The sequence below is a fragment of the Helicoverpa zea genome, chromosome 2 (genome assembly GCF_022581195.2).
Source record: "Helicoverpa zea isolate HzStark_Cry1AcR chromosome 2, ilHelZeax1.1, whole genome shotgun sequence".
NCBI classification, from domain to species: domain Eukaryota; kingdom Metazoa; phylum Arthropoda; class Insecta; order Lepidoptera; family Noctuidae; genus Helicoverpa; species Helicoverpa zea.
The window spans coordinates 8,454,952-8,683,965 of record NC_061453.1 but is presented as its reverse complement, the minus strand read 5'-3'; the positions used below and the strand labels follow the sequence as shown (position 1 = coordinate 8,683,965).

The 229,014-nt window shown below is 37.8% G+C and overlaps 24 protein-coding genes across 42 annotated transcripts; 9 read left to right on the top strand and 15 right to left on the bottom strand.

Annotated features, from left to right (window-relative positions):
• The first annotated feature begins 2,307 nt into the window (after positions 1 to 2,307).
• LOC124640573 (transport and Golgi organization protein 11) lies at positions 2,308 to 4,990 on the top strand. The gene is made up of 5 exons (XM_047178394.1): positions 2,308 to 2,456; positions 2,706 to 2,829; positions 3,043 to 3,172; positions 3,969 to 4,239; positions 4,397 to 4,990. Exons 2-5 carry the CDS (start codon positions 2,758 to 2,760, stop codon positions 4,602 to 4,604), a joined length of 681 nt encoding a protein of 226 aa, XP_047034350.1. The 5' UTR covers positions 2,308 to 2,456; positions 2,706 to 2,757; the 3' UTR covers positions 4,605 to 4,990.
• A 455-nt stretch (positions 4,991 to 5,445) lies between these two features.
• LOC124640562 (4'-phosphopantetheine phosphatase) lies at positions 5,446 to 8,275 on the bottom strand. Of its 2 annotated transcripts, none has more exons than XM_047178372.1 (5): positions 7,853 to 8,274; positions 7,171 to 7,376; positions 6,299 to 6,429; positions 5,908 to 6,196; positions 5,446 to 5,838 (listed from the first exon to the last, which is right to left on the bottom strand). In XM_047178372.1, exons 1-5 carry the CDS (start codon positions 8,152 to 8,154, stop codon positions 5,633 to 5,635), a joined length of 1,134 nt encoding a protein of 377 aa, XP_047034328.1. In that variant the 5' UTR covers positions 8,155 to 8,274; the 3' UTR covers positions 5,446 to 5,632. The 2 variants fall into 2 exon arrangements, with proteins under 2 accessions (XP_047034328.1, XP_047034337.1); XM_047178381.1 differs by having other exon boundaries at positions 5,696 to 5,838; positions 5,912 to 6,196; positions 7,853 to 8,275.
• A 932-nt stretch (positions 8,276 to 9,207) lies between these two features.
• LOC124637603 (protein ECT2) lies at positions 9,208 to 36,020 on the top strand. 6 transcript variants are annotated; one of them, XM_047174216.1, is made up of 21 exons: positions 9,208 to 9,455; positions 11,827 to 11,909; positions 14,877 to 15,084; positions 21,454 to 21,589; positions 21,965 to 22,177; positions 22,497 to 22,640; positions 24,015 to 25,622; positions 25,940 to 26,071; positions 26,220 to 26,463; positions 26,672 to 26,787; positions 27,001 to 27,128; positions 28,224 to 28,394; positions 28,595 to 28,710; positions 30,569 to 30,729; positions 31,206 to 31,346; positions 31,750 to 31,879; positions 32,234 to 32,388; positions 32,565 to 32,675; positions 33,349 to 33,444; positions 34,470 to 34,616; positions 34,744 to 36,020. In XM_047174216.1, the coding sequence occupies exons 2-21, from the start codon at positions 11,864 to 11,866 to the stop codon at positions 34,852 to 34,854; spliced, it is 4,314 nt and encodes a 1,437-aa protein (XP_047030172.1). In that variant the 5' UTR covers positions 9,208 to 9,455; positions 11,827 to 11,863; the 3' UTR covers positions 34,855 to 36,020. The 6 variants fall into 6 exon arrangements, with proteins under 6 accessions (XP_047030172.1, XP_047030163.1, XP_047030155.1 ...); XM_047174207.1 differs by lacking the exon at positions 11,827 to 11,909 and having other exon boundaries at positions 33,349 to 33,417; XM_047174199.1 differs by lacking the exon at positions 11,827 to 11,909.
• A 105-nt stretch (positions 36,021 to 36,125) lies between these two features.
• Positions 36,126 to 40,939, bottom strand: LOC124637635 (sodium- and chloride-dependent neutral and basic amino acid transporter B(0+)-like). Its single transcript, XM_047174247.1, has 16 exons — positions 40,877 to 40,939; positions 40,466 to 40,646; positions 39,869 to 40,000; positions 39,575 to 39,701; positions 39,265 to 39,328; positions 39,020 to 39,117; positions 38,656 to 38,754; positions 38,445 to 38,574; positions 38,023 to 38,169; positions 37,837 to 37,927; positions 37,567 to 37,722; positions 37,277 to 37,340; positions 37,043 to 37,147; positions 36,797 to 36,869; positions 36,510 to 36,710; positions 36,126 to 36,327 (listed from the first exon to the last, which is right to left on the bottom strand). The coding sequence occupies exons 1-16, from the start codon at positions 40,937 to 40,939 to the stop codon at positions 36,163 to 36,165; spliced, it is 1,896 nt and encodes a 631-aa protein (XP_047030203.1). The 3' UTR covers positions 36,126 to 36,162.
• A 482-nt stretch (positions 40,940 to 41,421) lies between these two features.
• Positions 41,422 to 56,892, bottom strand: LOC124643814 (mediator of RNA polymerase II transcription subunit 14). 2 transcript variants are annotated; one of them, XM_047182919.1, is made up of 24 exons: positions 56,619 to 56,892; positions 56,310 to 56,537; positions 55,508 to 55,712; positions 55,268 to 55,400; positions 54,814 to 55,048; positions 54,314 to 54,527; positions 53,643 to 53,860; positions 53,071 to 53,230; positions 52,605 to 52,745; positions 51,573 to 51,696; positions 51,037 to 51,179; positions 50,449 to 50,689; positions 49,805 to 49,942; positions 46,421 to 46,625; positions 45,774 to 45,933; positions 45,234 to 45,374; positions 45,051 to 45,144; positions 44,864 to 44,961; positions 44,529 to 44,772; positions 43,923 to 44,146; positions 43,363 to 43,527; positions 42,623 to 42,880; positions 42,219 to 42,349; positions 41,422 to 41,893 (listed from the first exon to the last, which is right to left on the bottom strand). In XM_047182919.1, the coding sequence occupies exons 1-24, from the start codon at positions 56,753 to 56,755 to the stop codon at positions 41,773 to 41,775; spliced, it is 4,158 nt and encodes a 1,385-aa protein (XP_047038875.1). In that variant the 5' UTR covers positions 56,756 to 56,892; the 3' UTR covers positions 41,422 to 41,772. The 2 variants fall into 2 exon arrangements, with proteins under 2 accessions (XP_047038875.1, XP_047038883.1); XM_047182927.1 differs by having other exon boundaries at positions 43,923 to 44,143.
• Positions 56,893 to 57,924: 1,032 nt separating this feature from the next.
• Positions 57,925 to 75,108, top strand: LOC124643829 (glutamate--cysteine ligase catalytic subunit). Of its 2 annotated transcripts, XM_047182945.1 has the most exons (13): positions 57,925 to 58,611; positions 58,914 to 59,025; positions 63,428 to 63,611; positions 65,708 to 65,880; positions 66,120 to 66,319; positions 66,880 to 67,076; positions 67,828 to 67,999; positions 69,056 to 69,253; positions 69,601 to 69,762; positions 71,550 to 71,731; positions 72,037 to 73,490; positions 73,888 to 74,753; positions 74,807 to 75,108. In XM_047182945.1, the coding sequence occupies exons 1-11, from the start codon at positions 58,360 to 58,362 to the stop codon at positions 72,206 to 72,208; spliced, it is 2,004 nt and encodes a 667-aa protein (XP_047038901.1). In that variant the 5' UTR covers positions 57,925 to 58,359; the 3' UTR covers positions 72,209 to 73,490; positions 73,888 to 74,753; positions 74,807 to 75,108. The 2 variants fall into 2 exon arrangements, with proteins under 2 accessions (XP_047038901.1, XP_047038893.1); XM_047182937.1 differs by having other exon boundaries at positions 73,888 to 75,108.
• A 112-nt stretch (positions 75,109 to 75,220) lies between these two features.
• LOC124643843 (beta-catenin-like protein 1) lies at positions 75,221 to 82,610 on the bottom strand. Its single transcript, XM_047182955.1, has 13 exons — positions 82,428 to 82,610; positions 82,100 to 82,306; positions 81,841 to 81,987; positions 81,631 to 81,762; positions 78,021 to 78,180; positions 77,851 to 77,942; positions 77,114 to 77,245; positions 76,690 to 76,838; positions 76,236 to 76,411; positions 75,985 to 76,151; positions 75,733 to 75,828; positions 75,474 to 75,570; positions 75,221 to 75,328 (listed from the first exon to the last, which is right to left on the bottom strand). Exons 1-13 carry the CDS (start codon positions 82,455 to 82,457, stop codon positions 75,240 to 75,242), a joined length of 1,674 nt encoding a protein of 557 aa, XP_047038911.1. The 5' UTR covers positions 82,458 to 82,610; the 3' UTR covers positions 75,221 to 75,239.
• A 2,070-nt stretch (positions 82,611 to 84,680) lies between these two features.
• LOC124644752 lies at positions 84,681 to 87,986 on the top strand. Its single transcript, XM_047184276.1, has 8 exons — positions 84,681 to 84,686; positions 85,331 to 85,591; positions 85,667 to 85,762; positions 85,833 to 85,954; positions 86,233 to 86,374; positions 86,476 to 86,524; positions 86,599 to 87,794; positions 87,883 to 87,986. The coding sequence occupies exons 1-8, from the start codon at positions 84,681 to 84,683 to the stop codon at positions 87,967 to 87,969; spliced, it is 1,959 nt and encodes a 652-aa protein (XP_047040232.1). The 3' UTR covers positions 87,970 to 87,986.
• An 81-nt stretch (positions 87,987 to 88,067) lies between these two features.
• Positions 88,068 to 90,286, bottom strand: LOC124644984 (2-Hydroxyacid oxidase 1). Its single transcript, XM_047184688.1, has 9 exons — positions 90,124 to 90,286; positions 89,893 to 90,044; positions 89,662 to 89,782; positions 89,393 to 89,527; positions 89,189 to 89,317; positions 88,971 to 89,103; positions 88,726 to 88,845; positions 88,496 to 88,607; positions 88,068 to 88,230 (listed from the first exon to the last, which is right to left on the bottom strand). Exons 1-9 carry the CDS (start codon positions 90,255 to 90,257, stop codon positions 88,163 to 88,165), a joined length of 1,104 nt encoding a protein of 367 aa, XP_047040644.1. The 5' UTR covers positions 90,258 to 90,286; the 3' UTR covers positions 88,068 to 88,162.
• A 929-nt stretch (positions 90,287 to 91,215) lies between these two features.
• LOC124644964 (probable ubiquitin carboxyl-terminal hydrolase FAF-X) lies at positions 91,216 to 117,607 on the bottom strand. Of its 3 annotated transcripts, none has more exons than XM_047184662.1 (48): positions 117,388 to 117,607; positions 116,583 to 116,655; positions 116,180 to 116,309; positions 115,550 to 115,769; positions 115,225 to 115,368; positions 114,807 to 115,005; positions 114,232 to 114,390; positions 113,943 to 114,096; positions 113,015 to 113,166; positions 112,585 to 112,842; positions 112,404 to 112,502; positions 112,181 to 112,323; positions 111,744 to 111,964; positions 111,123 to 111,253; positions 110,852 to 111,048; positions 110,504 to 110,775; positions 110,176 to 110,422; positions 109,950 to 110,100; positions 109,745 to 109,864; positions 109,500 to 109,631; positions 109,067 to 109,165; positions 108,838 to 108,986; positions 108,593 to 108,706; positions 108,280 to 108,391; positions 108,044 to 108,197; positions 107,828 to 107,961; positions 107,248 to 107,505; positions 106,713 to 106,874; positions 103,169 to 103,427; positions 102,485 to 102,652; positions 102,162 to 102,235; positions 101,963 to 102,075; positions 101,711 to 101,884; positions 101,494 to 101,635; positions 101,263 to 101,416; positions 101,021 to 101,168; positions 100,673 to 100,793; positions 100,244 to 100,383; positions 99,992 to 100,151; positions 99,718 to 99,911; positions 99,532 to 99,632; positions 98,809 to 98,999; positions 97,046 to 97,138; positions 96,451 to 96,611; positions 95,129 to 95,360; positions 94,590 to 94,793; positions 94,162 to 94,277; positions 91,216 to 94,079 (listed from the first exon to the last, which is right to left on the bottom strand). In XM_047184662.1, exons 2-48 carry the CDS (start codon positions 116,622 to 116,624, stop codon positions 93,911 to 93,913), a joined length of 7,467 nt encoding a protein of 2,488 aa, XP_047040618.1. In that variant the 5' UTR covers positions 116,625 to 116,655; positions 117,388 to 117,607; the 3' UTR covers positions 91,216 to 93,910. The 3 variants fall into 3 exon arrangements, with proteins under 3 accessions (XP_047040618.1, XP_047040626.1, XP_047040633.1); XM_047184670.1 differs by having other exon boundaries at positions 108,280 to 108,388; XM_047184677.1 differs by having other exon boundaries at positions 110,852 to 111,039.
• Positions 117,608 to 118,295: 688 nt separating this feature from the next.
• On the top strand, positions 118,296 to 121,841 carry LOC124640418 (F-box-like/WD repeat-containing protein TBL1XR1). Its single transcript, XM_047178189.1, has 8 exons — positions 118,296 to 118,487; positions 118,775 to 118,924; positions 119,080 to 119,225; positions 119,490 to 119,692; positions 119,869 to 119,989; positions 120,080 to 120,232; positions 120,356 to 120,547; positions 120,625 to 121,841. Exons 1-8 carry the CDS (start codon positions 118,430 to 118,432, stop codon positions 121,123 to 121,125), a joined length of 1,524 nt encoding a protein of 507 aa, XP_047034145.1. The 5' UTR covers positions 118,296 to 118,429; the 3' UTR covers positions 121,126 to 121,841.
• LOC124640426 (tRNA-uridine aminocarboxypropyltransferase 1) lies at positions 121,831 to 123,182 on the bottom strand. Its single transcript, XM_047178204.1, has 2 exons — positions 122,848 to 123,182; positions 121,831 to 122,738 (listed from the first exon to the last, which is right to left on the bottom strand). Exons 1-2 carry the CDS (start codon positions 123,040 to 123,042, stop codon positions 122,013 to 122,015), a joined length of 921 nt encoding a protein of 306 aa, XP_047034160.1. The 5' UTR covers positions 123,043 to 123,182; the 3' UTR covers positions 121,831 to 122,012.
• A 5,541-nt stretch (positions 123,183 to 128,723) lies between these two features.
• LOC124642144 (gamma-tubulin complex component 3 homolog) lies at positions 128,724 to 147,726 on the top strand. 2 transcript variants are annotated; one of them, XM_047180466.1, is made up of 18 exons: positions 128,724 to 129,109; positions 129,448 to 129,614; positions 129,691 to 129,804; positions 129,880 to 130,030; positions 130,328 to 130,510; positions 132,026 to 132,108; positions 132,183 to 132,300; positions 132,656 to 132,787; positions 133,250 to 133,340; positions 133,928 to 134,085; positions 140,115 to 140,319; positions 140,675 to 140,814; positions 141,236 to 141,442; positions 141,550 to 141,767; positions 145,257 to 145,398; positions 145,733 to 145,847; positions 146,188 to 146,362; positions 146,987 to 147,726. In XM_047180466.1, the coding sequence occupies exons 1-18, from the start codon at positions 129,040 to 129,042 to the stop codon at positions 147,017 to 147,019; spliced, it is 2,502 nt and encodes an 833-aa protein (XP_047036422.1). In that variant the 5' UTR covers positions 128,724 to 129,039; the 3' UTR covers positions 147,020 to 147,726. The 2 variants fall into 2 exon arrangements, with proteins under 2 accessions (XP_047036422.1, XP_047036415.1); XM_047180459.1 differs by having other exon boundaries at positions 140,100 to 140,319.
• On the top strand, positions 135,275 to 136,489 carry LOC124642176. Its single transcript, XM_047180490.1, has 3 exons — positions 135,275 to 135,519; positions 135,609 to 135,807; positions 135,950 to 136,489. Exons 1-3 carry the CDS (start codon positions 135,487 to 135,489, stop codon positions 136,297 to 136,299), a joined length of 582 nt encoding a protein of 193 aa, XP_047036446.1. The 5' UTR covers positions 135,275 to 135,486; the 3' UTR covers positions 136,300 to 136,489.
• Positions 136,895 to 138,529, bottom strand: LOC124642164 (putative nuclease HARBI1). Its single transcript, XM_047180480.1, has 3 exons — positions 137,961 to 138,529; positions 137,519 to 137,806; positions 136,895 to 137,429 (listed from the first exon to the last, which is right to left on the bottom strand). The coding sequence occupies exons 1-3, from the start codon at positions 138,246 to 138,248 to the stop codon at positions 136,929 to 136,931; spliced, it is 1,077 nt and encodes a 358-aa protein (XP_047036436.1). The 5' UTR covers positions 138,249 to 138,529; the 3' UTR covers positions 136,895 to 136,928.
• On the bottom strand, positions 142,444 to 145,261 carry LOC124642156. Its single transcript, XM_047180471.1, has 2 exons — positions 144,056 to 145,261; positions 142,444 to 143,923 (listed from the first exon to the last, which is right to left on the bottom strand). Exons 1-2 carry the CDS (start codon positions 144,828 to 144,830, stop codon positions 142,467 to 142,469), a joined length of 2,232 nt encoding a protein of 743 aa, XP_047036427.1. The 5' UTR covers positions 144,831 to 145,261; the 3' UTR covers positions 142,444 to 142,466.
• A 146-nt stretch (positions 147,727 to 147,872) lies between the features above and the next one.
• On the bottom strand, positions 147,873 to 154,546 carry LOC124642185 (ras-like GTP-binding protein RhoL). The gene is made up of 5 exons (XM_047180499.1): positions 154,129 to 154,546; positions 150,778 to 150,892; positions 150,416 to 150,533; positions 149,708 to 149,786; positions 147,873 to 149,126 (listed from the first exon to the last, which is right to left on the bottom strand). The coding sequence occupies exons 1-5, from the start codon at positions 154,242 to 154,244 to the stop codon at positions 149,003 to 149,005; spliced, it is 552 nt and encodes a 183-aa protein (XP_047036455.1). The 5' UTR covers positions 154,245 to 154,546; the 3' UTR covers positions 147,873 to 149,002.
• A 2,820-nt stretch (positions 154,547 to 157,366) lies between these two features.
• On the bottom strand, positions 157,367 to 159,299 carry LOC124642169. The gene is made up of 4 exons (XM_047180484.1): positions 158,955 to 159,299; positions 158,659 to 158,856; positions 158,193 to 158,433; positions 157,367 to 157,968 (listed from the first exon to the last, which is right to left on the bottom strand). Exons 1-4 carry the CDS (start codon positions 159,090 to 159,092, stop codon positions 157,763 to 157,765), a joined length of 783 nt encoding a protein of 260 aa, XP_047036440.1. The 5' UTR covers positions 159,093 to 159,299; the 3' UTR covers positions 157,367 to 157,762.
• Positions 159,300 to 159,467: 168 nt separating this feature from the next.
• On the top strand, positions 159,468 to 160,700 carry LOC124642194 (nuclear cap-binding protein subunit 2). Its single transcript, XM_047180508.1, has 4 exons — positions 159,468 to 159,688; positions 159,811 to 160,028; positions 160,104 to 160,206; positions 160,452 to 160,700. The coding sequence occupies exons 1-4, from the start codon at positions 159,620 to 159,622 to the stop codon at positions 160,545 to 160,547; spliced, it is 486 nt and encodes a 161-aa protein (XP_047036464.1). The 5' UTR covers positions 159,468 to 159,619; the 3' UTR covers positions 160,548 to 160,700.
• Positions 160,701 to 164,444: 3,744 nt separating this feature from the next.
• On the bottom strand, positions 164,445 to 177,940 carry LOC124636692 (extended synaptotagmin-1). 4 transcript variants are annotated; one of them, XM_047172857.1, is made up of 24 exons: positions 177,620 to 177,940; positions 177,289 to 177,393; positions 176,060 to 176,257; positions 174,888 to 174,929; positions 174,471 to 174,611; positions 174,050 to 174,126; positions 173,800 to 173,866; positions 172,945 to 173,090; positions 172,548 to 172,668; positions 172,367 to 172,430; positions 171,676 to 171,782; positions 169,652 to 169,746; positions 168,255 to 168,303; positions 168,063 to 168,152; positions 167,894 to 167,980; positions 167,649 to 167,807; positions 167,263 to 167,415; positions 166,823 to 166,997; positions 166,281 to 166,382; positions 166,132 to 166,207; positions 165,931 to 166,023; positions 165,754 to 165,850; positions 165,233 to 165,373; positions 164,445 to 164,982 (listed from the first exon to the last, which is right to left on the bottom strand). In XM_047172857.1, the coding sequence occupies exons 1-24, from the start codon at positions 177,620 to 177,622 to the stop codon at positions 164,896 to 164,898; spliced, it is 2,475 nt and encodes an 824-aa protein (XP_047028813.1). In that variant the 5' UTR covers positions 177,623 to 177,940; the 3' UTR covers positions 164,445 to 164,895. The 4 variants fall into 4 exon arrangements, with proteins under 4 accessions (XP_047028813.1, XP_047028826.1, XP_047028827.1 ...); XM_047172870.1 differs by lacking the exon at positions 169,652 to 169,746 and adding an exon at positions 169,018 to 169,100; XM_047172871.1 differs by having other exon boundaries at positions 177,694 to 177,940.
• Positions 177,941 to 179,488: 1,548 nt separating this feature from the next.
• Positions 179,489 to 188,645, bottom strand: LOC124636731 (NAD(P) transhydrogenase, mitochondrial-like). The gene is made up of 18 exons (XM_047172872.1): positions 188,488 to 188,645; positions 187,580 to 187,735; positions 186,935 to 187,139; positions 186,579 to 186,788; positions 186,426 to 186,506; positions 185,938 to 186,083; positions 184,937 to 185,025; positions 184,722 to 184,806; positions 184,237 to 184,350; positions 183,529 to 183,695; positions 183,281 to 183,418; positions 182,627 to 182,844; positions 182,104 to 182,255; positions 181,618 to 181,771; positions 181,365 to 181,469; positions 181,162 to 181,281; positions 180,946 to 181,037; positions 179,489 to 180,858 (listed from the first exon to the last, which is right to left on the bottom strand). Exons 1-18 carry the CDS (start codon positions 188,488 to 188,490, stop codon positions 180,712 to 180,714), a joined length of 2,382 nt encoding a protein of 793 aa, XP_047028828.1. The 5' UTR covers positions 188,491 to 188,645; the 3' UTR covers positions 179,489 to 180,711.
• A 714-nt stretch (positions 188,646 to 189,359) lies between these two features.
• On the top strand, positions 189,360 to 201,642 carry LOC124636746 (isocitrate dehydrogenase [NADP] cytoplasmic-like). 3 transcript variants are annotated; one of them, XM_047172876.1, is made up of 10 exons: positions 189,360 to 189,405; positions 189,824 to 189,928; positions 193,544 to 193,659; positions 194,427 to 194,571; positions 196,191 to 196,390; positions 197,781 to 197,915; positions 198,266 to 198,369; positions 198,496 to 198,646; positions 199,541 to 199,774; positions 200,927 to 201,642. In XM_047172876.1, exons 1-10 carry the CDS (start codon positions 189,375 to 189,377, stop codon positions 201,080 to 201,082), a joined length of 1,377 nt encoding a protein of 458 aa, XP_047028832.1. In that variant the 5' UTR covers positions 189,360 to 189,374; the 3' UTR covers positions 201,083 to 201,642. The 3 variants fall into 3 exon arrangements, with proteins under 3 accessions (XP_047028832.1, XP_047028847.1, XP_047028839.1); XM_047172891.1 differs by lacking the exons at positions 189,360 to 189,405; positions 189,824 to 189,928 and adding an exon at positions 191,239 to 191,296; XM_047172883.1 differs by lacking the exons at positions 189,360 to 189,405; positions 189,824 to 189,928 and adding an exon at positions 192,723 to 193,059.
• Positions 201,643 to 202,369: 727 nt separating this feature from the next.
• Positions 202,370 to 218,019, bottom strand: LOC124636764 (O-glucosyltransferase rumi homolog). The gene is made up of 6 exons (XM_047172902.1): positions 217,791 to 218,019; positions 217,388 to 217,572; positions 216,985 to 217,173; positions 216,474 to 216,604; positions 202,906 to 203,053; positions 202,370 to 202,817 (listed from the first exon to the last, which is right to left on the bottom strand). Exons 1-6 carry the CDS (start codon positions 217,909 to 217,911, stop codon positions 202,392 to 202,394), a joined length of 1,200 nt encoding a protein of 399 aa, XP_047028858.1. The 5' UTR covers positions 217,912 to 218,019; the 3' UTR covers positions 202,370 to 202,391.
• Positions 218,020 to 220,179: 2,160 nt separating this feature from the next.
• On the bottom strand, positions 220,180 to 227,750 carry LOC124639820 (probable serine incorporator). 3 transcript variants are annotated; one of them, XM_047177309.1, is made up of 11 exons: positions 227,484 to 227,750; positions 226,686 to 226,850; positions 226,514 to 226,602; positions 226,305 to 226,400; positions 226,012 to 226,190; positions 225,514 to 225,629; positions 224,846 to 225,064; positions 224,050 to 224,185; positions 223,457 to 223,483; positions 222,776 to 222,923; positions 220,180 to 220,900 (listed from the first exon to the last, which is right to left on the bottom strand). In XM_047177309.1, exons 1-11 carry the CDS (start codon positions 227,517 to 227,519, stop codon positions 220,768 to 220,770), a joined length of 1,344 nt encoding a protein of 447 aa, XP_047033265.1. In that variant the 5' UTR covers positions 227,520 to 227,750; the 3' UTR covers positions 220,180 to 220,767. The 3 variants fall into 3 exon arrangements, with proteins under 3 accessions (XP_047033265.1, XP_047033274.1, XP_047033283.1); XM_047177318.1 differs by lacking the exon at positions 223,457 to 223,483 and having other exon boundaries at positions 222,776 to 222,938; positions 227,484 to 227,748; XM_047177327.1 differs by lacking the exon at positions 223,457 to 223,483 and having other exon boundaries at positions 227,484 to 227,745.
• Positions 227,751 to 229,014: the final 1,264 nt, after the last annotated feature.

Here is a 229,014-nt window from a genome sequence, read left to right as displayed (position 1 = left end):
GACTTACAATTGTTAAAATAAGATAAAAATTTTATGTGATTCAATTGTTTTTTGGGAAGACAAAACTTTTGATCACAACATTTTTTTATGCTGGCAAGGTGTTAGAAAGAGACAAACAGCCTCCGTTCGAACTATCCCTCTCGGCTCGGATTTGCCTCTGTGTATTATGCAACCAATTTAGTACCTTATTGCGTTAGAATAGAGTTCATTTTCGTAAATATATATTTTGAGCGTGCGCAATCTTGTTTAGTAATATTATATCTATGCATGTACCAAACATAGTCCAAGATAACGGCAATTTACGATTGGCTAGGGGCTGCTACTGTAGTGTAATTACCAATAAGAAATGGCTACCGCTAAAACATTGTTTTGTGAAATATAAAACAAATGAAATGTATCATTATAGAGGGTAGAGGAAAAAAAATGGCTTTCAAATTGTCGACTCGAGTTAATAAAGCCTTATTCTACTTGATTAATTCAGAAGACCTAAATCACTTCTTCTTTATAATAGGGAAATATTAAAACTAACTAAGTATCAAAATATTCATCCGCATCGCTGTCAGCTGGGATCGTGCCCAAAAGGCTGGCTGCATTGCCACGCTGGATGGCAATGCATATCCTTTGACCGAAGTATAGGCCAGCCCTTTGGTCACAAGTGGACTCCACTAATCGCTTACTAATTTCTCGAAAGAGTCTGTGGGCACTTGGGCCCCATGGTCCCAGGGGCCCGATTCTCCTAATTTTACTTACTACTCGATTTACTCGATTCGACTGCGATCCGATCCCGTCTCGATTACAATTGAAGCGTATGTGGCATTCCGCTATTTTTTCTTTGAAATAAACGTTTTTATCCTTTTCTGTCATTCAATAATGAATCATTTTGTCTGCAAATGATTTACGATTGCAAAATGATTGTACAGCAAACTACCGTATAGACCAAAATTACCAAAATAGCAGACCAATCGCACACCAATCAAATGTCAATCGAATACGATTGGTCTTTTATTAGTAGCAGAATGCCCGATATGGTTAAAACTGCTATTGCGATCATATTGCGATTCGATTTCTATTCGATTTTGACATTATTAACTTAGGAGAATCGGGCCCCAGGGTTTCAACCCCAAACGGCTCAAAAATGCAATTGCCGGTGAGGTTTACATATTTGTGCCGCTTGAGGTTTTCCGCGGCTGCAGCAGTTGCACCGACACAGCTCGCCGTACTGGGAAGGTGGGAAGGTGCAAGGGTGTCGACGCAGGTTGCGTCCCACACCAAAGACCTTCCCATCTTCCAAGGCATTATAGACATCCCGTCTAGTCTCTTGCCATCGTCGCGTGCCAAGCCTCTGGGTTCTAAAATGGCTGGCACTCCGGCGGTGACAAGAGCACGACGGATAATGTCATTTATGCTGGCGTGTCGTGCCATGCGACCAGCACTTTTGCTACAGGAAAGACCATGGTGCCCAAGGCGGTCCACAGATTCACCGCACTGGCAGCGATGCGGAGCCGCAGTGGGAGCGCCGAGGCGTAGGCATGTAGCGAGCCGGAATGTAGTGTCACCCAGCATGGTCCCAACGCTGGGTGACGGCAGTGCGTGAAGCCATAACCCTGACTCCCACTCTCCCACAGCCAGTAGGCGGGCACGCTCAGCAGTATTGACAGATGTTTCAATTAGTTTATTTCTCGTCAATCTGCAGAGCGGCTCGTCCCACTGTCTCTGGGAAGCCGGGTTGTCAGGGAAGGCTATGTTTGGGCAAGCCACTTTCCAGGCGTTCATGCCATCAGTCAGACACGGCACCTCAGAATCGACCAGTGAAGGGGCTAAAATTTTTCTTCTTCTTTCGTGTCGATAACATGTCATATCTTGAGACTGCACTGTGTCAGCCCAATATGCCGCCACAGAGAGAGCATGGCCGGCCGTTAATCACTTTCTAATCAGGATTTAGTCAGCCAGAAGTGACATCTTCTGATTTCTCGGTTTTCTATGATTAGTACCTACTATCAAACATTAAAAATAGTCAAAGATTCAAAAATAGTCAATGATTCTAACATAACTTCCTAAGTGTCATTTGACTAAATTAGTTTTTAAAAAAGTCATTTAGGACATCTGTATTTAGTCAAACGGACTCAGGCCTCACTTGCCACTAGATATATCATGTTGGCTCATTACTTTGCCACATTTGATGAGTTTGTGAGATATTAATTTCTGCTTGTGATAATATATTTTTTTAATAATTTGTCATAAATTACCAATGGCTTTCCCTGCCTCTACCCTCCATATTTGTCAAATCAAGACATCAAAATTTCAAAACTGTCAATTGTCAATCTTTTAACTGTCAAATACTGTCAATCACGAATTCTTACGACTGGACTTCTGCCCGTGTAATAAATTTCGATTGTCTTATTATTTTTCTCTCCATACCCAGATGGACTAAACTACATAAATAAAATAAACAAGCAGTAAGTGTGCTCAGTTTTCGTATATCATTATAGTACATAAAAAATACCACGACTACACTCAAATTTAATAATTAAAAATTATAATACGAACTGATAAAAAGTTTATTTCTCTTAGATTAGATTATCCAAAGTTTTGTTTTTATATTGTCATATTGCTACCGTCTACACAATGGATAAAGCTTAATATTGATTCAGCGTTGATCGGGTCCACTATTATGCATTATATACATATTGTACATTTTCCTCTAGGTACCTACTCCACCACGTCTATTGTTTCTGCTATCTGGACGACACCGCTACAATGCAGTTCACCTCCGATGAAGCTTATGCGCGGCTTATAAGCCACCACATGACTGTGCCTCAAAGGATTAAGGTAATCAGACAGACCTTTTTGATTTTACTGTTAATGAATTTTAATTTGTTGTATCTATTTCTTTGTGCTTGCTTTGTTTTTTTAAATATTCATGTTGCTTACTCAAATTACAAACAAGATTTATGGATACTTCAGTAAAGTTGGATTTCAATTTTGGAAGAAAAGCTGTGTGAACATTGTGTTGATTCTTTATGAAGTTTTTATTATTTTTAGGCTACTGGTGACATAGTGGATGAAGACAGCGCTCCTAATGGAATAGTGTCTGGCTGGGATTATGCTAACGAAAAGTTTGACATGAAAGTACCTGAGAGAATCCTTGTTGTTGGACAAGATCAACATGTTGGTAAGAGCACACACATTGTAACATGATGAGATTTTTCATCAGGTGGTTAATTGTTTACTATAATTCTCAATAGCAAAATAGGGTCAGTTAAAATTAACGATACCTGAAAATACTTTACTTACTCTGTGGTTGTGACAAATCTCTGTCCCATTGGGGTAAAAGAGTGAAGGAATAAAGAATGCACCTGTGTCTGCACAAATGTTTGTGCACTATAATATGACATGTGCAGATTCTCATACAAGGAGATCAGCCACCATAGGCAACAATCAGCTAGGAGGATATTAACATCATAACTTATTAGTTCAGCATAATGTACATAAATATTATAAAGAGAAACTGAAACTACTTGACCGATTTGAAAAATTATTTCCTGTTGGGAAACTACATTATCCCCGGTGAACATAGATTATATTTTATCTGGGTGCGGGAAGAAGTTCCCCGGAACACATGTGAAACATGTGGTGGGAAAACACTAATGTTTCATAAGCATAGGCATTAAAGAAACAAATCTTAAATAGTGTTTTTTGTTTAGCTTAAAGTATTTGTTATACTTTTCTGCATTTTTTTTTTCGAATTTCGTAAAAAAGATCGCTAAGGGCGTCAATTCAGCGAGAAAGCAAACTTTAAAAGACTTTCTGCTTACGGTAAGCTCGAGAGTGAGAGAAACTAGTATCGAGCGTTTGACATGATATGTACCATGTACTTCTATTTAAAAAGTTATTACTTCAATGAACTGAGTTATAAAAATATTTTATTTTTTGTTGTTCTTTTGCACCTACACAAGATTTGGTTATAGGGACAAAAGCACCTCCTCGCGAAATCCAACTTGACAATGCAGTGCTGCCAACAGACCCTGGTATGATTCGGGTCAGTACACCGCCTCGCGTGATTACTCTTGATCAGCACTACTTCCCATCTGCTGATGATTTCCCACAAGGGATGCCTGCTAACTCTCCGCCAAGAAATTCAAGAAACTACCGGTCTCAAGGCGATGGTGCACGCTCTACCACACCTCGTCCTGATAACTTCAACGAATCTACTATGACTGAATCGCGCTTGGTTCTGAGGTAAGGATGCTCATGGTTGATCATGAATTCTTTTTTTTTAAGTAAACAAACAGCAGTTATAATTCAAATGCCCAAAGCATTAAAATTAGTTCTTAGTTATGTATTCTATTATTATTTTATCTTATAACATTAGTTAAGTATGAACTTATATTTTCAGAGACCCAACCCCGCCAATGGGTAATGGTGAAGGTTTGTCTACTTCTGAAGAGTTAGTACATCTGCGACGTCAGATTGTGAAATTGAATCGTCGTGTGATGTCGATAGAGGCAGAGCAACTGCAACGGCAACAGAAAGAAAAGATTGCGTATGCTTTTGGTATAGCCTACTTGTTGTTCAAAGTTATTGCTTGGCTGAACAGATCCTAATCAGCATTAGGAACAGCAACATTAAAATGTAAGATGAAGTCCTACCCATGTATTGTTGACGTTATGAAATTTGAATCACTGGATTGTTCATTTTAAGGGACATAATATGTAGAAATGTCACTTTCTGGTTGTAGTAAAGGTGGAAGTGTTATTGTTCATCAAAGATTATTATTTCTTAGCATTTAGGTAACACTTTTTATATGATATGTTGAATGTTGTACATTTCTGCGATGTGTACAGTGAATTCTCACATGGTATTGATAACTTTTCATGCATTCGTCTTCTTTTAATGAATTGTTGAGAAGTTACAGGACCCTTCCCTTTAGTGTATAGATGTATGAACTGGGTCATTTTTTATTTGAATAAACGATACGAGTTCACAAATATTAATTTGGTATTATTTGTCCTATCGCACACAGTCCATTCGTTTACATACATTATTCAAGTCAAATCCTAGCATCAAATGTCTTCCTCAGCCCTAGCCACATACTACCTAAATCATCACTTATAAAAGCTGCTAGAGCTACACTGATTGGTAGATTTCTCTGACTTTCGAAAAGTTTAACCCAGGATAATCTTAATCGATATCATAAGGCAGTAAGGAATACTCCGAAAATCTAAAAATAAATCAGCTGGAAGATACACTGTATATGCTGAACAACTTGAAAACCTCTGTTTCAACTGTAACAAATATCTACTTATTATCTTTGAAGTTCCTATACTGGGGAATACTCTAGTGAGTACCCTCCACTTTTAAGGGCAGCATTTCGTCTTATTTACCTTGAAGTAGCATCCGAGTCGCACTAATTAGTTTGGAATTATATAATTAAAACAAGTTAGATCAGGATAACACTCAATATATTCCGAAAATCACTATAAGAACATTAACACAAGAAGACTGGGCATTCTAAAAGATGAATGCGCAATATGGAGATATTACTACAAACAAATGGTTTCACAAGTTCAATGGCTTAAAATTCCTAAATGAATACTGGGAACAATCACATCATCATACTTGTTGTGGTTTTTTATGTTTTAGTTGGTTTCTCCTCATAAATAAAGATTACAGAAAAAAGTGGCCCACCGAGTCTCTGTGCTAACCATGTATTCTTGACTACAGCAATTTTCAGTGAATCAACAGCAAGGCGAGCATTTAAGTTAGTATGAAGAGCTCTGCCCATACCCTCCAATATGATTAAGTCAACTCCTCGAACCTTCATTTCAGTGCATAAACCTGTAAAAGCTTATCATTACATCACTGTTGCTATTCTTACTTCATTGAATTTGAATTTCAACAACTTACCTACACTAATCGTTCTTAGATCCAAACATGGACCTCTTTGTCCACTTGATCTTACTACTAAATCTCCAGTAGACAGAGCTGCTGAGATAACGGGACAAATGAGGGAAGCTCCCTGTAACACCTCTTCCAGTTCAACATTGGTAACATCGTTGAGGGCTGGCCATTCATTGGCACATAATATGACACCAGTGCCTCTCAGTAATAATGCTCTCACAAATGGCAAAATACCAAGAACTATGTCAACACCACTATTATCAACAAACACAGCAGCACAATGGTGTACAGTTTTCTGTAAGCAGATATAATTAGTTTAAATAGTTTATGTTCCCTTTCATTATCTGTAACTATAATAAATATGAGTTATACATATTAGTATATAGTTTAAACTCACCTCTAGTTTGTCAAGCCATTTATCCAAGCCATCATACAGCCAGGGCCTTTTCTGAATTTTCTCTAGTGCTTCGTATAATCCACTATCTAGAATACTGGTTACTGCCTGGGCCCCCCAGTCAAACATATTTCCTATAGACATTAACTTAATGAATTAATTAAGATGCCAGCCTTTGTCAACTATTCATGAACACTTTATTTCATTATTTGTGAGTATAAAAGATGAATTTTTGGGAAAAATATTTACCTGGTAGCTAAGATGGTAGCTCATCTATACTAATATTATAAAGCTGAAGAGTTTGTTTGTTTGTTTGTTTGAACGCGCTAATCTCAGGTACTACTGGTCCGATTTGAAAATTTCTTTCAGTGTTATATAGCCCATTTATCGAGGAAGGCTATAGGCTATATACTTTTTATCCCGGTATGGGAAGTAGTTCCCACGGGATGCAAGAGAAACCGCTGGCAGAAGCTAGTTTTATATTATATAGAGATAAGTTATATTTTTGAATGTGTGCCATTGTAGGGAGTAATCTCAAGGGGCTCATGAAAAAAAGCTATATTATTTTTGAGTGTTGAAGGCTATATTCTAGTCAGGTAAGAGATGTAATTCCTTCAGGTCATAGGTAAAAGTGTGGGCAGCCTCCATGCATCCCAGCACCCTTATCCAATCATGTGTGAAAGACAGGGGCATTGTAAATCTTTTCTTTGTATCAAAATAGATATAAGAATTGGCACAGAGATTGGTTGTACCCTGGAGACTGGGATAAACTACTTTTAACTCAGTTAAAGAGTAATTCACATTTGATGTGGATGCACCTTTGGAACTGAGATAGTTTTAAATTTAAATAAGGCAATACAAATGTATTGAGTTACCGGCTAATACTCCTCTTGTCAGTTCGATCCACCTCTGTCTGTCATCTGGCAGTGCATCAATTTCAGCTAGTCGAGCACCAAATGTTGCCAATGCTCCTTCATTTTCACATTTTTTTTGTTTTTTCCATAAATCAAAGAAACCCTGAGAACGAAGGCATGTTTCGTTGATGTCAAGAAGTAATCTTATGGTCAACTGCCCATGAGCACTAGAATCAAAGGAATACATAGTTAAGATCCAAAAATGTATAATGATCAAGCAATTATGATTCTCCTCCCCTCATTGCAGGTTCTTTCAGGGTTGTCTCAGCATATCTTTTAATGTCTCTATTTGGCATGATCATGAATCTAAAAAAGGCCATTGGAGAGCTGTTATAGTGTCACATAGCATAATGCTGGTGGAAAATAACTCAACTAAGGAAGTGTACTATGGATGGTCACAAATTGTGCAGCTATGTATTTCCTATTGTTACATTGCATAACTTTAGCAATGCATCGTCCCTGCATATCTACCAAAACATAAGGGGAAACAGTTATGTTGTTCATTAGCCTTGTTTTGAGTAAAGGCACTCACTATAAGATTGAGTTTAATCATATAAAAATAGATTAAGACGAGTATGTTTGATTATCCAATCATCTATTTACTATTTTTTTTTATCATGTATGCAATAGATTTTTTACTTACAGAGGGTTTATTCTGAGTTCTTTGAGTGCTTCTATGTAACAAGTTTTAAATTTAAGTGCGCGTATTTCCACTGTAGGATCTTCATTATTTAAAAGCGCAAAATTTACATATTTTTCAGTCAGTTTTTCACAAGTATTAAGCCAATATTCTCTTGCTTCTTCGTCAACTAGCAAGTCCAAAGTATCTGGATTATATTTATCTGGCTCGAGCAATATGTGCGAAAGGCCAAAATGATCCATCCTGCCACTGCCACTAGAAAATAAACCAGCGACTCGTAGAAAACAACAACTTAATATTTTCATTTGCTATAGTCTTAGCCCATTGTATTGTTTTATCATTATGCAAATATAATTAAACAATTATCTTATCAAAAAACTATCTGTTTATTCTTGCGACAAAGCCAATCACAGATAAGATATCAAAAATATTGTTATAAAAAAAGTAACCTTGTAGAATAAAATATAGTTTACTTGAGCTCTCATTGGTTGATAGTCGATAGTCATAGACAAGGGTCAAGAAAGAATATTTATTCTCGTTCCACCCATCGAGGTTCCACCCCATCTACCAGTAGTTTTTTGATGTTAAGTACCTCTAGACCTACCTTGTGTAATATTACAACAAAAATAGTATGCAATGATCATAATCTTCAATATCAACCCTACATGCAATTTTGTACAGTACGTGATATTGCTCAATAAATTTGATCGTCTAGGGAGCGCTTTAGAACATTGTTTCGTAAAAGCGATTCTAAGAATAAGAAAGGTAGCCCCTAGACCTACAATAACATAGTCCAATAAAAAAAATTGTCGCTTAAAATCATTGCACAATATTCAATATTAACTCAGCACACACAATGTACGTACATACAGTTGACTCAATGTTGCGCAATTTAATTGATCGACTAGGATCGCTTTATGACTAGCATTGACCATCATTGTTATGATCACGGAATATAAATTAAAATAGCACTTCTTCTTTCTGTTCCATGTTTATGTGGATAATGAAGATCTTCATAGATAGGGCGACAGCATCTTACATTTTAAAGTTCCATTCAAGTATTCGTCAGATGGAAAGAAACAACCCCGTCAGCGCAATGATGGTAATATTGAATGGTAATTGGATGGTAATATGAAGCACAGAGTTAAGGATACATTTTATGGCATCGGTCTCAATGCATCGGTCACACATATTATGGAAATAGTTTTAAATTGTCTGTTTAAAATTTAAAGTCTCATTAAAATAATGATTAAAATATTCAGCCATAAGCCAGCAGCAGTGTCGTCTTCGTCTTGTCTTTTGCTTTGTTTATGGTTTGTCTCTGACGGACTTCAATTTGGTTCGTAGTGAACTAGTGAGTGATTGCTATACTGAGTTTTAGAAATGTGTTTGAAATGGATAAAACTAATTATTTTCATAAAAGACTGAGTTTTTTGCGTAGTGAGATATAGTACAATATGTGTCGTATAAGGTTTTTGTAATTTGTGTTGTGATTTTAATGATTGATGTAACGAACCAGTGTACGGCAAGATGGACGAATTGTCTAAGGGCATGACACAAACAGGAAACACCGCTACAACTGACAAAATTCAAGAAAATGATGATGGTAAATATTCTAACGTATCATTGTTCCATTACATATAGTGTGTAAAGGGTGCAGGAATTGATAAAGAAAGGATGTAGATGTTTGGAAAAAATGTAAACAACAACTAAATCGAAAAAAAATACTGTTTGAATTATAAATCTTCGTTTTTGAAAAAGTTTGCACTCAAAAATCGGTAATTTTGGTAGGGTCTTGAGTAAACTAGGACTTAGGAGCTAAACGTAGTAGTCTGAAGCTCAAAATGTTGCTGTGCGTCGTTTCCTACCTGATAATTGCATTCTAGTCTAGAGTAATTCAGCTGGAATAGATTTTGTTTTTGCTGCCACCACATAAACTTTTTTAATTGTTTTTTTTTTTCTTTAATTGTAAAAAAGATCTTATCATTGCCATGTTGCTCAAATTGAAGCAATTATTATTTATTTTGATGAACTTTTTAATCATATAAGTTTGATAGACCATGCATTGTAGTCCTGGATATATTGTATGTGAAGCAATGTCTTTTTAAAACCAGAGCAAAAATTTCTGTATTCATATTTATTATTCTTATAACATCCCATAATATCCATAAAATAACCAAGGTTTTCAATAGTCTGACTCTAGCTTTTAGATTTTTTTGTTATATTTCGAATTGATAGAAATAGAGATTCCAAATCAAACAGTATTATTTTATAACAATTATTTGTCAAAATATCCTTTAGATTATTTCCTTCCCTTATTGATGTAGGTTTATACATTACATTTCTTTCTTTCTCCTGCCCTGTTCCCATTTGAATACCTTTATATTAGGCAGACACCAAATCAATGCCTTTATGTTTGATTTTGTTTATATCAGTAGAATATAATATTTTAATATTTGATGTTTTATATGAATGTGTTTCAAAAAACATTGTCAATGCACAGGTGTCAACAATTACAGTACTTATCAGGGATCCTTGAAACCATTTCACAGTATAATTGCTTTTCAAATGTTCTTTTAATGCCATTCTCTGTACAAGTAAAATCAATAATATTTTACTGGGAAGAGGTATGCAAGAAATGATTATTTTTGTCTGTATTGTGTAATAGTCCTCACTTAAATTGAATATACCAAATCTGCTTTGCAGTATAATAATAACACAAAAATAAAGTATTGATCCAATGTGATATGTAATAGAGGTGTTTTTGTATACTACATTACCAATACAAGTAGTTAACAAAAGCAATTAATTATTAGAAGGCTTGACCCTTCCGTGTTGTGAAAACATTGACTACTTCACATATTATTCATTTTATGATAAACAGATATCTGAAAGCACTGATGACTCTTTAGCTGCAATAATAAGTACTTAGTTAGTTGATATCCCAAGTCAATTTGAATATTCATTCTGAAGTAGCTCTTTGAAATCCAAAGCTTTCCATAACATATTTCAGTAGACAAATTTTCCTCATCTTTAATTACCATAAATAAGTTTGTTATAATTACTTATTCCATATGCAAGTAATGGAAAGAAAAGTAGATACTAATGTTGAAAGTTATTCATAATATTTTTCTTAAACTAACTGTTTAATGTAAAATAGATACCTGTATTTAATTTATTCAGCTTAAATGTCAAATGGCAATGTCAAAAACATTTACAAAGCTAACACAAATATTTCCTGCTTACCATAATAATAATGTACCAATAGTGTGGTTAAGTAAATAGTAGTTGCATAACTTTCAAATTTAAACTTAATACAACTCCAGAAGAAAAACAGATGCTGTGCCAACTAGTGATGTAAAATGAAAAAAAAAACGATTTGTTTTTTTGACTTTATTGAAAAAAAAACATGAAAAAAAACTTTGCATCGTTGTTTTTTTTCTAAATTTGGTTTTTTTTCTAGCCTACGTTTTAGTTCAATTTTCAAAATTTCCCTTTCGTTGAGTTAATATCAATGAATGTTGCCAATATTTTTATGAAATTTTGGTAATGTTTTATCAGAAAAGTACCATAGATTCAAGAATAAACCTAGGACTCTATTATGTAATCTTAAGTATTAATCTTTAACAGTTAATGCCCTAACAATTTTAGAGTTATATTAGTCTTGAAAAAAAAAGGCCCAGAAAAAAAACAGTTTTTTATCAGGTTTTTTTTTTTTTCAAGGTTTTTTTACACATTAGAAAAAAAACGGTTTTTTTGCAACACTAGTGCCAACCCCAAATAATATTGGGATAAGGTCAAAAGCAGGATCATGATAACTTAATAACCCTTCAATAACAAATAATTTCTTTAAAAAAAGATATGGAGCTTCCATGTGTAATTTCATAGCTTTGTTTATCAGTTTTAGTAGAATTTATATACTGCAACGGTCATCGCCCCTTTTCGCCCAAGATTGTTGAAGAGCACTGCTTTTGCAGATGGCGTAAAGCGTGGTTTGCGGCACGCACGCCAACTATGCTAGCGTTGGTAGAACAACTGCGGTCATACCTCGGTGGAGGATGTGAGTGCGAATGCGTTTGTAGCATGGCGTGTTCTCAACAATTCCCCATCACAATTATATAACTTACCATATTAAATAATAAAAACACCATATTAAATTAAACTTTGGCAATATCAATGCTACATTTTTAAAACTTCATGCTTTACCTAATCAATAAATATTTTATGAAAAATCAAACTTAATCCGTACTGTTTGCCTTATGTTGTACGAAGTTGTTTCATTTCAGTTTTCTTAAATAATATAAATGTTATGTCAACTGGACAGTAAAAGTAACTTACTTAATAGCTTTAATTTGATTAAAATATATAACTGTGTCTTTCAAATTATAAAATGGTCACATGTTTGCTTTAATATACGTCACACATAAATAAGCAATATGACAGCAGTTATTGCAGGTAAAGAAGTTTAATCTATTTACCATTTCTATTAGTTCGAATGATGTGTCATTTTGTGCATGTTTATCAATCAATGGACAAAATTGAAGGTTCATCAAAAAATGTGTTATGGTGTGAATACTGCTTATTTTATTATCACCATTTAGATACCATTATCATTATCTAAACTGCTGAGCACTCATCTTGAGTGCGTATTTGTATGATTGAATACTTTCGTACTGCATCTGACAACCTACTCAATGTGTGAGGTACAGGCAAGAGCATCTTGTTTTCGCGTGGTGTTGCATGCCAAGAGTGCCGGGTGTTCCCTATGTCGCAAGCGTGACTCAGCGACCCTGAACCATTAACGTTAGAAAACGTGTTAAGAAAGGTCACATTTCTCGTTATATTGTTTTTCACGTTTTCACTTATTACTAGGTACCCATTATACATCGAAGGCGTGCACTTAAATATTACTAATCCGTTCTTCATATCGTAAACATAAAAGAACACTAGTAGACTTTTTCAATAAAATACCTAGAGGTCTATCTAGATACAAATTAATCGGATTTTATCAAAAGTAAAATGCATTATACTTTTGATAAAATTTGGCGTGCACTTGGAGAGGCCTATGTCCAGCAGTGGACTGCGATAGGCTGATGATAATGATGATGATGATAATGCATTATATGAGTAGAAAATTTAAAGTTTATGTACCTATATTTGGGTTATACGCGCGATTGCTCCTAAATCCTGTATGCTAATCCTATAATTATCCTCTAGGTTTAGTAGTCATTATCTGAATAAACAGACTCCCGTAGAACTTTATGATTATGTAGTTAGGGTAGTGAGAATAGCTACAAAATCACTTATCGTTGAAGCGTTAAATTATGACCGAAATAACAATGATATGCGCCGATGATCGATGTTTACAAGAGTTGGAACTCGCTCGGCATGCCTCTGCCGTGCATTCTTGAAGGATCAAAGGAAGCGGTGGTTGTCAGCATCTGTTTCTTTTCAAGTGGTTTTCGTCGTAATCAGATAAATCGTGTTCATGGTTCACGATTACCTTACACGAGAATAATTTGGCGAAGACTACGCAGCTCTTCAAAAGATCTATCTTATTTCAGTTATTAAAAATTAATAATATTAGAATTCTAAATACACGTGACGACAACCAAAGGTGTTTAAATGACAGGTGGGCGGGACCCACCAATTTCACGTGCCCTCTGAAACACGAAGGGGTAGGGACTCGACACTCGTCATGTCAAGATGCTAATCCACGAACTGACCGCGACCAGCGTTGCTTAACCCTTGGGGACTTAGCCAGGAATTCTTTCTCTTCCATAATATTTCGTACATAAACATTTAATGTAGACAATAATACATCCAATCGAGGGTTCAGGTCTGCGAAGCGATATTCTTGAGAAATCGCACCCGCAAGCCAGCAGCATGGTGTTAAAAATAACATTGATGCCAGCAAAGAGTTAAACACGCATGACTGCGTCTTATGCCAAATGCCTTAAGTTCCACGATGAGCCTTATATGAAGACCGATCAGAGCCCGAAAATGACCTAATGGGCATGAACACTTTTGGCATATGATCGAAATCTAAAACCTTAACACTAGATACATATCCCGTGAACATAATGTGACATGGTTGTACATGATCCAATCAGAGTAACTATTATGAGGTAGTTTTGCTTTATTTACCTCTGATTATTTCGAATTCATTAGGATTCGTTTAAAAACTGATGCACTGGAATCCTTAATCGCAATCCTTTATTCAATTGGGAAAACTTTTTCAACAGCAACATTCATTATTACAGTTACAGAGACCTTGATCGATTGATCAACTTTTAAGCTATTGCTATAAGTTAATTATCTATTCAGAATACACCATAAGTAGGTAGTGCGAACTCTTCCGTGCCTCGAACACTAGTCTCTGGCCCAAGCAGCTATTCACTGATCTTATTATAGTGAATGTGTGAGATGTGAAAGAGGCAGCTAGAGGTACTATGAATGTATGTATGTATAACTCTACCCAAATTGGATAAACTATACCGATTTATACGTGACAAAAATTAGTATGCTCCCTGGGTGTAAAAAGGTTCATTATCATTACACAGTTTCCTAGCTTGCCATTTATTGAAACATGTACTGTATGGTATGCAATAAATATTCTAGTTTAGTCGTAATCCGTCTGAGCCCCAGTCTGTACTATTTTAAATCGTAAAATGTGCGCACATATATCATAATAGAAATTTTATTGGTAGAGTGTTTAATCCAACTCAGTGAAACATTCTGCATTGACTCGTTATTTTGTTCTAATACGATGTATAACATAATCGTGCTACAGATCTTTGTTTGTATGAAGATTACTTAATATGTACAAATTATAGTTAAATTATTGCCCTTATACATCTGGATACATAGTACACTATGATGTAAGAAGTGGGACTTCTTATATCTCAATATCCACAAGACATCCAGGGTTGGCAGTCAATTGAAATATGTTTTAAGAATCTAAGCCTTTAGTAAATTATTCCATTCCGTATCTTATAAAAGTATTAACATTGTGATTATTTACCAGGCTCGTCGACTCCATTAGTGTACGTGAATGAGACGTGTTTGGAGTGTGAGAGGGTGCGCGCGGCTTGCGAGCGGCTGGGCACGGTGGCGGTCGCTCCAAGCCCAGAAGCTCTGCCGCCGTCTCAGCAGCCCCCCGCCCCACCTTCCTACGTCATCACTTCACCATTTGACGGTGATCTGTTTGACACTGCACATAGAGCGAAATACAGGTGAGTGCTTAATTCTATTTCAGAATAGAGAACAGACCAATACTGTTTCGCGATGGTGTTGTTACCTTAAATAATACGTAATAGTAAAAAATCCTAAAGTGAAAGCAAAATAATTTGACGTGGCTTGCTTTGATCCAAATTGAAAACTTAAATGTCTGAGATCAGATACGAGGATAAGGATGAGTAAAGGGATAAATGTCAATAACGACTTACTCGAATAAAATTGCAATATTCCAATGGTACTTGTGTTGCTAACTATTCGTTATTGACATTTATTTTGGCAGCTCGAAAGGCGTTTTTGCTAGTCCAAACTACTAATAAGCGCGTCGAATGCTGTATTGCGCGGTTACATTAACATCTTTTTGTCTTACACTCACCTACGCTTTTGTACGTGTAAACGCAACCGTGGAAACGTGGTGACGTTCAGCCCGCCTAAAATAGTGCTCATTAAGATGAACATTGCGATAAAACCAGCTTTTTAAGAAATGTACGATATGATGTAGGTTTTATTTCATTATAGTTCGGCCATTCAGAGAATGCGTTCCTGACACGTCGCGATTGAACTGACGACGTAACTTTGCAATGGCGTTGCAGTTACGATAAAAATATTTTTGCTGGTTGTTTACCGTTTTAACAATTGAGGAGCATTAAAACAACATTATTATATCAATAATCAATGAATGTTATAATTTTGTGCCAAACTGAGTGTCAAATAACTTGGTAAACAATATTTTTCTAAATCTATACTGCGCTATTACAAGGTTATGTCAGCGGTTTATATTTTGTAGTGCTGTGCTAAAAATAACAGGCAAGTATCGTAATCTGTTCTTATACAGTTATAATATAAAATAATACGTTTTGATTTTCTTTTTAAGAATTGGAAAATAATGGACTATAAGACTTAATTATAACGTTTATGAAATATAAAAATAAAACTATGACCAAACCGCATTTTTATACTTAGATTAAAAATGGTAACCCCAAATGGCGTTATGGGCCGCCATTTTGTGACGCTAAAACAGTCGTCCGTTGTCGTTTCGTGCGCATAGACCACGTTTTTCAAGTGTTTTCGATCTGTTTTTATTTGATTACCCGGCTTTTGTTAGACCGAGATATCAGGATTGATTCTGTTATTGATAATAATATAATTATACATGTAGGCGAAGATGATGATGAAGACACCACCTCCTCAAGCAAATCGGAGTCTGATTAATATTCTGTTCGCACATTCAATTCAATGTACTTGTAACAAAGAATAAATAAAACAATTTTATTATATGAATATTACCTTTTTTTGGTTTCCACTTAAATAACTAAAATATAAAACAAATGATTCCGCCAATTTAAAACGAAAATAATCTTAAAATAATGCGGCGGTTCATTTTGAAGGAACGGTAACGAACTCAGTGTTATGTTGTGCCCATCACTAGTCGTGACTAACTGATAGGTGTCAGGAACGCATTCTCTGAACGGCCGAAGTATAGGTTGTATCTGTAAATACTCATTAAAATAGTAATATAGCATGCTGATCATCAATTGTTTTGAAAACATAACTCTTCCATGTCATTACCTACCTATACATGAAGAGAGCATTTTTTTGTTATAATGATCATGTCAAAGATTTATAGCAAAAATTCCTCACAGCTAAGTATTTCTACAAATCAAACAACTAGGGACGCTTGTCGACACAATAATTACTTTCGATCTAAATCTTGAAAGCAAAACCCTTTCTTAAGAAAAATAAGATTTGGCAGTTTTATTTTTAAATCTCCCTGCCCATGACTCATTGTGTTTAATTGTTCTTATGATGAGAATATACACAATAAGAATGCTGAAGAAACTCAGCAGCCAACGCTGTGAACTGCTGTGGGCGATGCTTACTTCAGTGCTGATTTATGATTAGCGTCAAACAACTATCTCCATAAATTATTGAAGCATGTCCCTGTCTATGCTTTGGGTAGAAACACATTAGAGTAACAGATTCCTTTAATTAAAGGAAAAACAGAAACCCTTGTTCACTGCGTTGTCCGTATTTACGTGTCATGCGCTTTTCTTAATAAAATATTTAAATAATGGTTAATTTTCGCAATTTGCAACATTGCAAGTGATCTACCTAGTACCCTTATGATGCATTCAACGAGCGCATCCTCCTTCCACACCACGCTGTCAAATCGCTAGTTCAACAACCCTGATTTCCTCTAAGTTGTATTTTGTTCGCATCGAAACTATAGTCTGTCTTGAGTTTGATTTATGAGTGGCAATTTGGCGGCTCCTTATCGTTCAATGTGTTCATTAAATTCAGCTGCGGTAGAATTGAGCTGTACGGCATCAGCAAGGAGGCGCTACGCTGCCCGGCGCCATTGTTAAAATGTCGGGATATTTATAATTCTGTTCTTGTAGTTCGAACACCATTCCCTCGAGCTCAATATATGGATGCATTTAATTCCTATTGAAGTGCTACCGGGACGATGCTGTTTAGATGATTCTGATGAGAATTCATTGTTTTATTATTTCATCTCTCTAACCTGACTCATATAATATAGCGTTCTATACGCATAAAGCAAAAAAAAAAAAATGATTAGCCTGATCGAAATATCGAAGAAAGAAGGCAAAATCAAAATCACGATTCTATAAAGACCGTTATGACATCTTCAAAAGTATCATCATTAAATACAATGACCAACACATAACTCCCATCAAGTCGGGGTTGTTTATAAACGAGGGACCTTCTACTCGTAAAACGGCCGTATGTTACGGTGACTGTTTCATAGAAGGATGGATGTAAATAAAGGTGCGTGTAGAGTTCGCGGGCGTGCGACGCGACGACGTTCGGCGTAGCGCGAGGGTCGCCCTTGTGGCCGCGCGACGCTCCTTGCTATTTTCGGCCTCACATTCCTCTCGACTGTTTTTCAATCTAACGTGAAACGCACAACGCGCACGCCGTTTGTGCCTTTGTTTTCGCGGCACTCGCGATAAAACTATTAATCTGTTTCACTTCTCGAATTAGCACGAAATAATAGTCAACGAATACGCGAAATTAAAACGAGATCATGTATGCTCAGATTTCCGTTAGAAGTGTATGAGGTAACCTCCATGACGATGATAAAGAGTGCTAGTGAGTGGGTCCAAAGCGAAGCGATAGTGTCGAGAGCACGTCGGACTAGTGCCTGATTACAGTGGATGTGATAGTAATGGGGCCCACGCGGCTGCCACCTACACCTGAGGAGGAAGATCCTCCGCATCTCGTCGCTCGTGCCGAATCAAAAGCTTTTGATAATATTCAGCCCAGTTGCGATGTGTAAGTGGTGTTGATGACTTTATTTGACTTATGTTTGTTCTAATAACTGCTGTCAGTGTGATTTCACTGAGATGAACAACTTGAATAGTTTTGTTTATTGTGGGCGATAGGACAGTCAAAATTTCATAATTATTTCAATTGTGAATTTTCACAGAAGTTTCGTGTCTTTATGATTGATTTTCCCTGTTCTGTGTAAAAAAAATTCTTCCTCGTATGTTACAACTACAGCCGTTATGAGAAGCCGTGATTATATTAATCTTTGGCATGTGTCAATAATATCAGTTGATATCGATTTTAGACGACATTTTGATTTAGTCAATCCTCAAGTTCGATACATAAGAGGATGAACGGGTGTAGTTGCATTCCTACCAAAATATTTACACACGCCTTGAATGAAGAGAAAAGCTGACTGCCAACTCATTCTAAAGGCATTTATTTCACAAGCTTCTTTAAAATTTACTATTTTAAGTTTTCACTGAATCTATTTAGTGCATGAGTAATTTTCGGAACAAAAATATGCTATTTTAATATTTAATTGAATCGCAATGATTGTTTACAAATTCGTGGAATTCGACTGTAACTCATCAAGTATTTCTAAAGCGACAGATAGCTATAGTAGCGTTGTATGCGGCATCCTGTGACGTCAGGCCTACACAGTCCCAATAGCGACTCGTCGTCGTCAGAACTCAACGCACTTTTCTTTCCGAGAGCTCGCGTCACGCTGACGCCCACCATATCCAACAACACTTTTAATTCACAGCTTCGCGGATAAACTCCTTGCCCTATTAATATTTTCTACAATGACATACATATGAATAAAACGAATTCTATAATTGACTCAAACGAACAGGCGACTAACATCCTTCATTCAAGCAAAATATAATTCCATGTATGTTTTCAAAATATAGTTTCAGTAGTATAATTTCGAGTTTTATTGTTATTAATTGTGTCTGGATGCGGGCAGCTTCATACCGGGAGGGTACGCGGTCACAATCCGTTAACCGTCAATGGACTGCTATAATAACGATAATTAATATTTAAAAAACGGCTTCAAGAGGTGGTTTCTAAATTCGGCCGTACACATTTTCTTGTTGGTTTTCTTTTTCTTTCCGTAGGTATATATTTTCTTTATTCACCTACTTTCACTATCTAAAATACATATAAAATGCTACCCTATATTAGAACTTACTGCGTCAAGTAGACATGGCACATGGCTATGGCTATTCACTAATAACGAATGTTTTGTTATGTTGATAAGCGGTGCCATGTTACATTATGTACCCACATACTTACAAGCCAATGTGTGGTACCTACGTTCATTTCATTAAATCCATTGATACCATAACAAATTATTACTTAGTGGAAGGCTTAAGTTATTTCTCACAAATTACGACAATTTTAAAACATACAGGTAATACTTGGACTAAATATTCAACGTTTACAGCAGAATTACAAATAGTCCGATTACGAGAAATAATTCCCTCGGGATCCATAGAACTGTGGAGAACCTCTAAATACATGTAACAAGAAGTAAACCAACTCTGTGCTTCATGTTGACGGTTTGTACGTTACTCAGTAAAACAGGGGAGTGCATTGTATTACATAAAGAAATTCATTAATATTCAGCGTGAGGTACTCCGGATATGCACCGCTAGTTCTAATTATACAAGGGGTCGAATGTAGTAGCTGATGTCCAAGTTTTCAGCTTCGAACCAACATAAAAGGAAAGCCCGCCTGTGACCTGACTTGATAATATTTTCATACTACTGATAAGGTTAACTAATTAGTCGGATGTAAGCAAATTGCTAGCTTATAAATTGCAACTGTTACTTTGACCGGCGAACTGTAATTGATATGCCTTCAATATTGATAAGTTTATCTTGAGTACCAATGCGACTAACTGAATATTTTGTTTCAAAAGTATAATAATGGGTTGGACGGAATTTCACTGTGCTATTGCAACGTACATTAAACTCGGTCCAATTAATAAAAATGACTAATAAAATTGTGAAACAACTTCTACTCACTCGAAACATGTTACGCTGCACATTTGAAAATGAAATCGAGAGTGACAGAACATTTTGAATCGATTTTTAGTAAAGAAATAGACACTTTCAAAGGGCTTTTTGTATTTTTTTAAGTAGCAATAACTGACAGCTTCGGTTGGTGATGCATTTCATTAACAAATTAATATAATTGTATACCAGTGAATCAGATTAGATGTATATATGATTTTGTTATTGACTATGTTGACTGCTAGTAGCGTCACTGTAATGACTGTTTGTATTGGCACGATAGACAGATTTTGCTTCATTTATAAATATTCGTGCAAATAATTTTCACACATAGTAGGATGTACAAAAATATTTTAAGACCTAATATACTAGTCATGTACCTAATCTGTATGTGTAAATGTCTTTCTTATTGTAAGTGAATGGGGTGTTCTTCAAACATATATATTATTTCCTGTTATTAAATTGGTATGTCATGAGTAGCAGGAACAGTTGAATCAGAATCATAGATTCATGAAGGGAAATATATCAGCACTTCAAAAGATAAGATGTCATTAAATTATGAGTATTCCTGGTACTGTGTCTAATCGACATCTCTACTTAAAACTCAATTCCGGCGATAATGACTATGCTTGAATATTGTTCTAGCCTTAGTTTAGGAGTCATAACAAATGTTCTCTAGTGAATAGGTAAACGGCAAATATTTAGCGGAGGGCAAAAACTTATGCATTTTAGAAGCCAAATATTTCGTCACCCTACATTGTCAGTGATATCAAATAGGCGTTTGATTGTCTAGGTGTGTGTGAAGGCACCTTGGGTAGCATAGAAGGCCGCATCGTATGTGGTATGGTGTGTCATAAAATAATCAATAATTTACCCACGTACATGGCTATTTCAAGCTTTAACTTAACAAAGAGGTTGTCATATGACTTTCTTTTATTATGTATGAATGGTAGTTACTTTAAAAATAAATCTCAGCTGGTTAAAATATTTGGACACTGAACTGGCTACATAGGTACTGCTATACTAATGCTTGATATGAATGTTTGTGTGTTACAGGGTGCTGGGCCCTACAGCAGTGCTGCAGCTGTCGGAGCGCGATGAGCCGGCGCCGGCGACCGCGCGCCCGCTCTACTCGCTCGCGATGCGCGGCGCTGTCATATGTTTCTCAGGATTCCGGAAAAAGGATGAACTTGTTAGTAATGCCAATTTATGTAGGAAATTACGTGGTTCCTTAGACACTGATAGTTATTGACTAATTCTTGAGTTTTACGTAAACATCCTCCTATCATGCAAAATCGGCTCTTGCGGTCGGGTGACAAGAGTGACAATATTGATAAACTCGAAACAGTTTTACAGTCAACCATCTCCAAATCAACCAAATCTGCCTTCAATTGAAATGAATGCGACTGTATGTAGGAACATCATCTTTGATTGTATCCTATTAAATGGCCGTAACTGTTCAGAAACACAAATTTACAATTTAAGTAGTTTATGGACGGAGGAGTACTTGAAGAAAGAAATAATAATCATTCAGTTCAATGTGTACAATAGATGTATTATTCGGCAGACGTACCTGATAACCCTGATCCACTATATGGGCGGGTCGATCCGCAAGGACATGTCGAGTAAAGTGACGCACCTGATCGCGGCCGCGGCGACGGGCGACAAGTACCGGTATGCGTCGGGCTTCGGCCTGCCCGTGCTGGCGCGCTCCTGGGTCGACGCCTGCTGGGAACGCCGCGACGACCCCGCCTGCCTAGCCACTGATGATGACGTCATTGTAAGTATTATCAAAAGTTATGTTTATTGACCACACTATTAAATTAGCTCGGGCCCACCAATGTACAAATCAATAAATTAAAATTATGTTTTTTGTTTACTGTTATTATATATATTTATTTCTTTGGTTACCACATGTAACCAAAGAAATATACACACGACATATTCCTTTTGGAATTCGGGAAGGTTATTTTATTGTTCTGTTGTAATTTTTTATGCGCGAAGTAGTCTCTCGGGACGTCGGCCCTACCTCAGGATATAGCTATTCATAATTTTCGTAGTTCAAATACTCATTCTGTTTATTTATGTCGTCATTGCAGAAGGAACACAAATTAAAAGTGTTCGCGGGCGCTCGCGTCTGCTTTGTGGGTTTCCCTGAAGATGAGACCCAGCACATGGCGGAGGTGCTCGCCAGCAATGGCGGCGGCACCTGTCAGCTGGACGACCCTGACTGCACGCACGTCGTGAGTACTGCATACCTGTACTTTTACACACACACACACAATACACGTGTCTCAATGTTGTTCGTATTTGACTTATTGCCGAACATAATGCAGCTGATAACCCCGATAATGCTGGTAGCATTCTATTGATTACATTAAATTCAATTGTCCTTCTGCGCGGCAAGCCAAATGTTTACAAACATGACGAAGACCGAAGTCGCACCATTAAACATTGTATTTTCAAGGTCAAACATAGCTGTTTAAAAAAACCTTTTTAACAGTCTGACGATACGCTTAATTCGCCATTCGTTAAATTAATTAATTGTTGTTGTTGTGTGTTGTTAGACCCTACCAACGATACAAAATGTCTTACAGAATGTTTACCTCTGCATAACATGCATACATACCGGTTTATTTATATAATTCATGGCACATTACACATAAATAGTAACTAATTTTAATTTTAGCATTATGAAGTCAGCATGCGTGTAGTTACTATACTTGGGTACACAAATCACTCTTAGTTAGACATACATTGTAGATAATATGAATAAGCTAGTAGCACACCTATGTTGTTATTAAGACACATTTTACACCTCTTTACTTCTTCCGATGACTGCGTATTTATTAGCAATGCCTTCAATGCCAGCAGGTGTTTGATGTACAATTATCAGTACAAATAATGACCCAATGACAGCCGACTCAATGTCACGTCGCGTGTTTTATATGCACACTGAAATTGTTTCGATATTAGAAACTCTTTTGCGTTTTGTTTTTTCATCTGTTGTTTATTTTATCCCGATATCCCGACCTGGTCTTCAGCCACTCGGGATAGACCAACATGTAAACCACTTCCGCATCCCTCACCGCACGACACAAAGTCGACCCATTGTTTCTTTTTATTTCATTGTTTTTTATATTCATTTTGTTGTTATCACGAGTTTCATGGTATTGTTGGTTCACTCATATTCACTGCTGTGTTTACTTGCGCACCTACCTCATCAGTCTACGTGTACCTACACACACGACCTCCATTTTCTAGTGTTGTTCACATTTTTTGTTACATGTGTGTTTTTATGTGTCGACTTGCTTCCTTAATATCCTCTCTCATGCACAGGACACTATTTACATTGTAGATATACCTAATCTCACAAGCAGATCAATTTCATTTATTTAAATCGCTTCTCAAACACCTCTTTCATAGACTTCAATTATGTTCAGAAATACTTTGTAAACTAAACTGTGAAAGTACATATTATCAATCTTCGCTAGGCAGTCGCTTTCTTTGTTGTAACTACCTCTATCGCGATAATAATATTATTATTGTCGTCGTGCATGTTTGTATTGGAATGGCTTCATTACATCATTGCGTGGTGTGTTTCACACATGTTTCAGGTAATGGCCAATGGGGAGACTTTCGGTCGTTCGCTTATCCTATCGCCCCACCCCAGTACACCTAACTCCACGAAACCATCCCGCAGCACTCCCAACAACCGGTCCCAGTCCACTCCCAAGAGCTCCCTGTACCGCCGCCTGTCGGCGCGGCTGTCGGGCCGCCGCGCTAGCCCCAGCAAGCGTAACGATGTCAGTGCCGACGTATCGCACGATGAGCGAGAGCAACGCTTGCAGTTAGCTCGGAACAGTATTAGAGATAAACACGCCAAAGCTGTTTGCAAAGATCAAACAGATGACTTCAGTATTAGCTTTGTAGGAAAATCGTTTACCGACGACTTATATTATAATTATGACAATACTAAAAGTCCCCCACACGTTGAACGTGTTGAGTTGCGCAAAATTAATATTTCCGATAAAGAGAATAACAAAAACCTGTCTCAGCTCGTCCATGGGGCAGACAGAATTAACTCCAAAGACAAGAGAGAAGTATTTAGAAATAAGTCTATGAACGTTTTTAACTTAGTTGATTGTCTCACTGAAGCGGGATCTTTACACTCGTCACTCACGAAGAGTTTGTGTGATCTCGACTCCAAAGATGAACCAGTATTCTTGTTAGCCAACTCAACTGTCGGCAAAGAACTGCAACAGTCGACAACTACAATATCGTCTGGCAAAAAAAGAAGTCGTAACTCTACAGATTCTAATTTCCAAGTGAGCACAGTTGATGCTAACTTATCACCAGACAAATGTGAAGAAAGTAACTGGAAGTCTATTAAAAGGCTTAAAATTAAAGACTCTTTTAAATTTAAAAATAGGCCGACAATATTCAAAAGAACGAAAAAAGATTCGGTTACTAAAACGTCCGGAGAAATTGTAGTGGAGTCCGTGAGTCCAGACAGCGTCAAGCCTACTGACCCAGCTGGTGAATTTATAGCTTCCACATCGTCACCCATCAAAGAAGATGATAATGCTTCTATTTGTTCAATGAACACAAGCAAACAGTCAGGATTTTTTGATATATCATTTGCTTCAATTAGAAGTTCAAAAACTGTAAAATCCGCTTCAAAACTACGAAGAAGTGTGAAGTCATTTACAGCTTCGTTTAGGAGCGAAAGAAAAAAGAAATATGAAAAGCGAGCAGAACGTAATACTGTAGAAGTCGACGCGAGCCATTTACCTTCAGATCTCAAAAACGTTTCTACACCAAAGAGGGTATTTGATGGAATGAATTTAGATATTTCCCCAGTACAAGTAGATACAGTGGACAGCACTGACCTAGCTACCCCGGTCAGAGACAGAGATGCTGATGTAGATGAATTGGATGATTCCACCGTATTTAAAACCCCACAAAGCCTATGGCTCCGAACTCATCGCCATTCAATTTGCGGCGGTTCCGAGCTGCGTATGAGTAGCGCGCTGAGCCTAGCGTCGGCGTCGCCGCGCCTCGGCCGCGCCGGCCTGCCCCCGCCCGCCCCCGCCGCCCCGCCCCCGCCCGCCCCCGCCGCCCCTCCCGCCTCCCGCTCCGCCCGCGACCAGCCGCCGCCCGCCTCGACGCCCCCCATCCGCGACGCCCACACCATATCGCAATGCCATGGAATATCGCTGCCGGTACTAACACTATTTTATTCAATACTACTAAACTTATAGTAGCTTTGTCATGCCATCGAACATCAGCGGTCATGGTCTGTGTCATGTACATGTCGAGACTTCTCGGCCTCGAAGTGGTCCTCGCTGGAATGCATGTCATATAAAATATATCTGCACCTTGAAATCTATTTAGACGCTTAATGGGGCGTGCGTACACAGATACGCCTTCACAAGAATTGTGTAGGAATCCCGATGAACGGGTCTAGTGGGTAATGGTGAAGGAAAGCAATCTCAGAAGTTAAAAGTATGGTTCGTAATACTTCCCTTTGTGAATGCAGGTTGTCGATGAGCACAATACAGTGGTTGCGCCGGATTGTTCGACGCGGGTGCATGTCGTCAAGGCCGAATGGTTCTGGGCCTCCGTGCAAAACGAGGAGGCGCAAGATGAGCGAGATTACCTATTCAAAGACGTGAGTATTAAAATTGCAGTAATATAAATATCAGCAAAAGATTATCATCAACAAGTATGCTTTTATTTATATTTTAAAGAATGTTTAGTTTGATATAAGTTGAGTGAATGAACTGGAGCGGTATAGTAATAGTTCTGTCTGTGCGCAGTACTTGGACGAGGTGTCGCGGCGCTCGTCGCTGGGCGGCGCGGGCGCGGTGGCGGCGGCGGAGGAGGCGGCGGCGGACGCGGCCACGCCGTCGCACCTGCAGCGCCTGCGCAAGCGCAAGCTGCGCGGCGGCGACTCCGCGCTGCACAAGCGCCGCTCCTCCGTGGGCGACGCCGTGCTGCTCAGCCTGTCCGGCAACCTGCTCGACTGCACCCCCTCGCCCGACGGCAAGCAGCTGCTCGAGGGTCAGTAGCTCTAACCACCTGTTCCATTATATGCACAAGTAATTAACTGAAAAATACCTTTCACCAGATTGATAACTGTTGTGTCAACAGACAACGGTATAATCATATATTTATGTTTTCTTGTTTATAATAACGTCATGTTGAACTCGTGCACTACGTAGGTATGCTATTATGCGGAACGCTCTGACCGCTCATTGTTCGTCCACAGAGTCTGAGGTCCCCGACACGGTTGTCAGGAAGCTGCTCTCGCCTCGTCAGCAAGTGTTTATGGAGCTGCTACAGACAGAGTCCAATTATGTCGGAATATTGCACACAATAGTTACGGTAAGGCTTTTATATACATATACTCACATTTACATAAAATAAAGAAAAATAAGTTTTTTCTGTGACAATAACTTATTTACAATAGATTGGTTTCTAATTACAATAGATACGATGCATATAATGAGCGTGATGTTAAGTAATGGCTTTTGTTTAATTTGCAGATAAGTATAAAAATATATATAGTTAATAAATCTGTCTTTAACCTACATACAGATGTTTAAGCAACCGTTGGAGGAGATGGCCGAGGACGACAATAGTAATGGCAAGAATCAAGCATTGCTCAATAATACTGAACTCAAAATTATATTTGGAAACTTACCGCCTATTTATGAATTACACCAGTGAGTATGAACATTGTAGATTTTTGCTTTCTGATTGTCGATACCTGCAAAGCCCAATTTTTCCCTTTTTAGTTCCACTAATTCATGGAGCTCAGGAGCCACCTTCTTAGACACCACATGAGTGTAGATCTCTGATCGTATTTAGGCCCAATTTATGTTATGACTAGACATCGGATTATATGCACTATCAAAATGCCAAAATATGCATGCAAATATGCACTAAAAAAGAGAGAAATATGCACAAAATATGCACTTTTAAAAAACCACTAATAGAATTAACTTTTATTTTCACAACATATATTTAAATATACATAGAGGTACTATTAGTTGTAATTCTTGTGACAATATACAATTACATATTTTTCAAGGTTTTCTGCCGCTTTGAGACGTTTGTCACTTAAAATTAATTTATAGGCTGAAAATGACAGAACTTGAAACTTGGCGCCATTTCTGCCGAGACCTCTTCAGGTATAGAGTTTGTCCGCTGCCATTGATAAATGCGTTAACTTTTTTTATTGCTTCGAGACTCGGGTTTTTATACAAAACAGCATTTAATTAGCCACGAACATTTTCTGAAAGTGAATTCGGAAGGGCGTTACTCTGTTCAATCATTTTGTCTAATATTTCCAAGGCACAGAGGAAGGTTTTTAGTTTCTAGTCTCTCATTGGCATCGGGTATATTGCTGAAGTGTGTTGCAATAAGAGCAATATTTTGTTTAATTGAAGAATCCTCAAATGCCTGCTGGCTTGAATTAATTGCAATGGCTTCTGAACTGTCAAACTGACTGAAATAAGCACTATCAACGAAAAAGTACCAAAATATGCAATAACGCTAAAATAATAGCATAATATGCATTTGCATATGCAAACATGCAAATGCATATAATCCGATGTCTAGTTATGACATATATGTCATCAATGAACTTGGATATTGATGAAAACTGACGATGAAAACAAATGTTTACGTTTACGTTCAATTTTCATGGTAAACAGATGTTTTACGGAAAACGGACAATAATATTTTGATGCATCCGATATTCATCCTTAGTGTTAAAACTAAACACGTAATGAGCATGCGTTGTGTTCGGTGTGCAGGCGCATGTTAGAGGAGCTGCGGTTCGCGCAGGCGCACTGGAGCGAGGAGACGAGCATCGGGCGGCTCGTGCTGCGCTACACGCCCGACATGGTGAAGGCCTACCCGCCCTTCGTCAACTTCTTCGAGAATACCAAGGAGATGCTGCAACAGTGCGACCGTGAGAACCCAAGGTATGAATATAAACGTCATTGTATCTGAACCTCTGGTATACAGTATTAAGTTTCGACATAAAACATATGTTGTGCATAATTTCTCTGTTTTTAGTGTGTCAAAATGTATTTACGTGTGCAATGAAGAAGAATAATAAAAAAAACACATTAGTTACTGTACTGAATCGAAGATTTAATAAATGATTTTTTTTTCTTTTCAGATTTCATGCATTCCTGAAAATCTGTCAAACCAAGCCAGAATGTGGCCGACAAAGTTTACAGGAGCTACTAATAAGACCAGTGCAGCGATTACCTAGTATAAGTTTATTACTTGATGGTAAGTACCCTTTACGTAACATAAAGTTCGGCCGTTCAGAGAATGCGTTCCTGACACCTATCAGTTAGTCAGGACTAGTGATGGGCACAACATAACACTGAGTTCGTTACCGTTCCCCCAAAATAAACCGCCGCATTATTTTAAGATTATTTTCGTTTTAAATTGGCGGAATCATTTAAAATTTATATTTTAGTTATTTAAGTGGAAACCAAAAAAAGGTAATATTCATATAATAAAATCGTTTTATTTATTCTTTGTTACAAAGTTACAATCTGTATTTCTATGCAATAAAGTAAGTACATTGAATTGAATGTGCGTACAGAATGTTAATCAGACTCCGATTCGCTTGAGGAGGTGGTGTCTTCATCATCATCTTCGCCTACGTGTATATTAGGTATTATCAATAACAGAATCAATCCTGATATCTCGGTCAAAATCTTCCAAAATCAGGTTTTTAGAGCTCTACCTCACTGGGACGCCATGGCGACGTCGCCAGCGGCACAGGTCTGGCTACTTCTGGCATCCAAATGTCGCCAAGTCGAGTGGCCATGGCGTCTCGACAGTCAATTGTTTACGTTGTCGCTCAAGAAATTGCAAGCTGACTGGCGACCACATTGGCGACTGTGTGAGGGAGGTGCGCTTTACCGTGTACATTATAGTGGCTACTGTGGCCACGTCGCCAAGTTGCCACGGTAGCCAGAAGCCACATAGGGAACTGTAGCTCGTTGCCACGCCTCCAATTTGGCGACGTTACCAAACCGTCGCCAAGTGAGTTAGGTTCCATACATTTCAATACTAACTGCTTGGATACGTAGCCGGCGACGTCGCCATTGGCGTCCTAATGAGGCAGGGCACTTAGTCTTAGCGCACGAAACGACAACAAATGACTATTTAGCGTCACAAAATGACGGCCCATGATGCCATTTGGGGTTACCATTTTCAACCTAAATATAAAAATGCTACTTTCTTTCGCGCGTTCAGTTTGATCATAGTTTTATTTTTATATTTCATAAAAGTTATCCTATAGTCCATTATTTTCAAATTCTTAAAAAGAAAAACAAAACGTATTATTTTATATTATAAGTACCTATAACTGTATAAGAACCATCAACCAGAACAGATTACGATACTTGCCTGTTATTTTTAGCACAGCACTACAAATATAAAGCGCTGACATAACCTTGTAATAGCGCAGTATAGATTTAGAAAAATATTGTTTACCAAGTTATTTGACACTCAATTTGGCACAAAATTACAACATTCATTGATTATTATTGATATAATAATGTTGTTTTAATGCTCAACAATTGTTAAAACGATAAACAACCAGCAAAAATATTTTTATCGTACTGCAACGCCATTACAAAGTTACGTCGTCAGTTCAATCGCGATGTGTCAGAAACGCATTCTCTGAGCGGCCGAACTATAGTAATTATTCCAGCTGTTTGAACTATCTCCCAAGATTCTTCTCACTATAAAAAGTTGTCTGCAGCTGTTTTCCATTAATCTGCAAGCTAAATTTTGATCTTAATAAACTGTTATAAAATAGAAATGTAAAAAGAAATAGAGTCATAAAGAGATAATAATAATACCGTCAGTTGCACAAAGCTCCATTAAAGTTAAAGCTTCATTAAGTCTATTGCTGCCACTTTTTATCTTGTTGACAAAGAAATAGTCAGCAATAGATATAATGAAGCTTTGTGTAACTCAACAACAGGATCAAACAAGTTATGTTCGATTTCTATAAATTCTTATTTAACTACATATACAAACATCCGATTGACAACTTCCTTCTTTTTAGGAAGTAGGTTAATTTAACGTAGAATAGATTTGATATCTTATGTTATGTGTTTGTCAGACATACTGAAGCACACGCACAAGAACAACCCCGACCACGGCGCGCTGGTGCAGGCGCTGGCGGGGCTGCGCGAGGTCATGTCGCACATCAACGAGGACAAGCGCAAGACCGAGGGACAGCTGCAGATGTTCGACATCTACAACGACATCGACCAGTGCCCGGTAACGCGCACACCTATGTTCTATCGTACACACACACACACACTTGTGTGATATTCTACCTTTTAGAAATACAGCTCAGTATGCTGACCAATCTTGATGTAAAGAATAGTGTTTGTGCTTGTTTATACATATACTTATATTTTGGTGAAAAAGCATCAGAAGATCCCTCCCGCTGTAGGCTGCATCGTGAGGGAGTGTCAAACTTACTGTTTCAAACCCACCATGTTCTTTCTTTTCCTTCAATGTACTTGTACATAATCAAAAGTACTTTTATGTACCGGTACATATAAAAGCGTTTTCGAACTTTAAACTTTTTCGAAAAATCCCGCAGCCTGGGCAGGCTTTGGCTCTAGTGGGCCCCCACCCACAAAGCACACTGAGTCATATTTCGTAACATACGCAAGACTATGTGACTCAAGGATTATTGTAAAAGTCGGTTGGAACCCTCGTCGCTTCATGCTTTGTATTGTACGTAGGCCCACCTGGTGTCGTCTCACCGGTCGTTTGTATCGCGCTGTGAAGTGGTGGAGCTCTCCAAGGAGCTGTCGGGCCGGGGGGACCACCTCGTGCTGTTCCTCTTCACTGACACCATGGAAGTCTGCAAGAAACGATCCAAAGTGAGTATGTTGCCTGGGATTATATTATTCTTTATTGCACACTTTATATGTACATACAACTGCAAGCTTAACCCAGAGTTGGGTTCTCTTATAGCCAACCTTTAAGCGATAGAGTGATTGGATTGAGGTAGGGTAAATAAGTTCGGAGTGCTTGCTGACAAGAGATATAAAAGACATGAACATGGTTCGACACTAATGTCCAGTTACTTTCCTTGTCAAGCCTGTGGTAAGAAATGTCGCTCTCGTATCTGTCTGTTCAGTCACGAAAGGCGTTGTATCACAGACACCACCACTTAAATCGTCTGCAATAGACGAAAAGGCCGTTGAGGGTAAATAAGGAATGCACTACAAATATAAATTATTTTTTATAGCATAGTCAAAGCAATTTCTCATTTTATTTCAGGCTTTTAACAGTAAAAGCCCAACGAACGGCACGGGCACGATGCGGATAGGCTCGAGCAAGCCGTACCGGCACATATCGCTCATGCCTCTCAGCACGGTCAAGCGCGTCGTCGATATCAGGGAAGCTGAAGGTTTGTACTAAAGTGTTGCTATATTTGATATTATGGTTATCTACTAAATTATACTAATACATAAGGATGAAAGATTGTATCGAATAAATAGGCTCCTTATCTACTGAACCGATTTAAATAATACTTTCACTCTGAGGAAGAATGGGAAGCCACAATTCTCTGCACTGAACGTGGCCTATGTTTTATACGGGTACGAGAAAAAGTTTCCTTGGGACGCGGTTGAATCCGCTTGGAATAGCCAGTATTATATATTTCGATACAAATACTTTGCTGCATTTACAATATGTGAGGTTGATGTGTCATCAAAGTTAACAAATAATGTAGCACCATCTCAAAATGATTGTATTGTTTCAGACTGTCACAACGTATTTGCGCTGATGTGCCGCAACAATCAAGAGCTCAAAGAGAAACTCTATTCCTTTATGATTACTGATGAAACCGTAGACAAGTCACATTTTCTTCGACAACTTTGCAGACAAATGGCTAATACCGTCTGCAAAGCTGATGCTGTAAGTATTGCTCATGTTGTAGTTTACCAATATGTTATTATGTTTATGACACACACAACACAACACAGCTACAAAGTCACAAAGTCTGGTACATTTCGAAAAATGGATATGAAACAGTAATCGTCACTGATGTAACTGCTGGGCCCATATTACAATTATAATATTGTTTTTTCCAGGATAAATTTCTGGCGTGCCTAGAGTCGCACCAGCTCGACATCGACACGAGCGAACTGGCGCTCAGCACACTGTCTAAGGTGTCCAAGTTCGCCGCCCGCACCAGGATCAAGGTAACATCACGTCACTAACACAACCCTTGTCTATACTGTATGATATCTTGGCGAGAGTCCAGGCCAGGCTAACAAACTATAGGCCAAACACGTGTTTGTTAACCGCCTGACTCTCGAACCCAGTTTTAAAATATATGTACATGAATAAAGCATGAATTAGACGAATATTAGCTTAGCTTGGACATAGAATAACAAGCACATAACAGTGATGTTGGTAAGTTACAAAAATTTTAAGTGCTACCTCAAGGAGTTCGTCACAAGCATCTCTATGTAACTAAGGCATGATATTGTAGTCTGCAGTCGTTTTGCATTCAACTATGTCAACGTGTTATAACAATCAAAAGTCATACATTCATTTACTCGCCGAGTTGAAATGGAATAGAAACAATGGCTAAGAACTTTCTAGTACGAATCGGGAACTTTTTTAAATGGGGAGTTAACAAAATCATGTGTTTTTATGCCAAACCACTAATGTATGGGTGGGTTAACTTAGCCTCAACCTCAGTATTTTTAAGTTTTTGTGGGCACATAATGTATCTACGATACGGGTGCCTGCACTTCACAAGGACAAGAATGGTTGCGCATATCGGCGACTAAGAGCGACTCGCAGTGTCCTGTTCTAGTGGTTAGTGTTGGCATAGTAGTGCAGAGACAGCGTCGTGTTGTGTTGTAGCTGGAGGCGCTGGCGGGGCTGACGGGGCTGCTGCGGCCCGAGCCGGGCTCCGGGCTGCTAGACACATGGGTATTGCGCGCTCACTTACTCGCACAGGTCTGACGCGCCTCTGCCGCACTCCTGAGCCCCACTAATACCTTCATCCGCACACTGCTTCCTGTTTGTCACTATAATACTGTGTGCCGTTGCTACGTTCAGTTAGATGTGCGCTGACCAATTCTTATGGATAAAAACTTTTTATAAAAAAAATAAAACCTTCGACTTCAATAATATACCAAAACATCCAAATCTTACAAACCCGCAAATCGGTTCAGGAAAACATGAGATAATCTCGCTCAAACATACATTAAACTGAAAACCTCCTTTTTTTGAAGTCAACTTAAAAAAATATATCACTCAAATGAACGTCCGTAAATATGAAGAGTATTATAAACCTTAAACGTTGCTGGCATCCATGCACTTCTATCTGAACCCCTCATTTTCATAATCTTACTCATTATCATCCCGGTTATGGAGGATTATTCATTTAATAATAATACATGTCATTGGAATTTGGGAGACTATTAAGTAATAATGTGATGAAAGCACAGGAATCAGTGTGTGCTCAGTAATCAGTCCATCGTTGCTTAATTCAGTGACTACTCATGAAGTATTGTATAACTTGCGTTGCCAATGAATGTATTGCTAAGTAAATAGCTCAATTTTTGCACAGAGAGAGCGAGGGTCGAGGGAGTGAATGTCTTAGTTAACGCTTAGCTTTAAGTCCTTACACACATTAACCGTCGTGAGCGTGCCATACCAGTGGTGTTTTAACAAGTCATCCATACATACTCATTTCCTATTGTTTCTAAACATCTGTGTCATTGTGGACGGAAAATGGGCATGGTTTTGTTATGTGATGACATATTGTCTAATAAACACTGTTATAATTGATATTTTGGGCTTCTTAAATTATTGTAAATGAGACTAATATTTAATTTAAAATTATTTGAAATTATAATAAAAGTAAAGAAAGAGCATGTTCAGTTTGTAAAGTAAGTATTTAACCAGAAGCCCAATGTAAATAGTGTTGTATTTTTGCATATTAATTAGATACATTAATTTTGTCGTATGTCGTACAGGTGGGTCGTGCGTTTTCGTTTAACAAAACGCCGTCGAAGCTGAAGCGCGCGATGTCGTCGATGATCTCGCCGTTCGGCTCCACCTCCAACCTCACGCCCGCCTCGCAGCTCGCGCAGATGAGGCTCGCCAGCTGTAATAATATCAACGTGAGTCAGCTCTCTACATAAATATAATATTACGAGTGTCCGTTTAACGTGAAAATAACATATTTTGGGTTTTGATGTAATGTCGTTCAGTACGCTAGTGGTGCGTGACCGGTGTGTTGTGTGGCAGGAGATGGGCACGAGCGGCGGCGGCGCGGCGGGCGGCGAGGTGCTGGTGGCGCCGCTGTCGGTGCAGCCGACGCGCAAGGCGGCGGCGGGCGCGGCGCTGCGACGCTTCTGACGCCTCGCGCAGGCGCCGCGCGGCAAGCACTACTCCTTATTTATTCTGTAACGCGTCCGGCAGCGCCGCCGGACTGATGGTGCAACGAGTGCCTTGGATTGAACCGTGAACGGGTTTGAATGGAATTGATTGTGCAGGTTTAGTAAATTATTCGAAAGTATTTTAAGAAGTCGACAGCCTATCGAGATCGAAAACGAGTGTCTACCGTTTATCAAGGTGTGCTTAGGTGTTGTAATTAAATCGTATAAATTCATAATCATACAAGATTTACCCTTGAACAGGGTTATCGAGCTATTTGCTCGGCTTTTCCGCCAGTAAAACTCCACTATTTCAATGAATCTTGTAGTTTTATGAACTTATAGTAAAATCGAACTATTCTCGTTATAAACTTTGGTCAATTTATGGCTTTACCATCTAGCCACAATTTTTTCACATCAACAAATCAATACCGCCCTTAGCTCAATACTACAAATTTAGTAAATATTATGTGCCAATGTTTAGTTAAGTAGCAGATTTCGCAACTTTTTTGCACAATTACATCTTTTCAGTCTATATAAATATATTTTAGAAGAATCCTGCAGACATCTTAATCATTGATTTGTTGATAAGTGATAGTTTTTGAATATAGATACTTTGAATGTAAAATATGCAAATAAAATATAAATATAATACGATGCAATCGATGGCCTAAGTTTAGCTAACTTACGAATTTATTCATCTGTCAACATGTCACAGAAACGTTGCTGATATTATTGAGATTTAGTTTTTGAAAATAATTTGTACATATGTGATATTTTAAATATATTGTGAAATAGATCATAGCATACACTAGATCATAGTAGAATACCCACGATGCAATCTGATGGTGATTCAGAGTTTTTAATGTTTGCATTATACTTTGCTAATAGACAATGAATTACTCAAACGTTTGAATCAATCAGGATGGGTAAATAGGTGTTGTGTAAATAGTGTACGGAACATGAGCAGCTTGTGTAAACTAGGCGCCCTCGAATGTATCTTTTAAATATATTAATTCGCGTCTGTAAGTTATATGAGTCTCACTTAGGCTACTGTCATCAATCATGTGTACACATGTTGCTACATTGTACAAAAGAACAATATTTATAAATATTTTAAATGATTGAATAAACATTTATTTTCAATCAGTTGTGTTTTTTGTTTCTTGAAAACCTCTCTTCAAAAAGCGGTTTCATTGTTATTTTACGTTTCGGTTTATTGATACTGGGATCTTACGTCAAAAATTCGTGCAGTAAAATGTACATATTTAATGATGTTGTATACAAGTGGTCAGGTGGAAGGTTGCGACGATGCGTGCAGGAACTTGTAGGCGTTGTGTGCGGCTCGCAGGGGCAGCGCTAGTATCGTCATGACCACCGGAACTGCCGCTAAGCACATAGATCGTGAAGGCAGCTCGGCGTTAGCTAGCACCGTTAGTTTCAATACCAGTGCGACCTGCAAACAACATAGTTATTGTTGGATATTTTTAAATCAACAAAGTTTATGATAGTGCATAATTCATAGTGACTTTAGAATCTTTAAACTTGAACGTGCGTGTCGGCTGGACTATGTCAGTCACTCTAATTCTACGGGACTCACATTTCAGATTTGATTGTAGGGAATCAGAAATTACTTACCGCTGTAAGAAAAGGAATGATCTGCCACTGTATTCCTAAGCGTGAAGCGCATGTGTTTTCTTCAGTAGCAAGGTTTATGTCTGATTGGAAGTCGTGGCTGCGGTACACGTACATTAGACTGACTAGCTCCAGTAGCACCACTAGCGGCATCGCTACTCCTGTCATTAACGCGTCTAAGCTCTCCAGCAACGGTAAGCCGCCCTGCGGAATAACAGATACATTCAATATACAACGTGAACCCGTAAAATACCTATATCAGTTTAGTATTGTTTGTATTTAATACTGACATTTGTTGCAACCAATAAACTGAGGCACATACAGGTTAACATGAGAATAGCGACAACACCTTGTTCCACTGATCTGAAAAAAAAAATTATTACTTATAGCATTTGCAAAACTGCCTTCGGATTTAATACCTACAGGTTCGGAGTATTCGGGTGCCCCATGAAGTTAATTGAACGTAGTTCTCAGTCACAACCGCAGAATATTTGAAAAAGATAAAATATAAATAAATATTTAATAATCTAACTTACACAAATTTTACTCTGTATTCAAATATTGTATGCAGCGCTGTTTTCAACAACACAAATGAAACAGTCATGTATGAAACCATCAAACCACCAAATACTAGAGCTGTCCTGAAATCAACGAAATAACGAGTACTGAAACAATAGTAAAATACACTGAGGTCATCAGTGTAACATCAGTGCTACATACTAAGTACAATGAACCAAATCCTTAAAAAATGTAACAAAAAAAATACTTACACGAGATGAGAGTAGCTACCCAACGATGTGCATTTGGAGTACATAGGTAACATCCAGAGCGTACCTATTGCGAAACAAAGATAATTTTAATTAGTTATTTTAGTTATAGATAGTAGATAGCGCGTTCAACCGATCAACCAAACAAACATTCTTTAGTAGGTATGTGTACTCTTTGTAATGTTATGGGCGTGCTCCTATAACACATGTGTGAAAATGTATTGCAAGCTATTGAATTTCCCCTTCAAACGGAGACTAAATTATTTGGTCCTGTATCCTAATGATCTACGTACTCTCGGATATGTCGTTAGTTTCCAATAGATTGAACTGCACGTAGTCGACGAGTGCACACATGGCCGCTGTGGCCGAGTGCAGCGCTGTCAGCATCAGCACTATGCACGAATGCCACACGTTCTCCGAGTTTAATGACGGGTCTACATGTCCACTTGCTACAGAACAAAAAAGTGCATAGTTACATTAGTTCCAATATTATTCTAATAGCAATGGCTTTCAATAAATAAAAAAATCAATTAATATGTATAGGTACTCATGGTAGTACATACCAAACCGATTAAGTCCTTTACCATGTATCAGCTCAGTTCCAACACTTACAGAATGTATATAAAGTGCCACTTCAAAAGCATCTGCCACACCCTATAATTTTAAATAACGTGGAAATATACCTCTAAAGTACGGCGCAAAACAAAATCATTTTGACGTAACACAGATAAGATACATAAGGCACATACCGCTACAAATTGCTTAGTACCGAAGGCTCGGAAGGCTTTGCTTATAGTTTTGTATAAAGTCAGGTTAGACGCAGCAGTCCCTGCTAGCAATAAAGTCCATAACCAAGGTACGATTAGTAACCACGGCCTTATGTTGTTCCAAATTAGCTAAAACTAACAAAATATAGACAAAACAAAGAATGCGGCTTAATTTTTTCTAAAACTGTCCATGCATTTGGATTGGATCTTGGGAAAATCGCAAATATACACTCGCACAACAATATTTGTCCATAAGTAAAATCTACTCCACGGTCGTATCTTCTACATTAAAAATTATTATCTTAATAAATAAACATGTGTTAACTTTCGAATAGTGAGTGTTCATACCTCAACTTTAAGATGAAGAAGCGTATTTTATTAAAATTTTACTTATTTGTACTTACTCGGCCATAACTTAGTTTTTCTACAACCATAATGGACCATAAAATAAGCCATGTAAAAATCAGGACCACTAGGAGTGGCAGGTTGAAATTACCCAAACCATGCTCTGAGCGATATTGAACCACTTCCACGCTGAAATAACACAAGAAAATTATTATAAAAAGGAAGTGATAAACTTAATAAAAAGAAAAGAAAACTAAAAGTGGAACGTACTAGAAAAAGTTGTATGCAGGAGTGCTGAATAGAGCAGGATATTTTCCAGGAAACGTTTCGTTGCATACTTTCACTTTATACGTTTGGGGGTTTCTCTTACTGCAATTCAAAATATGTTATAATTTTGAATAGCATTTAAGCATAAGGTACTTGAAGTAATGTAAAAATATGTGGCTTTAGTTTTTAATCTCTAGCAAAACTGGGTATCTGCGCTGTGCACCACAGTTCATTTCCTTTACGAATCAATGTACAGGATCAGATTTTTTTAGCAGACTGGGCAATAAAAATGACCGCCTCCCCCAGCCCAACGAAACGAATTTTAATATTCTTTGCATGAAATTATGTAATGAATTTATGTACATACGCAGTAAAGGTAACGTTCCTCCAGGCCCTTTGGAAGAAGTCCATAGTGCTTATTGCATCCTCAGTCCCTTGTGTTGGAGAGCCTATTGAGAATCGAGGCTAAAACGAAACAAATCAATTAATGTAAAGTCCCTGAAAACACCCTTCCTTGTGTATGGTTGATAGTACCTATCAGTGGTATCGAACTAATACTAAGCGTAACTTTGGATAGACCGGACGGACGTGTATTAAAATAATAGCACTTACCCCGTGGTATGACAGCTGTTTGATTTCTTTTAACTCTGGTTCATACGAGTTCAAATCATAATCCCTAAAATAAGAATAAATAGGACAATGAATCAGAATTTTCATAGTTTTTTTTTTAAGAAAAATGGTCTTTCATTATAAGTGGTTTCACACTATGCGGGTAGGTATACTTTACCGCATAGTAATTTTTTGCGCTGTTACCGACAAGAATTTGTTTAGAATTACGCGCGTTCCAAACCGTGTGTCGATATTATCCGCGAGTGTGAAGTCGCTCTGAAATCCCGTTTGCCCTCAGTAAGTAATATCTCACCGGCAATAAGTAAAGGGCAGCTTGGCATCGGCCACCGAGTGGATCACGTACATCGCAGCTATGGCAGCTATGGAACAGCAGGTGACGGCGCGCACTATAGCATTTATACACATTGCTATGCCAATACCTACCACAACAGAAAAAAATAACAATTATGTCCCTCGACATGCGTGGTTAAATAATAAAAGGTATGTAGGTCTGAGATTTAGGACTTACTAAATGAGGATAATAGAAGATATATTAATTACATAATTACCTATGTAGAGCATATACTATAAATAGACATTTTTTTACCGTCTAGCATGGGAATAATTCTGAATGCACGGCCAGGCCCACTAAGGCTCCATTGTCCAAGGTAAATTTCGAAATGTCGCAGTGGGTTTGCAAGGCTTGCTACAGCTACTATCAGGAACACCATGAAAAAAACTGCAATCAAAACAAACATGACCATGAGCAGAACTTAATGCTTCAATATATTGATTTACGACACTTACGCGAATATTAGACTTTTAAATAAAACTACTTGTACGGATTTTATCGCGGTTATATTAATATTATTTAATCCCGCAGTTCTGATCCTTTACAGCATCCATGGTCACGGGTAGACTAAGGTGTTGGTCGTCTTGATATTTTAGTTTCAACAGCTACCCTACATTTTGTTGATTATTGACAATCCGATTCACGCAAAACGAGCTCACTGTAGCCTTAGGTCTAGCAGCTTGGATTGAGACTTAATAGTTTCTATGACGAGGTTCCAAGCTGGAAAAGATCCGAAACATCGAAATTAAATGATATTAATATAACCGCGATAAAATCCGTAAAAATAGTTTTATTTTACTATAATTGAAATCATTGCATCATCAAAGTCCGCTGGTGAGTGCTGTAACTCACAGAATCCGCTGGTTAGTGCTGACGCTGATACTCGACAGTGCATAGTCATCAGTGCGCTGAGGGCGAGGGAGCCGAGTCGCATGCGCCGGCGACCCCGCACTCGCACGCGCGTCGTCCGCGCTGTCGCGTTGTCCATGTCCGTGATGTGGGACGTGGACCACACCACCGACCAATTACTTTGCTAAATTCACCAATAATTAATCGTTGTGAATGAAGAGGTCTTACTACTCAATACCAGTAGCTATAGTCAACTTTTAGATTACCCACAAAAATGACTTATCAACCAAACTCTTAAACCATTTTGCCCACCGGGTAGTAAATACGTAACAAATCCTTAAGTTGGATCATGGTTCCCTACGTAATTTTGAATGTTAATAGTAGTATATAGTAACGAGTAACTGAAATTCATACCACATCTCGATCAAACGTTAGTATTGTTTCCATTGAGTTTTCATGCCTGGCCTTGCCCGCCATGGCCATAGTATGTTACTTGTAATTTTTAGGTTCTTATAAAACAGTCTAAGTACTTAAATAATTTTGTTTATCGCATAGTTGGAATATATTGTGAATGCACGTGAATTAAGTATGCCAAATCTTATTGTGACATATTCGTAAACACTCTATTTTACCAAAGACGAAGAAAGTAGTAAAATAGGTTTTAATCTACTTCTAAGTAATCTTCTTGGATATAATGTGCGTGAAACTTTTTGCGAGAGTTGTTCAGCTCAGTTTTTCAGTTCGCTCTGTACAGTACAGTTTTAGTATACACTGGTGTACTTTTGCAGCAATGCCTGGACAAAACAATAAACCCTTGTCCAACTGCTCCTCTTTGCCTTTTCACGAAAAATAATGGATTTTAATGAAACTTGGCAGTATTAAAGCTTATGCATCAGAATAACATACATATAGTTTACTTTTTATCTGAAACGGCGGAAAAAACTTAGTAAAACTATATATTTGTGAGATTATTCATTTATTAAATAATAATTTACAGTTTATAAAAACTCTTGATCGACCACTGATTAAAAAACTATAATTTTAACAATCAGCAACAGTCAAACTTTCCGCTATACTAATTGATGAGGACAGCGGTATTGAGCTTACAACTTACAGCTACATTCTTTGTACAAACATAAGTTTATAAGGCTAGCCACAATGGTGTCTTCAACTTTCTACCGTTGAATACGGGCAGTTCGTTTTCACGCTTCGTTACTCGTAGGGCCAGGCTGAATACGATACACACTATAGGTGACAGCGGTCAGTGTTGGAGTGGTGTCACGCTACAGCAGGTCGTGGTACGCGTGGTGTTATGGCGGCGGCGGCGCGGCGGGCTGCGGCGCCTCCTGCGGCAGCGTGAAGTTGGTGAGCAGGTCGCGCACCGCCGGCCACAGCGTGCACTCCGCGTGCGACTGGCTGAACTCGTTGAACCTGGCACAGTACAACCACTTTCATATAACAACCCACAAAATATGATCATCTAAAATGAAGTGTCTGAACAAGTTTTTGTTTACATATTTTGAACAAAATAAATGCGCTTTTGAACTTCAGTCTACATGGTTGAAAATAAAGGATAAGCTTTTAACCTATATCAGAAAAGTTGAAGGGTTTGTTCGGCTCTATGCGACATTTTCTGGGTAGTTTTTCTTTTGTATTTTAGTCCATTTAACGGATAAGGCTATACGCACCTTTTTCTGTATAGCTATATCAAAGTACCTATAAGACCGCAGGCCAATATAAACATTTCAAAACGTACCGTTTGAGATGCAAGCTGACGGCGATGAGGTGCGGCTGCGCGTTCTGCTTGTCCGCCAGCTGCGTCACGTTGAGCTGCATGTCGTACACCAGCGGCAGCACCAGCTGCGTGTCGCCGCGCGTCAGGCAGATCTGTGCAGATGCGGTATGTTAAATCAAATTCAAAGCATATTATGCATATATGATTCGGCCTATACGCTTAATTATTTTATTTATTTAGGAAACAAACAGTCTCCTACAAACTAATGATTACATTAAAAAAATAATACATACACACGGAATACATATAATCTGCGCTGTGAGTACAAGAAAACTAAATGTAAATTTTGGATTTGAGGGAAATAAAAAGAAATATACAATATAATATATAAATGGAATCAAGTGATAATCGTGTGGTAGACTTACAAAGAAGAGTATCTTATGCTTAGCCAGCAGCACGGCGGGCTGTCCGGCGGGCACGATGGGCGGCGCGGCGGGCGGGATGCGCAGCGCCCAGTGCAGCTGCCACAGCGCGGGCGCGGCGGGCGCCAGCTCGGCGCGCATGAGCGCCACCAGCGAGCCCAGCGCCGCGCCCGGCGCGCCCCACGTGCGCGTCCAGCCCTGCAGCGCCGTCGCGCGGTACGGCGCGATCGCCACGCGCTGCTCGAAGAACTTCTCCATCACCTGCGTCATAACACACCTACTTACTCACTGCAGCGATCCGTGCTACGGGTGCCCGAAAATTACTCCATAAGGCAGCAAAATGATGAAAATAATTAATAAGCGCTTTGCTTATAACTTCGTCCGTGTATCTTTAGTTACATCGTCGCAGGTAGTAAGTGCGACCTATAATGCTAATTACGGAATGAAATGGCATAAGTAAGTAAGTAAGTACAAGCGATAAATATATTTCTTTATTTAAACTATATTTAAACATTACAAAGGCGGACTTAATGCCATAGGCATTCTTTCTAGTCAATGTTAGGGTATAATATGTGATGCATGAAAACGCGGTAGGTGCATTAGCCAATGAGACAAAAATAAGGTAGCTGAATAAAACATTGAATACTCAATAAATACATCAATATTAATACAAATACACAAACAAATATATAAATAAATACATACATACAAATAAATGATTATAATGATGATTCATATCAAACCTGCAGATCATCAGCGGACCATTGTTCCTTGTTGTGGTCGGGCAGCGGCGTGAGCTGCAGATGTAGCGACTGCATGTGCTGCGGGTGCAGCGCCACGCGCGCCGCCAGCCCCGCGCTCTCGCAGCGGAACGTCAGGCTCGTCGCCTCCACCGACACTAGTGTTAACTGTGTACACAAAGCCACATCAACAACGATGTAGTAACGAAATAGTTTTTCTTTTGTACACATTAATTGAATCTCTAGTATCATCATCCTTGGCCAATAACCTAACCAAGGGGTATTGGGTTGCCTATCCGGGCAACCCAATATTGCCTATCCGGGCAACCTAATACTGGGTTGAAGAGGTCAGATAGGGCAGTCGCTCCTTGAAAGCACTGGTACTCAGCTACATCCGGTTAAACTGGACTGGAAGCCGACCCCAACGTAGTTAGAAAAAAGCCTCGGAGGATGGAATTGAATCTTTAGTATGAAATACACTAAAATAAGTTCAAGTTCAAGATAAGGATAAAGCATTAATGCTTCAGCCATAAACATATGAGCAATAGAACACGTATACTGACGAACTCCTCCTGCTGCACGAAGCGCTGCAGCGTGCGCTTCATGTAGACGCAGGCGAGGAAGCGCTGCAGCGGCGCCAGCGCCGGCCCCGGCGGCGCGCCCGCCGGCGCCTCGCCCGGCGTGCACAGCGTCTCCAGCTTGCACACCGCCAGCGGCGTCGCCGGAGCCCCCGCCCAGCCGCGCCCAGAGCCGCCGCGCGAGCTGCTCGAGCTCGCCTGGGGGCCTGCTGCACACCGGGACGGGCGACTCATTGTACAATACATTTCTTTATACATCTATATTTGGTGCATCCAGACATTGTGCGAGACATTGCGCAAAAAATGTAAGGTATCAATAGGTAGTGGAGATATGACATAACAGTTGCGAGACACTATCAAGTTCGGCAAAAACTTTACACTTTATACTACCATCCAAATTTTGATTGATTGAGTGGAATTTGAGGGAAACCTAAAGTGGGGTCTCATACATACATAGGGTCGTTATATATATTATTAAAATTTCGAGCATTTTTCTATGTACAATATGATATAAAACTCTTTTGAATTAATAACAAGTATTTAGATAAACAAAATGCTATCATATCATGGATTTAAGAATATAAAACTAACCTTTATGATCAATGTGATGCCTGGGCGAAGGGTGGTGTCCGGGCGAGGGGCGTGGCAGCGAGGGCGAGGCGGGCCAGGCCGTGAAGGGGGAGGTGGGCGGCGGGTGCGGGGAGGCGGCGGGCGCAGCGTGAGGGGACGGCGCCATGGGGGACGCGGGCGACGCCGAGATGCCGCCCCCCGCGCCACCGCCCGCCCCGCCCGCGCCTCCAGGCGGGGACGTCAGGTTGAACGATCCTCCACCCATCTGTAAACAGACAAATGTGTACGCTCATACTGCTCATTCTACTTCTACAAGACAGACGTTATGAGCGGTCTTTGACACAGTTTATAAGTACCTGGTGCTGCGCAGGCGATGCTGGGTGAGGGGTGACAGGCGCGGAGTGCGGCGTATGTGGCTGCGGCGGTGTTAACGGCGCCGGGAACCTCAAACCACCTGAGAAAAGACCGAAAGAGTCATTTTATATGAGATCACTGTTGTATGTGTTTGTGTTTATCCCTTATTATTTTCTGTGTCTTTATTACCTGGAGGCATGGGCGACATGGGCGAAGGCGGGTTGTCGTCTTCAGCTAACAGTCTTGCGCTCATATTGTCTTCAACGTACCGCGATAGGAATGCCTGTGAGTCAAGTAATGTTACATTATCCTTTAAAATCCATCCAGCTCTGCAAAGGACATTAGTAAGGAAGACATGGTTATGTTATTTACCTTCAAACCGAGTGCAGGAGCGAACTCGTCGACGACAGTGTTGCGGTCGAACTTGGAGTAAGCTCCGTCGCGTATCGTGATGATGCCGCCGCCCCGGATGCCTACTTCCAGAGAGTACGCGCCCGCGTATACTATGCGGATCTAAGAGGATAGTATGATAGTTATAAGTTTTATTTTCATTATGATTTATTCCTAAATGCGCGTCCTCTGCGCAAATTTGTTAAGTGCGCAACTTTGTTAAGTGCGCAACTAATAATTTGTAGCAAAATGTATACATTAACAATTACTGTAACACGACGCATTTCACAATATTTTTTGCATAAAATATCATGCGTGAAATGCAAATTATATTAGCGCGCATGGCGCATGGTAGAGGGTTGCCTCATTTCAGCATCCAGCCGTTCTTAATATTTTATCTATCTGCTGATTCGCTACTACAGCTACAATTTTAACATTGCCCCCATAAAAGTAATGTCCAATTCCTATATAACACAACACTTAAAATATTTTGAACGACCATTAGACTAGCTACAAAGTTACCTTTCTCCAGGAGTGTGCTAACAGCGTGAAGGTAGGCGTGGGCATGAGTGTCCGCACGTGATGCAGCCCGAGCTGCGGCAGGGTCGGCAGTCGGGACAGCGCCAGCAGCGGCCCGTACGTCTCGCGCAGCACCACGCCGAACGACATCAGGTCTTTGTGGCTGGATAAAATATATTTTAACTAAAGTATTTATCGTAGTTTCTAGCATGTTATGTGGCAAGAATCGCTAGTGACGATGAGGTGTGACCCAGTCGTGATGGAAATAACCATACAATGCTTTATGGACAAGTACTTTGCGCAAACGTATCCCGATGACCAAACGCAAATTCTTGCTACAAACTGGATACTATTATAGTGTATTGATTTAATTAAAATTAAAATAACGTAATTTTTAAATAATATTAAATTCTGAGCTCTCGCATTAGGGCAAGCCCAGTAAAGATAGTTTAACGTATTTTAAATAATCTTAAATATCTATAAAAATAAATTGCTGTTCGTTAGTCTCCCTAAAACTCGAGAACGGCTGTACCGTCAAAACCAAAATAAGCCAAATTTATTTTGGTATCAAAAATATTTGTAGAGATCTAGGGAAGGTTTAAACGATAAACAGTTTTCTGGGTTAAAATAAAAAAGAGGTTGATAATCACCAGTTGATATAGTGGTCGAGATGATGATGCAGCAGATGGTGCGCGTTAGCAGCGGGCTGATGCGCCGGCGTGGCGAGCGAGTAGCGCTGCGCCGCCGCGCTCCACTGCAGCACGGCCGTCGCCCGCGCCGCTGTGCCGAACCCCACCACCAGCGACCGGTATGTGTACGAACGGATGCATACGCCCGACCATAGCGTCTCGCGCTCTGTGCCACGGAAAACGACAAAAATAGTAGTAAATTCAACGAAATATCGACGCGGAATCGTGTTCTGAAAATGTTGTTTTGCAAAACCAAATATCCCCCCCATGTACTCCTTTATATACTACCCACGGAGGAGAAAAGACTAGCGGAGGTGCCCTAACGTAAAATCTAACAAAGCAGCGCGCCAAAATTCGGGTGAGCGGGGAACGAGGAACGTTACTGGCTCCACCCATTTTTTGTAAATCCATCTAGCGTGGAATAGGATGATTAAAATCTAACCCCAAACTAACATCGACCACTAGTGACATACTCAAAAATAAAGTAAATACTCAAAATTAATAATTCTTTTAAAATAGTAATTGAATTAGAAAGTTTGAAGAAGCATTCATTTGAAATGAACGAAGAAAAAGAGAGAGATAAAAAAAGTTAGAAAATTAATTCTTATATAAGTATTATTTTGGGCAGAGAACTTGCTTCACAACAATTTATTTACTCCCCCAGAAAAGAAATGGGTATAATTCTACCAGGAACCATTAAACGGAGACTCGATGAAAAATCATTTTTATTCACCACGGGTCTAAAATACCCCCATGGTGTAATTTAAGTATCAACTATTGTCATTGTGTTAGTTCGTCTACTAGCCACTATGGCATCACAAGCACGTAAATTCGTTCTATTTGTTCTAGAACCGTGCTGCGATGACCGTTGTTATTTTCGATGTTGCCATATTACGAAATTCACCAAGAAAAATGGGAATTAAAATTACAGTGACAGTGTTTATCAAATTAGAGTTTTCACAACTGTATCATAATGGCGCACCCACTAAATAGCAGACTTTATGTGAGTCGGGTGTTGCTCTGAGTAAAGGTACATTCAAAAAGTATGTACAGCAAGAGTGATATACCTATGTAAAACATTGCTGATGATGAATATAAATAAATCTACGCTAATTTTCGTCACATCTTATATCTGTTATAAATTTTTGGAGCCATTGCAAAAACACTGTTTTTATAAAATGTAGTCTTAGATCTTATTACATATAACTGATCACAACGACGCTGACTGGTTACTAAAAGAAATACATAATTAGAGCTATGATTAATCTATACTAATATTATAAAGCTGAAGAGTTTGCTTGTTGGTTTGTTTGAACGCGCTAATCTCCGAAACTACTGGTCCGATTTGAAAATTTCTTTCAGTGTTAGATAGCCCATTTATCGAGGAAGGCTATAGGCTACTTTTTATCCGGGTTCACGCAGAGGTTCCTACGGGATGTGGGTGAAACCGCTTGCAGAAGCTAGTCTAGACTAATATTATAAAGCTGAAGAGTTTGTTTGTTTGTTTGAACGCGCTAATCTTAGGAACTACTGGTCCGATTTGAAAATTTCTTTCAATTTTAGATAGCCCATTTATCGAGGAAGGCTATAGGCTACTTTTTATCCCGGTACGGGAAGTAGTTCCCACGGGATGCGGGTGAAACCGCTGGCAGAAGCTAGTTTCAAGATAATTGCACCTTTTTTAAATAAGACTTTTTTTAAGAATGGGTGATTGAATTTTCGATGTCTGGTAGCACTTAATTTTGTAACGGGTCTCTCTGTCTTGATGAACACAATTTTACTTCAAATATACGTAAGTCGACTACTTACCGAAAGATGGTGTTTTTATAATTTTAAATTTTCATGATAATAATATCATTATGTTTTAGTTTGTAAATAATCTTTAAAAAAACTTGTAGGATGCAAGGAAAAATGAAACTGCTTTTTAAGGCAAAAATTGGTACCAATAATATACAAGACTCATACGAAAATAATACAAATTCACTTAGAGGTTCTAGAAATGCAGCTATTGGACGACAGATGTCTCTAGCAAAAAATATGTTTTAAAGTTAAAATATTACTTACACGTGAAATGTTATCCTATGGTATGTTTGAGTTTGGATCCTGAGCAATTTCTACAATTAATGATAGCGCATTTCATCGTTTTAATCGAGAAACAAATAAAATTTGTTAAATTGTGGTAAAAATACAACTATGAAAAGATGTCAGTTTGATGTGAAGGACGGTATATGGGCGGTGTCCAGCCACGCCTGCCGTGACGTAGTCGTGACGTATTTGACCTACCTGAAGGCGCGTGACCTACCTGCGTTAGGGCATCTCCGCTAGTGTTTTCTCCTCCGTGATACTACCCTATACAGTTCCTTATGTACTCCCCTGTACACCTACTAGAAATTTTCAGCCGCATCGGATGTATATTTACACTTGTATACTGATATTATTATTTGTAAAAATAATTATTACTGAGGTGATGACAACTATTCGTATTACTGAAAAGCTGTAAATAAAAAACGTTTTTTACAAAAAAATTAAACCGACTTCCCAAAACACTAAAAAGCAAAAAAAAAAACTAATTTTAGGTGCATCGGCCTAGAAGTCGGTGTCTAATGGATTTTACTAAGTTAATTTTGCCACCGACTTCTAGGCCGATGCACCTAAAATTAGTTTTTTTTTTTTTGCTTTTTAGTGTTTTGGGAAGTCGGTTTAATTTTTTTGTAAAAAAGTTTTTTATTTACAGCTTTTCAGTAATACGAATAGTTGTCACTATCCATATAAGTGGAAAGTTCTCATCAATACAAAGAGTATAAGTCCAAATACGAGGTATGTTACATATTCAGTTGTCGAGTTCCCTCGACTTTCTCTGGTCTCCATCATCAGGTCAGCTCCAAACCTTCACTGTTGCAAAGGTCTTGTCAATACAAATAATTTAAGCTCAAACACGAGGTAGTTTACATATTCAGTTGTCGAGTTCCCTCGGCCCTCTCTGGTCTCCATCATCAGGTCACCTCCAAATCTTCACTGTTGAATAGTGCTTTTAGGCGTACACCTGAGTGTCGAGTTTTTACCCTATGTATGCCTACAACTTTCGAAGGTTGCCCTCAATTTCTCAGGGTTTCCATCATCAGATCCTGACCTGATGACTATGGGACCAACTGGCAGGTATTCGAGTCGAACAAAAAAAGAATCACGTAAATCGGTGTATAAACCTCGGGAGTAATCGATGTACATACATAGAAAAAAAAAAAAACATACCGGCCGAATTGAGAACCTCCTCCTTTTTGGGAAGTCGGTTAAAAATAGGGTCTAATTCCTTCCGCTTAATAGTTGTAAGTTTTGAAAAGTTCTCACCATGTGCAGGCCTGAGCATGAAATCATGCAGTAAGGTGTGCAGATGCACAATGGCAGCCCAGTCGGCGAGGAAGGCGTCGGCCGTGCGGCCCGCGTCCGTGCCCAAGTCGTACTGCAGGTATACGCAGCGACGCTCGCCTATAACAAGTATACATTTAGTAACATAGTTACCCATGTTAGCTACCCATGGACGTTAGTAACATGTTTTACAAGTATACAGTTCAAGATTAAGTAATGTATTTTTAATATAGAAGAACAACAATAGAAATCCTACTAATAATATAAATGTAAAAGTTTGTGAGAAAGTATGGATGTATGTTTGTTATCCTTCCACGTAAAAACGGCTGGAACGATTTGGTTGAAATTTGGTATGTAGATAAATGATACCCTGGTTTAACACTAAGGCTACTTTTTATCAATACACCACGCGGGTCATACCGCGGGCGGAAGGTAGTATAGGACAATAATAATAATACAATGGATGTAAATAAATGGCTTTGCGCTCGACTCCTGCCTGCGTCGTGTAATTTCTCATCATTTTAGAATAAGAATACGCAATATGCTACACGAGTCAATGTCTTTCGATGCGTAATTATTGGGCGTCAAACTGAATAAGATACGAAGTACACAATTGAGCACAGTACCTTGTTCTCTCGGATTGGGTGTCCTTACAGGCGAGCCGTGGAACACAATCTCCGCCGTCCACACTCGTGCCTGGTTCTTAGTAGTGAGTCGTATGGTGGCGGCCAGCAGACGCTCGCGCAGCGCGGCGGCGGCGCGCGGACAGGCGCCGGCGGGCGGCGGCAGCGCCACCACGCGCATGCCCAGCGCCGACCCGCTCCACTCCGGCTGCACGCCGCCGTGCGTCACGCCGCGACGCGCCAACTAAACACATACATGCTTGTTATACCACGCATTACAAGTGCAATTTCTACACAAATGTCTGAGGCTGCCCGACCACGTCTGATAGTCGATGGCCGATTTTTTGTAGGAGAAAAGTAAAACTTAGTGACAGCAACAGTGCAACGGACACATTCTAAAAAAGTCGATCAGAAAATCCTAGTTAGAACACCATACAATAAATCGACCCATTTATCTATCCAATTCATTCAAATCAAAAAAATTGACATGGGCATCAAGCCTTATAGTCAATCAGTGACATCAATATTCATATTTACTTCGATCAATGGCAATTTTAGATAAGACAAAAAATTATAAAATTGTATAACAACCTCTTGAGCCAGGTTCACGAAGGGCACCCGCTCATCCGCGGCGGCGACGACGTGCGCGAGCTCGGGGATGAAGTACGCCGGCTGACGCACGCGCACTATGCGCTGCGATGCCGCAGACAACTTGCGCTTGCCTGGCTGCATGCCTGGATAACAGATGTACTTATAAGTCACGTCTTCAAACATAACGTAATAAATAACACATTATTAAGGACTAAAACGATTTTTTAATTTACATAAGGAAAAAACACTTATTTAAATTAGGCTGATAAATCAACAGTTTTCAAACGTCAAAAACAAAAACAACCCCCCAAAACGCACTTCATCACTTCCACATCTGTTTTTGCTGGGAAAAAGAAGTGGCGCATCAAACTCCCCAGCAACACATAAAGAGCGGGTACACATTGGGCGTTTTGAGAACGCGCATTTTGAGAACCTACACCAACGCGCGCTTGCATGTGTACACTTCAATATAATTCGGGGTTCATATACATCTTCTCTTATATATGTAAATGTGTAAATGAAAAAAGAAAATTTACCTGGTGTATCAAGCGGTGTAAAAGGTCCATGCGTGAGAGTGAATGTGTCCAGTTCAACCAAGGAATTCAGTTTCAAGTAGGCACGAGTCGCTGTCGTCGAGGTTGATGCACTGCTGGCTGAACCCTGTACCATTCAAAATTGATATAAACCTCAGCTTTGTAAGGACGTAGGTAAGAAGATAATATATAACTCAAGGTTAATTTGAACAATTAGATACGTTTAATCAGCGAAAAGTCTTAAGTACAGTATAAGTTTAGTGTATTGTTTGTGTGGAAATTTGGCAATAATAAATCAGACTTATTGAAAGCAACACGTAATTGAAAATACCACCCCCTTGGAGACATTATAGCTTTTTAATTAAATATACCTTTGCATCATAAACATCACGGAACTAAGGCTGAGGGCAATCAAAAGAATTACAAGAAAACTGCGCAGCTTAGCGCAATCTTGAGCATCTTCGCAATATATTATTATTTCGTTCATCCATCATTCATCAACTTACCATTTTTGAGTAATTGAGAATTATGAGATTTCATACCTATAAAATTTGCATGCTGAATATGAGGCGAGATATGAGAAACATAATTGTTTTGTAAGACCTATATTGTACCTAACCATATTTCAAGCAAATAAATATATTCTATTCTATTCTATCCTTCGCCCATGTCTATGCCCATGTGAATGTGGGCGGAAATAAAATTGTTCAAAATCAAAAGTCATTTATTCAAAGTAACGTCAAATTTACAAAAGACAGCCCCCAAAACGCCCGCCCTTCACCACTTCCTATGTGTCTTTGCTGGGAAGAAGAAGTGGTGGAACAAACTCCCCAGCAACACAATTCTGTCTGTATGGTTTGAAGAATCGTATATACAAATATTAAAAATATCACAATACAACATTGTATAAATAAATTTGTATATACAATCAAGTCAAATAGTTAATCATGTTGGCTAGTACACACCTTACCCATACCTATTACTCAAGCAGTTACAAAAGAAATGTTGCACACTATAGTAACATGGGAGTAGTACCTCGTCCTCGCACTCGTCGGGCGTGCAGCGTCTTGCGCCGGCGAGGTGGAAGGACAGCGCCACGGAGCACGCGCTGCCGCTGTTGGCGCTGTTGCTCGTCGTCGCTGTACTGCCAGCCGCCACCTCTTTCATTTCTACGATCTGAGACAATATTACGCCGATAAGTTGCTATAGAAAAGCCGCGCCCAGGTTCGCGTTCACGAGAGGCCCAACTTTCTTATGGTTATGATTTGTGAAATTCAAAAATGAAATTTCAATCCAGAAATGAAATTAAAAAGGTATCTTCTGAGTTAATTTTGCTCATTATTTAACAACACCCTAAAACTAATATTCTAAATGCGAAAGTAAATCTTGTCTGTCCACCTGTCCCGTTTGTTAGTTTCGAGGATAAAAAGGTACATAGTTAACTGTATAGCAAATTACAGCAACAAAACGATGCATTGGTTAGTAATGTAGTACAGCTCACCAGTATATGATCGGTGTGTCGATGCAGCGTGACGTAGAGCCGGTCGGGAGACAGCTTGCTGAGCGGGTGGTCAGGCCCGTGCAGGAACGGCAGGTGCTCGCACACGCTCGCTGGCAGGTGCTGCAGGGTCTTCTCGCAACGACGCGCCACTAACCAGAACCTAGTACCATTGGGGTTGTTTAACAATTTTATAGGTTACACGATTTTGATACGATACATTTTTTAATGACGAGACACGGCAGCTTGTATAGTCCAGTTAGTAAACGAAGAAATTGTTATTAATCCTTCATTAGCAATCATCGCGTCTCACTACCGCACTCCTCACAGACATTTGATGATTAAAGTCACTACTTAGTGACGGATAGTCAAAGAAATCTTTCACTAAGAAATGGCTTAAGTAACCATTAAATGTCTCTGAGTGCGGGGGTTAGATCTATTTTTAAAATACGTGTGACGTCACATTGTAATATTAGGGTTAACGTTATACACCTCCACTACAGGATATTTATTCTTCTGATATAGTCAATAAAATACAATCTCTTATTTTTAAACCTAGAGACGCGCGTATTCACCTCAGTTGCGTGAGCAGCGTCTTAATAAGCGGCACATTGGTGGCGGCGAGCGCGTTGGCGAGGTCGGGCATGCGCGGCGTGGCGGGGTAGGCCGGCACGCGCGCGCGCAGCCGCCCGCCGTGCGCGCCCACGCACACCAGCAGCTGCTCCGCGCGCAGGCACGGCGCCACCACCGAGCACGCCAGCACGCACGGCCAGCCGCTCACGCTGCACTCCACCTGAACACCACCGCGCATGCAATAAACCACTTGTGATATAAACTGAACGATTCAATACAAGTACGATACGATTTCATCTATACTAATATTATAGAGAGGAAAACTTTGTTTGTGATAGATAAACTCAAAAACTACTCTACCGATCTTAAACCATTAGAAAGCTACATTCTGTGAGTAAATTAGGCTATATTTTATCCCGGTACGGTTAGTGGTTCCTACGGGGCGAGGGTGAAAACATCACGCATAAAATAGATAAAACTAATATTATAATAACTGAGAATGTTTAGATGTGGTAGTTTTTGTCATTTTTGAAACTTTAAACAGAATTATTTCCCTGGGACAGTTGAGCTGTATCAAAGTAAAAAGCTAATCTAACTAATATTATAAATTCAGCTTATTTGTTTAAATGATCATTATAATACGGTTGAACTAAGTAAAATGCTCATAGCTCACCCCCAAGTCATTGAGCAGCACTTTGAGATCGTTGAGGCGCTGTCGGCTGCGCACGTGCACGGTGTGCGCGAGCAGACGCTCCATGGAGGGCGCGTGCGGCGTGAGCGCGCTGGCCACGCGCTCGCCGCCCGCCAGCGCCGGCACGTGCCACACGCACAGCTGCGAGCCCTCCGCGCCGATGATCAGCCGGTAGCCCAGCTCGCAGCCCAGCTCCCTGTGTAATAGAACTTATACTTGCAGTTTACCATTGAAAATAATCATGGCCACCACCAACTGTTTAGGGACATCTGAGAGTCATTATGTGAATTTTCAGATATGGTATTATAAATAAAACTTATAATTATAAGGCATAAAATTCAAAAACAACAGCATCCTGAAATCGCCCACCCTTCCTTCTTCCTATGGTTATGACTGGAAGAAGCAGTAATAAAAGTTTTTTTCTAAACAGCCGTCAAATAGCAAGAAATAAAATACGAAATGAGACAACTTTGTGAACATACCTCCAATAAGAAACCTGCAGTTTCTGTCCGGGTGTATATCTGTCTACTTGGAGATGACGCGACAGGCGGTCTCGGCACAGTCTCAGCGTCTGCGTGTAGAGCAGCTCGAGAGAGAGCGAGCGACAGAAGTAGCGCAACGCAGTCAATGCTCCGCTAAGTCCGGCTGCAGCTAATCTAGCCTGTGCCACTCCGCGCAACCACGCTAGTTGCGAACTGTGCACTAGGGGCTTGCCCTCTACAAAAGATAATCAATATTAGTACCTTAGAGTATTTCACCGATATCATACGAATATTGCAAACATGGTTTACTTTTCTGGGTTTTGATAAAGCTTTGGACTTTACTTGACTACCTTTTTTTATTTTTCTTTATTTGTAAGCTGGGAAAATAAGGCACATTGAAACAGAAATAAACACATTCAATTAGAAGTGCATCTTACTTATACACATTACTTACCGCCAGTTTCACTATCTTGAATAAGTATAGCAATATCCAACAGACGCCATGGCAAGTTGGGTGCATCCCCCATCACAGTGAGAGAGACACTGAACTCTTGACCTACAGTAAATGTGGCGCGTCCATTCTCCACCTACCATACAAAAAGTTTTTACATAATTTTAAGCATTGTACAGGTTTCAGATTCTCATGAAGGGTTTCAAAATAAACATGAATTAATTTTCAAGCTAAGGACTTTACCTTCAAATTCCTAATATCGCTAGGTAAAGAAGCAGTAGTAAGGCGTTGGCGCACGACATGCGCAAGAGCACGCAATGTGGTGCGGCGCTCGCCGGCCGTCAGCGACGGAGGCGGGACCAGCCGCTCCCGGATCACTGCCGGCAATCTGCTGTATGTACCCAGCGTCAGCACCTCTACTGCTGCTGCCATGTGGAAAGTTGGTAACCTGTGTATTGAAACATTTGATTAACTCCTAGAGAATTCAAAATCCAGTGATAAGACTAACTGTACTTCTTTTCCAATGAATTCCCTGCAACCCATCCTACTTTAAAGTAATAACAATACACCAACAGGAAAAACAAATCACTACAACATATTTATTAAATTCTATTCATCAAAAACTAGCTTCCATCAGATATTCCTTTCGCTTCCTAACACATGTTATTCTATTTTACAAGTCTCATAAACACCAAGTTTGATCAGAATTTCAACCTTTTTCATGTGAAGAACTTGAAGAAGTAAAAATGCAGTAACAAATATTTGGATTTTGGACCACTTATACTCGCAAAGCATAATCTGTGCTACTAAGTTAGTTTGGTATAAAAGATTAGTAGTCAATCCACTAATATTTATTAGCACAAACGCGCAAATTGCAACTTAAAAAAAACATTATTTTTCTGGAGACAACTTGCACAAATGCAGTTGGTGGGTGGGTGAACCTGCCTCATACTATAGATAACAGAAGGTCCATCAGCCTATGCGCAAAATCTAAGCATAAGTTTATTATATAGTATCAATTATTTTTTAAAATAAAATTACAAACCTGGCATGGACCAGAGTCTCACGAGCTACTCTGGCCAAAACATCAGCTGTCTCCACAAACAGCAAGGCTTGTTTGTCAAGGAATGCCATAATATGAGCAGAGCGATCCACTTTTGTGGCACTGCTTGCCCATTTTACTAAGGCTAACAAGCGCACAAACAACTGTCGCGTTCGTGCACTAAATTTATATATCTCAATTTTGCGCTCCATATCTGTTTTGCGAGGTAAACTGTAAATAGAAAAAAAAACATTGCAAATGTACTATCATGTTTGTATGAAAGAGTATTTGTGTCGACAGTAAAATACTTACAGCTCAGCCAATACTGTGAGTTCATCGTAAGTCCTTTGTACGATAAAGTCTATCAGTAATGCTAGCGATATGGATCCACCTCGAGCTCCTCCACCTTCGGCACCCTGGGTGCAACCTTCTATTGCTACTGGCACCATGATTAGTTACTGATTACTACAATAACCGAAAATCCTACTACTGCTTAGCATAACATATTACTTATGAGTTTACACACATTTTTCACAATGTTATAACTTTTGTTAGGACAAGTAATGCTTGAGAAATAAAATACTAGCAGGGGGAGGACACTCCGTACATTTTGACAGCTAAGTAAACGAAGAGTCGCCACCTTTTATTTGGCCCGGAAACTATTTACTATCTAAAAGATACCTTAAATTACCAACAGATGGCACTACACTATAATCGATTTTGTTTGTTAATATAAAATTATTTATGCAATATTAATTAGAGAAAAGTATGAGGAAAATATTAGACACTTTAAAAAAAGATATAATAGGCGAATAAATTAAAAACGGTTTAAAAAAGCACAAATATCAAATTTCATCTAAAAAGACCTGGTGTCAGTATTCCAAGTAACTTAACAAAACCGATCATAATAATATCAATATGGCGGTTTTTTGCATTCCGCATACACGCGTAAATAAAAAGTAATATATAATAATTATTTGTTTTCCTTCGACCTTTTACTATATTATAACGATGACATTTTCTATTAGGGTAAGTAGCACCATGTAACTATAACGATAACCAATGTTATAGTTATATGGTGCTACTTACCCTAATAGAAAATGTTATGAATATGATGCATAATTATAATATTTTTATAGCTATAGCTATGTAGGTAGTTCGGGGCCAATTTAGAGAAAGATGGCGCATTGTCAAATTGGGTTGCAAGAATAACACGTGAGTGGGCTCTCTTTTCCCTATATAATACTTTACTCTTTGAATACTAGTGCGACAGTACGCCACACACAAATTCGTTTTGACATTTACTAAAACAGATTAAAAATATTGTTTGAAGTTGCCTAAATTGCTCAACTTTTCAATAGGTTAAAAACATTGTGATGCTGTTTAATTTTGTAAGTCGATTCAGCATGAAACAAATTAACCAGTTCAGAGGCTGATCTTCCACAGTCGGCACTTCGGACAGCTCACAACTTTAAAATGACTTGATAAGCGTCAAGTTTGGTTTGAGTCAAATGGAACGTAGTTTTTAGTTTGACGTAAGGCAACATGGAAGTGTCAAAGTCATTGCCAAGTTAACGTGATATGTTCGTAGGGGCGCTGCTTGCCTATATAAATGTCATAAACATGTCAAATTCAATACATTTGTATTTAGTTCCACAATTCGCCGATTGCCAAGATCAACTGGATTTTTCAGTAGATGCTCCATTGATAAAAAAATTGTGAATTATTAGTGATTACAGAACAACCTTGTGCGCTGATATAACTGCATTCCTGTCTCCTTCTGTGTCTGTTTATTATGAACTATTACAGAAATCGGTCGCCTTTAAATTGCATGACCGAAGAATAGGATAAAGTGAAAAGTTTAAATTCTGTGTTTTTGGTATTGTTGATTATCGTTCCTAATAGTTGGAAAAAGTTCCTTCAGTATTTTGGTCTGTCTACAACATCGGCTGTGGTGATTTTTTTATATCCGTTCTAAGCAATGTCGTAAAAGAAAATTTTACGTTGTAGTTGTTATGAACGAGTAATATTAATGTTTTCCGAGTAACATTATATGAACAATTTTCTTAAGTCGAGGGCGGCTTTCTGTAGAAAATTCTTTTCGAAAGACTTATTCAGATCACGTGTAACATTTCATTACGATCAAGTAGCAAGGATGGGTTTGTTAAGTGAAGGAAGCCCTCTGTCCTGGGATGAGACGAAGTCCTTGGCGGAGCATGTCCGTCAGCACGGCATCGAGCAGTTCATTAATCTGTACGTGAAGCTGCAGGAGCGTACAGGCGATGTGCTCAAGTGGGGAGATGAGGTTTGTTTACTTAAGCTTGCACAGGTTATTCCTCACAGAAAATCTTGTGACTTATCTCAGGAGTGTCTCATAAAAAAGTTATTTTTATTGCATTTCCCATAAACACATTACATGTTCCATATAAATACATTTTACATATTCTATTTTATGCTAATAAGTCTCACATTGGATTAAAAATTCAAATCAATTTTGATAAGATTTTTTCTATTATGATAGTTTTCATAGTTATGATAGTTGATTATTAAATCACAAGGGTAATTAAAGTTGTAAGACATTACGGTAAAATATGTTTTCTCTTCCAGGTGGAATACATTATAGTAAAGTTTGATGATGAAAACCAGCGAGCCACAGTCAGCCTCATAGCCAATAATATCCTTCCCAAACTGCAGGAGAAGGAGTTAGCAGACCCTCAAAGTAAATATGAATTCAGTTCTTTATCACATCCATATATCTTTAACACATTAAATATACATTATGTTAAGAAAAAAATAATAGCAAAAAACTGAATTCCAAAAATAATATTTATTTTTAATTAAAATGTAAAAAGTCATCTTGTAAAGTACATAGCAATGTGCTTTTTTATTTTCATGTCATATCATAATAGATAAAATCTTTATGTATGGATTTGAATAATGATTAGAAAATAAAAATTCCATACTAAATTCATATCCTAATAACCTACAGAGAAAGATATTTTTTTTTCAATATGTACGGTAGACCGCACATCAGTGGTAACTGTCATGCACCTTAACTCAATAGTAATAAGTACGATTTTCCTATAAAACTGTTACCACTGACCTGAAGTTGACTGTACATACTCCATAGTATAGCTAAAACCACTTTTTTATGACATGACCTTGAAATAATTACCTTCACAGACAGTTAAAGCTTTGTGTCATGGTCAAATATTTACAATTTAGTTTTTTATTTGTGTATCTAAGACCATCCAGCAAGTAATGTAAAAAAATATATTATTATAGTATTTTTTATAACTGTCTTAATATTTTAGCTCAGTTAAGCACTTTCGTAAATCTCTCATAAAATACGACGCAGTACCTATACATCCACGATTATCTGTTAGTTTAGAAAAAACAAAAAAATGCATGCCAATTGCTATAACATATTTTTTGTTGTAGTAGGTTCAATTCATAAAATGAGAATTTTCCCTGCAGTCAAACAAAATCTATTCACATAAATACCTAAAATACCGAATAATCTAAGTAGTTCATCTATTTATTGATAAAAGTTATATTTTTAACTACATAATATTGTCAATTCATTGTGCTGACAGATTATGAAGTCGTGATCATGACCGACATTTAACGCCACAAAAAATGTACGTTGGAACACGTCTTTACTCTCAACGATTAAGATCGTGTTCTAGTGGTCGATAATCACATAACATAAGTATGTATTATTTAAAAGAGTCCCTAGTATACAGCCTAGGGCGCATAGGTACGAGCCGACGTCCTACTCTACATATGCTTCGGAAAAAAAATAAGAATTATGTAACACGAAAAAAAAATACAGAATGATAGTGCCTACAAAAATTTTACTGAAACAAAAAAAAACTAAAAATTCGAATGACTTTCAGGTTCACAATGAGGTTTTTTACCCTGTTTAATAACTATGCAATGTTATCAAAACGAATAACAGCCAAAACACGAGGTAGGTGTTACAATATGATAAGGAGTTTCCTAAGCTGCACGTGTTAGAACGTGTTCTTTTTTTAAGGAACGGATCCCTGAGAATACACGGGCGTATTGTATAAGTCAGTAAAAAAGACCCTCTGGCATTCCAAAGCTTTTTGAATTGAATAATATTGTGAAAGATTTAAAGCGATCTTCATGCTGACGACGTCTTCATGTGTGTGTTGTTCATGACTCACACACGACGAAAACATTAGGTTGGAGAAATAAAAACAGCTACCTATTTTCATGTAGTCATGTCGTTGGTGCTAGCTACAGTGACAAGGCAAAAAAATAAAATGTCATGACGTCATGCAGGATGACGACATACTCTAGCGCCAGTTAATAATTAATGGTTCGAGCTACTAAGCTTATATATAATTTATTCACGATTAAATAACCGAAGCTTTTTTGCTCGCCTTGATTGCTTAAATAAAATAACATAGAGGCACAACAACACTCATCGATATCAGCGATCTACTTAAATTGTATGTGAAACCCACAACATGACGAGCGGAATTACTAAGTAAAAATAATTTAGCTTTCTGAGGTTGCAACTTGCAACCGTAAGCCTGCTGACTATCGCATAATCCTATAATTAGACTATGGCTAATGGAGAAAAAACTCTAAGAAGTATTTAAAATTGGCTATGTTGTTCATTACATTCTCGCATTAAAGCCAAACAAACATACAAACAAAAAATTCTTCAGGTTTAATACCATTGTAGATATTGATCGCAAGAAGGCACTCTGTTATCTAATATACTCAATTACAAATTATCTTAATTGATATATTGAATCCGTCAAGTAACTTCGCCCTTCCTATACTCGTATAAAAAGTGCTTCCGTGTAAACAAACTGCTGTTAACACCTTCAATCGTATTATAACAACTATAACAAGGTGCTACTATTATTGCGTAATATTATTAACATAACAGAACCAGATTTGGCATAATTATAGATTTTTTATCAATATACTTATAGGTTTTTTTAGTTTATCAATCTTTAATGATAACAATTTTTCTTACGTAGCATTGCATTGTCATCATTTTCCGCTATGAAAACATCAAAGTCAACTAGGTACGATGGATCTAGTGCGTACAAAAGAACACACGTTCTATTGATTAACGTTAATATACAGTTGCTCTTTTGTACTCAGATATCGATATTCATCACTCCCTTAGATGCACTAATTAGTCTGTAGATATGTACGAGTACAGGCTCAATAAAGATTGATTGTAGGCCGCTCGGTCGCCCGATGTCGAAATTATGTTGCTGATACATAAACTGGATACTGAAACCACATTTACTTACTACTCAATAATTTTATAATTATGCTAAGTCAGCAGGGTTCTTAAATAACTGTACCTACTGCACAGTTATCTTAATCATTACCTAATAAATAATGACATGTGACACAATGATAAAGACTATCTATTGATCATATCATATTGATTATTCTATGCAGTTTCCTTATAATATACCCCGTACATCACATGAATAGAGACGACTTGCAGCACACTGCAAGAACGACGTTACAATTAGATAATACATTTACTGACATGTTATTTTACCTAGTTCATTAGTGACGACTGATTGCCTACACACCATTGCTTGAGTAATGCATGTCATGCTCGTGCATCTATATCTACATTTGTCAATGTATAACTAATTCGTAATGCATAGGGCGGAAGTGTCGAGTTGCGTGTTTCATAAACCGTGCACTGCTTATTTACAATTCATCAACATCATTGTGACTGTCGTGATTTTGATTGTATCTTACGCAGAATCTATTAAAATAATGCTTTAAAAAACCTTCGAAACTCCTATCACCTTTAGTCCTATGTTTAGCTTTAGTTTAGCAAGAAGTAAAACGGAAACAAAATAACCCCCCATTCATACCCACATACATTCGGTTTTCAAATTAAATACAACATAGTTTCTTACTGAGTACCGCAGCTTTACAGCTATACATCATAAGAACTGAATAACCATTCTCATAGAAGCATGATGCTATTGATGAAGCTCCAACAAGTAACCTCCCCACTCAGAGACATTTAATGGTTACTTAAGCCATTCCTTAGTGAAGGATTTGTATGACATTTCGTCACTAAGGAGTGACTTAAGTCCATTAAACGACTAAACGACGATTAAACGACGACATTAAGGGACCATTAAACGACTCTTATGCCCGTTTTCAGCAACAATCTCTTAATCTAAGTGCCACTTAGAATAAGGGCTCTCCCAATTTTGACATAAATAACTATGTATAAGGGACCCCTAAACTTTGGTGAAAACGAAATTCTTATTAAGTGTTCCGTAAATGCTCTTAGGGGATCCCTAAATTTAGGTATTAGTTGGTGAAAATGGGCATGAGTGGTTCAGTATAGTAGTACTGATATTGTTGAACACCCGCGTTGTGTTATGTCTATGTACTGACATAGGGTACTCCTTCACAGCTAGATTATGATGTTTAAATAAGAAATGATGTCATATTAATTTAGCAGTGTCATGTTGTCATTCTGATAATGTGTAGTGTAGTGTAAGATACAACTTTTTATCTGACTTGATAAGTTTTGATATTTCTACAACAAACGTAATCTCAAATGAGACATCAGAATCGGTGATGATAAAATCCTTTGTAGGTCACTAATTACAATCCAAAAAAATTAAGGCTACGCTGACTGTCCACTGGCTGTCGAGTCGATGTTGAAAATGTTTAAAATATATGGGGCCATGTGTTCCACAGAATGTGTGGTACCAAATAATAGAAGGGCGTCAAGCCTCTTTAAAAGCAAGATAAATTGTCCACTTTACCATTGTTGTCATCCATCATCATCATAATTCATCATCTATTAGAGTAGGTACCCTTATGGCAAAAAGTGTAGCGCCATGTAGTTAGTGACACAGTAAAGACAATGCTTGTTTTTGACGTGCATCGTTTGTAATGCATAAAACTTGCATTTTATTTGCATCTGTTATCATCTGTACATAGCAGACCTACTTATATTCAAAGTAGTTAAGTCATATATTATGTTTTAACCACATCAGCATTAAACCTTATTTATGTACTTCGAATAATAGCTTTTCTTTGGAAACATCTAAAACTCTTATGATTTTGTTGCACAGATGTAAAGTCTCTATGGCGGCCGGAGTACGGCGCGTACATGATAGAAGGTACCCCGGGGCGGCCGTACGGAGGCCTGCTAGCTCATTTCAATATTGTGGAGGCGAACATGCAGTACCGCAGAGCTGAAGTTTCACATTTGTTACCCCCGGGAGAAGTCATAATGAGCATCACGAATTTTCCAAGGTAAAGTAAGTTCCTTCTTCAACATTCATTTCATCATCACCCAGTGCGATAAATTCGTATTCCATGTGTGCCTTCATTCTTATGTAAACTCAAATACTTACTTCTATCTCAATAACTAGTTCTGTTTTGACTGAGTCATTTGTTTGTAGCGTTTGTGGTTGCTATGGTATGCATGACGAGGCAGTTTTCAGTTTTATTTTAGTTCGCTTGGAATTAAATGCCTTTTCATCAACAATACCTTCAATTTTTCATCCAATTAGTCCAGCCAATTTACACATTGGAGGTTAATTTTGGTGGAGATCACGGAGGAGAAAAGACGAGCGGAGATGGCCTAACGCAGGTAGGTCACGCGCCTTCAGGTAGGTCAAATACGTCACGACACGACAGGCGTGGTTGGACACCGCCCTTATACCGTCCTTCACATCAAACTGACATCTTGTCATAGTTGTATTTTTACCATAATTTCAACAAATTGTATTTGTTACTCGATTAAAACGATGAAATGCGCTATCATTAATTGTAGAAATTGCTCAGGATCCAAACTCAAACATACCATAGGATAACATTTCACGTGTAAGTAATATTTTAACTTTAAAACATATTTTTTGCTAGAGACATCTGTCGTCCAATAGCTGCATTTCTAGAACCTCTAAGTGAATTTGTATTATTTTCGTATGAATCTTGTATCAATGTATATTATTGGTACCAATTTTTGCCTTAAAAAGCAGCTTCATTTTTCCTTGCATCCTACAAGTTATTTATAGATTATTTACAAACCAAAACATATGATATATTATCATGAAAATTTAAAATTATAAAAACACTATCTTTCGGTAAGTAGTCGACTTACGTATATTTGAAGTAAAATTGTGTTCATCAAGACAGAGAGTTACAAAATTAAGTGCTACCAGACATCGAAAATTCAATCACCCAATCTTAAAAAAGGTCTTATTTAAAAAAGCTGCAATTATCTTAAAATTAATCATAACTCTAACTATGTATTTCTTTTAGTAACCAGTCAGCGTCGTGGTGATCAGTTATATGTAATAAGATCTAAGACTACATTTTATAAAAACAGTGTTTTTGCAATGGCTCCAAAAATTTATAACAAATATAAGATGTGACGAAAATTTGCGTAGATTTATTTATATTCATCATCAGCAATGTTTTACATAGGTATATCACTCTTGCTGTACATACTTTTTGAATGTACCTTTACTCAGAGCAACATCCGACTCACATAAAGTCTGCTATTTAGTGGATGCGCCGTTATGATACAGTTGTGAAAACTCTAATTTGATAAACACCGTCCCTTTAATTTTAATTCCCATTTTTCTTGGTGAATTTCGTAATATGGCAACATCGAAAATAACAACAGTCATCGCAGCACGGTTCTAGAACAATTAGAACGAATTTTCGTGCTTGTGATGCCATAGTGGCTAGTAGACGAACTAACACAATGACAATAGTTGATACTTAAATTACACCATGCAATGCTTCTTCAAACTTTCTAATTCAATTACTATTTTAAAAGAATTATTAATTTTGAGTATTTACTTTATTTTTGAGTATGTCACTAGTGGTCGATGTTAGTTTGGGGTTAGATTTTAATCATCCTATTCCACGCTAGATGGATTTACAAAAAATGGGTGGCTTCCCATAAAAGGCGTATAAGGGTGGAGCACGGGTGGAGCCAGTAACGTTTCTCGTCCCCCGCTCACCCGAATTTTGGCGCGCTGCTTTGTTAGGAGATTTTACGTTAGGGCACCTCCGCTAGTCTTTTCTCCTCCGTGGTGGAGATCCTGGGTTACCATTACAAAAATACATTTTAAAGGTCACATTTTAACGCCTGAAATCGGTAACCCTTAGAACGATCCTGAAGGCCCAACAGATCCTACAATAAATATTAGAAATGCGAAAGTTTGTAAGAATGTATGTTAAAAACGAATGTTTCTTACTCTTGCACGCAAAAATAGATAATGTAACAGACGACTCATAATAACATATAGGCTACTATTTACCCTAAGTATTTCCTTCGGGACGCGGGTGAAACCGCGAAAGGAAGCTATAGTACACAATAAACATTTTCTTTACAGATTAGGCTGTCCAAATTTCACAACTCCCGCGTTCCCGCCGACACCACATGACGGCGTGTCTAGATCATTATTCTTTCCTGATGAGGGCATTTTCCCTGGACACCCTCGCTTCAAAACACTTACCTCCAACATTCGACAACGACGTGGTGAAAAAGTAGCTATTAATTTACCAGGTAAGAAGCAAAAACCGAATATCCTTATACATATAATTAATTATACCTAATACCGAATACTTAGGTTATTGGATGAATAAACGGCGGCGGTAATAAAATGTACATACAATTTATGAATGGGTCTTGTATTCATAATATCACGTTCTAACGATACATTATGTACTTCCTCATGCAAAGTTTACCTGCCTAACGGTTTTACCAGCGTGTAGTAAATGTTACGTAATATTTTTTCCTCATAGTGTTCAAAGATATCAACACGAAGATTCCGGTGGATGACTCTTACTTGAAGGAGCCTGGTGTCGCTAAGCCGGACTGCGTGTACCTGGATGCCATGGGCTTCGGCATGGGCTGCTGCTGTCTGCAGCTTACCTTCCAAGCTTGTTGCATTACAGAAGCGCGCACACTCTACGACCAGCTCGCTCCTCTGTGCCCTATAATGGTTCGTTATCATTTATTCATGTATCAAGTACGACTAGCGGTTCCAGTTTAATTTTATCTTTACCGTGGCCCCTAACTGTAAAATTTTGAGCAATCGAAAATAATCATAAAATACCTAAAGTTCTTCCATACGAACTGTGTCATGTTTTATGTAAAAAATCATGGGTCGGTTCGGTGTTAGAGGTCAGAACTGGATCGATTACATCCGCCACACTACATCACTCTTACTACCAATTTGTAGATAACAAGCAATGATTCAAAGCTATGGGAGTATTTGCAAAAAGATAATAAATCTTCCTCAGGCAATTTATATTTAGTTCAGAATTTGCAAGTCATTCCATATTATATACACTGTTTATATAACTAACGTAATAGGTGGTTACGTTACATGCTGGCAGGAAGATTTATAAAAAAAACTGATTGAATTAATAGAGCCCCTTTTATAAGTCAGGAAAATTTTGGGCCCTTTGAAATTATCATTAAATGCTTAAATTACATATTTAGACAGAAATTAATTTATTCAGTAGTTATCTAAAAGTTTTTGTATTTTTCTTCCTATAGCTGGCTTTATCAGCGGCTTCTCCTATCTTCCGCGGTTTCCTGACCGACGTGGACTGTCGCTGGAACGTGATCGCGGGCTCCGTGGACTGCAGGACGCGCGAGGAACGCGGCCTGGAACCACTCAAGAACAATAGGTTCCGCATCAACAAGTCGCGTTATGATTCCATTTCTTCTTACATCTCGCCGGAAAATGAAGCGTGAGTGTTTATGGTTCTGTTATATTTCGATAATAGTATAGGTATGCATGTATCAGATGAAAGTGTCTACACTTACAATCCGTGGTTTAAGAGTAGATAGCACAGAATACCTTCTCGGTATGTCTGCAGTACTTTTAAAGAATCGGCAATTGTTAAAATGTTTAGGATCTATTTATTAATGACGGGCATAATAATTACCACAAAGCCGTCTTATCTCTTTACCCCTTTGAGTAATTGGCGGCTAGATAGGTAAGCCGGATTTGATCCGTTTCTTTTAATTAAGTGAACCGATTGAGTTCATTGATTTAATGCGTTCACCGATAAAAGGTGAAAAGCAATCATTGTACTACTGATATCTGCGGTCTGATGAGTGCCTGAGTAATTATGGAGAGTTATTATAGCTGTAGGTCAATTTAACCACAGATGTTATCAGTTGTTTTTAAACGAACAATGATGTTTATAGTAAATCATCACGCTAATTACATTTATTGTTCAAGTAATAGGCAGCAGCTCGGTCTAGTGCCGTATTGTTTGACTAATATATTTTTTATGGTCGTCGCTTTAAGTTATTACTTATTAACAATGAAAAGATGACATATTTTTAAACTTCCTGGAGGTTCTATTAAAAAACATTGAATATTACGAAACCTACAAGACTCCTAACGCTTACAGTTTCTAAGGTTTTAAATTGCGTATGCCAATGAATCAGCTACCTTTCCAATAAGGCTATACATAATTGTTTGTCGTCCAGGTACAACGACATCAACATAGTTCACGACAAGGCTCTGTACCGGCGACTGCGTGAAGGCGGCATCGACCACCCGCTGGCTCTGCACGTGGCGCACCTGTTCATCCGCGACACCGTCTCGCTGTTCTCCGAGAAGGTGCACCAGGACGACCAGAATGATACCGATCATTTTGAAGTACGTAAACTTGCTAAATTATATTACTTCTTTCCCATAGTAAAGGCCTCAGGTGCTATATTGATAGGAACTTAAATTAGTATTTGTTGGGAAAAAACAATGGGTTTTAGTAAGTCATGTAAGTTTTTATGTGTTACGTAACTTATACAGGGTGTTACAAAATCACCCGTACACCCGAAAGAGGGTTAATTGGCTCCTGATAGAGAGTCAATTAGTCATATTTATTAATCAGAAAATTGTAATTTTTTTGAATTTTATTTATTTATTTAGATCAGGCTTCTAAGGTCCATAGAAAATACAATACATAAATATTATAACATCATAAACTAATCTAGACACACGGCAGTGTGTCCGCCAAGTTCGAGCAAAAACAAGCGACACACCGGCCGTGGGTTATATTACACGAACCATTTCGGGCCAAATTCGACCCCCCTATAACTCAAAATCTATTTTATTTTACGCATATCAAATTTCTAGTATCTGTTGAGACCCCCTCACTTATCTAAAATACAAAATTTCATTAATATACCTATTGTAGGTCTTGAGATATTGACGTCAGAAAATCGCTATTTTTACTATACACTCACTGACTGACTGACTGACTGACTCACTCACTCATCAAAAACCTAGACCAATTCCAATGGTCGTATTGACTTGAAATTTGGCATGGAGGTAGCTCTTTATGTCAAGGTAAAGGGAAAAATCTGAAAATGGCCAAGTGTGAGTCAGTTTCAAAATAATGAAGGTGTAAATTTATACCCGGTGTAAATTTATACCCCTAAGGAACTAAAACGAACTAAACTTGGCAAGTTTTAATAGAAAATTATATACTTGATTCATTGCGTTTATAACAAGGTGTGTGAAAACTTGCCAAGTAACATCATTAAAAAGTAACTATTTTTAACTGAGGTATGTGTATGGAACTTGGTACTTATTCAGATCTCACTTCTTTTATAGGCGAAGCATTCCCATATTATCGAACTTGGCAGCCTTTCACATTTTTGTTTTGGGTGGGATACATATTTACTAATAACGCTTGTCATGACACTTGTACAGAACATCCAGTCGACGAACTGGCAGACGATGCGCTTCAAGCCGCCGCCGCCGAACTCGCCCATCGGCTGGCGCGTGGAGTTCCGCCCGTGCGAGGCGCAGCTCACGGACTTCGAGAACGCGGCCTACGTCTGCTTCGTGGTGCTGCTCACCAGGGTCATACTGTCCTACCGGCTCAACTTCGTCATGCCTATTAGCAAGGTAAATTATTTGATAACTTTAATGATTATAGGTATAATTGAAATGTTATAGGTTTCACGTATAATTTCCACTCGACGGTTCATCAGTATGCAGGTACAATTTTAAGATCTTTAATACCTAAACGTTAAAGATCACGGCTGTGATAAAAAACACGAAGTTTGATGAAATCGTTGGATATAATTACTAAAAAGTATGCAGAAGCAGTGTCTGAAAGTTATTATAAATCTATCTAATCCTACAATCGTCCAGAACAAAGTTAATGTTCTAAACCTAGCACTAAAGACTGTACTTTTTAAGACCACGTTATAATAAGGTGAGCTGTATCATTAACTTGTCATGTGCATCAGGTGGATGAGAACATGCAGCGCGCACAGCGTCGCAACGCGTGCCTGAGCGAGAAGTTCTGGTGGCGCCGCGACGTGGGCGCCCCCACCGACCTCGCCAAGCACGTCGCCGACCCCAACGAGCTCTACACTGAGATGACCATCGACGAGATCGTCAACGGAAAGGTATACCGTACTGTCTTCTGCTACATCAAAGTTAATCTGATATTTAGGTTCAGTGGCACATCTACCGTTGTGGGTTATTATGTCAAAGGCTTTTTCATCCCACCATCTCGGAAAGAGTAGTTTTACCCTTTGATATCTGAGCGCAAAAGCCGTTTTTATCCTCTAGAGCGGCAAAGTGATTTGAATTTAGAACATCGTGTGCAATACTCCACTTGTGACAATCTTGATAAGACTTTTCAAACAAATACATATTAAACAAATAAAATACTGCTTACAATAATTATTCAATTAATTAAGTATTTTTTATTATTGTTTTTACATAGATTTTTAACCTCGTTTCATTTTTAAACTGAGTTTTCAAATAAATGAACTTTAATAGGTACTTCTTTTTAATTTGATACTCATATGTGCGCTCCATTTTGTTTTTTTGCATTTAGTAATTTCCTCGATGAGGTGAAAAGTTACGTGTTGCGCTCGAGTGCAAAGATTTTTCACCTTATGCTCTTTTGATTCCCTCGCTATCGCTCAGGATTCTAACTATTGAAACACTCGCTACGCTCGTGTTTCAATTTTAGAATCCTTCGCTGGCTCGGTCATCAAAATTGAGCCCGCTCTTAAAAAGCAACTTTGCACTCTTGTATAACAAATAACTATTATAGGCTCATACACCTTGATAAAGCACAAGGCATCATCTGCCTAGCGTTTTTCCAACTATGTCAGGGTCGGCTTCCAGTCTCATTAGATGTGTTTTACAAAAAGCGACTGCCAATCCGACCTTCTCAGCCCAGTTACCCGGGCAACCCGACTTTCCTCGGGACTCGGGACCCACCAATTTATCGTGGCAGAACACGGAAGAACTTGTCTTGACAAGATGGTTAGCCTTCCGCAGACCGACCGCGCCAAGCTTTGCTTACGATAAATTGACCCGCGCGACTTGGACTTGTCCACGAGAACTAGACAAAAACAGGATGTGGTTTACTCACTAACAATAACACAATAAGACGCTTTGGGTTTTCAAAAGGATAATTTTGCTTATTCAGCTGTAGCAAGGATGAATGGATTACGTCTTATACATGAGGAAGATGAATATTTTTCCTACAAATATGTATCTAATTTAATACATTGGTAATTCCTATGCGATTTATAACTGTATTTCAACTGTTATAACTGCCTGCAAGTACATGTACCATTTGAGACCATCTGCAAACTATACTATGTTACCTATTAGAATCTTCGCATAAGCTGCACGAATGAGTGAAACATAATGTAGTTACTCAAACATTTATGCTTATATTCTTATGCAATGGACGTGAAGATAAACGCTTTGTGATTGCGATAAAACTCATTTTCATTACATTACATGAACGTTTAGTAGGTAGTTATTGTAAGCGATGAAAAGAGGTATGGTAGTAATAGTAATTAAATCTAAGTTCATTTTGTTTACCTATGTTCTATAAATAAGTATAGTATAAAGACTTTATGATCTTCAAAACAACTTATTTAAGTTTTTGACTATTTTGATGTGGCCCAGGTTTTTTCGCTATAAGCAGCAAATGCATATTGGTAAGGAACCTCTGGTTTTTGAGGAGGCCGTACTTTTAGAAACGATATATTCATTGATATCTCCAATAGAATACGTAGGTATAGTTATACATATAGTCTTGCCGGTTCTTCTCCATGAGACCATCTTTTTGGAACCGTGCAACTAGTGTCACGTTTCATAGGAGCCTGTAAAGCCTATTTTAAATAAAAATATTTGACTTTAATTAAATTTCACGTGTGATCAGGACGGCATCTTCCCGGGCCTGATCCCGCTGATCGAGTCGTACCTGTCAGGCATGGACGTGGACGCGGACACGCACTGCTCGGTGCAGCAGTACCTCAAGCTCATCCAGCGCCGCTCCTCCGGCGAGATCTCCACCATGGCCTCCTGGATGCGCAACTTCGTCACCTCCCACCCGCAGTACCAGTGAGTTTTACTTTCTCAACTGTTAACACCAACTACAGAGCCGAATAAGCTGGTCATCAAGCGTGGTTGCCACGCTACTTATTGCTTATTGTAACCATGAAAGTTAGACTTAAAGTCAAAGGGTTAAAACCGGCGTCTTTCTTGGCGAATGTATTAAAATGACAACATGAAATCAAAACTAAACACGCTGTAATGTAAAACTGAGTCGGTGGCTCTATAGTCCATGCATATCAGCTTAACATTCCAGTTGGTTGGTGTATATTATGTGATGAGTATTTAAAAGACATACTATTACACCTTTACAGGAAAGATTCGGTAGTCTCTGAAAAGATAAACTACGACCTCTTGAAGACTGCTTACGGCATTCAGTCGGGCACCTTCCCCGCGCCCACACTGCTGGGCAGCAGCAACGTGTCGAAGACAAACGAAGACATTCCCAAGGCGTTCAGCAAGATGATGAGCAAGGAGTGTCCTTAACCGCGGCCCCAAGCCCTCTAACTACTTGTTATGTTACAACGACATTTATGTACCAGTCTGACCGGTCTAGGACACTCATAAGAAAAATTAAATTCAAAACAAATAAAATAATTTATTTGACAAAAAAGTGAGAATGAAAATATAACCGATGTTTCCCGATTATACAAATAAACGCTAAATTATGGTTAACTAGACTACTGCCAGCGGGTTTTCCCGCTTCGTGAAGTAATTACTTCCTGTACTGAGCTATGTCACTGTCAAGTTTCATCAGAATCCGTTCAGCCGATTACGCATGAACCAGTAACAAACACAGTCACAAACTTTCAGTTTTATTATTTTACCCCTCATCATGCTCAGCCTGTTCGATAGAATTGTCTATTCAATGTTTCTACACATTTTTTTTTCTATTCTGTTGTTCAGGGTGAGTATCTGTTGCGGTACATCAGTGTCGTTGTTGTTATTTGTAATTAGAGTTGCCTTACTTTATTCACTCTGACGAGATTTATATAGGACGGCATAGCTACCTTACTTTGTTACTATAATATATTAATATAATGTTCGGCACAGGATACAAGTTAAATCTTATACGTACTTAATAACATTCCCCAGTTCTACGACGCCGCATGTCTTGCACGATCGACAAGGTTGAAACTTTTATCTTGTGACGAGGTTTGTTCGAATTAGAAGTGATATCTTAAATACATTTATATAAATCACAAGTTATTAAGAATAGAGACCCCAATGTGACCTTACCTTAGATTTAAATAAAAATCTCGCATTTTATAATATTTACGGCTCGAGGAAATTGCAGAATATTATCTTTCTTATTGTAATTCTAAACCGAGTAAAATATATAGTATGTCAAGAATTATTGTGATACGATATAAATTCAGATAGAAGATACGTGTGATGTCTGTATATTATATTCTATGTGGTTTAATAATTTCGCTGTAAGAAAATTATTTCAAATTGCGTAAATATTGTTTAGTTTTTAATTAGTCTATCCAAAAACGAGATAAACTTAAAGTTTCGTACTTACCTATGTTTTAGATTTAGGTCAAGATAAAAATTACAGGTACTTAAGAATTTGTTTTTTGAAATCATAAGGTTTACATAATACTTACTTGGCAATGGCTCTTTCTTATTTTTGTTATACATATGTATAGTTTAATTATTTTAGTTAGTTACACACTTTGGTGCACACAGTTATTTGCGCCAACTGGCATTTAAAGCAGTATTAGCTGAAACATTTCCATTGCAGTGTATAACAAATTGTCACGTATACAAGGTGTTTATTTGCATTTGTGCCATACTTCAGGAGGAGGACATAAAATACGTAAATAATCGATTGGAATTACAGTAGACGGGAAATAGCTAATATGCACTGCTTTTTTTTGTCATTGTAATGTCGTAGTATTTCCGAAGTAATCCAATTTAATGAATGGAATTTATGAATAATCGTTGCGTATGCTTTGTGCTAGCGTTTGTGTGAGGGCACAGCACAGTTTTGAGGCCAGTAACACACGCGCCGAGTTTGAAAACGCGTAGGTGACATTGACGAATTTCCGAAAAAAAATTAAAATCAAAAATTTTCGTACCAATTTTTTTGTTGATTTGAGTTGAGAATCATTAGTATAATTACGTCATTAACTATGGCACGGATGCAAATCAACAACTTGTATGTTAAATAGACCGACTAGAGACGTTGAACTCACGCGAAATGTAAATATGTACAATGAAAAGAATAGAGAATGGTTGTGAATGCTGAAGTGAAAAGTAGCATATTTTGGAGAATGTGATAAGGTTTGACACAATTTGTTACTTGTTTTTACTCATAAGCTCATGTTTACGTCCGCATGTTTAGCGAGAACAGATTATAGACCTAATTCTTATCCGATGAATTAAGTAGATCAATTGCATGATGCACTCGTCATCACGGTTGTTTTCGATTTTATTGGTCATTCATTTCAATCTGTCAATCTGATATCTACAACATAAAGGGATATTGTTGATGTTACAATTTGAAAAACGACTGATATAGAGAGTGTGTTTTAAAGCGCTTTCAAATTTACGGATTTTCGTGCATATACCTATACTGTTTGACTTCGCGCGGTTTTAGTCGCCTGCACTCCAACTGGTATTTATCAAATGTATGTTGTCGCACGGGCGACAACGCCAGTGCGTTTTCCGCGTTACCGCTTGGAAAAATCGACGGGAAAATCCGCCAGTTTAAAAGCGCGCATTATATTGAACCAAACTTCGACTTTTAATAGATACTATTAAATTTGATACGTAATAATGATATATTTCATGCACATACGTGCTAGTTTGATAAAATTAAACTAAAATATTATAATTTACTACAATTAAAATCACTGAAAAGTTCAGTATGATAGTGAGAAAAGTACACGATACCCTCTTAGTTTATTGAACCGATTGGTAAAATGGAAAAAATAGTGATCAACAGGAGCAATATACCAATAACAAAGCTAATTAATTTCGTGCATCATCTCAAGCAATGATTTTGAATCACGAGTAACAGCTGCCTAATTTAGCTAGAGGCGTGAAATGTATGGAATTTTTTTTAAATATTTTTCACCTAATTTTGCTACTTATGTATTTTTTTCATGGGTTTAATGGTCACATAGACGTTATTTTAATTTTAATGAGTTCCTTATTGAACCAAGTAAATTACAAATTTATGAAGAAAAATATCTTATGTTAGCACTAAAATAGTTTATGTTAAAAGATTTTTTTTTTCTAAATTACACATGTCTTAATTTCGTTTACATACAGAATTATTTTTACGTGGTTTGTTATTTTATATTGTTCACTGTTAGTGAAGTTTTTAATTAATTAATGTAATAAAATATGCATTCAATAAAATTATTCGATTGTTACTTGTGGTGTTTTTAATTAGTTAGAAGTAACGTTAACATTAAACATTTTCACTTATCAGGCGGGAAACACAGCAATGATAATTGAGGATGTAAAATTAATAAAACACATACATATAAGACATTGCTTGTATTTAGAATTTGTCTACAAGTTGCAATATATGTTGCTGTTCCTGCTGACGCCAATCCTCGCTGCCGGCATCGCCCAGGTTGCCAGCGTACTCTGAAAAAACACCATACAATCAATTCGTGACGATTCAAATCATTGTAATTGGCGAAAAACATGATGTGAATAAATACGGTTCTCAGAAACCGATTATTAGATCGATACTTCTGCACAACTTTATAATAAATGTTTGTTTGCTCACCTCTCATGACATGTCGAATAATCTTGAGTGAACCACCGCGTAGTGACAGTACGCGCTGTACTCGCTGTTTGATGGCAGACGGGCCCGCAGTACAAACCTTTGAAAAGATTATTAAATGTGATTGATAAAGCTTTACTTTATTTTCTCTTGTCTTTGTAAAGTAAATTGAAGATTATTCTCATGAATTCAAGTTCAGAATAATATACAAAGGAGTTATAAAAGCAAAGAATGTTATGAAATGACGATAAAGAAATGATACCTCCAAAATAATTCTGTCAATGAGCTGTAATGTAAAAAGACCGCCAGACAACCGCCTCAAATACTGTGCGTCATCGTCCAGTTCTTCTCCTTCTTGCTGCAAAAACAAATGATAAAAATTAATAAATAATGCAGAGTACTTGTAGGGCAATTCATCCTACTCATTTTAGAACAATTCCCACATTTGGATCTCTATAAATACTAGGTATAGGTATTTCTTAATTAAAAAAAAAAACGTGATCTTCTGACTCACCTCCATTTCTTTTTCAGTGCGATCCACTTTGTCCATATACTTGAAGTGTAACTCTAGAAGTCTGTCTACTTTCTCCAGGTCGTTTTCAGTGAACTTGGCCAATAATCTCTGTCTCTGACTGCCTTGGCAATTGCGCAACATTGACGCGATAATTGAAACAACATGTTCTGAAAACGATAAAAGAAGAATTAGATAGATCTTTTTGAAGGAGTTAACGTTTCATGAATCCTTTTTTAAAATGACATACAAACCTTCATGCTGATCAACTGTTAATATCCTTTTACGTTTAGGCGTCTTCATGAACAGCGGAAAAACAGTGCGCAGCCCTAAGATGTCTACGAACTTATTACAGTTGTCTCGTCCTTCGGGCCCTGCGAGAGCATGGTCGAGGACTTTTAGTGATCCATTCCGTGACATTTTCTTTTCCCTGTAAATTAAAAAGTCACAAAAATCAAGCAAGAATACTCAGACCTATTATAAAAAATTCAAAAGGCAAAAAAACAATTAATTTTTAACTGACTTTAAAAAAGGAGGTTCTCGGTTTGCTGAACCGATTTTGATGCGGGTTTCAGCATAGTATTTGTGGTCTGAGGTGTGTGTATGAGGTATTTTTTTGAAACAAAGTTTTTCAAGATTTTATTACTGTCACAAGAGAGTAAACAGGCAATTTAGTTCTGCTTGCCACTAATCAGGCTTGTACGTCACCTGAGCATAAGGTTCATGAGCTGCAGCCCCTCGCCGCGCAGGAAGCGGTCGCGGTTGGAGGGCTCCATGAGCGCGCAGCACAGAGAGTCGAACATGTTCTCCATCGCCTCCTGCTCCTCCGCGCCCGCAGGGTCGTTGCGTTTGTAGAACTGCACCACAATTATCAAACAACATAACACTTAAGTACAGTTTACTAACTGACACTTAAGATCTCTTTTTGTACGTGAAGGACAAAAGTAGGCGCTAATCTCGCCAAGCACCAAAATCGAAATAAACACTATTGGCCAAAAACTAAATACTGCAATAGTAAAACCGGCGGTAAACAAGTGACTCTGGTTGAGCATGGAGTGGTTGGGTTGGATGCAATTAGCATCTATTCTTAACATTTTTATACATCATAATTATACTGCTATTTTTTACTTACCGCTAACTGTTGCAAGAGGACATCAATGCCATCAAGCTCTCCTAGTAACTTCCTATTTTCTGGTGTGTTTTGTAATAGAATTGATAAAATTTCTGTGGCATACAATTTGTTGCCGTCAAAAGGCACTTTCAACTGTGAAGAAAAAGAAAAAATTGGTTGTTTGTAAAGTAGGTTTACGATCGAGATGTTTACGTGATAACGTCTTATTGGTGATATAAGTTTTTGGGAAGTAAGGAATTAATGAAGATAACAATTTTTTCAAATTTTAAATTACATCTATCGTTTTATTCACACTTTTGATGATAAATTTCGGGTGTAAAATGACAAGTTTACTTATTCGACTATGATATACATTTTTTTTCATACATACATTCATACAAACATACTTTTATACATTTATCCGCACGAGAAAATCTCCATTCGTTTGTATGCCACTAGAGTGAGAGAGACGGAAGATCGGTCCACTCACTCGAACGCTATGCCAGCCTCCGCTCGTGAGGATTCCGCGTGACAAGTTTCACGGAATGACTGGCAGCGCTCGAGATGAGACGGGAGATCGGTCGGTCTCTCTCTCGTTATACCTGCGATTGCGCTCGTGAGGTTTTGGCGTGACACAAGTTTCTGAACATGTCACCCAACTAAAACGATTTTAAAGACGTTATCACGTCAATAAGTATAAATTCAACATTCTCTGATTAAGCTTTTAGTTCAATATACCATTGAATAATAAAGTTTACCTTCAGCCTTTTCAGTATCCATTGCATAAAACCCTGTTTAGCGACTTCTGCACTCAATTCAATCCTAAACTCGGTAAGATTCTCAATTATACCTGCAGAGCAATATCAGATTAGAAAACAGGTAGGCATAATATTAGCTTTTAAGAAAAAAAGTGGTAATATCAAGTTACCAAGTGTGTTATGTACAGCATCTCTCTCATCAGGCACTTGTTCGTCAAGGCGTGCAAGGTTGTGTAACAACAATGCGGGTGCTTCAGCCTCAGCCAGCGCATTAATCAGCTCATCTGCACCCTCCTCACTTTCATGAAGTATATCTACATCTGTTAATTCCTATAAAATGTTTACGTTCTATTAGTTGGGGGAAGGCTTGGTAGATGATGTATTATTTGTTGGTGTTTAATCATGAAGTCTAGATAACAAGGCTCATTTTTACAAACAAGATGAACATTGGATTAAGAATATCAATTTTGTTACAAAAACAATTGACGGACAGAGTGAGATTGATTTTTTTAAATTTCAAATCAATTTGTATTAAATTTTATGCCCACGTTTGTGATAATGTACCTTTAACCCCTCTGCTCGACAAGATTTTGACATATGACTTTACCGTTGATTCGGCGGGATATTTTGAATCGCGACATGGAAGTCAAAAATTTGTACTAACTTTCAACACATGAATTCTAAGTCCGTAATGCCTGATCAGAAGTATTTTAACTATAACTTTAGAGCTCACTTATTTGACAACAACGTGCAAAGGTCAAATGGGGTCAGTTAATTCAGAAAAAGATAATAATTACGGTGTTTTTAAGTCTATCGAAAAGTTAGGCATTTCAAATTTGGTGAAAACTTACCAATAAGTAATCGCATCACTTTCTCAAACACAACACAAACGTCATATTTATAACATTTTCAATCCGTTGCAATACATTTCGTGCACTTATTTATGTTCAATAACTAAAAAATCAGCACATAAAATACACAATAAAAATGAACAATTTACAAGATCAGTCAAGTCACAGACAAGTAGAGTTTGGAATGGAGTATTTTTTTTTTTCAATCAGCGGTGTGCATTCGATACCTAAATCGGAAATTTATTATAAATAATCGAATACCAATTTTATATATACCTATTTTTTAATAGCAACTTATTTCAATTTTATTTATTAATTTTAAATTATAGGTTCAATTTGTTTTTGTTGTTAAGAAAAAAGATATTTAAGTTTTTAGCATTAAATTTTTATATGTATTATTTATTTTGGTGTTGCGTCATTCGTAATAATTTTTAACTTTAATTGAATTTTTATTACCTATTACGGAATTTTAATTTATTCTTATATTATTTCTCAACAATTCTAACATTTTTGTTTCGGCGGAGGGTATGCGGGTGTTCTGAAATATAATGCAATTTGTAACTACCAAAGGTATGTACTTATTTGATGATGAGAAACAATAATAATAATTGATTGATTTGCCCCGCAGGGCATCTGAGGCGGATGACGGGGAGTAGCGACCCCGCGGGGCTATATATCCGAGTGCTCCAGGGAGAGTATACTGTCCCCCATCTCCGGCTTGCCGGAGTGAAGCATGACGGGGGAGAGGTCTCCCGCCTCTTGGCTTGCCTTCACCGGCCGGTCAGAGTGGAGTCGCTAGAGTAGGGTTAGCAGCCCGCTCGGAGGGTAGGTGCCTCGTGGTAAGTGGCGAGTGGGCCGGTGATGCTGGACCCACAGGGAGCGCGTGATCTGCGTTTAAAGTCCGCCGAGGTATCCTCACCCTTCAGCCGCTCATGTACCTGTTGCCCTCTTGTTGCGATTTAGCGACTGATTCCCGGGGGCCCAGTAAGTGAGTTGGCGAGTCTCCACCTGCCATTTTTACGTGTATTTATTACATTGTTATCGGCAGATGCCATAGTTCCCGTAGTTTCCCCATTCCTAGTCCACTAGCATCCCATCACAATAGCCCAAGTAGTTTTCATCCATAGTTAGCAATAGTTTAGCACAGAACCGGGCATTGTCCTTGGGTACATTTCTATAGTGTATACAGGGATAATCGTCGGTTTTGTGTCACCATTTCATTAAAGTTGTCTCAAAAGGGCTTCAGCGTGTTGGCTTCGGCCCCACGTTCGCCTTCCAAAAATCCGGGACTCTGTAGTCCCGTGGTCGGTTAGAGACATAATAATTGATTGATTTTAAAGTCACCAAATATTTTTAACCGAATCCCAAAAAGGAGGTGGTTCTCAATTTGGATGTTTGTTTTTGGTCGAAAGGGTATATTCCCCATATTTGTTATTAGGTCCAGGATCTGATGATGGAAACCTTGAGAAATCGAGGGCAGCTCTCGAAAATTGTAAGCATAGATAAGGTTATAACTTGACACTCAGATGTATATCTGATAACACTATGAGACAGTAAAGGTTTGGAGCTGACCTGATGATGGAGACCAGAGAAGGTCGAGGGAACTCGACAACCGTACTTCTCTCGTCTCCATCTCCTTCACTGTTGCAGAGGCCTCGTAAATACGAATAATATAAGCACAAACACGAGAAAGTTTAAATATTCAGTTGTCGAGTTCCCTCGACCTTCACTGGTCTCCATCATCAGGTCAGCTCAAAGCCTTCACTGTTGAATAGTGCTACCAGGCAAACACCTGAGTGATAAGATTTCAACCTATGTATTTCTGCAACTTTCGAAAGTCGCCCTCGATTTCTCAAGGTTCCATCATCAGATCCTGACCTAATGATAATGGGACCACCTCGGAAGTACACGCTATCAAACAAAAAAAGAATCATCAAAATCGATAAATAAATGGCTGAGTAATCGCGTAACAAACATACAAAAAAAAACGGTCGAATTGAGAACCTCCGCTTTTTGGGAAGTCGGTTAAAAATAAGTCGGCGGCGGCCATCTTTCCATCTTGGACCAGCTTTCGATGAACAGCGAACTATTTGCCCCTTCAAACAATAAAATCGTCATAAAATTTTGCGATAACTACACCTAACTACGGCTCTCGTCAAATAGCTTTGCCGCTCAGTTAAAAAGTTGGAAGTAACGAATCGCCATTAAGTTTGGCAGATCTACAGGAATCCTGCACATAAAACACCCGAAGAATAAGTCTTCATTTGCCGTCTTCAGAAACCCTAAAAACCGAAGATTTTTTTTATTCCGGCTACAACGTATTTTCTACCACTGATTTTCTAGCATTTTTTTCAAAATAAATTAAGTCATTTTACTTTTCCTAATTTATTTTCAGATTATGGTAAGTATACAAAAGTGCAATTTAGTAATATTATAATATCAAATAATATAAAATTATTAAATCGATTCTTTATTTTAACGAATCGGATCATTCGATGCAAAACTTCTATCACCGTCGCCATCTAGTCTATGCGTCTTCAAATTTAAAAAAACAACTAATGTAAACAAACATGGCGTGTTCGATCAGAATTCCCGGTAATTACGTTTGGATTTTAAAAAGGTATATTTCTAACGGGATGCTAAATATGAAAGGTTTGAATGCGTAATAATAATTTAAATTTATTTAGTTATTTTATTTAGTACTCACAAATGTGGTTTGATTGGAAAGAAAATAAATATGAGCGTAAATAATTAGGAAAGTGTATGACTGATTCGCAGACCCCAATTGGGGTCTAAACCGAGCTTACGGTGACATTGATGTTCAGACCCCGATTGGGGTCCGCTACGGATTTGACGGTTAAGATAGTTTGATTATACATAGATAAAATAAAATATTCAGTATAGTGAATGGATGTGATGTAATTGTTACCTGAAGCAGGTGGACTACTTTAGTAGAAATGTCTGTGTTATCATGGGACAACAATTCCAATAGAGAGTTGATGCACTTCAGTTCTACCAGCAACGGATACTGGTCTGGCACTGTAGCTACGGCACTCAGTTCCTACAAACACATATTCATTATTCCAATATACCGTTGATAATTAAATAACAAACACATTTAGAAATCATTTGGTCATACCTGAAGTGCTTCATGTAAGTCTATTTCACTATCCATAAACTTCTCAGGTTGATCAGGAAACTTTATTCTCATCTCTCTGTTCCTAAGAGTTTTCTTCTCAAAGTTCAACACTAATTTCTTAACTGCAGTCTCATCCAGAATGTCACCCTGTATAAATCATTTGTTATTATACTCTTTATTTACAAGATTTTAAATTTAGATGAAGCTCTCTCACGCAGTGAGAGCTTGTTTACAAGATTCTAAAATTGACTAATCATACCTCTGTAACTTCAGTTTCCACGAATCGAAGTATGTCTTCTCTCTCTTTATCAGTAATGGTGGGTTCCTTAGGCAACGTCGTACTCAACGGTATTAACTTATTACTTTGTTTTGTCCTCCCCAAGCGTCGCATTTTTGAAGCCTTCGCGCCATCGTCGTCAGAGTCCCCACTGTCTTCCTCATTAGGTCTTTTAGGCGTCGGCGTGGGCTGTTTGTAAATAATATGTATGTATAATATATAATATCCAATGTAAACTTGATCAACACGTTAAATAGTTAACAAAATATGTATAACAATACATTGGTAGCACAACCTTACAAGATCTTACCTTAAATGAAAGCAGTTCTCCAACGTCCATCTTAATACAAGTTAATGTTTAGTAGTAATTATATCCCTTTTTATTTGTGTGCTGTATTATAATTATAAAATTCCACTATAAACAACATGAGTGAAAATAATTACTTATCGGTTTCTCCGAGCAAGACGGAGAAATAAAATGCTAGTTTTGACATTTGCTGTTTTGACTTTTAACTGATTGACACTGACAACTGGACTGACCACAGATTACTGAGAAATACTATGTTCAATGACTTTTTTACAAAACACATTACTCCATTGACATATATTCTAGCGATAGACAAGAACATCCATACAAATAATCATAGACATAATATTAGTAAACAAGACTGCGCACGTAAACCCAAAAAACGAGCCGAGTGAAACAGTTAGTACGGAGGCTGTCTGTCCCTTTCTAATAGGGTGACTATGAGATTAAGCTATGTGAGACAAATCCGAATTTGCTAAGATTATTATCCGCAGATTGGTATTGAAGTTTTAACTTACGCTGTTTGTGACCTTAAGATACTTATAAAGGCTTTTAATAATTAGCGGGAATTAGCAGTATAAAAGCAGGAAGATTCGAAGTGAAGACTGTTTTTTTTCTATTTCTACTTCATATATAGACTTGAGCCATTTATGTCGCCTTTCTTCATTTTTTGGGAAGCTATAACAATCGTACAACAGTTTTAAAATCCATCACCCATATTTTAACTCATTACAAGAATTCATGGGCACCCTAGTTGTTTGGTTTACGAAAATGTTATTATTAGCTAACCTGTGGAACGATATATTGCAACCACCATAGGATTCACTTTTACAAGTATAAACGCAATACTTTTTCACCATTTATATAATATAATAGTTTAAATTGATTTAATACAAAAAATATAAACAAAATTTTAAATGCTGATTACGCGCCAAGAATGTTCACGGTTACCGCTAGAAAAAAAAAATAAAAAAAAATATGTTTTTTATGTTTTAAGAATAATAATTTATATAAATAATTTATTCGTATAATAAATTAATGCGATTTTTATTAATTTGTTGACTTACAATTGTTAAAATAAGATAAAAATATATATGATTCAATTGTTTTTTTGGGAAGACAAAACTGTTGATCACAACATTTTTTTATGCTGGCAAGGTGTTAGAAAGAGACAAACGGCCTCCGTTCTAACTATCCCTCTCGGCTCGGATTTGCCTCTGTGTATTATGCAACAAATTTAGTACCTTATTGCGTTGGAAAAGAGTTCATTTTCGTAAATATATATTTTGAGCGTGCGCAATCTTGTTTATTATATTACATCTATGCAAATAATTTACCCGCTTATGTCGTCTGTTGACATCTCGATGACGTATTGTGACATGTAGTCATCCTCATTGATGTTAGTTGCAGAAGTGTCGCTCGTATTTTGCCTACATTTTTCATTACTCAAAAAGTTTATATCTAAGTGAATTCAAAATCATGTAATATATCAAAAAGTTTATTTATATCTAATTGAATGCAAAATCATGTTATATATTAAAACCAGGAACTTATTTTTAGGGTTTTTAATATTAATTACGATGTTTTTTTTTCTTAAGGGCTATCACAAATTTTCGCGAATTTAATTATTTTTTCTTGAAATTAAGAACATACCATGACAAAGTGAAGTCTGTTTTCATTGATATTTTACCTACTGCCAGTTTTATGGCACATCTGTTTCTGCACGATTTTCTTAATCCATAATTTAAGATGGCGGGCGGGAACAAATTAATGCATATTTGTAAAATTGAATTATAAATGAAAAGTATGATATACAAGCGTTGTAATAGCATGAACAGCGTGTAATTTTACTAACTTGACTCTCGAATTAGTTTATATGTGTAAGTTTATACCTTGATATGTATTTTCTATTTTATAATTGTCGTTTCATAGACATCCATCTGACGCAGGTGTCAAAATCGCTCTGATTTGCCATTTTGGGCACTGCATAGTCTGCACTGCAGTTCAGTGTGGTAAGCTTTTTGTTCGGAACGTTCTATCTAGTACGTAGTACATATATATCGATGCTTTACTCGTGGAATCTTGCTGATCACAAATCTTTACAAAAATGTAGGAAGTTTTATGAAATATTTTCCGTCCACATCGGCAGAGACACCATTGCAAAAATTACACAAGTACACACCGTTTTACAAGTAAACCAGCAACACAATTAAAAAAATGGACTGTAGTCTATAGTTTTATCCATGACTCCAAGAAATGGCGGTAAGAGTCAGAATTTGAACTTTCAAGTTTTCAACGTAAAACTTTGTTAAATAGAACACTCGGTTGTGAATAGTACCAATTGAATTTCAATTATGAATATTATGAGGAGTAATCAGATTCCTATAATAGAGGTGACTTTAGTGTGTTTCTATAGAATCTCGTGTGCTATACATAAACTTAAAAAAAAAAAACACTTGAATTGTTTGCATAACAAAATTCTCAAACGAAATCTAAATTAAAAGTTTCATATCAATCGTTTCATAAATAAAACAGTTTTAACTAAATAAACGAACTAACTTTCGCATTGAAAATATTAGCAAGGATTATTTGCATACTTTCCCAAAGTACTGGGATCATTTGATACCAAATGAAAATATAGCAATAGGGGTATTGCTCTTCACAAGCCCATACCCTCTCAAATTAATAAGGCATATTGATCACAAATATTTACAGGATCTGGTATCTTCATTGAAAAACGGAAAAACGTTCAATTTAACAGGCGTATTGGAATTATTAAATGGTTGCACCGACGTCGACACGCAAGTTAAATTATTGTCAATTTTATCTGCATATGTAGTGCTAAATGTAATACTGTTATTTTATTTTGAAACGATTCTGTAAATCTTCCTAAAAAAGAAACATAGTCGAATGATGTCTCACTTTTCCAGAATGGTAGTGTTGAGGCAATTATAACATTCAATCCCATTTACGACAAAATATGCAAAATCCTTGAGAACAGCCGCGCTGGGAAAACGACTATTGCTTTAAACTTCCTCTCAACACTTTTGTACGTTAACGATGAAGAAGGTCAAAGTAGAAAAGGCAACCTGGTAGCCTATGCAAGGAATATGGTCAGAAGTAGCGGTTGTCTATCAACTATGTGTGAACTTTTCACCTGTATGATGGTATGAATTTTGCTTTTTAGTATTCCTGTAACTATGCAATCGTACTTACGTTTTGCTAAATTAACACATTTTCAGAATCAGGATGTATGGCGTGCACTTTGCCGATGTCTCGCTGAATCGTGCCGCGGTATCCAAGCCAATCAGAGCTATTGCGCACACCTCATTCCAACGGTAGGTACCTAAATTACTAAATAAGTTAAATAAGTTCCAGAACAGTTGTTCTATAAATATTTTTTTGCAGTGCGTTCAGAAGTGCCATCCCCGAACAATCGAGGTATTGGTGGTTCTGCAAAGCTTGCTACAGAACCACACCCGCAACATCAACCTCTTTATTGAATGTAACGGAATGTCCTTATTCAAAAGGTCAGTTATTTTTAACCAGATGTTAACTATACCTACATCTTAACGTGTGAAGTTATCTGCAGGTTCTTTATACCTGTCTATCTGGCATCTAGGGTGCCTAAGTAGTACCTAGTCTAATCATGTCTTTTATCTCGTGGTAGAAGTACTGAGGAATTCTTGGACGTTGTGATCAACCAATTTTTCAATAATTTATCTACATTTGATCACTTGGTTAAATTGTGACCTAAGTTAAGGTTGGTACTTTGCATTTTAAGCCTATGTTTTGTTTAATTTTATAGGGAACTCCTGCAATATGAAATTAGCCTGCAACTATTAGCTACAATAGCGCAGAGTTCCAATGAAGCAGTTGAACTGATCGCTAAGACAAATATTTCTGAACATTTACGAGACTTCTTGTTGGTGTATGGACCGCAATCACCGGTATCATTTAATATTATGTATTTACCTTATTGAAAAACTTTAAGCTAATATTAATGACTTTAATTCCAAAAATGTTCTGATACAATTATTTTGTGTTACAGTTAGGTCAATGGGCTACGATAGTCTTATACCGTATAACACCAGTAAAAGGTAAACTAATATTTTTGTGAAGTAATAACGCAAGCGTTTGATAAATTAGTGTAACTTTAATTACATTATTTTAGCACAACTTATTGAAGCTCCAGCAATAGATGACGAAAAAAAAGATGATATTCAACTCAGTGAATCCTTGCTCACAAAATTGCAACCTGGCCAAACAAAACAGAAAGAATACAGTGCAGATACCACAGCATTCTTTAAAACTGTTCTGAAGGAAATTACAAATGCTGGTGCTGAGAAAGAATATAATTTAAAAGCTTTCTTTCCATCCGAATTTATGGTGGATACAAACCAAAGAAATTCAGTCAAATGTGACTCTCGAAGTCCATTAAAAGTTTCGACGAAAAACCTATTTTGTAGGTGTGCTCAAAGTGCTAATCAAATTAGTTTAGGGAAAACTAGACAAACACTAATCGCAAATGATTCACTGCGAAGTAATAAAACGAATGAACTCTCTCTTTCCTTTTTACATGAGACTCATTTGAAAAACAAGCATGTTATATCTGATTTCATCAAACCTGAACAGCGTCGTTCACTCAGTTTTCAAAGACGACTCCAAGCTAGCTGTAGTGGATTGAATAAAGATTCTGTTTATGAGTCTCTAAACGAAAATAAATATGGTTGTTCAAAGACATTTTCCACAAATGAATTCAAACCAACATTTACGTCTACTCCTAGGAGACATGATGTAGGCAATCAGTCCAAGTACATTAGCCAAAGCCCTAATGATACCTCCAAAACTATTGGTAGTAGGTGTACTCAACAAAATTCAAGAAAGATTCAGATGAAGCGACGGCTACCGAGAATGAGGGTCGCAAAATATTCAGACCGAAGCAAAATTGATAAAGAAATTAAACACAAGTCTTTTAGTGGACGTGTCTTTGATGCTATTAATACAACGTGCACAACACTGGTGAAGACAGTCAAAAATATATTTAATCCTAAGAATGACTCGCATCAAAGTGAAGAAACTTCTCTGAGCAACACTGGCAACCGAGACAATATTTCTTGTAGCTATAGTTTTACAAACTACATGCGTAAAAGAGATTCAGTTTTGAACAAAACTAATCAGTCTAACAATTACTCAGTAGAAATTCAATCTAAGGAGAAAGATGATGGAAGTAGTGTGGAAGTCACCAATTCCTGTGATACGTGCAATGATACAATTGAGCTGAAGCGAAAACTGGCAAAAGACAACCAATTGAAGCGAACTATAAGAAAACTTAAATTGGGAATTAATTTATATGGTTGCGATTTTAAGGTAAGTTTTAATGATAAGGATGTTTTTTAAAATAAATTTTGGAATAATAAAACTAGCGAAATAAATATATAAAAATATTTTGTTACAGAAAATATCTCGTATAATGTGGCCTAAAGAAAGTTACATGACGCCTGCAGTTCTTTACAACCTGTATCGTAAATTAATTACAAAATAAACTATGTGCTCGGTGTATTTGTATCGTTTGAGTCGCATTACCAATCAAAAAGATCAATGAAAACATATTTTTTGCCAGTCACAACATAAACAAGATAATTAGTCATGGTCATATTTTATTATCTTATGTAAAATAAATTACACAACTTTATGTGGTTATGTCAGCTAGTCAGTATCACATGATTTTGTTTGTGTTAAAGCTTACTATACGCAGATTCATGGCGTACCATATCTCTCGTAATATCAGCAATAGTTGGAGTTCCTGTTGTAAAAAAGAAAAAACTAAAGTTAATCTAGTTAGTAAGCTCTTGAACAACGTTTAGCGTCTGTGGCTTGATATTACCTAACTAGAAAATGCACTTCCTCGTCCAAAAAATTGCACGTATACGAGGTTCTAAAATCATCGCCATATTCTTTTAAATTGTAGAAAATCATACGACGATACGACAACCTTCAATATAATCTTTCGAGATAGTACCTACATAAAATATTTTACCAAACATAAATTGATAAATATCGATACATACCTGCTATTTGGAAGGTATACTCCAGCTCAGTCCGGAAAATATTTAGCATTCTCTGTACACCAGCCTGTCCCCCGACGGTAAGCCCCCACAATGCAGGACGACCAACGAAGACCTATATCCGACAAAACATTTTATATATACCTAATACATAACCTTTTATTTAATTAGTATAGGTACGTTTGGATCAAAATACATTAATATAAAAAAGTATTCAAAATAAATAGGTTCACCATTTTCGCGCCAAGTGCTAAGGCTTTATACACATCAGTTCCAGTTGTCACACCACCATCCAAGTACACTTCGACGTTGTAATTTCCCACGGCTTGCATAATTTCAGGCAGGGCTTCAATCTGATAGAAACAAGATAGTTTATCATCTTTCACTTTATACTAGGCGCCACATTTAGATGCGAAGGACGATTTTTAATAGAAGAATATATATTATACATGTGTCAAATCATAGGGAAGTATATTACCGTAGAAGGGACGCCGTCCAACTGCCTCGCTCCATGATTCGATACTAAAATTGCTGAACAGCCGGCTTGGATAGCTTTCACCGCATCATCACCGCGTAGAATACCTTTTGCTATTATTGGTAGCGTAGTGATGCTATTAAAGGGAATTGTATTTAACAAATCATTATAGTGACAGAAGTTTCAAAATTCTAATATTATGTATTCACTAAGCATATTACCTTTTCAACCACTTCACCTCGTCCCAAGTCAAAGATTTATCAAATAAATTCTCGACATATTTGTTTAAGCCGCTTCCACTGTCAGTGCTGCGGATCTTGGTGGACAGCATTCCTTCAAAGTTAGCGAGCCTGTTCAAAATGCAAATGTATAAGCAAAACATCAGTCTAAATAATAAATTACCACGGAATTAAGTAAAACTGTACCTTAAATGCGGAGGCAGAGTAAACTTATTTCTGACGTCTGCGCGCCTTATTCCAAATAGCGGAGTATCAACAGTGAGAGCGATAGCTTTAAAACCTGCCTTTTCAGCTCTCAGGACTAGATTTTTCGTAACTTCTCTGTAAATGAACCACATGCAGAGTCTAAGTCATCGCTTCGAGAGTTCTAATTAAGTAAAAATATAATTAATAGACCCACAGAAAGCGTTCTTACTAATTATAAAAAAAAAACTACTCAATAACAAATCTTTTACCTGTCATTGTAAATGTATAACTGAAACCATTTTATTGCATCAGGAGCAGCTTCAGCGACCTCTTCTATGGAGCTGGTGGCTATGGTACTCAGCGTAAAAACTGTCTTTTCCGCTTGAGCAGCTTAAATCATATTATGATATATAAATAATTTATCAATTTCAATAAACAACACACGAGTACACAATATTGTATTTATTCAAATACATGATTAGTAATGATTTGGTATTTACCTCTAGCATTAGCTAATTCCCCCTCAGGGTGCGCCATCCGCTGCATAGCAGTCGGTGATATACCAACCGGGAGAGAGACATCGTGCCCCAATACTTTAGTGCGAAGATCACAACGACTAACTCCTATCAAACATTTTGGACGAATCCGCAACCTATGTAAAAGCAACACATAAGGTGTATAATGGGCACGAGATACAATTCTATTTATAAATGAATTCACTTATTGCATACCTTTGAAAAGCCAGTTTGTTTTCAGCCAAAGTTTGCTCGTCTGTTGCACCACTTTTGTAATAGTCCCGAGCAGGTTTCGGTAATATTGATAGAGCTGCTTCTTCTATATCCTTTACACTTATATACTTCTCCATATTTATATATTTATTTGATTTTTATATGAAAATTAGGAGGAGCTTAACTCGATCATCACTTGCCATCAAATGCGTGCAAATGATAACACGCAATACAACTTATCTGTTTAAGTATTCCGTTTAAGGGCACAGGTCATTATAATTGTCTTACAATATATTTTTACTCGATCTGTTATAGATACTGCGCTTTCTATGATTTATATTCTCAAAAATGTATAGAAAGATCTTTGACCTTATGCCATATTGTTATTATAACAATTTACTAATGAGTTTTAGATTTCCAGTGACGATATTGTTATTACACAAGAGCATATTTGGCTAGGTAAGAACAGAAGTAATCCAAGTAGCATTTTTTAAAAGTTGAGATATTCATAGAAATGCGTTTTTATGAATATCATAATTATGTTGAGCACATGATTTAAAATATGTTTGTTATTTGATAGATATAAACATAACTCAAACTTTCATAGCTGTTTTTCTTTAGTAAATGCAATTTTGATAAAAATATTGATTTAATTGTAGAAAATAGCAATATTTGTTGAAATACAGAAACGTAACATAAAAGAGTTTGTTTGAAAAAGTACTGAATAGCACTTGGATTACTTTTGCACAACCTCACTTCATACTCAAAAGTTCCAAAAATCGACTTAGCTCCATTTTGTCAAAAATGTTACTTGGATCACTTCTGTTCTTAACTAGCCATTTATTATTTAAAAACCGGTTTACTAACTTTCGGTAAGCATTTAACTAAAGATGAAAAATGATATTTTAAAATTAGTTTCAAAATAAAATGCATCTAAAAATCAAAGTAAATAAATTTTTACCAATTATTTAATCAATTAAATAATTATTTTACAATTTTACTTGTCCCTAATTGTTACCTTTAATTAAATGCCTATGTACTGAAAGAGTTAAAAGTGGTAAAAGGTTTTTCCAGATGTAAATTAAAAACTCCAGGAAGATTTTATGAATTTATTTCTTGATTTGAATAGTATAATATCTGTATGAATGCTTGTTTGAGCATTCTTGTATAATCTTCAAATGCCATTTCGTTATATTTGCCATAGAAATGTTATACAAAACTCAACTGATCTTATAATAATTCTATCAATACACATTTTACACTGTTCTCGTGAAAACTGCATGCGAATTACAGTGAATAATTCCAACATTATATCTGCCAAATAAATTGGTATTTTATAAGTCAATATAATAATATGCTACATTACAAAATTTTCAATATAAAAAAATTGCATTTCTTTTTGTTTATAACTTATTTGTTTTTGGGGATTCCACTGCTATTTAAGTCCTATTTACGAATTTTGTGAATATAAAATAGAATGAAGTTAATGTTGAGTCTGACATCCGGTTGATGATATTTACAAGATTTCGAAACTCGCTCCGAGAATCATACATCTGCTAGATGTGATTAGTTACCAGTATATAGATTCATTTGTTTCTAAACACGAATCAGCGGTTCACCTATCTAAGATCAATCACATTTTATCTCGTTTCAACATAATATCGTTAACTTTGCATTTTATAAAAGATACAAAACATTTCAATTATTAAGCTAGTAAGAAAAGGGCCACCATATTCCCTTTATCTATAACTCCATCTTTGGTAATAATAACATTAACAACAATCAGCATTTTATCGACCAGGTATCTAATTATTCACAATGCTAATCTGTACTATATCAATCATTACAACTTGTGATTTTGGATGTCTGTATTTTCTTATTAAAACCATGATAAAAAGCGACTTCTTTTAATTTTTAAAGCCAAAATAAAATCACGACTTGACATCATTCACTTTAACATATAAACACTGCTTGGTGTTTAATAAGCAATAAAATTTAAATTCTATTTTTATCACATTATTTAAATACTTTGTTATTTAATTATCGAAATATATTGTTTACATGCAAAATGAATGACATAACAGTCTTAAATAAAAACTTGTTAATAGATCAATATACAGACTATCAGGTGCAAGCATTGAGCAAATAAAATTAAAATAAGGCACACGGTCTATGTGACCAAAATTTGAAGGCTCATTATGATAAAATTAATGAAAGCAATGAATACTCACAGAATATCACGGTGGTTTATATTTGTAAAATACTAGTAGAATGCGAAGTGCAAACTTCAATGGCTACAAGTGACTATGATAAGAGCGTCCGTGACGCATGCGAGCGAGTGGCCAGAGCGTCTGCATCGCCTGATAGCCTGGATGTTACAACAATTTTACCACTAGAAAAAAAGGAAAATATTATACAACCGTCGTGAAATATAAAAATAAATAACATTATATTACAAAGCAGAACATTGACATAGTGGCAACATTTTCCTGTTAGACTAGTCGTTAATACCTATATCTACACTTTCCACTGAATTAAAACTAAGTTTATTTTATTATAATAATACATCTAGCAAATAAAAAAACTGAAATATTAAACATTGTTTACATAGTCAGAGTTAGGCCAATATGTGTTCTCTGGCCTCAATAATTTGTATTTTTACTATGTACATTAAATTTTACTTCACTCATAAACATCGTGATCACAATTATTTCAAAACATGACTCAGTTTAGAAAGATCTACAGTTCTTATCTAATATAATTGATATAAAAATGATCATTGAAAATGTCACAATTAAAAGCAATATTTATAAGTGAAGTATTTTGCAATGAACTCTGTCCCTAAATATTGATGTCTATTACAAATTGTTTGATTTTGTAGAGTATTTGAGCTTTGCCAAATATTGAGGTGTAGTAGATGAATTGGTGAATTTAATTGACCGGGATTCTGATTATAATTTATTAGGTTACCATATCACCATACCGTAATAATTAGATTTCTCAATATTTCTCAATTATTCAAAACAACTTCGTTAAAATGTGTCGTCACTATACCGGTAGGTTATTTACGGCAATTATATATTATAGTACTTTTAACAAAATGTATAATATAATTAATATATAAAGAAATGCAGTATTATTAAAAATTACAAAACGTACTGCAATCTTATTTATTACATCGTGAACGTCAAAAGCTCATAAGTTCGAACAAAACAAGTAAACAAGCAAGCTAATAGATAGCACCTAGCTTTATACTTTGTTATACGATCCTATGCGTTATGTACTGTGTAAAACTTTTCTGATTCATGTTTATCATCTCTGGACTAAAAGTAAAAAATTGCTATCTATCACTATTTTAAAATGCATCAGATGAACTATTTTAACAAAAGCATTATTTCAAGTATTGTTCATTTCATAGATTAGATTAAAACTCGGTCTCATAGTGTGTTGCGAATTCACAACTATTTCCAGATATTTTGCACAGATAAACAAAACTTATTTCTAGAGGAGATTGCTTCTCGTGTCGGTGAACATATAAGGATAAAATATTTGGGGACCAAACAATATTTCAAGCCGACTCGAAGTGACCGTCCTTTCGATTCTCAACGATTCACGCAATCGAGACCGGCGAGGCGCGTTCCTCGGCACGGAGCCGAACGACCGATACAGTCGACCGCCGAGAGAGCACTACGACGAATCCTAACGGCGAATAATAAATACTATGGTACTTTTAAAGCGGAACATGTAAGTTACATAAATAAGTGTACGCGGGGCGGGACTAGAGAGACGCTCACAGCGGCGGCAGCGGGTCGCGCGGCGCGGGCGGCGCGGCGGCGGGCGCGGGCGCCTCCTCCTCGTCCGCGCTGTCGTCCGCCGCGTCGCCCGAGCCCGAGCCCGACGCGCCCTCGCGACCCTCCTCTTCTTCTTCGTCTTCCTCTTCGGGGCATAGTTGGTATGCTCTGCAAATATTTTTATATGAATTTGGCGACCGTTTACAGTACATTTATCAGCATTTTTAACTAGTGACAATTGAGAACTTACTTTTCGAGTGTTTTCCTAGCAGAGTTGCTACGCTCGAGGAAGTATCCGCTCGACGTCTCGTTTGATGTACCGGGCGGAGACCACGTGCCGTAAGAGCCGTAGCCAGGGCCATACTTCTGAAAGCATTTCCGCAAATCAAGGCCATGTTGATACTCACTATTGCAACTCATCACATTAAGTAGGACAAGTAAGTTAGGTTCAATGTACAGCGGAGCTCGTTTTGTGTCAACTGTGCGAAGTAACATTGCAGGTAAAATATTGGAATAGGTAGAAATTCCATTTGAAATTGGTGCCTGCATTCTATTATAATATGTTTTAACGTTATGGAACTCAAAGTCTATGTATTTTTTTTGTAACCATTAGTTTGTACGAGACTGTTTGTTTCCTAAATAAATAAAATGTGCGGGATATAAGGAATGTTTAGTTACGCGGTCGAGCTCGTCCTGCAGCCAGGCGAGCAGCTGGCGCCAGCGGCGGCGCGCGTCGGGCTGCGCGTGCACGGCGCGCACGGCGGGCGGCGCGCGGCACATGACGCCCACCAGCAGCTTGACGCACGCGTACGCGCGCTTCTGGTAGTGCCCGCGCGCCCGCGCCGCCGTCTCCAGCAGCCCCGGCCGCTCGTCCGACACGCCCTGCCGACCAAACCGGGTTACACATATCCGCAACAACTTACGCACACATTCGGCGCTAGTCTAGAGCTAGTGAGTCTTGTTGACTTTTTTATCGTACATCAGGAATCTGAAAAGTGACGGAGTTAAAACAAGAACACTCAAATACGTTTTGTATACTATAATCTTATATCTTTTATTTAAAAATGATTTGCTGTTCGTTAATCTGACTAAAACTCGAGAACCGATTTGGCTTTTTTTTAGTTTTAAAATGTTTGTTGAGATCTTGGGAAGGTTTAAAGGATACGTAGTTCGCGGGATCAGCTTGTAGAATTTACAAAAACAGAACTAGAGAATACCTTGATGACGTTATGTATCCGGTGCTGCTGCCAGCTGTCCTCCATGAGCAGCAGCGCAGTGAGCGCGTCGGAGTGGCGGCGCAGCTCGTGGCAGTACGCGTACGCCATCTGCCACAGCAGCTCGGCCAGCGCGATCCGCGACCAGCCCGCGTGCTCCCAGCACATGAACTGTAGTAATCTTATACCTTCCTCGCAACCACAACACTCCTCAGTCAATTTTTTCATGTAAGTCCTGGAAGATAGTTTGTATGTTGTAAATGACAACATTATAGACAGCAAAAAGTTTTAACGCCTACTGCGCAACCCAGTCTATTGTCACAAGTAATGTAGCATTATTATTAATAAGAACGTCGATGGCTTTATTCGTACTTTATTTACATACAGATCACATTAAAAAACTTTGCTTCTACGAAGTTGATGCGCTTCAGTTAAAATGTGTGAAGAAGCCAGGGTGAGTGCATGCATGTGTGAGTGATCAAGTGTCTGGTTAGAGAGGGGCAGGGTGGGTGTACTGTACCCGGTGCGGTTGTAGAGCACGTCGGCGGCCTGCGGCGAGAGCGCGGGGCGCGGCGCGTGCGGCTCGGCGTAGGGGTTGGGCAGCGGCGCCGCGCCCTCGCTCGCCAGCGCCGACTGGCGAGCACGTGTGAGTGATCAGGTTAGAGAGGGGCGGGAACGTACCCGGTGCGGTTGTAGAGCACGTCGGCGGCCTGCGGCGAGAGCGCGGGGCGCGGCGCGTGCGGCTCGGCGTAGGGGTTGGGCAGCGGCGCCGCGCCCTCGCTCGCCAGCGCCGACTGGCGAGCACGTGTGAGTGATCAGGTTAGAGAGGGGCGGGAACGTACCCGGTGCGGTTGTAGAGCACGTCGGCGGCCTGCGGCGAGAGCGCGGGGCGCGGCGCGTGCGGCTCGGCGTAGGGGTTGGGCAGCGGCGCCGCGCCCTCGCTCGCCAGCGCCGACTGGCGAGCACGTGTGAGTGATCAGGTTAGAGAGGGGCGGGAACGTACCCGGTGCGGTTGTAGAGCACGTCGGCGGCCTGCGGCGAGAGCGCGGGGCGCGGCGCGTGCGGCTCGGCGTAGGGGTTGGGCAGCGGCGCCGCGCCCTCGCTCGCCAGCGCCGACTGGCGAGCACGTGTGAGTGATCAGGTTAGAGAGGGGCGGGAACGTACCCGGTGCGGTTGTAGAGCACGTCGGCGGCCTGCGGCGAGAGCGCGGGGCGCGGCGCGTGCGGCTCGGCGTAGGGGTTGGGCAGCGGCGCCGCGCCCTCGCTCGCCAGCGCCGACTGGCGAGCACGTGTGAGTGATCAGGTTAGAGAGGGGCGGGAACGTACCCGGTGCGGTTGTAGAGCACGTCGGCGGCCTGCGGCGAGAGCGCGGGGCGCGGCGCGTGCGGCTCGGCGTAGGGGTTGGGCAGCGGCGCCGCGCCCTCGCTCGCCAGCGCCGACCCGCAGCGCGCGCTCACGTCGCAGCAGCGCACCAGCGCGCACACCACCTGATAACACCCGTCACATGAATCCAAAGCTACGTATCGATTTCGCGCTCCTGGCGCGCGAGCCATGGATGACCGCGCCGAGAGTGCGTTCCGCGAAGTGTTCCAATCAGTTGAAGCATCTCACGCCGCCCTATCACGCACCGCTCTGCATTCGCGCGCTCCCACGAACACATTGGCGCGCGTTCCAAAATGGTATCCATTTCACGCGGCTGGAGCGTGCGCTAATGTTCGACCTCCAGGAGCGCGAAGTCGATACGCAGCTCAACACTTTTGGATTTCATATTACATTATATTGTAAACGTTTCGCTGCCATCTTGTTAAAATACAATAAGTTTGTAAATAATCGACCATCATTTTTGGGAAGGGGTTAGGAATAAAATCTTAAGTACATAGTATTATTAAAGTGATAACATCTAATAGTTAATTTAGATTACCTGATGAATTTTGGCCGACTCTGGATACTGGTATTTTCCCATTGTGTTCGATTCATCCATGCAAACTGACAAAACGACGTCGAGGAGTTTTAGCTGAAAATATAAATTATTGGTTTATGCACCGACGTGAAACAAAAATGGTGACAGCAAAACATAATTTTTTGTTAAGAATATTCAAATTTATCTAGTACAAATACGATATAATCAAATTCCAATATCATCGATGTTGTTGTAGCCTTAAAAAATTATAAATTTAAAAAAACCCCCGACCCAAAAAAGTACGCAATAATTATGACAAAAGGTTAAAAACGCTAAACCCTATAAAAAGCAAAAAATAACTTTTAACACTACGTAAACTAAATTTTTTCGTGTCGGGGGACCGCTCTAATTCATTACTTTAGATAGGTACGTGTTTTTTTTTTTTTAACGAATGTTGTAATTAGGTAGGTATCATTTGATTAATGTAAGTATTTATGAAGGTAAAAAGCGGTCCCCCGACACGTCAAAATTTAGTTTACGTAGTGTTAAAAGTTATTTTTTGCTTTTTATAGGGTTTAGCGTTTTTAACCTTTTGTCATAATTATTGCGTACTTTTTTGGGTCGGGGGTTTTTTTTAATTTATAATTTTATTTTATTTCATGCTTTTTAAAGGAGCTCCTTAATTTTTCCTTCTTTCATTTAATTTATTTTATCTTAAAATGGGGTCGCTATATGCGATCTCGGCCAAAGGAAGCTGTTTAACAATCCTCATGACAAACTGGCTCTGGGAGAATTGCACAGATTGAGAAACATTTGGACATTCTAGATTTTCAGCAAAAATATAAATCGGTTTATCCGTTTCATTCCGGCATTTCAGGATTTCATCCGCCACATCCCATTTCCAGCATCAGGTTCTCGTCAATCAGAAACATGAAGAGAACTTGTCAAGACAAATTCAACGAGCCCAAACTCGATGGGTTTACTAAAAGGCAGTTCAGGGTTACGTCTCCTACCTTCGTGCCCTAACAGCAGACCAGCTCAGTGGTTCCAAAAGACATTAGTGTTTCAAATTTCAGATCCCACATATACTTGCAAGTAAACTGATCGTGTAACATTCCTATCACATCTAGCAAACGAGCTGATGACCTTGAAGACCTGAACCGATTTCCACCAAACATAGCTAAGAACACTCCCGACTGACATACCTTTTAAACAAAAAAAACCGCATTACAATCGGATCATCCGTTTGGGAGCTACGATGCCACATACACACACACAGACACACACATACACACACACACACAGACATGTCAAACTTATAACACCCCGTCGTTTTTGCGTCGGGGGTTAAAAAAAAATAATTTTCTGATTAGGATTTTTTTTGAAATTCCTTAATGGGATGTCGCGGCACGACGTGTTATTTCTATTACAGCTCTGTAGTAGAAGACCCTGTACCTCTCTGACTCTGTACTACAATGTATAATTTTTTTATTTATATAGCTTCTGCCCGCGGTTTCACCCGTGTCCCGGATAGTGACAAAAGCTCCTATATATTTCTCCCGTATTTTTCCCGGGTCTAAGCTACTTCTCTAATTTTCAGCTTAAACGGTTCAGTCATTCTTGAGTTAGGTAATGTTTAACTAATACGACTTTCTTTTATACATATTTTCTATTCCTTTATAGATATTTATGCTATAGTGATAGTGTATAGTAGCTATAGCTTGACGGGTGTCAAAATGCCTTTACAGGGAGGATATCAGACAAGGAGTTCACGATATAATTACCCTAAGCAGCTGCAGCTTCTCGCTGAGGCCGAGGCTGGCGTAGGTGTGGAAGAGGTTGAAGAGCAGCGGCAGGTGGCGGATGGCGTGCGCGTCGTGGTGCGGCGCCGCCAGCGCGCGCGCGCTGCACAGCAGCTGGTCCGACAGCGACAGCGCCTCCTCGCGCGAGCACCACACGCCGAAACCGTTGCTCACTGCCGAACAAACCAACATCAATATCACTCGATCTAACGGCGGGTCCAGACATGTATCATTTGCGCGATCTGATCACCGTATCCGCATCGTCGACGCGTATCATGATCGCATATATGGACGGGTAATGATACGCGTTCTGGAAACACCGTTATGATACGGCCCGTTCCATGTTGCGTCGGTTTTTGTCCATCAACAACAGTGACAATAATAGATATGCAAATTGTAGGAGCAAGTGTACACTTTGCCTAACTGCCTTCCGAATAATCTTTTCCTTCTCGTCTCAATCCATCCTAAGGTTGTCTTGAAGAAATCGCTTTAAGCGATAAAACCGCCCTTTAATCACAGAGTAAGTAACTAAGTAACTAAGTAACACCTAAGTAACTAGATTTAAGATCAAAAATGAAAATTGGTGTACCTAATAAAGTATATATCTATCCATGTAACAGTTCGTAAAGAAACGACAAGTTACAGATTAATTAAAATTCTAATATTAAGCTGTAAATAGCAGTAATAAAAATATTTCCAAATTACCTGGCGAATCTTGAACTGAGAAGTGCGCCAAAAAGACGATGATTTTCATAAATACTATTCTCACTTCAGCAGTTGGACACGATAATAAGTAGTCACACAGTCTGAAAGTGAAAAAGAAATTATTATTCTGATGTTTTGATTAAACAATACCGAGTAACAAATATTAGTTATAATTTATTATATTACCTGTGTGGATGTTTGAAGAGATCAGTTGCAAACCAAGCTCTGACGACCTGTGAGCATCGCAAGTGTTGACACAATATGTCGTGCCAGTCGGCCGCGGGACCACGTAATGTCTTCTTTGTTCGGAATCCTACTTGGAACAAGAACTTCGTTGCCAGTTGTACCGCTAACATCGACATCTCTTCGTGTTCCGGCCCCTACCATACAAAATAAATACATCAAAATCTGAATAGATGTAAAAAAATACGGAAAATATTGTTTTATATAACGCACATACCCATACAGCGCTTTGAGATCCTGGGAGCATTTGTAGCCGCATACAACAAAGTTTCTTCATAAAATTGAAATGCTCAAGACTGAACTGATCTTGATTGTGAGAAAATGCAATATTACTGCGTCGTACTGACAACCAGATAGGACGAGGTATAATATTTTCCCTGAAAAACAAATGAAAGATGAAAATCATATACCACATTTACTTACCACAAAGTAAAAAGACCACAAAATGAAATACAAAATCACAACTCACTTCATGGTCAAATTCTGCATTGACTGTTCTAGAGCTGACTGATTTTCGATTGTATCCTTCCTTGTGTAAAACAGCATGTACGCATTCCACCATCTTTTCTGTCGCTTATATGATACTCTCTTTAACATCGGATCGAACACCTACAACATGACAAAAGTCACCATGTGGTAAGCACAACAGGTGTTTTGACCCCCTTAATCATAAATTTAATATTTTTTTATTAGTTATTGTCACTGCGTTTTTAACCGACTTCCCGAAAAGGAGGAGGTTCTCAATTCGTCAGGATCTTTTTTTATGTTATGATTTGTTTTTGACTTATTTTGTCCATCATGCATCATCGCACTGTCCAAAGTAAGGTCGGTATTCATGAATAAGGGGGTGGGTGTGTAGGTGCGTTGTGCGGGCAGCCCTGGCGGCACATGTACTTACTTCGCCCATGTACTCGCCGCCAAAGCACTGCGCCTTCATCTCCTCGTCGTCGTGCATGCCGCACTCCGATACGTCACCGTCGTCTAACTTCACCCACCGGCCCGTCTCGCTGCCGTTGTCTCTGTAAATATTAACATTACGTTACGAAACCAGCAGTTACCCGTGGTTTCCCCCGCTCCCCGTGAAAACTATTTCCAGGACCTGGACAAAATATAGCCTATGACACCCAGGGACAAACTGCCTTCTAAAGAACGAAAAAGTTCTATCTGTATTCTCCTTCTTTACAATATTAGAATCACTAAGTTATCAGTTATGCGCGTGTCCACAAATTATTTCTTTATTACTTACCTCAGTAATACGTATGAGTAATAGTGTCCCCCAGAGGCCTGTCCAGAGTGTACCACGATGCCGCTAAGTTGGTAGTGCGTCTCTTGTGCTTTCTCCTCGCCACCCTCCCACAGTGACGAGTCGCCCTCGGCCCGAGCCAGACCCCATGCTAAAAGCATTAATAGAATCATATAAAAATGATTTTCATATAACATTTATCCATCTCACGTAGCGTGAGACAAGAAACACTAGCCATAACTCACCTGTGTAAGGTTCGACGTCCAACTCCCGTGGAAACTCGAAGTAGTCATTGAATTTTATTGCACATACTTTTTCGAAATCATATTCGAACCTTTTCAACTGTATAACTAACACTGGAGGTAGTTTGTTTAGACAAAGCCGCTTCACTGTTACCACCTACAATAGAAATTACTCATGTAATATTTTTCGTGGAAACTGAAGAGTAGTTGCATAGAATTGGTAGTGATACGAACCTTTTTATTACACTTATCACAATGATAAGCATCGGCGCCTTCTAGCAGCTCTCCCCGAACATAAGCTTCTAATGATTCCTGTAAACGGGACATGTTCCTGATGTCCAGTGACACGACACTGAATGGTTCTTCCTTACAGTACCTGTCGAACAATCATTCTAGTATAAGTATCAACATCCTTTGTTAGGATTAGTTCACGTAAAGTGATGTAGCTTACCTATGAGGGCAGCCCTTACAAATCTTCTGATCCGAGTATGTACCCCCCATAGTCTTAGCCATTAATTGTTCCTGGCCTAATGATTTCAATGCTTCGTCTAAAGATTCCACCAGCGACATAAAAAACTCTACTGCATCTTGCTGTTCACGTAAGTTTACGGGTTCACCTTGAAGCCTAGAACAAATTTGAACATTATGTAATAGTCCTGTCGTCCTGTATTACTTTTGATTCAAGGTACAGGATGAATCTTACCTAAAATGTGCCCAAAGGCCCCTAGGGATGTAGTATTGTAGCTTGCTATAGTGCAGATGGGCAAAAATTGCTTGTACTTGTTTTAAAATCGTGATGTTGTAATCTGCATTGTTCTGAAAAAAAAAAAAATATTAGTAAGAAAGATAGTAAATATTATCAATAAACTAAACAATTCTATGAACATTTTAGGTACACATACCTCAATATTATTCTCTACAATGGTGTGATGATGAGTTTCACCCGAAAAATCTTCATTTGGATCTGTTGCAGCTCCTGTGGAAGAATACTCTAGTTATCACTACATAATATAAAACAAAGTCGCTTTCTATGTCCCTGTATCCCTATGTATGCTTATATTTTTAAAACTACGCAATGGATTTCGATGAGGTTTTTTTTAAAGATAGAGTTATTGAAAAGGTTTAAATAGTGCCAGCTATAAATAATTAACTCTGCTATAAAGTGTCATTCACTTCACCAACAAGCACTGGCATGGCAGAAAGTATAATTTTAGTAGTTGTGTACCTTGCACGGTGAGCAGCGCGTCCCGCACAGCCCGCACGCAGTAGAGCTGCTGCAGCACGGAGTTCATGTAGCACGTGGCGCCCGCGTTCTTCAGCCCCACCAGCCCCGCCGCCGGCCGCGGCCCCACGCACGGCATGTACTCCCACTCCGCCAGCGGCATGCTCTTGTCTACATAATAAACACATTTTCACTTTACTACTCCCTGTTAACGGTTTGCCTTGTGAACATATATATAATGCCTTTAAACAAAGAAAATTTGCCTCTACTAAGCAGCAAATGGCGTGTAATTTTTGCCGGTATGGTCATATCATACATATCGTATTGTTTATTGCATTCCATAATGTACTAGGTTCCATAATCTACTATGTATAAGGTGGAAAGTGTAGAAAATGATAGTCACGAATGACCCTGATAAGCACAGCAAAATAGTTAGAAGAGAGGAAGGCGTTTAATGTAAGATAGTAGTAGTATATTATTTACTTAGTTAATAGCTTTCTTTTATAGTGTACAAGTATTAAGAATTTGGTTTCATTCAATTTAGGTCATTGTAAAGATGTTTTTTATCTGTAAAAACAAAATACCCGGTATCTATATAATTATGTAAAATATAATTATCTCTTGTAACAATATGCTACGCATATTGATGATCATAAAAAAAAAATGATTATATAAGCTCGTACTAACCGCTATAAAACATGTGCTCGAGCAGATTAGCGAGCGCGGCCATGTTGGGCACGCAGGCGTGCACGAGCGCCAGCAGCAGGTCGGTGGCGGCGGCCGCGGCGCCCGGCGTGCGGCACAGCGGCGGCGCCGGCTCCGCGCCCGCCTCGCCCGGCGTGCGGCACAGCGGCGGCGCCGGCTCCGCGCCCGCCTCGCCCGCCGCGCGCAGCGGCACCGCGCACCACGCCCACGAGTACGGCCACAGGAACTCCGTCGTCACTTCCTAACACGACAGCACGAGCGTTATAAATACGGTATTTTCTAGCATAATAAAATATAGAGAGATATGATTTCTATAGAATTTTGAAATGAGACTTTATATTATATTTGTCGGAGATGGTCAATAGTACGGACACTAAACGAGACGCAAGCGCGCCATCTGGTGGCGTTTCCGGTGAAATAACATTTTGGCGCGCTTGGCAGAGTCGTGGTGGTCAGCGTGGCGTCGACGGAGCTCAGTGTTCGTTGAGTCGTCGTGTTGCACACATCTCGAAACTGCCCTACGTCACGTCTAGTGTACCTAGTGTTATTGCCTAGTGTTGTAGTACCGTTGTAGATCCATATTGTAAAGTGTGTAAAGTGTCTTTTGAAATTAAAGTGTAAAGGTTCTTCTAACCTAACAGACAGACATGTGTTGCTGGGGAGTTTGTTCCGCCACTTCTTCTCCCCAGCCAAAACACATAGGAAGTGGCGAAGGGCGGGCGTTTTGGGGGCTGTCTTTTGTTCTGACTAATTTGAATTAACGTTTTTGAGTTTTGAGTTCTTTTGAGTTATCTCTTTGTGCGATTACCCTAGCTGATGTCGGGCAATAGTGCCATCCTGATGTTTCGCCTATCCGACATCAGAAGTGGGATGCAATCCGAATGCCCACATGTGTTAAGGATTGCCATGCCATTGTTCAAAACGTGAAAAAGTGATGTGCTCGTTTGGAGTGATGTGTGGCGGCCGATGGTGGATTAGTTTCGAGAGAATTCGCCACGTGAAGACAAACTTTCTGGATTTCTGAGTGTACGATAGGCACATGCTGAATACCATGTTTTCCAGTAGGCAGAAAACAAAATAAGGAGACATCAGAATTTTGATATGAAGGTTTTAGTAGAAAATTGATTAAGAATCTCAGCGAAGGTACAAGTATGGTAACCACGGTTATGGTAATGGTATCGATTTCCATTGTGACATGTCAAACTAGTTATTGAAGGTACGCTGGAAAATTAACCGATTTATCTTCTCATTTTCATGTTTCAACAATGACGGTGGTTATTGTGCAATATGGCGACAAAATTACTGCGGAGCATCCCAGCTGCCTGCCAGGAGCCCAACGTGTCGTGTGTTATCGCGAGTTCGGAGTGTTGGTGCTCGTGCATCTCCGTGGCTTCACGTCCGCGAAACCCTTGCTGAACTGCGCGCCATAGCGATGTGCGCATCGTCATGCGCGTTGAGGCGTTGAGTGGAAACCCGGTGAGACCGATCCATTTTTGCTTTATGTTGAGGTTATTTGTCTTACGACATTTATAAACCTGAGATGCAGTTTCAGTCTCGTTGATTGCGCTCCCACTGCGCTTATTAATTAGTGGAATCGTAGATAATCAGAATCAGAAACCGTGAACCTAGGTTTTATCCCAGAGTTGAAAATTATTAGTTACCTGATCCTATCAATATCCTAAAGTTAGAATAATTCAGTTTCTGCTTCATTGATTGATTGAATTGTGCGTCAGACTAAATAAGATCCTAAGTTTAAAGGTGCGTTTAAGATTATTGATGTGTTAGACGGGGATAGACGCCTACTAAAGGCACTTGACTCTAAGCAAACATGAAAAACACCCCGATGATTGTGTAGGAAAGATAACCGATCACCAAGTACCCCGAGAATTAGAGGTCATAGTTGATAACGGTGGTAGTGAAACCAATTTCGATTAAGAATGGCATGTGTACTCATACTCAAACCTCGGGACCGCATCTCATGTGGTGTAACATGGGACGATGGGTCAGAACTAGAGACCGCACCTCATGTGGTGTAACATGTGGCGATGGGTCAGAACTAGAGACCGCACCTCATGTGGTGTAACATGTGGCGATGGGTCTGAGAAATCGTTGGTGCGATTTGTAATCTGTGTTGGTGCACAGGTTGGATGAGTTGAGTATGCATTGCTCTTGAAAACCAGCTCAGATTTGTGATGATGATTTTGCTTTGTTTAACTTGTTGATCGGGCCTCTTTCTAATGTTGTAAAAAACCCTGACAACAGGGAATTGATTATTGATGATAACCGTAGTTATAATGGTCATGTTTACCAGTTGAAAGTCTGACTAGCAATTGGATCTTTCTTTGATTTCGCGCTTAGCAACTAACGTATCTAGTTTCTTCATTCAAATAGTGATTGCTATTCTTAAATCGAGATGGTCTATTACTGACACATACGTTGTCAATATTTAATCGGTTGCCTAAGCACTTTCTATTTCTGGTTAAGGGAAGCCTCCGGTTAAGAGAATCCTCTGTTTAGAGAAGCCCCTGGTTTAAGGGAAGCCCCTGTTTAAGGGAAGCCTCTGGCAAAGAGAAGTCCCTAGTGAAGGGAACCCTAGTTAAGGAAACCTGGTTGAGGGAACCCTCTATTTATGAAATGTCCCTGGTTAAGGGAGCACCCTAGTCTTAAAAAATGTTTTAACAAAGTTTCACAATAGCTGAGCTTGATGATATGGTCAGGAGTGGCCGAGGCAAACGTACTGTGCTGTGTTGTTGCAGATTAAACCCACGAGGACGTGGTCTACGCAGGATGGCCGTGTCGGAGATGGTCAATAGTACGGACACTAAACGAGACGCAAGCGCGCCATCTGGTGGCGTTTCCGGTGAAACAATATTTTGGCGCGCTTGGCAGAGTCGTGGTGGTCAGCGTGGCGTCGACGGAGCTCAGTGTTCGTTGAGTCGTCGTGTTGCACACATCTCGAAACTGCCCTACGTCACGTCTAGTGTACCTAGTGTTATTGCCTAGTGTTGTAGTACCGTTGTAGATCCATATTGTAAAGTGTGTAAAGTGTCTTTTGAAATTAAAGTGTAAAGGTTCTTCTAACCTAACAGACAGACATGTGTTGCTGGGGAGTTTGTTCCGCCACTTCTTCTCCCCAGCCAAAACACATAGGAAGTGGCGAAGGGCGGGCGTTTTGGGGGCTGTCTTTTGTTCTGACTAATTTGAATAAACGTTTTTGAGTTCTTTTGAGTTATCTCTTTGTGCGATTACCCTAGCTGATGTCGGGCAATAGTGCCATCCTGATGTTTCGCCTATCCGACATATTTTTTTGGATGCATTATTGATAGGAGTTTCATTTAACTTTACGACAGTTATTTTAGGTAATCAGAAGTCAGAAATCCAGATAAATGAGTCTTTCTAAAGCGTATTGAAAGGCTCAGTTAATTAGGTTGAGAAGGTAAATGTAAAAACCACCAGTTAAACTGGATGCCAACACAGTTATGAAAAGGCAAGGCAAGTAATAGACAGAATTCTCAATAAAGCTCACCTTAATGAGTCCCGCGTCCTTGTGGTCTGGATGTGCACCGTACTGGTATTTAACTTGCGCTGGTACATGGGCGAACAACTCCTTCGTGAGGTTGAGATGCCCCTCTAACAGCGTGTCGTCCAGCGATAAAGGGTTGGCACGGACTGCTCGTAACCATGCCACCTATACAATACAAATATATGATGGGTTATAAAATCACGTGGGATCCATAAGACGGATCAATGTACATAATGAAATAAAAACACATATAAGAAAACGAACGTATTTTTTTAAAGTCAATATTGCGTTTTGTAAATTGCAATATTCTCATTGTATATCAATTTATATATAAACATTGTTGAAAGGTTCTCTTGACCTACAGACAGACATGTGTTAATAGGGAGTTTGTTTCCAGTTTTTCCAAGCAAAACCACATGGCAATTGGTGAAGGGAGGGCGTTTTGTCATTTGTACTTTTTTGACGTTCGAAAAGTGCTGTTTTGCAGCCAAGTTTGAATTAATGATTATTGATTTGATTTAATTGACAGAGCACTGACCTCAAGAGCGAGATCATCAAGTGTACGTGACGTAGGCCCCGCCAGCGCCACCAGTCTACACAGCAGCTGCAGGAACTGCTGCGCGTGACGCGGATGTCGCGTGAGGCGCGCGGCGGCCGGAGCACGAGCCGTGCCCGACGTGCCCGCCGGCGCCGCCACCTGCGCCGCGCCGCCCAGCGCCGCCAGCGCGGCCCGGGCTCCGCCGCCGCCGCCCCACGCGCACATCGCTAGTAGTTGCTCCGCGCATGACACGCGAACCTGCAGTGTACACTCATTGTAGCCACCACTTTATTACACTAATCGGAATTGTTACTACACTGAACTTAAATTATAGCCTTAATCAATCCATCTCCCGAGCTTTTTCCAACTATGTTGAGGTCGGCTTCCAGTCAAACTGGATGCAGCTGAGTACCAGTCCTTTACAAGGAGCAACTGCCCATCTGATCACCTCACATAAGTATATCATATAGGCTATAATGTAAATTCAGTGTGTAATATGGCATTATATTTACCTAAAAAAATAGGCAAAAATATTACAAAGATTTATTATTCATTAATTGAGCTTGACTATGTTACTGACCTGAGGGTTTGGGCAATCAATCATTAGGAACAACGCAGTATCCTGCCACCATGTCTCGTTTAACAAGTTGTTCTCCAAGTGGCCTCCATTCAATGCCATACAGATGGTCACTACTTCCATACACTCCCGAACAACTGAAAAGTAAACATCATCGTAAAATCCCAGTCCAAAAATTATACAAGAACACCCTAAGATATGTATAATAGTTAAACTTACGTGTAACATCATCAGGGTGAACAATGCCGCTGATCTCGGACGGCTGTGCCACAGAGTACGCAAGACTATAGAGAGCGCGGACAGTGGCCGCGGTAGGCACTCGCCACCACACCAACGCAGATACCGAGTCACTGTCCTCGCCACTGATCACCACCTGGTTCATACATTCACGTATGTCACGAAATTCGATAATAATGGCTGGAATATTTAACTACAAGCCTTGAAAAGAAATTTACCTGTTCGCCTAACGCATTGGCTAGCTTCTCAGAAATAGCCTTGACCATCAATTCGCAACTATGGTTGGGCACCGTCTGTAAGGCTTCGCGTAGTATAGTCACATCCCTTCTACTAACAAGAACAAAACAGTTAAAATAAGAAGACCTTCTTCAACATTGTGTTTTTAGAACTAAGCTATGTGGAAGTAAGCTATATTGTTGCAGCATTTTTATGTACCAGATATTTACAATTGATATAAATTCTGCATGTAAGTGCAGTCATTCTATTTATTAACTAGTCTGTGATTCTTGCGGATTAGGGAAGTGAACTAACCTGAATTCCTTGTCGAGAGTAGATTCAGTACCGTCGGGAGCGAGTATTTCGAAAAGATGGCCAAGCGTGTATAATGCCAGTTTCGCTAGCCTCACTAGAGCTAAGTAGCCGACCCTGAAACAGATTACAAACATTGTAGAACTAAGTATTTTTCAGGCAGTAGTATTGTTGATTGAAGGCACATTAAAGTTTTTATCACATTATACTAAATTTTAGCTTAACATAATATGGCTCTGGTAACATACCTCCTCGTATGTGGTGCAGCGCCTTGCAGAAAGTCCTTGTCAGACAAGCATTGGACTAGCAGTGGAGCTTTCTTGACGCAAGCTATCTGAAAACTGCGACAGCGTTCCAATCGCGTGTCTGAAGATGGCATCACCATGCTGTATAACACCTGAATATTTATAAATATTATTACAGTCTTATTACAAATAGTTTGCTCCAGGCTTTTGGAAGGTGGAAAGGTATACATACCTCAACATTATAAGCTACCGTGGGCGGCGCTGGGCCGTAAAGCATGTCCCTCAATTTTGTGTCTTCTCTACATAGCAAAGCTTCTGTTAATTTTTCTACCTGTGAAATTAAAAACACGGCATAAATACCAGCATTTCTTTGATATACATTAACTGATAATTTAAAAACAAGGAATAAATAGTAAGATTTATTTGATATACATTAACTGATAATTTTATGTCTAACTAGCTGCTGCCAGCGGTTTCACCCGCATTCCGTGGGAACTACTTCCCGTACCGGGATAAAAAGTAGCCTTCCTCGATAAATGGGCTATCTAACACTGAAAGAAATTTTCAAATCGGACCAGTAGTTCCTGAGATTAGCGCGTTCAAACATACAAACAAACAAACTCTTCAGCTTTATAATATTAGTATAGATTGAATAAATAACGTACAGTTTGCTTATGCGCTGGGCAAATCTGTGAGAGTAGATGCGCCGCTTCGGTAAGGGGACCATGTCCCTTGGTAATGCCAATATGTTCCAAGTCTAGTATAAACGGCAGATACCACGACCCTTGCGCAAAAAGCTGTGGAGAAAAAAAAGTACTTATAATTGGAGTTTTTACATACTGGTATATTTTTCGGTAGTAGTTAAAGTATATCTGGACTAACTATTATTTGTGTGAAATAAAGTACTTACAACACCCGGTAACGCGTGCTCCGGTGTAGGCGACAAGGGAGGTGAAGAAGTACTGGAGTCGCTGCTGGACTCGTTAGACGAACCACAGCCGCCGCTGCCACATACTTGCCCATCATAAACCTACGCAACATACACCATATTTTATAATTGTACTAAATGGCTAGAATATGGAACACATGAGGATTTTTCTAAGGATTTTACCTACCTTAGCAACAATCACAGTTTTGTCACGAAGCGGTATTTGCGAGAGAATTTTTCTATCGTGACTAGAATCTAATAATTCCCCATTAACATACAGCTCCAACTTATTTACATATAGCTCTAACTTTATATTACTTTCTGAAGCAGTCTTCAGCCTATAACAGAGAAATTCATAATAATTTACAGAACTGAAGAACATATTACAATTTATTAAAGATAAACCAACCAACCTTCTTTGAATGGAGGCGCGTAACGAATGCAGCGTCTCATTAGAGTGCGAGAACAGTTCAATATCTTCAACTTGTCTTTGGCCAGTTTGGAAATTAAATCTGACTATAATCGTACACTGCCTCCCCCGACCTGACCTATAGATAGGTAAGATCTGCCTCTCAGCTGAAAACCTTCTATCACATTCATTTATGTATTCTTGTATGGCACGAATCACTCTACACATTCTTGTACAACCCTCTGACGAATCTGAAAAAAATTATGATGCCCAGTAAGGTTTAATGACCCTGTGACGATAATGTGTACAGTAAATGTTTGTGAGTAATGTACCTTCGTGCGTGTCCATGTCCTTCTGCATGCGCTGGGTCCGCGCGCAGCAGTGCGTGAGGAAGGCCTCGTGGTGGTGCGCGGCCGACAGCTGCGGGCCCACGCACGTGCACACCTCGCGCAGCAGCTCGATGCCGCGCGCCGAGATCTCGTCGTCGCACTCCGTTATCACCCGCCATAAATAATCTAAGCCTATGAGATCTGCGTCGTTAAGTAGAAAACTACGTCGCTTTACTTTCAGTTTGCCTTCTTTGGAGTTCACTGCCTTGAAAAATCTGCAAATTATTAAATGTTGTTTTAATATTGTTGATTTTTATGTAAAAAAAGATGACTATCATAACCAACACATACCTTTCAAAACACTTGATACCAGCGTGGGTTAGTAAATTCGGTGATAATGTCATAATGTTCCTTCGAAAAAAATGTAGATTAATGTTAGGATCTAAGTCAGGCTCCTCCCCCATAAGTTTGCTGAACCATCGGAAACACGCCTCCCGGTCACCGAGGTGTGCAGGCTTCTCAGCCAAACACACCCATATCTGTTTTGCCTAGAAAATAAGAGCAGGGATTACACAACGAATAATTAATTCAACTTTTAAATAAAGGTAAGTAGCCCCCTCACTTGTTCTGCGCACAGCCACAGTTGTCCGTCTTTCAACAGAAACCTCAGGAAACTGAGTCGTTCATGAACTTGAGCTGCATGTGGGTATCTGCCATCTGGTTGCCAGTTGTCCCAATCTATTTCACCTTCTTCTATAAAAAAACGAAACAAATTATTTGTCAAATTTCTGCTGCATACAAGCTGTTGATTTGCATCCGTGCCATAGTCTAGGACGTAATTATGCTAATGATTCTCGACCCAAATCAACAAAAAAATTAGTACGTAAATTTTTTTTTTTTCGGAATTCCGTCAATGTCATCTAGCTGTATTTGAACTTGGCGCGTGTGTTACTGGCCTTAAAACCGTGCTGTGCCTTCACACAAACGCAAACACAAAGCATACGCAACAATCATTCATAATTTTCATTCATAAAATTGGATTAATTCTGAAATACTACAACATTACAATTACACAAAAAGCAGTACATATTAGCTATTTCCCGTCCACTGTAATTCCAACGGATTATTTACGTATTTTATGACATCCTCCTGAAGTATGGCACAAATGCAAATCAACACCTTTTATTCACACTGTGAAACCTCACATGGATGATCATATGCTTATCTTAGGTTTCAACAATACCTGTTAGTTTGTTCCGCACAGCCTCCATGTAATGCGTGAGGGAGTCGGTGACGAGTATGACGAGCGAGTGCTGCGTCTGCAGGCGGTCGATGAGCTCCTGGCGCGTGACGTGCGGCCGCAGCCCCGTGCCGCCGCCCGCCTCGTACAGGCAACATATCTCGCGCATCATCTTCAGTGCTGGTAATACCCACTTCTCATTTGTTTTCAGTTCGTCTACACACCTGAATGTACAAGTTCCCGTTAGCACCCTTCTAATATATCAGTCAACAAAGGTACCTATGCCTATTATTGTTAAAGGCCAAACTGGTTTACCAATTATTCGATCGCCTTATGTAACTGACATGCCTGCAATTTCGGACATAGGGCCGCAACGACTTCAATTTACAACTGCTGTAAATTATATATATAATTGAAAGCAAAGTGAAAGTTTAACTTACTTGTCCAACCACAGCGTCTTCTGAGCGTCTCGGTCTTGACTACAACTGTAGTCTAATATTTTTATAAGATTAGCTAATGCAACATCCATTATTTCCGTACAAACTTCATCTGAGTGCGCCAAGTTCCAGAAAAGTACTAATACCTGAAGAACAAACATATTATCAATGTAGACTTAACTTTAAGAATACTTTGAGATAGTAAAAAAATAGCAAAGTATTGTACCTTGTTTGCCATTACACCATCTTTGTCATCTTCTGCTAATCTCCTTATTACTTCTAGTAGTTTATCACTTTGCTTTTTGCTTGATGTGGCCCAACTCGCCTAAAAACAATTATTATTTGTTATATTACAAATGTACAATGTGGTATAGCTATTACTTATAACAATTACAGTGGAAAATTACCTTAAAACAGTCAAATAAATGGTCAAGTTGATCGGGGGTGAAGTCCCAAGCCAGTTTGGCTAACAAATCATGCAAGTTCTTAACAATGGCTTCGTGCTTGCCATGCTGCGCCTTCCAGATGGCGTCCAGATCGTCCCGCGTCAGTGAGTTCTCTTTTATCATAAACCTAAGCATTTTCTCTAGTCTGTCGACGTACTGCGGCTGGTGGAGGGAGTCTCGTAAAACTATGTCCACTACTTTATTTTCTCGGATCCAATTCTGGAAAAAATTGGTTGATAATGTATACATATGGCATCAGTGACAAAAGAAATAGAATTCCAGCTTTCTAGTGAACTTCTTGAACATTTGTGATTGTAGGGTTTTCATGCTAGACTTTTCGACTGTCCTTAGTAATTACTATAAACTGAAGTCATAAATACAAATATCTTACTGTAATAACAGCAGGTGTGAGCCACTCTGGTTTTGGTTGCTGAGAAAACGTACTGATGAGTTGATTGATTTCATTCAGAGCTGACATCTTCCCGTTGAATGAAGACATTTGCAGCAATCGCAATATCATTTTTAAACGAAACATTTCAAGTGCTGAAAAAAATATTACATATAAACATATTGTCATATAAGTTGCATAAAATGGATTATCAACGCATTTCACACAATATTTTTATTCAAAACAGGTATATGAGTTTACAATTTAATTAATTTAAATTGTAAATGCTTTTAGCAATTCTTCACAACCCTAACATGCTTCAGCAAATTTTTCAGTCTTCGAGTGTTTTCTTCCGATGTCATATAGGAGCCGGTAGTGTACGATGTAGCGGCGAAGGGGAGGTATAGCAACTACGCCCCTTAGCAGCTACAGGGTATGCTACCGACCCAACACATCTTCTGGCCGGTGTTCTATTCAGTGTTCTTGCAAAGCCACAATTGGCGATTCGTTGCGTTCGGCTCCGAATTTCAGATAAATGTGCTTGCATCATAAGAATGAAAACAGTATACCTACTAACTGAAATGGAACTGGAAAATATTCGTTCTACTATTTTGTAAAGTGGCACATTTTGTGATATCCATTTTTGAGACAAAAGAGTCTTGAGTGCTTACAGCTTTAGTAGTTTCTTTATCCTCGTAAATATTGTTAATGAGGAGAACACTACAGTCTATATTTTGCCAAATTCATTAGTGACACTCACGTGATCCGCAGGTAGCGAGGGATGTACGCAGGCAGCGGAAATGATTACACGTACTCTAGCAGTTGCAGTTCAGTTTACATACAATCTAATTATCTCAGACTTTTTTTGCAACTGTTTAACAATAAGTTAAAACTAAGAAAATTATGTGATGCTTATTGGTTATATACTCACATTTGAGTAAACTGTGATGCTGGGGTGTTTTCACTGAGACGTATTTACATGCGCGAATTAAACAGGAAACAATGTCAGTCTTATTCTCGCTACCACGCGCCTCCCTCTTCAATTCTTCGTCAGTTAAACTTTCCAGTAGTGTTGGGATACATTCCTGGAAATTATTGAACATATTAGAGACATTTTCGTAGTAAAATATTGTTCTTATGGCTGCTCCTAGGTTAGACCTTATTTACTTCATGAACTGATTTTATATGGACCACATTAGTGCCTGTAATGCAGTACTTACAAGTACAGGTAACAGGTACGTGGTAACGGTGTGTGATGTGAGGAGGTCGTGGCAGAGCCCCAGAGGCCGCAGCAGCTGCCACACGGACGCCACGCGAGTCTCCCCGCTGGTGGACTGCTCTAACGACGAAGGTTGCTCGCTACGCGCCGGGATCGAAAACTAGAACAATAATATTATACTCTTGTAGATAATGTGTAATCTATCGTGGATAATAGTTAGCACTGCTGTTCTACATATATGTGAATATTCAAGGTACAAAATTCTGCATCACTATCAGTCAACACGATGTAGCACCAAAGCGACTTTAGATTCAGCCTTACAAGGGTATAGTTGTACTTGAAATATGCACTAAATTCCGTCTTATACATTTTGTTAATGACCTTTGTTTTCATTAATCCTCTTAACTTGACAAGACTACTTAGACATGTCCTCGTATAAATGTCAACTTGGAGTACTAAACTTAAACTACTAATTAATTAATTGAATCATAAAACCTAACATCCTGTACATAGGCAAATTATACAATCTAACTAGGACATATTTTGTTCAACTTAATAATATTAAGCAATACATACTTCACCACTGTCAGCAATAACTGGTGCAATTTCTGTGTTTTCAACTTTATCACTTTTAGTTTCTTCATTTTCTTTTTCTATTATTTCTGTAGAGACTTTTTCCTCTGAAGTAATGGATGATGTCAACTCTGTCTTTTGGAACCCCATGATTGTTTCAAACCTTTCACGGAGTTTAACAAAGCCACCTGCTTGCCCAAACCTGTGAAAATAAATAACCCACAATGTTATCATACACACCAACAGCTAATAAAGTTGATCATTGCAAGAGCTAAAACTACATATTGGACATTACTGTTTATGACTATCTAACACACTGACAGAAAGTATGAAAAGTTAAAAGTCATGTCTGATTTGATAATGAATCTAATCCAACACAAAAAGTCCATCAAGACTATATGGTATAGTAAGAATTACATACACATTAACAAGATGGACCAGCCATCCTCTCGGCGTGCGATGATCCTGCGACCTTGCAAACACTTCAGCCTCTTGTGCTGTACCCTGTCCAGGTGGTGTGATAGAAAGACCTTCAGAAGTCCTAGATGCATTAAATGTGTGAAATCTGTAAAAACAATCATTTATGTACTACCTACATAGTACTACAAACCAATCAAGCAATCCTTAACTTAGTTAAAAATCAAATGAAGTGATCAATTATAAAGATTACGTTGAAGATAATATATGCAGCTCATTAATACTTGATATTATGAAATGCATGCAATGATTATGAAATAGTCTCTTACTTGTTGTTTGGATTGAATGCCATTGATAATAAATGCAGAAATCTTGGATCATCTAGTTTCATTGCACATAGTTTTACAAGCTTCTCGCAGTTTGAACGGACACATTGTTGTATGTTATTCTTCCAAGATGAGACTGCATCATCTGTTAGTATCTTTGTAAAGGACACTGTGAGGGCATCATTATAGAATCTCTGACATGCCGGGTGGTTTGCATCTTCACCTGAAGCAAATAATGACTTGTCAACAAACAACAGCTGTTTCATAACTGATATCAAAATAAACTGATAAGATATACTGCAGCACACATTAGATAAGTTTGGTCATGACCATAATAATACATATTACGTTGTTATAATACCAATACAGTATGGTACCATACTTCAAACATGCATACACTGTAAATACTTCACTTTTTGGGGATTCCCCTAAAATAAACTGTTTATAGCAACTTCACAAGAAAGTACTGTAGGAATCCCTGCAAAGACCAATGAATTGACTAGGCTGCGAGTATGCCTTACTCTATAACTTTTTTTTAAATGTATCATGACTTTGAAAAGTTAGAACACAAAATTGACAAAAATCAATAAACAATGTGTATGTTTTTAGTACATATTGGTTGTTATGGCTCACCTTTTGCTGCCAGCTCAGTGGCAGCAACAAGCAGTGCCTCCAGCTCCTGTTCAGGAAGCACGGGCACAACCCAGCGAGGATGTGAAATCTTCTCTTCCAGTGCCTTTAATTTGGCCTCGGGGAATGCCATCTAGTAAAAGTTATTTACATTAAACAGAAATATATTTACAAATAATTTAGTATTTCACATTAGGTATGGTGCCAAAATGTGAGTTGTCTACTGGGTTTAGAAAATTACTGCATTTAAAGATTTGAAGAGCAGTTTATTAATACTGCAGTATTTTGTACATTATGAAAACAACATTTCATCATATCACTTTCACTAGGAAATGTATAAATTAATTATTGATCCACACAAAAAGTCACACATAGCATAATGTAATTAGAAAAATATGATGCTTACCTCCCCAGGCATTTGATCTTGTTCTTTCATTGATATAGTCATTATTTCAACATATGATTAATCATTGCACCCCCTGGAAATGAACAGCTCCATTTATATTTTTATTACAACAGTTTAAATCATATTCTGTCATGTTTTTCCCATTACTTTGTCCTTTCCAAATGTCATTTGCCAGCAAATATTTTGAGGTAAATGGAATCGCCAAATTATTGTTATATACTTAAAATTAAACACACTTTTATAAAAGGTGTGTCAGTGGCTGGAATACGAAGTAGTTTCATAGGGACAAATAAAAAATTGCATGATTAGTACATCTAATTTTATACTAACACAAAAACCATTTTGAGTCACATAAACCTACACTTAGTTATATTTCTGATAACGAAGCATGAAAAGGGCAATTTACGTTGTATGAAGATACATTTCTTATTTGAATAATCAATGAAAATATCGTAGAATATACAAAGAGAAACAGGCGCAATTTATAGTAATAATTTATCGCAATATTGGTGCGATTCATAAATCAATCAATTTTCCTTTAAGGTTTTCTAACTTATGTAATTTTACTCATTTTAATGATGAATGCTAAATATATGTCTGATTTCAAAGGTGTATTCTAATAATAAATAATTACAACACTTGCCCTACCCACAGAAGAACATCTACAAAATAATAATTCTTAAGATCAGCCGGCGCGACAAAATGGCGTCATTATCCCAAACAAGACAAAGCAAAAAATATATAAAACTTGCTACTTTTAATAAACAGGCTACATGAGAAAATACTGAATATTTAAATATTTTACCTTTTCTTCTACCATTTACTCAATTTACTGAAAAATATTGAAATAAACCACCAAATTTAATTCACTAACACTTTTTTGACGTAAGGTAAGTAAGAACGAAAATAGTTTTTATTTGTTTCAGTTCCTACAAATTTTGCTAGGCAAAGGTACTGTGGAACAGCCTTATTTCTCTAATTTATCGACTTCGCAAATTGCTATGACTGGCTCGATTTGATAGAAAACAGACTGAAGTTTGCTACATTCTGGTAGTCAATATTTGGTCTAGAATGAAAACGTTAAAAACGACTAGTACCTTAAATTAAACAGGTAAACAGGATAGTTTGAAATAACTTTAGCTTAGATTGACTGACATGTTTTTTTGTTTTATTTTGATGTTATATAAATTTCTATGCTTCTGTAGAATTCTATAAAAGAGTGGTCCTCTTTTCCCTATTTTGTTTGTTTGTACCCTAAAGTCTGCCTCCGAAACTACTGAACCTATTTGAAGAAAGATTTCACTTTGTGAAGCTATATTGTCCCCAGATGATATAAGCAATATTACATTCGTGTATGGACAGTTCGTTTAGTATATTTGTTACTATGTACTATTCCTATTTGTATATCGTGTCGCCGCGCCCCGTGTCGTTTTACTTGCTTGCATTAAATTCATTGAAGATCCCTTTTTTTGTTTAAATGCGTAAATTAAATCATTTATATGGCAATAAAACTGTGAGGAGTGTCTGATTAGATATGATATGATTATAATTTTCGGTTGTTTGTGATCTTCCAGAAAATAGGAAGATAAAGAACTGTTATGACAACAAGAGGATTGATGAACAGACGACGATGGCGCCATCTGTACTTTTGATTGCTATAAAAATCAATCAACCGCTGAGAATATCTTTTCTGAAAGTGTGTCTCAGTGTCTGACCACAGACAAAAGATTTTTGCTTTACAATCAATGATCGGTGCGAAGTAAATAAAAGGGGTTAAATGTTTTCTATCGGTTTCTAACGAAAATTGATCAATTTATTCCCCTGAATGTATTAAATTATAAAACAAAATGAGTTTTTCCAGTGACGAAGTCAATTTTCTTGTGTATCGCTATTTACAGGAATCAGGTATGGTTCATTGAACTTTCAGACGCTAACTAGTTCTTCGACGACATATCTCGTTTCTAATTCGTAGAAGACCTGCTTCATCGTAATATATTACACGAGTGAATTTCAATTCATCTACTTAAAAAAAAATATACGAGACAACATTTTACAGCTACGGCGTAACCTCTTGTGGATTCCCCAAATGAATCTGAAAATATCCAAACCTTACATCTTTTACACACCATTCTGTCAAATATGCATCAAATTTTGCTAGATTCAATTACCTACAAACATTTTTTAATTTTCAGGATTTCATCACTCTGCATATACATTTGGTATTGAGTCTCACATATCTCAGAGTAACATCAATGGAGCCTTAGTGCCACCTGCTGCTTTGCTTAATATATTACAAAAAGGATTACAATACACGGAAGCAGAAATAACAATAGGAGAAGATGGTATGTTTTGATTACTTGGAACTTAATTCCCCAAGTGTCTACAAACTTTCAGTAATTTTGCACTTGAAAATAAACTTTAGATATAGATTAATGCTTTCAGTAATCTGTGTAATGAGTCATACGAAGTCCTTGACAACACCTGTCTTTTTCACCAGGCACAGAAACACGGCTCACAGAAAGTTTAAGTTTGATTGATGCAGTCACACCAGATATCGTAGCTGCAAGGCAGAACGCACATAATGCTCAAAAGCAAGCAATTAAGGCAGAACCTGGCTCTGGTGGGGAACAAAATGGAGTTGATGTAAGAATTCAGAATTTTCTCTACTGTATATACTAGAACTATGCAGTACACATAATACAAGGTTGAGCTACAGTTATTATTAAGTGTAAAATGAAATAAATTTTAGAGGGTTTGAAGGATTACTAAGTTTTATGCCTATTTATGTAATAAATTCAGTTCAGTTATAAGTTTCATAGAAATTAATTTTCAACAAACACAAGAGTTTAATTATTAAATTCTTTAAAAAGATAATAAGTAAAGATTGTTTAATTACACTTTCTTCAGGGTACCACATGTAACGCTGCGGCAGCTGCTCCTGGTGGGGCAGCAACTCCCAGTGCTCCAGAGGCAATGGATATGGATCAGTCCATAGAAATCCCTGCCAGCAAAGCCACCGTGCTCAGAGGACATGAATCTGAGGTGTTCATCTGTGCTTGGAATCCCAGCACGGACCTGTTGGCTAGTGGATCAGGAGACAGCACTGCTAGGTATGTAGTTTATTACAAAGTGTTTGAAAGCAAATTAATAAAACATACACTCAAATACACTCCTATTGGGTTAATATGTATGGTACTTGGTAAGGGCACAGGGTTGTTTATATTTATTACTGAACTCTATTATATTATTTGAGTTTCAATCATTTGATGTCATACAATAATTTCAGAATATGGGACATGTCAGACAATCCAGCCACTACCCCCAATCAGTTGGTGTTGAGGCACTGCATACAAAAGGGTGGTGCTGAAGTACCCAGCAACAAAGATGTCACATCATTAGACTGGAACGTAAGTGAATCATGCACATAAAGTACACTATACTTTCTGTAGCAATATTATAACAATCAGTGACAACATTGTTATTCTTTGTCCTTGCAGTGTGATGGAAACCTCCTTGCCACAGGCTCATATGATGGTTATGCTCGCATTTGGACCACAGATGGTACCTTGGCATCAACACTAGGCCAACATAAAGGTCCCATATTTGCTTTAAAGTGGAACAAAAGAGGAAACTATATTTTGAGTGCAGGGGTAAGTTGATAGACTGATTGACTCATGGCCCTAATTAAAAAAGTGATACATAGGATGTGTGAACCAATGGCAGAAGTTAGTGATAACCAATTATTATTATTTTATAGCAATAATTTATTTCAGGTTGACAAGACAACAATTATTTGGGATGCATCAACAGGACAATGCACACAACAGTTCTCATTCCATTTAGCCCCAGCTCTTGATGTTGACTGGCAGACCAACACTTCCTTTGCTTCATGCTCTACTGATCAGTGTATTCATGTGTGCAAACTTAATGCTGATAAGCCAATCAAAAGCTTTCAAGGTCATACTGTAAGTAAACATACAAATATTTTTGCTATTTAATTGTTTATAGTCATCATAATTCAATATTCTTCATATTGTTTCAGAATGAAGTTAATGCCATAAAATGGGATCCTCAAGGACAATTATTAGCATCATGTTCAGATGACATGACTTTAAAGATTTGGTCCATGAAACAGGACACATGTGTGCATGACTTACAAGCACACTCAAAAGAAATCTACACAATCAAATGGTCACCTACAGGGCCTGGAACACAGAATCCTAACATGAATCTGATCTTGGCAAGTGCTTCTTTTGACAGCACAGTCCGCTTATGGGATGTTGAACGAGGTGTGTGCATACATACACTCACAAAACACACTGAACCAGTTTACAGTGTGGCATTTTCACCTGATGGCAAATTCCTTGCTAGTGGATCATTTGATAAGTGTGTGCACATATGGTCAACACAAACTGGAAGTCTTGTGCACTCATACAAAGGCACAGGAGGTATTTTTGAAGTTTGCTGGAACTCACGAGGCACGAAGGTTGGCGCAAGCGCTAGTGACGGCAGTGTATTTGTTTTAGATTTGCGTAAACTATAACAACAGGCTGTCAGAAACACTGTATGTGTGTTTAATCATAAAAAAATCAGGAGATGATTATGAACTTTCAAAAAACAGTTATAAAACTTATAACCTGTATTAAAATGTAGTTGACCCTCAGATTTGTATTTATGGCAATAACTATAGATTGATATTGTATTATCCATAAATCTTAGTAGTATCAGGATTTTCAACAATTATATTATACATGTAAAAGTCAATTTGTTTCCAAGTTAAAGTTTCAAGGCAAGATAATCTGAACTGATACGGATGCAACTTGGTGTGGAGACGGTTAAGACTAGATTTGTTCATACATTTCCTGTTGTGTTAGGTGAAGTATTTCTGTAAGGAAGTAATTGATACTGCAGGAAACATCATATAGTATTTGGAAACGTATACATTATTAATGGTTAAAATTGCCATTGTAAAGCTTTATACTGTAAGTTTATTAAATTATACCTTTCATATTTACTCTATATTGATAATAGTGAATCATTTATATTCCCACTTTCTGTATGTAATTGGTATGTATTGTGATGGTGATATGAGGTAACCATAAAATTAGTATTCATGGAACTCAATATGAATTATTATTGTCAACATTAATTTTAATCTACAAATTTCCATTTACCTATAGGAATTACTTAATTTTTGTTACTTGTGTAATAATAGGAATATTTTTTATAACAAATAAAAGAGTATAAATAGTAAAAGTACTCACATTTCTTAATTTTATTACTGTATTATTCAATGAATTTTCTTATACAGAGTAACTCTTAAAAATTAATTGCTATCACTGAGTTAAGTTATCAATAATTTACATCTCTGATGTTCCTACCTAATATTTAACCTTAAATAGGTGTAGACAAAACTTAATGACACTGAAGCTATGTCATTGGTCTGGTATATGCTAATAAGCTCTCATGCTTGTACAGTTTATGTAATTTTTCATACATAAATTTAAAGAAATACAACAGGTTGTCATATTGTCCTATGTAAGGTTGACACTGGGGATGGTTGTTGTCTTTGTGCACAGGACTGTATACTGTTAGGAATGACTTATATTGTTCACTCCTGCCCCATGCACATATATGTAGCTCCAGCAGCAGCTGATGTAAGGCTTCTATTGTTGAAAGGTACCACCTGGGGCTACCTTTCTGGTGGCGCCAAAATTGGGATGCTCTTCTCTGGAGCACTATTGTGGGTATCTTTTGAAGTCTTTCATCAGCATATATTCCTCTACTCTGGTTCCATGTACTGTCTATAAGAACTACTCTGTCTATTGGAAACTTATGGGCATGCTGAATTTCATTGATGTCTTGATGTTTTAATACTTTTGTCATTAATGTTCCTACATTATAACCAGAAGGTAGTTCTGCTAACAACAGATCAGAATAACTAGGAGCATTGTCTTTTCCAGTAAACAATTCCTGGACAGTTCTAGCCTCTGCTCCTGGAAACAATAATACGGTTTTGCCATCCTGGGGATATTCAGGCACATCTGGATATGTGTAAACGGTGACATCATTTGGTGCTAAAACGGCTGCATGTGCGGAAGTGCTTTTGCCATCTATTTCTCGCCGGTGTTTAATTATATCCACTTTTATTGGAAGCTGAAAAAAGGAGTATACATTAGATCAATGAATGAAACATCATAGATTCCCACGGTCTGTTCTGGTCGTATTATCAGACACCTAGACAAAGACTTTGAGAGTTACCTACCTTGCATTCTGGAATTTTTCCTGCAATAAGGGAAACTGGCACGTAGCATGTATAGCAGAAATACATTCGTGATTTGCCGCACCGCGGACATGCACTGCGGCCTTCTAAGTTGTCTAATGATTCTGAACTTGCAATAACCATTCCCTCAAATGGGTTTTCGTCACGGTTACGTGCTTCTTCGCTTTTGGGATTCATGATAAATTTTGTTTATATTCATTTCCTAACCTCTACCGATATTGAGAAATGACAATAAAACTTGACATTTGATAAGATATGACATCTAACGCTGCGGTTCCATTGAGGCGTAGCGGGTCGGGGCTCAGCTGTGAAAAGAGGTAGTTGTTAGTTGTTCCCACTGAAGCGGAGCTGCTTTGCATATTCGTATCGCATATACAAACTATTGTAGGTATTCAAACTTCTGGTATTCTTGAAAGCCTTTATTAATAGTTAAAGAAATACAATCACATTTTGTTAGGAATTATAACATTGTTCTCACTAGTTTTTACATCATGACAATTCACACCACAGTCATTCTTTTTCATAGACTAACAACCCTACATTTTTTAAATGTCATAGACTATAAATTCCTAACACCTTCTCCTATTTTTAATATATGAACATAAATTAAAAATACCTTATAATTACTTCAGAAACACATCAGTTTTCAAAACATTAACTTAAACAAGTTTTCAAAACATTAACTTAAACACTTCTAATTATAACTCTCAATTTACACAACAACTTTATCGCAATGAAATTTAAATTTTTCTTTATATAGTGGTTTCGTCAACATATCCGCTATCTGATAATTTGTAGGACAATATATAACATCTAAATATCCTTTCTTATAATTTTCGTGTATAAAATAAAATCTCACATCTATATGTTTAGATCTCTTGCTGAATGAACCTGTTTTAATCAATTGGATAGCACTCTGGTTATCAATATTCAAACTAATCTTAATACTGCTACCAATTAATTCACTTATAAAAGTCTTTAAGTATAAACACTCTTTAACGCAATCTGCTGCTGCTATATATTCCGCTTCAGTTGACGATAGACTTACTATCGGCTGTCTTTTGGAGCACCAAGCTATAGGTCCACCTGCCAACATTATTATGAACCCTGTTGTACTTCGTCTGGTCTCTGTACAACCTGCATAATCTGAGTCACAATATGCATGCAATCTTGTAATATCTTTCCCAGCATTATACAAAATCCCTTTATCTCTCGTTCCATTCAAGTACTTCAACACCTTCTTTACTGCTAATATGTCTTGCCTTGATGGATTTTCTACCTTTTTACTTGCTTCATTCACAGCTTGACTGATATCTGGTCTTGACCTGGTTGACAAATACAATAATCCACCAACTAGTTCTCTGTATGGGAAATTTGACGTAGCCACCTTAGATTCATTTTCCTTTCCCACAATGCATGGAGTATCTGCAGCTTTGGAATCATACATATTATATTTTCTAAGTAATTTTTCTGTATAATTCTGCTGATGCAACAAGATGCCTTGTTCTGATCTTTTTATTTCAAAACCTATATAGTTTTGAGGTTGTTCATATGTTTTTAAGATAAATTCTTTTTCCAATTGATGCAAGATCTGTAATAACTTTTCCTTGTCTTTTGATATGGCCAAACCGTCATCAACATATATAGCCAATATTATAGTTTTGTCTTCATTAAAAAACACACACTGATCCGACTTTGAAGCTCTCAGTCCAAGTTTCCTTAAAGTTTCTGTAAATCTTTTATTCCATGTCATTGGTGCCTGTTTTAGCCCATATAGTCCTTTCTTTAAATGACAAATTTTATTAGGCTGTCTTTCATATCCTTCAGGAATATACATAAATATGTCTTCCTTTAACTCGCCATACAAAAATGCTGTTTTCACATCAAAAGTTATCATTTCATATTCCTTTGAAGCAGCAATTGCTATTAATGATTTTATTGCTGATTGACTTACTACTGGACTATATATTTCTTGATAGTCAATGCTTTGCTGTTCGAAGCCTCTTGCTACAAGTCTTGCTTTGTAAGTACCATTTTCTTTTATACAAAATACCCATTTACTTGACAATATCTTGTGTCCTTTTGCTCTTCCTACATCAACTATTTCCCATGTATTGTTACTTTCCAATGATTCCTTCTCCGAATTTATGGCCTTCTCCCAATTATTCTTTTCAGCAGACTTCATGACTTCATCATACGTAAGTAATACATAATCTTGCAGGTAAGCTGGTTTTTTCCGTTGTCGTTTTGTATTTATAGTTTCTATAGTTTCTATCTCTGCAGTATTACTTTCTTTATTTTCATCATTTTCTACTTCATCAATAATATCTGGGATGTTATCTTCTATTACATTACTTTGTTGTTCTAACTCTTCTATTTCATAATAACTGTCATCACTTTCTTCTTCTTGATTTATTTCTTCTTCATTATTACCTGGTATTATTTCTGTTATCACCGAACTTCCTGTTTCTTCATATTTTTCTCCAATTTTCTTATTATTATTAATTATAACAATATCCCTTGCTATTTCAATTCTTCTTTCTTCCTTATTCCACAATCTATATCCATTATTAGTATATCCAATCATGATTAACTTTTTGCTTCTTGGATCTAGTTTCTTAATATTCGAATGTAATTGTTTAGCATATACTATTGAACCAAACTTGCATATATTAGATATATTAGGCCTTTTACCATGCCACATCTCATAAGGTGTCTTATTCTTCAAAGATTCACTTGGTAATCTATTTATAATATAAGTAGAACAGTATACAGCTTCACCCCACATTTCTTTATCTAACCCTGAATCAAATAGTAATGCTCTGGTTTTATCTAATAATGTTCGATTTAGTCTTTCTGCTTTACCATTTAGTTGTGGTGAGTATGGTACTGTATAATCTAGTTTTATTCCCTTTTCAGTACACCATTTTTTAAAATCATTGCTTGTGTATTCACCTCCATTATCGCATCTTATGGTAGATACCTTTTCTGTTCTCTCTCTTTCTGTTTCTTCTATATAATGTTTTAAATTTTCTTTAACTTCATTTTTATATTTAAGCAAGTATATTTTTGTAAAATGAGTATAATCATCCATGACGGTTAAAACATAACTATAGCCATCATACGTTTTGTTTTCGAACGGTCCACATACATCAGTATGTAATAATTGAAGTGGTCTACTGGCTCTGTTTCTTACTGTGTTAAATGGAAGTCTTGTTTGTTTAGCTTGTGTACAGATTTCACATTCGTCTATTTGCCTTAATCCATTTATTTTTATTCCATCTGCCACATCTGGTAATATATCTAGTATTTTCTTTCCTGGATGTCCAAGTCTTTGATGCCATTCTAAGGCAGTGCCATTTTCTTTCATTAACAGTGTTTTTTCTTGCATATTATTATCATCCAAATTAATTTTATATAAACCGTTTTCTTTTTTTCCTGTTAATATTAATTCTGACTCCTTATATATTTTTACATTATCTTTGGTAAATATAACCACTCCTTGATTGTTTGTAACTGCATTAACCGATAATAAATTTTGTGATAAGTCAGGAACAAGCAGGGTATTATTAAGAGTACATTTTTTTCCAATGACTTTACCAGTCCCTTTCACCTCTATTGTTTCTTCATTTGCAGTCAAAACAGATGATGGTTTGCATTCAAAAAATTTTAGTATGTCTACATTTTTGGTCATGTGTGCAGTACACCCAGAGTCTACAACAAATTCTTTCAGTTTTGGTTCTTGAATTTCACCGTTTGTAAAAAATGCCTTTTCTATTCTTTTGTTACTTTTTTCTTCATTCTCATTCTTATTCTTATTTTTGAAAAAACAATTTTCTTCTCTGTGATTAATTTTTTTACAGATTGAGCACTGTTTATTTTTAAACTTACAGTCTTTATCTTCATGGTTGTCCCTTTTGCAGATACTACAGGCTCTACAGTCTTTCTTCATGTGCCCTGTTTTGTTACATTTGAAACATTTTATTGCATTAAACTTTTTCTTTGATGTAGATGAAGATGTAGCTTGAAATGCTAGCTGCTTGTCACTTTCTTTTGCTTTCAACATTCGATTTTCTTCAGCCAGAAGTCTGTTTGTTAAATTTTGAAGGGTTTTCTTATCGTCTGCCATGCATTCCCAAGAAGTTATAAAATAGTTTAAATTATTTGGTAAACAGCTTAGTATTTTGGATATGACCATTTCATCATCTATTTTTGTTCCTAGCTGACTTATACGAAATTGTAAATTTTCTATTTCACTTATTAATTGGGAAAGCGATTGACTCTCTTGTTTCTTATATGTGAAAAACTCTTGTAATAATGCATCTTTGTTTCTTTGCTCAGAACCTTCGAATATTTCACATAATTTTACGTACATTTCACGTGCACTGTTACAATTAATTATGTGACCTTTTAGTTTCTTATCAATACTGCTTATGATAATTCTTTGCACCTGAGCATCTTTGATACTGAAGTCACTTTTCTTGTCATCTTCTTTTGTTTGTGCAATTGTTTTTGCAAGATTTGCCGCTTTTAAGTGTATATTGAATTCAAATTTCCACAATAAAAATGTTTCCGCATCTTTTAATTTTTCTATCTGTATTATCTCAGGTTTTTCCATTTTTTAGTTTTTCACCGTTTTTTATTTTCTTCCTTGTTATTACTGTTTTTTAGTTTTTTTTTCCACTTGTTTTTTATGTTGGGTTTTTCATTACCCAATCCCGGTTTTTAATTTTTTCTTCTCGGGCGTTCTGGGCCCATAACCTATTGTAGGTATTCAAACTTCTGGTATTCTTGAAAGCCTTTATTAATAGTTAAAGAAATACAATCACATTTTGTTAGGAATTATAACATTGTTCTCACTAGTTTTTACATCATGACAATTCACACCACAGTCATTCTTTTTCATAGACTAACAACCCTACATTTTTTAAATGTCATAGACTATAAATTCCTAACACAAACTCCTTCAACAGTCAAGTCACGACAGTGAGCCACCTCGCTCTGTGCTCTACACTGAATGGATAGGGCGTAGTAGAGAAAGATAATCTAGCCCGTTTTCCCGATATTTTAAACAATTTAGGTCCTCTTCGCTGTTGCTGTTGCCTTTGAAACGGAATGGAGAAGAGATGTGGATTTCAAAGAATGTTACGGGTGACCGACGTGACCGTGAATCGCAGCATAGCTCGTCTCCGCTCCGCCTCAATGGAATCGCAGCCTAAGGTGTGTTCCCAAATGTAGCTTAGTAAACTGGTCCTCATGACCCACTCCATACTGTAAGTCTCGTTCTAAAGTGGCCAGTGCTTTGATTTCATTGGTATTGAGGATACGCTGCACTGATCCGGGTCTCATCATCAGTACAATATGCAGCCTTGGATTCATGTACGACGTCGAGAGCATGAGGTACTGAGTAATATTTCGGAGCACACATCTACTTTTTACCAATATATTTACATTAATTGAAAATAAAATAAAATAAACTTATATATATATATACAATTTAAAACTAATACAGTGCATCAAAAAATTGCATCGCTCATTTGTGAATAAATAAATGCAATATAATAAATGTGAATGTTGTTATGTTAATAAAAACTGTATACCTTTTTACCATAGATAAAATAACGATAAACTGGAGTTGAGCTGAATGACGTTATGACTGATTTAGTAACGATGTTTAGTAAGTATTCAACCCAAGATGCACATTACCCATCCGATTTAATCATTTTAGTATTACTGTATAGCGGCGGTGTAATATTGTGAAGATAGCTAAAGCAATGCCATCACAAATAATCCTGTTTCAAACATCAGCAATGAGCATTGGGTATCCTCTTATCGTGTGCACCTCCTCTCTAGTAGATGTCATACAATTGTCAAACAAAAATGACAAACACAGTTTTCGGTTGATTTGATCGTTTTTAATTATTTAGTTAGTACTATAAGTAAATTCTTCATATTCTTGGTTCTTACGATAACTTTTAACAAGAATGAATTAGATCTTTTATGCTATTCGATCTTTGTCGAATCCGCGAGAAAACACAAAAGTGCATGTTTTCTTATGATATGAAATTAGCTTTGTAAATATTGTGATGGTTTTAATATTGTACCATAGCAAATAATAATTATTCCGAACCAAAATAATCTTTATATTGTAGATGAAGATATTTTTTTGTCAAAATGGACTTGTCTTCAAATAATCTCTCTGGACTACTTCAAAAATTGTGTGCAGGATTGTCATTAGATCCAGGTAAATTCTATTTTCAAAACAACTACAAATTGTTTTTGATAAATTTGCTTATGAATGTCATAAGAAATAAGATTTTAATAACAGTTTGTGCATTTATGAATGTTTTAAAAAACATTTTATATGATTTTTATGAATAACTTCCATGATTACTTTAAATCTTTATTTCCAAGTTTGAGAAAAGGTAAATGTTGTTCATTAGTCTAATTGAACGCTAAGAAGGCTATCACTGCAAAAGTGTTGTTAGTTGGAGGCTTGTCACTAATGTGAAGATGTGAAGTAGGTTAACAGCACATCAATTAGACATAGACCATAGTTATGTACAGATGTTATGTATACAGATGGTGCATATGAGTTGGCGGTTTCATACTTATCATCAACTGGCGAGAAGACCCGGACTGTTCAGGATGAAAGGCTGCTGTGTCAGAAGATCCAATCAAAATTGTCTAGTGTGTCTTCTAGAGACGCAGACAAATTCAATGAATGCTATTCCAAACTGAAAGGTTCAGTGAGTACGATTCAATTATGTATAACATACCTTTTCAAATGTTATATTGCAAAGTTACAATTTTCTCATGTTGCAGTTTATACTGAAGCAGCGTGTGTCAGTCCTGGCTCTACTACTGGCTCTGTCAGAATCACCTCAACAGTCAGAGTCTACTCAACAGCTATTCCCAATTCCTCACCTTGCTGCCACTGTGAGTTACAATCTTGTTTCTTTAAATGACAATTAAAATGTTGACTGAGGTCTACATCAAATTGTTCCATTTCAGAAATCTGCCACTGGCATATGTGCAACTTCAAGCACAAGTAAAAGTACAATTGGTTCAATGAGCTGGGGCAGCCATGCCAATAAACAGCAGGGCTCCAATCAGAGCCTCCCATCCAATAACAGTAACTTAGCTGTAGCACTGCAGTCTGCTGGTAAATATATTTTACATTATTTAAAAACTCATCAAATATAAATTTTGCTTTCTAAAAGAAAAAAATATATGAAATTCTGACACCGGTTCATATTCTGTGAATACACAGTATTGGCCAAAGTAGTGAAGTGCATAGATCCAAGTCTGTATTGCTAGTCTTGTAGGTGATGAAAGGATATGCACATACATTGTTTGGCATATCATTGAAATTCACACAACTCTATTCTCAAGGTGTTATGAATGTATGAAACCTCACCTATTTATATTAGTCAATTAATAACAATATTGTTTAAATTAGATCGAACAACCGAACGTACTTGTGTGCGCGAAGCAGTGCTTGCCGCTACGGGTGTGAAGTCACGCGGAGTCGGCGTCGCACCGCGCCCGCAGCAAGCGTTACACGCGCGCATCGCACATCTCGGCTTCTTGCACGATCGACTCAAGGAGTTCATCGATCCAGCCTCTGGACTTATGCCTCAAGGTATGTCCTAATCATCTAGACCAGCGGTTCCCGAATTCTTTTGGCTTCGGAACCCTTTTCGTTTCACCATTTTTCGGCGGAACCTTAGCTTAAGTAAGAAGTAAACTAAAGACATAAAAACACTTAGGTACGGCTCGTGGCGCGTGGTAGTGCACCAAATGGTTATATGGTTAGAGACATATTCATTATACTCAAGCGTAGCATGGCTATCTGCCACACAGGCCAGAAAACAATTTAACCGCCCTTGAATTTGTGTATTATGTGAATAGTTTTCAGTTTGAAGACTGACAAAGTAAACGCAAAAAGAATTAGATTGGGTTTGTACAGGTGCGAGGCGAGCGAGCGCGATTTTTTTTAACTAAAAGAAGAAGTTCCAAGCACCCGCTAGCATTGAAAGACATTCAATGGTAGCCGGTATTGCGAGCGAAGCGAGCGCGATTTTTTTTTTAGTTTAAGTACCTACACAAAATAAATAAAACCACTGTAAATTAATAAGGTCTCAAAAAGTACAATATCCACACAAAAAAGCAAATGCAAATGAATAAGCAGCTAGCGAAGAAAGCGCTATTGCTTTTTCTGAACCAGAGGAATAAAAAATAAACGTCAAAGAAATCTCGACGGTAGAGCGCGAAATTTTTTTGGTGTTGGATACTTGAGCAATTATAGTTCGGCCATTCAGAGAATGCGTTCCTGACACGTCGCGATTGAACTGACGACGTAACTACATTCATTGATTATTGATATAATAATGTTGTTTTAATGCTCCTCAATTGTTAAAACGGTAAACAACCAGCAAAAATATTTTTATCGTAACTGCAACGCCATTGCAAAGTTACGTCGTCAGTTCAATCGCGACGTGTCAGGAACGCATTCTCTGAATGGCCGAACTTTAAACGAACATAAAACCATCATACGTAACATGGAGTCGCGAGCGAAGCGAGCGCGAAATTTTCGGATTCGCGGAGGTGCAAAATTTGGAAATAATGTCACACTTTGATTAATGGTAAAAATAGCCACTGGAAATACTCGTATGCTGTGTCATTTCACGTCCTGTCAAATGTATCAAAACGTATAATCCTGGCGATGAAATAAGCCTAAAAAATGCGGTGATTTTTGTCCGACTCGCTACCTATTTGCAGATTGCCGAAGACCTGGAGGTATTAAGTTAATCTACAATTTGTAAAAAACGGAATTAAATTATCTGCTGCCGTGGCCTTCCCCCGCCACTTGTCGCGAAAGTACGAGACTTATCCCGAGTGGTACCCACCTACCTGGTGCCTGAATGGAATTTTAGAATGCAATATTTAAAACAATTTAATTGAGAATGTATAATAATTTAATATTGTCAAAAGTGAAACGATTTACCATATGGAAATCTTGAATTTTCCACGGAACCCCTGAGGGCCTGTCACGGAACCTCAGGGTTCCGCGGAACCCCATTTGGGAATCGCTGATCTAGACTGCAATTTATTACAATTGAGAAAAAAGTTTTTAATGTTTTTAATTATACTTTAGGGCTGATGGGAGAGGGCCTTGTAGCGTCGATAAGAGATGAACTCACTGAATACTATCGCAGCGTGGCTCTTCTACAGTCCCAGGTATGTATCACACTATTCACACTGTTCAATTTAGATTATGATAATTTGAGATTTACAATGATTTGTGTCATTAGGCTTGTGAAGGTGACGGCGGTGGCGGCACTCTGCGCAGAGTGTGCGTGTGGGCACAGGAGCCTTTACATCGACTCACTTGGCTGGCCAATATCGCGCATGCTGCCCATCACAAGAAAGGTATCAGCAATGCCAGCTTTCAAACTCTGTTACTATGTAAAGTGTTCTAATATTATACATAGAAGAAGCTTTCTTTGTTTGACAGAGCAAATCAAATCGATCCATTATTTATAAATTACTAGCTGATACCGCAAACTTTGTATCGTTTTAACCTTCCCTGGACCTCCACAACCATTTAAAAACCAATAAGAGCCAAATCGGCCCAGCCATTCTCGAGTTTTTGCCAGATTAACTAACAGCAATTCATTTTTATATATAAGAAGATAAACTTATCCAAGTGCGCGAGGCTGTTCCCCAAGAGACGAAACAGCGAGCAAGAGCTTGTTTATCAATAAATAGAGTAATGTTTGGTTAGGTGGGGAGCTAGCGTCGTGCGTGCACCGCTTCGTGCGGCACGGCGACGAGCGCGTGGCCATGCTGGCGCGGCGCCTGCTCACCGCGCTCACCTACCCGCTGCTGCTCATGCTCACGCGCTGGCTCATACACGGTCAGTATATAGCTACTATGTACTCAAATCGCACCTCCAGTGCGACACTGTCCCTTATCCAAAAATGTAGTCTTCCAGAGTAGCTATTAAAATTTTGACAACATACAACAGTGAAGAAAGAATGTATAGATGAGATGAACTACATATAATGACAAATTTTGCGTACTACAAAAGTAATGTTATTGCACCAAGTAAAGAGGTTCTCTAGGATATTTTTTTGAAATTTAACTCATTTTTTCCATATTTAACGCAAAAGTGACAGTGTCGCACGGGGCTGCGATTTTGACGGTAAACCAAGCTAACGTAACATGGTGGTCCCGCTGTGGGTGCAGTGTGATGGTGTCAGACTTTCTGACTAAAACCCACTATGTTCTTAAGTCGTTTATGTGTACCAGGGCAACTGGTTCTCTTTCGAATAATCCACAGCCCACATACTGGTGATGACATTTACTTTTGTTTCAGGAGAGATTGACGATCGATTCAATGAATTCTTTATTGAGAGCAGAAGTGGAGTCCCAATCGATAGGATGTGGCATGACAAGTACAGAGTTAGGTATGTACCAATTCACAATTTCAATATTAAGTGTCTTGCATCAAGCACATGCGTGTATGAGTGATATTGTCACGAACGTAGCTTCGCAGCTGTTTACAATATAGTTTATATAAGTAATATAGTTTAAGGCGATTATCACACTGCCCCGCATGATGCAGCGTAGTGCGTGGATGCGTTTTTTTTCCGTTGTATGGAAATATCTCCGTTTGTATGGAAAACACGCATAGTCCAATACACTGAAAATGCATCCACGCGCGTTCATGCGGATCACGCACATACATGCGGAGAAACACGCACCCCCGCGCGTAGGTGCGGGGCGAGACGCAAGGTATGGCACACTGAATCCCGCAATGCCGCGCGTGATTTTGAATGGGCGTGACGTGTATATTTGAAAATGGAACTCGCTGTGCGTGAATTTACAAAACGCACCTACGCGCGTGAGTGCGTGAAAAACCCGCACGATGATGCAGATCTGCACTCCCGCAGGAACGCGCGTAGGTGCGTCGACACGCAAGATGCAGCGTGATGCGGGGCAGTGTGAAGATCACCTAATTGTGCTAATACTGTTAATATTGTGGTGAGTGCAGAGAGTGGATGGTGCCGTCGTTCATGTCGCGGGAACAGGCGGCGCAGATCCTGGCGACGGGCAAGAGCGTGGTGTTCATGCGCGAGGCCTGCCAGGACGAGCCCGCCGGGCCCAGCGACCACGCGCAGCATCTGCAGGCGCTGCTCAAGCCGCATACAGGTCAGACATCAGTAGTACTATAGGCATATCAACCTTATTTGTGGGTATGGGATTTAATTTTCAATAAATAAACAGTGACTAAGATATACAAGGTGTTGATTTGCATTTGTGCCATACTTCAGGAGGAGGAGATAAAATACGTAAATAATCGATTGGAATTACAGTAGACAGGAAATAGCTAATACGCACGGCTTTTTTGTCATTGTAATGTCGTAGTATTTTAGAAGTAATCCAATTTTATGAATGAAATTTATGAATAATCGTTGCGTATGCTTTGTGTTTGCGTTTGTGTGAGGGCGCAGCACGGTTTTAAGGCCAAGTTTAAATACGGCTAGATGACATTGAAGGAATTCCGAAAAAAAAAAATTACGTACCAATTTTTTTATTGAATTGGGAAGAGAATCATTAGCATAATTACATCCTTGAATATGGCACGGATGCAAATCAACAGCTTGTATAAGTATTTCTAGTTTTTCTAGCTTTGATTTTCAATAATACATCAGTTATTTTTCGTGGTTTCTTGGTTGCTTGCTCATCCATCTGATACGGTAGAACAGTGGCGTAGCGTGGGTATCTGCCGCCCGGGGCAGTTGTCGATTTTGCCGCCTCTTCCCGTGTATTTTTTTTAACAAGTGTTACTGGCCGTTTGTCATTTTTAACCGACTTTAAAAAAAAGGTTTTTTTTTTGTATCGACGTTAAAAATCATCAAATGACCCTTCCCGCTGTGGGTTAGCAGCGGTGAGGGAGTGTCAGACTCTTAGGTCCGTATTACAGAAGGCTACTCAAGTCCAGTTTGATCATGAATCACCTGATCATAGTTTAAATATAGAATCTGTACTTGAGGGTTGTTCTTATTTCAGAACAATACTTAAACTGCACTCAGCTGAATCGAGATTCAAATCGCGCCTCAAGCAGAGAATATGGCTTGTCTATGCATCAGCCTGTTTTCGTTTACATTATATTTTTTACGTCAACTCTGTTTCAACTTACGCAAAATAAGACTTTAGTTTAACATCTAATTAATAATAAAATCATGATTTAGAGAAAACATAGGGTTTTCAATTGTAGGTTTTATTTAAAAATGCTATATTTACGCCTTGAAAATGTGTTGAAGGAAATAGCAATCAGCTGTAATATCTAAAATTACAAATACAAGCGTGTTCGTAGAACGGAATGTTTCCCGAGTGTATCGTATCTGTGGTGGTGGAGATCGACAGACACTTGCTTGACACTTCTGTTACAATTTTATCAAAATGACTTCAAGAAAGAAGAATTTTAGTTTAATTGAAAGAAATTTACTTATAGAAATATTAAAAAAATTTAAAGATGTAGTGGAGAGCAAAAAAACTGATAATATAAGCACAGCAAAGAAGAAGGCTGCTTAGGCGCGTATTGCGGAGATGTTTAATGCGTCGACTATTATAAATGAGTCGGTAAGTATTTGTATATTTATTTATATTTGCCATTGTTTTCTTCTATCCTATATTGATTATTTGAAATTTACATTATTTGAATGTTACAGGCATCAGGGGAACAATTAAGGCGCCTTTGGCAAAATTTGAAGACCCGTCAAAGAGATGCCCTCACAAGAGAGCGCCAACATAGAATGGCCACTGGCGGCGGTAGTTCCTGCCCTGATGCTGACATCAACCCTGACATAGCCGAGATATCTCCTGCTCTCTTCGTAGAAATACAAGATACTTTAGACTCGGACCATATCGGTAGGTGACCAGTGCCAATGTCTTTCTTGCTATGTCCTTACTGCATGTATCATGAGTTACTAGCTCATTCATTATTTATTAATATTTACATCAATCAAAATGAGACTAGAATATAAGTAAAAGATTTTTGTTTTAATTTCAGACTTGCAAACTGTTCAGCATGTGGACAGTTTAATAGAAAGTACCTTATCCCATGCTGTTGATTCTCCAACAGGGGAATCACAAAATCTGGAAAATCTGACCACACAACCAAACACCATCCCACATAGCAGCATTCAATCTGTAGAATCAGAACTATCCACAAACGAAAAAAAACTTCGTGTGCAAATTTTAAAAGCAGAACATTTAAACAGGGAAAAGAGAGCAGCCGAACTTCACGAGTTACAAGTTAAATTCATCCAGGAAAAACATAAATTAGAAATAGACATTTTAAAACAGCAATTAAGGGAAGCAGAAGCTAAAGCCGAGTTAGCAAAACAAAATCATCGCTAATAATAAATAATATGTATTTCTATGGAAGAGAGATGTCTGCAGACGAGCCTAGAGCAACTTTTATTTCTTGTGTTTATTTTATTGTTGATTATAATTGTTATTATCTCAGTAGTTTTATAGAGCAACTTTTATTTTTTGTGTTTATTTTATTGTTGATTATAATTGTTATTATCTCAGTAGTTTTATAGAGCAACTTTTATTTTTTGTGTTTATTTTATTGTTGATTATAATTGTTATTATCTCAGTAGTTTTATAGAGCAACTTTTATTTTTTGTGTTTATTTTATTGTTGATTATAATTGTTATTATCTCAGTAGTTTTATAGAACAACTTTTATTTTTTGTGTTTATTTTATTGTTGATTATAATTGTTATTATCTCAGTAGTTTTATAGAGCAACTTTTATTTCTTGTGTTTATTTTATTGTTGATTATAATTGTTATTATCTCACTAGTTTTATAGTAAAGTGTAATTTTGTTATTAGTGCCTCTTTATTGTTAGTTGTAAGTTTTGTTATTTTAGATAATTGTTGCTTAGCATATAAGATGTTTTGTGAAATAAGATAAATAATTAATAAAAAAAGATGATTATTTTTACAGTCTTTTATTGAAAGAAAAACAAGTGTATTTAATCAGACATAATTATTTATAATTGTGTTTCTGAATGCGAAACCATCAGTAGTCCCTGGACTGTCCGATTCATTGTTTGTCTCTTCCTCAATGCCCTCATTCTCTTCTTCATATGAAGGCATCATGTCATTTGTCACCAATGAAATGTTAAACAGTACAGCACATGCAACAATAATGTTGGAAACTGTGATGAGTTTGTTGCCCAACCCTCTACTTAGGCATGGAAATCTCCGTTTCCATCTCCCAAATGTTCTCTCCACCACATTTCTTGTTTTAATGTGGACTTTGTTGTATGTTTGTTCTGCATGGGTTGTCGGTGTGCCTACTGGTGTCAAAAGAAATCTTAAGCATGGGTAGCCACTGTCTCCAATGAGATAGCCAGTGTGTTGTTGCTGCATGTATTTGGTGCGCAACAAACACATTTGGAAAATTCTGCTATCGTGTGTACTGCCAGCCCATCGTGCCACAATGTCCATAAAATTTCCAAATGGTCCAACAACTGCCTGAAATTAAAATAAGACAGTAAATTAATGTTTTTGGGGTACATACCAATTTTAAAGGAAAATAGTAATTCAAATATTATTTTGCTGACCTGGACATTTATAGAAAAGTAAGACTTTCTGTTTCTGAAGGCTTCGTGGTGTTCCACACCTGGAGTATTCACAATTTTAACGTGTGTGCAATCGATTGCACCATCCACATTTCTTAGGCCTGGGTATTCTTGATACCGGCCCAGCTGCGCAAACTGCGCTCTGTGTGACACCATGTCTTGTGGATATTTAATATATTGTCTTTGTCGTAGAGCAATCAATCTCGACACATTTGCAACAATATTTGAAGCGGCTGGTTGAGATACGCATAACAAATCTCCACAAACTATCTGCAAAGATAAGAAAATATTTTGCATGAGTAAACCTACCTACTATGATTAAGCTTGCTGAATAAATAATATATTTTTAATTTATAATAAATTTATTTTTTAGGTATAATGTATTTTTTCTTATTTTAATGTGAGTGAGTAGACAAAAACTTACTTGAAAGGACGCTGTGGCATAAAACCGCAAACACACAAGAATTTGTAACTCCGGGGCTATGGGATGACCACGGTTGCACAACTTTCTCAGATCTTGGTCAATTAAGGGTAGAATTACCGATTTTACCACATCTTGTGAAAACCTATACCTTTTCTTGAAGTTCTCACAATGATATGGGTCCTGTACATCTCTGAGGTATCTGAGCGGAACGCTGAAGTTCAACCTTCTGTTTGAATCGTCGACAGGAAATAGATTATCATAATAATCTATTTCTTCAAAAATATCCATTTTTGTTAGTATTTTAATATTAAATTCCACAACAAATTGTTTGCAAAACTGACAACTGACAAGCAAAGCAAATCTCTACTCAAGCGCGGTGTCGAGCACGCTTGCGTGATTATAGTTCAAATCTCTACTTAAACTGTAATCTACAACTGAGTAACGATCTACACTCGGCTGAACTATGATCACCGAATCTATGCTTGAGCAGCGTTCTAAAATAAAATCTCAACTCAAATCTAGTTTTAAACAGAGATCAGGACTTGAGTAGCCTTCTGTAATACGGACCTTACTGACTAAAAACCGTCGTGTTCCGTCGAAGGCCTTTTATGTTCCAGAGCCGCGGTAACTTTCGAACAACCCGCAGAAGGGGGAGGTTCCCAAGTAGACTATTCTTTTATATCTTTGTTACTTGATTTCTTGAAGGTTTTAGAATTCTTTTAGGTACGCAGGCTAGCGAAGTAGGTACCTATAAGTATATATGAAATTGAAATAATTTAAAAAGCGGGGCTACTTTAAACTGTTTAACAAATTAATTTAATTTACGGGACTAGCACTTAAACTAGTTTCCATGGAACTATACCTAAGCGTGAAATTTGGCTTGTATCTAGGTAGGTATTGCTTAGGTAAGTAGGTAATTAAACCAGTGGTTCTTAACGTTTTAGTCATGAGGGATCACTTTAACTAAAGTTTGTCTAGGCGGGGACCACCGCATCGGTTTACCTAAATAAGCACTCTGCTAAACGCATGTCGGCAGTTGTGTAGGTAAGCAAATGCAAAGATAGACAAACTTGCCTATGTAGTTTCCTAATGCGCGAGCGAAGCGAGCGCGAAATTTTTATCGTACTTAAACCAAATATTACGTAAAATTTAGCCCAAACGTACTTAACTTTTTGTTTGTTAACAGATGAAAAAATAAGGGCATATCGTTTTTGAATACGCGAGCGAAGCGAGCGCAAATTTTTTATCGGACTTAAAACAAAAATTACGTAAAATTTTGCCCAAACGTACTTAACGTTTTGTTTGTTGACAAATGCAAAAATAAGAGCCATAATATAGTTTCTGAATATGCGAGCGAAGTGAGCGCGAAATTTTTATCGGACTTAAACCAAATATTACGTAAAATTTAGCCCAAACGTACTTACCTTTTTGTTTGTTGACAAATGCAAAATTAAGCGCATACAGTTTCTGAATACGCGAGCGAAGCGAGCGCGAAATTTTAATTATTTTTTATTTAAGACTCAAAACCAAAATTACGTAAAATGTAGTGTCACGTGAGTTTTAAGTACCAAATTTTGACAATATTAATTTCAAGTTTAAAAAGTTTCAAAACTTTCTTGTTTAATGTTTTGTTATTGTTAGACAGTTTTATGTAGCGGCGCAGATACTAGTTGCGAATAGTTTTTTTTTAATTGGGTAAATTTTGCCGCCCCCTTAAAGCTGCCACCCGGGGAATTTGCCCCCCATGCCCCCCCCACGCTACGGCACTGCGGTAGAAAATTTTCATACAGTACATAGAAGGACATAGGGAGTACATAGAAGTACATGAGGAAGTGCTGGGGTATATAATGCTAGTAAATGGGGAAAGTATATAGGTAGAGTATACTTACAAGTTAGTTTGTTGGAGTACATATGGGTAGCCTATAAACGAGTTCTTATTGGGAGTACCTGCATAAGTGACTACCTATTACGAAATGGAGATTATAGGGGAAATAACATTGTATTACGCGCCAAACCTATGACTAATATTGTATTACAACTATGCATAGTTTTGCTTTTTCTCGATTTTGAGATATCATAAACAGCGTGAGGAGCTCTGTCTTTGAGCTGATGAACTCTGGCCGCGTGACGTAAATCCAGAGTGCATATTACCAGGGTCGGAGCGTGGTGCCGAGGGCGGCGCGTGGTGGGAGGCGGCGGGGCTGCGCGAGGGCGTGGCGGCGGCGCACGCGGCGGCGTCGGCGCGGCTGCTGGCGGCGCTCACGCAGCACCACCACCTGCTCGACCACCTGGCCGCGCACCGCCGCTACCTGCTGCTCGCGCAGGGTGACTTCGTGCACCATCTTATGACGCTGCTGCAGTATGTAGCCTTCTTTGTGAAATTATATCGACGTTTCTAGTGGTTTTCGTTATTTATTTTAACAATGTAACTTTTTATTCTCATATGTTTTTTTACATGATCTTCGCGTTCTGTTATTGTATGTATCAATATATACAAACTCGAATGCCACACTATTTTTAAAAAGAGTAACCATGGAATTTCATGCCCGTTCTTCTCCATAGGAATATAGCTCCATAGCAACTTTTGGAATGGGCAACTAGAATCAAAATTATTGTTTTCCTTTTAAGATTGCTTCTACTTATATTTTTTAGAATATCATCATTTATTTGCCAAAACATGTATATCCAACACAATATCGTCACTGTTCCCACAGAGACGAGCTGAACAAGCCGGCGACGTCCCTTTACGTGCACAACCTGACGTGCACGCTGGAGGCGGCCGTGCGCGCCACCAACGCGCAGTTCGAGCCGCCGCACGTGCTCGCCAGGCTACACGTCAATCTCTATCCAAACTGTAAGTTAAATAAATAACAAATAATATTTTCACGGAACCAGAGTGTTGAATATTAAAAAAAAAGACAGATTACAACGAACTTATGTAGTTTTATGTAAATTAACAATAATTCAGTATGACCGAGAATAATTCAAAAATGGAATAACAATATTGTTTAATATTGTGAAAAAGAACTACAACAAAATCAGCACAATTAATGGGAAAAATCAAGATAAGCAAAATTAAGTCTTACAATATCGTCGCCAACCACCTTTCTACTCGACGACCAAGCACCAAAAGAGAGCACTCGCTTTTTATAGGAAGTGGTGGGGATTGAAACTACCCACACAAAGTTTGGCCTATAATATTTTTAAGCAGACTAATTAATTTTCATTTCATCGAGAAGACAATGAGATATGGGAATAATCTTGTTTACCTATAGGCGACGGTCGCGACGACTGCGGCTGGGATGTGTTCGCTCTGCAGTACCGCGTGGACGGACCCCTGGGCACTCTGTTCCCGGCCACGTGCGCCGCGCGCTACAGGGCGCTCTTCACGCAGCTGTGGCGCGTCAAGCGCATCGAGTACGGGTTACACGATGCCTGGCGCGAACATGCTATACTACAGAAGAGGCTCAAGCATATGCCAGGTATATAGTGTTATAGGTGCAGGAATTTGACATAAGTAATGGCCGCTGATTTTGAATGTCAGCTGAGAAACTGCTGAGGTGAAAGATGGATGTTGTGACGTCGTCAGAGGTGTGGAGCCTGATGCGGCGCGTGTCGTGCCTGCGACTGGAGGCGCTGCGGCTGATGGGAGCGCTGCAGGAGGCGGGCGGCGTCGGCGCCGAGCCCGCCTGGCAGGCGCTGCTGGCCGCCGCCGCCGACCGCGCCGACCTCGACACGCTGCTGCGCCTGCACCACCGCGCGCTCGACCGCCACTCCATACACGCCATGATACACTCCACCACGCAGGTACTGCCGCGCCACACCGCGCCGACCTCGACACCCACTCCATACGCGCCATGATACACTCCACCACGCAGGTACTGCCGCGCCACACCGCGCCGACCTCGACACCCACTCCATACACGCCATGATACACTCCACCACGCAGGTACTGCCGCGCCACACCGCGCCGACCTCGACACCCACTCCATACACGCCATGATACACTCCACCACGCAGGTACTGCCGCGCCACACCGCGCCGACCTCGACACCCACTCCATACACGCCATGATACACTCCACCACGCAGGTACTGCCGCGCCACACCGCGCCGACCTCGACACCCACTCCATACACGCCATGATACACTCCACCACGCAGGTACTGCCGCGCCACACCGCGCCGACCTCGACACCCACTCCATACACGCCATGATACACTCCACCACGCAGGTACTGCCGCGCCACACCGCGCCGACCTCGACACCCACTCCATACACGCCATGATACACTCCACCACGCAGGTACTGCCGCGCCACACCGCGCCGACCTCGACACCCACTCCATACACGCCATGATACACTCCACCACGCAGGTACTGCCGCGCCACACCGCGCCGACCTCGACACCCACTCCATACACGCCATGATACACTCCACCACGCAGGTACTGCCGCGCCACACCGCGCCGACCTCGACACCCACTCCATACACGCCATGATACACTTCACCACGCAGGTACTGCCGCGCCACACCGCGCCGACCTCGACACCCACTCCATACACGCCATGATACACTCCACCACGCAGGTACTGCCGCGCCACACCGCGCCGACCTCGACACCCACTCCATACGCGCCATGATACACTCCACCACGCAGGTACTGCCGCGCCACACCGCGCCGACCTCGACACCCACTCCATACGCGCCATGATACACTCCACCACGCAGGTACTGCCGCGCCACACCGCGCCGACCTCGACACCCACTCCATACACGCCATGATACACTCCACCACGCAGGTACTGCCGCGCCACACCGCGCCGACCTCGACACCCACTCCATACACGCCATGATACACTCCACCACGCAGGTACTGCCGCGCCACACCGCGCCGACCTCGACACCCACTCCATACACGCCATGATACACTCCACCACGCAGGTACTGCCGCGCCACACCGCGCCGACCTCGACACCCACTCCATACACGCCATGATACACTCCACCACGCAGGTACTGCCGCGCCACACCGCGCCGACCTCGACACCCACTCCATACACGCCATGATACACTCCACCACGCAGGTACTGCCGCGCCACACCGCGCCGACCTCGACACCCACTCCATACACGCCATGATACACTCCACCACGCAGGTACTGCCGCGCCACACCGCGCCGACCTCGACACCCACTCCATACACGCCATGATACACTCCACCACGCAGGTACTGCCGCGCCACACCGCGCCGACCTCGACACCCACTCCATACACGCCATGATACACTCCACCACGCAGGTACTGCCGCGCCACACCGCGCCGACCTCGACACCCACTCCATACACGCCATGATACACTCCACCACGCAGGTACTGCCGCGCCACACCGCGCCGACCTCGACACCCACTCCATACACGCCATGATACACTCCACCACGCAGGTACTGCCGCGCCACACCGCGCCGACCTCGACACCCACTACATACACGCCATGATACACTCCACCACGCAGGTACTGCCGCGCCACACCGCGCCGACCTCGACACCCACTCCATACACGCCATGATACACTGCACCACGCAGGTACTGCCGCGCCACACCGCGCCGACCTCGACACCCACTCCATACACGCCATGATACACTCCACCACGCAGGTACTGCCGCGCCACACCGCGCCGACCTCGACACCCACTCCATACACGCCATGATACACTCCACCACGCAGGTACTGCCGCGCCACACCGCGCCGACCTCGACACCCACTCCATACACGCCATGATACACTCCACCACGCAGATACTGCCGCGCCACACCGCGCCGACTTCGACACCCACTCCATACACGCCATGATACACTCCACCACGCAGGTACTGCCGCGCCACACCGCGCCGACCTCGACACCCACTCCATACACGCCATGATACACTCCACCACGCAGGTACTGCCGCGCCACACCGCGCCGACCTCGACACCCACTCCATACACGCCATGATACACTCCACCACGCAGGTACTGCCGCGTCACACCGCGCCGACCTCGACACCCACTCCATACACCCCATGATACACTCCACCACGCAGGTACTGCCGCGCCGACCTCGACACCCACTCCATACACGCCATGATACACTCCACCACGCAGGTACTGCCGCGCCACACCGCGCCGACCTCGACACCCACTCCATACACGCCATGATACACTCCACCACGCAGGTACTGCCGCGCCACACCGCGCCGACCTCGACACCCACTCCATACACGCCATGATACACTCCACCAGGCAGGTACTGCCGCGCCACACCGCGCCGACCTCGACACCCACTCCATACACGCCATGATACACTCCACCACGCAGGTACTGCCGCGCCACACCGCGCCGACCTCGACACCCACTCCATACACCCCATGATACACTCCACCACGCAGGTACTGCCGCGCCACACCGCGCCGACCTCGACACCCACTCCATACACCCCATGATACACTCCACCACGCAGGTACTGCCGCGCCGACCTCGACACCCACTCCATACACGCCATGATACACTCCACCACGCAGGTACTGCCGCGCCACACCGCGCCGACCTCGACACCCACTCCATACACCCCATGATACACTCCACCACGCAGGTACTGCCGCGCCACACCGCGCCGACCTCGACACCCACTCCATACACCCCATGATACACTCCACCACGCAGGTACTGCCGCGCCGACCTCGACACCCACTCCATACACGCCATGATACACTCCACCACGCAGGTACTGCCGCGCCACCGGCACCACACGGCGCAGACAGACCTCCACACTCGATCGCCATTTTCGAGCGAAAAATTTTGGCAAATCTCTACATATAGTGTACCTCCGCCACATTATTCTCAACCTGGGAAAAGTTATGTACTCTCTTATGCACTCTCTTATATACTTTCCATATGTACTCCTCTTACGGACTCCCCCTGTGTACACCTCTTATGTACTCTCTTATATATTTCCCTTATGTACCCTTTTATGAACTCTCTTTCTTATATACTCTCCTATGTATTCCTCTTATGTACTCCTGTTATGAACTCTCTTATGTGATCCCCTTATGAACTCTCTTAAATATTCCCCTTATGTACTCCCCTTATATACTCCTCGTATGTGCTCTCCTTTGTTCTCCTCTTATGTGCTCTCCTATGTTCACCTCTTGTGTACTCCCTTTATGTACTCTCTTATGTTACTGGGAAACTTCACAATTTTCCCAGGGGTCATAAATACCGTCACTAAACGCGACGCTACATTGGTTTCTCAATTTTATAGGAGCTTCAGTCGTACTTGGGCAACGTGTTGAACGAAACGCTGGCGTTGCGTAGCTTCGAGTCGACGCTGCACGCCGGCATCAACAGCGAGCTCGAGCGACGCGACAAAATAGAACAGATGAAGGCAGAAAGAGTGGCTCGCGGTAAGTCTATACAAATTCACGTAGTTTTCTAACTCTGCTGTTTTCTGGCGTTACCTTGAAATCTTTTGGATCGCGAGATGTCAATATCAACTTATTTTTTTTATTATAAATAGACCTGATTTCTTTTGAAACGTCAAACCTTGCACTCCTTGGTCCGCACAAGTCATAGTGAGAAGAACCGGCAGGAAACTCCGTAGACACTTCAAAAAAAGTGTTTAAAATATTTTTCCCACAGTACAAGTTGTCCCTGTCCCAAGTTATACAATGCAAGTGAAGCTAATATGATGTATAAATATGATGTATAAAATAATCTTTTTTTACCTTTGTCGTTCAGGAGAATACGCATTCACGGCAGCTGACGAGGCTCAAGACAAGGAGAAGCGGAAGATCTTCCACCAGTTCCTAGCGAGTCGGAGAGCCGACTTGAACGTTTGGGCTCGCACGTACAGGTACTGTACAACACTATTATACGGTCGAGGCACATTATCCACGCACGATTTGTTACTTTAACCCGTGCCGTTACTAAATTAGTTTCATGTTCATCTTTGACATAGTATTATTTTACCAAGTAGTATAAAGCTAACGAAGATTGTGGCTTTTGTTTATTACTGACCCCAATTTTGAGACACCCAAGTGGTCGAAAAAGAAATGCTTGTACAGTCAGCAGTCTGCATTCTCTATGTTTTTCTACAAGCTTATTCCAGAAAAATACATAAAAGTTTTGGCAAAATTTCGGAATGAAAATTTATCCTAAACAAATTGTAGAAATAACGCGGTTTCTTCTACCAGGGGTCACGTGACGACGTTGATACTGAAGCTGGCGTTGCACCCGGAGGTGTCGCTACAGACGCTGGCGTTCCGGCTGGACTACAGCGACTTCTACAAGCGCGGCGACGCCAAGCTGCACGAGCCGCTCACCTACCAGCACAAGCGCCTCAGCGAGATCGGACTCAACCTAGCTAAGGTACCTACCATTTACTAAGGAGTAAGGAAATTGAACGGAGATGCCAGAAGGAAGGTAGGTCAGGCGCAAACATAGGCACGGTGAGCGTATTTACGCGTGTCTGTCCATGATTTTTCGTTTTACAATAAATGGGCGGTTTCCAAAGAAGATGTAGACAGTAACTTTCCTAACACCCGGGTGTTGGCGACGCTACTTTCTTAGGATACTTTCGGTTATGGCACCTCCGCTCGTCATTTTGATCTCCATTCTTCTTATCAATTCAATATTTATAGTTATCTGGATATCACTTTGATAAGGTTACATAAGAATTATTTACTCAATGCAAATTCAGTCTTTCAAATTTGGCAAACATCCCGCTCAAGACGGCCGGATATGATTCAGTCGGTGTTCACAATACGTATACAATTGTGTCCGGACGTGATATCGCAATTTTTGAGTGATACCAATTATATCTTTGTGATAAGATAAAAGAACTATGTAAAGTGCATATAGACTGAAAAATCATTCGTGTAACCTCTAGTTGTACTAAAGATTTCAGATTAAATCATTTTAAAATGGAATTACATGATAGAACAATTTGTCACGTGACCTACTAATTTTTGAAATATTTTGTCTCTTTTACAGAGTAAACTAATAGAGCGTTCGAAGAAGAAATGACAAGTAATGTCCTCAGAGTGTTCCGCGCCTGACACGTTTTGTTCGCCGTGGCTCGGCCTCGTGTGCGTACGGACGCATTGAAATCTATTCAGTAGGGACCTTCTCGCTGTGAATTCGGAATAGCGGGTAACCCTTCACATATTTTACATAGTAGTTGAGAGTAATCGGTGTGGCCAGTGTGCGGAACTTTAATGTAAAACTGCAGATACTCGGTTCTGCATTGTCCTTGCCACATAGTAGGTATACTTTGAATCGTCCAACTGTTCCGAATTTTCGGCCTTAATGTACACAAAATTGTTTCATTTTTTTTTATCACAACCTGGTGCTGAATGTCAAATGTGAGAGTCCATCTGAAACTCCACTTCAGAATTAAATTGTCTCAATAATTAGTAAAGTACTGTATATGTCGTAATTCCTTTGATTATACAAGGCGGGAGTAATCTCATAATGTTTTCTCTGTATTGTCCATATTTAGTACGTGTTTTTGAATCGAATAAAGCATAATATATCGGTGTAAGTGTGTTTGGCGTGTTGTTGGCCAACAACAGCCATGTTGTCGTCAATCTAGCCTGTAAACTCCTAACATAACATTTTCACGTTTGTACAAGTTATGAAATTGTCACAAAATAATGTTAAATTGTGTAAAATTAACGCTCTCTATAAGTCAGTATGTGCCATGGTTGCCGCATTATACATATTTTTAACTATTTTTTTTATTTATTTCAACACCCATTTAAATAGAAACAGCGCTGCGGACAGTTGGTATTCATTCTTGCAGATATTTTTATACTGTGGTGAATAGTATGAAAATCTACCCTCATTAAGTAAGAGACAAATAATAAAACTAAGTATAAATTAATACAATATATTTACTTAAAATATGGATTTTTGGTAAACAATAACACTTGTAAATTATTATCCATTTGGTGCTTTAGTTTTGGCGGCGTTCAATACATAAAACAAAACACCGGCTGGCGCATTTTGATAAAAATTACTATAATTTTTGTAAGATAAATTCTACATGTTCTAAGTATAAATAGTTCTTGCATTTTCCTGTTAAAATATTACTATCTATCATATGTGTTACAATTATTGCATTCGTTTCCTGTGCTACAAAAATACTGATTCAGTCAGTTTATTGTAAAATACCATACATATTATTTACGTACTGTGTATTAATGACGTCATCTATCTGTGATTCGGAAAATCCTTGGTAAGCAACCGATGACTAACGTATGGTTTGTAAACCCAACATTGGATAAGTGCGCCGGCATCGGCGTCATCGGGCATGGCTCAACTACTCATTCCCTTTATTGTACCCGGTAAAATGCGTCCTAAAGTATCTAAGCTAAGCTCGTGTAATGCAAGTTGTAGAACGAGGGAAATCTACCTACAGTGTGGCAGTGTGATCAAATTATTCTACTTTAAAATATAATAGCTTGCATACTACAGACGCCACTCAACGTACAACGAATCTATAACCAAGCTTAGTCCACAGGCAACAAATTAATACATGCATTGAGGAAAATACATTGCGCTATTGCTCATGAAAAATAACGTAGGTAGACTACGTTTCCTTAAATTTGGTCTTTTTGTCGTAAAATATATTAATCTAACTTTATATTTACATTTCTAAACCAAATATACATTTCATATTTAACTTAATACCAAAATAAACTTTAAGTAATAATGTTTGTACAATAGTATCATAAATAGCACATAACTCAACGCTTGTTCTTAAACTAAAATCTCAATGTATCAACCGACTAATCTCACTATCGTCGATCTATTTTCTCATTTTGCAGTTTAATAATACTTGAAGTTAAAATGCAACATATAAGTCAATATCTAACCAATAACAGTCGCGGTTACTCTGGAAAGACTAAACAGCGAATGTTTGAATAGTGCGCGGCTTGTTTGTCGTTTGGTTGATGGTGATTTCCGCGGGGCGTGTTGAGAAAATATTTATATGTATGAAGAGTGTCAGAGATATGCACAGGTGCGCTTGTGCACGGGCGTCTTGCGCAGCGCGGCGCGCACCGCCTCCTCGAACACCTCGTTCATGTTGACGCGCTCCAGCGCCGAGCACTCCACCAGCTGCACTGCTCTGTAACCAGTACATCGACGTTAATATAGTTATCGGCACGGATAATGAGCTCTCGGCGGAAGAGTGGGGATCGCTTTCCGCACTGTAAACTTAAGGCAATAAACCGATAAATCACTTCTGGGCAGGTGAAGGTCAGGGCTCAATATCCTTGCCGATGACACTTCGCCTAGCAGTATCAAAAGATAAATAACTACTTGTGTCTTCATCATAAAATCAGTGAATAGGGAAAAGGGTGATAACTCTTAATTAATATTCATACGTATCAGATAAACTAGAGTGACTAAGGACGCAAATATCTATGTAAATAGTTAATAGCACTTAACTAATTGTGTTCAAGTTAAATCGCCTGATTTATTTAATAAATGATTTCTGTGTCGTTATATCACAATGCTGGTGTCATTATCAACGGGTGATAAGAGGCGATAGCGCAGCTGCCGGCGGCGCTCGCGCACGATAACCCTTGTCAGTTTTCACTTTTGTGTTGTTTTAAAAAATATTCAGTTTCAATACTATCTTTCACTGTAATTTGGTACGATAGTGAAACAGATATTATTCTAGGAAGTTTGTGATTATGAGCTTACCGAATTTTCTTTTTTAGTTTCTTTCCTTCTTGTGTCGTAATCACTGCGCTGCCGGATGCTCGCAGGTCAATTTTAGTAGCTGAAACGGATAAATTTAACATGATATAGTTCATAATAATATTCAGAATTACTTATTTAACAATGTTACGCCTGCCTAACACTAGTCGAGTTTTATTAATTCACGCAGTACCTATAAACGTCGACCACTCACGGCGACATCAGACATTTATCCAAATAAGAGGGAACATCGAAAGATGTCCGAAATTTCGACGAAAACGGTCAATTTGTTGATTTGCTCAAAATAGCCTGATCGTTAGTAAACCTTGATTACTTTAGACTGAGTAAGCAAAGCTTGATAAGTGCGAATTTAACAATGTATCTAAAGCACCAATTAAGTTCTTCCTTATTAACACTCATTTAGCTAATAGCCGCCAATTGCAGTGTACATAATTAACAATTTTTAAAAATAATAATGAGCTCTGCATTAACTTCAGTGAACAAAGGACTCTCGAGCCGAAATGAAATTAATAGCGCACTCGTATGCTGGACTGAGCTTTCGGGGGTCTAATAATAACTTAAGAAGAAATATGATAGTAGGAATTACAAATACCTTGAAAACCTTTTTTCTGCCATATGGAAATACAGGTCTTTTAGGTATTATGTTGTGGGAGAAGTCAAACTTCAAATAAATTATTGTTCTGAACTTACCAACTAATACAATGGGTACTTTTTCATTGAAGTGTTTTAGCTCTGGATACCATTTGTGGATCACGTTTTCGAATGACGAACGAGTGCCCACCGAATAGCACACAAGGAAACAGTTTGTCTGTAACAGAACAATAACATTTGAATTATTTAAACAACACAACTGTTTGAATTACAATTAAAAAGAACACTAAATTTGAACTCTGAACGTCAGAACCAACAAGTTAGGGTATTGCCTGATGCAACTGGTACTGAGTATCAATAAATCCGTGGCAAATGGAGGAGGTCCCAAAAACTCTTCCAAATTACGTCTAAAATCTTATTGCTCACGCGCACATCGGGACCAAACCATGAAAGGAACTCACCTGTGTATAAGATAAAGGCCTTAACCGTTCGTAGTCCTCCTGGCCGGCAGTGTCCCACAACGCCATTTCCACCTCTTCACCATCCACGGTGATGTGACCGACATAGTTGTCGAACCTGCGCCCAAAAAATATCACGTTATTTGAAAACCGTTTTTACAGTTTGCTATTTATATTATTCTTTGGAGGAATGTAAGAGGAAATTCGAATGCGGTACTGGCATCGGAGCAGCTGTGTGGTGGAAACTGTCGTAGTTGTTATACGGAGCAATAGAATAGAATAGAATAGAAGTTTATTGTTTCCAGTATTACAGCAAACAGAAAAAAATAACTTAACATGGAGGCTATAATACCGAAAGCAAAAGGTTCGAGCGTCAGCTTATGCTTAGGCTTCCCAAATGGGGTTGCCAAGCGCTGGTTTTCAGCTCGAACCCTTGACTCCCAATGAGGATATGGATGGCTTTGTGCGGGTATCAAAGAAGGAAACAACCAAAGAAACAATGTTTTGCTATTTACCTATTGAATTTAAGGTTTTTATCTACATGTCAGGCAGAGAAGTAAGGAAGAATAGACAATCAATTGGGATAAGGGCAAGGGGTGATGATGGTTGTTCAGTAAAAGATTATATTACATAATGATATTACAATTGATGCTAGCTATCACCGGTACTGGCGACAATATTACAATTGATGCTAGCTATCACCGGTACTAGCAATTCTGCACGCGTACGTTAACCTACCGGCTACCAAACTTCGAGTTTATCAAACGTAGTAGGTATAAATAATATAAATATGCATGTGGTTCCAAAAGTATTTCATAAAAAAACTACAACTAGGTTTTGTCTCTTTGAAAATCTTAATACTATATTTGTCGTTTAATTTCGTGTCGGGAAGTGGTAGAAATTGTGCTATTTAGTAGAGATGGATCGCAAGGAAATTAAAGTTGCTGTAGGCGTGCGTCCAGTTTCATAAAGAGGAAGCGACGACGTGTAGATACAATACAACAATGCCGCGACGTATTTGACTTTATAAATAGTGCAGCTCGCAATGCTAAGTAGGTACCTGTTCAATAATATTTAGCCCGCTGGTGCTGAATATTACTGGCAAAATTAACGAAGGGAACGAATTTCTTTTTAAATAAAATTCTGAATGACTACCTAATTAATTTATCGGGTGCTTGCCGCAAAGTAAGTCTTAACTCAAAGGTTCTGGAAAGATGACAAATTTTAATGGAATATAGGGTAAGCAGAAATGGAAGATCGGGAATCGACTGTACGATATGTTGAGTTTAAAAGTATCTATCAAAGACAAAACTGATAGACATCATTATTATCTCTAAACACAATATAAAATGTATCATAAATTGTGGCTTATCTGTTAAATGTTGTTCGTACTCAAATGATATTACCTACCTGTGATCTTTGCTTTAAATATCTGGTTTTACACCTCACAACGCACGATTACTCATCATGGTAAGTTCTACGATATTATACAAATGCGAATGACGTAAGATAAATCGATTTCCTGCTTATATTTATTTACCGTCAAAGTACTTGTCCTTCGGCCCATTTGTTTCTACGTTTTTAATCGAATAATATAGGTACAAGTTACTGCTCTTCAACTTACCTTAGGATCCACCACAGGAGGTACTTAAGCAAGAAAATTAATATATGACCAGTGTTTATGTTATGGACCATGTGATTAATTCGGGCATTATAAATAATGCCCGAGCATTATGAATAATGTCTAGCTTTATCGGGCCAAGTGATTAATAACTATCTTAACTTCATTATTTATCACATTGCACGGGCATTATTATATTGCTACATGACAGTTGGGCAATTTGATAATAAAGCAAAAAATTGAAGTTAGTGACGAAAACGTATCCCACGTAACGGTTGCCCGGGTAACTGGGTTGAGGAGGTCAGATAGGGCAGTCGCTCCTTGTAAAGCACTGGTACTCAGCTACATCCGGTTAGACTGGAAGCCGACCCCAACATAGTTTGGGAAAAAGGCTCGGAGGATGATGTGACGAAAACGTATCGCTGCAAAACCGACTCCACGTAGTCTTGTCTGTCCTACCCCTAGAGTGCAATTCAAAACCGCGTAAGTGTGGAGGGGCGAGGCGGCCTGCGAGCTGAGGCGCAGGTGGTTTTAACGCTCGCCGACGCGGCTGAGGCTGGCCGGCTGAGCCGGCCAGCAAGCCGAAGCTGCGGCGGTGAGCGTGAAAACCATCTGCGACGATAAGCTCGCATGGGACCGCCGGAGCCCCGCAGCACCGGAGCCGTGACAGAAGCCATGCTTGCTGCATGTTGCTTGCTTACATTTTAAACGTACTGAGTTAAAAAATTAGAAGCTAAATAAATAAATTTTATGATGTCATTTAATAGTATTTTAGAAGTTTACTGTTAGAATGCATGCTACAAATTTAGATGCTAAAAAATAACCATCATGCGGAGTTGTATTTAGAGTGGTTTACTTAGAAGATAACGAGTGGCTGAGATAGTATTATTTAGATGCTCGTTAATTGTGGCTGACTTAGTAATTAAGAAGGCAACATACATTATTCGGGGCGAATAATTATATTAAAAAGGAGCCTGTTTAATAAGCACCCTTTAAATATGACTTTCCTTAACTTTTAAATGCAAAAACTAGTGGATTTTTAAGGCAGAAGTCCTTCATAATTAATCCAAATCATGAGGCTGATTATTTAAGTGGTTTAATATTTAGTTAATTTTAAATTAAATGGCAATAACAATAAAAAATTGAATATAAATATGTTATTACGTTGCTTGTATTACTTTGCCCAAAAGGTCATGGGCAATATGTATAGTGCCCGGTCAATTTGATTATTTGAATAATTATTATCAAATTGCACTCTCATATTGGGCATTTTTCATAATGACCGGGCATTATGTATACTGCTCAATTTATCACTTGGTCCATAACATTTATACATTTGCGTCCTAGACTAGAGCGTAATAAAGTTTTATTTAATGTACTTTACTTTAAATGCTACTATCAGTCGGTGACGGTATGTACGAAGCACTTTTGTTTTAGTAAGTACCTATTGAAAATATAAGGAAAATTTATTAAAATCCTTAATCATCCAGTCCATGGCAGGATGTTATAGGTACAATTTAGAATGACAGATCTGCGACTGTGTTAGTAATGAGGTAGGTACATAAGTGTAATAATTACCAACGACTTCGAAGTGCTAATTCGGATGCTTAGACTCGCGTCGCACTTACCTCGTCTCAATCGCCCTACTGACCTAAGATACGCCGCACCTGACATCTCAAACAGTACAATAACTTATAAGAAGCAACATAGCAGGAAAATAAGTTGACACTTACACTGTTGGTACATATTCTTCGGGAAATTCATTCTTCGTGAAAACGTAGAGCAAACATGTTTTGCCGACCATACCATCGCCAACCACTGTTATCTTCAGTCTTTTTGACGTCCCCATGGTGCGTGCCGCGACATCCGACAAAGTTCAACACAATATTCACACTTAACGACAATATACTATATTGTTCACACTTAATTTTAATACAGCTGTTGCATACTACAACCGCGGTGAAACGTCTGTTCGCCTGTAACTTAGTCCTTGAATCTTATCACTCTGATGATGTAATGATGTTATCAATCTTATAGAAATACTAATGATAACGAAATGATTGCAGTTAAAACAAGGCGCGCGCGCACACTTTCCCGGACGAACGTAGAATGTTCACTTCAATGTTCAGTCGGCGACTGCCGCCAACTGCCGCCGAGTGAATCAGTTGAGCGCACGCGCAGCTAGTTGTAAACTGGACACATCGCACTCTCATATATTATCGTCTCTGTTTTAACATCCGCGCATCAGTCTCGCAAAAGCCTGGACACGACACAACAACTAAATTAATTCTACAGACGTAATATGTACAAACCTCGGCCGTAAACGAGTTTACGTCATGCGCCACATATTGTTTGGACGGGGTTACGTTTATGACACTGTTTGCACATCTAATGTTAAATTAATGACGATACTTAGATATTTACCTAGAAGTGTAATACATAGTTCTCTTCTGAAACAAGGTTTCCTAATCTGTGCTATTATTACAATGCTGTAAAGTTAGTTTGTTTAAACGCGCTTATCTCAGGAACTACGGGTTCAATTTGAATAATTCTTTCAATTTTTGATAGACCCTTTGATTGAGATTGAGGACGGCCTTTTTATCCGGGTACGCCGAGTAGTTTCCACAGGACGTGGTTGTTACCGCTGGCGTGAGCTAGTTTAATTCTACTAATATTATAAACTAGCTTCTGCCAGCGGTTTCACCTGCATCCCGTACTACTTCCCGTACCGGGATATAAGTAGCCTATAGCCTTCCTCGATAAATGGGCTATCTAACACTGAAAGAAATTTTCAAATCGGACCAGTAGTTCCTGAGATTAGCGCGTTCAAACAAACAAACAAACTCTTCAGCTTTATAATATTAGTATAGATGCGAGGCTTAGCCATAACTAACTTTAGCAGTTACGTTTTATCCATGTGCGGGAAGTAGACCCTTCGGGTCGCGGGCGGAAGCTGGTATTACAAATGCGTGAGTTTTCTCTGAATCGATATATTGCAAATAGATTGGGAGACTGGTGGTTCCCTGCTGGAGTCGGATATATAGGTACTTACCTACATTTTATCCTAGTGCAAGGGCGGAACACATACCTACCTATTATTATCTACGGCAGCGGTTCCCGAATTCTTTTGGCTTCGGAACCCTTTTCGTTTCACCATTTTTCGGCGGAACCTTACCTTAAGTAAGAAGTAAACTATAGACGTAAATACACTTAGGTACGGCTCGTGGCGTGTGGTAGCGCACCAAATGGTTATATGGTTAGAGACATATTCATTATACTCAGGCGTAGCATGGCTACCTATCTGCCACAAGGGCCAGAAAACAATTTAGCCGCCCTTGACTTTGTGTATTATGTGAATAGTTTTCAGTTTGAAGACTGACAAAGTAAACGCAAAAAGAAATAGATTGGGTTTGTACAGGTGCGAGGCGAGCGAGCGCGAATTTTTTTTAGTTTAAGTAAAAAAAACAAAATAAACAAAACCACTGTAAATTAATAAGGTCTCAAAAAGTACAATATCCACAAAAAAAGCAAATGCAAATGAATAAGCAGCTAGCGAAGAAAGCGCTATTGCTTTTTCTGAACCAGAGGAATAATAAATAAACATCAAAGGAAACCTCGACGCAAGAGCGCGAAATTTTTTCGGTGTTGGATACTTGAGCAATGAAACGAACCTAAAAGCATCACACGTAACATGGAGTCGCGAGCGAAGCGAGCGCGAAATTTTCGGATTCGCGGAGGTCAAAAATTGGAAATAATGTCAAATGTCACACTTTGATTCATGGTAAAAATAGCCACTGGAAATACTCGTATGCCGTTTCATTTCACGTCCTGTCAAATGTATGAAAACGTATAATCCTGGCGATGAAATAAGCCTCGCTACCTACTTTTGCCGATTGCCGAAGACCTGGAGGTATTAAGTTAATCTACAATTTGTAAAAAACGGAATTAAATTATCTGCTGCCGTGGCCTTCCCCCGCCACTTGTCGCGAAAGTACGAGACTTACACTCCCGAGTGGTACCAACCTACATGGTGCCAAAATGGAATTTTGGAATGCAATATTTAAAACAATTTAATTGAAAATGAATAATAATATAATATTGTCAAAAGTGAAACGATTTACCATATGGAAATCTTGAATTTTCCACGGAACCCCTGAGGGCCTGTCACGGAACCTCAGGGTTCCGCGGAACCCCATTTGGGAACGGCTGATCTACGGGACATTCCATGTGAAAAACCCCATGAAATTAGTTAATCGATTTTCTAATATTACTGCAATTATTCTTCCAGATTTATCATCTCGAACCAAACAGTGATTACTTATTATGTTTAAATATTTAACTTTAACAGATTCATGTATTTTCCATTAATTTTGTATCAGAAGTATGACGTTTTTCCCTTCTAAATATTAGAATTAGCTCGGACGAAGGAAAGATAAGATGTCGTAAGGAAATCAGTCAAGAAACGTACCTACGGTAGGCATGATTAAAACGATAAGTTACCAACACTAAGGAGGCGTTCGGGATCGTAGTCAGAAAAAAAATCTGTCATAGATGAATATTGATTGATTGGCGACATGGTTTTGGCTTCTTTTCATGGCTTCTAAAGAAGGCAAGTGAGCAGTTCCTTGTCCCCCGAATGCCCACATTTTGGCGCGCTATTTCCCTAGATTTTACGTTATGACATCTCTGCTAGTCATTTTGTTTTCCGTGAGAATTAGAAATGGAAACTCAATAATTATTAATATTGGAATATTTTTTTAATTTCTGCTTGTGAAATGCCTTTAAAATTCATATCTAAATAAATTATAGCGCCTTCATACGGGAGAAGCCGCGAGCTAGATTTTATGTGAAAACCGATTTATCTTCAAATAAATATTAAAATAATTCATTAAAATACGTTAATAAATAGTTGTGGCATTTTAAAGTATTTCATACGTTTTTGTGGGCCTGGATATAAAATCATAACAAATATGAAGTTATAATATAAAACTGTAATGATAGACAGATCAATTACAAAATCAGCAACAAATCAAGAAATATTATTAAATTTAAAAAATTGTGTCAATTAAACTTAGGTTAGTTTTTACATAGTGTCAATATTACTTAATGCTATTTTATAATACTGATGATTAGACGTTAGATTATATTCAACTGCATACTTGCATACAGTTATAAATACTGAGAAAATAAATGTGATTTTGTTTTATACATATTATTTTGTTTAATAGTTAATATAGTCCAATGCCTGCAGTCTAATAATAAATCTTTTGGTAATATTGGTACATAACTAGTCAGTTAGTATCAGTTAATAAAAAAAATGTCACAGCTCTTGTTGGTAACTTATGTTAAAATAAGTGTTTGATGAGTTTAATTATTTCCATTATCCAAAGTGAACTGGTCCATTCCTCTAAAAATGAGTTCTTCTTTGAGTTTGAGAACTTCTTGTAATAACATTTGATTGTTATTTTCCAATTTGCTTATTATTCTCTTTAAATGCTTAACATAATCATCATGTTCTGATTTCATAGTTTTGCACACAGCCTGTGCTGCATTGGTAGGATGAGTGTGAAGATCTGCAAAATAATTACAATTAATGGTGTGGTGATAAAATTCTGATATAATTTTATGATTAAAATTTTTGTGTTTCAATATATTTTGTATTTTGTTGAAATTTTTTAGACTCAGTAGAATCAAATGAAAGTACACTATCATAGCTGTATGCTATGATATTCATGCCTATCATATGATAAGTGAACTTTAACAAATAGGTACAATAGTATGATGATGTTCTTTTTACCTTTATTCCTAAGCCAATCAGTGAGTTTATCATTTTGTAGTTTAAGTCTAGTTATTTCATTGTGTAGTTTTCTTTCATTAGCTTCCTTTTGTTTGGTAACTTGTAACAATTTGGAACGCATGTCTGTCATTTTGTGCACCACTTCATCAGAGTGGTCTGATATCCTCTGTGCCGATGCAACGCAGGCCTTGGACTCATTCTTCTCTGAGCTTATCTTTTCTTTCAATCTTGTCACTAGCCCCTGTAAAAGTATAAATAGTCAAAAATCCTCATTATAATGCAAAAGTAACTCTCTGTTACCCTTGAACACTGGAAGACAGAAAGGACATACTACACCAAAAGGGCTACATATTAACTGTTGCGAAAAATCGACCCTCGGGACGCAGGTGGAACCACAAGGAACAGCTGGTTCAATTATAAATACTTAAAAAAAAAAACATACTAAAGAAGAAAAACATATACATACGTTTAGTTGCTTATTTTTATGTTCCAGGATATGATTCCGTTCCTCTAAATCATCAGCTTTTTGTGCAACATTTTTGTGTTTTTGTAATAAAGTCCACACGGAGTTAACAAGCTTCACTAAGGCTTCCGAATCTATAGTGTTTTCGGAAAAGTCTATATACGGATTGAAAATGTAGCTTATGTTAAGCAACCCAAACTCCTAGAAATAAGATGTGACAAAATAATAAAAGTAATCAACAGCAAGTAAACCCGTCCGGCACTTTGTGCGGTCAAAGATCAAAAAAATATTATACACACTTCGCTGAGGCCAATTAAACATTCCTTTATGTTTTTAACTGTACAGGGCTCGTAGGCAGTAGCTCTTTTATGTTTATAATTTTGAATTAGCTCGCGAACCTCTTCGTCTAAAGTTTCAAATTCTTGGACAGTGGCCATTGGGAAGCAGGCTATTTTAGTAGTTTCTTATTATATTTCGACAATTGGACGAAAAGTGCTTGTTTTTTTAATGCAATAATTTCGTTAACTCACGATGTTGATGTCAAATAAAACTTAAAAACGAATGAAAAGCGTTAAATTAAATTAAACAAAAAAGAAAACAGTTGTATTTTCGTAACTTTTATTTTCTACAGTTCTACCAACCTAACCCAAAAAATAAATATGTCAATGTCAGTTCGGGGTTGGGCATTTTTTAGGGCGGCTCCAAGCCGGAAATAGATTGATTCGGAGAAGAAGATCGGACGCTCAACCTTTTTTACTAGTCTGTGGATGAACCGTATTTATTCTTGTCTATGGTCAAATTATAAATGTCATCATTTATGTCAGTGTCAAAAGTGAAACGCTTTTTGTGCTTGCTTTTGTCGAGCTGGAATTCTGTAATAGTAGTAAAATAGTGAATTTTAACTATTGGTTTACTTTAAATTCCTAACCAAGACTGGTTCTACTAATTTAATGTTTTAATCAGTATGCAAAGCAGCTTCGGCGCTATGAATTCATCTATTGAAATAAGTTCCTACCGTGATCAACATTTCAAGGTATATTATCGTATATTGTTAAAGTATTTTATTCAAGATATCTTCTATAGACATGTTATAATATTCTACTTGAATTACTTATTTCTGTATATAAATATAAATACATTAAATTCTTTCTTTAGGGTTCCCGCAGCGAGCAAGAAAAGCTATTAAAAGCGTCATCAACGCTCTACATTGGAAACTTGTCATTTTACACTACGGAAGAACAAATATACGAATTATTTTCCCGATGCGGTGATATCAGAAGAGTAATTATGGGTTTAGATAAATATAAGAAGACTCCATGTGGATTTTGCTTTGTGGAGTATTATACGAGACATGATTCGGAAAACTGTATGAGGTCAGTGTACTCTTTGTTTTTAAATTAGGTTTTTGGACTTGGTTATTCAGATTGACAAAAATTGACATCTTACAGGTACATAAATGGTACAAGACTTGATGACAGAATTATTCGTTGTGATTGGGATGCAGGATTTATTGAAGGCAGACAGTACGGCAGAGGCAAGACTGGTGGCCAGGTATGGTGCATGCACATTTCTTACATTCAAATGATGGTTCAAAATGTCTATAACATCTTTCAAGGAATTATTTCAGTACTTGTAAACTAATAATTGAAATACATCTAAAATAGAATTAGACTTATTTATATTGAGTAATATACATAATGAAAATTAAATGAACTTATTAAAGTGAAATAATCCTTTAAATAATTATTACACAGTCAAAAGTAATGGAAGTGTTAAGCTCATTATTTTGTGTACAGGTTCGAGATGAATATAGAACAGATTATGATGGTGGCAGAGGTGGTTATGGAAAAATAATTGCACAAAAAATCACACCCACTCCTATGGAACGCTGATCATTTATTATAGTGATAAGGACACCCGTGTGCTTTTATTATTAAGGCCAGAACTTTGAGGAAGACTGTGAAATTGTATTTACTAGTGACAACATTCAATGACAACAGAGTGTGAAATATGTAATGAAGTATCTAATAAAGATTTTCCATTAATCTCTTTTTTTTTAGTCTTAAACCATTTAAACTAAGTTCTATACAATACAGAACAAAAACAATGAGGCCAGTACAGAACATGGTAAATGGTCTGTTTGTATCCATTTTGGTCATATTTTATGTCCATCAGGATTGAGGAGCCAGTTTTTGTATCTTAATGAAATTTTGTACTTATTTAGTAGTAAGTTAAAAAGTATTGTAGGCTCAATCTTGGAATTTGTAGTATAATAGTTCAAAAGTTATATGAACACAAAGGTGGCTCCTCAATCTAAATATTTGGACTGAGGAGCCACGTTGGAACACAGAAAGTATACAATGTACATTCTTGAAAATTTTGTATGATTTAGTAGTAATTGAGCGCAATGCGTACTAAAAATTGAACTCCAGTACCTTTAATATTTAAGAAGATACAATACTTTTAATGTGGCACCTTAACCCATACGATGAAAGTGTGAATTCCCATGAATCGTAAGTGGCAAATTCAAATTACACCCCATAAACATTTAGTAGTAAGTGTGTCTGAATTTGTAGTACATAAACAAAGTAGTAAAATTGAGTGAATTTTGTAAAAATACGTATTTTAAGTGGCTCCTCAATCCTGACGTTTCTGAAACGAGAAAATGCTTGGGTTACCTGAAATCGGAATGGAATTAAAAAAATAAAGACACTAACATTTAGTATAAATTTCTACTAAATATACATGCACAAATGAAAATTGTATGTATTCAATATCTGATAAAAAATCATCTTTTCCATTTTCCTTAGGACGTCGCTATTAAGGGTGACCATGTAATGTGAATAAAAATCAGGATAAATAGGTAGGGCGACAGATAAAGGCGAATATCTGTTTCATATGTAATGCTGTCATTATTAAAAAAAATGCGAAGTATCGAATTTATGGACAATGAAAATCAAATCCATTACCACTACGAAATACTAGGCAGTACGGTCGTAACATTTTAGCCTGCCCTAAGGGCAAAAAAAAAAACCATTGCAGGCGCGTTTTTTGAATTTGGAACATTACATCGCTCCAGCAATGTTGAATGGCAAAGCAAGTTTATTAAATACTTTATTAAGTAAGGTTATTAAATACTTTTGTATTTAATAATATTTTGTCATTCACGAGGCGGAATAGCCATAAATGCGTTTGTCTACAGAGGTTTCATAAAAAATTGGCGTCAAAGCTAAGAACTACCTATTTATCCTGATTTTTATTCACATTACATGGTCACCCTTAATGGCGACGTCCTAAGGAAAATGGAAAAGATGATTTTTTATCAGATATTGAATACATACAATTTTCATTTGTGCATGTATATTTAGTAGAAATTTATACTAAATGTTAGTGTCTTTATTTTTTTAATTCCATTCCGGTTTCAGGTAACCCAAGCATTTTCTCGTTTCAGAAACGTCAGGATTGAGGAGCCACTTAAAATACGTATTTTTACAAAATTCACTCAATTTTACTACTTTGTTTATGTACTACAAATTCAGACACACTTACTACTAAATGTTTATGGGGTGTAATTTGAATTTGCCACTTACGATTCATGGGAATTCACACTTTCATCGTATGGGTTAAGGTGCCGGGTGTTTTTCAGAAAAGAATACCCTGTGACGCACAGGAAATATTTTTTTTTTATTTCGTGAATTCTATTATATTTACTCTAATATTAAAGAATATATTGTTAACTAGCTAAATCTGCATTTTAAATTAAAATTATAAGATGATTTTAAGAAATATCAAAGTTTTTCTGTCAGCGTATGATGCATAGTATTCCTGAACGTCACAAAATATAATTAATTAAAAATAAAACAAACAAGTATTAAAACGAAATCAACTTATGGTAGCATAAAGATATACTTAAAACCTTTTAAAAACAAACAAAACGATAGCATAATTCTATAAGATTATTAAATAATCAGCTAAATAATTTCACTTTCGTCACTTCTTGGACACATCTCACTAGAAAAGTTGTTATTACTAATGATATCCGCTACAATTTCCAAAATCAAGCCTAGTGAGAAATTTTAGATACTAACAAAATACTATGATGCCAAAATAAACGCTATAAAATGAAAAATATATATTTTAAAACCATTTTTGTAACATCCAGAATATGGGACAGTGACTATTATGAAAATTTCGTGATGGATAAGAATAATTTGAGCAATGTCCACACTGCCGTTTTCAAAACACAATTACAAAGAATAAAGTATTAACTCACAATTTTTTTACATATAGACCTTTACACACACATATATAAACAAAACCGATTAAATGTAAGCCTTTTCGTTTGATACCTACCACACGCGCGGACAGGACGCTCCCATAAATTATTTAATTGTACACTAAGCTTTACAATTCAAGATCGTTACGATTTTGTTCCGGTAGTATGTAACGTGACGCACAGGAGGTGACGTTTTCATCTCACGAGACTTTTAAAATTGAAAATAACTAATATTTATTTAAACTACCTTGTTTTTAGCCTTACTAATCTAATAATGATGAGTTGTTTATGTTATACACAGTGTTATAGAGTTAAAAAAAACAATTTATTAACCTTTTAAATACTGCCACTATCCGGACCAAAAATTTTGCGCGCCGATGACGCCAACATTGTCGTCACAGTTTTCGCCTTAACTGACTTTAAAACGGCAATGGCGGAATCCTAATACGATCATAAAGTTGCCAAGAAGGTAGAAAAAACACAAATTAGTAGATTTTGTCTTCAGTACGATATCAAATTCACCGTGACGAAACCGGATTTTCCGGAACAATGATTTTCGTAGGACAACATTAAAATAATGATATTTCTTAAAATAACAATAAATTTATGGCATAAAAATTAAAAATACGTTTTTAGAAATACAGAGACTAAGTTCAAAAACTTAAACGTACCTAAAAACGAATATTTTAGAAGTTAGATGTATTTGAAATCTCCAAGAGCGCCATGGGACACACGATATTTATACGTCCTCTTCAGGTTTATTTTAAATATAAAAATAACTATCCACTTTTTATGCTACGTATCGATTTAATTGTACATTAAAATATATACCTAAATTAATCAAAAACTCACTTTCACACGTGCCATATAAAAAAATCAAAATAAAAATGTTTGAATGTGTGGGACAGGCCCATTTTGCTAGGGTCAAGTTTTCTGAAAAACACCCTGCCACATTAAAAGTATTGTATCTTCTTAAATATTAAAGGTACTGGAGTTCAATTTTTAGTACGCATTGCGCTCAATTACTACTAAATCATACAAAATTTTCAAGAATGTACATCGTATACTTTCTGTGTTCCAACGTGGCTCCTCAGTCCAAATATTTAGATTGAGGAGCCACCTTTGTGTTCATATAACTTTTGAACTATTATACTACAAATTCCAAGATTGAGCCTACAATACTTTTTAACGTACTACTAAATAAGTACAAAATTTCATTAAGATACAAAAACTGGCTCCTCAATCCTGATGGACATCATATTTTCCCAGCAAGCTATAGAAGAAAAAACCTATCTCTATAGAAGGCTATATCTCTTGAGTATTGTTATTCTATGGGCCACACTAGTGGCCATTTTCAATATTCTATGTATTGGTTACTTTATTCCTTGTCTGTAACTAATTCCCTGTGCGCCCTGCAGCCGCTCGCGTGTCTAATAGGGTCCATGATATGTGTGCTCAGAAAGGATCCTATAAACTATCTAAAAATTACGTAATAGTAATAAAATATAAATCATATTTTTAAATATTTATTCACGAAAATACACTTAAATGCAATATAAAAGTAACAAGAACGAAATATGAACTACTTCAATATTTTAATAAATAATATGCGACTCGATGTAAATGCTCTGTATATTTCATAAGTTTACTCACTTAATTAGTTTGACTTAGCGCGTCATCAGCAACAATACTCAATGTTAAAAATATTATTATCAGTTAAATACAAATATTGAAAGCTTTTAATAACAATGTAAACAAGTGTAAAAATACATATATTTGTTAATAGTTCAACATTGGTTATATTCCTAAAATATGAAATTACGAAAAGGCTTTAGCACAACATTCATGTCAAAATTAATTGTGACAGAAATTATCAGATCAGCAAATATGGCTTTTGCAATTTGCAAAATACAATAGATTCATAAGTACTTTCATAAAATATGTAAAATAAGTTTGTATGTCATCTAATCTCTAGGCGATGTCTCAGGCATAAGGTCAAACCACATAGTTTTTGCTTCGCGGAAGTCGTACTGGTTGAGATGGACAACAACCTGTAAACAAAGAATAATACGTAAGCATCAGATCATAAACAAGTCCCGGCTATCATTTGTATATCACTGGCAGTCGTTACGTCAGGAATACTGGCAACCCGCCTGACCAAGGGGTTGTCCAAATTACTAGGTTGAGGAGGTCATAAAGGCGGACTATTCCTGGAACTGGAGTCTAGAACCAACCCCTGGAAAATGCTAGGCGAAGATGGCTTGATAATCATATAATAATTATGTAGTCGATTTTATATACCTGTCCAATAACAGGGCTGCCGCCTAGGAAGCCTTTGTGCGTGGCGACAGTGACCTCCACCTGTCTGGAGTGCAGCTCCGCTAACGGGATCACCCACTCGAACTGCTCGTCATATTCCGGCATACAACTGTCCTTCACCACCTGATAATTGCAATACATGCAACAAATTATATTGTCAATTTAATTTTCAGGGTGCTTTCTATCAAATATTCCAATATTCTATAGTCTATATATTAAATAGTCAATAGTATATTATATATATATATATTATAATAATATTCAATGGTCTATTCTTATTAGAGACCAACTTAATAAATCCAAGTCTCTTCTTGACGAGCTGGTAAAAAAAAGACTTCTCATCTCAAATAAAGAATCCAGTTATAAACAGCTATTAGAATTTGATAGAAACGAAGCTTTGTTCTTCATTGAGAAAAGTTTGGAAGAAGAAAACATTCTGCGCGCACCCCAAATAAAATTGGGATAAAGGCAGGATGAGAATGATTGTTCTTTATTGCACTTACCACGGTTTTACGTTTCGAATCTTTGGAGCGGCCTGGTAACAAATATAACTTGACGTACGGGTCGGGCACGTTAGTCGGGTCCTTCAGAGGTATGTGCCTGTACAATTTATCAGAACATTAATTATTAACCAATCTTAAATAATGGACACTTAATTATATAAAGGTCAAATAACTCACATAATTTTGTGAACAACGACGAACAATGTTTGGTTTTGCATGCTGTAACGAAGTGACAGAAGTATACGCCCGAGTCCCGCCTCTCCCGCAGATCTGGAGAACACGTAATTTATTATGAGTATATAAAAATAATTACTGTAATTTAAGCAAACCTTTGACATTTTTTTTTTTGGTGATTTCAATGAATAAATATTTACATACGTAGTCAACGAAGAGGTTCTATGAACAAGTTTCGGTGAATCGCGACCAGTAGGAGGCTGATATTCTTGAGGTGTATCTGTTACAACATAATAAAAATAAGTTTATAATGTAATTTACTTAGGTAATTAAATACATGTTCTAGTTCTTACCAACTTCCTTTTCAATATGTTCTAAAGGCACAGACTTCTGAGAACTGCTGTCTAGGAGAGCATCTTCAATATTCCTAAGAACAGGTTCAGGGAGAACAGTGACTGCAACAAACGACATGAAACAAACATTAAATAGCTGTTCGCCATGTTTCCGAAATAGCAGATTAGCTTGCTATATAAGTGAAAATAAATTAAGAAGCAACCCAGTGCACAGTACAAATCAAATAACTAAAAATAATTGTAGAAAAGCAGAGCTGCTGCTGTTGCTGTTGTTTAATTCTAAAGAAATTCCTTCTAGCAGACTAGCTGCGCTTTCACCACATCAGTATCTAGAGACTAAAACATCTACGCCAGTGGAAAAGTCAACAAATTAGTCACAAATAGGTACAGCTCTTTTGTATCACGAAAGCAAGTTGGCCATACTTATGAACGTAAATCTACATGAAAAAAAAGAAAAAGAAAATGTATTTGTATTATGTACACACAAAAGTGTAGCTTTTCAGCTATAATGACATAAAATATGTTAAAGCTGTGTGAATCACCTGGGTCAGTTAGTGGAGGGACCGGTTTGTGCGTGTCTAGATCATCGACGGTGACGGGAGGGGAGGGCGGGGTGGCGGGGGGCGGTGACGGCGTCACGGCGGGCGACGGCTCCTTCGGTGCCTCAGCCACGGGCTCTTCTTCGTAATCCTCCTCTTTTATAGCCTCTTTCAATATCTATGAGGATGGAACAGTTACATATCATCACAAACTAGTAGTTACATAAAGTTATTAGCAACAAATGTTATAAGGTATACAATGAAGAATTTACCAGAATTGCTTTCCCCAAAAACAGTTTTACGTTAGGTGTGGTGTGCTAACATACCAATATTAACAGTGAATATCCTATGCATATTAATACTTGAAGTTAAACGGTGGATTTCAATAACATATAGCTAGATTATGGAAATTGGTAAATAATGAGTTAATAGGTTGAACTCACCTTCAGTTGTAAAGACATGATAATCTTAGACTCTGGGCCGGACCTCTGCAGCATAAGCGGCTGAGTTAACATACTCAGATCCTTTTGTTTCAGAAGAGATGAGATACCATACGTCAGCTGACCCAATTGACCTCCTGTTTTGGAGTCTAAGACCTGAAACAATTGAAAGTATTGAGTAACACACTATTCGATAAAATCGAAAAGATAAAAAAAAAAACACAGTAATCCGAAGTAAATATCGTGCTCAAGTGCTAAGTCTTCAAAGACCAGGGAATGAAAAATGCAATCAATTAGATTTCTTCCCAACTCCTCTCTCGCAAATGCAAAAACAATCAACAAAAAGTTTTCTATCTTCGGCTTTGACCACACAGTTCAACATGAATTACCTTAATCTCCAAGTTATCAATCTCTGGGTTCTGCACGAGGAAGGAGTATCCAATCTCGTAGACAGGGTCATCCGTCCTCATCTGCACGGCACTGGTCTCCGTCTTCTTGCCAACAGTCACCGTGAGGTACGGGTCCGGCCGAGACTGCGTGCGCGCGTTCTATTGACAAATATTTTATAATTAGAACCTTAAATATATGGTAGTAGAGTTCAATTTGGTTTGTCATCTTGAAAGGAATAACTTACAGGCAATTTCTTGCACGAATCGATGTACACGGATAGGACAGCAGAACTTAGTTCTCCGGTCTTGATCAGCAAGGTCTCAGATATAGCCTGGAAATACAATACATAAAAAATAAAGTTGCAAACATGAGATTAATGATTGCATATTTCATACTAATGTAGACACACTCACGCGACTAAGCTCCGATACATCAGAGGACAGGCGGTGCCATGACAGACGCAATTCGACCTTTCCATGTTTCGCTTGTTGAAGGGTTTGCCACTAAAATAAAAAAAAAATAGCTCTTATAATTATCTGTATTAATTCACCAAAATTATTATTTTATTCTTCTGCTCAGAAAGTTCATTTGAGGAATTCGCTTACCGTATCTAAGCGACCGAAGCGCACCACTTGTGAGATATCAAGTGAACACCTGAAATTATAACAAAGTTTAATTTCATTGTTCCAACAAGCCTGCTAAGGAACCTTCACATAGTCACCACAGTTAGCACAAATCAATTCACATGTTTAAGATGTCAAGTTCCAATAAACATGTTTTGGATGTTCAGAAAAGTTAAAAATTACTTTAATTTGGAAAGAACAAAAGGGTTTATAAAGAAATTTTTACCATTTTAAGTGGAAAAATGAAAACCAGTGCACAATGCAACATTTAGTGAACACAATAAGCAGTATGTTTAAAGATTGGAATACGGAAAAATTGCTTTGTGGACATACAGTCAGTCTGTTAGCAATAGCCTTAGGAATGCTCCGTGAGCTGTTACGTTCGTGTTATACCTCAACGTTAACGTATGATTGTGTAGTGTTACAACAGCCACCTAACATCTATTGTAAAGCAATGAGTGATATTTTAAATCCATTTGTGAGTACCAAACTCTAATGAGTGTTAAATAAAGTCGTACGTTAGTGGGCTACCGTGGCGCCGCGATGTGCAATGTGTGGTTATGTGTTAATGAGTGTCTTAGTGACGTTACAGCGCAATGTACGGGCAGCAGCATTAATTTCAGTTTCGTGTGCGCAGTACGTAAAGTACGTTCCGTGGTCGCTTTCAGTGGCAATAGTATGTTAGTTCACTGTGAGAATGTATGTACATTGTCAAATACAGTTGTGTTGCGTGGCAGCGACCGACCTGCCCAGTTTATCGTCTCGTCCCGTGCGGTCCCAGTCGAAAAGGTTGACGGCCAATATCGTCGCGCTGGTGCGGAGTATGGACTGTTACAACTCACCAAGTTATATACACGTACATATATGTATATTAAGCTAATATTAATAGTCAGGGGATCGGGAATCAGGTCTATGTTTATGTACATATTTTTGCGCATTAATTAATTGGTTCCAAGGTGTATTGTAAATACATGTTAAATATTATGACAAAATAAGCGCTGGTCTTAAGTTATTTGTAAATTAATTTTGTGAGTAGGTATTCCTATGTAAATGTGAGTTTCTTAATACATGAATACGATTAAGACTAATCAACTTGCCACTCCAATTATATTTCATATTGTATGTCCCCAATGTGTTCGGTATTCCTATTAAAGGCAAAAAACAATCTCAAACACAACAGCTGTAGGTATAAAATAGAACACCAAAGTAGTCAAAACCAAAACGAATCTTAGCATCACCGGCATGGCAGAATGAAAATGAAAAATAAAACTGATCTCGACTAGGCAACGGTGATAATAAGACTCAATATTAGAGGAACAAAAAATAACACGGCAATGAAGTGTCGCTAGTGTGTGTTAGCACGCTTAGCGGAGACGGACCTGCCAAGATAATCATCGTTCTGTATGCCCATGCCTGGGTCCCAGTCCCAGAGCTCGCACTGCAGCACTTGACTCTTCCTTGAGCTTATTAACGCCTTAGGACAAAATCACAATACAGCTACATATTAGTGTTATGCCAAAACAAGCCTAAACATTTTACTTATTCATAGAAATTTTGATAATTTTGATTAAATGTCAACCCAATTTGAACCTTAGACCATCTGGCAAGTTTATCGAATTTCATGAGAACGTTAAAGTTTCTACCAATTTCTCTAAATTTGTATTCTTCATGCCTGCATATTAGAAACTTGTGGAGAAGGGAGAGAAATAATGATGTATTAAAGAGTAATAGAAAACAATACAAGGAATATCTAACATACTCACCTTCACCGTTGGTAACTCGTCGGTAGGTAGGTACTAAAATCTAATTGCGCTATAACCACACATGCAGCTAAAATTAGGTTATTTGTAATGGGAGAACCTTGAATAATTCTTTGAAATAATTCACAATGAATCGGTAGAAATGGCGATTTAATTTATTTCAGGTTCCTCCACTATTGTATATTGAGGGACATAGAAGTAGTAGCATACCAAAGAGCTTAATGAGTCGGTGTGACATGACCTCACAAGACTTGTCTACACCAAGTTGGAATGACACTACTCTATCCCATCTTGTTAATTCTTTGCAGTACTATCAGTTAACAGTGGTAGGCACCATCACCTGACGTCCATGCCACTGCAACTGACAGACAAGCGTCGCAATGGCCGATGTAAAGCGTATCGGGACAGTTACAATGCGTGAAGCGAGTGCAACCATCAGCGTAGCATTATTACGGATTCCTGCGTCCCGCGCCCCGCTCTGCTTGCTCCCCCCCCCTGCCCCGTCACCGCGTGCACGTACTTACTTGCCGAGCTTGTCATCGTTGTTGCCCTCGTCCTTGTCGAACACTTCTATTTCCAACGCTTGGCCCAGAGATTGCATTATACGCGCCTGTATGCCACACGCGCATAGTCCGACGCAAACATAAGTGAGGAAAACAAAATCTTGTTCATAACTACTTACTTGAAAACATTCTACGACCATATTTGCGTGCAGAATACGCTCGCATTATACATTTATTTAAGAAGCATAATTTACAAAATTGTTAATTGTAAAACCTTGTTACTGTAGAGTTTCTGTACTATCATCAAATGTTTTTAAACTTCCCTCTGATACGAATAAAATGTTATAAAGACCCAATTTTATCATGCAAGAAATTAAAACCAAATAAAAGTCTATCAATACCTGGGCTTTTGAGTATATTATTTAAAAAATAGTAAGTAACCCTTTTAATGTTTTTATAAATACTTAAGAATAAGAATAAAAGGCATTCTACCTAGAAGAATGTTTATTGATTATTTACAACGAGCATGCGTATAACACATGGGAATTTTAGTAATTAACAATTTATTAACCGTAAGCCGACATAAAAACTATTTTACAATAAGCCACAGTTAAACAATAAACATTCTTCGTTATAAATAAAATATCTCGTTCAGTCATGCTCATTGCTGAAAATGCATTCGTATATTGAAATAGCAAAACATTGTTATTTACCAAAATGAGAATATTAGATTCATAGTATAACGTATTTTGCTACTTCAGTTCTGCCAGACAGCGTTCGAATTGCAATTATTCTCGTCGTGTAGAGAAATTAAAATAATGTCAAATGCACAGATAAATGAAAATTTGTGACACGCAATGCGAATTGAAAAAAGATCAGAAATGAGCTAAGACAAAGTACCTTACTTACCAAAATCCAAAACCCGATTAATTAAAATAAGCAAGCTCATCTCAAATGTTATATACCAACATTAAGAAAGGGGTATTTTGTGCTCGCTAAGCGAACTGTTGTTGTAAAATCTGTTAAAAATCTAAATAGGTATAAACACTACATATTGTATAAGTAATACCCATGTGCATACATAGTAAAACGAGTAAAAATAAATAAAGAATAGTATATATATGTTGTGTGTATGCTTACCTCGCACCAGAAGTCCCATCGTGGGTTGACGTTATTGTCAATGTGTTTTGTCTTCCATTGCTGGGCGCCCACTGTTATGATCGCGTACGGATCTGACTTACCCTTACCTGGATATCCAAAAAAAAAGTATTTTGTGTTAGAATCCAGAAAAACTTGTCCACCTTGCTTAGAAAACTTGCAAACAAGTGCATTTTGAGTGAAGTGGACTTTAACAGTCTTAGTGTGAACAGTGAAATCTCCTCCAAAAATATTTCATTGTTATGCAAATGTAAGGCAATTAGACACCGTAGTACAACATAAGTACAAGCTCCACAGTCCACACCTATATGCAATACAAATCACGTCATACTCAAGTAGCAATCTATCATCATTAATCGTACTTCGAGTGTTCACGTAGTGATAACAGATTGATTCGAACGTTATTACCTATCGGTAATATAAGCTACAGTTCCGCTTTACAAGAACGTGATCGGCGCCTAAAAGATAATGAAAACAAACACAAAATGTTTGGAATACGCAGAAACTTAACGATCATTATGTACACTCAAGGAATGTTTACCAGCAATAGTTGATATAAGCAAGTGGCTTTATCACAATATCATTAAGGTTCCGGACAAACGAATTCGGCTAAAATGTAAATCTATTATAAATACATAAGTAATGACTAGTGTAAACAATGAATAGTTCTTACCAATCATTGACATATCTTTCTTCATGAGATTCTGAGCTTGGACGAGATGAATACGAAGCACACCCTGCAAAATAAATAATTGAAATAAATGTTAACATTACTGAAAGAAAACTCCACAATAATGGAATTATATATATTTTTCTATATAATTATTATTTATTTTTTATAAATTGTAACCAACCTCAGGTTCAGGCATCCGCAAGTCAACAGTAGGTATTTCATCACTCAATTTAATTGGTAACTTATTTGGCAACACCATCATCTTAGCCACTTGCTCTACAATGCAACGACGAAGGATGTCACTGGAAAAATAATTGTTTATGGATATCATATCTTTGGATATCACAAAAAAAATTAACCGACTTCAAAAAAGGAGGTTCTCAGTTTGACCTAGAATTATGTATGTATGTTTGTGCGTAATCACGCAATCGCCACACGTTTGGCTAACGACGCTTTGATGCGATTTTCAGCATAGGTACTATTTATCACACTTACGAGAACGTTTTAGGTGCATATATTATTGACGGGCGGTTTAATTTTTCTGTAAATACTTTTTTCATTTTTGCATAGGACCTCACCTGAATCCTGGCATATCAAGGACATCAGCGGCGCCGACTAAGTTGAAGTCAATGGACGGGTTGTTCAGGAAGAATATCTGCAGTCCTCCTACTAAAGGCATCTTGGTGATGAGGGGCTTCATTACAATACGCACCATACCATGGATCTATAACACGGAACATAATGTATATCGTCGTGTGGGGTCTTTTTATTTAAATTATCGTATCTTAGAAGTAAAGTTCATACTATATTATTAAACAGGGTGTGTCGTTCACAATCACATTAAATCTAATCACATATACTTTATGATATTCTATGGTGAATTGTAAAAAAAATAAGCTAATCCATTCAGTGGTTTAGCTACAGGAGTCATTTTTCGTTTTTCTAATTTACAACATCATGTGTAAAGCAGATATAAAGTTAGGAGTATCGAATGTTTTGATCGTTGACAACTGTCAGTTTTCAAGGGAGAGTCTCAATTGTTTGTAATGACTGACTTTTATATGGTGTTCTAATTTTCGCACATTTTTATTCTATTTACTTTGTTCGAAAAAATCATTTATTTTTATTTTTACGTATTTTTCTTTTTTCTTTGCGTTAATCGACATATATTAACCAGTATATTAACGCATTTCATTTAATGTGATTGTGAACGACACACCAGATATAAGCGCCGACCCCAAAAAAAATTGAGATAAGGGCAAGGGCAAAATTCAGTAAATCGCCATACTTTTCGAGAGAATCTCTTATGTATATCGCATCTTTGAGGGAAAACCCTTTTTTACCAGATGTCATAAAAAGTGGTAATTTAGTAGAAATCGAACTAAAATAACAGTAATAGAAAACCAAGATTGAGATTAAGACTCGATTCCTACCTGAAGATCCTTAATTCCACCACGGATGCGTTGCAGAACAAAGGATATATCACAGTCACCTGCATAGCTGAAATCAATGCAAGCATCCATTAAGTAGGTACCACTTTAAAATACGGCATATATAACATTTTAGTGTGTGCAACCTGTCTCAAGAATTGGGCTATCAAATGAGAAAAGAATTCATTCAACAAACAAATTCGTCACACAGATACAGATAAAGTAGGTGAATAGTATTTGTAAGTTGACTCACAACAAGTCGACATCCATGATGATTTCATCCCTGGACAAGTTCTTATCGTACACTTTAACACCGCCAACTCGCGGCGCCTGAAAAGATTAAACTCCCGTCAATACAATAAAACTTATACACCACTGACGTCATTAACAACGTGGAAAGTCAATAGCATAATAACCTTTTTCTTCTTACCTACATGCATTTTTATGATCATTATTTGAAATGGAATTTTACTATTTGAACTAGATAGGCGAGTTAGCTATTTTTACTTCGAAATGATGTCATAAAATGCATGTACGCAGTTTATTTCTCGATCCACTTCAGCTTCTCAAGTGCTTGTTATTATCATAAGACATTGATACAGGAAATAACGAATATATATGAAGAGAGCTGGAATTCCAAGGAACACTTCAACATACTATAAACAGGTACTTACAATAGTACCGAGGATCATACGTTCGAACTTAAACCCGGAAAGCTTGTAGTTGGCCAGGCTCTCCGCCACCGCGGGCTCGATCGACTCCTTCAGCAGAATACGAGCGTACGAGTTCACATTTGGCCATACTTGCAGTAGAATCTACAAAACATTCGTCTATGTTAGAGAATTAGCATTTGCATACAGCAACGAATTCCACTTGTCTATCATCGTCCGGTAGCGTCAGATGTGACCTTAGAGTTCATAAATAGAACAGAAATAAGTTTGAAAAATAGTCATAGATTATTCACTCAAAGTATCATAATCAATAGTTGAGCTGCAAATAAATTAATAGCGTGGGTGAGCAACAAGATATATGCGAGCACTAAATGGTTGTAGGAGGCAGCTTAGTTTACTAAATTGCTATACATTACATACCCTATTCAGCCATTCTGCGCGTTCCACGTCCGGGAAGAACACCTGGAAATGTTAATAGTTGTCACTATTCATAGAAATGAAACTGAAGACAATGGTAGTGATGTCATCACATCGACACACTTTGCCATCAAAGCTTTTAAGGGTTTTCGTTCCTCGAAAGAAAAGAGCAGATTCCTTAAAATATCAATTTGTAGTTCGTCTGTCCGACTATCATGATTCACGGTCTTTTATTTCGGAAGTATCGAGTTTAAATTTTATTTAATCGTATACTCAGGCCTACGGTCCTATGAAGTTGTAAAAAAAATCGGTGCGGGCGCTTATTCGGCAACAGACGCATGTTTCTAAACTGTCGAGGGACTTTAGACCTGTAGGGTACTTCCCTTTTGACCTAAAACCATGACATTATCCAAATAAAAGTACAAAAAAGAATCTTAAAACTATGGGTACTACTCTGTTTTTATATGGGACCGAAATTTCAAAATGTGCGTAAGAAGTGATCGATTGCATAATGACACATGGAGGCCAACAACCTAGTTTTACCGTGTTCATTTATGGCGTGATTGACCTATTGGGTAAAAGTAGCACAAAAACAAAATATCCATTTGCTTGAGCAAGTATATTTATATTTTGCCGATACGACAGTTCGTGTTGTCGCTTTTCTGTACTACTTTTTTTACTGGAATTCGCTATCAATTCGATCATTGGAAATATCGATTTTCTGCTTTCTACTAAATTGTTAGGTACAATAGAATTAGATTTATCTGGGTTGCTCTGTCTAGGTTTCACACCGATTTTATATTGGTACCTAATGACTCTTTAACATGATATCCTTTTGAAATAACCATATACAAGGTTGTTAGGCACCAAAAATAAATTGCTCTATAATTGTTAAGCTGCTAATCGATTATCCCATAACATCCCGCAGGTGACGCAATTGCATACAAACAGGCGACCAATGGACTATGCAGTATACACAGCAAAAGAAGGAAAATATTTACAGAAAACTAAGTAGGTTACTCCATCAGTTAATTTATTTTTGGCGATGATCCAAATCACGAAAATCGCAGTAACACAGGACTTTCTAGGTATTAGATAAAATGTCGATCAATAGTAACTTTGTTGATATGAAATTCTGTTTCAGCAGACATCGATAAAAGGTTGTAATATCTTACCCATGCCGGCAAGTCGTCAAGCTTAGCCAAAACAACATCTTTCTCGGAGGATGAGGCGGCGGCCTTGGCCAAGTTGCGCCGGTATTCGTTCTCCTTGCGCCATTGATCGCGCAGTACGGACAATATAACGGGCCCGATCAGCCACGCCACGCTCCATTGCATGTACCCCACCAGGTACACCACGCCGACTATCGACACCTGCACCAAACGTTCATCAAGCATACCTAATGCACTGCACTATAAACACTGAACTCATATTCATTAGAACTTTTAATTTAAGAAGCAACTACACTCTCTTTCATGGTAATAATAGTTTTACTATCACAATCTTGATTAAACTAATAATAATACTCAATTTAAGTACAAAAGAATGATAAGATTAGTTCAATAGTATTCTATTAATGCAGTCTATTATGCTTATGGATTGGTTTTTGTTCATTAGGCAATTTTTGACTGTTTTTTCGTTCTGAGTAGTCATTAAAATGCCTGAGCAGATTTTTATGAGATTTTAATCACCTATGTTTTTAAACATGTGGAGCAAAAACTGAAGTACATGAAGTATTTTTTTAAGTAAATACAACATAAAAAATGTAAATATTTTTTTTTTTGTAATTGAATGTTATTTTATAATAACATACATATTTATGTAGCTTCTTCCTCATTCCATTTTAAACCAGTTATTTTAGAAACATTGTGCCCTCTGGGAAAATTATTCTAGAGCATGACATCATGCTTATGTGCTATCCTGCATGTTATGTGTAAGTTATGCTAATGTGTGTTTGTATTCATTAGCTAAGGAGTGAGGTGTGTGCTGCCAATTACTGATAAGCTGTGCTTACCTCATGCTCAACACATTTCTATTGTTTGTCGACTTGATGTCATTTTGAATTTTAGTACAAGAAAATCGGGAAAGGCTAAGCACCTGGTGCAGCACAAAAAACCTTGTGTCAGTGAAAAAAAAATCACAATTACATCATGAGAATCAGCCAAATGACTCAATATTTTATTAAGACAATGTAGTAAGTAAAAACTTCCAGCTCATAAAATAAACAACAGGAACTAACACTGTAAGGTTGAATGCCCAACTTATGATTCAAAGCACAGCATTTCAAGGTCACCGTTGACTCATACTAACAACCCATTTGGACAAATATATTTCATGCATTGATTCTAATCACAATGTGCTGATGATGCCATCAACTTTTTTTATAAACATAAATAATACGTACCTTCTTGAAGAATCTGTACATCATGGAAAACACATTGCCATTTTCTTCACTGCTTGGAGGCAGGGCCGGCTTACTTGATGACACCATCTTCTTCTCATCACTTGCCTATCAATGTAAGAATATTATAACATTCAATTTACAACTCAATACCTACCTAGTTAAAAAGAAAATAAGACAGGTTCATCAAAGAAATGGACAGGAAAACCTAAAAATATTTCAAAACGAAACAACTCCTTAAAATAACTAGTTTAGTACTCAGGAATAAGAAGTCATTTTTATTTATAGACTGAGTAGATATTTTTATGTATAAAATAAAGTTTCTAAAACGTACCATGCCGAGAACTGGAGTGTAGAACTTGAAAACTAAAAACAACTAAACAACACAAGAATAAACCCAATGATTACCAAATCTTAATTTCCTGGCGCGTCTAGCGCATTGCACTCCGCAATACTTTTGTCTAATTTTATTTCATTCCTTAGCTTAATATTTGTTTTGTTTTAGAAATATACGACAAGAAGACGGATTCTATAATTTTGTGGATTGAAACACTCCGCTACGGTACAGCACAGCACCGACTCAAACAAATAATTATGTTATCGATACGACGACGAGGCGGTATCGTGTGTACCTGTCTGTGAACATCTGAACATCTGTCTGTGCTTCGCTGACTTTGACAGTTGATAACTTTTGACACATGTATCAAATATGACAATATGACTTTGTTTATGCCACAGCTTATTTATATAATTATTAAAAATGTCGTGATGGCCTCGTGGGTAATGGGTTCAATTCCCGGTTAAGTTAGTTTGAACTTGCTAAGTATATCTTAGACACCAATGACTATGTTTCGGACGGCACGTTAAACTGTAGGCCCCGGCTATCATCGAACATTTTTCCCAGTCGTTATGGGTACTCAGAAGCCACTAAGTCTAACAACCAGTCTTATCAAAGAGGTATTGGGTTGCTCGGGTTCTACTACAACTAACTAGGTTGAGGTTGTAAGAAAGGCAGTCGCACCTTGTACAACACTAGTATTTAGCTGTATCCAGTTAGACTGGAAGTCAATCCCAACACAGTTGGGAAAAGACTCGAAAGATAATGATGTTATAATTATTTATGTCATGATTGTTGTGTAATAACAACGAGTCTTCTCGCTCTGGATCATGGCTTAAACCATGGATGGTTGCGAGAGGTGACCGACACCAATTGCTGCCACGAGAATGCGGCGGTGCTCCTCCTAGCAAGGGCGCACCTCAACCGTGTACTTGAGGCCGTCCGCACGCACAGTGACCTCATGCATAAAGGTACCTCGAGTTTACGTACGGATGGATGCATGATGTACCAGAGTCTGTGCAGTTATATAGCTTATGCATTATCACAATAAAATACATAGGCTACTTTTTATCCATTTGCAAGTGGATTTCTCGGGACGAAGGTGAAACCGCATCTAATGCATAGTAGGTATGATTTTCGCCAATAGAAATCCTCTAGCGAGTCTAGCTACCAACCTCTCATGCAATTTTGTTTTAAGACTATTATATAGTACTTCTTGATAATAATTTGATTGATGATAATCTCTGACATTTGAAATATTTTGGTGATATTTTGTAAATAGATTATGCGATTGGGTACTAATTACATAAATTATTTGGTGTTTTTCAGGCTATTCAGTATTTAGGTAAGCGAAGATATGTCCGAAATAAACAATATAACTTTTTTAAAATATAGATCAGAACTTGAAGACTCCGAGTTACAACTTGCAGCGGATATTTGTAACAACGGTATCGTCGCTAACCAAAATTTCGATCTTCATAAGAAATTATTGACTACTTTTGAGGGTTTCATACAACAGCTCGATGAGCTTTTTCAGAGTTTAAGAGCTGAAGAACGTTCTAGATCTAATGGATATATCCCCGAGTTTACGAGCTATCAAGACATCTGTGAAAAGTTACGCCTGGAGGTTTTAATTGCGATCGACAAACTTAAACTATCTTCCTCTAAAGGAGCCAGCTATAACGAAAGTAATATCGAATTTTTACGCAAGATGAATAATTTGAAATACCAGCTTTCAGATATTAGAAGCCAATATCATAACGCAATCAAAGACTTCGACTTTAGGTTAGAGGATGAGCCGGATGAACATAATGAAGATGAAAATTAGTTTTAAAAGTATGAATGGTAAATAAAAATGTTCAGAAATATTTTCAGGTCATTGTTTATTTTTAAAAGATACAATATAATCATAGCAAATAACATTCCACAGTTATTGCAACCCTAACCAACATAATTTCGTATACTGAACCAATGTTTGATTTTGATAAAATGCAGCTTACACCCAATGATCTAGCGTCGTGAACTAAGTACTTATATGTAAGAACATACTATAATTATTCTGTTGGAATGATATTGTTCATATAGTACTAAATCATGGTTGACATAAGAAACATGAAATTAAATCCAACACAATATAAGATGGTCCAATAAAATCTGTTACCCATAGGATAATCTCACATCTATGTTTGAAGTTAAAAACAAACATCAAATACAGAGGTATATAAAAATCTCAATTGTTTCAACATAGTATAATTCAAATATGAATATATTTACACAATATAAAAAATTTCAAATGCAATTTTATTAAAAATATTATTAAAATAGTAATTTCATAAAAGCTTATAGACTAGCTGTTAAGAGATACTTGAATTTAAGAACATTAAAGGCACATTTGTTTCTTAATATTAGCACAGGCATCGACATTCAGGCGAAAAGGTCCCGCCTCGTTATAACTATTCAGTCGCAAAAGTAGTAAATATATTATGACACTGGATTGTAAAGAACACAATAAAGTGACTTTAAAGTACATTTTGCATTGTTTTTCGAGTTAATAAAGACGATTTATACACGTAAAATATACAAATCCTACACAAATCGTTGTACTCCTTTATAGATATAAGGATTGTTTTGTTTTAAATGGCGTCATAATTTTACAGTCTTGATAATGAGCATAGAAAAGAACACATAATAACATGCTTTCTAGACAGTTAGTGGTTATTCATAAAAGGAATATATCGGTAAAATAAATGCAGCTCCTCAACCAACCGTAGTGTTCATAGACTGCATGTGATTATGGAAAACTTGTGATGTTAGTACGATATATTTTACGGTCAGTAATAACAGATCTCCATTAAATTCTTCCATAAAAAAGAACTTAGCAAATGGAGTGTCAAAAATTTTACAAAAACACTCATTATTCAGTGTTTGCTGTGATGTGTTACAAATAAAACCAAAAGTCTCTCAAAATAAGACTGACAGCAAGATAAAATATTTGAACTAAAAATATCTCTAATTAGGCAGCGACTTCTCTTATGAGTAGCTGCATAAGTACAGATATTTGGTACAATAAATTATAGTCTAGCTACAACTTAACTGGTGAGATGTTTGATACGGTCGAGGAGTGCATCGCAAGTCTTCTTGGCGTCTCCGAGCAGCATGGCTGTATTGTTGTTGTAGAAGATGGGGTTGTCCACGGCCGCGTAGCCCACGCCCATCGATCGCTTCATTACTACCACCTGGCGTTACAAGGGGAAGGACATAATGTAGATTCATTTTTTTAAATATACTTCATCAATATTCTAGGTGATTAAAAGAAAGCTTACCTGATTCGCTTTCCAAACTTTAAGTACAGGCATGCCCGCGATGGGTGACTGGGGGTCGGTTTCCGCAGCACTGTTTACTGTGTCGTTGGCACCTATGTAAACGATTAAACATTAGTATATTGTTGAAACGGAAACAAGACAATAGGTCATATTCTTAAGTCATGGTAAATGACTTATGAAGAAATAAACTTTTGTCAAAAGTTCAAAGCGACTTACCAATGACCAACACGAGATCAGTTTCAGGGAATTCATCGTTGATTTCCTCCATTTCGAACACGTCATCATAGGGTACTCCGGCTTCCGCGAGCAAGACGTTCAACTGTCCCGGCATACGACCTGTAAGCAAAAAAATTATATGCTAAATCTATTCAGCCTTTACCAAAGAAATAATTAACAAGAAATAAAGATTATGAATGTACCTGCGACTGGATGGATGGCGAAACGCACTTTCTTTCCAATTCCTTTGAGAATATCGACTAACTCAGCAATAGGATATTGGGCTTTTGCTACACATAGACCGTAACCTGAAAAAAATATTCATTTTAATCAAGCATTAATTAGTGGATGAGGAACATCAACAGAGGCGCAACTAAGAAACTTAAAAAAAAATCAAGAAAATAGTTTTCACAGTAGCTCATTCAAGTAACTACTTCATATTGTAAAATATCTTACCAGGAGTAATAATAATATTAGAGGCACGATGAATGAGATCCGCAGCGGAATCCACATTGACTTCCGTGTGCGTGGCGCCGGCCGGTCGCGCCGACCCACTGCTCGTCACGCCGTACCCTCCCAAGATCACATTCGGTAGAGACCTGTTCATGGCCTGAAAAGTAAAATTTTTAAATGAAGCCACGTTAATAGTTCCACTTTCGTGTCTAAGAAGTAGTGATAAAGTTGATAGTAATAAAGACGAGCTGTTTTCCCTTGGTTTCACTAGCGACCCGTGAGAACTACTTACTGCCCGTACCCAGATAAATATAGCCTACATTACTTGAGGATAATGCAACTTCCCAACAGTGAAAGAATTTCTCAAATCGGTTCAGTATTTGCGCAGCTATCACAAACAAACAAACCATCAAGTATAGAAAAAATATTGTTTTCAGACATTACAGAATATTGTGTTATTGAAAGACATATTTTATGTGACCAACTTACCTTGCACATAATATAGGACAGGATAGCACCGGAGCTGCCGATGAGAGCGCCGACGATAGTCATGAGCGAGTTGTTCAACATGAACCCTTCAGCACAGAGCGCCCAGCCAGAGTAGCTGTTCAGTACCGTTATCACGACGGGCATGTCCGCACCTGTTAATGTTACAACAAAAAAATGTTAAGCAGAAAATTATGGCTTATAAAATTATCCCTGCAACAGTGGATGGATGTCGGCTGTCCAAAGCCACGGCCTACGATCAACAGAGGGCAGCTTCTTCTTCTCCCAGCCATGTTCAAGTTATTTGGGGTTAGCGCAACATGTGTTCCGCTTCCATTTGTCTCTATCAGCCGTCAGACTAACATAGACTCCCTTCTTATTCATATCCTCTTTCACGCAGTCAACCATCTTTTCAAACTCAAAAACGTTTATTCAAATAAAGCTGGTAAATCAGTACGAAGCCGAACCCAACATAGTTGGGAAAGTGCCTCCATGTACCTCTGAAGTAAATAAGACAACGACGTACCTCCAATAGCAGCGGTGAGGGTCAGTCCCTGTATGCCGCTGAGTACAGCAGCAGCGGACAGCAGCGGCAGGCCGGGCACGTCGGGGAAGGCCAGCAGCGCGCCGCCGCAGCCCAGCGAGCCCGCCAGCAGCCCCGCGTTGATGGCATGACGGCCTGGCAACAGCAGCGGCGCCGATGACAGCGACCCTTGCAGCTTGCCGTACGCTACTAGTGAACCGCTGCAAGCGAAAATGTATCTTAACAGCTTGTTATTAAGGTTACTTTTTAACCGTACCTTTTATGTGTGGATTTTTTCAATTTATTTTGAAATATGGAATCAAAACAAATTACGATCGCAAAACTAAAGCCGTTTTGGTTAATCTCGCACCACTATATGCATATTGACGTAGTATTTTGTGGTGGTATTTGTGGCACAAAAGGCAAATAGTAATTTGACCTGTAATGACCTTTCAAGTGGATTACTTAGGACTTCACATAACATTGGTTAGCATATGGTCAATTTCACACGTAAGTACAAATTGTTCAGCTTGTTTAGTTGTAAGTGTTTGTTCACGTGTGTTTGCGACGGAGGACGATAATAACAAGATGTTATACATAAACTCATACCTCTCATTTTTAGTATGAAAGAAAAACTCCTTCATAAGAACTACTTACGTGAATGTAATACCACCGATGTAGGTGCCGAGGAAGAGGGAAGTCTTCAGAGTGGCTGCTGTAGGGTCCATTGCCATCGCAGGGAAGTCGTGCATGTATGTGGCGAGGCAAGTCAGAACTGCTGCCATGCCGACAAGACTGGAATACAAAAAAAGTATAAAAATATATATATATCTGCAATCCACCTTAATAGTTCTCGTTTTCAACCAACAGACAATCAATTCTGTTTGGTTAAAAGATTACGTTACCTGTGGAATCCAGCCACGAGTTGCGGCAGGTCAGTGATTTCAATCTTCTTGGCAATGGTGCTGCCAATAAGACCGCCAATACCAGCCACTCCCAACATTTGTGCCAACACTGGGTGACTTGGAGTAAGCATACCCAACGTCGCTGCTATTCCTCCTGATACACCAATCTACGAGACAAATCATGACGCTAAATATTTTCCAAATTAAATCCTATCATTATTTATATATGTTTTATGCAACCTCATATTACTAAAGTGTCATCAAGGTGAAGTGCCGAGCTTAACCCAAGTTGCCTCGTTGAATAAATTATGTACTGAGTTGTATAACACTAGCTAAGACTTAAAAACTAATGTCTATATTCAAGCACAGCGGAACTGGACAAAATTGCTGCATCTTTTTCGACGATAAATTCGAATATAGGAAATTCAAAACAAAAAAAGAGAACTATTTACACCAAAAAAAGTAAATAACAAAAAGGTTTATTAATAGGATGATGCAGCAATTTTGTCATGTTGTTCAATGATGTCTCAATGTCTTTACAATGTTCATTAGATCAAGACTAATGCCATCAAGATTACAATGAGCGGGTCTTGGGCCGAGTCTGTAGCTGCGGTCACTTGCAACATAGATGTTATGAAAGCCTTTTTCTAATCATCGGTTGCATGTTTAAGTTTATTAGTTTATCTATAAATTGTTAAATGTTTTTACCATTCCTAGGTAGTTTCCTTTGCGAGCTGTGGTTTGGGAGCTAAGTCCGGCGAGCGCTCCGACGCAGCATAGAGATGATGCTAGGTAAGCCATCTGGTGGACTTCAGGGTAACCCTAACAAAAAGAAAATAAAAAATCGATTTTATTCTTAAACACATTTTCTTTTCTGTAACAGAAGTTGTGCCTTGGGGAAAATTCTTTTATGGTTTTTCTTACAACGTCAGTTCCATTTTGGGTAAGATGTAACTCTCGCACAATCATGCAGACATAAAGTATTTGTTTTGAGTTTTAATATAACTCGCCAAATTATATCTGCCAATTTCGGCAGAACACATATTAATATTATAACAACCTATTATAACAGTAGAAAACAATAGAGACATAAGTGCAAAACGGTTCAGTAAGTATATAATCTGCGTTAATATCGTTGTATGTAGGCAGACTAAGCTATAACAAATATTAATGTTCTATTGTTGTAATGTTACCTGCATAGCCGTGGTAATGTAGCCGCCTAGCAGCGCTGCCGCGGGAATTCCATACAGGTAACCGTATTCTGGCGGGTCAGTTGGCCTATTGTGAAGATAAATCATCATACAGTTTTATGTTTTAGAATATTTTTTTTCCCATGGTTTCACGGAAAATATAGGCTTCATTACCTGGGGATAGTCTCTAAACAAAGAGTTAGCATGTCTATACATACCTTTTGAACATGTCCAACATGCGCTGCGTGACGAGGAAGCCGCCGAATACGTTGACAAATGATATGAGCGCCGCTGTGCTGGCCAGCCACTGTTAGAATATATTGTTTAATATAATACTACATGTTTACTATGATTTTGTTCTTGTTCACATCTCTATAAGTCATTAAGAAGAGACCTATGTTCATAGCTATACATCAAAGCTTTTGCTATATTTAGAAAATGTGTTTTATATTCCACAGTACAATGTAAATGGCATAGTAAAATTTCATTTCTAAAAAATCTTCTAAATGTATTATTGAAGAAAGTATATTTGGCTGTATAGATAAGTCTAAATGACTAATTTAGTGCTCGAACACTATTCAGTATAGGCAACAACAATGGTCTATTTAGTTCAATTAGCAACTTGATTCTTTTAATTGAGCTCAATAAAAACGGTAATTGCTTGTAAACAATAGTTCTCTGATATTGTTGAGATGGGAAATGTCAGGTTTACATTTATATTTAGATTTCTATTTATACTCCAAACCATCTTTGTGTGAAAGTTTTCTAATTTGCAAAAAAACAGCTACTAACTACTTTTTACTATGTTGGGACATAATAAAATAGAACAGTGCGTCCTGTGTGGCCCATCAATGCGAACGCGAATGCGAAGCGAATAATTCCCATGTAGAATTATTTTTAGGTGTTCGTTCTAAGGTGTACGTATACCGACCGATTGTTGTTTTTGCATCACATCGCGGCGTTTCAAGTTCGTATCCAAATCGCTCACATGGGGCGCTCCATTATACAAAATAGTAGGTACACAAATATAGGAACGTAGAACATAAACATTCACCGTCTTACCACAAAAACTTTTTAACGTCAGTTTAAGACTTGTCTAAAAAAATGTCAAATTATGACGTTGACATATGGTTCATTTTGGAGCCACATTTTTTTTAGACAAGTGTAAAACAGTGGTTAAAGTTTTTGTAGTAAGGCCATCAAAGTTTAGCTTAATTACCTGTACAGGTGTCTCGGGCACATACCCGCCGCCCATCAGCAGCAATCCACCGACGGCAGTGATGCCCGACACGGCGTTGGTGACGGACATGAGCGGCGAGTGCAGCGCCGGCACCACGCCCCATACTGTGTGGTAGCCTACCACGCCTACAATAGAACAACATTTAGGAAGTGTTAAAAATAGTTAAAGAATGTCAGGATATTGTTATACGCTAGATTTTGCATGCGTCTTCTTGTACCTCACTTAGATAAAAAGTTGATAGTCTCCATTTTCAGGATAACACCTATCTCCATGCTAAAAATCTCTATAAGTTTAGCAGTTCTATAGATCTGATGCAAAAATGAGATAACTGCTTATAAGGAGAGTTGTTTACGGAGGCTTTTCATGCGGAGTGATCAGCACGACTAATTTCGCACTATGTTACCCTAGCGTAGACGAATTTTAAGTATGTGTGATCTAGCCTGGACTTTGCATTGTATTTTATTTACCTGATAAAGCGAGTGTAGTTGTCATCGTGGTGAACGCCGGGTTTGGCGATGCTATTCCCAGACCAATGAGGCCGGCCAAACCTGAAAAATACGTCAGTTAGAGGCGCATTCTAATGGCAGTGATGTTCATTTGTTCTTTGCCTCATTACCTACCTGTAGAGTATAAGAAAGCGTCCTTTAAGGTGTCGTTGAATGGGTTAGGAGGTTCAGCCTTAGCTACTGCGGCGGGGGCAGTGCTGGCTGCTTGAACTGATGCCATGCTCGGTGGAGGAGGCGGCGGCCATAGAAGCTCTCCAGCTTTCAGGACTATAGCGCCACGGGTCACTTCATCTTCCAAATTGATGTGGAAGTGATCATTGGTACCTTTAGACCAGAAGAAATTTTATTCCAAAAATGCATTTGTAAATTATTTTCCGAAAATGTCAGTTTAGCTTGTGACTTTTCGTAAATATTTTGCAGCTGTAAACCTTCTTTAACATCCTTATCTTATCAGTTGGAGCAATATTTACCTAAACTAAACAGGAACCCAGAGATGTTATTAGCATATAGCGTGGAGGCGTGTGCTGGCATGCGACTGGGCATGTCAGTGAGACCGATGTGCGTTACTCCGTGCACCTTGACGATCTCGCCTTTCTTTGTGGTCTGGACGTTGCCTCCCATCTCTGCAGCCAAATCTACTATGACACTGCCGGGTGCCATATCACGGACCGCATCCTAGGTCAATAAAAAATATTGATACATTTCAATTTGTTCTCTTATAACATACATTTAATATGCATTATGTAAGTCGAGATTAAAAAAAGGCATCATTATCAAGTGCAATCAAAATATGTTTATCATGATTCCGCGCCCATTATTAAGATATAGGCACTGCATTGCGCGTACTCTTGCAAAAAATGCTATTTGCGTGAGCAACGTTATAAACATGATATTTTTAACTTTGCACAGCGATTCCATGTTCCATTAAATGTTTTAGAACGGTGAAAAACATCAGTGTAATGTTATCAGCCGCTGAATTTTACAGCGTAGTTTAAAAATGTAACCCCACGATAGATAACACGATGATATTACACGTAGTTAAGTATACATAAATATTATTGACTTGAATGGTTATTCAATAATTAAGTTATGTAATTTCTTGAAAACGTGCTTACCTCAAGGATAAGTACAGGTGCTGGTTTGCCAGGAATTAGCGCAGTACTGATGACCACATCAGAAGTCCTGGCCTCCTTCCCCAGGAGAGCCCTCTCGGCGTCAAGGAACTCCTGACTCATCTCCTTGGCATATCCACCTACTCCAGCGCCTTCCTCCTAAACATCGTAAATAAACACCCATTAAAGCGGTCATTGACCTTGACAAACGGTGGGCGTGTATGTTTTGAATAATAAACCGCCTAACTTTTTTCGCCGTTGAAGATATAAATGGATTCCGAATTTCCATAATTTTAAAGTTAAAAACAAGTTGGTGTTTTTTTACCTAGCTTCTATCACATTCTATGTATTTAGTTTATCAGTCGGTTTATACCACGTAACACGTCACCATGCCAACGTCTCGTTAGTGGTGTTTATTATCATTACAATATTTGCCAATAAACCAAAATGAAATGTTCAAGGTTCGCAACATGAAAACAAGTTTTAATAAGTCGTTCGACTAGTCAAATTGGGGGAGTGACAGTTGCTAGTAGACGGAATAATAAACACGCTAGACATCGGTCTGACGAGAATTTTAATGTTACTATTCGGCGTCTAGATTCGGTGTAAGATATTTCAACTTTGGGTTCTTTAGAGGCATGACAAATATTTATACAAATGTTTTGGGGCAAACATTCAATTAACCAGTTCATTGATAATATAAAAAGATGAAGCATGCCAGAAACTTAACGAAAGAAACAAAACTAAACTAGCAAATCACGAAAAGATAACATAACTCCTCAAGGTTTGGTGCATTCAATGTTGCAAATTTACATAAGATTTAGCGAAACAAAACCAACTTTACAAATAAGGTGAATAAATATAACGTGACTACGTATCTAGAACTACGAGTCATCTGATCTGGAAATTACCATTGGCGATAGCAGCCAAGGGCAGGGTGGACGCTGCACCCCAACCACTAGGATTAGGGTACAGCCACCTCTGTAAACAAATAGTTTTATAAGCACAAGTCTCCTGATAACACACGGACAATACACGTGGACATCGTATACAAGCCTGCGGTCACACGACAAACGTGACACTTATACTTTGACCACAGACATCGCCGGTATGTATGCACACAATGTAACTTGTGAGATGTACGCATCTCATGCGCAGATATAGGTCACGCAGCGACAGCTCATTATATTCAGTATAATGTTTCACAGTTCAATGTACATTTTAATACATGTATTACGTTATTAGCTGCAATAATTACAAGTTACATTGATCTTGCTCCCTTTTAAACACGAAACAGCTTCAGCGATAACAAGTAATCAGTCGCACTAGAGAAACATGTGATCGTTATTAAGTAGGTGACAACATCAAACAATACTTTAAGCCTTGGGTCTTTACATTTTCATCAATAGAAAGGCTGATTGGTGGTATCAACTATCGAATGGCGAAGGACTAAAATGCCAATGCAAACACACATTTTGGTAAATATGCAGCCACGCTGCTATCAATAAGTGAAGGCCTTGGCTAGAGGTCGGTGATCGGTCTGACCTTCATGTCCATGGTGATGAACTGTGCGCCGAGGCTCTCGATCTGCTCGCGCACGGCGGGGCGCGTGTCGAAGGCGCGCACGGCGGCGCCCATGCAGCGCGCCTGCGCGGCCGCCGCCAGCCCCGCCACGCCGCCGCCCACTACCAGCACGCGGCACGGCGGCACGCGACCCGCTGCCGTCATCTGACCTGCACCACAACACAACACACCTTCACATCTCTGTATACCAAGACCACGTGTACCAAACGCAAAAATGAACATACGCTTCGCTCGCATGGAACAAGGTGATAATGTCTGGCCATTAGGCAAAAAGAACGAAATAGTTCTTCGAGATTGAGTGACTGTTCTTCGTGCTTCTTTAAAACAAGAACACTCGCTTGTATGTGCAGCCATACCTCTATTATCAACCTACATTATGCACAATCATAATCAATATTCTCATGAATTGACACAAACGACATTGATACGAAGCCCAAAAAATGATTGTTTTTTTTTCCTTCTTATAAATAGCAATGAGAAAATTCAATTACATTTAGAGGTCTTCAGTAATATAAATATACTGCACATAGATGTTGTTTTGGACTTGAACTTACATGTATTGGGCAATTTGCTTATCCCTTTCTATTTTGCGTTTCCATTACAATAACGAAAAACGATACATACATAAAAGGAAATTAATTATTTTATATTGTGTCTCACCAGAAAAGAATCTTGGGAAGTGGGCAGCTGCTTCAATCACAGCGCGATATCCAGCTACGTTTGCCATAGAGCTGAGAGCGTCAAAAGCTTGGGCGCGACTAATACGAGGGACGCAGTCCATTGCTAAAAAATATAAGGAATATAACAAAAAAAATATATAAAGAAAATTGAAAATAAACACAGCATATTTAAAAGCCTTACCAAATGCATTCACATTTTTGGCAGCAAGCTTTTTTATCAGCTCCTGGTTTTGTGCAGGATATAAAAATGAAATGAGTGTTCCTTCTGCCCTCACATTCTGCACCTCTGGGTCAACTAATGGACGGACTTTTAAAATGATATCTGAAATCAAGCAAAAAGTTAGAATTCATGTGATTTAAGTTGTATTCTGCATTCGGAAGATTACTATAACTTAATTACCAGACTGGAATGTGTCCTGTAAGCTGGTTATTTTGGCACCTGCCTCTTCATATGTCTTATTTGGAAAATTTGCTAAGGCTCCCGCATTATCCTCAATATTGACACTAAAGCCTTTTTTTACTAATTTACTAACTACTGCAGGTACTACAGCAACTCTGAAAAAGAAAGAATTTTTAAATATTCCAGATATTATTCATGGATGAAACTGCTTGTATTGATTTTACTTCATGTAGGTTCACTTATATCTTACCTTCTTTCATTATCCCAAATTTCTTTTGGTACTCCTATGCTGAGTTTAGTATATGGAACCCCCTGTGTTGGAGGTGCGGTTGCAGAAGAACTTGATAGCCGGAAGTGCCATGATCGTTGTAGAGGTTTGTGGATTTGCAGCAACCTCACTGACCCAGACATATTGGTCAACTATAACATACATTTTGAAATAGATTGCTGCACAAATATTCTACAAGCTCAGATTAGCAATAACATTCTTAGGTAAGTTTCGTGAAATTTAAAATGGCTCTAGATCCTTTGACCATGTATTCTACTATGGTACTAGCTAATAGTGATGTGTCCTGACTGCATTAAAAAGTTGTGAAGCAAGTGATTCTTTTATTTCTGTAAGCAGCATTGAAAACCAAAACTTCTATTTATCAGATCCATTGAAAGGAGGTGTAACTGCAATTATTTATTTATACACTTATTCTTTTTCACCTTTTTAGGAAAGGGTGTTTTTTGAAGACATTAAATGGCAACCCCAAATCAAAGCTGGCAGCTCTGATATGGACAGCTTGTTTGGGGGATCAAATGGTTTTATGATTTTTTGATAGGTTTCGTATCCTGAATTGCAATACATTACAAATTATAAATCACCAATGTGGTAAAAATAATTGCATGTGCCTTTAAGTAGGTAAGATTGAGAAGATATAACATAGCAAATATTGTTAGTAAACGCGACATAATCGACGGGAAAATTAATTTATTTTACTCATGAATAATATAAGAGAATCAAGATAATGGTTGTCGGCAAAGAAACGCGTCTCTGCGTGCGATTATCAAGTAAGTACGTAGAATCATACCTACCTAATAAAAGCTCGTTATCAGAGACCGGACTACTGCGCTAATTAGTCGTGGATAAAAGTATGCACTTTTACTATTGCAGATAATAATGTAGGTCGTACATTACAACGATTCATACACATTTATTTAGAAATTATTACGTTAAATACGCTAAAGATTGAGGTTGATAATAGTTTCCTAACTTTTGTTAGAAAAAGTAATTACGAATAAAAAATCTAATGAATTATAGGTAATTATGTCAAGTTTTGAAAGGAGGAATTCAATACGTTATAATAATCAAGTGCTTGCAATTACCTGCCCCCAAGCCGGGTTCCAAACTTGCTGTAAAAACCTCTTGCTGGCTCAATAACAATAATTTCCGAAGTACGTTCAAGAACAGAAGGACTTTTTTATTGTGGTTGAAACTCACGCTTGTAGCCCAATACCGAACTTGTGTAGGAATTATATTTAGACGAGCCGAAAACTACCACGAGTGAAAAGCAAAATGAGGACACCAAAATTATTATTCTTTATTTCGTTTGGTATTTATTCAATACCCTGACTCGCGACAACCGCGGCCCGGCGTGCCCAATACGGCAATAGAGCTGGCATTCGCAATACACTCTTCACTCAATTCGATAACGACAACAACCACAATATTATTATCGTTTACGTAGTGCCGACAACCGGCAAGTTATCTAGCTCTGGGAATCAGTGGGTGCCGGCCCGCAGGTACATTGAACTAAAAAAAATGGTTGAAACCGACACACTTGTCACGATGCAGTCTCTATCTGCTAGCCTGCTACCTGCAAGTGCAATGCGTGCACCACTACCCAGTGCAGTTTGCAGTGCTATGAATGTGTGGGTGCATCATAATCATAACAGACAGTTTCTTTGTGAACCATGTACGCACACCAACGTTTCGTGATACACACAGAAACAATCACATCTTTATGTGTGCGTGCGTGTGTGGATAATGAATGAATGAAAATGAATAGAACGATTTGACGTGCTGTGCGGTGTTGCTAAGATATTGTAAATTTTTCTGCTATAGACTTTCGATTTAGAATAAAATAAACCAGCATGACATGTCAGTGTTCCGGTTTTCTTTGCAGTTGACCTGTCAGTCACCAAACATGGACATTCTATCACACATAATTAAGAGTTTCTAGTACAAAATCTAAAATTATGTTAAATCTACTAATATCTTGACTTTAATTCATATTATCAGCATATTTTTTTATTTTGTCTTACAGCTATACATATTTATTTACAATCAACACATAAACGCAATCTATTACTATATAAGATGATCCTCCCAACCACCACACTACCCACTTTTAACTCCTCATTATCTTCTTAAATAAAAAATGGTAACATCGCTATAAACTGTCAGTTGTCCATAGTGTCCATTACATTGTTGCACAGACGCGAGACCCGCGAGACGCGGTAGTATTGAGACTGTATGTAGAGTATTGGTTTGTAATGTGTATATGTGTGAGTGGATTCGGGTATTCGGATCGTTCATTCAAAACTGCTAATTTCATTCGCTCATTCATTCACTGTCCGGCCGGTTTACGCCTCCACTGTGCTGCGACTCCAACTTGGCAGCCAAAAGTTCGAGTTCACCGCCCGCTTGTACGTGAAATATATTTGCGTGTTAAAAGGGCTACGGTGCCAATTATTCATTTAAGAAATGGCCGGTAATAGTAGAAAATTATTCAAATGTTTAACTGAAGTTAACATGTTTACGTCAAGAAATTGTAAGTATAAAATTATAGTTATTCATTTTTGGTTAGATAACTTTGGTATTAGTTTAAGCGTTCACGACGGACACAACAATAAAAAAAAAATAGGCGCTGTATAGTTTTAAACTGAGGGAATCACTTGAAATCTAGTTGTTTCATTACTGTCAATTTAGTTGTAGTAAAATTAGAACTTTGGCCCATGCAAAGTACATGACTAAAAAAAAATGTTTTAAATTAATATAAATAATTTATGTTTGCTTTATATTCCTATATGGCTACTAATTATTCAATTGAGACCAGTCATCCTATGCGCTTGGTTAATTAGTGTTCTAATTTAACACTTCAATTATGTTTCAAAATGTTTAGAAATTTACATGGTTGTGAGAAAATAATATTTAAAAATGAATGATATATATAAAAATGAATAATGCACTTAAATATTCATATGTGATCCCAAATGAAATATTAACTTAAATGATACATTGAATTATCTGTTAAGATGGCACAGCCAAGAGAGTGGTGGCTAAGAACCCAGTGGTGGAAATGGATGGTGATGAGATGACCCGCATCATTTGGTCCATGATCAAAGAGAAGCTTATATTCCCTTATGTTAAGGTATGTTACTTCAAATATGTATTCATTTCAAAGCTGTGTACTACATTTATTCTAAGTCAACTTAGCTTATATATTTTTCTCATGGTATTTAATAAACGCCACATGGATTTTAGCATTGTGTATAATGTTAAAAGTACTAATGTGTGCTATTGATACCTGCAGTAAACCACATAAACAGCACAATTTTAATTATAATTTGATAACATAAATCTCAGAGAAACAAAGAAGAGTTAATGGTATCAATTAATAGCTATTGTACAAAATAGTTAGAGCATTCAGGTTATCTTTGTATTAGAACTACTTACTTTCCTTATCACATTTTATTATGCCAATGTTACCATTTTACTACTTGGTTATCATTTGTAACACAAGTCTTGCACATTCATATCTAAATGCCTTATCACTTGCGTATAAAATTTTGTTAGTTTACTAATTTTGTGGTAAGATATGTTTGTACATGCATTTTGGGACTGTACATTTCTTTTAATTGCATCCATCCCCAAAGCGTTCAGCAACGCTGTTTAGTATAAATTATAATGTACAAAAATATTTACTTGTCAAATGGCTGTGATAAATGGCTTCCCTTTCAGATGCCATAAAAAAATAGAGGTCTACCTTAAAAAAAATACGATAAGGTCCACTTTTGCTAACGGCCAAATTAGGATCTAAAATAGTTTTTTGTCCCCTGTACAGCTGCCAGCACTGTTAGCAGCAGCAGTGCTATTGCAATATTTAGGCCTCAGATTAACATCACTAAATATTTATAGCTGGATTGCTTGTACTACGACCTGGGCCTGCCGCACCGCGACGCCACAGACGATCAGGTCACTATTGACGCAGCACACGCTATCCTCAAGCACAATGTGGGCATCAAGTGCGCCACCATCACGCCCGACGAACAAAGAGTTGAAGGTTAAATCCTTAAATTATACATGCCTACTTGTAGTAATTGAACTTCCAAAACAAAATAATCAGGGGTTATTCAAAAGTTATCGTTATTTTTTCGATAAGCCTACGTGCAGGCGGCTGTCCTAAAAAATATTAAAACAATAATATATACTACAATAAATTCAATGTTATCGTCATGAACTACACATTACATACTTATTAACATTATTAAGTAACTAGCTTCTGCCAGCGACTTCGTCCGCGTTAGATTCGGACTTTGTGTAAAGAGAGGAAGAAATAATAAACACCAGCCTATCCAATTATCTTAATCTATGCGTACCTAACGTATAAAATGTAAACTATTAATAATTTGTTATTGAACGAATATTTAAACACTACCAAAATAACTAATACTTACCTATTTTATAAAATAGCACAAAAGAAACTTAAAAATAAATTGTTTAAAGTCTAGCTGCAAGTTTTGTTAGGTCAATTATTGTCGGTCAATAAGGTTGAACACTCTGAACGTCTATTCGCATCAATCGCATAAACAGCCAAATAATGCATTATTTGAAGCTCGCGCAGCCACCGCGCCGCGAGCCGCGTCGAGCGCGGCGACCGTTGCACAAAAATGATCCTTATAGCATGATTCAGTATTCACGCGCGATGTCTTATTACCGTCTCTTATGTATAACTTTGGTGTTTCTTTATCGATTTATATGACTCTTTTTTATTGAATAGGTAAGAATGTTAACTTTTTTTGTTTAGTGTGATTGAGAGTGTCAGAAACGTAATAGTAAAGCAATATAATTAGAAAGCCAAGAACTGCTAAACTATCGACAGTTACACGTGTTATTGTGAGTCAACCATAAAAGATAGACATATGCTGCCAAGGGATATTTTTTACATAATTTTAAGGAGAACATTTCCGTCATACATGGTTTCTGTGTAGCTTAAACCATTAAGGCTGGACACGCGACGGAAGCTTAAAAAATGGAGTAACTTCGCCCGTTTTCCCAACATTTTCCTTCACTGCTCAGCTCTTATTGATCGTAGCGTGATGCAAAGTATCCTATAACCTGCCCAGGAGTATGAAGAATAAGTGTACCAAGTTTCGTTAAAATCCGTCAAGTAGTTTTTATTTCCATAACGAACATACAGACAGACAGACAGACAGACAGACAGACAGACAGACAGACAGACAGACAAAAATTTTACTGATTGTATTTTCGGAATCAGTATCGATCACTTATCAACCCCTGATAGTTTTTTTGGAAATATATTCAATGTACAGAATTGACCTCTCTACAGATTTATTATAAGTATAGATTATATACAATGTTTCAACGTAAAGCGTCGAATTGTCTGCCCGCCGCGGTACTTAGGGTTCAATCACATAAGGAGTTCACAGTCAAGTCAAGTTAATAAAGGAAAATGACACGTGTGAGAATTAGCCACGTTTTAGGTTCATTAACTTGTAAGTTATAAAAATAAGTCTTCCCACAGTCAAACGTCGGTAGCAGTAGCCGATATGCATAGATCTAAGTCAATGGATTTAATTCTTATAGCATACAAAAAGTTCATGTGCACTGAATCTTAATGCACTCATTTAAACAACTATATATAGAACGTATTTGTTTTAGAATTCAAGCTCAAGAAGATGTGGCTGAGCCCTAACGGTACCATTCGTAACATTCTCGGCGGCACTGTGTTCCGTGAGCCTATACTTTGTAAGAGTATTCCCCGAGTTGTGCCCGGATGGACAAAAGCGATGGTTATTGGGCGTCACGCACACGGGGACCAATATAAAGCACAAGATTTAGTCATACCCAAAGCTGGCAAGGTAATAATAATAAACGATCCTTTATTATGTTATGTTATCCTAAATAAACAGCTTGATTGACAATTAACGACATATGGCTTGTCGTAAATACATAAGGCCATAAGACCATCCTATGGGAGGCCTTAGTATGCATTAAACATCATCATCATCATCCTCCTGCCCTTATCCCAATTTCATTTGGGGTCGGCGCAGCATGTTTTCTACTTCCATACTCTTCTATCTGCCGTCATCTCCCAAGTAACATTCTTTCTTACCATATCTACATTCACACAATCCATCCATCGTTTTTTTGGTCTTCCTCTTCCACTATATCCGTCCACGTTCATACTCATCACCTTCCTCACAACATGACTCTCATTCCTCCGCATCACATGCCCATACCACGACAGCCGGTTTCCACGCAGTTTTTCTGATACCGGCGCCACTTTCAAACTTCCTCTTATATACTCATTCCTCACTCTATCCATTCGCGTGACTCCACACATACCTCTTAACATTCTCATCTCTGCCGCATGCAATTGTCTTTCATTCGTCGCTTTTGTGAGCCAGCACTCTGATCCATAGAAGACAGCAGGTCTGACCATACTCTTGTAAATTTTCCCCTTAAGTTTAAGGGGAATACGAGGGTCACAAGTTGTTCCCGTTACCTGCCGCCATTTCATCCATCCTGCGTTAATTCTGTGCGTAACTGACCGATCTATTTCGCCATCGCCCTGAATAAGCGAACCGAGATACCGGAAATCGGAGCAGACTGGAAGAAGTGCGTTATCAAGCGCTATGGCTTCAGGACTGGAGAGACCGCCAAAATCGCAGAACATATATTCGGTCTTGGTTTTGCTGATTTTTAAGCCAACATTCTCCAGTCTCTGTTGCCAACTCCCCAATCTGCTCTGGATCTCAGGTCCGTCTTCACTAACCAGGACGATGTCGTCGGCAAACAGCATGCACCAGGGTGCCTCCTATGTCCGCCGTCAAGGCGTCCATGATAAGCAGGAAGAGGTAAGGACTTAAAGCCGACCCTTGGTGCAGGCCCACAGCCACACTGAACTGGTCAGTATTGCCGGCCGACGATCGGACATACGTACAGGACTGCCTGTACATCGCACGAACTAACTCCACATACTTCCCAGGCACACCTTTCTCTTTCATGGCCCACCACAACACTTCCCGAGGCACCCTATCATACGCTTTCTCAAGGTCAATGAACACCATGTGCAGATTCCTGTGCACACATCTGTACTTCTCGCACAACTGGCGAAGTATGCATTAAACATGATTTCTTAAAAATGCTTGGTTAATTTTCATCACCAAAAACATATTAAAGTGGACCGTTAAACTCAAGCTACCTGCATTATTTCAATTTATATGTATTAACACGTTCTAAATACAGGTGGAGTTAGTGTACACAGCAGCAGATGGTTCGGTGGAGAGGCGACCACTTTATGACTTCAAAGGACCCGGTGTTGCCATGGCTATGTACAACACGGACGAATCCATCCGTGCTTTCGCGCATTCTAGTTTCCAGGTACGAAGCTATTTTTAAACGAACATTTTAGTTTATTTTATTGCTTGATCTGTATAACCCGGACTTTTTAACGCGTTATCGCACTTCAAATATTGAGTACTATTAATAACCTATTGTTTTATTTTACTCTGTCCAAATAATAATAACTCTAGAAGTAAATAAAAAATAATATCGATATGACGCACTCAGAGCAATGTATCGAAGAGTTTAATTGTTCGGTCACCGCGACCTTGCTTCAATGAGTCTTAATACATATCAAACTCGAACTTGTTTAGACTATACAGTACTATTTGCAGTTATTAACATGCATTTACGATTTGCGTCATAAATTATGTTTTGTCTTTAATCAGGTGGCACTGCAGAAGAAATGGCCTTTGTATTTGTCTACTAAGAACACCATACTCAAGAAGTACGACGGGCGTTTCAAGGACATTTTCGAAGAAATTTATCAAAGGTATTAAAACGCATTACTTATGTAACACCTTGCTAGTGATTTGGAGATAAAAACAGCTATATCTTTTCACTGATTTAATGATGTTGATATGACCGTTGCACTAATTCTTTTATCTCTGATCGCTAGTGATTACAAGAAGCAGTTCGAAGATGCAAAGATATGGTATGAGCACCGGTTGATCGACGACATGGTGGCGCAGGCTATCAAGGGCTCGGGCGGCTTCGTGTGGGCCTGCAAGAACTATGACGGCGACGTGCAATCTGACGTAGTGGCTCAGGTTTGTGATAATACTAGTTTAGTCCTAGTTTATAATACGTGTAAGTACACACATAATAAATACATAACATAGTCGTCAATGTTACAAAATGGTACTTATGATCTGGGGCCCGATTCTCCTAAGTTAATAATGTCAAAATCGAATAGAAATCGAATCGCAATATGATCGCAATAGCAGTTTTAACCATATCGGGCATTCTGCTACTAATAAAAGACCAATCGTATTCGATTGACATTTGATTGGTGTGCGATTGGTCTGCTATTTTGGTCTATACGGTAGTTTGCTGTACAATCATTTTGCAATCGTAAATCATTTGCAGACAAAATGATTCATTATTGAATGACAGAAAAGGATAAAAACGTTTATTTCAAAGAAAAAATAGCGGAATGCCACATACGCTTCAATCGTAATCGAGTCGGGATCGGATCTCAGTCGAATCGAGTCGAACGTCAATCATATGTCGCTTAAGTAAAATTAGGAGAATCGGGCCCCTGGTCTCAATTCACCGCTTGTGGTCATTCCGCCAGCCTCTAGACAAGTTTATTTGTGACCGCAGCGCCAATGCTATATTATTAGCGAATAAATTGATCACAGCCTTGTACAGACACGTATAGAACAAAACAGGTTTGTGCACGAATGTGAATGAACGAAGAAAACAACGAGAAAACAATACCCTTTGATTGCTTATTGAAAGATACGGAATGGCAAATTACCTGTAATACTGAGCATATGGTCCTGGGTTCGATTCTCAGTTCGCAGAATAGTGTGACAAAATACCTTTTTAAAGGGTTTCCTCATCAGGATTTTTCAAGCATCAGTTTTCTCAGATGATTTTATGCTATTTCAAAGACAATAGAAATCGCAATTAATTTCGATCTTCTATCTTGCCTACAGGGCTACGGGTCCCTGGGTATGATGACGTCAGTGCTGATGTGCCCGGACGGGCGCACGGTGGAGTCGGAGGCGGCGCACGGCACGGTGACGCGCCACTACCGCATGCACCAGCAGGGCAAGCCCACCTCCACCAACCCTGTCGCCTCCATCTACGCGTGGACCAGGGGCTTGATTCATCGCGCTAAGCTCGACAACACGCCCGACCTCGAGCGGTTCGCACTCGCACTCGAAGACGTAAGTCATTTGTTTAATACCTTCTTTACCGCTTTTTTAATTTTACTGCTGCGCACTGAGCACAGGCCACTTCTCGTACAAAGAAGGAATGAGCGTAAATCAACATGTTCGTTGAAGATGGACATCAGAAGCTCTAACATTATATTAAGTTGTCTCCCTCTAGAATTTTCATTCCAAATATTGCGTCTCTATCTGTAGAAGGTATTATTGTCGCGGACTGTTAAGGAAAACATTGAAAATATTAATTGTAGGTAATGTGGTGTATGGAACTAAACCTTACCTTGAAAATTATTATGTACATAGCTTTTAGCAAATATTGTGATTGGAATAACAAACAACATGTACATTTTGGATGTTATCATTAATGTTTAATCACTCCAGATATTACGTTATCTAAACTTACTTGTTTCTTATCACAAGTAATGCAACCCCTCCCGCAGTCTTTATCAATCATTATCAATACTTTCATTCTAATTTAGGTAAACTTAATTGCAGATTAACAAAGTAGGTAATCGCTAAGGCTAAATCATTTTGATAAGCTGCCGATTCATCGATATTGGAAGATGAATATACCTACGTGGTTGCAAATTCTCAGCATTGAAACAATTTCCAAAAAACAGAATATCTGATTAAATGCCAGTCGTTCAGTCGCGCCCATAAAAGTGGCAAAACGAGTAGTTCTTGTTTAAAACGGGTTCATCGACACTCGCGAACAACACACACCTTTTATTTTTCAAATAAGGTCATCACTCTTTGAAATATTCAGTAACAAGTTGCACAATTGGCTTTCTAGCTATTCAATTTTACATGTACTATATTCATTTCATTAAATATAATTCATCAAGATATATAGGACTAAATTGCCTGTGCCTCCATGCCTTTCAACTCAATCGGTTCAGCTGTTTTAGGGTGGAAGTGAAATAAACAAACTCACTTTCGTATTTTTAATCTCATAGTAGGGACGGAGAATATCGCATTGCGCCTTCGTGTATTTCGGGCTATAAAAGAAAAGTAAAAGTACCGCAGATAGCGCTAAGTACGTAAACATTGATTCAAAGCGTCATTGCAAACAAACTTCACCTTCGCATTATATTTTTATAGAATTACCCACCTACTATGTTTTTACCTAATACCGCAAACTTACTTTTGCAGGCGTGTGTGGAATGTATCGATAGCGGCAAAATGACCAAGGACTTGGTGATCTGCATCCACGGACTGAAGGACACCAAGGAGGGCATGTACTTACACACCGAGGACTTCCTCCTTGCCATCGCTGATCAACTCGAGCGTAAACTAACTGCCAAATAAACTAGCACAGATCATTTTCTGTTTTAGCGCTAAACGAGATTATTTTTTTAAATAGCATTGTAATTTACTGCTGGTCAGCCTACATCACAACTATATCAAACAACTAAAACAAAAGATGTATCGGATTTGTTTTTTTGAAGTCGGTTGATAAGTGAAAATGTAATTATATCTTTAAAACTTCAAGAGAATTAATGGTGCTTCCAAATGTTGTTCTGTCCTGCAAATTGTTATTATGTTTTCAAGGCTTCAATTTGTTTCAGTTTTTATTTTATACATATTTTCAATATTAGGTATTATGAAGCATAGATATTAACATAATTTTACATCCTGACAACATCTAGTTGAATAATGTACTAAGGAATAATCTCAGAACGCGATAAAAGTGCCTTTTTATAATTTTAGGTAGTTACAAAAATAATAACGTTGGTGTGAATTACGTAATATTGAGACTGATATAACGCCGTATTTGGGACCGAGTATTATAATCTAAATACATACTCAAAGATGGGAAGAAAGAAATCGATCCAAATAGTGATGTGAACGAAATGAAAAATGTTATTTTATTATTACATAGGTACAATTTAATATTGTAATTATCTAAATTCTATTGACGAGGACCCTGCAGTGTGACCTACCCACCAAGTGAGTCGATAATTGAATGAGAACTGTATCGCTTTAATAGTACCCTTTGTTACTTAGTAAGAATATGAATTTTAATGCATCTTCGGTAGGTAAGCATATTTTATATTACATATAAATATTTTTATAATTCCATGAAATACTGAGCTGTAATATTCAATGTCTTGACACTTGAGATTGTAAAATGTATTTCAGAAATAAATCAATCTATAAAAAATGATCTTTATATTTACCAAATCACCGTAAACAGTGTTGGGATAAAATTTTGAGGTACATATTTGAAAAATTTATAAAAGTGAGAGCAGGTGGAGTGGACAATTAGGGTAGTGTATAAATTATAAATTGTTTACTACTTCACTTTATACATAATTTTACAATATTTTGCTTAATTCTAAAAAGTGCTGTATTCTTTGATCTAATACACTTAAGGGGCATTGTATCATAATTTATGTTGACGAGTCAAGAATGTTAATGAACTTTCTGGCCTTTGTTATCGATGATTGCCGACATAATGCACTACATTTGACTTACAGCTATGGTCTGGAGCTGTAGGCGTGAAAACTGCTAGTGGATGCCTATACTTCCACTAATTAGATTATTTTGATAAAATTTTTCATTAGTTATCCATCCAACAATAAAACAAAAACGTTAGAAAAGCAAGTAGGTTTAATTACGCTGTTATTAATTCCAGATCAACATCTTTTACTACATCATATTTCAGAAGTTTTGCATATTTCTTTAGAAGCTTCCTCCAATAACATCTTACATCTTTATCAGTTAAATGATCCCAAATATGTTGGAATCCTCTGTTTGCGATTTCATTGCCTAAACTATCATTTTCTTTGAAGAAATTGATTAAGTCTTTGATCTCTTCTTGGGTCGCATCTGTGCTGATAGGTACATAATGTACCCAAGGTTTTAGTGATGGGTAAAAAAATTCAAGCCATTGATCTCCAACGTGAAAAACTAAGGACTTGCAAAGGAACAAATGCTTGAATCTAAAACTGGCAGCAACTCCTCTGTAGTTGAAAACATATTTATATTTGCAATGATCTTCGAAGGGTACTTCTGATGCAGGTGGTGCATAAAGTGTATCCTAAAATACAAACATATTTGATTTCATAAACCATGTCAATATCTTCCCTGTTGGCAGACGCTTTTAACATTGAATAAATACTACTTACCATATCTGATTTCCAGGCTTGATTTTTTGTATACTGAGCATCTACAAGATCAGGCTCAGATCTAGAGAGTAATACAAGGGCATCTCTTTCTTCGCTTGTTCTAGATCCACGAAAAAATGCCCTGTCTTCTTTTTTTTCCCATGGCCACCTAAAATTTAATATAAGATTAACTACATTCCATGTTGTGCAGAGACACACCTAAAGATAAAAAAAAACTGCCTTCACAAATGCCTTGTCTCATTATTCCTTACCCTAGTTTGGATTCAGTTACTTGGATTAAATAAAGAATGAATAGATAAGTTCAGGTTCTGCAGCGCTTCTTTATAATTGTTTAAAAATCTTTCATTCTAATAAAGATTGAGATTTTTCGTGTCCATTTCGACCGCGCGGCCACCTCATAATTTTTGATGAGACTTTGCCAGGAATTAGTAGTAATTTGTTACTTTTCACTCCTCTTTTCCTGAATTTGTTACAAAAAAAACCAAGACGCTATGACAAAGAACAGTTGGCCGCTAGAACCGCCACTTGCCGTAGTCATCGCCCGTGATTACTCAGAAACTATACAATGCAGATAGACGAATGATACATCAAAAGAAAGGTCTTAATTTGTTAAATTTGTTACAAAAATAAAAAAAGGTCAAAACGTAGATAAACAAAAAGTTATGCAATGTTAAGTTTTCAGGTTATGAGTAGGTAAGTATATCACCGTAGGTACCAAATTAATAGAGGCTAATGTGTATAGAAAATTAGTCTTTAATTTGTTACAGCGAAAAAAGACAAAAAAATACTAGAAAGTAGGTTCAATAATATGTTAGAGTCGTTTTTAGTTGGCCGCGCGGACGGCAATATGCCTAAAATACAATTTCGTTTTTCTCGTTATTAAAAGTAGGTTTAAGCTTAATTAGAGTACTATAAATAATCGATGGGTAACGTAACCTAGTTTGAATAAATATAGCGAATTTAACTGCAACATTCATATTTTAGGAGATATTTACAAAAACACAGTGGTATGAAAAGGTATGAGAGTAGGGTGTCCATGCATTTTCACATATTCGAAATTTTCGTTATTCACGTCTTATTTTTTTAGGGAGAGTGCATACTTTATAAAAATCAAAGTCACAAATAGATAGAAAATATGATGCTCAGACTCCACTTTGTAACTTTTGAAATTCCATGTACAAGGTAATCTAGTAATGAGCCAAATTTTTTCTCTTAAAATATCCACCCATTTGTACTTAGGCAGTATTTTATATTTTTTAAATGGAGTGCATGTTCTCAAGTCATTTCTTTTATACAAGACATATAATGGTTGCATTTTTTTCCAGTCATAGATATCTAATTCGAACTTGAAATTTTTTGTATCGTTTTCACTATGATGCTGATTGGACTCGACATGAGAATGTGATATTTTGGATGCAGTTCTCGGGCTTGCTTGAGGATGATGATGAGGATGACGAGGACGGACATACAGTTCGCTGCTTGCATTCAGTGTTTAGAAACTCCCTGAAATTTCTTTTCAGTGACATGTAAAGAGCAGCTGGTGTCATAAGATTATCCAAATCACTTGCAATTTTATCAAATAAAGGGTCATTCAGTTTAACATCCAGTAGTTTGTCGGCATATTTCATAAAAACTTCTCTCTGTTTTGATTTCTCAACAATAGATTTTCGTCCAGCTTTACCCATTTTTGCTGCAATAAAAGCAATTGATAATATAATACAAAGGTTAAACATCCGTTGCCTGCATCACAAACAAAATATACATACTGAGGTACTACAAATTATTGCTATGTAAGTAGGTACATATTAAGGGCAAGAACTTTTCTTAATTAATAATTTTATAACGAAGAAAAGTCGTCGTTATTTGACAGACAAAGATGCAGCGACTTATTTTTAAAAAAATTCGGTCACTAACGGTCAGCACTTCTATGAAAGAAGTGTGCAATTATATTTTGCAGCTAAATTAAAAGCTAATGTAAGTTATTAAGCTAAGAATATTTTTAAGAGATGACCACTTTTGAAGTGAAATGAAATCACATTAAAATGTGGCAGAGACTTCATGAATTTCATGTCATTTTATATATACTTAATAATTATAAGGACACAGTTTATTACTTTATACAAGTCATCATAAAATTGAAAAAAAAATAAACTTATCGCAGTCGATTTGGATCCCCCTGCAATACACTTTTTGGTGGTGAGTTCCAACATACAGTGGGCACAACTGATAACTAAGCACTTTTAGACACTTCTGGATTTATAATGATAATTGCAAGGGCGGATCCAGCTTCGGCACCAGGGGGGGGGTCACAAAGTCGTGGTCAAGTCACAAAAAATATTATATTGTAGCGTATAGATCTGTTAATATTAAAAGTAGTAGTATAAATACAATAAGCGCGATCGTAGCGAGCTCGAAATTTTTACGAATGTGAAGAAAAGTGTTTTCATGTAGAAAATGGCCCGAGCAGAGTGAGCGAAATTTCTCGTATTTATACTACACACACGTGCCAAACAAAAAAGCGCGAGCGAAGCGACCGCGAAAATTTTTGTTCAGGTCGAGGACTAAGGTTAAAAAAGTGTTTTTATGTAGAAAATGGTCCGAGCTGAGCGAACGCGATTTCTTGGACAGAATCACAGACGTGAAATTGAAAAAGCGCGAGCGAAGCGAGCGCGAAAATTTTTTTTCAGTTCGAGGACTAAAAGTAGATGAAAACGCTTTCTTGCTGTATAACAAATAGACAGCACAAATACAAGAAAGTGCGATCATAGCAAGCGCGAGAATTTTTTCAGGTTGAAGACTAAACGTTTGAAAAGTATTGTGTACGTAGAAAAGGGCGCGTACGTTTTTTTTATTGCAGCAACAGTAAAACATTTTCTGTGAAAACTTCAATTGTCTTAAGTAAGGGTAATGGTAAGGGTTCATGAGATCAGGGCCGTCTCTAGCTCATGTAGCGCCTCGGTGCAATCATCACCCAAGCGCCACTTATGTATCTATTGAAAGATTTTGAGTAGTACATACAATATGTACTACTTAAAATCAAAAGGAATATAAATAAGAACGTTCGAACGAAAGTCACTTTTTTGGTAGGTAAAGGACTTATAAAAATGTTTCCGAATCATTGTAGGCTCAAACTGTTGGCCAGATTTAAGTTATGAAAGTCGAGACAGGACTACGTTATGGCGCGACGATGAGCGCGAGCTGTTATATAGTTAGGTGATTTGGAATAAAAGGTCCAATTTCCAAATATTAGGTATATTAGAATTTTCTGCAGTAAAACACAAATGAGTACATAAAACGTCACTGGTAAATGTCACTGCATGAGAGATACACTGGATAAGATAAAGTCACTGGATGAGGAAGTCACTGGATGAGAGAGTCACTGGATGAGAGAGTCACTGGATGAGAGAGTCACTGGATGAAAGAGTCACTGGATGAGAGAGTCACTGGATGAACGACTGGTTAGATCGGATTATTAATTAGTACTGCCCGCTGTCTCACGGGATGACAAACATCGCGCTGGGTGGTCTCTCACACATGCTTAAAGTGCATACAGTGTATAACAGCCCCCGAGGGTAAGACTAAACTTCACCTGAAGAGTGAAGTTTACGTTTATGATGTCCGGATTTTAGGTGCAGGAATTTCAGTAGAGTCGGCAATTTCTAAAGGTTCCTCATTTTTATCAATATTCTTCTTGTTTTTCTTATCTGTCATACGGTGACATTTGCCTGATCTGATACACTTATATAATAAGTATAGGGTTAAGATTAAAACTACGATACTAATTAAAATAGTAGTATAACAATAATATTCACTGTATAAAACTATATGTGGTTTTTCAGTTATTCTGTCTAAACCTTTTATAATAAGGCTTGTTGCTTTAGTATGTTCTGCCATAACAGAATCAAGATTAACATTTTTTAAATTCAATTTTGGAATATTTTGTTTAAGTTTATTGAATGTTACATTATTACAGCATGAATCGTTTATCAAATTAAAATTTGAGTTTATTTGTTGCATTCTAATAATTTTAGTAACCTTTGGAATTAACCTTAACTCTTTATAATATGCTATACAATGTCTCGGGATACTCAGTATACCTGTGCCTGAAATAGTTGTTTCTGTGTTACTTAGATTGTGACAGTCAATTAACAATTTGGAAGGTTTGTTTATTACATATATCCACTTATTATTATTCAATCTTTGCCAAATTTCATAATTACCTTGTAAGAATTTGGTTTCACATTGATTCGGCACACAAATTAGGGCCTTTGAAATTATTTCCGATTCGCAGATCGGAGTTACGGAACTAGAATAAGTATCTAATGTTTCACATATATAATACGAGCTATATAAAACTTTACAATTAGTTAAACTATCTAGCTTACAATAAGACGATAAATCCTTAGTTATTCCTAAATATTTAGTAGAGGGCACTATTGTAGAAAACGTGTTATTTGTGAGTGTTACAGGAAATGGGATACAATTATATAAGTTAAAATCTTTGGCTGTTACAAGGGGAACCCTCAAAACAAAAACAATTTTATCATCTTTAAAGTAACAAGCAATTTCAGATACATTAATTAATAGGTAAATATTTTCTAAAGATAGACTAACAGGAAATTGATTATAGTCAGCCAGAAATCTATAATTTTCAGCCAATTCGGAAAATAATTGCTTAGGGGTGATAATAGAAGGAAATAAAATATTTGATTTACTAAACATAATGCCATTAATAATATCTTCTAACTTAAAGGACAGTGCTAATAAACTTCCCTCTAACATGTTTACAATTTCATTTAATTTAGCTCGTAACAACAAGTTACCTGATAACGAAGTTACATTCAACAAATGACGCGACAATAATTCAACAGCACTATTTAAACGTTGTTCATTTATAGTAATATTTTTTGTAATTTCTTTAATGGAAGACAGAGTTGAAGTGGTAATTAGAATATTTTCTTTTATCAATCTAGACAATTGGGTTTGATCCTTTTCGACAGTTTGAATAGCATTGCTGTATCTTATGGCGTCTTCTTCATCCATTACACCAAAAAGGTGTTTGAACACTGTACCGATACCACCAAACCAGGCTGATCTTTTAGATCGATTATCAATCAAATAAGAAATTGATTCAAAATCGCGTAATATGTCTTGGTACCGAGTAGATAAAGGTTGGAGCAAGTTCAGACATTCGATATCAGTAAACAACTTACTTTGTTTACATAAGCGCTTGGAGGAGTCTATCACACCGTACAGATTGTTAATATGTGGTCGTATAAAAGAAATATCAGAAGGTATAATAACGCTAAGATAACCATCTATTATTTTTAGAGAACCAACAGGGTCGAAGTATATACCGGGGCTATTCACAGTGGGTTGGATGAAGGGTTCTTGTGCCAGGGATAGTGAACTGTAATAAAACATTAAGTACATTATAATAATATTCTAAATAAGACTTGAAGGTTTTAACACTAAGACATTAAGTTACGGTTCACAACGACGGGCAAGTTTAACTTCGTCATAATGATGAGTCACGTGACGTCTGTTTATGAGCAACGTTAGGTTATTTTTACCGTTTATTTTTACAACTTTGTAAGGACCTTTCCATATGGGAGATAAGGCCTTACGCAGCCTGAGATGGTTCTTTAAATAAACAAAATCGCCAACATGATACTTTACAGGACGAGTGCGGGTATCGTAATAAGCTTTGGAAGACTCTTTGGACTTTGTTATGTTTTCAATTGCCTTATCTCTTGCATATTTAAGACGATGTTGTAACATTCTAACATAGTCTGGATAAGTGACGTGTGGGACTGGTTCATATATGGAATTAGGTATGTATGGTTTGTGGCCAAAGATCAATTCATATGGTGAAAAATTAGTTGTTGTATGAATTGCTGTATTATATGCCAACATAGCAGTGTATACATATCTAGCCCAATTATTTTGATTTTCGGAAACATAAGATTTTAAATATTCTTTAAGAGTAGAGTGGCTGCGCTCTAAAGCACCTTGAGTCTGAGGGTGGTATGCGGAAGAAAACAATTGCTTTATTTTTAAGAAGGAACAGGTCATTTTGAATAGTTGCGCTGTGAAATTGGTACCCTGATCTGTTAGTATAGTCTTAGGAATGCCAAACAAGGATATGAAATGAACTAGGCATTCGCTGGTCTCTTCAGCAGTGGCATTTTTAATAGGATAAGCTACAGAATACTTTGTTAAATCGTCTTGAAGAGTGAGTATGTATTTAAGGTTTCCTGGACTTGAATCTGGAAGCGGGCCAACAATATCAAGGGATAATCTTTCAAAAGGCGCTGTGGACGTAGTTGTAATCTGCATGGGTGCCCTGTTTGTTTTTCGTAAGGCTTTATTTTGTTGACATAAAACACAAGTCTTGACGTAATTTTCTATGTCTCTGCGCATTTCTTTCCAGTAATACTGTTCTCTAATTTTATTGTACATCCGGGTGGATCCAAGATGTCCTGCGACAGGGATATCGTGGTTTTCTCTAAGAATTTTATTTATTTCACTAGGGCTCGGATAATATATCTTATTACAATAAATATGGACTTGTATTCCAGTATTATTAAACAGATACGTTAGCATATTATAGATTTTGACATAAACGTGCCTATCAAAAGGATTTTTAAAATCGGTTATACTTATTTGAGTTATAGAATCATTATTGGATACTAAGTGATTCCTAAGGTTTTGTAAGGACTCGAATATTTCGCCGTAAGTGCAGGTGTCAAAATGGTGCACTTTGGTGAACAAGAAATAATAAATTTTATTATTATCTGAAAATGATTTATATGAATATAGAGTTCTTTCAGAGTTAAAAATCGTTTCAGAGTTTTCTACGTTTGACAAGACATCTTGAACATAGGGTATGGAGTCGTCTAGATCTAATGATGTGGGAATTATTAGAATTTTATTTTTGCTTTTTAATAAACTATCGTTGTGTTCAACTATTATAGTGTTATACTGTGCGGTTAGAGAAGTTTTTAAGAATTTTGAATATGTTTCATCAAGATAAGGTATTGCATTTCTGTGATTACTAGTAGAGGGTTGAAGAGGGGAAGGCGTACAGTCCAGTGAACTAGGGTCCGTTAATTCACCTTTAGGGTCATTTTGATTTATAGGGTTCACAGGATAACGAGAGAGGGCGTCAGCTGCGGAATTTAGTTTGCCTTTTCGATAGATAATTTCATACTCGAACTCTTCAAGTTGAAGACGCCAACGTTGTAATTTACTACTAGGATCAGTATGATTAAACAGCCATTTTAATGGCCGATGGTCGGTTATTATATAAAATTTTCGGCCAAATAGGTAAGGTCTGAAAGTTTTACAACCCCAAACTATAGCAAAAAGTTCTTTCTCAGTAGTGCTATAGTTTGTCTCGTTTTTATTCAAGGTTCTGGATGCATAGGCTATAGGATGGTCCTTACCTACTGGGCCTTGAGAGAGTATTGCTGATATGGCATAATTGGATGCATCACAAGTAAGTGTAAAAGGTTTTGTAAAGTCTGGGTATATGAGGACAGGAGCAGTGACTAGTTTATTTTTAAGGGTCTCAAAGGCCAATTGCTGTTCGTTGGACCAAATAAAAGAATTATCTTTTTTGAGAAGAAGTGTAAGGGGTTTTGATAATTTTGAAAACTCGGGAATAAAACGTCTGTAGTAGGATATTAGACCTAAAAAGGATTTTATGTCTTTTGGACATTTTGGAATTGGAAAGTCTTGAACAGATTTAACTTTATTAGGATCTGGTTTTACACCGTTTTCGGTAATGATATGTCCAAGGTAGCCTACTTCTTTCCGTAAGAATTCGCATTTATCAGCTTGTAATTTTAGATTAAAGTCACGGAGTTTTTGGAAAACAGCGGTCAAATTATTTATATGTTGCATTAAATCATAAGAATATATTACTATATCGTCTAAATAAACGAAACACCTTTCACCTTGAAGGCCCGTCAAGACATTGTTCATTAAGCGTTGGAAAGTTGATGGTGCATTTTTCAGACCAAACGGCATTCTTGTAAATTCAAAGTGTCCTTGGGGAACATTAAATGCGGTTTTACAGGCGTCTTGGGGAGCCATTTTGATCTGATGAAATCCTGAAACGAGGTCAAGAGTTGAGAAATATTTGGAATTTCCTAATTGATCTAAAATTTCGACAATATTAGGAATGGGGTAGGTTTCTCCAATCGTATTATCATTTAATTTCCTATAATCAATGACAATACGCCATTTTTTCTGGCCCGATGCATCAATTTTTTTTGGAACTACCCATATTGGAGAAGACCAAGGTGAAACAGAAGGTTGGATTATTTTCTGATCTAACATCTTTTGAATTTGTGAGTTAACTTCTTGTTTGTGTATTTCAGGAAAACGGTAGGACTTAACATTAATTGGGTGATCTGATGAAGTTCGAATTTCATGTTGAATGGCGTCAGTTGACGTCAGCTGATCGCCTGGTAAGTGAAATATATCGGAATATCTTGAACATACTTCATAAAGGGCTTCAACTTCTTCAGAATTTAGGTGGGAGACGCGGAGGAGTTTGAGAACTTCTTGAGTTCTATTCAAGCAAGATTTATTTGAATTATTTGGTTGGAAAGGGTCGTGATCGACGGGGTGTAAGGTAAGTTGAAGATTCGACTTCAGCGTAATAGGTTCCTCAGAAGCGTTCAAAATTGTGAGGTTTATCCTATTGTTTTCTTTAACTTTAACTAAACAGTTTGCTATAAAAAGAGTATCACTGATATGTTGATCTAGGATAAGACCTTCTTTTAATTCAGGGTTCGTGACCGTACATTCTACAATCATTTCTGAACGAGCCGGAATATGATAAGTAGGGTCAGTTAAGTTTAATTTTATTTTATTATTTTCTAGGTGAAGTATTTGCTGATTATAATCAATAAAGCATTGAAAACGGGTAAATAAATCATTTCCTATAATACCGTCATAGTTAAGATGAATATTTTCAACAACATGGAAATTGAAAGAAATTGACTCTTTCCCAAATATAAGACTTAGATCAAAACTGCCTAAGGTTGGTACTGTATCTTCAGTATTATCTATGCCCTTTAATTTAATTATGTTGTTTTTTAGGGTAAGATTAGAATAAGATTGGATGGAAGATTTTCGGATGAGACAAACAGAAGACCCGGTATCGACAAGTAACGTAAGTGGTTTGTTGGAAACACATGTCTGGACAATAACATGAGGTAAGGATACTTTAGTAGGTTTGCAGGATATTTCATATATTACATTATCTTTATTAAGGACACTTGCTTGGGGCTGGTTACCCTTGTGGTCCTTGGATATAGAAGATTGGACGCTTATTTGGGGCTGGCTACCCTTGTGGTCCTTGGATATAGAAGATTGGACGCTTATTTGGGGCTGGCTACCCTTGTGGTCCTTGGATATAGGGGAGGTGTCGTTGTTATTAATGGGTCTAGCAGAAAATTGTGATTTGGGTCTCACGAGACACCTCCGTGAGCCCATTATTCGTTTAAATCATTATTATTTGAGTAGTCATGACTATAGTGTTTGATTTCATCTTCGTCATTTACGTTTGGGTGATTTTCGGGATTATATTCAGTATGATCTTTGATCATGTAATTTACATGAGCGGGTCCCGGTTTTGGGTAGTTTTGACTTGAGGCTGGCTGTGCCGTTTGTGGAACCCTAAATCTATTATTGTTATACTCACGTTTTTTACAGACTTCAAGAGTATGACCTTGAGCTTTACAGTAGCGACAGAACAACCCTTGATAATTTTGAGCCATAGGTCTATGCGATTGAGGTTTAGTGTTTACATTGTTTATAGCAGGTCTAAAGGTATAGTGTGGTTTTTGGACATAGTTAGATACTTGAGAATTTCGTTTGTATAGCGAATTTAATATTTTTTCTTCGGAAATGGCTAAGTTTATAGCTTCATTGAGGTTAGAAGGGTTTTTACCACGGACTAAGTTTGAGATGTTAGATTTAAGGCCAAGTAAGAAAGTATGAAGAGCCAGTTCTTCCATAGCTGCTGTACGACCCGCTAGTTCTGATTTTTTCTTATTAGATAAGGTCACTTCAGTTAATAATTTAGAGAGGCATGTTTCAACGCGCAATGAAAATTGATGAACTTGTTCGCTGGTTTGTTGACGACATTCCTGCAAATCGGTTAAAAGATGAGAATAATGCTTCCTTTCGCCAAATTGTGTCTTTAAAAACTCACGCAATTGATCCCACGATTCGTATTCTTTTATAGATACAGCAGTTTCAGCTTTACCTTCTAGTTGAGAAAGGATATATTTGAATAATATTTTTTTTTGTTCTGCCGTAGCTAATTCAAATGCATTATCACAATTATTTATGAATGAATTTAATTTGTCACGTGAGCCATCAAAAGTTTTTATGAATTTAAATAATGTACTTATTTGGATAGTTTCACCCTTTTCTTGTTTCAATTGCGGATTTGTAGCCATGTTTATAGCAAATATTTAATTTAATAAAGTGAAGGTAATTTTATTTAATAAAGAGTAATATATAGTACGGTGTAACAGGCGGCCACCTAAGTCGCTGTCTGTTATTCGCAAAACTCTGTGTCAGCAGTTGCTATGTGGTATCGGTATGCAGGTGTGCGATGAGCGACGAAGCTTCTTAGAATTGACAATAATAACTGTGAGAAAGTTATGTTAAATAATATGTTGTAATAAAAGTGACAATAATGTAAATGTTATAATTTTGAAATTTAATAGTTGTTCAAACGAGGTGATGGAAGTTTCACTCGGATCACGAAGTTTCACTCGGATCACGCACTTGCACTTGCACTATAACCACTTTATAAATCACTTTATAGTTACTTACAGGAACGCGAAGAAAATGTACAGGAACATGGTTTTCTTTGCAGGAACGGCCACGACGAGCACTTTCACGATCAGAGAAGTATGCTTGGAGACGAACCAGGGATACCTTGTATCCCGCTACGCTGCCACCAGATTTGTTATATAGTTAGGTGATTTGGAATAAAAGGTCCAATTTCCAAATATTAGGTATATTAGAATTTTCTGCAGTAAAACACAAATGAGTACATAAAACGTCACTGGTAAATGTCACTGCATGAGAGATACACTGGATAAGATAAAGTCACTGGATGAGGAAGTCACTGGATGAGAGAGTCACTGGATGAGAGAGTCACTGGATGAGAGAGTCACTGGATGAAAGAGTCACTGGATGAGAGAGTCACTGGATGAACGACTGGTTAGATCGGATTATTAATTAGTACTGCCCGCTGTCTCACGGGATGACAAACATCGCGCTGGGTGGTCTCTCACACATGCTTAAAGTGCATACAGTGTATAACAGAGCGAAGCGAGCGCGCAAATTTTTTTAATTTTGGGACACAAAAAGTTCATAAGTTTTAAAAAGCGCTGTAAAGTAACAAGCAGTCGGAAGCGCAAACTGTTTTGTTTTTGAGGACTCCATTAATATTTTTTTTGTTATATTTGACTTATGAAGTTATCAAAGCAAGGTATATATGATATTGCGCGAGCGAAGCGAGCGCGAAATTTTTTGAACCTACGACACAAAAGCACCTGATTAAATACATTGTAAAGCAACAAGTAGCCGCGAGCGCAGCGAGCGCGAACTTTTTTGAATTATTTGTTTGAAGACTCACAAATCAGACTGGGAATTACGTACAAATAAAAAGGAACCGTGATTAGAGAGAGTGCCATTTGTGTTCGTTGATTCGGTGCGTCATTAAAAATAATAAATAATCAGAAATACAGTACAGACATAGTCATTTACTCGCGAGCGTAGCGAGCTAGAATTTTTTCACTTAGTTGGAGGATGTTAAAAGTTAAAAATAATCAAAATGATCGATCCAACAAAGCGAAGGCGACTTTTTTGTCAGTATCATGATACAATGTGGAACTTCCTTATCGAACGGGTGTAATTTCTTCGAAATTTCCTGGTGGTGGGGCGTCCCGCGGCGCCCCTGAGACCGAGGCGCCCGGGTTATTCGCACACCCTGCACCATAGGTTAAGACGGCCCTGCATGAGATACAGCATGTAATGTAGACAACCCGGACAGCGGATTCTTAGTAACAGGATCCCGTTTCCTCCTTTTGGGTACGGATAAAGAGTAAATAAAGAATAGAGAGTGAGCGTTGCGAGCACGAATTCTTCAGCAAAACTACTCTACCTGTAACTATGTAGGTATCTACCTATTCACTCGGAATAAAAATTATCTTATACTTATAACAAAAACTGAAAACATCGTGTTTAACCATTTCAATTATTGGTCCCCTTAGGTCCTGAACCTGGCCCAGGGGGGGGTCATGACCTTGTGACCTACCCCCTGGATCCGCCGTTGGATAATTGTCTCAGTAACTTAGTAGTATGAAAATCACGGGAATTAAATACGTACGAGTACCTATACACTTCAAAATTCAGCACAGGAATTTATTTGCAACAAAAAAATAACGTTTTTTAAACCGCTTGCGACAAATATTTTTAACAATAGATTGAAAACAAAAGAGATCATTTTTCTGGAATCGTTCCCATCATAAAACACCTGCGGAAAGTCAATGAAACTATTTTTTTATCAGTAAATGGGTACTTTAAAGAATTAAGAACAATGGATATCAATATGACCGCAAAACGAACCGCATATTTGTTCAGAATACAAAATTAACAACATGCCTTTGTACTAATGTAATCATGGTACTCTACTAGTATGCACTCTCCCTAAAAAAATGAGACGTGAATAACGAAAATTTCGAATATGTGAAAATGCATGGACACCCTACTCTCATACAGTTTCATACCACTGTGTTTTTGTAAATATCTCCTAAAATATGAATGCTGCAGTTAAATTCGCTATATTTATTCAAACTAGGTTACGTTACCCATCGATTAGTACTCTAATTAAGCTTAAATCTACTTTTAATAACGAGAAAAACGAAATTGTATTTTAGGCATATTGCCGTCCGCGCGGCCAACTAAAAACGACTCTTACATATTATTGAACCTACTTTCTAGTATTTTTTTGTCTTTTTTCGCTGTAACAAATTAAAGACTAATTTTCTATACACATTAGCCTCTATTAATTTGGTACCTACGGTGATATACTTACCTACTCATAACCTGAAAACTTAACATTGCATAACTTTTTGTTTATCTACGTTTTGACCTTTTTTATTTTTGTAATAAATTTAACAAATAAAGACCTTTCTTTTGATGTATCATTCGTCTATCTGCATTGTATAGTTTCTGAGTAATCACGGGCGATGACTACGGCAAGTGGCGGTTCTAGCGGCCAACTGTTCTTTGTCATAGCGTCTTGGTTTTTTTTGTAACAAATTCAGGAAAAGAGGAGTGAAAAGTAACAAATTACTACTAATTCCTGGCAAAGTTTCATCAAAAATTATGAGGTGGCCGCGCGGTCGAAATGGACACGATTTTTCAGTACAGTTATTCTTGACTGAAGATTTAATAATTGCAGTAAGTCAGAGACACATGTATGTTGTGATTGGTGAACTAGTTAACTTAAAAACATATATACAAACTTTTCAGCAGCTTTTGATATAGAGATTCTGTGTTTGTCCCATCTGCCTATCCCTGTGGGATATAAAGATATTGCCGGTCCACCTTCCCAGAAACTCCAGGCAGGATACATTATATCATAGTAATCTTTTGTCTGGAAAAATATATTTAAGTGAAATAAATATATTGGTGTGGTCATTCCATTTATTGGTGAGCTATAATGTGTTCTACACTATTTCAGAGAGAATTTATAATAATTGATGGTCCCAGTTGTCATTTGTAAATCTTGTCAGTTTTACTGGTAGCTAGAAAGTCGAGAAACCTAAGTTTTATCAAGTGGTATCATGGCGCACATGTAATATGTATTGGTGTTTGAGAAGGCTTTAATGACGGTTTTCTACTTTAAAACAAGGTAAGCAAGGTAAATGGATAGGCAGATAGTGCCTGTGGGCAAAAATTATCTGTAATGATTATGGATATTGGGTTTTTTGACTTTCATTCAGTTTTAAGTATCAAAAATGTTAATTTCAGGACCTTACTGAAAGAAAAAACTGGCGCCTTTGGATGGCCCCATCCTGGGTTGACTTGGGGCCAATCTCTGGTATTTAGAGCTAGTTCTAAATCAGGCATTTTTGGTGCAAGTGCAGTCAGGTAGTGCTCCACTCCTGCACACCTTGCTGGAAAATGGCATTCCTTTTCTCTATATAGTTTGCCATCTATTATCTGAAACATTTATAAACAGGCATTTAATTTAAAAAAAAATATTGTTTCTATTTGATTTTCAAGCATTGATCATAGTAGTACATTAATATCCTAAAGTGTGGTCTTGAGGCAAACTTCTCTGCCTATTAACATGGGCAAAATTGCAACTTTTTATCAACCATGAAATTTCATTTTTATTTTTGCATTCCTTGCTTTATGTGTTAGATTAAATTACCTGGTACTTAGTTGCTTTTGCTCTAGCTTTACTAAATAGCTGCTTTGTGATGCCATCTTTAAATGGTGCCAAGTCCTGGTCAATCACTGATGCATGACAGCTACAATTTGTACTTTTACATGGAACATACTGGCTGACAGCTAAGTCAATTTTTTCTTTAATTTTATTCGCCCACTCATTAGGTTCTGAAAATAAATGTTTAGTGAATAAAAATATAAACAATGTGTGTGTATTTGCAAAAGTACCTAAAGTTTGTTTGTTTCATACATAAATAACTGAATATCAAAAAGTAATCACGATACTGAAAGAGCAATTGATGGTCAATTAACATTACTTTTAAAATAACTAATTTATGAAAAGCAATATTAAATAAAATTAATCCTTAAAATGTGATTGATTGTACCCTTGCTGTATTTATTGTAGTCTGCTGAACAAGATTCATCATCTTTATTACAAAACTCTTGATTTGTGTTAGATTTTACTAATACAACAATACAAAATAAAGTAAATAAATGACTATTCATCGTTAAATTATTGTGTTAACTATTCATTACTTATTTATATATCAAATTAAACAAAAGACAAACGAAAACGACGTTTAAATTTCAGGATTTATTAATTAGTTGTCAAATGTCAGATTTCCGAAATGTCATTTTTAATGATACCAGCCGCGAAAGGCGATATTACCCAAAAGTTACCAACCATCAAAGCCGCATTTATAAAAATATTCATTTTTATTGATTTATTCCAGGATTGTACCGAATTAAATAAATTGGAGGACCAATAACAAGTACTTTTTTATTAGCGCATTATAATTTATCTTCTATAATTATTACTAAACAGTTACTTCCAATACCAACAGGATACAAGAAAATCTACTTCTGTTGTTATTTTCATCACAAATGTTAATGTTTTATATCTTCAGTGTTTCGTTGGTAGTAATTATTTTTTACTACAAATAGTAAAGTGATATCCCACCCAAAACAAAAATGTGAAAGGCTGCCAAGTTCGATAATATGGGAATGCTTCGCCTATAAAAGAAGTGAGATCTGAATAAGTACCAAGTTCCATACACATACCTCAGTTAAAAATAGTTACTTTTTAATGATATTACTTGGCAAGTTTTCACACACCTTGTTATAAACCTACTAAATGCAATGAATCAAGTATATAATTTTCTATTAAAACTTGCCAAGTAACATCATTAAAAAGTAACTATTTTTTACTGAGGTATGTGTATGGAACTTGGTACTTATTCAGATCTCACTTCTTTTATAGGCGAAGCATTCCCATATTATCGAACTTGGCAGCCTTTCACATTTTTGTTTTGGGTGGGATTTCATTTATTTTTGTAAGGTTGTTTATTTTATTTTTTTTCTTATGATTAATTTATTTAAGGAAATGTCTCATTTATTTTTCGCTTCTTACAAATAAATGAACTAGATTAACTAAATGGACTAGATTTACCAACTGACTGACATGACATATATTATGTTCGTGGATCAAAGTTACACATTCGTTATTTTCGAAAGTGACTCACACTTGGCCGTTTTCAGATTTTTACTTTACTTTGACTAAATACAAACCTTTGTAACGAATTTCAGATCGGTACGACCATTCGAAGATATATTATATAAATATAGATACATTTAGTTCGTTTTAGTTCCTTAGGGGTATAAATTTACACCGGGTATAAAAGTACACCTTCATTATTTTGAAACTGACTCACACTTGACCATTTTCTGATTTTTCCCTTTACCTTAACATAAAGACCTACCTCCATGCCAAATTTCAAGTCAATACGACCATTGGAAGTGGTTTAGGTTTTTGATGAGTGAGTCAGTCAGTCAGTCAGTGAGTGTATAGTAAAATAGCGATTTTCTGACGTCAATATCTCAAGACCTACAATAGGTATATTAATGCAATTTTGTATTTTAGATAAGTGAGGGGGTCTCAACAGATACTAGATATTTGATATGCGTAAATAAAATAGATTTTGAGTTAAAGGGGGTTGAATTTGGCCCGAAATGGTTCGTGTAATATAACCCACGGCCGGTGTGTCGCTTTTTTTTGCTCGAACTTGGCGGACACACTGCCGTGTGTCTAGATTTTGAAATACCATCTTGCAACTCCTTGTAACCGTTTTAAGTGTTCATCCGATTCGTTGGTATCTCGTGGTTGGTTTGTCACTGCAGTGGGGCAACGGGTTTCGGTTGCCTTATTGTAAAATTTACTGACTCTAGCTGTTACCTATTGCAAAAGTACCTACATAGTTTATCATCGAGAAGAACTGGCGAGAAACTCAATGGTCACTCATTTAAGGCGACGAATTGGTAAACAATAATTCCATAACCGGCACGCGCACCTAAGGGGCCAAGAGGGGACGGAGCGTCTGAGCGGGGCGAGGATTACAATACGCGCGCTAGCTTATAACGACGTAAGCGACAAAATGGTTTTGTAATTTTATTATTTCGAAATGATAATTTGATAAATATTCTTTCTACAATTTTAAAGAGCATGTACATACTCAACTACGAAAAAAGTTAAGAGATCGGTCCCGTTTGCCCATAATAAGTGAATCTCTTTTTAAAAAGAGGTATGTTTGATATATTTTTCTGTTATAAAAGTTACCTAATCATGTTTTGAAAACTTACAAAATAAGGTTTTTATCATGAACTTTCAGGTAACCAAGTTGTATTTTGATCCGTTTTGTATTTACTGAGAAATATTGAGATCATTGGCGCCAAAATTTCCAATGCGTCCTCTTAAACTGTTTGAAGTAATAAAAATCATACGGGGTATATAACATTTATTGATAAAATAATATTTTAATTAGTGGGTACAGACATTTAAAGCAGTAAGTAACACAACAATTAAGATTTGAAGATAGTGAGACAAAAAGTTATGTGTATTGTTGTGAAAGAATTATAGAATGCTATGAACATACACAGCACAGAACGTACACTACACAGATAGAAAGGATAGTTCATACTTAATGAATTGAAAATAAGTAATAAAAAATAATAATATTATGAGATCTTAAAATTTAAGGATTCACAGGCTTATTTTAACAACATTGCTCTGGTTTACTAGCATAAGATAGATACAATTGACAGTATGGCATAATTTATTACATAATGATGGAAAAGAAATTACTTATGATAAAATTAATTTAAATCTGTTTTATGCTATTTTTGTTCAAATCGATCCATAATAAACTTTATTTGAAATAATTTTGTTGCCCCTAGCGTATCGTTTTTTAGGATTCTAAACCCAGAGAAAGGTATTCTATTGCTAAGATTTAGCTATTTGTCTGTCACTAAGTTGTATCTAATAACCATGTATTCTATATAGCATAAAACAGAATATAATGAAAATGTTTAGTTGAATTCCCTGTCGGGGAATAGGGCTGGTGCTACCAGGGTCCAGATGTAGAGACCCACGCACAGCCAGGATGAAGTGATTTTAATCCACATTGAGGCGACGTTCTCCTTCGAAAGCTGCGAGCTCGGGCTGGAAAAGTTAAGTTTAAGTTAATATTTTTCAACCCTGTTTAACCTCTTTTTCTAGAGGAATAAAATAAAGGCGTCGAAGGCTGCATAAGCCTATACCAGTGGTTCCCAAACTTATTTTGTCTACTGCCTACTATGAGAATAAAATTTTTTTTAGCGCCCCCATTTTTTATGGTTCCATACCCAAAGGGTAAAACGGGACCCTATTGTTTTCGCTCCTCTGTCCGTCTGTCACCAGGGTGTATCTCATGAACCGTGATAGTTAGAGAGTTGAAATTTTCACAGATGATGTATTTCTGTTGCCGCTATAACAACAAATACTGAAAACTATTTTAAAATAAATATTTTGTGGGGCTCCCATACAACAAACATAATTTTTTTTGCTCATTTTTGCTCTAGTATGGAACCCCTCGTGCGCGAGTCCGACTCGCACTTGGCCGATTTTTCACCTATTTAAAAAGGCTTATGTTTAACTGATCACCAGATATAGTAACAAACAGCAGACAAAAATAGTAAATGATCACCAAAATGAAACTCGCATTTTAATGTAAAACTATCACCAAAGTTTTAACACTTTGCTAGCCTATTTAAGTGAAATTACTCCAAAATAAATCATGCGTAAGCCAAAAATAGTAAATGATCACCAAAATTAAACCACCATTTTAAAGTAAGATTATAACCAAAGTTTTTAAATTCTGCTATCCTATTTAAGCAAAATGAGTCCAAAAAAATCATTGTTATCCCAAAAGTAGTAAATGATCATCAAAAAAGTTTTTACATCTTGCTATCCTGTTTAAGTAAACTGACTCCAAAAAAATAAGTTCAGCATGATAAAATAAATGTAATAACATTATGGGGACCCTTTTCCTGCACTAGCGTGGAAAATTGTCTATTGCATGCCTCTAAACAGTGCGATAAGAGTGTATTGAGAAACACATTCTTCTTCTTCTTTCTCCTGCCCTGTTCCCAATTTTACTTGGCGTCGGCGCAATATGTCATTTTCTTCCATTTTCCCCTGTCACTCGTCATACTGACACTCACGCATGCATTGCAAGCCGGACACATAACTTAATATGGCATCATAATACTTTATTTGGTAATAAGCCTAATTTTATGGCAATCACAGTGACTTATTTAGGCAAAAATAATACATTAATTTGGTCGTCAAGAGTTGGTGATCATTTACTTTATTTGGTGGTCGAATACAATATAAAGTGAAGTCGTGACTAAAATAGCTGGTACATACATTACATTTTTAGACTTTATTTTTCTGGTGTTCAGTAGATATTTCTGGTTGCAAAACTTAGGGTATCAAAGCATTTTATGGTGGTCATTATATTTGTTCCCATTTAAAAACCACTATAACTTCTTCGAAAGTTTGTCTGTTGCCTTTTTATTTGTTTGTTTGTGTCTACTTTAATTACGAAACGGAGCGACCGATTGACATTGACATGATTTTCATTTTTTCTATATTCAATAAAATAGGACAGATATATGAATTACGCGGAGAGAAATCTACAACCGAATTTGAGCAATCTTTTAATTCATTTTAATTGATGTTCACAAGTTGTTGTTGAGAGTCGAAAGCTCATGCAGTCGTGGTCTAATAGGCCTTGCTAAATAAAATTACAAATCACCCCCCAGGCCTCTACACAACGCCCCCATTTTCTTTCTGGGTCTCTTACCGCCCCCCTTGAGACCTGCAGCGCCCACAAGGGGGCGTTATCGCCCACTTTGGGAAAGACTGGCCTATACTATGATTGTATCAAACCATGGTAATTCTGTTACTTTTGTATAAAACTACAAGTACACAAGTACAACAATAGGGAATGGCAAACTAATATTTAATAAAACTTAAGAGGTTAAAGATACTCACTTGTACCAATTTGTGAGTGTCATCATGATGTACAGGGTAGCGAGAGCAAACACGATGTGGAAGAAGGTCCAGGAGTATGCGACGCCATCGCCTTCGTTGTCGAACACCTTGGTCTCCTCGCGACCAGCCTCGCCACCGTCAGCGCCCTCTATGGAATCATACCCTGCGCTCAGTGAGCATACCAACATGCAGAGTTAACAATGTTGAACACAGTACCATGGTAACGTGCAACTAAAGCGAATACGTGGAAAACGAAAACTACAAACTTAACTTTTTTAGATAAATTGAAAATGTTACTAAAAATTGTTTACAAATGAAAATAAGTTACATACCAAGGAGTAATAACTTTAATCGACATAAAAAAAAAACTCAATGAATTAGCAACTAACAGTGGCACAACCTACATTATTGCAAAACTTTAACCTGGAGTCGTCGAAATAGGGCTAGGCTTGGATTGGGATTCTTTAGAAGCTGGACCGAGATCAAGCGCAACGGAAAATAAGAAAAAGAAATATAGTTTCATACTATGTAAACAAAGCAAATAATGGTGAAGTTGCGATGTTATCATAACAATGAAATTAAATAAGCAAATGTTATGTTAGCATGAATGAGTTGGTTACATGTTCAATATCTGGCATGGAAGGTACGTTATGACTTAGGCCGAGTGCAAGAGTGCGTTACCTTCGTTAGCAATGAGCCCTCCGTGCCCTTACACCGCGCCGCCGCCGCGCGTTATGTCCGCAAGGAATGCACAGTATGCGTTAGTTTACATAAAAAAAAAAGTAAAAATAGAATGTGACAACAGAACTTCTTGGTGTGTGTAAAACAAAGATATTCGCAAAAATAATTGGAAATTAACTCTATAATACAAAAATTATAGAAATATTTATTCAATGAGTGGTACTAAAGAATCATTAAATTAAAAAGAATGAAAAGGTCTCTTTGTCATGTGTATGTGTTTGTGGTACACACTCATGTAAAGTGAGTATCTGCATAACTTAAGTTATCACAGATCATGCAAAACCAGAATAAAGAACAGACATCCCGTGGTTGGATTGTGGTAAAAGTTGGTGAGCGTGCGATTCACAAATAAGGTAGAGGACACACTGTTAACGATGCATGTTGACATTCCAAATATTTCTGGCCAGTTTGAACAGAATGTGAATAAGCCAATGTATAAAAATCTTACCATCGTTTTTTCCTTTGCAATTTAGTCTTTAATGTTTGCAATATTATTTTAATTAGTGTAAGGAAATATAAAAGGGTATATTCACCTCCGCCTCCTTCCTTGGCGAGGATATGTTCCGACATGGTAATCTTGGACGAGGAAGAGGCAGTTCGAATGGACGAGTACAAAACGCTGCAGACCCAAATGGCCAGCCCGATGATCGACTGCTTATCGAAGGACGACTGCCAAAAAATGTAACAAGATATAATTTTGCCTGTCCAGAAGGTTCGTTTACGAGTAATTAAATCAGATTTCACATTCAGGACCCAGAGAGCTGAGTAACTGATAGATACAACAAACATACAACCTTCTTCAATTTAGACCTATCTTGTGAGTGCAGTTCTTTTCATTTCTGTATGACCAATTTATATAAATAAAATATAATATACATACATACCCAATATGTCTCTTCCTTTATATCCATGTCAGGCATATTTAAAATAAATATTAATACATAAGATACACAATATAGACATTCAATATTTTATAAGCACATCTAAATATTAATATATTACAAGACCGTAAAATTGCTTTACCACGTTTGAAAAATACAAAGTATTGCTTAGAAGTGAATTCAGTAAAGTTTTCGTCAGTGAATGAGTCTCATTGAATTTTAATTTTGATGTTTTCTTGCTGAAGTAGTAAGCAACTATACTTTTCTCAGAACCCAATCTGGATATTCTGTTGGAAATAACTACATATTTTGGAGTATGGACTCACACTCTGTCTACGATATTTATTTAGGAAATAAAGTTTGGCTATAGTATCGTTTGGGTAAGCTTCATACATATGACGGTATATGCACGTATCAGTATACAAACAACTGTTCTTTCATTACAAACCTCATTAGATCCTCCGGTGATGCTGTTACATTCCTTAGACGCGTTAGACAGTGCGGACCAGGTGAGGTACATGACATACAGAGACACGACGGCCGACTGTAGCAGTCCGGAGCGAGGCTGATGCTCTTGCACAGAGGGCAGGATTGAGATGCCACTCGCGATCACCACCAGGATCAGGTTTATCGAGATGAAGAATTTGGATAGCTCACATCCACTTGACTGTGAAAAGGAATAAGGGATGCATCAGATTTTCATTGATTCTTGATGTTATTATATCTTCAACCATGTCATCACTACATAGTATAAAACAAAGTCGCTTTTTCTGTCCCTGTATCCCTTTGTACGCTTACGTCTTCAAAACTCATCATCCTATGAGCCTTTTTCCCAGCTATGTTGGGGTCGGCTTCCAGTCTAACCGGATGTAGAGAACCAGTGCTTTACAAGGAGCGATTGCCCTTACATTTTCAAAACTACGCAACCGATTTTCATGCGGTCTTTTTAGTAGTTAGAGTGTTTCAATACGAAGGTTTACATGTATAATAACATCCATTAAATAATTATTTTAATGGGCAATTATAATGGCCAATTGTAATGGGCCCATTATAATGGGCAAATACTGTTTTGCCGTGCGAAGCCGGGGCGCTAGTTAGTATACAAATTAAATTTACCTTGGTGTAGTACACGTAAAGGAGGACAACGCCAATGAGTGCGAGTGCGTAGGCGGTGAGCATAGCCAGCAGCAGAGCCGCGTACCAGCCGCGTGACTGAGATTCCTCATAGTTTGCTGAAATTTGTATACACAATTAAAATTATATACAGGTATTCCTGAAATAACTTAAAAATAACGATTGTTAGTCATTAACTTTTTTTTGTATTTTATTTAATTTTAACATACAATTCAAAATTCATAGACGGCTGAACAAGCTTTTGTCATTTGATTTTAAACAGGATTATTTTAGAGATGTCAAGTTTTCTGGGAAAACATCATAGTATATTATGTAGAATGATTCACAATTGTTATCACCTTGTTTCCTCGTGACTCAATGTCGTTGAGACGCTTTTGTTATTTACACGGTTTTTCCCCTATTATGATGACTATCAGTTATACAAACAAACTGTGTGAAAAGGGGCAACTTGTAGAAAAAAAAGAAAAAACTCATACTTACACACCCATCGTTCTGCCCAAGAGTGGGCAAAGTCAATAATCAAAATGAGTTGAATAACAATGAAGCAAAAGCCTCCAATCATGCCAAACACCATCCAAGTTGAGGCAAATTGTCCCTCCGGAATAAAGAAAGCGCCAATTATACCACCAATCACTATCAGATACTTGATGCCCCAGAAGCTAAAAAAATATATAATATTCTCATCACCATATCATTGAGCACAATATTATCAGTCAACATACTTAACTGATAAAACATAGTTGTTCAAAACAAACATACTGATAATAACTTACCCATTTTGAATGCCTGCTCGAGGATCTTTAGAGGACTTTACTCCAATTGTTATAAGAGCCATTAGAACAAAGAAGAGACATGCTGCAAAACATATTCTGTAAACAGATATAAAATTTTTAGGAGACACACATTCATCAAGTAAATTGTTACTTTCGAGCACCTATGTATATATTTTTGTATTTTTTACAAGAACAATTTTAATTGGTACCTGTAAACTGCCAAATAGCCAACAGCTTTATCACAGTCAACCTTAAAGTCTCCGGGTATGTAGTGAGTAGAATTTTTACAAAATGGTACCTGAAAAAATCATAATAAATTGCACATATCCTGTAAAAGCACAAATTATTTTTAATTACTTCATTATCCAACTATAAACATACCTTTTTCATCTCATCTTGTAGTCCAGGGGCGAGTGTAATACACGCAGCCACCATGACCAGTAGCAGCATGAGTGTGTACATGAGGCGAGTTGATGTTGAGTTGGCACATGATGGACATGCTGAGCAACACAACGAACACGCTGCACTTCCACAGCAGCATGCCAGCTGTGTTCAAAGTTAATTTGTTTCTTTAACATTACTAGCAGCTTGTATTGTACCAGTAATTATGAGAAATTAATTCTCAAGTAGTTATATAAAATCAGGCTGCCCTACTAGTAAAAAGTATGTTTTATGATAATTAGTTACACTCAAATAGTAGACTGTAGTGAAGTATTTGCTTTGTTTTATGAGAATGTAACATTTTATTTTTCTAGTTTTAATTAAATAGGTTTTCCTACATAATGTGAAAAAGGTCAAAATACATAGTATATGGGTCAGTGGATCTACTTAGGGTAGGTAGATAAATGATCTTAAGCACCTTGTAAACATACCCACAAAATGTTAGGAAATCCTAGTGTGGGTCAGAATCATCAAAAAATATATTTTAGTCAGAGTTAAAACGCAATCACACTTACTAATGAAAAACAAAAAACATACATACTTTTTGTTTGATACAACAATTTTATGTATATTTTCTAGAGATGTATAATGGCTTAGATCACGTCACTGTCTAGTATAACCGAAGTATAATACTACGTGGTATTTAAGCAAAGGATTACTTATAGATTTTGTACAGTAAATTAAGAGAAAATAAAACTTTAATATGCAAAATTAAAATTATGACAAAACAACATTCACCTGAGCTGCAGAACAAAGACCTAGTACTGCCCCCATACTTGGAAACTCTTATTATTTCTTAATTTTTCTTGTTCGGACACCAATTACGATTTTTAAGATAATTATGACACAGTCAATAGCTTTCTACAATATTAGTCACAAATTGCATTGTTCTTGAAAAACAACTCTCACAGAATCTATTGATTTATTTCTTAATTTGACATGACATTGACAGACACGGCCTAAAACATAGATTATAAAAAGTGATACCAGCTCTCTGAAATATTTACCCCTAAAGATAAATCCTACTAAACCTACTATTAGGGGTTAAAGTATGAAATTGCCATAGACATAATATTAGTAAACAGGACTGCGCATTTTTAACCAAAAAACGAGCCGAGAGAAACAGTTAGTACGGAGGCCGTCTGTCCCTTTCTAATAGGGTGACTATGAGATTAAGTTATGTGAGACCAATCCGAGTTTGCTAAGATTATTAAACACAGATTGGTATTGAAGTTGGTAACTTACGCAGTTTGTGACCTTAAACTACTAATATAGGCTTTTAATAATAAGCAGGAATTCGCAGTTATAAAAACGGGAAGATTCGAAGTGCAGACTGATTTTTTTTGTATTTTTGCTTCACATATAGACTGCTGAGCCATTTATATCGCCTTTCTACATTTTTTTGGGAAGCTATAACAATAGTACAACAGTTTTAAAATCCATCACCCATATTTTGACTCGTAACAAGAATTCATGGGCACCCTAGTTGTTTGATTTACGAAAATGTTATTATTAGCTTACCGGTGGAACGATATATTGCAACCACCATAGGATTCACTTTCACAAGTATAAAAGCAACACTTTTTCACCATTTTAATAGTTTGAATTGATTTAATACAAAAAAATATAAACAAAATTTTAAATGCTGATTACGCGCCAAGAATGTTCAGGGTTACCGCTAGAAAATAAAAAAAAAACAAAATAAAAATTTATGTTGTTTATGTTTTAAGAATAAATACGAATAAATTAATGCGATTGTTATTAATTTGTTGACTTACAATAATTGTTAAAATAAGATAAAAATATAAGTGATTCAATTGTTTTTTTGGGCAAAAAAAAACTTGATCACAACATTTATTTATGCTGGCAAGGTGTTAGAAAGAGACAAACGGCCTCCGTTCTAACTATCCCGCTCGGCTCGGATTTGCCTCTGTGTATTATGCAACCAACTTAGTACCTTATTGCGTTGGAATAGAGTTCATTTTCGTAAATATATATTTTGAGAGTGCGCAATCTTGTTTATAGTATATTACATCTATGGAAATTGCCGTTTTATTCTAGTAGGTTTTTGAATTGCCATAGAGTCTTCATGGTTAGAGGTTTTCGAATGAAACTTTTTTCACATGGTTTCTGTGATGTTCTTCTTTTAAAAAAATGTGAAACATTTGATTATCGATGTTCAATTGTTTTTGTTATTCAACTTAACAAGAAAGATGGATACTGCGAAAATTTGAGTAATTTTTGAATATGAGTTCCGACGCGGAAGTGA

Excerpts from the sequence above, each read along its gene's own strand:
- LOC124636731 (XM_047172872.1), bottom strand. Across the intron at positions 181,038-181,161 it reads TGATCTCGTGTTGGTCATTG|GTGCCAACGACACAGTAAAC; the intron begins GTAAGTCGCTTT and ends TCGTTTACATAG. Across the intron at positions 180,859-180,945 it reads AAGTTTGGAAAGCGAATCAG|GTGGTAGTAATGAAGCGATC; the intron begins GTAAGCTTTCTT and ends TTGTAACGCCAG.
- LOC124642176 (XM_047180490.1), top strand. The coding sequence starts at position 135,487 with ATGTTTAATGCGTCGACTATTATAAATGAGTCG. Across the intron at positions 135,520-135,608 it reads CGACTATTATAAATGAGTCG|GCATCAGGGGAACAATTAAG; the intron begins GTAAGTATTTGT and ends TGAATGTTACAG. Across the intron at positions 135,808-135,949 it reads TTTAGACTCGGACCATATCG|ACTTGCAAACTGTTCAGCAT; the intron begins GTAGGTGACCAG and ends TTTTAATTTCAG.
- LOC124644964 (XM_047184662.1), bottom strand. The coding sequence starts at position 116,624 with ATGACTATATCAATGAAAGAACAAGATCAAATGCCTGGGGAG. Across the intron at positions 110,101-110,175 it reads CGCGCCTCCATTCAAAGAAG|GCTGAAGACTGCTTCAGAAA; the intron begins GTTGGTTGGTTT and ends TCTCTGTTATAG. Across the intron at positions 101,636-101,710 it reads TGTAAGGGCTGCCCTCATAG|GTACTGTAAGGAAGAACCAT; the intron begins GTAAGCTACATC and ends ATTGTTCGACAG.
- LOC124640418 (XM_047178189.1), top strand. The coding sequence starts at position 118,430 with ATGAGTTTTTCCAGTGACGAAGTCAATTTTCTTGTGTATCGCTATTTA. Across the intron at positions 118,488-118,774 it reads TCGCTATTTACAGGAATCAG|GATTTCATCACTCTGCATAT; the intron begins GTATGGTTCATT and ends TTTAATTTTCAG. Across the intron at positions 118,925-119,079 it reads AATAACAATAGGAGAAGATG|GCACAGAAACACGGCTCACA; the intron begins GTATGTTTTGAT and ends CTTTTTCACCAG.
- LOC124640573 (XM_047178394.1), top strand. The coding sequence starts at position 2,758 with ATGCAGTTCACCTCCGATGAAGCTTATGCGCGGCTTATAAGCCACCAC. Across the intron at positions 2,830-3,042 it reads CTGTGCCTCAAAGGATTAAG|GCTACTGGTGACATAGTGGA; the intron begins GTAATCAGACAG and ends TATTATTTTTAG. Across the intron at positions 4,240-4,396 it reads GAATCGCGCTTGGTTCTGAG|AGACCCAACCCCGCCAATGG; the intron begins GTAAGGATGCTC and ends TTATATTTTCAG.
- LOC124640426 (XM_047178204.1), bottom strand. The coding sequence starts at position 123,042 with ATGAATCCCAAAAGCGAAGAAGCACGTAACCGTGACGAAAACCCATTT. Across the intron at positions 122,739-122,847 it reads GAAAAATTCCAGAATGCAAG|CTTCCAATAAAAGTGGATAT; the intron begins GTAGGTAACTCT and ends TCCTTTTTTCAG.
- LOC124642156 (XM_047180471.1), bottom strand. The coding sequence starts at position 144,830 with ATGTGGCGGAGGTACACTATATGTAGAGATTTGCCAAAATTTTTCGCT. Across the intron at positions 143,924-144,055 it reads TGTATGGAGTGGGTGTCGAG|GTCGGCGCGGTGTGGCGCGG; the intron begins GTCGGCGCGGCA and ends GTGGGTGTCGAG.
- LOC124636764 (XM_047172902.1), bottom strand. The coding sequence starts at position 217,911 with ATGAATAGTCATTTATTTACTTTATTTTGTATTGTTGTATTAGTAAAA. Across the intron at positions 203,054-216,473 it reads ATATCAAAAGCTGCTGAAAA|GTGGCCATGGGAAAAAAAAG; the intron begins GTTTGTATATAT and ends ATTAAATTTTAG. Across the intron at positions 202,818-202,905 it reads AAGCCTGGAAATCAGATATG|GATACACTTTATGCACCACC; the intron begins GTAAGTAGTATT and ends TTTGTATTTTAG.
- LOC124642194 (XM_047180508.1), top strand. The coding sequence starts at position 159,620 with ATGCAAAGCAGCTTCGGCGCTATGAATTCATCTATTGAAATAAGTTCC. Across the intron at positions 160,029-160,103 it reads GATTCGGAAAACTGTATGAG|GTACATAAATGGTACAAGAC; the intron begins GTCAGTGTACTC and ends GACATCTTACAG. Across the intron at positions 160,207-160,451 it reads GAGGCAAGACTGGTGGCCAG|GTTCGAGATGAATATAGAAC; the intron begins GTATGGTGCATG and ends TTTTGTGTACAG.
- LOC124637635 (XM_047174247.1), bottom strand. The coding sequence starts at position 40,939 with ATGGCGGGCAAGGCCAGGCATGAAAACTCAATGGAAACAATACTAACG. Across the intron at positions 39,329-39,574 it reads CTGCCCTTTACTTATTGCCG|GGATTATGATTTGAACTCGT; the intron begins GTGAGATATTAC and ends TTCTTATTTTAG. Across the intron at positions 36,711-36,796 it reads GTTTATTGGTTGCAACAAAT|GGCGGCTTACCGTTGCTGGA; the intron begins GTCAGTATTAAA and ends GTTATTCCGCAG.
- LOC124643814 (XM_047182919.1), bottom strand. The coding sequence starts at position 56,755 with ATGGTGCCAGTAGCAATAGAAGGTTGCACCCAGGGTGCCGAAGGTGGA. Across the intron at positions 53,231-53,642 it reads ACGCTGCTCACGCAACTGAG|GTTCTGGTTAGTGGCGCGTC; the intron begins GTGAATACGCGC and ends CAATGGTACTAG. Across the intron at positions 45,375-45,773 it reads TAGCACACTCCTGGAGAAAG|ATCCGCATAGTATACGCGGG; the intron begins GTAACTTTGTAG and ends CTATCCTCTTAG.
- LOC124642169 (XM_047180484.1), bottom strand. The coding sequence starts at position 159,092 with ATGGCCACTGTCCAAGAATTTGAAACTTTAGACGAAGAGGTTCGCGAG. Across the intron at positions 158,857-158,954 it reads GTTTAATTGGCCTCAGCGAA|GAGTTTGGGTTGCTTAACAT; the intron begins GTGTGTATAATA and ends TCTTATTTCTAG. Across the intron at positions 157,969-158,192 it reads TGATTGGCTTAGGAATAAAG|ATCTTCACACTCATCCTACC; the intron begins GTAAAAAGAACA and ends ATTATTTTGCAG.
- LOC124642185 (XM_047180499.1), bottom strand. The coding sequence starts at position 154,244 with ATGGGGACGTCAAAAAGACTGAAGATAACAGTGGTTGGCGATGGTATG. Across the intron at positions 150,893-154,128 it reads GAAGAATATGTACCAACAGT|GTTCGACAACTATGTCGGTC; the intron begins GTAAGTGTCAAC and ends TTTTGGGCGCAG. Across the intron at positions 150,534-150,777 it reads GGCCTTTATCTTATACACAG|ACAAACTGTTTCCTTGTGTG; the intron begins GTGAGTTCCTTT and ends GTTCTGTTACAG.
- LOC124643843 (XM_047182955.1), bottom strand. The coding sequence starts at position 82,457 with ATGGACGTTGGAGAACTGCTTTCATTTAAG. Across the intron at positions 81,763-81,840 it reads ACTTACATGAAGCACTTCAG|GAACTGAGTGCCGTAGCTAC; the intron begins GTATGACCAAAT and ends ATGTGTTTGTAG. Across the intron at positions 75,571-75,732 it reads TTGACAGAATTATTTTGGAG|GTTTGTACTGCGGGCCCGTC; the intron begins GTATCATTTCTT and ends ATCTTTTCAAAG.
- LOC124644984 (XM_047184688.1), bottom strand. The coding sequence starts at position 90,257 with ATGGAGAAGTATATAAGTGTAAAGGATATAGAAGAAGCAGCTCTATCA. Across the intron at positions 89,783-89,892 it reads GGAATTAGCTAATGCTAGAG|CTGCTCAAGCGGAAAAGACA; the intron begins GTAAATACCAAA and ends ATATGATTTAAG. Across the intron at positions 88,846-88,970 it reads TGGACGGCGTCCCTTCTACG|ATTGAAGCCCTGCCTGAAAT; the intron begins GTAATATACTTC and ends TGTTTCTATCAG.
- LOC124642144 (XM_047180459.1), top strand. The coding sequence starts at position 129,040 with ATGGACTTGTCTTCAAATAATCTCTCTGGACTACTTCAAAAATTGTGT. Across the intron at positions 130,511-132,025 it reads CTCTGGACTTATGCCTCAAG|GGCTGATGGGAGAGGGCCTT; the intron begins GTATGTCCTAAT and ends ATTATACTTTAG. Across the intron at positions 141,443-141,549 it reads GAGGCTCAAGCATATGCCAG|AGGTGTGGAGCCTGATGCGG; the intron begins GTATATAGTGTT and ends TGACGTCGTCAG.
- LOC124644752 (XM_047184276.1), top strand. Across the intron at positions 86,525-86,598 it reads CCGTATAACACCAGTAAAAG|CACAACTTATTGAAGCTCCA; the intron begins GTAAACTAATAT and ends ACATTATTTTAG. Across the intron at positions 87,795-87,882 it reads TATATGGTTGCGATTTTAAG|AAAATATCTCGTATAATGTG; the intron begins GTAAGTTTTAAT and ends ATTTTGTTACAG.
- LOC124639820 (XM_047177309.1), bottom strand. The coding sequence starts at position 227,519 with ATGGGGGCAGTACTAGGTCTTTGTTCTGCAGCTCAG. Across the intron at positions 226,851-227,483 it reads GTCTTTGTTCTGCAGCTCAG|CTGGCATGCTGCTGTGGAAG; the intron begins GTGAATGTTGTT and ends CTTTGAACACAG. Across the intron at positions 224,186-224,845 it reads TCACCGGAGGATCTAATGAG|TCGTCCTTCGATAAGCAGTC; the intron begins GTTTGTAATGAA and ends ATTTTTTGGCAG.
- LOC124643829 (XM_047182945.1), top strand. The coding sequence starts at position 58,360 with ATGAACAATTTTCTTAAGTCGAGGGCGGCTTTCTGTAGAAAATTCTTT. Across the intron at positions 58,612-58,913 it reads TGCTCAAGTGGGGAGATGAG|GTGGAATACATTATAGTAAA; the intron begins GTTTGTTTACTT and ends TTTCTCTTCCAG. Across the intron at positions 65,881-66,119 it reads AGTAGCTATTAATTTACCAG|TGTTCAAAGATATCAACACG; the intron begins GTAAGAAGCAAA and ends TTTTCCTCATAG.
- LOC124642164 (XM_047180480.1), bottom strand. The coding sequence starts at position 138,248 with ATGGATATTTTTGAAGAAATAGATTATTATGATAATCTATTTCCTGTC. Across the intron at positions 137,807-137,960 it reads ATGCCACAGCGTCCTTTCAA|ATAGTTTGTGGAGATTTGTT; the intron begins GTAAGTTTTTGT and ends TTATCTTTGCAG. Across the intron at positions 137,430-137,518 it reads ACTTTTCTATAAATGTCCAG|GCAGTTGTTGGACCATTTGG; the intron begins GTCAGCAAAATA and ends TTTTAATTTCAG.
- LOC124636746 (XM_047172876.1), top strand. The coding sequence starts at position 189,375 with ATGAACATACGCTTCGCTCGCATGGAACAAG. Across the intron at positions 189,406-189,823 it reads CTTCGCTCGCATGGAACAAG|AAAAGAATCTTGGGAAGTGG; the intron begins GTGATAATGTCT and ends GTGTCTCACCAG. Across the intron at positions 189,929-193,543 it reads TTGGGCGCGACTAATACGAG|ATGGCACAGCCAAGAGAGTG; the intron begins GGACGCAGTCCA and ends TTATCTGTTAAG.
- LOC124636692 (XM_047172857.1), bottom strand. Across the intron at positions 166,383-166,822 it reads CCCTCCACTAACTGACCCAG|TCACTGTTCTCCCTGAACCT; the intron begins GTGATTCACACA and ends CGTTTGTTGCAG. Across the intron at positions 165,851-165,930 it reads GTCGTTGTTCACAAAATTAT|GCACATACCTCTGAAGGACC; the intron begins GTGAGTTATTTG and ends TAAATTGTACAG.
- LOC124640562 (XM_047178372.1), bottom strand. The coding sequence starts at position 8,154 with ATGAAAATATTAAGTTGTTGTTTTCTACGAGTCGCTGGTTTATTTTCT. Across the intron at positions 7,377-7,852 it reads GAACTCAGAATAAACCCTCT|TGCTCATGGGCAGTTGACCA; the intron begins GTAAGTAAAAAA and ends CTTTGATTCTAG. Across the intron at positions 6,430-7,170 it reads GACAAGAGGAGTATTAGCCG|GAAATATGTTTGACTGGGGG; the intron begins GTAACTCAATAC and ends TAATGTCTATAG.
- LOC124637603 (XM_047174199.1), top strand. The coding sequence starts at position 9,380 with ATGGACGAATTGTCTAAGGGCATGACACAAACAGGAAACACCGCTACA. Across the intron at positions 22,641-24,014 it reads ACCCTGACTGCACGCACGTC|GTAATGGCCAATGGGGAGAC; the intron begins GTGAGTACTGCA and ends CACATGTTTCAG. Across the intron at positions 26,072-26,219 it reads GAGATTACCTATTCAAAGAC|TACTTGGACGAGGTGTCGCG; the intron begins GTGAGTATTAAA and ends GTCTGTGCGCAG.